General features: G+C 55.5%; 17 protein-coding genes and 1 pseudogene across 19 annotated transcripts; 7 read left to right on the forward strand and 11 right to left on the reverse strand.

The window, feature by feature from the left end:
* Positions 1 to 1,746: 1,746 nt before the first annotated feature.
* TSC22D2 (TSC22 domain family member 2) lies at positions 1,747 to 25,360 on the forward strand (the record flags this gene model as incomplete). The annotated part of the gene is made up of 4 exons (XM_084267518.1): positions 1,747 to 3,740; positions 16,343 to 16,414; positions 24,343 to 24,394; positions 25,100 to 25,360. The coding sequence occupies 4 exons, from the start codon at positions 1,747 to 1,749 to the stop codon at positions 25,358 to 25,360; spliced, it is 2,379 nt and encodes a 792-aa protein (XP_084123644.1).
* A 6,950-nt stretch (positions 25,361 to 32,310) lies between these two features.
* Positions 32,311 to 33,024, reverse strand: SERP1 (stress associated endoplasmic reticulum protein 1). The gene is made up of 3 exons (XM_084267431.1): positions 32,858 to 33,024; positions 32,699 to 32,774; positions 32,311 to 32,515 (listed from the first exon to the last, which is right to left on the reverse strand). Exons 1-3 carry the CDS (start codon positions 32,939 to 32,941, stop codon positions 32,475 to 32,477), a joined length of 201 nt encoding a protein of 66 aa, XP_084123557.1. The 5' UTR covers positions 32,942 to 33,024; the 3' UTR covers positions 32,311 to 32,474.
* Positions 33,025 to 33,242: 218 nt separating this feature from the next.
* Positions 33,243 to 44,349, forward strand: EIF2A (eukaryotic translation initiation factor 2A; the record flags this gene model as incomplete). The annotated part of the gene is made up of 14 exons (XM_084267413.1): positions 33,243 to 33,270; positions 34,275 to 34,344; positions 34,644 to 34,718; positions 35,279 to 35,397; positions 36,363 to 36,462; positions 36,835 to 36,917; positions 37,772 to 37,845; positions 37,988 to 38,132; positions 38,934 to 39,050; positions 40,525 to 41,096; positions 42,327 to 42,443; positions 43,049 to 43,177; positions 44,052 to 44,117; positions 44,201 to 44,349. The coding sequence occupies 14 exons, from the start codon at positions 33,243 to 33,245 to the stop codon at positions 44,264 to 44,266; spliced, it is 1,761 nt and encodes a 586-aa protein (XP_084123539.1). The 3' UTR covers positions 44,267 to 44,349.
* A 503-nt stretch (positions 44,350 to 44,852) lies between these two features.
* Positions 44,853 to 52,342, forward strand: SELENOT (selenoprotein T). Its single transcript, XM_084267142.1, has 6 exons — positions 44,853 to 45,026; positions 45,904 to 46,014; positions 46,978 to 47,104; positions 48,683 to 48,770; positions 49,766 to 49,917; positions 51,608 to 52,342. The coding sequence occupies exons 1-5, from the start codon at positions 44,893 to 44,895 to the stop codon at positions 49,888 to 49,890; spliced, it is 585 nt and encodes a 194-aa protein (XP_084123268.1). The 5' UTR covers positions 44,853 to 44,892; the 3' UTR covers positions 49,891 to 49,917; positions 51,608 to 52,342.
* Positions 52,343 to 55,128: 2,786 nt separating this feature from the next.
* Positions 55,129 to 56,373, forward strand: LOC311194140 (glucose-dependent insulinotropic receptor-like; annotated as a pseudogene). The gene has a single exon. The product of its transcript is annotated as a glucose-dependent insulinotropic receptor-like (transcript).
* Positions 56,374 to 56,609: 236 nt separating this feature from the next.
* ERICH6 (glutamate rich 6) lies at positions 56,610 to 62,670 on the reverse strand (the record flags this gene model as incomplete). Its single annotated transcript, XM_084267163.1, has 11 exons — positions 56,610 to 56,873; positions 57,214 to 57,445; positions 57,685 to 57,837; positions 58,580 to 58,665; positions 58,773 to 58,912; positions 59,643 to 59,707; positions 60,865 to 61,037; positions 61,112 to 61,204; positions 61,490 to 61,606; positions 61,696 to 61,742; positions 62,244 to 62,670. 11 exons carry the CDS (start codon positions 62,668 to 62,670, stop codon positions 56,610 to 56,612), a joined length of 1,797 nt encoding a protein of 598 aa, XP_084123289.1.
* A 2,149-nt stretch (positions 62,671 to 64,819) lies between these two features.
* SIAH2 (siah E3 ubiquitin protein ligase 2) lies at positions 64,820 to 73,030 on the reverse strand (the record flags this gene model as incomplete). Its single annotated transcript, XM_084267361.1, has 2 exons — positions 64,820 to 66,290; positions 72,662 to 73,030. 2 exons carry the CDS (start codon positions 73,028 to 73,030, stop codon positions 65,733 to 65,735), a joined length of 927 nt encoding a protein of 308 aa, XP_084123487.1. The 3' UTR covers positions 64,820 to 65,732.
* Positions 73,031 to 74,378: 1,348 nt separating this feature from the next.
* Positions 74,379 to 82,099, reverse strand: MINDY4B (MINDY family member 4B; the record flags this gene model as incomplete). Its single annotated transcript, XM_084267165.1, has 13 exons — positions 74,379 to 74,589; positions 74,959 to 75,068; positions 76,008 to 76,184; positions 76,289 to 76,429; positions 76,699 to 76,771; positions 77,498 to 77,568; positions 78,086 to 78,151; positions 79,093 to 79,258; positions 79,957 to 80,048; positions 80,460 to 80,579; positions 81,082 to 81,219; positions 81,769 to 81,796; positions 82,017 to 82,099. The coding sequence occupies 13 exons, from the start codon at positions 82,097 to 82,099 to the stop codon at positions 74,379 to 74,381; spliced, it is 1,476 nt and encodes a 491-aa protein (XP_084123291.1).
* Positions 82,100 to 84,590: 2,491 nt separating this feature from the next.
* Positions 84,591 to 88,367, reverse strand: CLRN1 (clarin 1; the record flags this gene model as incomplete). The annotated part of the gene is made up of 3 exons (XM_084267460.1): positions 84,591 to 84,856; positions 85,875 to 86,054; positions 88,115 to 88,367. 3 exons carry the CDS (start codon positions 88,365 to 88,367, stop codon positions 84,591 to 84,593), a joined length of 699 nt encoding a protein of 232 aa, XP_084123586.1.
* Positions 88,368 to 91,599: 3,232 nt separating this feature from the next.
* MED12L (mediator complex subunit 12L) lies at positions 91,600 to 209,932 on the forward strand (the record flags this gene model as incomplete). Its single annotated transcript, XM_084267609.1, has 44 exons — positions 91,600 to 91,698; positions 96,893 to 96,997; positions 98,761 to 98,952; positions 100,419 to 100,578; positions 103,449 to 103,618; positions 104,205 to 104,315; positions 104,791 to 105,060; positions 106,568 to 106,717; positions 107,188 to 107,287; positions 107,434 to 107,570; positions 113,229 to 113,360; positions 114,367 to 114,493; positions 116,203 to 116,417; positions 117,493 to 117,597; positions 118,568 to 118,744; positions 177,814 to 177,961; positions 178,525 to 178,643; positions 179,703 to 179,846; positions 180,391 to 180,554; positions 181,023 to 181,154; positions 183,800 to 184,027; positions 185,713 to 185,854; positions 186,667 to 186,787; positions 187,467 to 187,568; positions 189,228 to 189,341; positions 190,057 to 190,256; positions 190,784 to 190,972; positions 191,860 to 191,934; positions 192,058 to 192,248; positions 192,576 to 192,737; positions 195,197 to 195,308; positions 196,463 to 196,552; positions 197,664 to 197,773; positions 198,228 to 198,363; positions 198,831 to 198,992; positions 200,367 to 200,729; positions 201,680 to 201,833; positions 202,727 to 202,947; positions 204,738 to 204,827; positions 205,439 to 205,659; positions 206,457 to 206,613; positions 207,461 to 207,526; positions 208,651 to 208,732; positions 209,203 to 209,932. The coding sequence occupies 44 exons, from the start codon at positions 91,600 to 91,602 to the stop codon at positions 209,250 to 209,252; spliced, it is 6,495 nt and encodes a 2,164-aa protein (XP_084123735.1). The 3' UTR covers positions 209,253 to 209,932.
* Positions 120,379 to 121,344, reverse strand: GPR171 (G protein-coupled receptor 171; the record flags this gene model as incomplete). The annotated part of the gene is made up of 1 exon (XM_084267677.1): positions 120,379 to 121,344. One exon carries the CDS (start codon positions 121,342 to 121,344, stop codon positions 120,379 to 120,381), a length of 966 nt encoding a protein of 321 aa, XP_084123803.1.
* On the reverse strand, positions 129,172 to 132,345 carry P2RY14 (purinergic receptor P2Y14). The gene is made up of 2 exons (XM_084267612.1): positions 132,252 to 132,345; positions 129,172 to 130,724 (listed from the first exon to the last, which is right to left on the reverse strand). The coding sequence occupies exon 2, from the start codon at positions 130,706 to 130,708 to the stop codon at positions 129,695 to 129,697; it is 1,014 nt and encodes a 337-aa protein (XP_084123738.1). The 5' UTR covers positions 130,709 to 130,724; positions 132,252 to 132,345; the 3' UTR covers positions 129,172 to 129,694.
* On the reverse strand, positions 149,942 to 151,690 carry GPR87 (G protein-coupled receptor 87; the record flags this gene model as incomplete). Its single annotated transcript, XM_084267610.1, has 2 exons — positions 149,942 to 150,978; positions 151,654 to 151,690. 2 exons carry the CDS (start codon positions 151,688 to 151,690, stop codon positions 149,942 to 149,944), a joined length of 1,074 nt encoding a protein of 357 aa, XP_084123736.1.
* P2RY13 (purinergic receptor P2Y13) lies at positions 169,646 to 170,677 on the reverse strand (the record flags this gene model as incomplete). Its single annotated transcript, XM_084267611.1, has 1 exon — positions 169,646 to 170,677. The coding sequence occupies one exon, from the start codon at positions 170,675 to 170,677 to the stop codon at positions 169,646 to 169,648; it is 1,032 nt and encodes a 343-aa protein (XP_084123737.1).
* Positions 174,043 to 175,131, reverse strand: P2RY12 (purinergic receptor P2Y12). Its single transcript, XM_084267613.1, has one exon. The coding sequence runs from the start codon at positions 175,126 to 175,128 to the stop codon at positions 174,109 to 174,111; it is 1,020 nt and encodes a 339-aa protein (XP_084123739.1). The 5' UTR covers positions 175,129 to 175,131; the 3' UTR covers positions 174,043 to 174,108.
* Positions 209,933 to 211,859: 1,927 nt separating the features above from the next.
* IGSF10 (immunoglobulin superfamily member 10) lies at positions 211,860 to 223,627 on the reverse strand (the record flags this gene model as incomplete). Its single annotated transcript, XM_084267166.1, has 8 exons — positions 211,860 to 213,768; positions 214,685 to 215,585; positions 216,114 to 216,339; positions 216,467 to 216,602; positions 218,015 to 220,241; positions 220,934 to 221,324; positions 222,699 to 222,828; positions 223,434 to 223,627. The coding sequence occupies 8 exons, from the start codon at positions 223,625 to 223,627 to the stop codon at positions 211,860 to 211,862; spliced, it is 6,114 nt and encodes a 2,037-aa protein (XP_084123292.1).
* Positions 223,628 to 244,279: 20,652 nt separating this feature from the next.
* Positions 244,280 to 253,168, forward strand: AADAC (arylacetamide deacetylase; the record flags this gene model as incomplete). The annotated part of the gene is made up of 5 exons (XM_084267207.1): positions 244,280 to 244,417; positions 249,306 to 249,528; positions 249,765 to 249,834; positions 250,135 to 250,306; positions 251,415 to 253,168. The coding sequence occupies 5 exons, from the start codon at positions 244,280 to 244,282 to the stop codon at positions 252,021 to 252,023; spliced, it is 1,212 nt and encodes a 403-aa protein (XP_084123333.1). The 3' UTR covers positions 252,024 to 253,168.
* Positions 253,169 to 255,083: 1,915 nt separating this feature from the next.
* Positions 255,084 to 261,493, forward strand: SUCNR1 (succinate receptor 1). Of its 2 annotated transcripts, XM_084267213.1 has the most exons (3): positions 255,084 to 255,318; positions 257,480 to 257,596; positions 260,077 to 261,493. In XM_084267213.1, the coding sequence occupies exons 1-3, from the start codon at positions 255,271 to 255,273 to the stop codon at positions 261,019 to 261,021; spliced, it is 1,110 nt and encodes a 369-aa protein (XP_084123339.1). In that variant the 5' UTR covers positions 255,084 to 255,270; the 3' UTR covers positions 261,022 to 261,493. The 2 variants fall into 2 exon arrangements, with proteins under 2 accessions (XP_084123339.1, XP_084123340.1); XM_084267214.1 differs by lacking the exons at positions 255,084 to 255,318; positions 257,480 to 257,596 and adding an exon at positions 257,921 to 258,166.
* Positions 261,494 to 273,716: the final 12,223 nt, after the last annotated feature.

The following is a 273,716-nucleotide window of genomic DNA, read 5'->3' on the forward strand; positions in this document are numbered from 1 at the left end:
GGTTTAATCTCTGTTGAAGTTAGAGAACTATTTGGCATGATACCACATTGGAAGATGTTACTGGGAACAAATGCAGAAGAGGGGGATTAGCAGACAACAGTGCAGAACCGACCAGAACCCGGCCCAACTGCCGCACGCCCGGGAGCTGTGGAAGGGCCGCTGGCTGTGGGCATCTCCCCTGCTTGAGAGCTGGTCTTCGGAACACCTCCTGCCCTTACACGGGGACAGGCTAAGGGCACAGGTGTGCAAGGTGCGGCTGTCCCAGCGGGGACGGGGGTATCCTACGGGCACAGCCTCACGGCACGGGCGGCTGGGAGAGCTGACCCGAGGTGCCAGAGCGCTGGTTTAGGTGCCGCACCGGGGATCTGTGAGAGGCACCGGCGGCTCTGGAGCTTCGGGACGAGCCGCCAGCACGCTCTGCGGGAGAACACCCGCAGCTCCCGCCCGAGCCATCGGCAAGGGGCGCCCGCTGAGAAGCCCGCGCGGTGAGGCGGCACCGGCAGCGACAGCACTGCGGCTTCGCGGCCGCACAGGCTGCGCCGGCAGCGCCCGTCCCGCGGCGGCTCTGCCAGAGGCTGCGGGCGACCCGCGGCTACGGGCAGTGCCCGGGAACCGGCCGCGCTCACGGCCAGACACTGGCTGGAAGCGGCGGCGGGCGGGAAAAGGCGTTAACAGCGGCCTCGCGGCGGGACCGCCCGGCGGGAGGGGCGAGCGGCCCCAGCGGCCCCGCCGGCCCCCGCCCGCTCTCCTGAGGCGGCCGCTGCGCGCGCGGCGCGGAACGCCGGGCGCCAGGGAGGGGCGGCGCGCGCGGGACGCAGAGAGCGCGCACCCCTCGGGAGCGCGAGCCCCCACGCACGCGCCAACGGCCGCCGCGGCCGCCTCGAGCTCCACGCGCCCGGGAGGGACCAAAGCGGGCGTGGAGGCGGGGGGGGGGGGAAGAGGGGGGAGCGAGGGGCGGTGGCACATTCCAAACGGCCAGCGCACGGCTCCGCCCCTCCGCGGCGTCATTACGCCCAGCGGCAGGGGGCGGGGCGCGCGGCCTTTCCCAGGGTGCAGCGGCGAGAAGTTGAGCCCCATCTTGGGCGAGGGGAGCCGCGCTCCGAGCCCGCGCTCCGGGGGCCGGCGTAGGGCAGCGGGGCCGCCCGCGCCCGGGCCGCGTCGCCTCTTCCTCCTCCTGCTTCTCGCCGGCCCTCCGCCCCGCGGCGGGGGGAGGGGGGTCGCCCGCGGGGTTCGCCCGCGGGCTGGTTCCGAGCGGGATGCGCCTGGCGCTGGTCTCCAGGTAGAGCGCGGAGACAGGGCGGGGGGGCGGCGGCGGCGGGGGGGAGACGGGGCCGCCTGGGCCTCGCCCGGCCGCCGCGGGGCCCCTCGCGTGGGGCGGGCCGCGGGCCCGCTTCTGCGGCCGCCGCGCCCGCCCGGGGCCCGCGCCGCGCCGCGGCCGGCAGGAAACCGCGGAGCCTTCGGCCGGCCCCGCCGCGCTCGGAGCGGGGGCCGCGGCGGTGAGGAGGAGGAGGGGGAGGCCCGCGTCCCGGCCGCCGGAGGAGGGCTGCGGACGGGGAGGAAGAGGAGGAGCCCCGCCGCCCCCCGCGCGGCCCGCCAGCGGGAGCGCCGCGGCCCGCCCGCCCGCCGCAGGAAGCAGGCGGAGGATGTGCGGTAGCGCCGGGGGCCCGGCCGGCACGCCGTGACAGCCCGCCCCGGCACAGCGCTCGCCTCGCCTCGGCTGGCGGAGCCCCTCCCCGCGGAGGAAACATGTCCAAGATGCCGGCCAAGAAGAAGAGCTGCTTCCAGATCACCAGCGTGACCACGGCGCAGGTGGCCAGCAGCATCACCGAGGACACCGAGAGCCTGGACGACCCGGATGAGTCCCGCACCGAGGACGTGTCTTCTGAAATCTTTGATGTTTCCCGAGCCACTGACTATGGCCCCGAGGATGTCTGTGAGCGGAGCTCCTCCGAAGAGACTCTCAACAACGTGGGCGACGCCGAAACTCCCGGCAGCGTCTCTCCCAACCTGCTTTTGGATGGGCAGCTGGCTGCGGCTGCGGGTGGGGTGGCTGTGGCTGCGCCAGCTGTGGCCCCCAATGGGGGGGCTGTGCCCAAGAGCTCCGCTGCGCCCCTGCCAGCTGCTGCCCCTGGCACCGCCGTGGCCGGAGGTGGCAGTGCTCAGACTGCCTTGCCCTCCACGGGGCCGTCTGCGTCTGCTGCTCCTGGGATGATGTCTCAGACGGTGGCCGCTGCGTGCAGCTCACGCTTCAGGGTGATCAAGCTGGACCATGGTACAGGGGAGCCCTACAGGCGGGGACGATGGACGTGTATGGAGTATTATGACCGGGACTCAGATGGTGGAGGTGTCTTGGGCAGGACTGGAGATTGCATTCGGCACAGCAGCACCTTCGAGCAGACCGCTCAGGAGAGGGACAGCGGCCTTGGGGCCACGGGAGGTTCTGTCGTGGTCTCGGCTGTGCCAGCGTCGGCCCATGGCCCCGATTCTATAGCTGACAGTTCCCTGACTGCTGTGTCACAGCTGCTTCAGACAGAGAAAATGAGCCAGTCCTCTCTACAGCAACCTAATTTTGTCATTGGGCAACAACAGCAGCCGCAACAACCCATAGGTGGGGCCGTGCCTCAAAGTACTGCTCAACCCATGTTTTCTGGGGCTTCGGTAGCAAATCAGCAGATGATGGTGCCACAGCAATCGCAGCCACAGGTAAATACACAGGGTGTTGCGCAGGCTGGACCCAACGGGAAAGGCATGGCACCTCCAAATGTGACAGCAGCGCAGCCAGGCATTCCTGTGGCCCAACAGCAGGTGCAGCAGGCAAGCATACCAGTGACTCAGCCTCAACAATTTGCTTATTCTCAGTCCCAGATTCCACCGGTGCATCTACTGCCGACGCAACCTTCTGGGCAGACCGAATACATGCAGCACATGACAATTATGCAGTCTCAAGGAGCTCTTCAACAGGCTACTGCAGGCGCTGCTCCAAGTACTGTGGCTTCCAGCCTTCCAGTAGGGCAGGTGACTGGCCAAAACCCCTCGCCTGTGGGAGCGCCGGTGATGGGGGTCTCGGCACAGCCCGGCGAAGCGGTCGGACAGGGGCCGGGATTGATGCAGGGTGGCCAGGCACAGGCCGGTCAGGCTGCCGTTCCGCAACCCGGAGGTGTGGTGCAGCAAGGCATCGGGCACACAGGGGTTGTGCAACAGAAATCTGTGACTCAGCATCAAATGGGTGGAAGCAGCCAAGTGTCCGGAATGCCTGGTGCTCCCCACGCTGTGGTCTCTGGAGTTCAGAACGTGCCTGCGGTTGTGCCCGGTGCGAGTGTGCCTGGTGTGTCCACCACCACTTCTGTTACTATGCCAAATGTCCCTGTTACGCTGGTCCAGTCGCAGCTGAGTAGCCACACTTCTGTCAGCAGAAGTACCGGCGTGGTGCAGCCGCAGCACGTCGGGCACTCGTTAATGCAAGGCACGCCCAGCGCACCTGCAAGTCTGCCACAGTCAAGCCTCGGACAGTTTCAGACTCAAGCTCAATCCTTAGTAGGCCAGATTGACGATACTAGAAGAAAATCGGAACCCCTACCTCAGCCACCACTTTCTCTAATAGCTGAAAATAAACCTCTTGTGAAGCCTCCCATTCCAGACACTCTAGCAAATCCTCTTCAGTTACCTGCAAGTACTCCTATGAACAGTCTTGCCAGCTCTGTGTTTGGCATATCTATTCCTGTTGATGGTGATGAAGACAGGTATGAATTCTTTTATAACACCATAAAAATAGCTCTTCTTAAGGGGGGCAAAAAACCCTGCAACTTCCAAGTTACTGTCAAGTGGGTTTTGCAAGCTCATGTTTTCAGGAAGGTGTCCTGAAATTTACCTGGGCTGCTTGCTTATTTATTTATTTATTTAGGAGTACAAAACAGCATTTAGGCAAGTAGTGAACTGTACTTCTTGGGCTGTGAGCGTGATTGCTTTTATCTCAAAGCAGGGCAGAAAGTAGTGTGAAAGCTGTTTGATGCACAAATAACATGACCTCTTCCTGGTCAAAGACTGGAAGCTGTCCTAATGGCTGGGTATATGAGGAAGTGTTCTCTCTTCCCCTGAATGCATCTTAAAGCACGGGAGTGATGGCCAGGTTGCCTTGTGTTTATCAGCACTGCTACATCGCAGCATTGTTGAACACAGAGTGTAGTGCTGTCTTAGGGCCATGGGGTGAGAGATCTGGGGAGACTTAAAAACTTACAACACAGGTTCTTGGTTTTCATCCTGCTGTTGAATTTGCACTTTACAGTACCAGTAAGGAAAGCACTTGCATCTGGGTATGATTTTGTGTGTGTGAACACAGAGAAAGCTCTGCAGATAATGGTCTTTTGTTTTGAATCAAAAGGACGCCACTTACTTAAGCAAAGGTGTAGGCACGGTTCAAAGTACAACCTTACAGTAAGTTTTCTTTACTGGAAGGTAACTTGGAACTACTAGTTGTACCAAAGGTGTGTAGTAGGAGCAGACTCATCAAAGGACCCGAGAGAGGCAGAATGATGTGACTTATTCCCTTAGACTTCTCTAACTACTCTGGAGGGTAACATGGTAGTTAAACTGCTCTTCATGGAGTTCTTTGAGAGCCAGCTTCCAGGGAAAGCAGGCTTTGAGCACTGGGTTAGTGTCACTAACCTTTATGGAGGGCGTTACTGCAGTTTGGAGGAATAAAGTGCAGGCGGGTTCTGTGCATTTGTGTGTTTATAAAAAGCCAGGAGTGCCAGCACTGTGGGAAGGTCTGATGTGCTGTGTTACCCCGGAGCCTTCCCTTGCTGGGGAGACTGGGAGGTGTCCCAGCCAGCCTGGTATGGGGTCCCTTCAGGGAAGGTGTATGGGCTTAGGGTGCTGTGGGTGGCAAAGGCACCTCAGGGGCACGTTGGTGTTTGGCGCGTTACATCTGCGGTGACACAGACCTTGTGCTGGCTGGAGCTGCGAGTAACACTGCGCCGGGGCAGGAACTCTGCTGATGCCTTTATGCAAGCCAAAGCCGTGTCCTGGGGAGTTGGGCTAGCTCTGATTAGAGCAGTGAAGGGCTTAAAGGAAAAGTTAAACAGTTAGAACTTCCCAGCAGTTGTGCCTACCTTAAGAGGACTGCTGACCCAGCTGGCAAACTCTTCTTTGTGCAAATAAGGTTAGATTTCAGGCTGGCAGGGGTTTTTTCATAGCTCAGTGTATTATCAGAAGATGATTTGTCTTGTGTTTAATCGTTCTTATGATTAAGGGCTTGGAAAGGAATGTATTTTGCATTCGTTTTGCATAGCTTCTAATACTTTATATTTATATAAATCATAATAAGACGTGATTATCTGTGACAAATGGATCGCTTGATACACTGATAAGGAAAAAACTTGTCCTACTTACACCAACATGTAGGCTGCTAACTTTGCACTGCCCACTAGTGAGACAGCTCTGGGTGCTGTTGCCCTGAACAGTGATCCTTTGCAGTTATTTCCGTGCCTTTGTCTTTGAACTGGAGCCACTGTGCAGCCTTGCTTCCTGCACTGTTCGTTTCCAGAGAAACTCCTTCAGAAACTTGGCTGGGAGAACTGAGTAAGGAACAGGAACGGGCTCTACATGCTGAGTGCTCCTCTTTACCTGCCGCATCGGGATGGTCAGGAGAGAAACCAGCTTGTGGTTATCTGCAGAGAAATGTGTGCTTCTCAGCTGTCTGCTGCTGCTCCGGGTGATAAAGCCCTGCCACTGAGCAGTGTGCCAGAGTCTCTGCTGGCTCTGAACAGTTTGCTTTAGTCCTGAGGCTGACAGGCAAGAAAAGCTTACCTTAGGCAGGCCTAGGCTTCCTACGAGGGGGGGATACAGAGCTAGTAAATCTGAGTTTATTCTTTGCTCACCTCAGTGTTCTGACTTCCACTGACTTCAGGCAAAGGAGAAAATAAAAGCCTGGAGCTTGTAACAGCTGTTCTTATTTGCTTTGCTCACTGAGAAGGCTTTACTAGAGAACTGTTTGCTGTTCTGTCTTGCCTCTCCTTTTTCCCCTCTTCCAGCTGCTGAAATTGCACCACTGCTCCTTGGACTTATGCTCAGCTGCTGTATCTGCTGCAATCCGTGGTGAAAGAGTTAATGAAGACCTTCAAGCGTCATTAACAGGCTGAGGGTTGACACTGATAAAGCTAATAGGGCCAAAGGGAGTTCACACATCATGAGTCACCTTTTCAGGCTGCCTGCAGGTTCAGGAAGTTGGTTTGTGCAGAGAGGTTACTGTGTGATCATAAGCCCTTGAAATTGGTGGAAACCATTTTCTCTTAGTGTTAACGTAACATGCCCAGGGAGGTGGGGGTCAGCATGCTGGGCAGGTATCTGTGTTTCTCCTGACACCTTCAGTTATATTTAAATACTTGTATGTGCCTGGAACTTGTGGAGATGGTTCTCTTGTAGTCACCTTCTAAAACCCTGATTCATCAGGGAGTCCTGTATAGCTCTGACTATCTAGGGTTGCTCTACTAAGTCATTCACCATTCTGAATGCTGTTGGGAAGGTACAGTAGTGCAGCATGGGAGTACTTGGAAAGCCACATGTGAGAAGGGCAGCAGGTAGGAGGCAGGAGCCTGATAGGAGAAGCTGCTCAGTTCCCATCTTGCTGAAAAAAGCTCTTTGCATTATTCTCATCTTATAGTTTGCTATGGAAAATCAAATTGTGTCTGAGCTAAAGATGGAGGTGTGAGGTTCTGTAGCCTGGTATACAGATAGGTAATACAGAACAATGTATCTATAGATTTATGACAGAGTTCTAGGCAACATGCTGCTTGAAGACCTTGGGCTTGCTGTGCTGATAACCCAGGGTCTGGGCAGAGCTGTGGCTGCTTGTATTGACCTGATGCACAATGACTAATCAGTGTAGAAGTCTTCCTGGGCAGGGAGAGGGTGCAGTGTAGGTGGTCCAAAAGAATTGACACAGCCCCCCCTCCCAAGCAAACAACCCCCCAAGAGGGAGAAGGGCCTTTGGCATGTCAGGACCTTCCTTTAGAAAGCGGATGCTGGTTTTTTCTTCAGTTGATGTGTCTTAAATTGCTAAGCTCTGAAAAAAAGAAGTATGCTTTGTGGAAGTTACAAAGATTACAAGATAACAGTTTTATTTTCCTTTCCTCTCTGAGTGTGGCTGCAAGTAGAGTGAACTGCAACAGCCCTGAGGGGCTGAGGCAGCCGAATTCTCACTGTCTGCCTGGAATTGGGTCTGGCATGTGCGATTACAAGCAGGAGTAGAGCTGGGTTTTGGGACGGCCCTGATTCTTCCATAGCTGGGGTCAACTCCTCCACTCACCTTTATGCCTGTGCATACACAGATTGGCAGCTGACAGCATAATATTCCAGCTGGCTTAACTTTATTTTGGCTTTTGAGGGAAAAGAAATGTCGCCTCTGTTAAAGAATGCGGCTGAGAAAGCTTGTCCAAACCTCCTACATCCTTGGCAGGCTTCTGGGGCAAAATATTCCTGGGCATGCTGGAAGAGGAACGGCGTGTAGATCGCTTTCCAGAGATAGCTGACCAGCTTGAGCTGTGCAGGCTGTATTCCAGAGCCCTCATGAATGGCTGCAATTGTGGACTGTCAACTTCAGCAGCTAAACTGTTGAAAACCTGATTGTGGAGATCTCTTCACAGCATGTATCTCTGCTCAGCTAAATCGTGTGCTTGCGTAGTGTGCTGTTGATAGAACTGAGCTCTCGAGACTGCGGCCGCAGGGTAAGCTGGGCATGGGGTTAATGTAACTGGGGTAAGGCTTTCCTTATGGATTGCCCATGGTGCATAGCTCATTGTGGTGCTAAAGGAAACAGAGCATCCTGCAGGTATGTACCTGTAAGTGATACTTGAATTGTGCTTTGTGGATCCTGTCCCTTCTCTTGGCTCTTGCACTTGTAGATCCGGGCTGGGCCTTCGCCCTGGCTGGTCTCAGCTCCCCCCCCAAGGATCCTGGTGCCCAGTGTTGGTGTGAGCGGGTGGGGATGACAGGACAGGCGTGCTGTGGTCACCAGTGCTGGCAGTTCAGCAGCCAGATCTGCACAGGAAAACAGTTGAGAGGAGACTTCGAGGTGAACATTCCAGCTGGTGGTATCAAGTGATGGTTGATGCAAACAGAACTCTGGTTAGTTGTGTTCAGGTTTTGCTGTGCTTTGTCTAGCAAAAACCACATGAGGTAACTCTGCACCAGCTCCTGGGCTGGGAGAGCCCATCCTGCCTGCACTGAGTCACCCTGCTGTTCCCCAGCTTTGGGAGGAAAAGGAGTACTTGAGGGGGATTCACAAGGTGAAGCTGTTCTCTTTGTTTGAAGGACTTTAGTTCCCAGCCCTGACTGAACCTCTGTGCCTCTGGCTCAGGGGCTCAGCTGTTGTGGGGAGCCTTCCTGCTCCCCTGCAGAAGAGAGACGCTGTCCACAGGCAGTTTATGAAACCAAAGCTGTCTTGGGCAGTAGAAATGGCACGTGTTTCATGGAAACCTTTTTAAAAGTCTTGTTAGAAGCTGAGAATGCAAGTGTTGAGGGTTTTTGAACAGGCAGGACTCCCAAACTGCTGTCAATCTATCAGAGGGCTGAAGCCTCTCTTGGGCTCTGCACTGCTACAGGCAGTGCTGATAATCTTTTATGACTTCAGGTGGTAGTACAATAAAAGGAGTTGTTCCCTCTTACCATGCTGGATATTTCAATATCAGCCTGTTGCACGTTGAAGCTATATATTAATCTTTCAGTTTTAAAGCTGGTGATTAGCAGCTTCTGTGGCTCATGGAAAATACAAATCTTTTTCCTTTCTGTTGGCAAAGGTTCCATAAGACATTTCTGACAGGAGACTCCTGCTGAAGTACAACTGCTTTAGTTCTGGTAGATAAATCTGGATTGTCAGCCACAGGTGTCTGCTTTTATTCCTGTTTTTGACAGCATAAAGATGGAAGTATTTATAGTAACTGCCAAAGCCACATCTTCTGGAAAGGTTCTCCAGACATAGAAGGTCACTTGAAGTGCAGCACAAGGGCCTATCTTCATTCCTAGTCTTTAAAATTCCTCTACCTTAAACTTCATGCTTTATAAATATAAGTGTTTATTGAGTGCTAATGAATTGTGTTAGGGGATAATCTATTCATGCAGGGCAGGTGAGCTGGCTGCATGAAGGATGTGGCTGGATGCTTGTCTCTCTTTGTTGTTGTTCAGTGTAAGTTTATGTCAAGAGATGTTTTAAATTGTGTCTGTTCTCCCTTTGAAGCTAGGAGTAATGCATGTGTATCAGCACAGCTTTCTTGAACGCTTTTAGCAGTGCAGAGTAGGTAGAAACACCAGTACCCCAGAGACCTCCTGTCTGTCCCTCTGTGCCCCCGGCCTCTGGTCCTGTCCCTGGGCACCCCTGGCAGGTCAGTATGTGCACTGAGGAGATGGCCCTGAGCCTTCTCATCTGCAGGCTGAGCGGTCCCGGCTCTCTCAGCCTTCCTCACAGAAGAGATGCTTTCTTGTCCCTTCACCATCCTCGTGGCCCTTTGCCAGGCTCTCTCCAGCGCCCCAGTGCCTCCCTGGTACCGAGGAGCCCAGCAGCCGGCACAGTCCCTCAGGTGTGGCCGTGCCAGTGCTGAGCAGACAGAAGGGTCTCTGTGCACTGCCTCCTGCAGCCCAGGATACCCTGAGCAGCAAGGTGCAGTGCTGACTCATTCTGCAAGGGGATGAGTGTGGTAGGTACCTGAGGTGGCAGTGGAGAAGTGTGGCACAAGTAAGAAAAGAGATGCTGGCTTCAGTGAAGGGTCTGAAGGATTTTCATTTGTCTAGAGCAAGTTTAGCTGATGTATGAGAGGATGGGGTGATCAAACATGAGGGCTAAAATAAAACAGCCCTGCTTGCTTCTCTGGCAAGCTATTTCAGCTGTTCCTGTATGGGTGTAGATGACAACTCCTGGGAATGTCTCCTATGTAGAACACTGCCCGGTGGGTGTGAGGACCATAAATACCTTGACCAACCCTCCAAATGCCTTTATAAAAATACTGTTTCTTGCAGCCAGGCCGCCAGCCCTCGTGCTGACAGTGCTGCAGCTAGAGCTGCAGCAGAGTGCGGGCTGGTGTGGAGCCTGAGGAGTTGTAAAGACCTTGTAAGCGGTGGGGAATGGCAGACAAGTGCATATCTAATACTCTGTGCAATAACCATACGTGGTGTAGGTTCTAATAGCTCTTTTAAAAGCTAAATACTTACTTTAAAATGCTGCTAATATGTGACACTGCTCAAGAGAGCACCTAGGTAAGGACAGGTGGGATTTGGCAGACGCTGCTTGAATCTGTTTTTTCCACTTGTTTTTTCCCCACAAACATTAAATTTTTTGTTGTCAGAACACCAGGAGCCACTTGTATTCACAGATAACTGAAATACCTGAAACTGCTGTAGGGGAGGGGCAAAGAAGAGTCTCATTTTTTGGCTGTTACCTTTGAAGCTGAATACTCAAGCCAGCTGTTGCACTGTGCAAGGCCACTCTCACCAGTCATCACGAGCAGTTTCCCTTTCATCAGTAGGTTTGAGGAAGTCTAGCTTAGTGGGCAGAGCAGGCAGTAGGAGCCTAATCCTCTACAATAACGTGTTCATACATATTAATTAATGTCTTTACCAGCCAAGTTGTGTGAAAGTCAATATTTTTAGGAGTTTTGACATCTTTCCCAGATTTTTGTATAATGTATAATGCAGTCCTAGCAAATGTGGATCTGTGTAGTTTGGAAATACAGGGTTTGTTTTTTACTACCTCCTTTCATCCCAGCATGTTAGGGTCTGCTTTTTACATGCCTTGCAAGCTTGCTCTCAGATGGGTTCATATGCCAGAGAATAATATGGCAGAGTGATGTGAACTGGGGAATTGCAGTAGATGCTGAGGGTCTCCATCCCTTGTGGGCATGTTCCAGATGTTTGCTGAGATCACGTGAGTTACTTCCATAATCTCTTGTTTTCCTTCAAGCTTGTCTCAGTTCATCCAGACATGAATTCTGTTGATGGGCCTTTCTGCAGCTGGTTTTACCTCTTCTCTCTCACAGTGGCTAGTTCACTTCTGCACTGTGCAGAGTGACATCCTGGCAGCCCATCTTTGATAAACGTGGCTGAAGATCAGGGGTGTTTCACGGGCATGTTGCCAGGCTCCTGTGTCCTCCTGTGCAAAGGATGGGGAGGGAGAAGTGTGCCCTTGAATTCCCAGCCCTATAGATGCATCACTGCATGATCAGACCAGGAACACAGGAAGGATGGGTGATTGACAGATACTTCTGAATCCTAAACTCGGTGCTTCAGCATGAGCTTTGTCTGCAGCTAAGAAGGATTTTGTTTTACAATGGTATTTTCTCACTTTTCACCAAAACAGACATGAACTTTACAGCTGAAGGGAAAGGCAATTTGACTTCAAAGCATAAACGTGCTCTTTCTTTGCTATGAAACAGAAAGGAAAGAGAGAAACTCAGTGCCTGTGGGAGTTGATCCTGTTCACAGGCAGAGCCCCTGCCTTGCAGCTCTTGCTAGCAATGCCCTGCCTTCCCAAAGAAGCGTGGAAGCTGGGCCTGTGGGCTGTCAGGGCCTGAAATCATTGGAGCTCTAAGGGCTGGGTCTGTTCTAGGCTGATGGGTGTGGGAATCCCACTGCCTCTGCAGGAAGTCTTTTCTACTCCGTGCTGTTTGTGCAGAAGACAATTCTGATGCATGAACTCTCTTGGTGCACTTAAACCCTGTCGTGTTTGTGCCCGGATGAGAATCCTTTGCAGAGACTTGAAACTAGAAGAAAACATGTGCAGTCTGTAGCTGTCTCTTTCATCAGTGCTTAGTTTTCCTACTTAGTGATTCTGACTATAGGGAAGAAACTGGAGTATGACATGTCTTTTGGTGGTTTTATCTGGACTTTAGTAGGGTTATATCCTTCTAGAGTGTTGGTATGCAAAACTGGCCGTAAAATGGAAGTTGAGGGCTCAGAAGGACTGACTAGAACAAGATTTCAGTTAATATGTGCATGTCCTGTGTGAGAGGAGCGTTGCCAGCTTGACCCCTCTGCAAGGTTTTTACTTCTTAACGTCTGTGTAGGTTCTCTCTGTGGAATTGCAGTCAGCTCCTCATTCTGTGCTCTGTACTTGGCAGCTGGTTATCGCCACCGGAGCATAAACCTGCGTGCTTATCCTTACTGAACTGCATCCTTTTTATTTCAGACCACTGCTCCGACTGGGCAGGATCTTCCTGAACTCTGTTCCTGCTGTCCAGAGTGCTTGCAGATCATCTGCAGGTATAAAGATAGTCTGTAGTCTGCTGCCCCAGCCGTGGATTAAAGTTTCCCCTCACACAGGTGGAGGAGACCCCGGAGAGCTCTGTCTGGTGCTCCCTGGAGAGCCGCCGGCGCAGCGCAGTCACCAGTGGGGGACCCGCTTTGTACAAGCCCTGTCCTCACCATCAGGAGTCTCATGCAGGATGGCATGAAAAGCTCTACTGAGTTCACAACGCCATCACATCCTCTGTGCTCTTGCTCTGTGTGAGGCCTGTAAATTCTTTGGAGAAGGTGGTGGGTTTGTTCCTGACATGAGCTTTCGCAGGGGCTGTCTGTGTTGGGTCACCACAGTCTAACTAATAGTACAGAGTGGGTCTGCTTGGGTTTCCCTCTGAGTACAGAGCACAGGCAGTCTGATGTGATGCTTCTGTGTGTTTCAAAGGCAGGTGCTTAGGCCCTTGTGGTGCTCTGGATCATTCCTGCTCTCCAGCTCATGACAGTAACGCCCAGTGGTGTTGGGAGAGGAATGTCTGAGCTGGTCTAGCGTGAACTTTCTATTTTGCCACCTTGGGACGAAAACACAAGCGTGGCTTTCTTCACATGTTCCTCCTCTCCTTGCCCTTAATTGTTGATGTTGGGCAGTAGTTTGGAGAGAAACAACATAGCTTCAGCTTTCTCATGAAGAGCGGTGTTGTTATTCCTCCTTCAAAGGTAGTGGCTGGAAAGAAGACATCTGTTCAGCAGCCTCTGTGTGCCAGGCTGATACCCGGCACTTCCAAAGCCGGTATCATTATTTACACTAAGAGGCATTTATCTGTATACTTGAGAGCTTGCCAGCTTGCTTGGGCATGGTTTCTAGCGAAGTGGAGCTCTCTAGAATAAAGTTTGTCTTTGGCATGTGCTTGTCCTGGTCACTGGCAGTGCAGGGGTATGCTTTCCAGTGTGAGGTGAGACCTTGGAGGTGGCTTAGACTTACCTTTTAAAGGGACAACTTGAAGTTTCAAGTATTCAGAGAAATGAACAGATTTGTGTCCTTTTAATCTTAGATCAAATTCCTGTTGCATGAAAACTGTTGCTGAAAACCTTACCACCAGAGTGTGTGGTGGATATTGATGTTTGTGAGCTTGTAAGGGAAATAAATATGGTCTGTGGTGTCAGACCTCTTCATGGAGACAGGGAGGTGGTTTTTACCAGTTGAGATATAGTTGGACCATTGGAAGGTGCTGGGCTAGTTGTCTGTCAGAGTCCCTGGGGCTGGCGTGGAGCCTCTCTGTCCCTGGGCATGCCTGCTCTCCTTCCCCAGGGACGGTGGCAGTGGTGCCTGCTGTACTTCTGGCAGCAGAGGAGGTGGGTGCTCACTGGCTCGGTGTCAGGGGCATCCCCTTTCTGGGCTTTGGCTCCGCTGTGACATCTGCCAACAACGGGGATTACTCTTGACCTCTTGGACCTGGCCTCTGCCAGGAGAGGACTTGAGGAATCCTCTTCCCTGGTGTGGGCAGCAGCAGCAGGACTTGTGGTGTTTGGGCTGTGATGCAGCAGCAGCAGGTGAAGTTACACTATGCCATTTTCTCACTCACTTTTAGTAATTCTCTAACTCTTACTGTTTTCCTCAACAGGTGTTGTAGTTCAGAGCTGCACATTGGCTGTCACTGGCATTCCCTCTGTGGATGTGCTTTCCCTGTTCAGGTAGCACACCCACACCCCCTCCAGTTAACCACTGGCTAAAATGTACCTATGGAGTGGAAAAATGTTCTAGGAATTGTCTGGAATGGTGCAAAAGCGACTTCAGCAGCAGGGAGTGTAAATGAGTATTTAAGGAGGAAAACTTTCATACCCCTCAGACACTGCTTCAGAACTGGTATGAAAATAGACCATATGAGGCATGTGCCGTGTGGTTATAAACCACAGCCTTTAGACCTAACAATAGCAACAGGCTGTGCTGCAAGTAAACTTAGCATGGAAGTTAAATGACTTTCTATTTACAGTCACTTTCTGAAGAAAGGCTTTTTACATACTCAGGACAGCTGGACTGGGCAGAAGAGCTTGGGCCTCTCCTTCCCTGCAGCAAAGGATCGCTCTCTTACCTGCAGGTGTCAGTTGCTTTCCAGGTGCTGAGGCCCAGTGTCACTCACATTTCCTCTAGCTGGTGTGTTACTCTTCCTATAATTACTTCTGTTTACTTGTTGCTCAAATGTGCAGTTCTGGTGCCAGCAGCAGGGCTGCTCATCAGCTTGGTCAAGAGACTTCTGCATCGGGTTTTAAGGTACATTCTGTGGTGGTGAAGGTGGGAGGAGTGATAAACACATCAAACAAGCGATTCCTGATCTTTGGTTGTACCATTCCCCTTGGAGGCTTTTGGTGTACACCTGCCACAGGAATCAAACTGCCTCAGACAGATAGCATTTCGTTATGGTGCTGCTGCTGGGATTTTTTGTTTGTGATCTCAACTGTACAGTAATTGTACTTAAACTGAAATAATTAATTAACCTGACAGTAGTTGTTTTAAGATGTATTTCTGCCATGAACTTGGCAAAGGGGTAGTCCCATGGCTTCTAATGTTGGTATAAACTTCCAGTTTTAAAATGGGCTTTGAAATTCCTCTTAACTAATGCTAGTGTTTCTGAAGGTTTTTCAGCTAGGCTGTTGCATTCTTCTCTAGGGCTGGTGTAGCTACGCTGAGGTAAGGGTAAGCCACAGTATTGTAAGAGGAGTTCCCAGGCTGCAGTGTGATGTCTGCACAGCCACTACCAGCAGGGAGTTCTGACTCTGTGCTTCATCCCCTCCCCTGTAAACGGTGAATGTTTGGATGAGACGTGGAGAATTAAGGTCTTCAAATTACACTCATGGTGTAGTTGATGTCTATGCGGCCAACGTGGGCCATGGGCAGGGACACCCCCCCTGCCCAGGGTGCCCCCAGCCCCATCCAACCCACCCCTGAACCCTGCCAGGGATCCCAGGGCAGCCCCAGCTTCTCTGGGCACCCTGTGCCAGGGTCTCCCCCCTCCCAGGAAGGATTTCTGCCTTCTGGCCCCTCTCCATCCCCCTCCTGCAGCTGGAGGCCGTTCCCCTGGGCCTGGCCCTCCCTGCCCTGGGCACCAGCCCCTCTCCAGCTCTCCTGGAGCCCCTCGAGGGAAGGGAAGGTGCTGGGAGCTCTCCCCAGCAGCAGCCTTCTCTTCTCCGGGCTGAGCCAGCCCAGCTCTGCCAGCCTGGCTCGGGAGCAGAGGGACTCCAGCCCTGGGATCATCTCTGTGGCCTTCTTGGGACTCACTCCGACAGCTCCTTCCATGTCCCCCTTGTCATGGGGACCACCAAGCTGCAGGGAGGTCTCCCCAGATTTCCCCTTGCTGTCATGCTGCTGGGTACTCGTGGATTGCTTTCTGGGCTGCCAGTGCATGTTGCTGGCTTGTGTTGAGCTTCTTGTCCCCCAACCTCCCTCCCCAAGTCGTCCTCCTCAGGGCAGCTCTCCATCTGCTCCCCACCCAGCCGGTTATTGTGCTGGGATTGCCCTGACCCATGGGCAGGCCCTTGGCCTTGTTGACCTTCACAGCAGCACACTTCTCCAAGCCTGTCAGGGTCCCTCTGGATGGCAGCACAAGGGTGACTGACGACCAGTTACAAACTGGGTGTTACTTTACACTGCACTTTGGGGTTTTAACTCGCCCTGGTTCTCAGCTATACCAGTCTGCAGCAGTTTGAGTGCAGCATGTTTAGCTCTGACTTTAGGCCCTCTTGGAGAGCTCGCGTGTCCGGAGCCTGAGGAAGGGAGCTCAGCCGAACAGGGACACTGGGCACTGTTTGCAGAGACACTTGGAAATATGAAAATTTCAAGGTAACTGTGAATCTAGGTGTATAGCATCAGAGAGGTGTACAGCTTACCTGTGCGAGGTTGTCTGCATGACATGAAATGTTTCCTTCTGAACCAGCGTGTCCTTACCAGAGCCCCATGGAAGCAGCAAGGCCGTCCAGTCAATAACCCAGCCTTCAGGCGTCCTGTGAACTTGAGGATATACATTTAACCTGTCTAGACAGCTAATCTAGCTTTGTAATGCAGGTTGCATGAGAGAGTGTGTTTATTACGTACCCACGTTCAATGTGTCTGTCTGATTCTTGGATCTCATAGGAATCCGTCAGCTGCATTCTACCAAGCGTTCCATTTCAACAAGTTACGCGAGTCAAAGACCTTCTGGGATAGGTATGGATGCTAAGTATGGAATGCATACGTGCTGAGGTATGCATGAACGGCTTCGCTCTCTGCAAGTTTCTCCTCACTTTTGTTTGCTCACAACTGCCGCTTATGTCTAGAACCTGATATTGTACCTCTGCAGCCTGAAGGGCTGAAAGCAGTCATGGGAGTGGAGCGTTGAAAACCAAGTCTGAAATACTCCATGGCATTTTTTTTTTCTTCCTCCTTCCATTATGCATGTGTCATACACGATGTGTGAGCTCAAAGAGTTTAATGCTAGTCAGCTCCTAGCTGGCCTTCCCCAAAACACCTACAGCTTCCTTTTCCAAAAGAAGGAAATGTTTTGGTATTGTGGCTGTTGAGCCCTGTGTCAGAAAACAAGCTGTGAAAATGTTAAACACAGCTTTGGCCAAGGTAAAATCTTTCAGTCTCCAGGAAAGGAAGCTTTCTGGCTTGCTTTCCCTCTGCTTACGTTAAGCTAGATGGGGATCAAACATGAACTGCACTGAGGTGCGAGGGTGAAGTGAACCTCAGTTAGCATTGAACTCACGGCGAGAAACTGCAACGGGGTGCAACAAAGTCCTATCTGTGATGGATAGGGCTTGTCAGAGATGCATTACTAATCATCAGGAGCTGCAAGCTGTGTCTTTCCTGCACTTTAATGGTTTTTGAAGGAGGTGGTTTGTTTTGTCAGCATTAAGATGAAGTCACAGTGATTGTGTGACTTCATGGCTGGTGATGCTCTGGCTTGTCACAATACTTCTGCTTAGCAAGCCCTGTGAAGCTCTTGAAGTATTGGTCACTTTCATCATTGCACTGGCTGTATTTGACTTGAGAGGCTTTTCAACTTGCAGAGCTTAACCCAACCTTTTAAAGTTTGCTTGGCAATGATTTGTGTGCTGCACAAGACTGAGGGCTCGAAGTAATGGGAGCACATCCTGCACTGGTTCTGTGCTGACGTGCTGCTCTCAGGGTAAGCCTCAGAAGCACCTCTTCCTTTTGGGGCAGAAACGTGTATGAATTTGCATTTTGTGCTTTAAGCTCTAGATGATGCCACTTTGCTGTATTGATGGGGCAGAATTGGTATTTAGGTTCCAAGGACGTTGTTATTTAACTGGAATAGGGCCTTGAATAGCAGATTTGGTAGTTAGGCCAAAGGCTTGCTTTAAGGCCTAGCCACCTTCTGTTCCTCTGGTTTCTTGTCTCTTATCTTGAAATGATTCTGAAGATGAGGAAGTTGATTGCCAAAACCCTGAAGATCAATTAATGATTAAGATTGAGGCCTCCCAGGTCTGAGGTTTCTGTACAGTGTCTGAGGCATGGGATATGGAAACATGTTGGGGTCAGGCAGAAGCATGTAAAGGGCTTCCTCTAAAAGCAGCCCTGCATCTTTGCTTTGTGGTAAGAAAGGTACTGGTAGAAACATACCAGGAAATTCATCAGGACTGACACAAGTTGTAAACTTCTGATCTGTCCGAATTCCAAAGTCCTTGTCAGGGTTAGCAGGGTTTGCATCCATAAACCAGGTTTGGGGTTTTCTTAAGGTCACTTCATGTAGTTTTGTGTTACTGGATGGCTGAAGCTGAAAAGCTTTCAACAGTGAGCTTGCCAGGAGCACCTAAGGGAGGTGGTGCCGAAGGCAAAGGCTGTGTGGGGAGGTGTGGGGACCTCATCCCAGCCCTGTGCGTCCCAGCAGCGGCGGGACGGGGCTGAGGGTGCCCTGGTAGCTCCACTCTGCAGGCAGGATGGGCCCCGGTGTGGGAGGACATGGTCTGATCACCAGTGCAGTGGTTTGGGGCTTTTTGTGATCTCTGCTTTGGCAAAGAGAGATTTCTTCTGTGAAAGCAATAAGCTCCTCTAATTTCCTCAGAACCTGCTGTGGGGCTAACACACCACAAAACACCAGGCCCTGAAGCAGTTGACTCTGATTACGTTTTGCAGCTCCTTCATAGGTACTTTGGGAACCTTGGGGGCCTGAGGTCCGAGGCTTCAGTGTCAGCATGAGAGGAGATTTGTCTGTGTAACTTGAGTATTTTCCCTGAACAAATGCAGATTATTCTCCTCTGAGCAGCCATCTCTTGGGACCATTAGAAGCCAGCAGAGTAACCTCGTGCTATTGCAACAGGCAGTAGAATGTTGCTAAATTGCTCCAGTAAAAGAAGAGACTTGTTTATTCTTCACTGACACACCGTGGCAGGGAGAGTGCTGGCAGGGCTCAGCGCATGAGGAACGGGTGCAATGCTGGTTGTTGCTGGCACGGGGCAGGGCGCCTGGGGATGTCTGTCCTGTGCAGGAACCTGGGGATGTCCTGCGTGGTGTTCACTTGGGTTGCTGTGGGCACGGGTCTCAGGAGCTTTCTTTTCAGCCAGCATGGTTACTGAGAGCATTTAGGAGGGGAATAGCAGTTTCTTGGCATGTTTGCTGGAGGCTGGGTGCTCTCCTGTGCTGGACTGCCTCTGGCCGTGGTGCCGCAGGAGCTGCAGGGGGTTTGCCTGAAACACCCTCACTGTATAAAGGTGTGGGGGTTGTTTCCAGTGAGGTTTTGTGCAAAGCATTAAACCTTCACATGTAAATTGTAAAATGTGGATTTTCTCCTCAGTTAGGCACCCAGACAGATGTACTCTTAAGTGTTGCTGGTAAACATCTATCCCCTTATCTTGAGGTAAATGCAGTGCAGTGGGTTTTGCCAAACTTCCACTTTCTCTTAAATGAGATGCTCCTCCTGGAGACAAGAGAAAGTCAAGAGCTGCACATCTCCCACTTTCTGACCATAGCCTTCCCTGGAGGTTCCTCTAGGGATGAACCCTGGTTTGAAATGAAGTCTCTGTGAAGATAAGCTCCCTGTGAAGGGAGTTTGAGGAGTCTTGGGGAGAGGCTGACCATGCCTGTAGCACAGTGATCCAGCCAGCATTGTGGGGAACGTGTTTCCTCATGCCACTTCCCATGGAGGTGGTGTGCAGTGGCCCTGTCTTTGGGCATAGGGGGGAAGAGTGTTTGGTTCCTTAGTATAACTGAAAAACTTACTGAGACTAACAAGGACCCATGATTTTCTTTAATATCGTAGAAACAAACCAGCCCCCAAAACCCACCCCACACCCAGACACCAACACCCAACAAACCCAAACTCATCAGTGCCTTGCTTTTCCCCAGCAGTATTCTGGGGAGCCCATACGTTGCTTCTGAGATCAGTTATGATGTGAGAAGGTCAGTCATGCAAGAGCTTCATGTGAAAGTGAAGGAAATGTCACTGTCCTGTGGAAGCCAGTCTGTCTGTCTGTCCTGGAGTGGGGCTGTGGGCACAGCCAGGCGCTGGCTGGTAAACCTGAGGCTGGGAATCCCCCACCTCAAACCTTCACACTCTCATGCAGCTTTGATAAAGGATGAAAATCTGAAAGTTACATAGATGCTGGGTAATTGATGATATTGGGAAGCTGTGGTTATAGAATCATAGGATGGTCAGGGTTGGAAGGGACCTTAAAGATCAATCCCAACCCCCTGCCATCATCAGGGCTGCCTCTCACTAGACCAGGCTGCTCAAGGCCCCATCCAGTCTGGCCTTGAACACTTCCAGGGAGAAATGCCCAAATTGGATGGAAGCTAATTAAACATGCCATAAGTGCTACAAGGACAGGCAGGGTTTCTCTAGACATGAAGGGTGGCTGTTGAAGTGGCACAGTAGCTCATCCATGAGTAAACCCCCGCAGGGAAGGACAGATTAACACCCTGCTTAGTGTGTAGCTCTCTGGTGAGCAGAGCGGCTGTGGGAATGCTTCAGGTACCTTACGTTCCTTCAGAAGAGGTGCTGGAGAGGTTGATTTAAAGCAGTAACAACCAGAGCTGGGGCAGACCGGTGGGTTGGGGATGTCTGCCTGAGACTGGTGTGTTGGTCCTTCCCACCTCAGTGTAGGGCCCAGCAGACTGTTAACAGCAGAGCTGTGGGATGAGCTTCCCTGTGCCCCTCTGTAGCCTGTTCCACAGGCAGTCCTTCCCCTCCCGCACGGTGAGTGGTGTTGAGTGGTTGGCTTTATGTGTCTAAAAGCATGAGGTAAATTGGAGAGTCACTCTTGGTGCCAACACTTAAATGGCAAGAGGAGGGAAAAGCAAGAAAGTTCAGGCATATCCTGTCAGTGTTGCTGCCAAGAAATTCCTTTGGGAGGCAGCGTGCAGGTGATCAGTAACACAGTCCAACCCACAGGAAGTGTTTGGGTACTTCAGAACCAGGGCACGTCACCCATCACTAGGATGTGCAGTCTCATGTGAGATGCTGTTACCTCGTCTAGAGCTCAGCAGGGCTCCCTGGCCCTGAGGCATCTGGTGCTGGTGTGAAACACAGCCCTTGCTGGGGACCAGGCTGCAGATGAACCACCGTGGGGTTCTCCAGCATACAGAGTGAGTTGGGCTGCAAGTGCCTGTGTTTGGAATGGGTTCCTACAGTTGCTGCCTAGGTTTGAAGTGAATGTTGAACATGTCTCTGAGGAGTGATAGTTGTACCTAAGGTCATTAATGGTGAGAACACCCACCTGAGCACAGCAGTGCTTGTTGAATTGACTGTGGGAGGAGCAAAAAGGCCTTGGTGCCTGCAAAGGTGAGCTGATGCTGGAGGCTGAATTTAGCTCCAGCCCTTAACTCAGGAAGACATTCACCTTTTGTGCTGTCTTCTGATCCACTCAGCCCCAGTTTCACCATTAGTTGTGTATTCTATTTGCTTTCCCCATTCTGTGAACAGTGATGTTGAAGTTTGGGAACAGCCTGAGCTTCCTTGTTCTGTGAAACTGCAAGGAGCACTTCCTTGGTGGTTACCCACACCCTGCACGTCCAGCGCAGGGGCACACCGGGACCTCCTGTGCTGACAGGGATGCCTTCTGCTTAAACAATGCTGTAGCTTGTTGATCACACTGAAACATCTTTCCAATAGGAGCTTTGCTGTACTCCTGGGAAACTTTTCCAGCACTGAGGTGGGAATTGTGCCCAGGCTTTTAATGGAGAAGGTGGTTGCTGTGCATTGTGTAACAGGCGTCAGGGACCAGGCTCACAGGGAGACCCACCAGCTCTCTCCCCATTTCCCAATCTGTGTGTACAGGAGTGTCCAAGACACGTCTCGCTCTGTTTGCAGGGTGTTTGGAACAGAATCATTACAGTGCTATTCTTGAGCTGTTGGCAGAGAGGAGAGATGTCCCTGGAATACACCGGGGAGAGCTGAGGTGCAGGCTGGATTGGAGACACATTGTTCCCAGCGCTGCGTCCCTGGCTGGGAGCTGCAGCCAGCCAGTGGTTCTAGCAGTCAGGATCTGATTTTCCCCTTGGTCTTCTAAAATAAAATGCAAAAAAACCCCTGACATTACAGCTAGTAGGAATCCATTTAAACAATCGAACTGAAGGGAGTGTATAAACAGGAGGGGATTCAACTTTTAAAAAGGGTAGACACTGTCAGGACAAGGGGATGGATTAAAACTAAAGGAAGGAAGGTTTAGATTAGATATTAGGGGGAAGTTCTTTGCAGAGAGAGTGGTGAGGGGCTGGAAGGGGCTGCCCAGAGAGGGGGTGGGTGCCCCATCCCTGGGGGTGTTCAAGGCCAGGTTGGCTGGGGCCCTGGGCAACCTTGTGTAGCTCCAGGCCTGGAGGTTGGTGTCCCTGCCTGTGGCAGGGGGTTGGAGCTCTGTGACCCTTGGGGTCCCTCCCAACCCAGACCAGTCTGGGGTTCTGTGATTTCTCAGGCTAAATCCCATTTAGCCTGTCTGGTGTGTAAGGTCAAACAACGCTGGGCTTACCAGCCCTCTCTGCAACTGGCAGACTCTGCCTGCAGTCCTCTGCTGGCTTTGCTGAGGGTAAATCTTGCCGTGTACCTGATGGGCTTCAGAGTGACCCTGGTACAGCAGCATCACCTCTTTGGTCAGAACCTCCACCCGTGTAACCGTGGCACGGAGCTCTGGGCCAGGCCAGGCTGCTCTCTCGGGAGGTGCTGTGTGGGCACGGTAGGGAGGTGGCTGCAGAGGCTCAGGCTCAGGGCCGGGAGGCTGCAGCCACAGAGGGAAGGCAGATGTGCCCAGCACATCCTTTTCCCTGCCCTGTGCTGCGCTGTGGGGATTTCTGTTTGTCTAGAACAGCTTTGGTGGCAGCTGTTGGACTTCTGTAGGTCCTGGAGCAATCAGCTTTGTCGAAAAGCGTGGCACAGTAATTGGTCTTTTCTTTATAAGAGTGAAGTAGTGCCTTTCCATTTCTAACTCGAGACGTCGCTGGTTGAGACACTGGCTGTGCAGTGGATGGCTCACCCACAGAACCTATTTCCAGTGATGACATCCAAAAAGACTTATTTAACACTGATGTTTTTTCTCTGGCCTTTTCATATGTGCTGGTTTGTAGCTATAAACTTTGTCCTGCAGCCATGGGATACGGCATCCTGTCCAAAGTGGGATTTGATTCCAACCGCTCACAGTTTGAGGGAAACAGAGAACCGTGGGGTTTGTGCTTGGGCTGTACCCTGAGAGCAGCTGGCACTGGGGTGTCCTGCTTCCTGCAGGCCCCGGCTGTCTGCGGTGGGGACCCTGTGACATGGAGCAAGGGGGGAACCGGGCGGGAATGGTGCTAGCATGAAAACTGCTGCTCGCCTGCCTTGGGGAGTGAAATGGGAGAGCCATCGGGGTGAGCCAGCATGAGGCTTCTCCGGGGGGGAGGCGGTGGGCTGCGGTTGGTGATGAGCAGGGTGTTTGTTCCCTGGGACTGGAGCAGGGAGCAGGGCAGGAATCCCGACCTGGTACTTCCACGCTAGTGCAAGCTGCTGCGGGGAGAAGGGCATGGGAGTAGCCTATAAACTGTAGGGCTCTCAGCACTGTGGGCTGGTGTTGTTTTTGGTGTGAAATGGGCTGGGAGCCTGGTTCTGTTGAGAGAGGCCTTGTGTTACCCGGTACTGGGTGTTAGCAATTCCTGAGAGACTTGTTAAAAGGGGTTTCTCTGAATAGTGTCATATTCCTTTGCTAGCTGAGCTCTGTTCCCTGTATGCAGCTACTGCCGCTGAGCAGATTGCCAGCGCTCCCTTTGAAACGCTGCCTGTAGCTTCTCCCGAGGCCCGGTGGGTGTTTCCAGGGAGGCAGGTTTCCCAGCAGGCTGCAGACTGCCCTTTCCCCGTACCGTAACTCCTGGCCGTAGCTGCAGGCTGCTGATAGCAGCTGCCGTCGCTGGGGAGCGTTATCAGCGGCTCTCACCGGCAGCCCTTGGTAAATAGCCCAGGAACCGCCGGCACGCAGCCCGAGGGGCAGACACGGAGCATGGGACCATCGGCGTGCGGGCTCCTCCGCAGGGAGATCAGGGACACCCCGACCCGAAACCCTGACTCCGCAGAGTTGAGAGTCAGTGACTGGTTTGTGTTCACGTGTTGTGACTTGAAAACGGACCCAGAGCCTGGGGTTAAGGCTGCAGCTCCCGTCCCGTTCCCGGCAGTACGTGTGCCTTCTGGCAGCCATCGCCGGGGTGTTGGGGTGTTGGGGCTGTTCCTCACCAGAGAGCCCTTGGATGGGACTGACTGAGGAGCAGCCCCGTGCTCCTCCGCTGCTCGGTGTGCTGCGGTGAGAGTTCGCTGGCACCCAGTGGGAGCGCTCAGGGCTCTGGCAGGGCTGCCGCTCCCTGGGGAGCTGTCGGTGTGGTGCTGGTGCAGGAACCCCTTAACCAGAAAGAGTCTGGAGTGACGGGGCAGGCGATGGGGGCAGTGAACTCAGTTCATTCTGAAGCATGTCTCTGGCTGTGGGTGTGGTAAGCATAACCTGAGGATGGGACCTGAAGGAGCCTCGCAGGAGCTGTGACCGTGCTGGGTGATGCAGTGCAGGATCCTGGGGTGCCTACACAACTCTTTAACACCTGAAACTTCAGCCACTCAGCCCTGTGGGTACCAGTGGGTGTGTCGTTTAAACTGTGATGCTCACCGAGTTTTCTCCTTGTGTTTACAGTGCATCTGGTACAAGTGTTGTTGCCATCGACAACAAAATAGAACAGGCAATGGTAAGTAACAACCGCCTTGTTATTTCTGGTAGGGTTAGTGCTTGTTGCTGAGCTTGTGTCTCCAGCTGGACTGTGTCTCCGAGCCTGGAGCATCCCTTCAGCCAGGTCAGGCCAGAGCACCCTTTGGAAAAATGAGGATTTTCTGTACTGACTCCAGGATGACCATGAGCCAGGGTGACCTGTGCTGCTGGCCAGGGTTGTTCTTACGTGAATTTTGCCACAAATACCTGTGAACAAGCTGACTGAACTTAAAGGGGTGCTGACAGTAAAAAGCACATTTAGGTCTTAGTTCAGTGAAGTTCATTACTAGTTTTTCTTAATTGTCATGCTGTGCCATCCTTGACATGTTGTTCAGCTTCGGTTACAGCTGTTTGAGCTTTGCCCCTGATGATTTAGAGGCTTCTTACTTCTTGGTTCTGGTACACTCTGGTGCCTGGGGCCGTGCCAGGCAGACTCCTGCCTCCAGGCCAGACGTAGTGGTGAATGCTGGAAACGGAGCTGCTGGTGAAAGGGCTGCTGGGCCGTGAATTTCAGGGCTGGGTTATTTGCTCTCAAAGGCGAATTTACTTGTATATTTTTAGGGATGAGAGCTTCAGTTCTCCAGGCTTACCGCTTGCTTCAGTGGAAGCTGTGAAGCAGTAAATTCTGGGGGGTGGGGTGGAACTGTTCTTCAGTCTGGTGTAACTGTGAGCTTGTTCTTCGCAGGATCTGGTGAAAAGCCATTTGATGTATGCAGTAAGAGAAGAAGTGGAAGTCCTGAAGGAACAAATAAAAGAATTAGTTGAAAGAAACTCTTTACTTGAACGGGAAAACGCACTGTTAAAATCTCTTTCCAACAACGATCAGTTATCCCAACTCTCAACCCAACAGGCCAACCCCAGTAGCACTTCACAGGCGCAAGCAGTGGTAGCACAGCCTGCGCAGCCGGCGCAGCCTCCGCAGCAGCCGAATGTCTCCTCAGCCTGAAGCTTCCTGCCGCCTCCCAAAGCAGCGCCCCAGCGCAGTCTGTCCCCGTGTGCCACCGCTGTCCTTCCCACTTCACCTGAAAGCGAGTAGCCATGCTTCTCTTGTGTGTTTGGCCTTTTCAGTATTAGACAATCGTTCTCCCAGAGCTGTCCCTCGCCCGCGCCGGGGAGGTGCCGCGGAGCTGTCGGTGCGCGGCGCCGGAGCGAGGGCTCCCAGAGCTGCGGCGGCTCCCGCTGCTGGGGGCTGCTCTGAGCCTTGCTGTCTGGTAAGAAGAGCCACTGTTCTCTCAGTACAAGTAACGTTTGCCTACGTTAGTTTCCTTGTTTGTTTATTTATTACAGGGCTGCTATTTTCATAATGTACATGAACAGTGTCACACAACTTTTTTAAGTTTCTTTTTTTTAAATAAATGTACGTATCAGTAACATGATAGGTGGGATTGCGTTTGATAGGCAAGATGTTAGGCAATAATTTGAACAAAAGAATCCTGGCATATTTCTAACACTAATGGCAATTTACCTTTGGTATTTATTTACGGTAGTAAAGATCCAGCTTGAATGTAAATTTTGTATAGAGTGTAAGTATGAAGACCATAGTGCATCTGTACAGGTAGTCACCAGTTCTTGTGATATAATAAATAATTGATGGGCTATTTTGATGAAGAAAACTTTGCTCATTTCTGTTTCTACTTTCTAATAGAGAGAAATTGCCATGATTCCTCTGCTTTTGGACATTTCCTATAATTTTTTTCTTTTTTCTTTTTTTTTTTTTTGGGTGGGAATAAAAAGCTGTGAAATTGTTCAACCTACTTTGTAACCAAAGAAGCAAAGCTGTGTAATTGAGGTGTTTTTTTTTTTATTTTATAATGCACATTCTTTATGTATTTTTATTTAGTGTTTTCTCATTCACACCTTTCTTTGCTGTCTAGCATGATCTGCATGACCTATAATCTTTGAACCACTTTCGTACCTCATGTTTTTATCCAGCACTCTTATTGTAATATGTAATAGTCTGTGAACAATGTCAAATAAAAGAGAAAGAACAGCTGGTGTTGGTGGAGCTGAGCTAGTGTGCTATGCACTAGTGGTTTAAAACATAAATGAAGTGAGCCATCTTTTGTTCATTTAAAATGGTGTTTTGAATTTCGTATGCAGAAAACGTTTTGTTACATTGCAGATTTTAATGTATTTAATAAATGCAACATGCAGATTAAGTGCAGTGTATACTGAGTATTTAAATTAAAAATGTACATTTCATAAATTCAGTTTCAAGAGAGACCATCATTTGTGTAAACCAGCGCAGCGGGGCAGGTCGATGTATAGAGAGATATATATTTTAACACACTTTCTGAAATTAAACTGCAGTTTTGTTCAATGTGTTCTGCTGTAGAAGTTGTTGCAGTGTAACTAAACTCAGTAGCACTTTTTTCCTCAGGGAGCCAGTGTGAGGCCAGAGCCATAACTGCTGCTTCTGCACCGTCATCCTGAGGCCATCAGTGACCCTCTGGGTTTTTGTTTTGCACTGAGGCATAGATTACCCTTGGGTGGTGTGCTGGTGGTGTTCAGACAGCTCGGTGTGTGTGAAACCCAGGAACCTCCTGAGAAACACCCGCTCGAGCAGGCGGCACAGGAGGAGCCTTTCCAGGCAGGTGCTGTGGGCACAGCCCCGAGCACCCATCCCTGTGTGCTGCAGCACAGTCCTCCTGCCCGAGCCCCTGTCCTCAGGTGTTTGGTGCCTTCTCCCTGTGCCTGTCTGGCTCTGGCCAGGTTTGTGCTAGGTAAAATGAAACAGAAGCAGCAGCATTGGAAGCCACAAGTTCTGGTGTCTTCGGATCCTGAGGGAGCATCCTCGCCCCGTGTTCCGGAACCGATGCTCCAGCATCACAGCCTCCAGGTGAGGACAGGTCACAGCGCGGTTCGAAAAAAGCTGTGTCCATCTCTTTTATATATATATGTGTGTGTATTACACTAACATGATCTTGATTTGTAGGTTGGTGCTCTTGGCCTGCTGCTGTGACTCCTGTGGTGAAACCAGAGCTCTGCAGGCAAATTCAAAGGTATTTCAGCAGCTCTGTGTCTCTCTGCTCCAGCGTGACCCATAGCTCCCTCCAGCTATACAGCAGGGATGCAGCTGGTAAGGGAAGTCAGATGCTGGGGGACTTGGGGGTACAGAATCCTTCAGCTGATTAATGGGTTAAAACTTCCTGGGGGGAAGGCTGTAGCTGTCAGTTCGTTCCTACAGCGTGAAATGGGAAGGAGAGGTTTGAAAGGCAGCTGTGGTGTTTGTGTCCTGCTGAGGGTGGAAGCAGAGCAGCCAGCCAGCCAGGGGCTGGTCCCGAGCGCATCCGTGTCTCAGGAGCTGGTGTCTGAGCATCTCCCGCTCCTGCAGCACTCGTGTCTAGAGTCGCCTTGGTGTGAACTCCGCCCCGCAGCGCCAGCCCCGTCCCCTGGTGTGGGGCTGTTCTGGGGACGTGTCGAGCGCTCAGACAGCGCGCTGAGAATCAGGGGCGGAACAAAGAGTAACTGCTGCTGTGAGAAATCCTTTGTTTGGCTCGGCTCCTGCTGGGTTCGGGTTTGGGGGTTAGTTTTCTGCTGGGGCAGGTGCCCTGCAGCTCAGCGCGCTGTGCGGAACCCGGAGCTGGCAGCAGCGGCTCTGTGAGCTGCCGTTGCTGCCCGAGGCTGCTCGGGCAGGGAAGGGGGTGGCTGCTGCTCAAGGCAGAACAGCACCTCAGCGGTACTGGAGGTTTGATTTTGGGGAGGGGGACAAAGGCGCGCTGAGAACTGCTGTGTTACTGCCGGGCTGGGTGGCTGCTGCGCCGCTTTGTGTGCGCGCTCAGTCAGCTCCCGCTGCCCTCAGCCGCCTTTGTGCGACAGCAACACCGGCACCAGGCGGCTGCCTGTTGGCGTTTGCAGTGCGCGGCTGGGAGATGGAGCTGGGGGTGTGTGTGTGTGTGTGTGAGAGAGGCCGGGCGCTGGAGCTGTGTGCTCCGGCTCTGGTGCTGCTCTGGGTCTGGCGCAGCCGTGCCGGGTGCTCCATGTCGGCTCGCCGCCTGGGCGTGCTCCCCGGGGACTGCGGCAGGGTGCTGGGGAGAGCGAGGGAGGCCGCAGCCGTGGTGCCTGCGGCACGCCGGCCCCGCAGCGGTGACAGCGGGCGTGAGGCGGCTCTGGGTCAGTGCCGGAGGATGCCGGGAAGGGATACAAACAATGGGGGATGCAGGGGAAATGCCTAATGCGGAGAGCCCGCAATGCCGGCCTGAGGGGAGAAGGCGGGTTCTGCACAGCACCGGGGCCGCTTTAACCTGTCTCGGTGGAGGGCCCGGCCGGGGAGCCCCGGTCCCGGTGCCCGCTGGCCTCGGCCCGGCGAGGGCTGGACCAGGGAGGAGCGGGGAGCGAAGGGCAGCGAGCCCCGAGGCAGAAGCTCCGTCGGGCCCCTGGGCTGGGCAGCCGGGGCCGGGACGGCTGCTGCCCGGGAAGGGTCGAGGCTCCCGGCGCCGCTGCCCGCTCGGGCGCTGCGGCGGGGCTGGGCCGGGCCCCGGCGCCCGCAGGCGCTGAGCTGCCCGGCAGTGGCGGCCGCCGGCCACAGGGCGGCGCAGCGCAGCGGGCGGGGCGCGGCCTGTGCCCGGGCGAGGCGAGCGGGAGCCCGGGACGCCGCCCTGGGGGCTTCGCGCCGCAGCTCCCGGTGCTGCAGCCGGTGCCGCTGCCCGCCCGGCCCGGCCGCTGCCGGCGGGGTCCCCGCCCCGCGCTCTCGGCCGCCCCTTCGCTGCGGGGCCGGGACGTGGCCTCACGGCCGGCCCGGGGGAGGCTCCCGGAGGACAAAGCCGGGGCTGCGCGAGGAGCGGCAGCTCCTCCCCGGACGCGGGTTGGGCTCTGCCGGCGCTCCGGGCCCGTCCCGCGGCGCAGCGCCGGCTGCGGCTGCCGGGGAACGAGGAGCTGCAGCCCCACGGGAAGGGAACCAACCCGGGGCCGGCTGCCCCCGCGGGAGCCGCCCCGGCCCGGCCCCCCCCGCCTGCCCCGGCCCCGCTGCCGCTCGCCCGGGGGCTCTCGCCGAGGACGGAGACTCGGCCGTGTCCCTCGGGCCGCTCCTCAGGGTCTGATCACCCGCACAGGTTAAAATAACGGGGGCTCCCTGTGGTTACACGCAGTTTCTCATGTTTCAGTGGGTGCTGCCCGGGCTCCGTCCTGTTCGTGAGGTCCCCAGAGCCTCCTGTGCCCCGGCTGGGCAGCCCCTGCCCGTCACACTGACTGCAGCCCTGGGCTGGGCTCTGGCCCATTCCCAGCCGTGTTGTGCTGGGACCTCACCCCCCTGGCAATGCTCTTTCCAAGCCTGGCCTCTGCTGGGACAGCCCCATGGGCCTGGTGGGTCAGTGGGGCTCAGTTTCCCCCCCCATCCCCTTGCCCAGCCCCGACTTCACCAGCTGCCCTGTGAGGCCACAATGTGAGGGCCCAAGTTGAGATAAGCTGCTGTCCCCTCCTCCAGCGTGTTTCAGTGCTCCCTACCCTGAGCCTCTTGCACCGGCAGCTCATTGGCCTCCCTGTGCAGCCCCAGAAGGGCACCCGCTACCCGCAGAGCCCAGAAACAGGGCTCAGAAACTGGGCTCTTCCCTTTTCAACCTGCACAGCTGCACCTTCCTAAGCACAGGGAGTCTACTCTAGGGAGCCAAAGGAAGTTTCTAGACCTTTCATGTGCTGAAATCAAGTTCTTTCCCTGTGCAACGCAAAGGTTCTGTCAAATAAAGGCACGTTGCCAGGAAGGAACAAGCTAGGGCACCGGCGTCCCCTGGGCTGTCACCTTGGAGCCAGCCCCAGATGGTGCAGGTTCTGGAGATAACGTGCACGTGCCTCGGGCCTCAGCGAGGTCACCGACCGCTGTGTCCTCTCCCTGCCCCAAAATGCCAAAGGTGCCTCTGCTGCCTGGCCAGTCCCGTGCTGTGGGACTGCGGGGACACAGCAGAAGCAGGGAGACGGGTGCTTGGGCTGCTGGGCACAGAGAGCACAGAGGCCCCTCGGTGCGCAGCTCCGGCAGCGTATCCCTTTGCCGTATCCCTCCTGCAGCTGCTTCCCTGGCGTTCGGTGCCACCTCACCCACGGAACCACCTCGCTCCTGTTGCGCCAGCTCCCCAGGCAGCTGTGAGCCACGGCTCCTTCTGCCTTGTGCAACCGCCTGCTCTTGGCTGCAGCTGCTGTCACCACCCCCGGAACGTTCTGGTTCCGAGCCAGCGGCGCTTTGCAGGTGGCACCAAACGGCGTGAGAGAGGCCAGCGCTGAGCCCGCTGCCGGCCGGGGAGCGCTGCTGGTGCTGCACCAGCACCACGAGCAGCCGCTGTGCGCCCCGTCCCTCGCACGGGGTGCCCCTGCTCTGTTCCTGACCCAGGAGTGCTGGTGGCGCAGGGACTGTGCCAAGCTGATGCGCAGGCAAAGCGCCACGGCCACCCATGCGCCTTCTGCCAAAGCAAATCCCGGCTCTGTCCCCAGACCGGGGCTACAGCCTGCTGGAGGATCGGGCCCTGCAGCCCCCGCAAAGCTGCGCCGGCAGCACTGACCCTGCTCTGTGTCCCCAGGACCGCAGTGTGGAGGCACAGGGAGCAGCACTGGGGAGCCCCCCCCCCAGCCCACGGCTCAGCAGCACCATGGCAGGGGCCCGGTCTGGCCCCCTGAACAAGGGCTCCTGTGGCAAAGGGCTCTACTCAGGGGGACGAAGCCGATTAAGCACGAGGGGAGCGGGCTCGTTTTGGCACCCAGTAAGGCACCGTTTGGCCAAGCTCGAACCAGACAGGACTCACGTTTGAAAAGAACTTTATTTAAAGCCAGAGGCGATACATAACCCCCACCCCCCACCCCCCCACCCCACTTACAACACACGAGCGCCCCAGGACCGCGCGCTGCCTGGCGCGGCTGGGGCCGGGGCGCGCTCTCGGCCGCGCCGGCTCACACCAGCCCCGCAGACTTCAAAGGGAAACGTGACAATTCATACCAAGGGGCTGCTCCTTCCCAGCGAACAGGCATCTAGCTCGGCCCTACACAGACACTGTTCCTGCTGCTTCTAGTGGAACCAGGCTGTAATTTGTCTTAGAAACAGACCTTCCCTTAGCAAGTGCGCACGACAGCGGGTGGACGTCGGGCTGCCTTGGTCACCACGACAGAGAGCACGAGGCCCGCAGCGCAACACCCAGGGAGCGACAAGCCCTCGGCAGCAGCGTTCCCCTCCGTGGCCTCAAGTTACAGCCGTCTAGGGACGTTAAGGAGGGGTTTTCCTCTGCCTTTTCCTTTTCTTCCGCGTCGCTAAGAAGGAACAGCCATCGCCCGTAGGGAAGCAGCTCAGCACTGCACCCACCGTCGGAGGAAACAAGATTGGAAGCGGGATTTACCTTGAACAGGATTAAACAGACATTGCGAGACACAGCACGCGGCCGAGGCCGCCCCGGGAAGCAGAGCTGCGGGCGGGAGGGGCAGGGCCCCGGTACCTGCGCCGGACACTCCCGTACAGCACGCAACGAGCTAGGACTGTCCGCGGGAGGGTGTCCAGGGAGCGTCGGCCGCGCAGCCGCGGCCCCGGCGAGCCAGCGGCGCCGGCCCCAGCCGCTCCTGAGGCTGCAGCGTCGCGGTGCGTCGGGAAGAGCCGCCGCTGGGTCTCGCTGGCTCCGGGCAGGCGGCGCCGCTACCGCTACACAAACAAGCACTCCGGGGTCGTTAGGGCGGGAGGCGCAGGGGGTCGGGCGCGGGGAGCGCTAACGCACTGCCACATGCTGCAGCGACACTACTCCAGGCGTGCGGGGGGGGGGACGAGCCGCGGGGCCGGGGCCCGGGCATGCTGCGGCGCGGCGGGGGCGCGGGGGGCTCCGTGCGTGTCCCCGCCCCGGGCTCGGCCGCTGCCGGCTCGGCGGGCGCCGGGAGCAGGTGAACGTACCTAGGGAGGCGCGGCCGGGGCTTCGCCGAATAAGCGGGTCCACGAGCGGAGATCAACAGTGTAAGTTTATTGCTTTATACATGTGGTGCTGGTCAAGGCACTGCGGCACGGGCTAGGGAGCTCGGAATGACTCGTGCGGGGCCCCGCGGCGCGGCGCGGCCGCGGCCGGCGCCGGGAGGCCCGGACAGTCCATGGCGGCGCGGCCGGCGCCTCACATGCCCATCCGGATGCTCTGGATGATCTGGAAGATGGCTGCAAGAGAGCGCAGGGGGCGAGGGCGGCGCTCGCCGGGCGGCCCGGGGAGCGGGAGGGGAGGGGAACGGAAGGGGAAAGGGGAGGGGAGGGGAGGGGAAGGGCTCCCCGCCGGGCCCGGGGCGCGCGGGGGCTCCCGGCGGGGCCCTCCCGCCCGCCCTCCCGCCCGCCCGCGCCGCTTACCTGACCCGCAGACCACGAAGATGAAGAGCGCCAGCAGCCAGGGCCCGACCGACGCCTTCTCCTCCGGGGCCGTCCTCTGCGGGCACAGCAGCGCCGTCACGCCGGCCCGCCCGCCCGCCGCCCGCCCGGCCCCCGCCGCGCCGCCCGCGCCCCCCGCACCGAGGTCTTGGCGACGTTCCCGCGCTGCGTGATGTTCTTGCTGTGCTTCTCGTTGGCCATGCGGATGCGCTGCTTGGCCACCATGGCGCGGCCGCTGCCGATCGGCTGCTCGGCCCCGCGCGCCGCCTGCCAGCGTCAGCACCGCGCGGCGCCGCCCGCCGGAAGCGCGCGCCGGACCCCCCCCCGCCCCGGCCCCGCCCCCGGCCCCGCCCCCGGCCCCGCCGCCGCCGCCAACCCGCGCGCGCGCGGCCCCCCGCGCTTCCGGGGCAGCGGGCGCCGCGTCACGTGCCGGCGGCCCCGCCCCCGGCCCTGCTCGACGTGGACGTCCCTGGGCCGCCGCTGCCGCCGCTCACCCGGAAGCGGAAGTGGGACTCGCCGCGCTGTCATGGCGCCCCCCGCGCCGCTGCTGGCAGGTGCGTGGGGCTGGGGCCGAGCGGCCGCCGCGGCGGGGCTGGGGCGGGGGCCGGGGCCGGGCGGTGGGGCCGGGGCTGGGGCTGCGCCGGGCGGCCCGGGGCGGATTCTTGCCCGGCCCGCGCTCCGCGGGGCGCGGCGGAGCCCGGCGCCCTCCGCTCCTCCCGCCGGGCCCGGGCCCTGCTGCGCTCCCGGGGCCGGGCAGGGCCGCGCTCGGCCCGCGGCCGGGCCCTGCTCCAGCGGGCACCGCTCCCCGCCCCGTCCCTTCCCCGCCCGAGCGGCCGGCGGGCCCCGCGGGAGGGGGCGCGGGCTGGGGCCGGGCCGGGCGGCCCCCGGCGCTCCCAGGGCGCGGGGACCGTCCCGGCGCGGCCGCCGATCATCTCGCAGCGGGGCTCGCAGCCCGCCTCGGCGGCGCTCCGTGCGGCCCCTGGCGGAGCCCCCCCGCGCGGTCCCGGGCGCGGTGGGTGCGCGGGTGCCGCTGCCCAGCGCGGGGGGGCTGCGCTCCGCGCCGTGACCTGCCCGAGCCTGGGCCCGGTTCCTGCGGGGCTCGGGAGCACCAGCCCTTCGGGGCGAGGGGCCCTCCCGCCCCCTTCCTTGCACGGTGCTCCAGGCCGTCCTGCAAGGCCCAGCCAGGCTCCTGACTTGCGGTACCCAGTGCAGGGGGGCAGGCAGGGGGCTCAAACTGCAACCCAGGAGAAGCTTTTACTGCAGAACTGGACATGGGGACAGGCTGCCCAGAGAGGCCGAGGGTCTCTGTCCTCAGCAGCCTGTGCCTCGTTGGAGCTGCTGGGCTGATAGGTCAGGGCAGCTCTGCCCCTTCGCTGCCCCTGCCCTGCGCTCCAGTCCCGCTGCTGCCGTGGCTGAAGCCGGGTGTCCTGCACAGGTTCCCTTCCAAATTCCTGTCACAGCCCTCTCACCTCTACCCTGAAGCCTGGGGGTGTGGAGTGTGTGCAGGGGGTTTGAGCGGCTGCGGGAGCCTGAGGCGGGTGTCTGTTTGTCCCTGCAGTGCGAGGCAGCGAAGGGCTGTACATGGTGAACGGGCCCCCGGCCTTCACAGAGAGCTCGGCGTTCCAGAGGTACTGTCACTGCCACGGGCTCCCATCCCTGGTGCAGCAGTTTGCTGCCCTCCAGAAGTGAAAAACGCGTCCAGAGAAGTGAACTTTGTCTTGCTGTCAGTAGCTCAGACACCTGGTGGGTTTGAGGGCGTTGCTCTTGCCCGGGTGACCATGGCTGGCCAAGGGCAGAGGGGTGGCTCCGTTACAAGGTGCTGCTCTGGAGCAGGGCAGGAAAACCCTGTGCTGCTTTTTGGGTTTGTGAGAAGTGCCTCACTGTGTGCAGGTGTTTGAACACTGACCTGCTTTTCTTCTTTCCTTAGGGACTCTGGGAAAAACTGCAAAGCTGTTGCCTTCAGCAAGGACGGTTCCCTCTTTGCCTGGTGCAACGGAGAAAAGTTGGTGCATTTTATTCACTAAATCACTGAGTTTATGGTACAGACACTGGAGCAGTTCTGCCCTTGTCTCTGTGCAGGCTGCTGCTTTTAATGCAAGCATCTGCACGTGGCTTGGTTTTGCACTGTTTGCAGCAGTGGCTTTGTTCCCTGACTGTACCATGAGATACTTGCTGTCTCTCTCATACTTTTAATGCACCCATTAATCTGGATATGCCTCACTGGGGGGGTTTGCTGGCTGTTGCACAGCTCTAGCACTGTGGAAGCGTGGGTGGGTTCTGTCTCACCTGCAGTCCAGAGGTCAGATGTCACAGGTACAACGTGTGATGTGCTCTGACTGGTGCTGTCGCTGGGTTTCCATCACACTCGGGTCTGGTGGCTCTGGCCTGACCAGAATCTGGACAGGGTGAAAACGTGCTCTGGAAAAGGCTCCCTAAATCAGGAGAGAACGAAGCTGTCCTGATTGCAGTACATTGGCCAGACTTGGAACAGGTCTGGAAGAGTCTCACAGTGACAAGCCACCGTGGCTGCTAATTAACCGTTCTGGTGTCTTTTGGTTCCAGGGTGAACGTTGTCAATGTCACCAGTGCCAAGTGGCTGCGCTCCTTTGACCTTCCCAAGGTGGTTTGCCTTGGATTCTCTCCACAGAATACCATCCTGGCAACGTGGGAGGCCTACACCAGTGAGTACTGCAGGGGTGGCTGTGTGTGCTGACCTGGCTCACAGCTGTCTGATTCCTGGTCACTGCAGCTGCTTAGTGCCCAGGGGAGCAGCGTGGCTGCTGTGCAGAGAGTTAAGGGGGTAACCAAGCCTGTAGAGGGGCAGGGAGGGTGCCTCCTCCTGGAAGCAGCTGGTGTCAGCCACTCCTGCAGACACTCAATCAGAGTGTGAGCACTAATTGCCCAGTGAAGGCAGCCACGTGTTTGTAACGCTGCTGTGAGGAGCCTGGTCAGTGAGCCCTGTGTGCTGCTGAGTGGGCAGGAGGCTGTGTGCTGCCCCGAGCAGCCCCGGCCCCACGCAGGGCTGGGCTGGGCTGGCTGGGGCGTTCTCCAGTGCCCGGGGGGCTTTATTCTCCCCTCTGCCCCCCTGGGGTTTGGACAGCCCCAGGCTCATCCAGGGCATGAAACGTGCATTCCTTGGATGGAAAGAGCTGGCTATACGCTGAGTGTGTCAGGTTGCAGGGTAAGTCCAGGCAGCACACCTGACAGAACCGATGCCAGCTGTGGACTGGGAGCGCTGGTAGGGGGGTCTGGTTTGAACTGGGGATGGAAACAGGTGGGCTGCAGTGTCCAGAGCGAGTCAAAGGGTGCAGGGGGTTTAAAACTGGTACAGCTGCAGCGTGGTGGACAAAACCATCACGTTCCTGAGAGAGCAAAAGGCAGGAGAGGTGAGTGTCCCCTGCTGCCTGCCAGGGACGGCGTTTGGTTTCCGTGGGTGTGGGAAGCCTGTCCTAGTGCTGGTGGCCCTTGGAGTGGGAGCAGAACCCTGTCCTTCCAAATGCCAGCTCTTTCTGTAGATTGAAAGGCTTAGGTTAATAGCTAAAGCAATTAGCAACCCAGGGTGTAGTCCCTCTGGGGTGGGATGCTTCTTGTGGGGGGTGAGGCAGACCTGTCCCAGAGACCCCGCTGTAATCCCTCTCTCTTGCAGCTGCTAAGGATGGCTCGGCGGGGGTGCCCAACCTGCAGCTGCATGATCTGAAAACTGGAAAATGTTTAAAATCTTTCATCCAGAAAAAGACACAGAACTGGTAAATGGCTTTTCCAGGTGCTAATTGCTTGCAAAGAAATGTTTCCAAAGTCTGATCCAGGTCAGTAGAGCTGCTGGTGTGGCGCTGGCTCTCAAAATGCTGCCTGCCGCTCGCTGGAAGCAAGATTCTGTGCCCTTGGGTGTCTGTACCTGTGATCACCCTGTTCTTAGTGTACATTCACTGCCACTGTGTGCCACGGGGGAGGCTGGGGAGACAGCAGCTAAGTGCTGTGTGTCTTTTACTGCACAGATGTCATTTGGAAACATGAATCGCGCTTGACCTTGCTTGGCTTTTTTAAAGCCCAAGGAGGCAACGTCCCAGACTGGTGGAGATGAGCAGCGTCCAGTGGTTCTGACTCTTCTTTTCATGTAGGTGTCCGTGCTGGGCAGATGATGAGAGTGTTTGTGCCAGGAATGTGAACAATGAGGTGCACTTCTTCGAGAACAACAACTTCAGTACGCAAGTATTTCTGTATGACTCTTGCAGTGCAGTCTGTGTAGTGGCACCTTTTTGGGTGGGCTCTCTTTTGCTTTCAGGTTTTTTCCCTGATTTTGTGTGTGTTTGTTTTTGCTTCCTTTTAATTTGAAATATTTGAATTTGGAATCCAGAGTCACTCTGTTTTAATGAAGCACGTTTTCATTTTCCTGTTTGTCTTTTCAATGAGTTATCTAATATAAAACACATCTAATTTTCAGTTAGAGGCCCGATTCCTTATTGTTTCTCATGTATTGACATCCAGAAAATTATCAATAGACAACGTGATCAGTGATTACTTCTTTGGGTTGTTTGTATTCGGTCAGTGAAGTATTAAAAAATGACTCGTTAAAACCCGACATTGGTGGCAAAAGTGAAGCTTGAAGCTCATTTGGGTTTACTTCCCATCAAGGGAATTCACTATTAGTGGTAGGATATTTGGGGTGGTTTGTGTGCTGTTCAGCACAGACCAGGCTGGCACGGGGAGGGCTGCCCAGCGAGGGTTGTGTTGTCTGTGCCTCCCCAGTCAGCACAGGTCAGGTGAGGAGCGCTGTGCCTCGCTCGTAGCACGTGCTGCACCCCCATCGGGTCAGACACCCCGTGCCCCAGGGTTTCAGAGCCCGGCTCAGCTGGGTGCTGGTGCAAGTCAGAGTGGGTGGTGAAGTGGGGAGGTCGTGGCTGCCTACGAGGAGCCGTCCTTCACCGCTGCGCACGCTCGTGTCCGGTGCCCGTGGCACAGAGCTGTAGAAACACACAGTTCAGCAGCCTGGGCTGAGGTGGCTTGTCAGGGACCTCATCACTTGTGTGACAGGTGGCTTTTGTTTTGTTTTTGCAGATACTATTGCAAATAAACTGCACTTGCAAAAGGTTAATGATTTTGTGTTATCTCCAGGAGCACAGCCAACCAAGGTACTTCTGATGTTGTTTGCAGGGCTTTTTTCTTGGCTTTCTTCAAAGATCACTGTAAATTTTAGTACAGAGTGCTAATTTTCGATAGTGTGGGGTCTGTTCACTGCATCACCAGCAGTAAAATCTGATGGCTTGGTTTCAGGTGGCTGTGTATGTTCCAGGCAGTAAAGGAGCACCGTCCTTCGTCAGGCTCTACCAGTACCCCAACTTCGGTGGCCCTCAGTCTGCACTGGCCAATAAGAGTTTCTTCAAGGCTGACAAGGTGACAATGCTGTGGAACAAAAAAGGTATTGCAGCTGCAGGGTTAAACTCTTCTCTTCCCCCCCACTGGGGTTTAATGACTGTGTTTACCCTGGGGGTCTTACCCTGGCTGCTGCTCTCGTTCCTCGAGGTGCTGGTAACTTGCCTCTCTTGGCTCCCCTGGTTCTGTACATTGTGCTGGGAAATTTTGCAGTTGAATAGCAAACTCAAAGTGAATTTTGCATTCTGTGATGATCCTGTATTTAGACTGAGTGTAAGATTACACAAGGCTAGAAGCTGTTCTTAACCTGCTCAGTCCCGTGTGCGCAGGCGTGTAGCGGTTGGGATGGGTTGCACAGTCTGCTCTGGACTTTGCTCGTTCCCAACGAGCTGTTTCAGAACAACGTTGTGAGGCCCATCTCACCTCAGCCCACGTGGCTGGGGATACAGGAGGGCATCACGTGTGTGTGGAGACCACAGGTGGGCTCGCAGCCTGGGACAACACGGGCACACGTGCAAAAGCGGCTGATCAGGACGCTCAGCTCCTGCCGTAGCCAGGGGAACCTCTCTTCTGTGGCTGCAGAAGTGTGTTCTTCTCTCCATCCAAGGGTGAATGAATAGCCTTGGCTTACCCTTTCCATCTGAGGAAGGAAGATACTCATTCAGTTTGGGGTAATGTTGAGGGAAAATGGAGTTCAGAAGAGAATGCCACCAGCACCGTTGTGCAGGCAGCTAAGGGGAGTTCATAATCCAACGACTTTCTGTTTGTTCCTGCTAGTTTGAAGTAGTTTATACAATTTGCAGTAACTGTACTGAAATAACTGTGTGTCTGTCTGTCTGTCTGTTAGCCACTGCAGTGCTGGTAATAGCGAGCACAGAGGTTGATAAAACAGGAGCTTCCTACTATGGAGAGCAAACCCTGCACTACATTGCGACCAACGGGGAGAGTGTCGTCGTGCAGCTGCGTAAGTGGCTCCGAGGCTCTCACCAGCCTTTGTTTAATGCAGGGGGGGGTTGTCAGCATGATGAAGGAATCTTAAAAAAAGTGAAGTACTTGTAACAAAATCCTTTACCAGAACTTCTCCCTTTTTTAAAAAAACAGTCTGGAGTGAGGTGGGTTGTGGGTGGGTTTTTGTTGTTGTCTTTGGTATGCTGGTCACCTTAGTGCCCGTGGCAGAGTGTACATGTTTTCAGTTAGAATATGCAAATAGTGTGCTTGGGAGGGTGTCTGTGTCTGCAGGAGGGGACCTGTGTGTGGTTACTGAGGAAGCACCTGGACAACAGGGCCAGCTTAATGCCTGAGACACTAAAACAGGCAGGAGAGTCCGTTACCCAACAGAATAATCCTGTGTGTGCTTTTAAATGTGCAGTTGGTGCCATGACCCCAGCATGGGCACAGGGAGAGGGTGGATTTTTGAAGAATACTGGAAAATGGAGCCTGTATTTTGTATGGCAAAGCAGACAGAGCTCCAAGGCATGCAGACAAGCTGCCAGGGAGCAGCAAGTTGTTGCTCTTTTCAGCGTCTCCTTTGCACTGGAAGTCCCTTCATTCATTTCCCCTGTGGTGGTATCACAGGATCCTTTCACTCCTGAGTATCTTTTCACTCCTGAGTAGTTGCTGTTTGCTAGATGCCTGTCCCTCCTGGGGTTGAGGAGAGGCCAGTTGCATTTCACACTGGGGTGATGCAGGCTGGCTGTACGTGTCTCTCAGCTGTAGTGCTCAGTGAGGCAGTGCCTGCAGTTTGCTGCCCTCGCAGACCCCGAGGGAGTGAGTACTGTGCCCCCTTCCCTGGGGAAAACTAATCAGGGTCACAACTCGGTGTCTGGGACCCCTCTGGGAGTGCTTTCCTGGGCTGACAGCAGTGGCTGTTTACGACATCCTTATCAAACCTTCTTTGCCCTTTGAAATGCATCTTCGGTGCATAGGCAGCTCATCGTTCATGTTCATTTAATGTAGCTACTCCAGGAAAAAGCACACACTGGTATCTGTCTTTAAAACCACTTTCCCAACATCTCCCATGAGTAAGTGGTGCCTCAGTGGCAGGACATGCAATACTGCTTAGATTAAAAAAAGAGGAACCAGTATCCAGCTGGTATAAAGCTCCTGTTGCAGGCTTCCAGTGGGACAGTTTGGGAAGGTCCTGAGAGCTCACACTTCAGTCACCGGGGGGGACAAAGAAGGGCATTTTTTTCCATGAAAAACTTGTGCTTACTGTTAAGTGCTGATCAGACCCCGCAGGGGTGACTTGGGATGGCTGCAGTTCCTCTGCCCAACCTGGACTAAAATTGCCAGAAGACAAGGATGTTCTTCCTACCCCCATTGTTGGCAGGCTTAGTTAGTTAGATCACGGCACGAAGCCCAGAGCTGCTGTTGGTTTGATGCTTGCTCGCCCTGCAGAGCTGCAGTGTAACAGCAGCCGTGTGCTCTCCTCTCCCCAGCGAAGAACGGGCCTATCTATGATGTTGTGTGGAGCCCCAGCTCGGTGGAGTTCTGTGTGGTGTATGGCTTCATGCCTGCCAAAGCAACCGTCTTCAACCTCAGGTGCGACCCCGTGTTCGACTTCGGGACCGGCCCTCGCAACGCCGCCTACTACAGCCCCCAGGGACACATCCTGGTGCTGGCGGGCTTCGGCAACCTGCGGGGACAGATGGAGGTGTGGGACGTTAAGAACTACAGGCTCATCTCCAGGCCAGTGGCCTCGGACTCCACGTCCTTCGCCTGGTGTCCTGACGGGGAGCATATCGCCACGGCCACCTGCGCGCCCAGGCTGCGCGTCAGCAACGGCTACAAGATCTGGCACTACACCGGCTCCCTGCTGCACAGCTACGAGGTCCCGCCCAACGAGGAGATGTGGCAGGTCTTCTGGCAGCCCTGCTTGGACGGCGTGTTCCCCCCCAAAGCAGTGAAGTACCAGGCTGTTCCCAGTGAGCTGCCCGGTGCTGAGCCGAAGCCAGCGCCAGCCTACAGGCCCCCAGCCCTGCGGAACAAGCCTGTCACGAGTTCCAAGCTCGTAAGTGGAGTCTCGTGTAGGAACTGGAGGGTCTGGCCTCGGTGCTGTGCTGCTCTTTGCAGCTTGGCCTCAGATATGTGTGTATTTTTAGCAAGGGACCTGGAAGAGTGATCAGACTGGGAGTATGGTGGGATTTCTGGAGGGGTTTTCTTGGTCATCCTCTTTGCTCGCTGTGTGCATGAGTGTGTGCTGTGAAGGGAATTTCTGTGGCCCAAAGGCCACAGAGTCATTTGCAAACTCTGAAAACACTCCCTATGGCATGCACTGGGATGATGAATGGTTTGGTTGATGGTGAAACTGGGTGCTGAGGTTAAGATAGAAGCCTCTTTGCTGCGTGACCAATTTCCCACTCTGAGCCCAGCCAGGCTGGTGACTGACTCCTCCCAGCAGCTTTTCTTTTTTTGGTAAGTTTTCTTGCTGGAAAGAGGTTTAATTGTTAGCAAGTCACCTGCAGCCTAAACAGGATTCAGTGCAGTGACTGGATTACCAGTTTCTCTTCTGCAAGTTCTCAGAATAGGCAAATTCAACGATTGCACCCTTGGTGGTTTAAGTTTGAGCCTCGTGCTTTTGGGGGAAAGACTGCTGCTCAGCTAGTGGGGAACTGGGGGGTTGGACTCGATCTCTTGAGGCCCCTTCCAGCCCCCACAGCTCATGTTAGATTTCCCAAGCGATCAATAAGCAGAGGCTGTTAAGAAAACATGTTAAATAAAATAGTTCTGTTTACTCATATGGACAAGAAATTCTGTCATCTGCCTGGAAGCATACCAGCTCCTCAGTTAAGAGTTATCTCAAAAACCCCAACAGCCCCTGCTCCTCTTCACCTCCCACCCCATCTCCCCTCCAGTGACCTGTTTCCTTCCTTGTCCTGAGGAGCTCGAGTTAATAAGTTCCCAACAAAAGCAACAGGCCAAGCTGCAGTTGTTCTGTGCTGGTTTATCCCCTGAAATAGAAAGCATGGTGACTTTGTTATTTTACCAGATATCCATGAAATCTTAAGGACGTGCAGGATAATCCCACCCCAGCTTGAGAGTGGATGAGCCTGAAACCCATGTCACACTGTCTTTTGCTCCTCGAGAGATAAAGGGCTCATACGTCTGTGTGTGTGTGTCTGGTTTTCCTTCCTTTATGGTTCATCTTCATGTGTGGTGGGGCTTTGGGGCTTCACTGCTGGGTTTTCTGTGCCAACCAGGAGCACAGGTTTTGTGACTGTGAACTCTGTGTGTCCTGCAGCACGAGGACGAGCCGCCTCAGAACATGAAGCCGCAGTCGGGGAGCGGCGAGAGGCCACTCTCTAAAACAGCTCTCAAGAATCAGAGGAAGCACGAAGCCAAGAAAGCTGCTAAGCAGGTACTGAGTCCACATGGCCCTTCCCAGGGTTAGGGGAGAGGTGGGAACGGACTGGCAGCAGCTCAGGACTGCGAGGTAGATAGGAACTGGCTTTTGGCATCAGCCTTCCAATTCCTACAAACGTCTGAAGCCATAGCTCCTTTAAAGCAGTTTTTGGGGGGTTGTTTGGGGGCAGGGGGGAAGGGTTTTGGTTTGTTCGGGGGTTTTTTAGTTTCTAACACTGGTTTTGAGCCCTTTCTTTAACTTCAGAGACCATGAGCCAACAGGCTAATTGATAAAACACTTGGGTGTGTGTTTGTCCTGTCATCCTCACTGATGTTTCCCTGTGCTGTGTATGCTTGGGGTCCTGAAGTAGGAACTAAACAAGGGTGAGCTTGTGGCTTGTTACATAGAACCCTGTTCTCATGGGAAGTGCATATCTATGTATATACACACACACATGTATGGGGAGTGCAGAACATCGAGTCAGAGGCTGTGAGCCACACCAGCAGGCTGGTGAATGAAGAAATATTAAATGGGTCTCTTAAAATAATTAAAGATTTGGCTGCTTTTTCATTCCTTGCAGTCAAAGGTACGTTCCAGGTAACGTGCTCTTTTGTCTGCAGGAGGCCAGAGCTGATGCACAGCAGGACTCTGCACAGGCCCCAGCACCACAGAACACACCCCGGAGCGCCGCCCCTGCCGTCACCTCAGGAGATCCTGAAGTTGACAAGAAGATAAAGAATCTGAAAAAGGTGAGGGGGAGTCTTTGCTACCAAGCAGCTGGCTTCCCTCGGGCTGGGCTGCCGGACCCTCCCTCACGGCTGGGTGAGTGGAGCTCAGCAGGGTGCTGAGTACCCAGCCGGTGACTCCCTGAGTTTGTCAGCCAACTTCCTCTGCTTTTCTGCCTTTAAAACACTTGAGGTCGCCACTTGCCCAGGCTCCCAGAGATCTGCCCCGGGGTAGCAGTGGGTGTGCAGGGCAGGGGCACAGCTTGGGGCTGCTCACCATGAGAAGGCAGCTGTGTTGGCAGCTGCTTGGTGGGATCTGGGATCTGAGCAGGGACCCGTGCTGTGTGGCTCCAGTCTCCTCCCTGAGCCCTGAATGGTATGGATGTGCAGTCTGCTGCCAGCCTTGGAAATTCCTGGATTAAATGATGCCAGAAGGGAAGTTGGCAGGTTCAGGCTAGAGAATCTTTCCTGTTTCTGGGAGTCCATCAGGGCTTTTCTTGTCTTGGCTGCCTCCTGCTTTTCACAGTCTGTTTTGGGTTAATATTCCAGGCTTGCTGAGGAAAATGTGTGGTCAGGAGGGACTGGGGGGGGAGTAATTGTTTAATTTGGATGCAGCTGACCAGTGGGATAATGCATGGTGGTTGTTTCAGAGTGAGAAATGCTTCTCTAGGCTTTGTTCATGAAATAAATGTCTTTTATTGGTGGGAAATTCTGGATTGAGTGTCTGGAGATGCTTAAATGCAATGTGCCTGCCTTGGTGAGACCAGCTCCTGGCAGAGCAGGTGGGCCCAAGGGCAGGAACTTGTAAGGCTGTTTTCTGTGGTTTTGGCTCACCAAGATTTTCATGTTGGTCCTGGGGTTTTGTTTATTTGCTGATTTTTCTTTTTTTTTTTCCTAGAAACTAAAGGCAATTGAACAGCTGAAAGAGCAAGCAGCTGCTGGGAAGCAGCTGGAGAAGAATCAGGTACTGTCATGGTGTGTGCTGTTTGTTCCTGTTTCCTGGTGTAGGGAGCTGCACCCGTGACTCCTCCTCCTTTTCTGTTCTAGCTGGAGAAGATTCAGAAGGAAACTGCTCTCCTGCAGGAGCTGGAAGACCTAGAACTGGGTCTTTAGAGTGCGTGGAAATCCGGTGTGCTGTGACCACAGGTTTCCTGAAGAACAGTTTGTATTGGCTGGGCAACAATAAAAGGCTTTGGCAAAGGCCTGTGGCTGCCGAGCTCTGCAGCTGCCCTGGGCGGCCTTCCCCGGCTTCGTGGGGTGAGCCGGGGCCAGCGGCCTGCGCAGGGGGCAGGGGGAGCGGAGCGCAGGGGGGGCCCGTCTGTGGCCCCGTGTGTTGAAGGGGACGGGGGCTGCAAGGCACGGCAGGGGCCTGGAGCGGGGTGCAGAGCGGGGGCCCTGCGCCGGGGCAGCGGGGCGGGGCCGGGCCGGGCCTGGCGCCCTGCGCCGAGAGGGGCCGCGCGGGGCCTCGGCTCCGCTCCCGGCCCCGGCCCCCGAGGCGGAGGGTGTGCGGGGGGCGCGGCGGGGGCGCGGCCTCCCGTCCCGCCCCGCCCCGTCCCGCCGCAGCCCCCGAGCGCCGGGCGCCCGTTCCCGGGCCGCGGGCCGCAGCCGCTGCGGGGCCCGAGCCCGGCCCCGCCCCTCCCCGGCCGGGGGCGCGGGGGGCGGGGCCTGGCGGCGTCACGTGGCGGCGGCGGCGCCTGCGCGGGGCGGCGCTCGCCTGACCTTGGTGCGGCGGCGGCGACATGCGGGCGGCGGTGGTGCTGCTGCTGGCGCTGGCGGCGGCGCCGGGCGGCGGCGCGGCCGAGCAGGGCGCCCTGCCGGCCAAGAGGCTGCGCATGGCCTACGCCACCGGGCCGCTGCTCAAGTTCCAGATCTGGTGAGGGCGCCCGGCAAGATGGCGGCGCCGGGCGGGCCTGCCCCGGGCCTACCTCGGGCCTGTCCCGGCCCCGCCCGCGGCGCTGCGGCCCCGGCTCTGGCCGCTCCGCGCCGCTGGAGACGCGCGGCCGGGCCCTGTGCCGGCGGGGAGGGGCCGGGGGCTCGGTGCCGCCGCCGAGGCGAGCGGCCTCCCCCGGCGGGGCCGGCGCGGCGGGAAGGGGAAGGGGAAGGGGCGGGGGGAGGCAGCGGGAGCGGCGCGGCCATGGCGGCCCGGCCCGGCGCCGCTCTCCCCGCCCGGGCGCAGGCGCTGGGCGCTCCTGCCCCTCCTGCCAGCGGCCGGCGCGTCCCCGCCAGCGTTGCCGGCGGCCCGGGGCAGAGCGCGGCGGGGGGACCCGGGGGGGCACTCGGCGCAGAGCCGCAGCCCCGGCCCGGCGGGGGCGGCCGCGGCCGGCGGGCCCGGGCGGTGCTGGGCCCGGCGCGCTGCGGCCCTGGGGCGTTTCGCTGCTCTGCGGCTGGGCCGGGCGCGCTGCCGCGGGTGGCCGGGAGCGATGTGCCCCGTGCCTGGGCAGCCCGGGGGGCCGCGTGTGACTAGCGAGGGGCTAAAGCCGCCTTGCGCGAGGCTGGGTTTCTGTCGGGACGTGGGGTGAGGTGATGCTCGGGCTGGCGCGGAGGGCTCTGCCGGGGCCCGTGTCTGTGCCGGTGCGGGCTGTCCGGCCGTGTAAAGCCAAGTGCCAGCCGGCGCTCGGCGCTCTCAGCCTGTAACTCGCACCCTGCTCCTTGGCACAAGGGGTGCAGTTCTGTTGTACGCTGGCGTTGCTTGTTCAGTGGTGATGTGCTGTAGTGCTGCGGCTCTGGTGACAATCCCTGTCTGTGTGCAGTGTCTCCTGAGGCTACAGGCGGGTGTTTGAGGAGTACATGCGGGTTATTAGCCAGCGGTACCCAGACATCCGAATCGAAGGGGAGAACTACCTTCCTCAACCTATATATAGGTAAGTAAATGCCTTAGCAGTCCTGATTGCCTCTTTTCCAGTGCGTGGGCTCAGCAGGGCAAGGGGGGGCTGGGTGCAGTTACTCTTAAAAAACGCTGGAAGTGGAGACTGAAGGGTTTTCTCCATGGTGGTTACGTACAAGCTTGGTGTCTTCTGTGCAGTGTGACTGCCTCTGTGTGGTGAAGCCTGTCCTGTTCCAGTCCAAAGTCTGTCGTGCTCCAATCCAAAGCAGGACATACAACTCACCTGTGTTTTCCCCAGGCAATTTTAACAGCTTGCTTTGTGGTGTGTCTGGGCATAAGCTCATGTTTGCTGGTCAGGCTTGTGCACTTCTTGACGAAGTCCCGTGGTGGTTAAAGGTTGCAGGGGAGGGAGGGTGTAGATCAGGGGGGGCTAACTGTGTGAGGGATGCCAGCATGTCCGTAACTACGCTTTGGAGGGGATGCCTGAAGAAATTTGGAAAAAGCCAAAGGGAAAATAGTGTTATTCCTATTTTTAAACCGTTGTGTAGATGCTAGAGAGTGGTGCCATAGTGACTGTGGTGGCTTCTGAACCACTTCTTGACCTAATTACTACTGTAATTACAAGGGTAGGAGAGCTGCAGGACAGAACAAGCTCAGTGTAAATTTGGTCCCTGGCTGTAGGCTTCATTCTGACAAAAACCTGCAGCGTTTCCCACAGCAGCTGGGGAAGAGCTTCAGAAGGACATAACACCTGTCTGTAACGTGGAACCGGGGTGTGGTACCCAGCTCAGGGGCCACGCCTGGGTGTGCAGGGTAGGCTGTTCGTGTGGGCTGCCTTGGGGTGGTTTTTTACAGAAAATCTTGCTTGAAAAGCTTTTTTCCCCTCTGAAGCAGTTGATGGGGCACTTTCAGAATCCCTGGGGTGAGGGAATTGCAGCTACAGACCGTTGAGTGTTCACTGTCAGCCTGCTAAGTCACTGTTCTCTGTTGTCTTTTACAGGCACATAGCATCCTTCCTGTCTGTCTTCAAACTAGTATTAATAGGCTTAATTATCGTTGGCAAGGACCCATTTGCTTTCTTTGGCATGCAAGCTCCAAGCATCTGGCAGTGGGGCCAAGAAAATAAGGTAAAGAACATACTTCCTTCTTTTATTTTGAAACAGCTATTTCAAAATGACTGCATGGGTGCTGTGGGAGTGCTTCACAGTTGTTACTGATGTGAGTTGTGTGCGGTGCAGCCTGAGCAGAGCCCTGAGGGCTCTGTAGCTAAGTGCCTGAGGAGTGTAGAGGAGGGTGATGGTTTGCAGTAGTGCTTCGTGGGGTTGGCAGACCAGGTTTGATTTCTCAGAAGCTCTCTTTCCAAGCTGACGATGCTGCAGAGGGACAGCTGAGGTTAATGTCCCTAATGAAGGCAATTAAAGGTTTTTTAATGCATTGGGACTTGAGTTGTGAGCTGGTGTTGCTGGTGTTGAAATGGCAGCTTCCATTTCCTACTGTCTGTCGCTTTGATCAGGCCTCCTGTGGGTCGGGCAGCGGTTAGACAGACTGTGGTTAGAGCTGAAGTGCTGTGGGTGTTTCAGGAGAACAGCCTGCAGCCTGGCAGCCTGCCTCAGGGGCTGAGCACCCCTCTGGGTTGCTACTGGTGATGTGAACAGATAAATGCTGTTCTCTGCGTTACAGTAACCTTACTGCAGGCTTCCTGTACCAAGCAGGAGCTGTGCACAGGTCTGTTACCTCTGTGTGTTTTACTGGGGCACAGATCTCAGAGTGAGCTGTGCAGCTCGGCAGGTCTCTGTCACCTGGCAGTTTGGGTGTCACCTGTGTGGCACAAAATGGCACAGAGCTGCACCAGGGCAGGGTCAGATCAGGTGTCAGGAAAGAATCTTTTACTGAAAGAGTTGTGGGGCTGTGGCACAGGCTGCCCAGGGAGGGGGCTGAGTCCCTGCCCCTGGGTGTGTTTAACAGAGGGGAGATGAGGTGCTCAGGGATGTGGTTTGGCACAGGACAGGGATGGTTGGACTTGATGATCTTAAAGGGCTTTTCCAACCTTGTGATGCTGTGAAATCCAGTACTGAGGCAGGCTGGCTGCACTGTGCTGCTGGTGACAGACAGCTGTCCCTCTCCCAGGCTCAGTGCTCTGGTGATGCAGCAACCCCTGTGAACGTGCCCGGGTGTGTGAAGAGGGAGATGCAGAGGTGCTGGAGCGGGATGCTGTGTTGCTGGAAGTTGCATCATTCCATCCTGGGCCACCAGCACTCAACATTGCAGATGATGAGTGTGGAGAGATGCTGGAGGGGTGATGGTTCTCCTGAGCAGGGGCAGTTGGAGGTGCTGTGCTGGGTGTGCCTCAGCCCGAGGCGTTACTCTGCGGGCGGCAGGCAGTGTGGTGTGGGGAGAGCTGTCCCTTGTCACCCTGCCAGTGCCACTGCAGCTGTGCAGTCCTGCGGGCTGGATTTGTGCAGGGAAGGAGCTGGACAGGCAGGACTGTGAGCTGAGTGGTGCCAGAACTGTCTTGGTGCCTGTCTTGGGAAGGCAGCGTGTGCAGTTGTGTTGGAAAGAGGATGGAAGGAAGATGTCTGTGTGACTGGAGGGTTACTCACTGAGTACTCAGACACCTGTAAACTTCCAGTGCCTGTTAACAGTGAATAAAATAAGTTGTGGCTCAGACTGCTCCAGTGCTGAGGATTCTCTCTGTTCTCTCCTAGGTTTATGCTTGTATGATGGTCTTCTTCCTGAGCAACATGATTGAGAACCAGTGTATGTCCACGGGTGCATTTGAAATCACGCTGAACGGTGAGCAGCGAGCTCCCCGTGTACGCACGGGGTTGGCAGGGCTGGTGTGTTGGGACAGTGAGGGGTATTGCTGTGACATGGTAACTGCTGTCTGTTTTGAAGCTGCAGCTGTCACCCAGCACAGTGTAAATGATGACATTCCAGGGGGGCTCGTAGGGCAGTTTGTACAGAGCGCAGTCTCAGCTGATGGCTGCGCAGGACACGTCTCAGTACAGTGCCTAGTGCAGTCATACTCTGCAGGGCCTTTGGAAGACTGACTGCATTGCATCAGAGTCGTTGAACTGGATGCCCTTCCAGTCCCCAATCCTAGATGAGAGTTGGCAGCAGAGCCTTCCTAGGGACAAACAGCCACGCCTGGGTGTCTCTGAGCTGCTGGTTCAGGTCTTGGGGCAGTGATGTTCCAGCCTGGCTTGTGTTGCATGGAGCAGTTGTGTCTGTCAGCGTGGGCCTGTGAAGTGCTACAGCAGTGAGGGGTGTGTGAGGGAGCAAGGTTTGCACATCATCAGGAACAAATGCTGTGTTTACCCCAAGGTATTTATCACTCTGTTGCCTTTTATGATGCCAGAGGAAGGAAAAGCATAGTGGGTGCAGCTGCTTTGAGTGGAACCTTCCCAGCACAGGTTCCCAGGGTCAGCCTTGGATGTCAGGCAGAAGTGAGATGAGGACTAGCAGGACCCACGAGTCTAGCGATGGTCTGAAAACCAGGTATCCTCTTCTGGTTTGAGAGAGCCTGTCAGAGGATGCTCTGAACCTCTAAATCCATGTGATGTGCTTTGAAAGGAAGCATTAGACCCTTTGTTCTCCTGGTTGGACTGGGTTTTAGTACAGCCAGCAGGTTGGAGCACTGCTGAGGCAGGTATTTCTCTGCATATAAACCAGACTCAGCTTGCAAAGCTGCTTAGACCTTTCAAGTTTTACATTTCACCCAGCCCTGAGTATTTCCTGGCTCTGTCAGTGTAACGGTGCTTTCCTCCCCTCCCTGTGTTCTGCGGTAGATGTCCCGGTGTGGTCCAAGCTGGAGTCTGGCCACCTTCCTTCCATGCAGCAGCTGGTACAAATTCTGGATAACGAAATGAAGCTCAACGTGCACATGGAGTCAATGCCTCATCATCGATCATAGCCCCATCTATCAGCACTGAAACTTCTTGTAAGTCACTTTCCAGTCACCGGTGCTCTGCTGGCTGGGGTGGGCAGGGCTGAGTGTTACAGGTGGAACGCTGTGATCGTGTGGTTGTTCATTTACAAGTGTGTTACTGGAGAACCAGCTCTGGTGACTTCCAGTACATTGATTTGTGTGTGATTTTACAGATGCTGCTCTGGGGGGAGGTTTTCTTTTGGGGTTCCTTCTGCCTGGTCGATAACTGGCAGCTGGCATTCCTTTGGGCAGAAAGGAGCCTGTTCCTGGTTGCAGAAGGCCTTAAGCTAGTGAAGTGTGTTAGCAGAGATGGGGGAGCACTGCATTGTGTGCCTTAAATAGTCTGTGTGCAGAGGGTCTGTCTGTAGCTCGTCACCTCACTGAACTGCATGAGATGTGAACGTTTTCTGGCTCCATCTGTTGCTGTTCTGCCTCAGCCTCTCCAGACACTGCTTGGCTGCCAGGAGCAGGGGGTTTGCACCCCTGTGTTCTGTGGCAAGCTGTGTTCTGTGCTGCTTGTGGCTTTCAAAGCACTGAGCTTATGATTCTTTATGGGATCACTGGTGGAGGAGCTGGTGCTGAGGAGAGCACTGAGGTGCAGTCTTGATGGCTGCAGCGTGGCTGTTGGTGCAGGAATGTTCTGGTTGGAGACTCTGAGGCATTGTCTGGCCAGCACACACCGCTCAGGTGACAGACCCTGCGCAGCCCCGTTGCCACCCAGCTGCAGCAGTTCCTGACCCAGCAGGCAAACTGCAGCACAGGTTTCCCTCAGAGCTCTGTTTAATATGATTGGTGTTTCCACAAGCAGGAGTGCAGCGTGTAGGTGTCTGTCTGGAGAGACCCAGGGTCTGTGGGAGCGCTGCTTGTAGGGAGCCACGCTCTGTAGCCAGGGCTCTGCTGTTGGATGCTGCTTCAGAGCTCAGGCTGTAAATCCTGTTTTTTCCCCCATTGACCTCTGCATCCACTAAGACTCCTGCAGTTCTGGGAGGTGGGGAGGGTGGTTCAGAGAGACAGCTCCCTTGGGATCATCGTGCAGGGAACATGAGAAGCAGTTGACTTGATTCCTGCAGACATGTCCTGTTTGTTCAGTTAAGTCTGCTTTGTCCTAGTCATTTCGCAAAGGTCATCCCAGTCATGAAATGAGTTGACTTGTACAGTAAAATGTTACTCAGTGTTAAACCCTTTGGTGTCTGGAAGCCCAGCATCCTGTGTGTGTGGATCTGGAGGGTCTTGGGCAGTGTTCTGCGTGGCAAAGTAGGTGGATGTCTCTTTGCAGCTCACACAGCATGCCAAGAGTGTCCTCAAGTAGAATTGTGTTTAAGGGGTTTTGAATTTAGAAAAACAGCAACAAAAATCCCCCATTGAGTTGTGTTTCCATCCCTGTGGGAAGCATCGCTGGTGAGACTGACTGGCTGCTGGTGAGACTGACTGTTGTGTGGTAGTCTCTGGGTGTAGCTCTGCGCTGTGCAGTGTCACTGCTGGAGCCCTGTAGGCAGTGGCTCTGCATGAAATGATGGTGAAATACTCTTGCCACGAGGTGCAGCCTCTGGAGGGACAGTGCCTGTAACCCAGGCCCTTACCAGAAGCGTACAGAGCCCGCAGCTCCCCTGGGCTCACAGGGGAGGCCTCGGCTGCCTGTTCTGACCCTGCTGGGCCTGACTTCTCCTGCTGCCGACTGTAACACTCGTGTCTCCGTTTCCAGGCATTAAGTGGTGATTTCCAAAGGCACCGTGGCTCAGACCCATGAAGGCCTGTACTGAAGACAGCGTGCTGTTAGTACAGACTGGATGCTTCTCCTGCAGCCACGCTGTGCCTCCTGAAAAAACCGTGATGAAAGAGCTCCCTCAGTGCTGGCCTGTGTCCAGATACTGCACATTCATGGAGTGCAATAATACTGTATAGTTTTTTTAAGATTCCATTCGACCAGTTCACAGCTCCACAATGCAGGCATTACTAATTGTAACTTATTTTCTAGTCATGCTCCACACCATGGCAGGTTGAGTTCATACCTAATTTTTCCTTGGGGGGAAAGAAAAAAAAAAAAAAAAGAGGTTTGTTTAATCTGTTGTATTTTATATGAATTTATGTTCGTTTTGTAGTTCAAAATGGAGTTGTAGGAGTGTCTGATATTGTCCTCAACTGTTCAGTGATTGACGGCTGTCTGTCAAATCCCTCTGATGTGGTTAAAGCAGGTTTGTATATTTTTCAAAGTCTATGCCAGAGTTGAACAGTGCATTATATACTAAATTATATAAACAAACTTATAAGCAGAGTAGTTAGATTATTTGGTGACTTCAGCAAAAATTAATATCGACTGCATTCTAAATTGTGTCAGGCAGCTGAGGAGCCTTTTCCTTGGCTGCTCTGAAGGGTGAGGAGTGTCCCCTGTCCCACACAGACACCGAGGCAGCAAGTTAAATAAAGAGTTCTCATTTACTGTGTGAAGTACCTTGTTTGAGCCACTGGTGGATACTCTCAGAACTGCAACTGAAGAAACGCATAAAAAGCCTCCTTTCCAAAGTCACTGATGTGGTGTGTGTCTTGTCTGAGCCCCGAAGGACCCGCGTGTTCTGGAAGGGACGCCAGAGCTTCGTGTCTCCCCGCTGCTCCTGCTGAGAGTTGGGGTGCTGCTGCAGGGGAACCCAGCTGGGGTGAAGCCAGGTCCCAGGTGTGGTTTGCCAGTGGGGCTGGGAGCTGTCCTGAGTTGGGTCCCTGAGCTGCGAGCGCTGCGGTGCCAGTCGCTGAGCTCACTGTGCTCCAGGCTGTGTGGCCAGGCAGCCCCGTGCTGGCACAGGGAGGCTGGCTCCTGGCAGCCCCTGCCTCCTGCTCTGGTTTTGTCCCTGCTCTGAGCTGCAGGGCTCTGCACCCTGGTGAACCACTGGCTGTTCTTTTGCATCCTCGTCAGGCGTCTCCAGGCAGGAAGGGAGATGTTCCCTGTTGGGGTAGTAAATCATGGAGGAAGGGGACCTGCAGCTGCCGTGGCTGGCAGGAGTCGCTTGGCTCGGAGCCCCCCAAGGCTTTAGGGCTGACCTGAGACACGTTTCAGGTAACCAAGGCTTTGTCCAGCCAGTGGAGGGACAGGCCCATGCTGGTTGTTACAGAGGTGTCTGGCTAAATCATCTCTAGGTAACTCGTGCTGTCTCTTCTGAAACCAATTAACCCACATTTTCCATTGTGGACAGAGTTTTAATTTCCCATTAATTACACCCTTTGGACAAATTGGACCGAAAACAAACACATGCACAGGTGTGTTGCCAGGCTGGGATTTCCATGAGCCGCTTGCGCTGCCGCCCTGGTGATGTTTGCCCAGGGTCAGAGGAGTGGGTGTTTGTGGAGCTCCAGCCTGGCACCGATGTGTCCCGAGGTCCAGCTTGAATTTGGAGCTGGGCACAGCAGGAAGCCTGGTTACCTGTGTGTCAGCCCAGAGCTGGAGTGGCAGCTTTTCGCTCCCTCCTGCTCAGTGGTACTGTGGAATTTAAATCAAAGGTGTGAAGACCCGTTATCTGAAAAAGCCCTACTGGGGCACTTGGCTGCTTCCACCCAGATAGAACTTGGGCATTGAATAATAATCTGAGGGGTAAGTTCAGGTGGTTGATCCTGGTGTGATAAGCACAAGGGTAGATGATGTGGTGGGGTTGCTGTGAACGGGATGCAGAGTAGGGAAGGGCCAAAACATGGGGCTCACTCAGTGTCCGAAGAACGGGCCGATAGCACAAGCTGAGACCTGTCTGCAGGTCTCACCTCAGGCTAGTGTAAATCAGATGTAACCCTGTAAAAACTGGAGCTATGCTGGCACAAAAGTCAAAATCCCTGTCCTGGGTGTGATGTTCTGCTCTGTGCAGCAGATGTGGGGTGTAGAAGGGTTTGAATCAAGCTGAAGGTTACCCCAAGCCCCTGCACCAACACCCCCTGTCAGGACCTGCACGGGTGAGCGAGCGGGCACTCCTTGGGATGGGGTGGGCTGGTAGGTGCTGCACAGCTGCCTGGTGACCATGGCACGAGCCCCTCCCAAATGGTGTTTGTGCTGCAATTAACAAGCCATTGCGCTGCTCGTTAACGAGAGCTTGCAAGTGATACCTGTCTTGGACTGGCAGAGTTAAATTCCAGGTCTGTGGTAAATGTGCACTTAATGAATACAGTGTGTTTATTCAGAGCCTAACTGGACTTAAATTTGATTTGTTCTGGATTTGGTTACTGTGCAACCTGTATTGGTGCTGCAGGTACACCTGCAGTTAGGGCTCCTCTCATCGCTGACCCACAGCCGTGGGGACCAGGCAAAGGTGGGATGGTGAGGAGCCCTCACAGCATCGCCTGGCTCCAGCGAGCCCGTGGCCTGAGCAGACTGACCTTCAAGGTGTTCTGCACCAGCCAGTGTAGTGCTGCACGGACAGGCTGCCCAGCTGTATGGACAGACTGCCAGTCCGTGCCTGGCTGTATGGACGGGCTGTCCAGCTGTGCCTCAGCTGCTCTGGTCCCCAGGAGATGCTTCCTTCGGCGTCCCCCTTCCCCATATCCCCCCATGTGTGAGCAGGCTGTGGGGGCTGGGAGGTGTCCCTGTGCTGGGTGCCGTACACAGCAGCCCGGCTGTCGGCCCCGCAGCACCCAGTGCAGTGTCCTGGCAGAGCCAGTATTCCCATGGCCCCATGGCCCTGCTGTGGTGCTCCGAGGAAGCTGGTGCCTTGCCTGCTCAGCTGTGGGTGCTCCTGGGTGAGAAGGGTGCTGGCTCTCTGGGAGGAGTGCAGACACCCCGCCCTTCCAGCCCCCTGACTGCCCATCTGGGCTTTGTTTGGTGAAGCTGCTCCTTATCACTCTGCGTCACAGGCACCCTCGGGAGCCACTGACCCAGCCAGCGCCTGGGCAGGGAGCTCCTGCCCTGGGTGTGTTCACTCTGCTGTGGCTCCTGCTGAGCACAGGAGAGGACTCTGGCTCTTCTGTGCCTCGGAGCATCCCAGTGGGCACAGAGTAAAATCAGATGGGTAGGAGGGAGGCCAGAAATCCTAGGAAAAACTCTGGCAACGTGCAGCAGCTGGGGAAGTCCCAGAGGACTCCTGTGAGGGACAGAGTGCCCCTTAAGGACTGATTTAGGTGCTCCTGGCCTCAGTCTGCAGCTGGAGGGTCTGAGGCACTGCTGTCCTGACTCCAGCTCAGCTCCTCACGCTGGGTTTTTCTGCGCTGGGGCCAAGATTTCCTGGGTCTCTCCTGCAACAGTCCCTGCCTGGGACGATGGTGAGCCTGCTGTGTGCAGTGCTGCACTCCCTCCTGAGCTGCCTCATCCCCCCGGCCAACCTGCTGGTGATGGTGGCAGTCTACCAGCTGATGAGGAAGCAGCCGGGCACCAGCTACATCTACATCCTCAACCTGGCCGCCGCCGACCTGCTGGTGGGTGTGATGTGCGTCGCTGAGGCGCTGGATGACGTCCTCGACGGGGATTTTGACCGCAGCCAGTCCTTCTGCCTCCTGCGCATCGCCATGAGCATGACGCCTTGCATCGGCTCCATCCTCACCCTGCTCCTCATCTCCCTGGACAGGTACCTGGCGGTGACGCTGCCGCTCTCCTACCCCACCCTCCTGAAGAAAACACCCGTGGTCCTCTCCCTTGTTGTCCTCTGGATGCTCGCCTTCCTTTTCGGGCACCTGCCTCTGATCTTGCCGTCCCTCCAGCGAGGCAACTACACGGGTTACTGCGGGCTCCCGTACGTGGCCAAGAGCGAGTACCTCTATGCCATCTGCTTCGGCATCTTCGCCCCGTCGCTGCTGGTGCTGGTGTGCCTGCACGTCTCGGTGGGCAGCGTCGCCTACGTGCAGCACGCGCGGCTCCGGCACGCCTGCGCCCAGCCCAGGCCCCTCCGCACCCGCCTGCGCCACTTCAAGGCGCTGCGGACCGTGCTCATCGTCCTCGTCAGCTTCAGCCTCTCCTGGGGCCCCTACCTGGTGGGAAGCACCGTGCAAGCCGCCTGCAGCTCCTGCAACCTGGCCGGCCCGCTCAAGGACACCTTATTCCTGCTGGGTGAGACCAACTCCCTCATCAACCCCCTCATCTACGCCCTGTACAGCAGAGACATCCGGAGCCACCTCGCCAAGCTGCTGAGGCGCAGGGTGCAGGGCCCCGTGAGCCCCCCGGCCTCCAACGTCCGAACCATTGGGAGCTGAGCCAGGGACTAGACTGAGGCACCCAGTTCCTGAGGGGTCTGTGCCCCACCAACCCCACCTGTGCTGCTCCTGTGGCCACCGGGCCCACGGCAGGAGGGAAACTCAGGGCACTGGGTGCAGCAGAGCCTTTCCACACATCAGCCAATGACAGGCTGCTGCCAGCCATGCTCTGAGGTCCCTGTTAACAGTCTGCTGTCCCCAGCACCCTCAAACGTGGCCAAGACAGTGACCTCTGACTGCTGCAGACAAAACCTGGGCTTTTGTCGCTCCCTGTGCATGGGGACCTGCTGTATCTCCTTCCTCAGCAGGCTGGGCTGACCCATCAGCCTGGGCTGGGTTCTGCTGGGAGGCAGAAGGCAGGTGGCTCTGGAGCGGTGTGCTGCACTGAGTTTACTCTGCGCCGGGGAAAGCCAAGATGTACCTCAGTGAGCTGGCTGTGCCCCAGGCTGCCCCTTGCCCCCCACCACGGCAAAGCCTTCCCGAGCGAGCATGGGCGCTGCAGCATCAGGGAGCCACTCGTGCAACTTGTTTTGCCATCACACCATGTGTGCTGGTCAGATGTGAGCATTTACTATCGCCCTGACCGAGCTGCGCAGCTCCTCGCTGATGTCCGAAGCTGTGCAGAGCTGCAGGATCTTCCAGGTCTGTGTGAGAAGGTGTGCTGGAGGCTGGATTCTGTCCCGTTGCTCACTACAAGGGAAAGCTAAGCACCTGCGCAGCCTGTCGAAGAGCAGCAGGATCCTCACCCTGAAGGCCAGCAGCAGCAGCTCGGCTTCGCCCAGCCGGGCAGGGCGAGGCAGCCGCCCCACGTCACTGGCCTGGGGAGGGAGATGAAGTGTCAGCGCAGGTTGGGGCTGGGGGCTTCGGGCTCCCCCCAGCAGACAAACCTGCCTCTGTGGTAGTGGAGCCTGTGGGTGAAGGGAGCTGCCTCACACCCTGCCCACATGGACCACGGCTCTGCTCTCCATGGCAGAGCCAAGGGGACCTGCCTGGCAGTGCTTCCCACGCTCGGCAGCCCCTTGCAGACAGACAGGGCTGCAGGGGCTGGCGAAACCCGCAGCTGTGAGGGGACTGAGCATGGGTACACCTCCACTGTGTACCCCACTGCTGCTGTGGGGAGCAGCTGTGTGTAGAGCTGCCGCTGTGCTTGAGAAATACCTCCACCCTGGTTCCCACGTTGAACTTCGCTTGTTGCCCCATGGCAAGGAAGGAAACGGTGATCTTGTCCTGGCCCAGGATCCTGACCCCCACGTGCCGGTTCAGGGAGATGAAGATGGGGCTCAGCGGGACGCGTGGTCCTGGTGATGTGCTGCTGTTTGCCCACGTCCACCTTCTCACCCGGCTGCCTGCTCGGTCCAGGTACTGCCCTCCCAGAATCGTCATGTTTATCCTAAGAGAAGACCAAAGCTCCGCACCCTGCGGCCAGTGCCCCTTGTTCCCCAGTGGGATGGACTGAGGCACGGCTAGTTTGGGGTCTGATCTGCTCAAGGCAGACCTGGGGCAGCCTTGCTCTGCCCCGAAGCAGAGCTGTGCTCAGCTGGTGATGTCTGAATGCTGTTAGACACCCCTCGTGACACCTGACAGGGAAAATGCACAGAGGAGAGAGAACCTCCGAGCGAGCAGACGCACCAGACGGCTCCGCTGGGGTAGTAGCAGGTGCTTCTGCCGTTGGACTTGAAGACGGCCCGGATCGCGGCGCTACGCGGCTCGTCCTCCTGCACCACGCAGACCAGCTGCTGCTCCTCTCGCGCCACCAGCACTGCCAGGTTTCCCGAGGGATAGCTGCTGCCAGGTAAGGTGTCCGGAGCCCCGCTCTGGCACACTGAGTGTTTCCGAGCGCGGCACCGGAGGGTGAGGATGGATGGGGGCTGTGTGAGGGGGGAACAGCCGTGTGCTGCTGGGGACACAGTCTGTGTGTGCCGGCTAACCAGCCGTTCCAGGCACAGGACACGTTTTTGTTGTGCTGTAACCAATAACCCGCCAGATTTACACTAAGGCACCTTCTGGGACAGGGCCTAGGGCTGTAGGAGCCTGGCACAGGGGACCGATCAGATTACCCGACTGGGATGGGTGACAGCAGGGAGAGCAGGCAGGGATTCTCCCAGAGGAAACGCCCAGCCAGCACCCCAAGCCTGACTCCTCTCGGAACAGTGGGTACTCAGTGCCTCGCCGGGGTTTCCCTCCAGCCAGACTTGCTGCTGTGAGCACGGGCCTTACAGCACAGAGCTTGGGCGTTAGGTTATGGCACAGAGCTGGCACAGAGCTCGGCTGTGGCTGTGAGTGCCGGGCCAGCGCGGTGCCTAACCTGGCTGTTGATGGGACACGTGCCCATCCTTCATCCAAGCTGCCGGCTGATCCAAAAAGCCTCAGAGCAGGAGCTCTGTGGGTGGTTTCACTACGGTTTCTGTCAGTCTGACAGTGAGTGTGAGCAGCAGACCAGCTCATTTGGTGGCAGATCAGACAAGGGGACGTTTCAGTTAACAGCCCCAGAGCTCCACAGCAAGAGGAGCCCCGCAAAGGATACAATATCTGCGCTGCTCCGTCGGGAAGCACAGTAAGGAACTTCCCTCCGTGTCTGTAGTACTTCTCCAGCAGCTCCTTCTTCCCCACCTGAGATTGGAAAGAAGCAGTAGCGTGGGTGAGAGCGGAGCTGCAGAGCTGCCCCGCAGAGCTGCAGAGCGTGGGCACGGCCCGTCGCGCCCGGCAGCGGTACTGGCCTTCCCTGCCGCAGGGCTGAACGGGCCGCAGGGCTCCGGCTCCGGCTGCGCTGCGCCCACGCCAGGCACCAGCGTCCGGCCCTCGGGCGACGGGGGCTCCCGGGACAGCAGGTAGGAAATGGTGCCAGCTGAGTGCGACCCTGGGGAGCAAAGGGAGGGTCTGTGTGTGGGGCGGAGGGCTGGCAGCGCCGGGGCTTCCCCGGGAGGCTTCTGGCTGGAGCCTGTCTCAGGGCACCTCCTGACAAGGGCAGTGCGAACTGCCCAGCTCCTTCGGACAGGACTGGGAGACAGGATGCAGCCTGTCTGATGGGTAAAGCCTGGCTTTCTGGGACAGCGGGCATGGCCTCGTGCGCTGCAGGGCTGAGGACCTGACCCCGTGGTGCCACACAAGCCTCGGTGCTCAGCTCTCCCCAGTGGAAACACGCCCATGTCGTAAAGCCCACTCGTCTGTTCATGGCCAGAATGCCTCTGAGTTTACAGCCACATGCATGGGGCTGCTCAGAGGTGCTGGAGCGTCCCCTGTCACCCTGCTCCAGGCAGCTCCTGCTGCCAAGGGCTTGGCTCTGCCCGCTGACTGTTCTCTAAGGGGAAGCCCTGTGCATCCCAGCTGAAACACCCAGCCAGAAACACTGCAGGTCACAGCAAGGAGATCCCCTCTGTGCAGAGGGAGTGCACCTGCCTTTGTTTCTTCAGGTGAGGGCTCGCTGAATACAGCTGTATCTAATTCAGTGGGATTGAACTCAACAGTGGACTAATCTGTCACTGTATAAATCCTCCTCTTCCATTAGACAGCGTTAGAGACGAGTAATTCCATTGAGTTCATTGTTGCAATAAACAGACGAGTAAATACAGAAGGAAATGCCAACTCACGTTCAGCCGTGCTCTGCTCCGCTGCCAGGAGGGCCAGCTGCCTGGCCACGTCCCTCTCCTGCTGCCTGGGAAAGGAAAGTGTTCCTCACACACCCCAGAGGTCCTGCTTCGGAAGCCAGCAGCACCGGCTGTCCTTGCAGTGGGAGCACAGGTTTCTGATCCTGGTTTTCTCTCCACTGGCATCACTGCAAACAGCAGCTGGGGGCGACGGGACGTCACCAAAATAATCATATCCCAGCAAACAGGACGTGGTCCCTCATGGAGATTTCCATGAGCAGGCTCTGTGCTTGCAAGGGCACCAGCTCAGCGGGGAGCAGAGCCCAGAGGGCTGTATCGGTACGTACAGAGGAGGAGAGCTGCCCCCAAGGCCAAGAAATCATCTCATCTCCAAGGATACTTTCACTGCCCTTACAAGAGCTTCCTGCAGATCTGACTGGCTTTGGCTGGTGCTCTGTACGTAATGCAGGGTGCTCGCACCACAGACCACAAGGATCTCCCAGGAAATGAGCAGTTCACTCCCAGGAATGCTGATTGAGTGTTCCTTACCCTGTGCCGTGGGCTCAGACACGGGTACAAGCTGGGGGCTCCCAGCAGCAGTCAGACTCACAGCATCCCTGGGACTCGTGGCAGTGTGTGCCACAGCTGATGCACCCTCAAGCTCTGCTTGAATGGGTATCAATATCTGAAGGGTGGGACACAGGGGGACATGGGCAGCCTCTGCTCAGTGGGGACAGGACAAGGGGCGATGGGCTCAAGTTGGAGCACAGGGAGTTCCCCACCAATCTGGGGAAGAACTTCTTCCCAGTGAGGGTGAGGGAGCCCTGGGACAGGCTGCCCAGGGGGTGTGGAGTCTCCTTCTCTGGAGAGATTCCAGCCCCATCTGGACACCGACCTGTGCCCCCTGTCCTAGGGACCCTGCTTGGGCAGGGGGTTGGACCCCATGGGCTCTGGGGGTCCCTTCCAACCCCTACAGCTCTGCGAGTCTGTGATTCAGCACCTGAGGTCTAAGCACCCGGCAGTACCCATGCCGTGGCTTCCTGAGGCACTACGCCTGCTAGCAGCACACTGGGACATACAAGCCAAGCACAGCCAGCCCCAACATCACCCTGTCTTGCCTAAAGCAAGTTGGCTTTGTCTTTCGTTCCCTCGTGCTGCAGTTCATTCCTTAACACTGCTTTTCCCCCCGGAGCTGCTTACAGACCTGACCCCGTGCTCCCCGTACCTCTGGTACGCCCTCTCCTTTGCCAGCAGCAGTTTGGCTTCGGTGCCAGGGGGCTCACGGGGGCCGGCGGCAGCGGGAACGCTCCGGGCACCCTCGAGCTTCTTCCTCTCGTGCTTCTTCCTCTCGCTGAGGATGAACTCGTAGAGGTCTCTGTTCCGCTCACAGCAGAATTCCTGGAAGGCAGGAGCGGTGCAGGAGCACGGGCCTCCCCATGGCACACCCCTGCCAATCCTTCCCACCAGCTTACGGACTCTGAGGCCGGGCAGGCGTCTTCGAAGGGAGGGAACGGCCTCAGCAGGCTGCCACAGTACTCGCACCTCGGAGTGGAGTCCTCCTCTGCCTGCAGTGCAGGTGGGAGAGGGAGCAGGGGAGGATGCCCATCTACCTGGTATTTATAAAGATATTCTATCTCTGCTTTAACCAAAGGGCAAAGTCTGCTAGGAAGGTCTGAGCACAGGGCACATGGTGGGGAGAGGGGCCGAGCACCACAGCCTCACAGAGCCAGCCTGCTCCCAAGGAACTCCTGCTCTGGCTTGGCACAGGGCATTGCTTTTATTCCCCTACGTGGGACCTGCAGGAATCCAACCAACCCAGGCACACAGCAGGGAAGAGCCCAGCGACTCACCGCGGCCTGCGCGCTCTCCCGCGAGGGCTGGGGTCTGTAGGCCAGCAGGGTGGGCAGCCCCACGGAGGGCAGCGTGCGCAGCACGGCCTCGAACAGCCTCACGAAACCCTCTTTGAACTCGGAGTGGGAAAAGGGAAGAGCACTGTGGAATCCTGTATCCAGAGGGAAAGCCACGCAGCGCCAAAGCAGCCGGTGCCAGCCCTCACCTCCGTGTCACACAGAACGTCCATGCGGCCGGGCTCCTCTGCTGGGGCTGTAAGAGACACCGTGAGTTACCGGGGAGCAGAGCTGTGGGCTGGAGTTACCCCCTGGGCAGGCTCAGCCTGCCAGCCCCTGCCACCAGCCACACCGCCCTGCCGGACCTGGCCCTGCACCCTGGGGCTGCACGGAGCCCTGCCCAGCCACCCCAGGGTCTGGAGCGGCACCCACGCTGCACAGGGGCCTCACAACCCCCCCCCAGGGCGCGGGGATGGCCTGTTGCTTAGCGAGGCACTGCCCTCGTGTTGCACTGTCCTCTGCAGCATCTCCAGCCTCTTACCCTAAGAAGAAAGAGCTGCAGGGACATCTGAGGGGGTTTTATTCTCATTTCCACGTGCAGCCCGTGCAAGGAAGGGGGTTTTTGGCCTTTGGGGCGATAGGAAACGTCTCTGATGACTGGGTGTCTATCCCTCTCCGCAGCAGCCTGAGCTAGGGAAGCTTGTGCTGCTTCCCAGAAAGCACCCAGCGAGCGCTGGCGAGCGGCGCGGGGTCCTACCCGGCTGTCCCTGGGCGTGCTGGTGCTGCCGGCGAGCTCCTGCCTGCGCCGCTGTGGGAATCCCGGGGCCCCTCTGCGCGGCCATGGGCCCCGCGCTGCCCGGCGCTCCCCGCTGCCTTGGTTTAGACACAAGCCCGCTGTCAGCCAGCGCGGTGTCTCGGAGCCGGTGCCCACGGCGGCCCGGCTGAGGACCGAGCTGCTCCCGCGACTGGCCGGAGGGCCGGGGCGGGACGGAGCCGAGGGCCGAGGCGAGCTGCGGGGTCCCGCTCCGGCACCACCGACCGTGCCGGGCTCTGCCGAGAGCCGCGGGGCGGGGGAGGACCCGCGCTGTCCCGTCCGGTCCCGCCCGGCGCCTCTCGCCCCGCGCCCGGCCCGCCCCGTCCACGTCCCGCTGCCGTGCGGCGGCGCTGCCAGCCGCCGTCTCCATGGCGACGCGGCGGGCGCGGGGGCTGCCGGGAGCTGGCGGGGAGGGGCGCCCCAGGCCCGCGAGGCGGCGCGAGCCGCGGCCCCGCCTCAGGTAACGGCGCCGGCAAAGGGCCCCCGGGGGCTGTGCCGGCTGATCCCAAGGGGCCTCGGCCGCCCCCCGCCTCAGGGCGCCGCCCGCCGGGAGCTGGGGACCCGCCCGGGCGCGGGGCTCGGGGCGTCAGCCGGGCCCGGTGCTGCAGCCCGAGCTCGGGCCCCGCGGGCGGGACCGGCCGCCGTGTCAGCCCGGGCGAAGGCTGTCGCGGGGAGACACGGGCCCCACGCCAGGCCTCGGGCTGCGCAGGGCCAGGGCCGGTAACGGGCGGCCACGGGCCGAGGCCTGTGATCGGCTCGGCTGGGCTGGGGCGGCAGGTTACTGACTGGGGGCTGGAAGAGAGTGTGGGAGGGAGACGGGCTGGCGAGGCCAAACTCCCCCTCCCTGAGGCAGCAGGTGGAGGCTCCGGGGCAGCAGGTCCCTTCCTGGCCTCCCTCACCTTCCCAGGTACCCTTGTGCACCAGGATGGGGCCAGGCAGATGGGGATGGAGACAGAGCCCATCTGGGGAGTCTCTGGTCACCCCCACGACTTCAGATCAGTTGAAAAAGAGGAGAGTAGCAGTGGTAGGTGGTTCCCTCTGAGCTCCTGGCAGCTGGTGTGTTTCACCCACTGCTGGTTTCGAAGCCCAGCTGATTGGTTGGTGGTCAGGAGTGCTGTTAGGAAGCCAGGCTGGCCTCAGGGGTTTTTCCCCTGCATGTTCTGAGGAGCTCTCACACTGCTGTGCTGTCACTTCCCTTGCAAGGTGCCCTGTAAGCCTCTCCTGCCTCTGGCCCTCGGATGTCGCCCTCCAGGCATCGTACCAGCTGTGCTGGAAGGAAACCTGCAACACCAAGGGACTGTGTGTCGCCTATTCGCTCTCTGGCTTGAGGAGGAAACACGTCAAGTTCTTGGCAGTACCAGCTGAGGTATTACCCCTTATCATAAATCCAGTTTCAGTCAGAAGAGATGCTGGGGAAGGGGAGTGTGTGTGTGTGTGAATTTTTGCTGTAAGATAGAACAAAAGTTTGCTCTTCCTTCAGAACTGGATGCTGTGGAAAACCCTAATCAAGTGATGTGTGTTAAATTATCCAGTGTGGTTCCTAGGCAACATTGGAGTAATTAATTTCACTAATCAAGGACGCGCTGCTGAGTTCTGTTTTACTGAAAATAAAATTCCTATGTCCCAACTCGCAGTAAGAAACATTATCTTCCACTGTAAATGTTGCTGAAATATGAGAAAATGAAGCAAATCCTTAGGAATTGTTGCTTAGCAAGTTCTGCTGGGAGCTCAGGTGTTACTGCCTGTCAAAGCCAGCGCTTGACTTTGATCCTGCTTAAGCAGGAGTGAATTAGTTCACTGGGCTGGAGCTGCTGGAGTGCTGCCAGCACAGTGTAAATGAGATCAAATGTAGGATCTTTATAGGAGCTGGATACAAGAGGATGAGAGGAATTCCTTGGGAGGGTTGAGATTTGTTTTTCCCCATGGTTACTTCTGAATTCTCAGACTTCCCTCACTGATGTGGCCCTCCTCTTCTCTCTGTGCTTCTCTGGGGGCTGCTGCCAGGCGTTGGGTGACCCTGTCCTAACCCCGAGGGGGGCTGCAGCTAGGACTGTCTTCCCTCCCTGCTTCATCTGTCACTTCAGGTGGAGCAGTAGAGGTCCCTGTCCCGAGGCTTCCTACTGCAGAGTAACTCAGTGGGCTGTACCCCTCGCGACTCGCTGCCCCTTCCAAACGGTGAACGTCCTAATCCTGAGCAGAGGCACCTGTGGAGCCAGCGCTGCTCTCTGGGGCTTGGGGCAGGAGGCCTCTGGTAGCAGAGGGGGGCTGTGGGCAGATTCAGCTTTAGCACCAGGCTGTGGTTGTGGTTGGCACGAATCAGGCTGTCACTGTCACCCTGGGACTCCAATCCCTCTTGGCTCTGCAGAGCGTCCCTCTCCGGCAGCGGGCTGGGCAGGGGGTGGGTGTGAGACCCGCAGGTGTCCTGCCACATGCCTGGCTGAGCTGGCTATGCTCAGTAATGGGGAGCAGCAGCCACTGCCACACACCCAGGAAGCACAGCAAGCCATGCAGGGTAGTTTTTGCAAAATATTTATTACAAAATTAAAGTAAATATGGCAACAAAACTTAAATAGCAAATGACATGACACTGGCCATAAAGCTCTTGCTATATTATTATTCTTTTACAATAATCAATAGTCAAGTATATCTCTGAGGGCAGCTGCGTGGGGACAGCTTGGATACATCTCTCTGTTACTGGCTCTGGGTGTTGGGGATGTGCTAGATGTGTGCCTCCTGCTCCACAGCACCCGCTGTGCATGGCCGTGCCCTGTGCTGGGCCCATTCACCCCAAAACACACAGGAGCTGGTAACTCCAGCACCCTGTGAATCCTGCTGGGCTTTACCCCAGCCCCTCCTCCCCTCTCTCCTCCTAAAACCACAGCAAAGGATCCGATGCCCATCCCTTTTTAGTAAGGTAGCAGGAAATGGATTAGTGACACCAAAGTACCTCTTGTTCCCCGCTGAGCCAGAACGCCTCTTGTGAGAGGCCCCTTGAACTTCGTTCCTTTCCTCTCCCACCCTCTGCTATTGAAGCTCACTGGTGAGAGCCAGTCTGAGGTCCTGCTGAGAGGGCTGTCAGGTGCGCCCCAGGCAGGAATGCAGTCCTTCGAGTCCCTCAAGCCACATGTCTAATGGAAGCACTCTTTAAATAAAATATAATTAAATTAAAAACAGGTGACTGTGTGGGGAATCTTCCTAAGGCACCCAAGAATTTTAAAAAAACCTTTTTCCCACTCATATTTCTTACAGGACAGGATGCTCTTGTTCCTCTTCTCTCCGGAGTTAGAAACGTTGGCTAGTTAGGAACTTTAGCATACAGGATGATGTAGTTTGAGTATCGCTGAAAAAGAAAAAGAGAGCAAAAAGAAGACCCTTGGTGAAGGTAAAGCACTGTGTCCAGACAGCCTGGGCCTCGCTAGCTACGCAGACACATCAGGGGCAGCAGGTGGAGATAGTCACGTTGATGCCGAGGTTGCCGTTGTCAGCGAAGAGGTGGGCGATGGCTGTGTCGAAGACCAGGCAGTCGCTGTTGAGGATGGCCGCCGACACGCCGTCGTGGATGGAGCGCGGCGTCGCCTCCCAGGTCAGCCGGCGGCGGTTCCCGTTCAGCTCCAGTCTGTAGGCAAAGTTCTCTGCCTGCTTGCGGGTGCCGATGAGCAGCACGATGGCAAAGAACTGCTGGTGACCTTCGTACTTCTCCTGCTTCTCCAGCACCAGCATGAAGTGGTGGCCGAAGCACGACTGCATCATCACCCAGTCAACCGCCCCTGGAAGGTTAATGTCCGTGGCAAGGAAAACGATGTCTTCTCCCTGCAGGGTGGTGATGCTCTTGTGGGCGTGCATGAGGTGGGACATCACGGCTTCCAGGGATCCCTGCCACTTACAGGAGGCTCCGGGGCATGGGCAGGAGTAGGGGCGATACTCACAGATGTCTTCGTGTTCTGGCTTTTCTGTGTGGTGGAGTGTCAGCGAGCAGCCGGTCGTGGCGTACTGGAAGGAGACAAAGACAAGCCGTCAGGAAACACACCACCAGTACTGCTCCCTGCTCCCAACTGGGAGCACTGGTGACCAACCAGAACTCGTTCTCGCTGCACGCTTTACGTTAGATGCTCCTGTTCAGCCCTGGATTCGGAGCTGAGCTCTGTACTTACTGCTGTTCCCACTTAAAGATGGATTCTTCTTGTCTTTTGTGGCCGTTTTCTAACACAGGCACTCAGATACAATCTGATTGATCTAATCTGGTCAGCTGAGCTGTAGTTAGATCTGCTGCTGCAGTTAGACCTGATCAGCCCAGATCAGGTCCTGGTTTAGATTTTTCTTGTCTTTAAAAAGAACAAAGGAGTCTAGTTTCAGCAAACAGCTACTAGGGTGAAGTGCTTTTAATAGATGCACCTCGTTCCCACCACTGAGCAGAAGCCCTTGATTAGATTCAAATGCAGATTGCCCACAGCTTTTTTTAACTTTCTGTAAGGCTGGAAGAGTTCCAGCACTGCAGTTGTGAGAGGTGGGAAGAGAGGAGACAGCGTTTCACTGAGCACAAAGCCAGCCCAGGAGTGAGTACCATCTACCTGCTTTTACTGTCACCGGGCAACTTAGAGGGGCAGTTTGCTTTAAAGAACTGGGGGTGCTTTCCTTCTTCTCCAGCCAGTTCAGTTGCCCACACCGACCATATTTCATATGTTTCCTCTGTAAAGAAAACAAGTCTCTCCTCAAGAGCACAGCTCACCCAGTCTGTGGGTACCTGTCGTGATACTGACACCATGTCAATGCTATCGTGAGGGTTACAACACGTGTGCACAGCTGCTTACAGATGCCAAGACACTTCCCTGAGGACAGGTACAACCAAGGTATAAATTATCTCTGGGCTAATATGTCCAGCAAGGAGCCTCAGCCCAGAGGGTTAAATGCTCAGGATGCCAGTCAGCCACCCTCTGAACAGTGCACAGCAGAAACTCGGCCCTGTGCTGCTGGAGGAGCTTGTTTCATAAGCTACAAAGAGTTAATGTGAGCCCTGCCTGTCCCTGCTGCTTAATCCTCTGCTAACAGCTTCACTAAAGGGCTCTGCAGAGGAACAAGGCCAAAGGCAGAAGCCCCATCACAGTACCCCAGAGGCTGGCTGTGCCTGCTGCAGTGGTCCAGGTACGTGTTGGTGTCCCAGCCAGGCAGCTGGTGCTTCCCTCGCTCCTACCCAGGTAACACTCCATCACAGCATGGTGATGAGCAGCGCTGAGCCTGACCCCCTTAACAAGAACAGGGAGAATATACAAGCTGCTGCTGGTTGGGCAGAACCAGATGTGTGTGCAAACACGTGGTGGCGATTGTGAGAGGGAGAGAATAACAGCCAGAGGAGCAGAGTGGTGGCTCTGCCCCTCTCTGCAAGAGGCAGCTGCTGCTGCGTGCTCCCCAGCCCATCACCAGGGGTTCCCTTTGGTCAAAAGCTGGACCAAGGATAGGAGACAGCAAACAGCAGGAGACTTGCTGTCTTCATGCTGCTGGGCAAGTGTCATGGGTCTGCAGCACACCCCTCAAACCCGAGGTTACATGACACCTTCTGGCTGCTTGGCCTCTGCACTCGGTCCACTGCCCTGAGACGGTGAGCCAGGGCTGCAGGGTGCCAGCAGAGCAGGGGTGACACCAACGCCTGGGGGGCCAGCACCTCTGCTTTCTGCTTTCCCACTGCCCTCCTCATGGTGCCTGTGTTCCCTGTGGGACAGCATGGTGTGCTTGCTTCCACAGTCCTCTGTGTAGCACTGCATTCACCTTCCCAGGAGGAAACGTGCAGCTCAGAGCCTGTGACCACGTACCAGCCTCAGCAGCCCAGGTTTTAGGGGCGTATGTCACGCTGCAGGGGCTGCTCTGGAGTGTCCTGAGGCACTCAGAAAACATTGTTTAAGCTTGGATGTGCTCAGCAGAGGCAGGCCAGTGTTACCAGGCTTGTAAACAAAGGCAGGGACACAGGATTAAAGTAACTTGTCTGAAGCCACCTGGGAAATCAGTGGCAGAGCTGGGAATAGACTGCCAAGTCCAAATCCCTCCTGCTCTAGCCGGCCACTCTCCCTCTAGTACAGCAGTAGCTCAAGATACAAACAAGGCTTGTGGGGAGAAGCAGCCTGCCTGCTCCTGTGTGTCTGTCAGCAGCGTTCAGGGACCTGAGGACCGAAAGCCTCTCGTGCTTCTCCCTCCTCCAGTGCTTTGTAACACACCTGCCCTGCCACTTGAGATGCCTCCAGCCTTCCGAAGCGTGCACTGAGCGTGGGTTCAGAGGCTCAGCCCAGCCCAGCACGGTCCTAGGGAGCTCTCCTGGTGACGCACAGCGAGGTCCAGCCCAGCACACAGCAAGCCTCTGCTTTCCAGAGCCTCACACCAGCACGGAAACCAGCTGCACGCAGGGTGTGCAGTGACCTCTGCCCTGCTGGCAGTGCCAGGGCTGCTGTCACGGTGCTCTGGGAAAGGACCAGTGAACTTTGTGCCATACATGTGTGCAGGCCCTGCGCCCTGGGACTCAGAAACACATTATTTACCTGCTGTATATTTGCTTAAACTTTTTTAAATGACTTTTTTAAATTTTGAAATCAAAGCAAAGCTCAGGGGAGGCTGTAGAGGCAGCATCAGCCCACACACAGGACTGAGTCTGTGAACAGTAACAACATGAATGTGCAATTTCTGTTTGCAAGTTGTCTGCTTACGTGGGAAACCTGCCACACCTTCCCCACACGCATGGGGGAGCAGCAGAGGGCTAAGTTCAGCCTACAGTTACTCTGCTGCTATTTAAGGCCAGTTACTTTAGCTACAGCCTCACTGTGCCTTCCACTGCTCAAACGCAGAGTGTGGTGGTGAGGTGCAGACAGACTCCTCTGCAGTGTCAGAGCACAGCACATCGTATTGACCGGATTCACTTTCCTTCAAGACCAGAACCATCTGGAGAGCCAGAACCACAGCCGTGGCTGCAGTAAGAGGTGGCTGTGGTAGAGGGTCTGGGAGGTCTCCCTTCCTGTGAGCTACCTGTCCCAGCTTCCAAGCCAGAGCATCACTGCTCCCAGGAAAGCTGCTAACAGGGTTTCAATCCCCTGGAAAAAGAAAAGTCAGGCCACATAGACTTACATTTTTCTCTTAATGCTTGTAATAACTGGAGAAGTCATTTCCCTTTTTATAAGTAAAGCTTGTTGTTAGTTGAGTTAACCACAAGCATGGGGTAGCCACTGGTGTACCTGTGCAGGAGGAGGGTTTTCTGGTCAGGTTTTGGTCTCGTTTTCCCTGTCACATGTTGCTAGATGCCACCCCTGCAGCTGCCCCACCGGGCTGCTGTCGTGTACACACACACAGAAGCCACTGCTGGAGATTCCTTCCTTACCATGAGCTAAAACTAGCCAGCTCTCTGCTGGAGGCACGTTCTGCTGTGAGCTGCAGCACAAGCAGGAGCTGCCAGCGGTTCTGCACAGGGCAGATGAGGAGCTGGTCCCACGTCACTTCCACAGGCACCACGATCACTCAAGCATGAGCATCTTTGTCAAGTCCGGCTGCAGAAGGCCGGCAGGACACGCAGGGTGCAGATCTCAGCTCGCACTGGCAGTTACCTGGGGACAGCAGTGCTGATGACAGCACAGAACACCCACAACTCCACGGGCCGTCCCACCAAGGGCAGGAGAAGGGCTCAGCAGACAGGCACCTCTCCCACCCTGCCTCGCTCAGCTCCACAGCCGCTGCTCAGGGCGTCCCTCTCGCGCTGCTCTGAGGATGGGCTCTGGTGTCCCTTCATAAAGCTGCTCAGTGGTAGGGGTTATGTTAGAGCTGGTATTGGACAAACCCCACAAAGGTACAGAGAGTCAGCTTCCTGGCTTAGAGGGCGCCTTTGCATTGCTTTCCACTTGCACTGGTGTGAAAGATAAAAGAAAACAACTAATTCCTCCTGGCATTCATTAATTAGGAGTCTGAGTGTGTTTATGACATGCTGATTGCTTAGAGCACTAAAAGGCATTTTATATTTTCAGTAACTTCACTGTGACTTTAGATGATTTGAGTCTTAATTCTTTTTCCAGCAGGCATGTAAAGCCCAGAGATGCAATAGCTGTAATTATGTCATGAAGCATGTTACGAAGAACAACCCTGAAGGCAGCTACAGCAACACCAAACCCCTGGTTTGTGTTGGCTGGGCCCTGGCTCAGCCCCGCTTTGGGTACCGCTCGCAGCTGCCCGGAAGCACCAGCACCTCCTCCAGACAGACCAGCTTCTCTATTTATTCTCTCACCTTCTCTGGAGCTCCGACCTTCCCCTCCCCTCGTCTCTCTCCCAAGGCTGACGTTGGGTTCCCTCAGCATGGTGAAAGCCACATGTGAGTCAGCATGGGACCAGCCCAGCGCCGGTGCGGGGCAGCTCCTGCCGAAAGCCACGGTGCTGCTGCACCGCCAAGGGACACGCTGGGTCACCACCCCCATGGCTGCCCGTGACCCAGCTGAGCTGCAGCCACGAGGACACGGTGCTGTTGCTGGGCCCAAGAGTCAAGAGTGGAAAGCATTAAGGTGTGCTGATTTCACCCTGCAGCCTCGGGGAGCAGTGAAAGCAGCAGAGCAGGAATTGCTCAGGGCAGAAGAAATCCACATAAAAAGGAGGGTGTGTGAGGAAGAGGAGCAGAGCCTCACTGACACCTCTGCCCCGAGCTCCTGGGTGCCTGACAGCCGGGGGCAGGGGGTTCATGAGCAGACCCTGGTGTGCAGGAAGGACTCACACTCCTGCGTGGGTCCTGCCGTGGGAGGGTCTGCGAAACAGGGCTCCACCGGGGCTGTGTTTTTGGGGCTGCAAGTCCCAAGGTGTGACCATGGCAGTGTGGTGGTGCAGGGGAACTCGGCCAGACGCACCCGTTGTGTTTAGGACAAGCAGGGGATACCCACTGCCTCAGCCCAGCTGCTGCCACTGACTGGATTCTGTGAGCAGAGGCGGCGGGTGCCTGCTCACCGCACGCTGCCGGAGCACCCGCTCCAGCCCCATCAGCCTCATGCCAGCCTGACCACAGCTCTCCACCTCGGACAGCACCCTCTCTTGGAACTTTGTCCTCACGTTCCACATCAGCCACAGCTCCAGCAGGTCCAGTATCTGTCCCGCTGCCACTGAGGCCTGTGGCTCCAAAGTGCTTTGGATATTGCAGAGGTAGGAGCATCGAGAGGCTCCAGGGAGGCACAGAAGGGACCCTCTCAGCACCACCTGCGCGTACACATCTGCCATTCCGGTGAGCTCTTAGGAAGGACGTGCACTTTAGAGCCCTTCACCTCGTTCTTTTAAAGAGAAAATGTGCTTTAAGAGAACAAGACTTAAATGTTTCACCTGAATATTTCAGACAGTGCTGAGACAGACCCGAAGAGCAGAGCAGTTCAGATCTAAGCACTGCCCTGAGAGCTCACCAGCGCTGCAGAGACCTCGTGAGACACCAGCACGATTCCTGCTACCGCCACGAGACAGAGTTTTAAGACCGAGCACAGGTTGAAATAACCAGGGGGTGGGAAAGCGGCCCAGCCTTTGTACCTACTGATTACACCAGGTCCTGGGACAGCACTGGAGCGGGATCTGCAGCGAGTTAGAAGCACTGCAAGGTTGGCAGCGAGAGGCTGGTGGCACTCCCACCATCCCACTCAACCTGAGAAGCTCGCCAGCCCACGGCAGGCGAGCGGAGGCAGCCGGTGCCTCTGCTGTGCTCATCAGGCCCCGGGGAAGAAGAGGCCAGGGCCCAGCACGAGGCCTTTGCAGAGCCACCGCTCGGCTGCAGCCGAGCCCCACGTGCTGCTCGGGGGATCCTCAGCGTGGCAGCTGCTGTAAGCGCCAGGAAACCATCCCCTTCTCCAGCCGCCCAGCGAACCTGCTGCTCATGCCGGATGAGCTGTAGAAAGCTCCTTGAAGTCTTGCTGCGAGCTGCAGTGTTTCTGCATCAAACCAGCAAGGAAGGCGAGGCACAAACCCGCCAGGAAGCCGTGTGACAGGCTGCTCTCCCCTCCTCAGCGAGCAAACCCGGGGCAGCACAGAGGCAGCCGACCTGTGCCTCCCCCAGCCCGGCCCTGGGGCTTTGGAAGTGATGGATTGTTTTGGTTTTCAGCCTTTAAACACCCTCCCTTGCTGCTTAAAAGAAAACACACACCCCCCCCCCCCCCCCAGCACGCTTGGAGGGGGTGTTTACACTGACACGGAGCGGCAGGCTGCTGGCGGAGGGGATGTGCCACAGCAGCGAGCGGCCAACACCCAAACTTTTCCACCCCGGAGAGAAAGTTTGCTGCCCTTGGCCGTCACATCACGCCGCCCGCCCTCCTTCCCGGCCTGGGGGACGGGTGAAGATGGGGAGCAGGGGCACGGGGACGGCCCTGGCAGCCCGCACGCCTTACCTTGCAGGGGAAGAGCACGGCCGAGGCCACCTTCTCCATGGCCAGGTTCCTGATGCTGGGGCTGAGGGAGCCCCGGCAGGTGGGGCAGAGGCTCAGCTTCTGCCGGCATTGGTTACAGACCAGGTGCCCGGCCTGGCACTGCAGGATGGGCGGCAGCACATAGTCGAAGCACACGGGGCACTCGAAGAGCGAGGTCAGTTCGTGGTGCTGCTGCTGCTGCTGCTGGGGCGGCGGCGGCGGCGGGGGCGGCGGCGGGGACGCCCCGCCGGGGCCCGGGAGGACGGCGGCGGGCAGGGCTGGGGACGGGGCGTGCTGCTGCTTGCCGCACGGCTTGTTAGCGCCGGGGCCGGCGGAGGACGGGCGGCTCATCGCGCCGCGCCGCCGCCGCCACCATCGGGCCGCCGGAGGGGGGGGCCGGGGGGGGAGGAGGCAGCGCTGACGCAAGCGGCGGCGGCGGTGACGTGAGCGGCGGCTGCGCGCGGCCTCCGCCCCGCTCCCGACATGCCCCGGGTGGGCGGTGCGAGCGCGGGGCCCGGCGGCGGCACCCGGAGCGTCCCGGGCGGGCTCGGCCCGGAGGAGGGAAGGCTGCTGCGGGGAGAGCGCCCAGCCCCGTCCCGTCCCGTCCCGTCCCTTCCCTTCCCTTGAGGGGCTCCAGGAGAGCTGGAGAGGGGCTGGTGCCCGGGGCAGGGGCACGGAGAGGGGTGTCTCAGTTCCTGGGGCAGCCCCTCGCCGCCGTGTTCCGGGCCCCGGCAGCACCCTGGGTGTCTGTGGGGTGAGTGTGGGGCTTGCTCAGGCTGGTTTGCGTTCTGCAGAGGCTTCAGAGAGGCGGCAGCAGCCGCTGCTCGCCCCGTGCGGGGCAGAGCTCCGCAGACACCGGTCCCTGGCCGGGGCTGCACACGCGGCTCTCTCCGAGAGCAGGAGGTGTCACGGCGGCCGCCGCCTCCTAAAGCCCCTGCGAGCGAGGTGTCCCCTGGCAGGAGGCAGGGGCCGAGTTCCCGCCGAGGGAGGGGGGTGGTTCAGTTTACCCCGGCGCCGGAGGCGGCTTCGGGAGGAGCGGAGGGGCGGGAGCCCGGGGCCGGCGGCGGGGCCGTGCGCCCCTGCCCTGCGCTGCGGCTGCTCTCGCTTCCCCTTCTGCCGGAGCGCTGGGCCGGGCCTTGGCTGCACCCGGGGCGGGAGCAGCGGGCAGGGGGTGAGCGGGGGTGGGAGATGGGGGTCTGGGGCGATGCTACAGCCAAAGGGACCCTTCTACTGACCATTGTGCAGCCTCCAGAGCCCCGCAACGCGCTGCCGTGTGCTGGGTGTCTGGGCTTCGTTAGCACTTGCCACGGTTTCGTTCATTCATTATTAGCTTGTTATTTGCATAAGTCTTTGCTGGTATTCCCCAGCCAACGTGAGCCCTGTCCTGCCCTGGCTGGGCTCTCTGCACCCCCTTTCCGGGGCAGACCCGTGCCAGCCGGTGGGCTCCTCGCCCCGCTGCACCCCGTCCCCAGCTGGCTCTCACCTCTTCTTTTTGCAGAATTCAGACGATTAAACCAATCGTGCGTCGCTTGCAGGACGGTTTATTGCTCTGGGTGCCGTTGTCAGTAGCAACACGTGTTGTGGTATGACTAACAGGGCTTTCCTGGGTGAAACAGGCAGGGCAAGGTGGTGGACACGAGCGAGGGGCCGTGTGCCCTGTCCGTCCCACCTGGCTGCTGGGGCTCGGCCGTGCCCCTGGTCAGTGCAGCCGCAGCGAGGAGCGTCCCGTGAGACTGGCTTTTGTGCTGCTGTGTGGGGCACGGGGCAGCTCCCTGCGCCAGCCCGGCTGAGGTCTGTGCTCAAGCTGTGGCTGAAGCAGGAGAGGGGCCTGGTAGCAGATACCACCCTGGCAGAGGAAACCGGACTCGTTGGGAACAGCTAGATTGGCTGGACACACTGGGTTAAATAAACTGGGTGCACACGGTGTTGTCAGTGCTCAGTACACATTTCATTCCTGCTACAATTCCTGAACACCTCTGCCTGGCACGGGGGGAAGGCAACCTGGCACCCTCTGTGCTTTCTGTGCCAGCTGCCGTGGGAGGCAGAGCAACCCCCGTCCCATCACCGGGACAACGTGTGCAGCGAGGCAGCGACTGTTCCTGCCCAGCACGGGCGGGTGTGAAGCCTCGCTGAGCAGGGCGTCCTCTGGGGGGGCAGAAGGCCGTTTGCTTGTTGGATGGAAACATTTTGTCACCCCCAGGCTGCAGCGTTTGGTGCGTGGGCGGCGAGGGGGCAATGCAGGCGCCTCACAGGAAGGGCTCTGTCCCGTTCCAGCTGACGGTTGCGCCCTCCCACTTGGTCCTGATGACCATCTCCAGGGACGGGCGCCTGTTCCCCGGGCTGCTCGGGTCCTCACGTGGGGCCTCTTCCCAGTGATGCGAATGAGTGTCTGAAACCAGTGAAAAAAACGGCTGAACCACCCCACCCCCCAACAAAAGGCTGTTTAAGGAGAGGCTGAAGGCAGACCGGGCGGGATGGCTGCAGGTGTGCTGCCTGCCCGGCCCAGGAGGGGGTCAGGGCAGCAACGGCTCGGCCTCCCCCGGCCCCCGCCTTGGGGAATTTCAGGTGCTATAAATGCAGCTGCTGGCCCCTCGTGGGGTATGTTTGCATATCGGTTTTCTGAACAGATGTGCACGTCCTTCTCTGCGGCCACGGTGTGTATCGAGACCGGGAGTCTCGAGTCACCCTCTCCTGCAAACTCAGCCTGCAATGTGGGTGCTCCAGTGAGTGCTGCAGTGATGGGAGAGGGAGGAAAAGGGGCTGGGTGGCCAGAGAGCAGCAGTTAGCTGTGCACACTGGCACTGAGGGGACCAAGGAACTCGCTCCAAAGCACACAGCCTGCTTCACACCCCGCCTGACGCCGCAGGGAGCAGTGTGTTCCCCTGCTGTGGGTGTAGAGCTCGAGGGGGGGCACAAGGGCCATGGTGGCACTGGCTGCTGGGCAGGAAGGTACCAGCTCAGGTCTAAGTCAGGTGCTGGCTGTCCTGCTGGCACTGGTGCCTGCTCAGCCCGTGGCATGGAGAGTGGAACGGCCCAGCCTTGCCTGGTGCTGAGCCCAGGGACTGGCTCGGGCTTGAGGGGGCAGCCAGTGGGCCGGAGTTCATGTGGGGATCCAGGAGTCGCTGCTGCTCCTGTGGCTCCTCCTGGCAGTGGGCCTGAAAGGGTCTGGGCCTCTGGGAGCCGTGTGCTCCTTCCCATTGTGTTTCACCCTGTTGTTGGGAGCAGACCCCTCTCGTTGTGCAAAGGCCAAGACCACACGCAGCAGGGGTGCCTGTCACGTCCCCGGCTGTACCTGGTGTCCTGCCCTGGCAGCTGGCTGCGTACCTACAGTCAGGCGGGCTGTGCGTCCCTGGTCCCGCTGCCCGCTGTACAGGTACAGGTGGAAGACTCTCTCCCTCCTCCAGTGGGAGAGCAGCAGGCGGTCGGTGCTGAAGAGGACGCTGTGCCTGCCGCAGGCGCTGCACAGCCAGACAGGCACCTGGGGTGTCCGCAGCCCGCGGCACACCTGGGAGAGGGTGACGCTGCCTCAGGCACAGTCCGTGTCCGCAGTGCCGGTGGTGTGCAGGGTGGTACAGCCGCCATGCCGGCCGCGGCCCTGCCAGCTCTCACCTGCTGCTCCGCCTGCGCCCGGCCCCAGCACAGGTAGCCCACCGGGCCCCGCCACGCCTGGCCACGGCCGGGCCCCGGGGCCTGCCCGCCGGTGAGCTGGCTGGGGCTCGCTCGGCCTGTCAGGAGGAGGCTGAGCACGGCCTGCGGGGAGAGGGCCCATGGCCACGCTGCGGCGCGGAGCTGCTGGCGCCCTGCTCGGCCGTGCCCCTGGCTCCTCGTTAGCAGGGGTGTATTCACTGCACAGTCACATCAGCTTTACAGTTGTTACCCACGTTTTAAATGCATTGTGGTGACTGCCAAACGTTCTGCCGTGGCCTCACACGTTTTTCCCCCTGGGACTGAGGGGTTTTCCCGCAGTCAAATGCAGGAATAGCCCAGGTAGGGAGCCCGAGCAGTGAGGCTGATCTCACCTGTGTGCAGGTGGCGTGTCCCAGCCCACACGTCAACAGAGGAGCTGCCGGGCAGCCTAAATCTTCTCGGACCCTGTAGAGGGATCGCAGGGGGTTGTGAGGGGCTCGGTGAGGGCCTGAGGGCTCTGGGGCTGAGGGAAGGGGGCAGTGCTGTCCTGACACAGCCCTTCTGTGCTGGCTGGAGCTCTTACGCTGCAGACCTGTTCCTATTCAGATTCAGGGTGAGGGTCCAGCCCCCGAGACTGCTGGCAGTGCGGGTGCTGCCGAAAGGCCTCCCTGTGCCAGGCATAGCCTGGGTGCAGCTGGTGGAGGCAGCTCAGAGTAAATCAGGTTCTTGCTCAGTAGCTGTGGCGGTGTCACCATAGTGTGAATCACGGTTGGTGCTGGTGTGAACACACCCATGTACCTTCTGACAGCATCCCTGCCCAAAGCAGACTGCGCCGGGACGGGCAGAGCCTGTGGCTACAGTCCTGCCACAGTCTGCCTGTGTTCAGCTGAACTTCTAGAGACCCTCCTGTTCAGTGACTGCTGCAGTCTGTGGGGAACCCCTGGGTTTACGGGGGTCTTGGGGTTCGCTGTGTGTGCAGAGGCTTCTCTGCCGCCCCTCCTGCCTCCTGCTGGGCGTGCAGGGTGTGTGGTACTTGGGTGCAACACCCGTGTCCGTCAGACACAGCCGGTGGGTCTGCGGCCGCCCTGGGCAGCTGCTTCTCTGCATTCAACTAACGAGGGGCTTTTCCCAAGGGAAACAAGGGAGGGACCACTTCAGAACATGCAGCTGAACTGAGGGAACACAGCATACCTTTCCAGTGTCCTGGAGAAGAGCAAACTGTATAAGAAGAGGATGACTCCGTGGCTGCCTTCGGCCCTGAACTGGAGAAGGAAATAATCAGAGAGAAGGAATTCTGCCAGGCATGGGATGTGTAATCGAAACAGTTCCTCTGCCTAAATGCAACCTTGGGGGTGTGTTGAGCCAGGTGCTGTTACTGGAAGATTTCCTAACCAGTTTTGTGGTGTAGGATCCAGTAAAAGCAAAAGGGAAGGAGAAACTTCCAGTTACTGACTGAACTGGGTCTGTGCACTCTCTCCCCTTTAGCTTTGCTGAAGTTGCAAGGAATGGTGTGTTGCACTGGAGTCAGGAGCGAAGGGCTGCCCCTGCTCACACAGCGCTCGTGGCACGGCTGGGGAAGTGCTGGGATGTCAGTGGGAGCGGGACAGTTTCCCATGGGACAGGTGAGAACTGGTCTGTGAGTCACCCTTGAGCCATCAGAGCACCCTGCTGAGGGTGATGCTGCTGCCCCCTGCACAGCAGCTTCTGATGGGGAGAGCAGGGGTGAGCAAGCAGCAGAGTGACTCAGAACAGAGCAAATACCCAAATACCCCCACTTACACGGTGAATGTGGGCAGAGAGGAACTCCTGAGCTGCTGCTTTCTCACCGAACTCAAACAGCTGGACCTGTTGGGCACGAGCACAGGGGAAGGTGTGAAGGAGACATTAATTATATTGAAAAGCCGAGCTCTTTAATCCAGGCAGCTGAAAGAACCATGCACGAGTCTGTTCTGCCCCTTCCCAAAACAGGGAAGAGATAGAGGAAGCACTGACTGGTTTCTGCTTTTGTGGGTGAAGAAAGTGGAGCCCTGGTGACAGGATGGCAGCAATGGGGCTCTCAGCAGTGCCTGGCAGGCTGTGCTGGCACCTCCCCACCCCCAGAGCACCAATGGTTCATGAGATTTTACACTTAATAATCTCAGTCGTGCCTCTATAGGGACCAGGTGTGTGGAGGGGGCTCTGTATTCACTCTTTGAGCCTCTATAGGGACCAGGTGTGTAGAGGGGGCTCTGTATTCACTCTTTGAGCCTCTATAGGGACCAGGTGTGTGGAGGGGGCTCTGTATTCACTCTTTGAGCCTCTATAGGGACCAGGTGTGTGGAGGGGGCTCTGTACCCACTCTTTGAGCCTCTATAGGGACCAGGTGTGTGGAGGGGGCTCTGTATTCACTCTTTGAGCCTCTATAGGGACCAGGTGTGTGGAGGGGGCTCTGTACCCACTCTTTGAGCCTCTATAGGGACCAGGTGTGTGGAGGGGGCTCTGTATTCACTCTTTGAGCCTCTATAGGGACCAGGTGTGTGGAGGGGGCTCTGTACCCACTTTTTGAGCCTCTGTAGGGACCAGGTGTGTAGAGGGGGCTCTGTATTCACTCTTTGTGCCTCTATAGGGACCAGGTGTGTGGAGGGGGCTCTGTACTCACTCTTTGAGCCTCTATAGGGACCAGGTGTGTGGAGGGGGCTCTGTACTCACTCTTTGAGCCTCTGTAGGGACCAGGTGTGTGGAGGGGGCTCTGTGCCCACTCTTTGTGCCTTTACAGGACCCGGTGTATGGAGGGTCTCTGTACTCACTCTCTCTGTGAAGCTGTCGGCTCTGTAGTCTCCACTTGGCACGATGTGGATGGCTGTGCCGATGAGGCAGACGATGGCCCTGCCACCTCCTCCCGCTGCCCACAGGGTCTCTGCCAGCGCCGCGGCCAGCGCCTCGCCTTGCTCCCGACGGCTTATCCTGCACAGCCTGTGATGTGGGGGACAGGGCTGTGGGACGGGCATGCTGGGGGGGGCCGTGTCTGGGGGCCATCCTCAGCGTGCTGAGAGTCCCCCACCCTCAGGCTGAGTCCCACAGTGAGAGGGTCCCTTCCCGTGCCGAGCTGTGCCCGTTGTCCTTGAAATTCCCACTTTGCCCCTGGCACTGTCGCTGCTGTGGACGCGCCGTGTGCCGGGAGCGCCGTGTGCCGCCGGGATCTCACCCTGCTGGGGCTGCCACGTGGGTGTCCCCAGCACCAGGCACTGAGCCCTGCCTCCCCCTTCCCAGTCCCCTGTGGCTGGTGAGCAGCTGGCAGTGCCGGTGTTGCCAAGCACTGCCATGGGCTGTGACTGTGGCACCAGGGAGTGGGATGGGGAAGAAGTGCCACCGTTACAGGAACAAGTGGCTTTGGTTTGGCTTGGTTTGATTTGGTTTGATTTGGTCTGGTTTGGCTTGGCTTCGCTTGGTTTGGTTTGTGGGGATAAAGCTTTGCCAGGACGTCAGTCAAGGCTCTTCCCCAGGGGAAAATCCCCACCTGTGTATGCAAACCTGGATGGGGTCTAGTTTGGTTATGCCTTTGGCTCTAGTTCTGTTCTACCTTTGGCTCTAGTTTGGCTCTCCCTAGAGGCTGGTGCGGGTCTAAGCAATGCCAGGCAGTAGTTGTGTGTGCCCTGTGCTCAGCTCCTTACCTTTCCAGGTGAGTGTGTTCCGTGCCTCTTAGGAAGAGCAGGTATCTGATGATGTGTGCCTGTACAGCCATCAGAACGGCTCTTGTGCCCCCCTGGAAACAGAAAGACAGCACTGCCCAGCACTGCCCAGCACTGCCCAGCACTGCCCAGCGCTGCGGAGCCTGAGAAGGGCTCCCAGCTGAGGTGCTGGGTGTGCCTAGAAGGGCTGTGGGTTAGTTTTTCACCCGTGAGGTGCTGCTGCCGTGGGGGCAGGCTTGCAGAACATGGGGTGCAGGTGTGGGGTGCAGGCGTGCAGAGCAGGGGGCACTGCTGTGGGGTGCAGGCATTGCAGAGCAGGGGGCACTGCTGTGGGGTGCAGGCATTGCAGAGCAGGGGGCACTGCTGTGGGGTGCAGGCGTGCAGAGCCGGCGTGGCAGCCGTGTGCACCCAGCGCTGGCTCCAGCCCCCAGGGGTGGCTGAGGCACCGGGGGGCCGGGGCCCGTCGCTGTGGCAGAGGCATTTACCTTCCCTGCCTCCAGTGCGTAGGCCAGGTCAGCGTACGGCTCGCGGAACCTGAAGTGGGCCTGGGTCCAGTGGCAGCCGAAGCGGTGGAACACGCTGCCGAAGAGCAGCTCCCGCAGCCCCTGAGCAGGAGGACGGGCTGGGCTGGGCTGGGCTGGGCTGGGCTGGGCTGCCTTCCCCCCAGCGCTTCCACCTCATCAGGTGTGTGGCCATCCCCAACCCTACCTTGAGCAACATTGCACAAGGTGCTGTGCCTGGGGGCTGCCCGGGGCCACAGCCCCTCTGCCCCCCTGCCTCCCCTGCGCTGGGTGCTGCCGGGGACCAGCCTGGGGCTGAGCCTGCCCCTGGGCTCGCCCTGCACCACCCCGGGTCCCATGGAGCTCCTGCCCTGAGGCTCCTCACTAGGAAGCGCTGAGGAGCAGGGCAGCATTGTGCCTTGGCATTTGAGTGATCACCTAATGAGAGCCCAGCCCAGCGGGCTGCAGCCACGTCCTGTGAAGGTCTCATAAATAACCCATGGTGGGTAAAGCCTCCCAGCCTCCCGAAGCGCCGGGTCGGGTTCCCCAGTCTCTTTCTCATGACAAGATCCACTTACAGCCCCGCAGAGCTCAGCAGCCTGCTCACCATGGCCATTTCCAGGGAGATGGGCCGGCCGCCCGCGTCTGCGGGGACGGCAGAGGGGGGGTGAGGCAGCCGCAGCCCCCCGGCCTCTCCAGCTTCCTCAGCTCCAGCTCGTCCATCTCCAGCGCTGCCCTGGCCCCGCTGGACAGAGAGCAGCAGTCAGTGCATCATCCCCCAGCTGCCAGCTCGCCTGTGCCGAAATTACAACCACCCCTCCACACCAGTATTCCCAGTGGGGTGGGCACAGTGAACTGGTGATGGGCTGGTAGAGGGGCCAGGGGCTTCCAGCTTTTCCAGCCGTTACAAACACCTCCTCAGAGCTGAGCATTGGAGTATAAAGTGATGTCTGGGCTACAGGAAGGAAGGAGGGCACGGTGGGTCTCCTGAATGATCTCCAGATCTCCACTTGCTCTCCTTTCCCCTTGCTCTAAATCTGACCACAGCACACGTCCCTTTTAGAGGGAGAGGTTATGTCAGGCTGCTCTGCCACTGTGGCTTAGATCACTTTGTTGTGATCTATTTATTTTAAAGGAATTTATTCCTTTAAAGTGTCTGAAGGGAAGGGTTGTTTCTAAAGGAGGAGCGTGTGGCCCCTGAGGTGCCTGCGGTGCTCCCCAGCCTGTGAGCCCGGCGGGACAGTCTCAAAACCCCCGGGGCAGACACGGTGTTACCCCTTGGAGGAGCAGTTACCTGAGGACTTGTACTGCCCGTTTCCAAACTGAAATGGAAAAATAAGGCACAAATTAAAACCAAAAGAGGGGTGATGCTAACACACAGAAACAGGAGATGAGCCAGAGGAGAGCTTCGGAAGAGAGGAGCCTGAGCTGTGGTACTGGCATTACACAGACCTTGTCCCGTGGCCACACCATACTGTAGTGAGACACAACACAAAACCCGCCTGCAATTAAGATGATAATGAAGCCAAACAAAAGCCTTACCCACGGAAGCTGAAGATTTCCCTCCATTTGTTCAGATCTGCAATTTGGCTGTTGATCTCCTCCAGCTCTGCCCCTGGCTCCATGTGTGCAGCCTCCTTGTCTCCCATCTGCAGCTGCCCGTGCTGGGGGACGCTGGGGCGATGCTGGGGGACGCTGGGGGACGCTGGGGGCTGCTGGGGGACGCAGGCACTGGGGCTGCTCGGGAGCGGCTCCCCCAGCCCCCCGCCCCTGCGAGGCACCGCGCCCCTCTGCCTGCAGCCCGGCTGGCCGCCAGCTGCCGCCGGCACTGCGCGGTTAAACCCGCACCTGAGCCGGACTCAGCCGTGTCTCTGTGCCGTGCTGTGGGCAGTGTGAATGTTTAATGCCCGGCTCAGCGCTCCGTGATGGTGACGCAGCCCCGGCTGCTCCGCGGGGCTGGCTCCAGGCTGGGTGCAGGGGTGGGGTGCAGCCCCACCGACTTCTCCCCAGCTCTGCAGTAACGGTCACGGCAGCGCAGCGCTGCTCGGGCACAGAGAGCTGTCCTCAGGACCTGCTGTGTTTGCCTTGGGAAATGGGAATGGGGATGGGATGGGATGGGGATGGTGGTGGGGAGGGGATGGGGAGGGGATGGGTTGGGAACAGGGATGGGATGGGGGCAGGAATGGGATGTGGGGGAGCTGGGCTCTTTGTGATATCCCCATGTAAACACCTGGAGCCTGGGTCAGAGGCTGCTCTCTCCTGCAGAGCCGAAGGGATGGGACTGGGTTTATCTGCCCTGTGACAGCTCTGTGCATCTCTGTTCTTCACAGGTTCGGGCCAGCTCCTTCCCAGGAGTGACAAAGGATCATGCCAGGACAGACACACACGTGAGTGGTCCGTATGTCCATCCCTGTACGCAGCTGACTGCCTGAGCTGCTGCAGAGCTCCCAGTGTCATCAAACACCAGGGACAAGAAGGACCAAACTTTACTTCTCATTATGTATGTCACAGTAAACAACAGCAGGGGTTTAGTACAAACCACGTGTTAAGGGGATATGTTAACATTGAGAGGAATGTGCATATTAACTAAGAATTAAGTGATGAAACCCTGGGGCTGTGCAGCTCGGAGCAGCAGAAGTATAAAAACCGGTGCAGGCAGCAGGAGGCTCCCTGTGGGCTGCTGGAGCTCCAAGCAGGGAGCTGTCAGAGGCGGGTCCTTCCCGAGCCTGAGTTTCACCAGGTGAGGGTGGGTGCTGGGTGGGTTTGCTCCTCACCTGCAGCTGGGTGAGGAGGCTGCAGCCCTGCACATCCCCTCTTGCCTTCGCTCTGAGCATCGCTCCTGCACCCTGCCAGGACCTTCTTGCCGCGTCCCGTGGAGGCAGCATGTGGTGGCACTGGCTCCTTTGGGCTGGGCTGTGCTGGGCTGTGCTGGGCTGGACTGTGCTGTGCTGGGCTGTGCTGGCTTCGCTGTGCAGGGGCTGAGTGGGCTGGTTGCTTTGCCTGACAGGACGAAGTGTAAGGGTGAAGGGCTGGTGTGTGTGTCTGTCTGTCCTGGCTGCCTGCGTGCCTGGAGGTGGAGAACCTCAGCCTGCTGAGCTGCAGCATGTTCCCAAGCCCGTCCGTCATGATACCCCATGTGTATCCCCTTTGCCAGAGGTTTGGGGGTTGGTTGGTTGTGCTCTTTGATGAGGGGGGGTTGCAGGGCTGTTTTCCAGGTAGGGTCCCCGTGCTGCTGACCGGGCAGGAGATGGGAGGGTGCAGCATCCCTGGTGTGCTCTGGGAAGTGCCCTGTGCTGTGGAGCACAGCTGAGGTTACACAGCAGCACCAAGCCTGGCTGCCTCTTTCAGGTGAGCGGGAGGGAGATTGGGCATCTCCTCTACCCCCCTTTGCTGTGTGTGTCCCATTAGCTGTGATCACCAAGTCCCCAGCTGCAGCGACCGCAGAGGCAGCGAGGGTCAGGGCTAGGGTCAGTGAGACCGAAAAGCACCGAGGAGACTTTTATGGACCAGAGCGATGAGCTGCCGTGCCCGTGGTGCTGCTCAGAGTGTGAGTGGCAGGTTCAGGTGTCTGGGGCTTGTCCTGCGAGCTGTAGTGTGGAGCTGCAGCATGGGGCTCCTCCTCAGCACTGTGCCTTGGGCTGGGGCCTGATGTGTGCAGCCCATGTGGTTTCACTGGGTGCTCGGGGCTTTGCTGGGCATCTGTGTTCCCAGGCATGGGGACATGGGGACACCTGCACCCACCTTTGTGCAGTGTGTGCCCCTGCTGAAACCCTTTTATTTTAATCTCCAGACACAGTTCAGTGCTGCTGATATTCCCAGTTTTCTTCACACCAGCAACTTTCCAGTGAGCTATTTGAAAAACCCCCACAAGGGTCTCTGAAAGGCCTCCCCCCAGGATGGGAAGGCACTTTGAGCTCGACTAGGAATCAGGAGGTTGGGAAAGGCCCCCTTGGGATCATCCAAACAGTCTGTCTTTTGTTTGCTGCCTGCACCTTAGTGACACCTATTTGAACCCTTCCCTTGTTTTAAACTCCTTCAGAGCTAGCTGGTTAGCATTAGTACGTTGGAGGTCGTAGTGAGGAACCTCTGTGCTTTAATGTTCTACGCTCTGTAGCTCTAATACATCAGGTCGACTGCCCCAGTGACGGTGCCTGAATCTTTTGGTTTGGAAAAGGGAAAGTCAAACCCAGCAACCCGAATCAGCAGGGCGTTCAGGAAGTGCACCAGGGAGCAAACCAGGATGGTCCAGAAGGAGCTGGCAAACCCTTCGCTGTGAGTCTTGAAGGTAAAACTTCCCTCTCTGAAATTGGCGATTTTCTCGGAGAGGTGATGGACCTTCACCTCTGAGGAGAAGAGGATCATGATGAGGCAGCCACAGGAACCTGCAGTGGAGGGAGAGATGCTCATCATCCTGGTGAGCCCCAGGGCAAGGCCACGTCATGCACGTCACAACCAGGTGCCCCATCCATGGTGTTATCGTGGCCACCGTCACTCAGCTTGACAGGGACTATTTCTAACTGAACTCAGCTTAGGACCTGTGATATTTGGCCTGGCTGCTGCAGTGCCCAGGTCCTGTGTTGTACCTGAGCTCTGAGCTGAGCATGACTGAACTGCTGCACGTCTAGAGACAGACATGGGCTTGGTCCTTTACTGAAGTGATTGTAATATTCAACCTGGTGAAAGCACGGACTGGTGTGTGGAAGGGGCCTCAGACCCCTCAGTGCCACCCCACCCCCTGCCACCGGTGCCCCAAGCCCCATCCAAAATTGAACCCTGTGGGGATGGGGTAATGGTCGATCTTGCCAGCCTGAGGCAGTGGCCTGGAGACGGGCTTTGCCCTCTCTGTGAGTGGCAGGGGGACAGGGACAGTCTGTTATCCCCATTGGCAGAACATTGAGACCACTTACCAGTGAGTCACTGCCAGTGTCTCCCTTTCTGCTTCCTGACTCCTTCCTTCCTCCAGCACATCTTGCTGGTGTACATGGTGCCCTCCCACCTCGCCCTCCCATCATTGCTGATGATGTCTTTCTTGTTCCCCCTCTGGTGTGATTCCCAGTGGTGCTGTGCCCTGGGATGTGCCCCCAGCTCAGGGTCCCAGGGGCCTGTGGGCTCCATCCCCCCTTCTGCCAGCTCACGGAGGGGGCTGGGGCACCGGGCTGCCCGCTGTGGCTTTGCCCTCCCTGGCCCAGGGCCCACCCTCACTGAGGATTTGGGCTCTTCATCTCCTAACTCCAGTGTGAACCCCCTGTATTTTGCATTACAGCACAACCAGCTGCCTTTCTCCGAGCTTCATTTGGCCCTGTGGAGCCCAGGCAGCCGCTGCCCTGGCCAGTCTCTGCGCTGATACAACATCTCTGTGAGTAGTTAACCACAGGCAAGGCTCAGGCTGGGGGTACCTACATGCGATGAAGCTCCAGAGGTACAGCCCCACGGGGCCGTGCAGGGTCTCGTATGGGCTGCCGAAAGCGTTGAACATGAAGAACCCGGCTCCCACCAGAGCAAAGACGATCAGTACTGTGCAGAAGAGAACCACACTGACGTGGATACTTGCTGGGATAACTTTGAGCAGATCTGGAAAAACTAGAGACAGAAAGCGTTACTGCACACGTCAGGAGAAGGCGGCTCAGGAGCTGGGCAGGGACTTTACATCGTGCTCTGCCAAACGCAGCCAAAGCTGAAGTTACTCACAGGTTTTCCTGGATGATTGGCAGCAAAACCCGTCTGTGACACTCAGAAGCACAGACCAGTGAGGGGAGAAAGACCAGCTCCAGGAAAGCCTCCCCTGCCCTTCCCGAGGGTATCTCCCTACACCTGGTACTCCCCCTGCCCTGGCTGCCCCCAGTGTGGGATGCGGATCAGCACCTCTGCAGTTTGATGGTTCAACTCCCTACACCTTGCCAGTGACACACGAAGTGTGCTTTGGGAATGAGACCTCACATTGAGCAGACCTTCTACCCCGTGTTTCACACACGTATGGACACAAGCAGCAGTTGTGCTGCTCCTGGGGTCCCCGGAGCAATCGTCCTGCTGCACCAGTCGAGCAGCCAACACTGGTATGAGGAGCAGCATCAGCCCCGCTGCGCTGCCCGCTCGCTCTCAGCCCTGTAAGTGGGGATGGGGTTTGGTGCCGTTTGACTGAGGGAACACGGTGCTGTGCTGCCTGGGAGCCCTGCGCTGGCTCCAGCCTCGGCAGCGGCTCACGTCCTTAGAGTTTTACATGTGACTTAGGGGACAAATGAGTCCCAGCAGCTCCACTGGCCCAGTGAGATGCGTCCCCGCGCGGCAGTGAGAGCGATGGGCGTCCGGCATGCACGCCCCTGACCTTTAGAAAGTGAGCTGCTGACCCAGAAGCTGATGGGCATCAGCCAGAGCGAGTGAAGCGGAAGGCTCTCCCCGCCGAGCCGGCTTTGCTGGCAGGGCAAAGTCATCGTACAATGAACAGCGATGCAGTGCTCAGAGGGGAGTGTTTAACGGGTGCAAAGTAGAACAAAATAATTTAGGCTATTTTCTGTGCCTTTTCTCCTCAGATGTGCTGAAGTGCCCCTGAGCACATTGGGCTTGGGATGCGTCTGTCATGCAGGGTGTCTGGCTCTCGGGGATGCTACTGGCAGCACTGACCCGGGCAGCACTGACGGGACCCTGACGTGGTGGCTTCTGCAGGGGTGGGTTTCACTAAGCTCTCAGCTGTGCTTTCTAAATACCAATCCTAGTAAAGTAAGTGTTGCATTGGCTTTTCTGTGCCCCCAAGGCAGGATCTGAGCACGGGTTGTGAGGAGCATTGCGGTGCTGTTGGCTGGTGCTGAGCAGAGCAGCCGAAGGGAAGCTCAGCTGTACCAACAGACTGGTGACAGGCTGTGCTTAGAGAAGGCGAAACTTAGTGTTACATTCAAAGAACTCGGTCTGCTACTTTGGGAGAATATTGTGAAGTAAATAATAATGGATGCCCAGCCCCGTAGCCGTACCCTGCCTTGACTGGCTGCCACAAGCCAGTTACCCTGGTAGCAGCACAGTTCTGAGCTGTTCTGTAACGTCAGGCATGCTGTGTGTACAAGGGCTGTTTGCTATCAGCTGTTTGATGCAGGTTCTATCTCAATCGTGTTATTGATCTCCTTATCCTCCAGGATGAATCGGTTATGAATATTACCTGTAAGCAAAGCCATTGCTAACAGCTCTAGTGCAAATAACAGACACCAAGGTTGGGCTGTAGATGAACCGACTGAGCACCAGAGACCATCGGCCAGCTGCTCTTCCCGGTCAGCCAGCCAGCTCTGTTTCTCAGCAGCAGCTGAGCATATGGGTGCCTCAGGTCCTTCATGAGACCTCTGCCAGGTCAGTTCCCCAGGATGTTAATGCTGATGCAGGCACACACAGAGGGGGGGGGGCGGAGACCGACTGAAACCTTAAAGTATTCTTGTTTTAAAGTACTAGCACAGTTATACCGACTGTTGACACCGTTAGGGTGGTTCCTATCAGGAAAGGTGCCGTCTGAACCTCGAGATCAGAACCCAGCATTAGCTCTGCACCATTTCACGCTTGTCAGGCTCTGTCTGTGAGCGGGGGCCGGGGGGCTCCCCCCTCTTCCCCTCTGCTCCCCGAGCCGCGCCGCGGGGTTAAGCAATTCCGAGGCCATTGTTACTCACAGGAGAAGTGGAGGGGTCTGCCCCCCAGCCCGCACTGCCGCACGCGCTCGCCGTGGAACAGCCCGTACTGGATTTCTCCGATGAACTTGTCCAGCTCCTGGCCGGTGGCGTTGACGAGCAGGGCTCCCGTCTTGCAGAGGACCGTGCCCCTGACCCACAGCTGCGTGCCCACGGCTGCCGCCGTGCCCAGCGCGCAGGCAAAGCTCAGCACCCCGGCCACGCAGAAGATGATCTTCTTCTGCTGGGCTGGCATGGTGGCACACAGAGTCCTCTAAGGAGCGGCTCTCTGCACGGCAGCGACACGCTCTGCATTGGCTCGGCAAGCGGCCCAGCTCCCCAGAGAGAGCCCCAGGCAGCCCCCCCTCCTTGCGCTCCAGCAGCCAGGCTCCGAGGATGCTGCTGCCTTGGACTCTCCTCCCTGGCCCCTGCTCCAAGGCTCTGGCTTGTAGCTGCTGGGTTTCAATAGGCTGGAAACCGGACCAGTTGGCAGAGCGTTTCCTCCTCTGACACTTGATAACGCCGGTTTAAGGTGGCAGAAGGAACCTCTTGTAATGTGATGAGCGCTCTGCCCTCCCCAGCCCATCTGACTGGGGGAACAGGGAGGGGTTCAGGGGCTGGCATGGCTGCTGCGTCCCACTATCCCCTCTCCAAAAAGGGAGTTTTCAGAGGGTTTTACTTTTCCAGGCTTTCCTCTACAGCTCGCCATGCTGCACTGCTGGGATCGGGTGTTTGGGGGGTCTGTTCCTGCTGCCTGCGCCAAAGCTGGGCAGGTAAAAACCACCTCTTTCTAAAGGCGGCTGTGAGCTCTGGAGCAGAACACACCTCCCCTTCCCTGCAGAGGGGCTGCGGGATTTTAGCTCCATTGTCACCAGCTGGGAAAGGAACAGACTGGGAGACCCCCCTGTAGCAGTGACTGTGTCGGGGAAGAACTTGCTGGCGGGGGGTTAATCACATTTATCTGTTTGGTGACTGTGGTGTTTGAGGGTCAGCTTCCCGATAGTCTTTTCACCTGGAGGAGTGCTTTATGTTCATTTTCTGAACGAGCAAAGATGTTTTGAGCCCCCTCCCCCCCACCCCCCCCAAAAAACAGGAGGTGTAGACAATGGCAGGACAAGGGGAAATGGATTAAAGAAGGTTTAGATGAGATATTAGGGGGAAGTTCTTTGCAGAGAGAGTGGTGAGGGGCTGGAAGGGGCTGCCTAGAGAGGGGGTGGGTGCCCCGTCCCTGGGGGTGTTCAAAGTCAGGTTGGCTGGGGCCCTGGGCAACCTGTGTAGCTCCAGGCCTGGAGGTTGGTGTCCCTGCCTGTGGCAGGGGGTTGGAGCTCTGTGATCCTTGGGGTCCCTTTCAAACCAGACCAGCCTGTGACTCTGTGATTCTATGACCCAGCTCCAAGGGGTTTGCTGTGGCACAGTGGTACCTGGCAGCTGGGTAGGCAGTGGCTGGTGAGGAGATGGTGGAGATGAGGTTGGGCTGGAAGTGCTGGCCAGTGAGAAATCAGAGTGAATGGCCCTTCCACATGACAGCACACACCAGAAGACCAGGGGCTATGTGTTTCAGTACATCCATGTGTGTTTGGCACAGCCTGAGGAATAAAATACGACGATGCTGTGATAAAATATGCACGACATGAACCTTCCCAGGGCAGAGCACGGGTCTAGTGTGCCTGTGGAACGTAGGAAAAGCCCTGAAGGTTTTCTATCCACTGGTGGAGTCAAGGAAAAGAGATGATAGACACTGCTGGTCCCTGGAGCACGCCCTTGGCTCAGTCTGATAGACCTGCCAAGGAAAGCATCCTGAAAGGCATCCTGAGGGGCTGACAGCTCAGACTTGTTGGTCCTTGCCTTTGGTGGACACTGCAGCTGGGGACAGGGGGAGCTGGGTACAGGATGAATTAACAGATATTAGACAGCGTGGGGCATTACTGCCCTACTTGCCACTGCTGGGTTCAGCCTCAGGCTTTACATTATCTGTGGCTTGATTAGAGGAGTGTTACAGACACAACAAACGTGGGTTGCCTGTACTGCCACTTCTCACCCCTGTGAAGTTTGAACACAAGCTCATTTGCAGAGCGTTGTTGCTAGTTTATTTAGGCTGCTTTGCAAGGGACTTGCTAACCCCAGCTAACCTTGCCTTTCCAAAGCACCTGGTGTCTGCAGGGTCCTGGGATGTAGCGCAAGGAGAGGGGCTGGCCAAGTGGTGGGTAGAAGGGGATGGGGGGAGCTCGGGGCTGGGTTGCTGTGATGCCAGCGAAGGGACGCAGCGGGTTAATAAAAAGACCTTTGTGAAACCAACTGTAGCTGGACTGTACCAAGAGCCCTGGACAAACAACACAGCCCGGATTGATGCAGTAACGAGCAAGCTGTGAACGAGGTTGGCTGGTTTAGCAGCAGAAAGGCCTTGAGGAGGAAACTTTGTAGGTGAGCAAAGCTTTGAGGGGGACACTGCAGAAGAGGGATTCTCGCTGTGGTTGAACGGCCAGGCAGAAGTTGGGCCATCCCTGACCTTTAATGAACTGAAGCGTGTCATGGGGTGAGCTGCGACCCCTGAGGAAGACCAGGAAGAGTGCCCCCAACTCCAGTTAGTTGAGGAGTGGAAACACCACAGGAGGGAGGGAGAAGGTGGGAGCCCCAGCTGTGAACGTGTGTTGGTCTCCCGGCACTGCCCCACGTGCACGCAGTGCTTGTAGATGAACGGGCTGCACCCGCGGCCCCGTGTGCCCGAGGAGCGATGCCCGCGGCGCCCGGCACGGCCCAACGCTGCGGAGCCCGCCAGCCTCCGGCCGGCAGCCGAGGGCACACGGAGCAGCGCGGAGGCCGCCGGGCGCGGCGGGAGGGCCGCAGCCCCGCTCAGGCCGCCGCGCCGCGGGAGAGGCCGGGTGGGAACGGGGCGGCTGTGCGGGGCCGCCGGTGGCAGCTGCCGCCTGCGCCCGGCACCGGCACCTGCAGCTCGGCCGGGGCAGGGGAGAGGCGGCCGCGGGGCCGCTCTGGAGCGCTGCGGGGGCGGCGCCGCCGGGTGCTGGGCGGACCCACCGCGCCCGCAGCGGCGGCCGCTTCCCCGGAGAGTGACTCACCCGCGGAGACGCGGGGGGTTAAAGGGGCCGGAGGGGACGGGCTGAGGGAGCCGCGTCCCCGCGGCGGGGAAGGAGCGGGCACCGCACCTCTCCCCGACCGGCCAGCCGCCGCCATCCCCCGCTCCCCTGAGGCAGCTGGGTCCCTTATCGCCGCGGTGCGGGGGGGAAGAGGCAGCGGCCGAGCCTGAGGCGGGGGGAGGGCCGGGGGCGGCCTCGCCGGCACCTGCCGCGGGCGGGAGCGGGGCGGGCCGGGCCGCGCCGCGCCGCCCCCGCGCCCGCCCGTCCGCCGCCGCGGCGCGCAGCCCGCCCCCGGCGCGGTGGGGGTGAGGCGGGGGGCGAGCCGCCGAGTGCTGCTCCCTGGCGCTCGGAGCCCGCTCCAGCGCCCGCCCGCCGCGCCGGCGAACATGAGCGATCATGGCCGCCTTCGGGCTCCTCAGCTATGAGCACAGACCGCTCAAGCGCCCGCGCCTGGGGCCGCCCGACGTGTACCCGCAGGACCCGCGCCAGAAGGAGGTGAGGCCGCCGGCGCCGCGCCCGCCCCCCGCCCGGCCCCTCCGCCGAAACTTTGGGGCGGCCGCGGAGCCGCCCGCTGACTTGCATTTTCCGCGGCGCGGCGGGGGCGGCGGTCCCGCAGCTCCCCCGGGCCCGCCCCGCTTCGCCGGCGGTGAGGGCGGAGGGGCGGAGGGGCCGGGCCGCCCGCCCGGGGAAGGGCGCTGCGGGAGGCGGACGCGGGGTGCGAGGGGCAGCCGGGCCCGGGAGCGGCGCTGGAGGGCGCCGGCTGCCCGGGCTGCGAGAGGAGGCGCGGGCCGGCCGAGCTGCCCAGCCGCGTCCTGGCCCGGCGGAGCGGCCGGTGGCCGGAGCAGCGACGGGGCCCGAGGGGTTCGGGGCAGGGAAACCGCCAGAGCGCGGGGCGGAGGGGAGCGGGGCCGCGGGCGGTGCTCCCGCGCCAGGCCGGGGCCGCCCAGCTCCCGGCACCGCAGCCGAGCCCCTGGCCCCGCCGCTGGGGACCGGCGAGGGCTGCTGTGCCCGGCCGAGCCGCGGGCTCGGTGGCAGCCTGGCCCGTCCCGGCGGGCCGAAGGAGCCTCGGCTCGGGTCTGGTGGCCGGGAGCTCTCCCGGTCCGCGGTTCGCCCCGCGGGCTGGGCCGTGACTCGGCCTCTCCTGCGCTGGCTCCCCGGGGGCGGCCGGGGCTGCTGTCCCCGAGCGGCCGGGGCTTGTGCGAGCTGCCGGCCTGGCGTGTCTAGAGATGACCTCGGCTTGGACCGAGCAAGTGCGGCGGGGCAGCCATGCGGCCGGCTCCGTGCGTGTCCTGTGAGCATCCGCGAGGAGAGGGATGAAGGGTGTTACCCCTGGTCTGTGCAGGGTGTGGGAACCCTCCTCAGAGGGGCTGTTGGCAGCGCTGGTGAGGGGCTTGGGCAGTGTGCTCCATGAGATGTGCATTCGAGGCCATTGCCAGTCCTTTGAGCCGTCTCAGTTTGGTTTTGACCTCTAGCATCCTCCTGTCTTTTCACCCTTGCACCGCTACCCCCTTCCTTGCAGCCTTGAGGATTGCAGTAACTAGAAACATTCCTCTCACGTGCATTTTTGACGTGTGACCCTGACCAGGCGTGCAGAACCACGTCTGCCCTCAGCTGTGCCAGCCTCTGGAGATGGATTTTTCGCCCTGGACTGCTGCGTGGTTCTGGTCGGGTGGTGGATGGGCTCTTGCAGACATGTTTACCAGTGAGCAGCCCTTCACAATTGGAAGGGCAGCAGCAAGTTCCCAGAGGGTTAATGCTTAAGAAAAGTTACAGGGGTGCACTAGTAAGTAAATAGTAACTGCAACAGGCTCGTTGTTGACCCCATTGATTGAAATGTGGCTTGGGGAAAGTCTTGTTCCCATGTGTGGTACATGGGGTGTTTGCAGGATACAGCCCTGCCTTGGGGGTGTGATGCCTGCGTTAGAGCTGAGAGCCAAACACCTGGGGTTGGACTTGGTGGTCCTTATGGGTCCCTTTCAGCTCTGTGTGTTCTGTGATTCTGTGAAATGTGGCGTTACGGGTCCTTGTAGAGGTAGGAAGGGGCTGTCTGGTGTCACTGGTGTTGCTGGCTGTTGTCCAGTTTTTCTCTGTGCTGGGAGCTGGCATCTCCAGGGGCCCTGGGCTCTGGTGCTCCGGGGTGGCTCCAGAGCCAGTTCCCCTGAGTGCCAGGTGGAAATCTGCATCGTTAGAAGGTCAGGTACCGATCCCACTGTAACCAGTACTCAGCCCCTGAGTGTGGCACCTGCCTCAGGAGGAAAATGTGTCCTGGGTGTGAAACGCTCCCTGCAGAAGGGAAGTCTCTGGGTTGCACAGCACGCAGCTTCTGCTTCAGTGCCCTAATGTGCTGGGGCCACTTTTCACCCCCTGGTACTGCTCTGGAAGAGACAGAACAGGAGGAATTAGCTTTCCTTGTCTTCTTGTAGTGTGTTTTCTTTGAAGCTGCCTTGCACATAGTTTCTCTGTATAATAGCAACACCTGTTGCTGACCGTGGGGCCAAAGGGAGGTTTGGAAATCATGTCCTGGCAGGACCACCTGAAGGAAGGTGTTAGAACTGACTTCCTAATGCTCTCCATGCCCTGGAGTGTTACCCTTTCCCTAAGGTATCAGAAACACAATCTGCACTCTGTTTTATCCAAGCCAAAGATATAAACACCGAATGTATCATGTCATTAGGGCCGGGTCCTGATGATTTTACTTGTGAATAATGATTTTAACCGTGGTTGAGTTCAGCTTCAAAACACAGAACAGCACAATCAGCTGAGAAACAGCCTTTAGACAGAAGGAACTTCATTGTCTTCTCTGCACATAGTGCGTGGGGTGTGACCTGTCCAAGGCTCGATTCCCCAGTGTCTGCCACCTCCAGTAGCCCAGGCTGCCTTCTCACTGGTGGCACAGGTGATTGAAATTTGGCTCAGCTGCTCTGGACACGGAGCGAGCTCGTTGGTAAGGACAGCCAGCTGTGCACACTGTGCTCACAGAGAGTGCTGCAGGTACATGGGTGGGTCTTGAATGTCCCACATAAGACAGAATCCCTCCTGAAACAACGCTGTTTGGGCCTGGTGGTGCCTCTGGCTGTTTAAGTCAGCAGGAGGGTGTTGAGCCCTGGTTGGACTCGGATGGGGCCCTGCTTGGTGAGGGAGGTTGGTGTGATCCAGCGTGCTGCGACGCAGAGCGGGTTGTGTCGTGACCGCGGTGTGCTGTGCTGCTGTGCCTGTGAAGGGTGCCTGACCCGGGGTGCTTGGTGTTGGGTGTCGGTGCTGGGGTTGCTGCCTGTATCCAGGGACCTTCCTTCTGCCAGGGTGCAGCTGTGCTCTCCGAAAACGACCCCGAGCTGTCACTGGAGCTGGTGTAAGTGGGCTGTAATGAGAGCCCCTGTGAAAGACCCTGTCTTTGTTTAATTGGGAAGGTGTCTGGGTGCTCGCAGGTGATGTCTCTTCATTTCTAGCTGGTGTTGGGTTATGCAACTGTGCTGTGTTCCTGTTTGAAATCTCTGAGCCGCTGCTGAAGCCGGGCAGGACCCTGTGCTGATAATCCCAGACAGAACCAGAACGCGGGGTGTTTGGGGTGTGCTTGTGCTGTCACCCTCCACAGCTCGTGCCTGCAGCCGTGGGGGTGCAGCAGGGCAGCCTTTGGTGCTCGTGCCCTCATGTCTGGGCAGCTTTTGTCAAAGGTAGGTTTAAGATAACGGGGCCGGGGCCGTCCGTGGAAAGGCACGGAGAGCAACCTGTGTCTCCGTGTGCCGTTCACCTTCTGTTGGCTTCCCTGTAGCCCCGTTGGTCACCTTCATCTCTGCCTCTCCCCGTGTTCTCAGGGCTGTCTCGTACGGTGTGGGTGTGCCAGCGCTCCTGCTTGATTTCATTTAAAATTCAGATGAGGCTTGCTAACTTCATAAGCCCTGGGGAGCCTGGGTTTCTCCTGGAGACGCTGCTGTCTTCTGTGTTACTCCCAAGCTCTGTGAAAATACGCAGAGCAAAATGAGCTGCAAAGCTTAAGAGAATAAACTGAATGGGAGTTCTGGGTCTCTCTCTTTGGGCAGCAATGCCCAGATCTAGTAGCAAAACCTTCCAGTCAAAGGATTGCACCCTTGGCTTTGTTTTCCCCTGGTTTATTTGCTTGGTTGCACAGCAGTTGCCCTTTGTTTCCAGAGGTTATCTTGGGGATTGCTCAGTACCTCACCTGCTACCTGTGGGCCATTTGAGCTAGTGCAGAGTGCCTGTGGTGGCAAGAGATGGGTTCACTGGGGAGATCTGTGCCCTCTCTTCAGAGGGAGACGAAGAAAAGCAAACGAGCCAAGTTCCCATTTGGCTGGTGTGGGTAAACTCAGCCTGATGGGCACGAGGTGCTGCACGGGTGGGTCAACTGCACGGCCTCTGTGGGAGGACATTGGCTTGGGGGAGGGTGGGGAAGGATGGGGACAAGGTGGGACTCTGGGTGTGTGTCTGCACTCAGTGCTGCTGTGCCTGCTTGTCTGTCCCAGGCTCTGCTGGAGATGCTGGTGCTGCCGGCAGGCAGCTGGACACCAGTAACACCTCTGTCACAAAAGCTACTCCAGAAGTGGGTTTAGTTGGAGCAGGCACAGACTCACAGAATTGTAGGGGTTGGAAGGGTCCAACCCCCTGCCAAAGCAGCTCCCTAGGACAGGGGGCACAGGTCGGTGTCCAGATGGGGCTGGAATCTCTCCAGAGAAGGAGACTCCACACCCCCTGGGCAGCCTGTCCCAGGGCTCCCTCACCCTCACTGGGAAGAAGTTCTTCCCCAGATTGGGGGGGAACTCCCTGAGCTCCAACTTGAGCCCATCGCCCCTTGTCCTGTCCCCACAGACACTGAGCAGAGGCTGCCCATGGCCCCCTGTGTCCCACCCTTCAGCTATTGATCCCCATTGATCAGATCCCCTCTCAGGCTCCTTCTCTCCAGGCTGAACAGCCCCAGCTCACTCAGCCTTTCCTCGGAGGGGAGATGCTCCAGGCCCTTCAGCATCTCTGTAGCCCTTTGCTTGACTCTCTCCAGGAGATCCCTGGCTTTTCTATACTGGGGAGCTCAGAACTGGACGCAACACTCCAGTTGACTTGAAGTGGCTCCTGCTGGAAGCAGACTGTTCCTTGTTTCAGCAGACACTGTCAAATAGTGGTTGTGGGGCTGTGAACTGAAGTCATCACAAAATAACCCATTGTGTGCTGGGGGAAGGGCTGTGTGAGGTCTGGGGGTTACGAGGGGTGTGCAGCAGTGCTCTGTTGTGGAGTGATGCAGGTGGCTCCAGCATCTTGAGGAGAGGAGCAGAGGAGGATGTGCTGCTCTTCTGCTGCTGGCTGGGGCTGCTGCTGGCTGGCACTGCTTTCATGAGGAGATCTGGGTGCTGGGGACACCCCATGTTTTACAAAGGCTGCCTGGGCCTCGTGCCCTGCTAACCCTTCTCTGGGCAGCAACCTTCTTCCAGCAGAACTCGTGGCACCCTTCCCAAGTTACAGCTTTAGAGCCTGCAGCAAGGCAGAGGCTTCGTGGGGATGGAGAGTTGAGGGGCACAGTGTTTGTAAACCCTGGGAGTGGGCAGAGCACTCTGAGGGCTGCTGGGCCGAGCGTGGGGTGTGACACACCAGGGACCCGCGGGTGTGCTGGGGAAGACTCCCTTCTCCGAGTGATGTGACTTCTTAGACGGTCATTTCCTCTTTCTCCTCTAAACCCCCTTTGCAGGACGAGCTCACTGCGGTGAACGTGAAGCAAGGCTTCAGCAACCAGCCTGCCTTCTCTGGAGACGAGCATGGCTCTGCCAGGAACCTGGTCATTAACGCCTCGAAGGTAAGGCAGAGCCTTTCAGCCCGACTGTGTGCTGCAGTGGGCACTGAGCTGGCAGCGGTTGTGCTGGCTTCTGGGCTGCTCTGCTTTCTGCTCAGGAGTCGTCTTATTAATTACAGAACTAATTTGAGAAGCTGTGTTTCTGTTACCTTATGTTACCAGCCTTCAGAGGACAGTGTGGATGCCAAGAGCAACCAGAACTAGCACACTTCATTGCAGGAAAGGCATTAATTTTTGCTCCTGTGCTTTCATTTGCTTCACTTGCAAAGGCAGTGGTGACTCCTGCCCTGGAAGCCCCTCCAGCTTACACATCTCTAGCTTGCTTTGGTCTGGTTGCATCAGGCTGTTTTCTGCCAGGAGAAGCTGGTCACTGCGCTCCAGGTCTCCTGGAAGCATATTCCTGGATTGCTTTGACTTGAGCTTGGCTCTCCTATGTGTGTGTGGTTTGGGGTGTTTTGAGAGTCAGAGAAGTGTGGGGTACAGAAGAACTGACCGTCACTAACACGCTGATTACTGTTGTCCAGATTGAAAATAATAACTGCTCAGAAAAAATCCACCCCTTGTTTCTTCAAGGGAAGTGTCCAGGTTCCTGGGCTCTCCTTTTTTCATCCTTCCTGTTGGGAAGGCAGGAAGAGACAATTTTGAGGGAGAACGTTATTAAGGAGCTTGTAAACATGTTTTCTGGCAAAGTAAGTTTCTGCTGTTTGACTTTTAAAACACAGAACTTTTTGCAGCCTGTTGGACAGTGTGACTTTAGGCAGTGATGCTCCCTTAGTGGAAGGAGAGGTGTAAGTGACAGGGTTGTTATGGTTGAAGTGTTGAAGGTTTCCCTGCTACACCCATCTGTTTTGCCTCCTACAGTTGCCACCTGCAAGCACTGTCTGTCTTGTGCTTTGGTTGTTGGTGTTGTGACTGTTTGACATAACTGTTTGGAAGGTAAACCAGCAAGGCAGGAGGAAGTGCTTATAGTGATTTGGGAGATTTCAGAGTACAATTACCACAGTAAGCTCAGTGTCTCCTAAAAGCTTTTAACGGATTGTAGAATTACCCAACTATGGATATATTGACTAGAAAAGCAAACACTTTAATCTCACTGACAGGCCAAAACGAGCTCCCAGCATAACTCTGGAAAGCAAATAGGCTGCATGGGAAGCAAAGCCTTTATGGGGCTTTCTGTCTGCTGTTTTGGGCTGGAAAGTGCTGGGGAAGCCAGTCTTGCCAAGCTCTTCACTCTGGAGGTACCAGTGGTAGCAGAGGCGTTTTGGGGAGAAGTCAGAACACTCTGGTTTACCAAATCTGTAGGTCTTGCCTGCTGTGACTGCTGATGGAAGGACAATGGACGTGGTTCTTGTGGTAGGGTAGTTTGCTCTGAATAGAAGTGAAAAGTGTGTGTTTACACTCATGGTAATGTATAGAAGGGGAGGAATGTTCTGAGATGCTCCCAGGATACTCAGAATCAGGGCCTCTGTCTGGGGTGCTGGCTCTGGGGTTCAGTGACCCATCGTGGCAGCAACCGTGTCCCCAGGGCCTGGCCCCCTTCCACTTGGTTTCACTGACCTGCAGCTTCTGCAGTGGTGACACACAAGGTTGCACAAGTGATTAATGTCCTGAGGCCCTGAGCTGCCAGGAGCTGCAGTGTGACCTCATTAGATTGATAGTCTGGGCTGGAGTGGTGACTGCATCTCTTCAGGTGGAAATGCTTTGTGTGCTCATGTACCTGGTACGTGCTGGGTTGTCACACATGTTCTGACCTCTCTCCCCACCAGATTGGTGCTTACTTCAGCAGCATCCTAGCAGAAAAGCTAAAACTGAACACTTTCCAGGACACAGGAAAGAAGAAACCACAAGTAAATGCCAAAGACAACTACTGGCTGGTGACTGCTCGGTCTCAGAGCGCAATTCACAACTGGTTCACAGACCTGGCAGGAAGCAAACCCCTGACTCTCTTAGCAAAAAAGGTATCAAAGCTCTGCTGTGTGCTGGCTGTGGGGTCGTGGTTCTGAACGTGCTGCGTGTGGAGTGGTGCTGGAGGCAGCTGCTGCTGGGCAGTGAGCTCCCTCTCCGCAAGGAGGGTGCCTGGGCCAAGGGGAGCCCTGCACCTAGCTGGTAGAGTGCCTTGAAGGACTGTGGTGCTGCTCAGGAGTGCTTGTCTCCCTGACAGCCAGAGTCTTTGCCTGGACGCTTCCCTTCAAGGTCTCTTTCTCAAGCAAAGGGACAGGAGTTCTTGTGCCTGACAAGGAGATAGATGGTGAGGAGGCTGATGCGTTCTCAACCTGCTGGCTAACTCCAAGCCCTTGGCACGCTCTTTGTGTTTGAATTTGTATTTATATTAACAAGCTTTGATAAGCAAGGATGCAACTAGTAAGACTCTTTATGCTTCCAATGAAGGAGAAGCATTCCTGCTGCTGGAAAAGGCAGTTCTGAGCTATCTTCTTGGATGCTGCCTGCTGCTAAGAACAGCAGCACAAGGTGAATTGGAAGTGGCCATTAAAACCTGTCCATGGTGGCAGGCAGAAGACAGTAACCAAGGTGCTGTTACTGACGCCTCCTCCCTGGAGCTCTGCGTGCCAGCAGCAGATCTTAGAGTGTCAGGGAGCTCTTCTGAGATTGAGTTAAACTGAAAAAGTGAGCTCTTGTTTCACGACTGTTGAGCATGAATGGGTCAGAGTGAGGGAAGGTGAGGGCTTCCCCAGCTTTGGGCCTGTTGCTTTGCTGCTGGTGAGGAACGTGTGCTGCCATGGGGTAAACAGGAGCCTTGCTGTGCTCTGCCATGCCTCCACCTTCAGTTCCCCCCACTCTCTGAGAGGCTGACTGCGGCTGGAAGGGCTGGAGAGGTTTCTGTCGTTAGTTCAGGTATGAAATGTCTTGTTCTCCTATGTGCTGCCTCACAAATGCATTCTGAAGTCACGCTGCCATGGAAGGTGTAAGCATTGCTGTACAGAGCAGAGTGACTTTCTCCTGGAGGTCTCGTGGGAGCAGCCCGTGGTGCGTGGCAGTGTGAGCTGGGCTGTGCTGCCCTGCTGGGCTGTGCTGCCCTGCTGCTCTGTTAGGCGCTGCCCTGAACCAGGCATGTCTGTGTAACTGGACCCTTACCCAAACCCTTGAGCTGTCTGTGTTTTCCAGGGGTTCTGAGGACCAACATCCTGTGCTTTGGGTGCCTTTGGCTGTGCAGAGGTCTGCTCTCTGCAGGCATCTCTGGGTGAAGGAAGGGTGGTCCTGGTGGGGCCTGGGTGAGGCGTGGGGCAGTGTCTCTTCTGTCAGGTCTCTGTGTGTCCAGACAGTGGAGCTGTTAGCGTGGGGGCTCCTGGGTTGGTGCTCTGCTGCTCCCCAGGTAGCGTGGGGCTGGCTGGAGGCGCTGGCTGGCCCGCAGGTGCCAGCTGCTCTGTGGACATGGTGCTATAACCTTCTTCCCCTTTCGTTTCAGGTTCCTATTCTCAGTAAAAAAGAGGATGTTTTTGCTTACTTAGCCAAGTACTCTGTGCCACTGCTGCGAGCGGCATGGCTGGTCAAGATGACGTGTGCCTACTACGCTGCTGTTTCTGAAGCTAAAATCAAGAAACGCCAGGCCCCCGACCCAAACATGGGTAACCAAACCTCTCTGGGTGTGAATGCACGATGGCAGCTGAGGGGACCCGCTCTGCTGCTTCTCAGCTTCGGTGTTACTGGGTGTCCAGAGAGCAGCCTTTGTAGTGGGGAGGGGAGTAAGATGCCTTTTAAGTTAGTTTTGCTTAGAAATGTGTGTCGAAGAGCACAGAAAGCGATGCAGCATAGCTGCTGCCCTGCCCCTGGCTGCTCCTCCCAGCTGATCCCTCCCTACATCTCCAGGCACAGTGTCTGAGGGGGTGAGCGTGCTGCGTCCTTGCCGCCAGCACCGCGCCCGGTGGGGCTGTAGGGTGGTGGAGGCTGTGTGAGGAGAACTGTTACTGGGCAATGAACAGAACTGCTGATTCTGGAATGAATGGTGGATTTCAGAGCTGATTGATTGGATGTAGGTGGTAATGTGTTTATTTTAAGTACTAACCTTAAATGACCCTGTCTCACACCAGGCAGTGAACACCTTTAAGGTGCCATAGAATCATGGAATGGCATGGGTTGGAAGGGACCCCAAGGATCACAGAGCCCCAACCCCCTGCCACAGGCAGGGACACCAACCTCCAGGCCTGGAGCTACACAAGGTTGCCCAGGGCCCCATCCAACCTGGCCTTGAACACCCCCAGGGATGGGGCACCCACCCCCTCTCTGGGGAGCCCCTTCCAGCCCCTCACCACTCTCTCTGCAAAGAACTTCCCCCTAATATCTAATCTAAACCTTCCTTCCTTTAGCTTTAATCCACCCCCTTTGTCCAGCCAGTCTCTGCCCTTTAACAAGCTGATTCCCCTCCTGTTCCTCTGCTCCCTTCAGGGATGGGAAGGCTGCAATGAGGTCCCCCCACAGCCTTCCTTCTCTTCTCCAGGCTGAACAAGCCCAGCTCCAAGGGTATTTCACAGAATCACAGAATCTTAGGGGTTGGAAGGGACCTCAAGAGATCATCGGGTCCAACCCCCCTGCCAAAGCAGGCTCCCTATCTCATATTACACAGATAGGCATCCAGACGAGACTTGAATATCTCCAGAGAAGGAGACTCAACCACCTCCCTGGGCAGCCTATTCCACTGCTCCGTCACCCTCACTGTGAAAAAGTTCTTCCGCATGTTGGTGCGGAACTTCCTATGCTCCAGCTATAACCACAGTTGTAGTTCTGCTCTCTCAGTTTACACACACTGCCTGTTTGCTGTGTGTTGGGGAGCAGCCTTTGGCAGTTCCCTGGTGTTTTGTGCCTGTGCCTCTGGTGCAGTTGCATCGTTTCTAACTCAGTGGCACAGAGATACTGGCAATTGCTCTGGCAGAATGACTCTTTCGTGCTGTCACGTGAAGTAAGTTTGAAGTAGTGGCTTTGGAATTGTTTTTCCAGAAGTGAGTGGTGTTTGCAGTCAGTGTGGTTAACCTGCTCTGTGGAGACACCACAGCCTGCCAGTGTCACACAAACTCCAGTGGGTTTGGGTAGGTGAGCTGCCAGCGTGCAGGCTGTGCACACTGGCAGAGCTGCCAGTTCCAGGTGCTGAGGGAAGGGTGCTCGAGCTGTGCTCTGCAGGGGGTAGGGGAGGCAACGGGGTGTGTGTGTGGTGGTTCCTCCAGCCCTGACAGTAATCAGGTGTAGGTTGTCAAAGCAACTGAGCAACTGCATCGTGTGCTCAGAAGAGTGTGCTCTTGGAAAACATGCTGTGTGCAGGCTGAGGACAGCTGCCACATGCTTGTCTCTGAGACAGTAACTAATACGTGGGGTTGTTCCCATTACGGCGAAGGATCCCAGAATCCCTAGGCTGGAAAAGCCCTTTAAGATCATCAAGTCCAACTGTCCCAGATCCCTGAGCACCTCATCTCCCCTCTGTTAAACACACCCAAGGGTGGGTCCCTTGTCCCATCTCCTGTCCCCTGGGCGAAGAGACCATCGCCCACCTCTCTGCACCCTCCTGGCAGGGCAGGGGAGGTGGGGAGAAGGTCTCCCCTCAGCCTCATCCCGTTGGGCTCAGCCTATCAATCCAGCCTGGCCAGATCCCTCTGAAGAGCCTCCCTATCATCAAACAGATCCACAAACTTACTGAGGGAACATTCAGTCCCTTCATCCAGCCCCAGGACCGAACCCTGGGGATCTCCACTCGTGACCCTGTTAAGGAGAGTACCTTCCTAAAATTCCTCTTCTCCCAAAGCTTTACGAGCGTGACCAGGGGAGTTCCTTTCCTTCACTGGTCTCTGAGGTATGACAAGTACAGAGCTGCTGCTGAAGCAGAGGAAAGCTGGTGGTTTGTGGTGGGTTTGTGTGAGTTTGTGTGGGTTTGTGACAGTGCTGTGCAGCCCTTGGTGTGGAGGAGAGGGAATGTGACCTCTGTTTGAGCTCTGTGCTGGCTGCTTGCTGGTGAGGAACCATGCTCCAGCTGCATGTGTCTCACCAGTGACAGCCCAGAGTGACTGCCTGCTCCGGGGTGGCTGCAGGACAGGCGGCTCTGTGTCCCATCATGTGTGCCAAGGGCTGTTTCAGGTGGCTGTTTCTGGGGTGGGAGGGAAGTGGAGAGCACAGGTCCCAGTGGCAGGAACACGATAGATATGCTGTATCGATGTCAGGGCTGCTCTGTTCACTGAAATCTGATGGAGCAGGTGGGCGATGCCCCAAAGCACACCTCATGCCAGTGCACCTTAGGCCATGCTGAGCCCGTGGGCCACTGTCACGCGTGGCAGCGTGTGTGCACAGAGGCACCCCGGAGCCTGGTGAGCCACGCCGGGCACTGTGCTGCCGAGCCCTGCGCTCGTGTCCTGGGGGAATGGCTCTGGGGACACAGGCAGCCAGGTTTGTTCCAGCTCTCTCTGTGAAGGGAACCTCCTGTCGCCCGAGGTGTTCTAACTGTAACCCCTCCTTGCAGAATGGACTCAGATCATCACGCGGTACCTTCGGGAGCAGCTGGCAAAGGTCGCAGAGTTCTACCATGGGACTTCCAGTCAGGGCAACAGCTCCGTGGTGATGCCTCAGGAGATGGAACAAGCGCTGAAGCAGTGGGAGTATAATGAAAAGTTGTCATTTTATATGTTTCAGGTAATACTTTTAAGCAGCATGTGGATTTTTAAGGGGGTTTTTTTGAGGCTACCATTCCTGGGGAGTTTTGGAACTTCTGGTTTGTCCCAAGACATGCATAAACTGTAAATGCTAATTCTTGGTAAGGATTTGCTTGCTGAAAGAGCTTTGGTGTGCTCAGTGTGCCTGATTGCGGTCACAGCGCTGCACTCAGTTGTTCTAGGTTATCCCATCCCTTGGGAGTGTTTTCCTGCTGGTGGGTCAGGCTGCCGTGCAGCAGCACGGGAAGCCAGGGCCCTGGGAGCGCTGGCCTGGCTGCTTGGCTCTGCACGGAGCTCCTCTCTGGTGGTTTCTGCCTCCAGATGGGGACAGAACACTGGGGGGCTGCTGGGAGGGGGTGAGTGTCGGCAGCAGCTCGGGCAGCCTGTGCATCCCGCTGCGCATCCCTTCCCTGCCTGTCGCTGCCGTGCCGGTGGCTGGTCCCTGCGTGTGCAGCGTGGGGCGCGCGGTGGCTCTGTGCTCACATGGTAACGAGAGCCAAACCAGGAAGGAACAGGACTTGTAATTACACACCTCCCCATTAACGTCTTGGTTTAAATCCTTTAAGGAAGGAATGCTTGAGAGACACGAGTATTTGACGTGGATACTGGATGTTTTGGAAAAGATCAGACCCACTGACGATGATCTGCTTAAACTCTTGTTGCCGCTGATGTTGCAGGTACACACGTGTTTTAAATAAAGCCAGTGTCAGTACCAGTGTGACTCTCATGAGTTAAATGATTGTCAGTATTTGTGGTGGAAAAATCTATATAAACACTTTTACTTGGGACGTTTTGGGACTGTATTGCCCAGTGTGTGTTTGGAAATTATAAACACCATTCAAAAGTTGAATTGGTGGAAGTAAATCTCTTACTGTAACTGGTCCTGGAGGGTGGATGAAGTTTTTAAGAGGGGGAAGTAAAGAGTTCTGTTTGAGCTGCTTTTCGTGCTTTGCTTTTCTGTTTTCTTGTTTTTCCTTTATTTTTTCTCTTTTTCTCTTTTTCTTTCCTTTCTTTCTTCTTTTTCTACTTTTGGACTCTTAATTTCAGAGGTGACCCCTTCTAGTTTCTGCATGCCCAGTGTTAGCTCGTTAGAGAATCTGCCTGTTGGAGTAGGAGGCTGTGTAGTGAACTCTGCGTTTTCTCCGATTTCAGTACTCGGAAGAGTTTGTGCAGTCAGCTTACCTCTCCCGTCGCCTTGCGTATTTCTGTGCCAGACGCCTGTCGTTCTTGCTGAGCGATGGTCCTGGCCTCGCAGCTGCTCACTCCCCTCACATGCTCATGGGGCCCGGTACCGCTCCTCTGGCAGCCCCCAGCCCCACCGCCCCCGGTCCCGTGGTGAGCCCGGTACAGCTGGCCTGCTCGGATTTCCTCGCCTGCCCCCAGCACCGTCCCCTGGTGTACGGGCTCAGCTGCATGCTGCAGGTAGGCCAGCCTTCTCTGCTCTTTGTTTTCAGGGCTGTAGCTGTTGGGTGTGTTGGAAAGCTGTGGTGGCTTTGGGTGTGACAGCCGTGCCGGTCGAGGCTGTTGTGAGGTGTTGCACAGAGATGTCCTGGTGGTGGCACCAGGAGAACACTGATGAAGGGGTGAGGTTGGCAGGGAGCTCTTCGGATGATGCTGTCCACCCTGCACTCAGGCAGGGTCAGCTAGAGCAGGTTCCTCAGGATTCTGTCCCTAACACCTCCACCACCTCTCTGGGCAGCTTCCTCCAGAGCAGGGCCGGCCCTGTGGTAAAAGAGCGTGTTCCTGGGGTGTGCAGCTCCCTCTCCGAGGGCTTGTGTTGCTCTGTGTGTGGGGAGGGCTCAGCTGGTGCCATCCAAGGAAAGAAAGTGGGAGAGTATCCGTGTCCCCCTCTCCTCAGAGGGTGTGTGAGCCAGGGAGTGCGATGCCGCCTGGCCCTCAGCACGCGGTGACCCTTCCTCATGACGGCGGATCTGTCGCTGGCACACCAGCCTCTGTCTCTGTCTGGGATGCTGGGCTGTGCCTGTGTGCTCTGGCAGCAGCCCAGCTCCCCTCTCCCAGCAGCCCAGCTCCCCTCTCCCAGCAGCCCAGCTCCCCTCTCCCAGCAGCCCAGCTCCCCTCTCCCAGCAGCCCAGCGGGATCTCTGCTCTCCGAGTGCTGCTGGGGTGTGTGGGTGCATTTGCTCTGTTCCGCTCCTTACCCTTTGGCGTGTGCTGCCGGCTGGGCCTGGGCTCAGACCGCCCTTGGGCCTGGGCTCAGACCGCCCTTGGGCCTGGGCTCAGACCGGCTCTCTGTCTTTCTGAGGAGTGTTTCTCTGGGCAACGTTTTTGCCCAGGTGCCGCTTAGTAACGCTGGGCTGGGCTGGGGGAGCTTCCCGAGCAGTAATCCAGCAGCCTCAGGAGTGATGAGTCTTTAGGTGAAGCACCTTCCATCGGTTTGGAAGGTGCTCAGGCCTGACCCCGAACCACCAACACGTTCTGCTTTTGCTCTGTCCTGCACTGGATGCTGCTGGGTGACTGAGCCTGCTGGCACCCTTGTAAAATGACTTCTGGAGCCTGTCAATGCAAGGTCTTTCTACTGAATCTTAAGTCCCTGGTGTGTTTCAGTGGCTCTTTCCCCAGCTTTCCCTTTTCCACACATAGCTCTTCCTGTGAGCCAGCTCTGAAGTGTGTTCTGTGTCCCACAGAGCATCTGACTGGAATGAACCCCAGGGATGTTCTTTGGTGGCTCTGTGACAGCAATACCAGTAAGAAGTGAACACATACATATTTAACTTTTCTAATAATGAAGGAAATGGAATTTCCCCACATGGATGTTTAAAAGCAGCTGTGTGTAGGGCTGGCTGTGTTTCTGTGGCTGTGGTAGGCAGACCCAAAGTGATTCTCGTTCCATGGACTCTCTGGCTGTCAGTATTGCCTGTCACACATGTTTATGAAATTACAGTACTTCTGTTTTGTGCTGTTGCTTGCAGACTGTAACTCTTTGTTGCCCAAGTGCCTTGGTGTGGAATTACTCCACAAATGAAAATAAGAGCGTCAATCCAGGCTCGCCTCTGGATTTACTTCACGTTGCTCCATCCAGTTTACCTATGCCAGGTGGAAACTCAGCATTTAATCAGCAGGTAAGCGTTTTTCATTGTCAGAGTATTAAGATCTGGTTTTTATCCCAAACAATGATTTGGGATTGTTGGGGCTACAGCCAGGTTTGGATGTTTCTGTAGGTCTAGTCTCAAGTTTAGTGTTTTTTTTGCTGAACCTCACCAGTCTGGGATTGTAATTACATTTTCTGCTATTAAACTGGAATTGCTTTAAGATGTAAAATGAGTAGTAGGAAGCTTGGTGCACTGTTGTGAGAAGCGAGTTTTCCATGTGGGCTGGAAGGTGACTTCTGCTGGGCTGAGTCCAAGCAAAAGGTGTTTTGTGACAGACAGAACCATTCAGACAGAATGTGCTTCAGTTTGTTGCTGCTGTATGCAGGGAGAGTTGTGGGAGGCCATAGGGTACCTTGCTCCTGCTGAGAGAGCTGCCACAGGCTTGAAATGAAAGTTGAGACTTCCCGCCACCAGCTAATTAGCAATTACCTTTGATACAGGTCCGGGCAAAGATCTACGAGGTAGAGCAGCAGATAAAGCAGAGAGGCCGAGCTGTGGAGGTGCGGTGGTCCTTCGACAAGTGCCAAGAATCCACTGCAGGTAAGAGCTGAGAGTGCAACAGCTGTTTGGAGCTTGATGTCTGCTCCTTTGCACCACGACTGATCCTGGCACGGGGTCTGACAGGTGGGCTAAGGCAGTGAGTTCCTGTGGAAACCCTTTCCTTTCCTCCTGTCTCCCATCCCCAGGGGTGACCATCAGCAGGGTGCTGCACACCTTGGAAGTGCTGGATCGGCATTGCTTCGACAGATCAGACTCCAGCAATTCCATGGAGACACTTTACCATAAGATATTCTGGGCAAATCAGAATAAAGATAACCAAGAGGTAATGGCTGTGCTCTCCTAACACTCTCCTCTCCCTCCACTGTCTGTGGACAAGAGATTTCATTTTTAATGACGAGTTGTGTATATTGGATCCCAAAGCTTTGTGCTTTCTTTGTGTTTTTTCTTTGCTTGGCATTTGGCTTATTTGGAGAAAACAGCTCTGGTGCTGTAGTTGTATCCTTCAGTTCTATGTGCTGTAAGCCTTGTTCAGGAGAAATGATGTGTCAGGGTTGTGTGGTTTGGTTTTTGGCTGCTGCCAAGTCACAGTCTGGGTTATTGTTTGATAACTTTAGCACCTCTGGCAGACAGTAGTGAATTACAGGCTGTTAAATGCTCTGTAACTACATGCTCTTATCATTTGTTAACATTCTGACCTGTGCTCCTAGAACCACTTTCAGAGATGAAAGAAATCTGTAACTCTACAATCAGTGTGAGTGCACGCGGTGCAGATGATGTCACTGGGCTGATGGGTGATGTCAGACTCCTGTGTTTGGGGGAAGAGGAAACAGCTTTAACCCTGCAGCCTGGAGCTGCTCGAGTTCATGTGTTTAACACTTCTCTGCAGAATGCCTTGTGTTTTGAACACATCTACTTCTGTTACTGACCAAACCTTCTCGGTGATTCACAGCCCTATCCCAAGACCCTCTGTGGCACAGAAACGCCACATAACCTTGTCAGTCAGCCTCTTTGTGCAGTGAACAAGCAGCACACAGTGCTGGGGCTGTACCATCTCTGGAAGCATTTCCTGGGGAGTTTACCTGTGAAGCTCGGAGCTGGTAGGTGGGACGGTTGCTTGCCAGAGCAAACCCTCCATCCTCAGCCTCGAGAGAGGCGATGGCAGTGGGAGGAGGAGCCGGCTCCTCCGGTGACTCGGAGGAGACTCGGCGTGGAGGAGCACTGCTGGCTTTATGAAATGCCACGTTATGAAGCAGACTTTTAATCAAGATAAGAATTGTGTTGCAGTTTCTCACTGACTGTCCCTGTGTAACAGCTCCATCTGAGCCCCAGGAACAGCTCCATCTGAGCCTTGGGGCTGGATTGCACCCTGGGTGCTCCTGTGTGGGGGGCACCCATCCCGGCACAGGGCTTCTGCCGGGCTCCGTGTGCACCCCCAAAGTACCACTTACCCCCTCTGTGGGATGCTTAGCTCTTGATCTGTGAGGTTCCAAATGATAATCACAGCTGTTGGATTCCCCTGGTGTGAAGGTCTGACAGCCAGCAAACAGTAATCCCAGGATTAACGTGGTGAGAACCACGCTGCCGTGTGAACGCCAGCCTGTGCACGGTGAGCGGTACACAGGACCTTTCCCTGCCAACGCTGCTTCACAGACCTGTGCAGAGTTTCTCAGCACATTCAGCTGAGTAGGAGGATTTGAGATCGAGAAATCTGTGACGTGGCATAAAGCAGTGAATTCACTTTCATTTGGGGTGCTGTTGCAGAGAAAACTGCTGCCCTTATTTATAGCTGCAGGTGTTTTCCATCTGGCACTTCCTTGACTCAAAACACCTCCCATGCACAGCTCCAGAGTGATCACTGCTGTGGGGGTATCTTTAAATAATTAAATCCAGTTTCTGTTGCTATCACACAGCTTTGAATTAGAATAAACTAGTCCTGTGCTCATCTAGCTTTAGAGAGCATTTGATTCCTCTCTGTCCTGTTAAAGATCGGTCCCTTGGAAGGCTTGTGTCCCTTTGTGCATAAGTAGAGTCGTCGAAGAGTGAGCTAGAGGATGCCCTGGTGACTCCTTCCTAATGTTTATGAAAACTCCCATTTGAGTTTCCCTGTCATCTTCTGTGGCTTAAACCCACCCAAATGTCACCAAACTGCTGGGCTACCTAATCCATGTTTCCTGATCCATCAGTACAGCTAAGGAAGGGAATTGAGGAGGGATTTTTTCCTTGTCTCCTCCTCTCAGTTTGTTTTGGTTGGAATGGCTGGTGAGACCCCAACTTGTCACCCTGCTGTGTAAAGAAACCACAGTTTTTGAGGTGTAGCTTGAAATACACCGAGGCAGTGGGAAGGGCACCTGGGAAATGAACCTTTGTGCCAGTATTCTCCAGCTAGTAAATGGATGGAGGGCTGAGTTTTAAGGACTGATGCTGCATTTCCTGAAGGCTCACCATAGAACACTGACATTTCATGGTATTTGTGCACTCAGATTGCTTGTAAAGTTTGTCTCAACTTGTATCTAGGTCTTGCTTCTTGTGTTGTCTTTGAAGTTGGGCTGAGTTCTTGTGATGCCAAGAGATGTTTTTCATTCTGGAGTGAGAGTCCTGTTTTGAAGGCAGTTCTCACGAGCCGGGCTGGTTACGAATGCAGAGAGACTGTTTGTCTCTGCTGGAGAGGGAACAAACACAGAGCCCCAGCCCCGCTGTGCCTGTGGGAAAGGAGGTCTTGGGATGCCTTTTTGGTTAGTAAGCGAGAGTGTCAGCTTGTTCCTGCGTCAGGGACCAGGGTCTGAGCGTGGGGGGATGTGTGGTGGGGCAGGGAGATGAGGTGAGCAGAGTCGAGTGGGCTGAGACACCTGCAGAGCCGGGGCTGTGGGGCACGTTCTGCGCCCTCAGAAGTGCGGGTACTGTGGTTCAGATCCTCCCCTGTCTGCTGATGTCTGTGTGGGCATCTTCACCCTCGGGTGCCTCATCCACATCCCCTTCCTGCTCCCCAAGGGGCCTGGGGGAGCTGCAGCACCGAATTTGTTCTGGGGCTTGGTAACCAGCAGGGTCCTTCAAGGACACACAGCTCTGCTTGCCTCGGCGCGGCGGCTCACGCTGGGCTGAGCGTGGCCTCAGAACTCAGAGCAGACGTGCAAACCCTGCCCCTCTTGGGCTTCTTAGAAACCACCTTGGGATTTTAATGTTAGAATGCTGATTTGATGTCACTGAGGAGTTAATTTGATGTGGTTACAAATGAATTTAGGTCTTCTGCCTTAGAAGCAGCTCAGTAGTTAAAGGATGTGCTCTTAAACGAGAGAGTCCGACAGCAGTGGAGATAAAGCTGCCTCTCTTTTGAGACTGAGCTCAGCTGGAGCAGGAAGCACTTGGGGTTTTGTTGGGTTTTGCTACTCTTCATGATTTAAGGAGAGTCTGGCTTCCTGTGATGCAGACTTGGCTTGCAGTAGGCACCTGTGTGTTTGGGGGTTGGAGCCGATGAGCTCTCGAGGTCCCTTCCGACCCCTTAGAGTCTGTGATTCTGTGGTTTGGGCCCATCAGGTGTCTGGGAGCAGTGTAGAGCACAGTGGTTTTCCTGTTCCCCGAAGCAGCCGTGGGTCTGGGTGGGCTTCCTGGGTGCTGTTTCCACCCCTCCCCAGCGCTGGTCAATGCCACAGGCAGTGTGTGAGAGGCAGCGAGTTCCTGTAAGAGCTGTGGGTGTGGGGAGGATGCTGGGCTGGGCAGCAGGTCACTGGTGTGCTGGGCAGCCCAGGGCGGTGGTGACAAACTGTGGCCATTCCCTGCGGCACCGAGTCCCACGCTCGAGGTGAGCTGAGAGGAGGTTGGGGTTTCCTTTTGCTTAGTGATTGGAGCTCACTGTGCCCTGCACCCCCTGCCTGCTGCTGCCATGAGAGGATGACTTCTGCAGCCTGTGTGAGAGCCCAGCCAGCTCCTCAGCAGCGGGTAAAAGGGAGGGCTGGTGGGGAAGGGCAGAGTTAGGGGAAGCAGGGGTCTGAGAGCACTCCTGGCTTCCCACCTCCAAACCAGAGACAATCGGTAGTGTTTAATACCTTCCTGTTAATACATTCCTGTGTCACTGACTGTGCTGTGCTTTTGATTATATAAACAAAGCAGTTGTTTTCCTATCTTCGCCAGAGAAGTTCCCCACTGGTGGAAAGAAGGCCCTTGGTTCTCTCTGGAGGGGCTGGTGAGCAGCTCTTGGATGGTGGCAGCTGTGTTGTCCTAAACAGCAGGCGTTGTGGGCTGTCTAAATCATGCTTCAAAGCTGTGTGCTACCTGGTGTGGGTACTCTGTCCCAGCTGATGTCACCACAAAGTGCTTTCCTTTCCCTGGGACTTGTGGAAAGTTTGGGAGCCTGAGAGAGACGTCCTATCCCTGGGAGGGCTTCCCCTGACATTGGGGAGCTGTGATTCCTGCCAACCCACGTCTGCTCTCTGCTCCAGCCCTGTACATTTTGTCTTCCCTACAAAACAGAGTCCTTAAGTGACCTGTGAGCTGATCTTTCTGTCTTCCTGCCTCTGGAATGTTCAGGGTACAAAGGTGACCTTAATGCCACTCTTCAGGGCAGTGGTGTGAGCCCCTCTGACGCGTGGTTGGAGCTTTCCCAGGACAGGCAGCAGGGACGAGCCCCCAGACCAGGCAAATCCAGAGCCTGGTTGCTCTGCCAGGCGTTGCCTCACTGCGCTCTGAGCGTGTCGGAGAGCACACGGTGTCAGAGGGGAGGAAACCATGAGGTAGGCTGTGGGACAGTGCTGGGAGGAAGGAAGTCCTGCAGTGTGCTGCCGTGGTGTCACTGGGACCAGAGCTCTGTCATGCCTGTTCCCCTTGTCACAGGCTGTGGCTACACCGGTGTCGAGGCGCAGCCCTGCCCATGCTCAGCAGCGCAGCCAGCTCTGGCCAGGGGAGCTCCCAGTGCTGGACCTCTCGTTCCTCTGCCATAAGCCCTGGGTGTGCTGGCATAGCTTCCTGTGCTCACTGTGGGGGCTTTGGGCCATTCTGCCCAAGGCAGAGCCTTCCTGCAGCTTTCACACGTGCTTCTTGTTCCAGCCTAAAGCAGTACCAGGTATCTGATGGTGAGAGACACGGATGCTGCCGCAGGGCCCCGTGTTCCACAGCCCAGTGGATGGGGATGGCTCTGGTGATGCCACCTCACCCAACAGAACTCTGCCTCTGAGGGTTTAAATAATCACCTGCACTCACTTCTTTTAGCTGCCACATGTGTTGGTTCCTGGGAACCAAACCTGCTGGTTTGAGGCACTTCTGTTTAGGCACCCAGGGATGGCAGCCAGCTTGGGCAGGAGCTGGGAGGTTCAGCAGCACCCAGAAAAACCGCTCCCAGAACAGGGGTGGTTGGTGGGGCAGAGTTTGGCTGACAGCTCAGGGGATGTGAGCGTTCTGTGTCCCAGAGCTGGTCTGTCAGCTGGGGCTTTCTGCACCCCCAGTGGATTCTTAGAAATGCCTGTGTTTGGCACGCCAGGGTCAGGAACACATGGAGCTTTTGGGGAGTTTTCTGACCCCAGCTGTGTGGTAGGTACCCCTTCTGAGGTTAGGGGCTTTCTGGTTTGTTTTGGGTTTTTGAATGTGTCAGTGTGATGCAGGTAATGGCCTGGAAACAGGCAGAGGAGGCTTGGCAGTGTTACTGTGAGGAGAGCGTAAATTCTGTGTGGTTAATGGGGTTGGAGGCTCTGTGTGGTGTGCTTTTCCTGTTTCTCTTGCATCCTTTCTGCTCTGTGCAGCAGCATTATGATAACAGAAATCTTTGGTTTGAGCATCAGCAGTGTGAAAACTGAGATTTCTCTCCTTTGCTCCCAGGCTGTGCTGGGTTTGAGAAGCCCACGGATACAGCAGGAGCGTGTGTCTGTCAGTACTGAGGGACAGAGCCCAGCTTTGGTTTGCAGCCCTGGAGTGGTGCTTGCTGCAAGCTGTCTGCTCAGAAATAAGGCTGCTGGCTGTGGGTGAAACACTTTGTCTCTGTTCTCACACTGAACAGGTCGCCCCGAACGACGAGGCCGTGGTGATGCTGCTTTGTGAGTGGGCTGTCAGCTGTAAGAGGTCCGGTAAGCACAGGGCCATGGCTGTAGCCAAGCTCCTGGAGAAGAGGCAAGCTGAAATTGAAGCTGAAGTAAGTCCTTTCTGCTTCTGGAGTGGCCTGAGCAGCGTGTGTAGAAAGGGATGTGTGGCTGGGGAAGCATCGTGCTGGTCTCTGCTCTTTACAGAGCAACACTGGCTGGCTGGTGGGTGGGTGTGTGGCTGGTGGGGACTCGGGGAGCGTTTGGAGGGACTCTGAGGCAAAATCCAAGTGGAATTTTCAGGCTTGCCTGCTGCCCAGCTCCTCTGCTTCCAGGGAAAGGAACACTTCACTGGAGAAGCAGGATGCAGTAGTGACATCTGTGATGTAACTGTTGTCTGTCTGTCCCAGCAAAGCATCCCTCTCCCATTTGAGGGGACGCATTTCCCTGGAGCCTGAATCCAGACTGCCCTGCAGCCCAGCCACAGCCCCTGGGCCAGCAGGCAGCTCTGCCCCTGTCCCTGCCCTGTGCCAGGCTGCCCAGGGCAGTGCTGTGCCGCCCCCGTGCTGCCCGGGCGCGGGGCTGGCGGTGCTGCCGCTCAGCAGTGTGTCTGTGCAGACAGACGGACAGACAGACAGCCTGAGGTGCAAAGCCACTTTCACTTTCTGAAGGCCCTGTGCTTTGTTAGAGGGAATTAATTCCCCCATTAATTAGGTGGAAGGGAGGTTACTGTGCCTTGCTCCCACCAAAATCCACCCAATCCTTGCCCCGGCTTTAATGACCCGCAGCATCCTTCACGCAGCTCAGCAGTTCCCTGTTCCATGCTCCTCAGCCTGGGGAGCTGTACCTTACATTTCTGCTTTTACATGAAACCATGTCGTTGCAGATGGTGATGCATGGCTCAGGCATTCCTTTTCAATAAGCAATCCAAAGGGATTAAATAAAACACTTAGAACTAACCAGACTAGGTGCTGGGAAAACCTGTCAGTCCAGAGTGAGCCTGGGTTGGTGAAGAGGTAGGAAACAATCACACGTGTAGCTGTCTCTGCTGCAGACTGTGGGAATGTTATCTGCATTTGTGTGTAGATATATGCTGTTTTTATTTATTTAACTGTGCAGAGGTGTGGTGAATCTGAAGTCCTAGATGAAAAGGAATCTCTGTCTTCAGCCTCCTTGACAGGTTCCAGTCTTCCTGTTTTTCAGAATGTCCTGCTAAGGTTTTTAGATACACAAGCTCCCTCGTTATGTGAGTATTAACTAATTTGTGCTCCAAAGTAGGCCAGAAGCAATGGGTCTGCTCTCTGGCTGCTGGAGTTGTTCTTTGCTGTGCAGATGTTTCAGTTTCCACGATTACCTGCTCTATTTTCCTACACAATTAAAAACCCCCAACAATCTCCTGCCTTGTTATGGGACCTTCCTGGGATTTTTATTTCTCTTCAAAAAAGGAAAACTGGCAGAAATGAGCTTAACCAAACAAACATCAAAGAGATGGGGGGAAAAGACTTGCAGTCTGCATGTTTAACGTCAAACCCTCTCGAGCTCTGCTCGCTGCAGGTCGCTCTGTGCACTGTCTTGGCCTGATGCAGCAGCTCCTGTTTCTGGGATCTTGAGGACATTTTTTTCCCAGTGCCCTTAAATTAAAGGGTCTTTTCAAAGGTTTGAAACACGATACTGAAAACTCTCAACATCCAAAAAAGGAGAAGCTCTTACCAATCTGCTACAGGCCCGGAGGTACTGGCAGTGCCCTGTTTCCCTGCCAGGGTGACCCTGGTTTTAACAAACATCCAAACTATTTGTGCTGTTGAGACTGGTGTTTGGGATGCGCTTGTTTCAAGCGCGGTGTCACCCTGCTTTCCCAGGGTAGTGCTGTGGGGAGGGGAGCACTAGGGAATGCTGTCCTTCCTGGGAATGCTCCTGCGTGTTTTCGAGCATCAGAGGGGTTCTGCGGGGGTGTTTTTCCAGTCCCTGATCCCCTGTGTCTCCAGGAGAGAGAGGTGTGTGTGTAGTTTGAAGGCAGCAGACAGGCTGCTCTGCAGGGGTGTGTGGTACCGTGCCAGACGGCCCCCGGCCCCCACGCCTGGCTTTGGGGAGGGCACAGCTCCGGGCGCGTGGGATCGAGCGGGGTCTGAGCCAGAGCTGCTTTGGGCTCGGGCTCCTGGGTCCTGGCTCTGACTAGAAGTACCGTTACACATCGAACTCCTGTGAGCTGGGGAGGCACAAGCTGTGTTCCAAGCAGCGGTTCGGTGCTTGGCAGCCAGAGGCTTTGCTGCCCGGTACAGTTGGCATGGTTGGAGCGGTTTCTGCTCAGGGCAGTGTTACAGAACAGCCAGAGTAAATAGAGCTGTGACAAACAAGCGCTTAATAACAGCACTTTATATATGGTGTTTCTCTGGGCTTTGCTTTGTCACTGCACAGTAACAGGCATTTGTTTAATAAACCTCTTCCTGAAGGTGCACAAGTGTGTTTATTAGATAACCCCCCCAAACCTTAATGCAGTATTGCTTGTCCATCTCGGGGGCTGGGCATGCAGACAGCAGGAGTTCCCCAAAAGTATTCCAAAGGGTTCTGGGCTAAGACTACAGAAGCAGTATGGATCAGCCAGCGTGTCCTGCAGTAAGAGGATTTGGGAGGAAAGGACAGCCGTTGGGTGCTCTGCTGTGATCCAGCCCTTGACACTTCCTGCCCCCTTGTGCATTTTAGAAGTGTTTGGAGGTTGTACTGAGCTGCGGAGCAGGTATGGGGGTGGGATGCTTGGGACCCAGGGCATGAGATCCCAGTGAAGCAGGAACAGGAGGATGTGTCAAAGTGGGAGGTCGGTGCAGGATGCCTGAGGTGCTCTGTGGGCACTTAAATGAGTTTGGGGGTTTGCAGTTTGGGTAGCTGAAAGCCAAATACTTGAACATGGAAACTGCCATCTGCCATCTGACTTTATCTATTTATCTCTCTGTTGGGCAGCTGACCCAAACAGTGACCATGAGAAGACAGAGTTTGTGAACTTGGTGCTGCTGTTCTCCGAGTTCACGCGGCACGACGTGTTCTCCCACGATGCCTACATGTGCACCTTGATCTCGCGCGGAGACCTGTCCCTCAGTGCAGCCCCCAGGCCACGCTCGCCCAGCGGGGAGGCTGGGGATGAGCGCTATGCTAAGGACCACGATGGCAAACTGGAGGTAATGCTTCCTGCTGTTTCTCCCCTCTTCTGCACCCTTTTCCTTCAGCTCTTTTAGGCTCTGCAAAGCATTAGTGTTTCAGGCATGAGATACTCAGCTCTTTAACCTGGGTCTCCTTGTCTCTTTCTCTCTGGGAAGACTGAAAATGCTTTGTTAGCTTCATTCTTGTTACCAGCTGTAAGTGTTGCTGTTTTGCTGCATGTACTCTGAACTGATGTTCTCTGGCAGTGGGGATAACTCGGGGTGAGGAAAAAGGCCCCGTGTAGAGTTCTGAGTGTAGCAGTGGAGAGGCTTATTTGGGGATGTGCTGCAGTGGTGAGCAGGGAGAGCTGTAAGCAGGAGGAGTCGGTGGAGCGAGCCCCACGTGCTCTGCGTAGCGTGGGGCGCGCTGGCGCGGCGCAAGCCCGTATCCTGCTCGCAGCACGGGAGCTTCCTGTGTGCTGCAGACCAGACCTCAGGCTCCACGTGCACGGCCCGGCTGCAGTCCTGGTCCCGTGTCAGATGAGCCCTCCATCACCCTTTCTAAAGCTGGTGCCAGAGGAAGGCAGTGTTCACCTCAAGGCTGGGGGTCATGTTTGTGCTCGTGTGACGAGCTGCAGCCTTTTGTCCTGCCACACCATCCACACGGAGCCTGTGGCCAGCTAGAGCATCCTCTTACCTTCCTCTCTCATTTCTTTTCTCTCTCACATCGATCTTATGGCTGCTTTTGCCCTGGAAGATAGAGGTTTGTATGAATTGCCTCCGGTGGTGCAGCACGGAAGGACATAAGTCCTGGGAGGGAAGGCGAGTCGCTTCCTGTTCTGTAGGTGTCCCTGGAGCAGACCTGCCCTAAGGGACGTACCGTAAAGTTGTGTTTCCTCTTTGGCTCCTGCCCTCTCCTGTGCTTTTGTGGGTTCAGGCTTGAGAAACACCCTGGTGAATGAAGGCTTTCCATAAAAAGGGGAAAGCCAGTGTCTGAAAGCTTCCTGCCCTCAGCTCTTTGCATAAGCAGAGTGCTTGGGTTCACCTGGGATCATGGAGAGGGGTTGGAATGAAATGTGACTGATGCTTGTTTTTTCTCTCTGGCCACTACTAGGACCATAGTATTATGGAACACATGGGCATTGACTCGGGAGCCACTAGTATTTTTGATGATGTAGACAAGAGTGACTTTAAGGCAGATTTTGGTTCGGAATTTCCAGTAGGTTTTACTCTTGATTTTCTGCATGCCTTTGGTGCCTGCATCTGCTGCTTGCTGTTGCCACTGAACGTCTCTCCATGTCCTTATGCTGCCTTGCTGCTTCCATCCCATCGACAGCCGATGCCCTGTGGCCTCCAGACCCTGCTGCCCTGTGTGTCGGTGCATCACCACCTTGCTCTGCATGTGCTGTATGGCAATGCTGCTTCCCTGTGCTTCCCCTTGTTCATCCGCACGCTCCTCTCTCTCCCTCCTTCCCTTCCTACCCCTTGCCTCCAGCATATGACAGTTAAGTAGGAATAAATCCTTGGATCTGCCCACTTCTGTGACATTGAGGAGCCCCACTTGATACCGTCAGCTTTTCAAGTGGTGGTTGTGTGTCTTGGCCCCATCCTCCAAACCTGCCTGTCCTCCCTCTCCCCTTACTGGTAGCCTGCTTGCTCGGGTTCCTCTGTGGTACCCTTGGACCCTCCTAGTTTCTTCCTTTGTGCTGGTCCTCGTTCTGCACCCTGCTCCTGTGCCCAGGCCTCTCAGTGCAGTTCCACTTGCAGGAGAGCAGGAGCCCACATCTGCCCAACGTCTGTCATATCAGTGGTGTCACACATATCCATGCCTGCCCACGGTGTCTTGTCACCTCCCACTGCACCCTTTGCATTGTTTTCCCTCCATCACCGGGATCCTCTTGGTTTCTGTGTCACAGCGGGGTAAGAAGCGTGGGGATCGTGCTGAATCGCAGTGCTTTCTGCTCCTGATGGAAAGCCACCAGCTTAAAGCTTGCCTGATAGCACTGGAGATGTGCTAACCTGGATTTGTACCTCAGCTCCCAGGCTGCATTATGGTTGCCCTTGCTTAGTCTGTCTTTGGAAGAGCTCAGACACTTAAAGAGTCCCTGACAGCAGGAATGAAGTCCTGTCTGACTGCCCCTGCTGCCAGAGGTTACACTTACCTTGAACCTTTGTTTTACATGACTTAGATTTTTTCTCCGATGCCTGGGGAGTCTTGTGAGACCGTGAGCTCTGCCTTGGACAGCAGGATCTCCGTTACCAGCGAGAAGTCAATCAAGAGGGAGCGACTGAGGGAGCTGATCTTCCCATCCACCTACGACCTCCTCCGGCACTTGCAGTACGCGACCCACTTCCCCATACCCCTGGTGAGTGACCTGTGCTGGGCGCGATGGTCCTGCCTGGCCTCACAGCGAGGAGGGGAAGCTGGGTGTCCAGGGGAGCAGGGCTGGGTGCCCTCAGCCCGGGGCGCTCGGGTGCTGGTGCTGCCCGTGTGCCCACGCTGTGTGTGGGAGGGGGCGTTCAGTGTGGTGTTTCCTGGGAAGGGCTCAGTGGGCAGGGAGCCTGTGAGGTCTGTGACTGCGTCACGCGGGCGCCGCAGTGAAACCACCACCTGCCAGGGGCTGGGGAGGGTTTGCTAAACAGAAAATCCCATGTCGTAGGTGGCCAGAGGGATCGGTACTAAAATATGAGTAAACAGTTGTGAAACTGAAGGGACAGCCCAGTGTCACTTCCTCCCTCCCACCCCTCACTGCTCTGGCAAGGATTTCTGGCTGCTGCTGAGGGGGTGTGTGTCTGTGGGCTCGTGGGAACTGAAGAAAGTCCATGAATAGCATTCCAGGTCCCAAACCCTCATTCAGATGGTTTCTCGTGTTCTCTGCTGTGCTGGAAAAAGGGCCTGAGTACTGAAAAACCTGCACCAGGAGTGTAGCTACTCAAGAATTACTAAGGGTTTTAAACAGCAATGGTGTCTTTTAAAAAACATGAAATCCTGACAGCAGCACAACGCTGATGTGAGGCCATGATGTGATAACCACACATTTCCTTGCTCCACAAAGTTTGGGTTCTGGTGCATGGTGAGTGAATTGTTCTGAGAACACTGAACGAGCTGTTTCTGTCCAGGAGAGTTTTGAATACTTAAAGTTTGGTTTGTGTTTCGCCCAGTTTAAGGATTGGAGAAAAGGTAACTGGGTTTGGTTTTCTCTGACATGTTTTTGATGGATAGATGCAAATAATCCAAGTAGTGGGATTTTTGCCTATGCAAATTGACTTTAAGTTTGGTTATTAATTGTTCTACGTATGGATACTTTTTGGAAGTAGTTGTAAATAAGAATTATGAACATCTTGGTTGCTGTTTTATACACTTCTCTGGGCTTTTAAATAAAGCAGACTGGGTATTTATACTTACTCTTTACCTGGATTTAAAAACACCCTCTCCTTTTCTGTAATAACACGTTGTTAGCCTCTCTCACACTCACTGGCAGCAAGGAAAGGCCATGGTACTTGGCAAGGAAACAAGTTTATTTATAAAAACTGCAGGAATGATGTAAGCAGATACAACAGTTTCTAGTGACTGCAGCTTAACATCACTTTCTGGAGTAAATAATGCCCTTTAACACGCGTTGGGGTTAATTGTACGTGGGGACTTTGCAGCTGAACTGCTATTAAATAATCTCTTCTCTTGATTGCACCAAGTCATTTAACATAGTAATTGCACAATAATTAACTTAGGGACGGTGGGTTCTGGTGTTCACCATAAATAATGATAAGGTAGGGCGTAGTCTGTGTGCATGTTGTGTCGCTCAGCGCTGCTGACCCTGGGAGGTGTGATGCTCGCTCGACCCAGGGTTCTGCTGCAGACTGACTGTGTGAATGCCTCCGTTTGATGCTGTTGTTGGGGTTCTCTTCCTTCTGCCTGGGCTTAGGGTGCAGCAGCAGCGTTGTGGCCACACAGCAGCTGTTTGTGCTGCGGCTTTGCAGGCTCCTCAGTGGTGTTTTGGAGTTAACACTCTTGCATCTCCTGTTGCGCCTCTTTGCCTGTGAGCGCCGTCGCCTCTTTGGCTGCTGTGAAAGTCTTGGTGAACGTCAGTCTGAAGGATTTAGAGAGGTGGTAATACAGAATGGGGTCAAAGCAGAGGTTTGATACTGCAAACAGCAAGGTGGACTCTTTGGCTTTGAAGAGAGCTTGTTTGAGAGAGCAGCTGGTGATGGCGTCGCTTTGGCTCAGGGTGTAGGGGATGCGGACGATGTGGTAGGGGACGAAGCACAGCAGGTAGCCGGTGGTCACCAGCAGGATGTTGATGAGGGCTTTCTTCACGCTGGCGTAGCTCTCGCTGTACTTGTTCCTGTAGAGCTGCCTGACAGCCAGGAAGTTGGAAATGAGGATCACAGCCGAGAAGTTGAGGAAGATGGCTGTGCAGATGAAGTTGGTGAACACGTGCCAGTCCCTTCCGAACTTTGTCTTGAAATCGATGCATCCCACACCGGGTCTCTCCTCAATGGTTTTGATGGGAATGGCCATGTTGGGCACTGTGATCAGGAGAACCATTGTCCACACCACTGCTGACAGCATCTTGGCAAATGCCGGCTCCTGGATGCGGTAGATCTTAGAGCTGTGCATCAGCTGAAGGCAGCGATCCATGCTTACGAACCCCAGAAATATAATGGATAGGTACATGTTCAGGTAGATGAAACAGGCTGTCACCTGGCAGTGGAATATCCTCAGTTTCCAGGACGCAATGCCCAGGTCAACGATAATCTTCACTGGCAGTGCCAAGGTCAACAAGAAGTCAGCAGTTAGGAGGTTGATTAAGTAGATGCTCATACACTTCTGCTTCTGAGCCTTCTGTGTGAATGCCCACAGAGCAAAACAGCTGCCAATAAATCCCATGAGAAAAATCAGGTAGTAGAAGTAGGTAAAAGGTTCCAGTTCTGTAATGACATGGCATTGTGAAATGTTGCTTGACATGGTGACCTTCTTGTGCCCGTTGGTTCTGCTGCTAGGAGAGACCAGGAACCTACAGAAAGAACCGAGACGACAGCAGTGACATCAGCTTTTCCCCAGCAGCAGGAGCTGCTCTGAGAAATTTGTTTGATGTAAAGGAACAACAGCAGTTGGGAGGAAATGTTTTTCTCTCTGTTGAAGAGGGCTTGGTCCTGGGTCAGGAGAATTTGGAAGTGTGTCAGGGTTTGTCCTTGAAGGCATGTGGGCTTCTGAGCAACTCTTCCACTAGATCAGACCTTCTGAGTGAGTGTTGGGTTCAAATCCTGCTCCCTGGACAGCCAAACACCAGGGAGAGGTTTGAGTCCAAGACAAGCATCTGCTTAACACTGGCCATGCTACAACTTCCCACCTTCTCCCAGCTGGAGCTCTGCCTAACAAAGGGCAATGTTTGTAGTGCTCTGGTGCTAGAGAAGTGTGCTGGGAGCTTTGAGTTGATGTGCTGCCAAACCAGTGCCTGGGTACATCAGAAGATGAGCAAACATGATCAGTCCCAGGTTTTGCCAACTGCTCTGTTCCTGGCTGAGCAGAGGATGAGTTAATGGCACACTTTGATCCAGGCTTGAGAAAAAGCAGGTTTTGAAAGCAGCAGCTATGAAAGTCTTACTCTCTGTTCAGGCTTCACTACAAATTTTAGGGATGAAAACAAGAAAATTTCAGACTTATTTTAACTAAATATTGATAAAAATGACTTTAACTGCTGCATGAGCGGGGTGGGTGGTTTGCTGCCCTGTCAGACTGCTGTGTAGAACATAAAACACCTTTATGTCCTGCACAGCATCAGACTGCTGACTCTCCTGATCTGTGATCATGCTCCTGGTTCTGATGGACAGGGCAGGAGCACCGTGCTGTTCTCTGCAGCTACTCCAGTCATTTGAAACAGGGGGAACAGCAGCTTGTTTCTGCAGGTGGTCGCTGTCACCCTGAAACCGTGTACCAGGGCTGAATTAGACTGGGGTAGGTGCTGTGTGGGTGAGGAGGATGTGTGCTGAGGCTGGCTGCCCAGGCAGCAGGAGCCTGGGGCCGGGAGGCAGCCGGTGAACCGAGCCCTGCCGCAGCCGGAGCCTGCGAGGGTACACCGTGACGGCAGGGTGCAGGCAAAGGAAAGGCTGCTTGCTGGGCACCTGAGTCCAGCTTTCTGCACCTTTGGCAGGGCTGATGTTTAGGGCTGGATATTTACATAGGTCTGGGTAGGCTGGAACAAAGGCTGGGAGCACCTACCTGTGTGAGTGGCCTCTGAGGTCTTCTGAGCATTGGCCTGCGCAGGTCGGGTGTCTGGGCTCCTGCTCTGGCAGCACAGCAGCGTGTTAATCTTTTCCTCTGGCTGCATCTGCTGGGCTCTTGAAACGTGTCTGTGGTTTTTAAATGTGCTGATTGACGCAGTCAAAGCCAGTATTCAAATGACTAAACCACAGGGAAGTTACGTACAAGAGAGGTGGCAGAAAAACATAAGTGGAACAGCCCAGAGCCCCCTCTTCCTTCTCTGCCCTCTCTTTGCCCTCTCTTCTCCACAGCAGCTCCTCCACCATGCCCCTCTGCCCACTCTGTCCCACTCCTCACCCTGGGGCAGGCAAAGTGGGGAGAAAAGAGCTGCTGGAGCGCTGGGTGAGTCGTGTGATGTGGTTGGTAATGTGGGTTATCACAGCTGCTGCACCTCAGGATGTGTTTGTGTGGAGGGGAGATGGGCAGAGTCACTTTGGAATGACAACGTGCTGCAAGGAGCCAGTTCCCAGTGACCTGAAGGCAAAGTGACTTTAACTTGTTGAATGTTAAACACTAACAGTGTGATTACATTTGTGAGGTGAGGAGACACGTCTGGTTTGGTCAGCCCAGCACGTGGGCTCTTTCCTGTAGTTCTTAAAGGTTCCTCAGGTCTGTCCCAGGTTCTGGGACTGTAGATGTGGGATGCCAGTGGCTGCTGCTTTGCTTTTACTCTTAAAGACTTGAAACTCCCTCCCTGCCTCACGTTCCCCTGTCCTTTCATGTCTTACATGTAGTATCTGCCTGGAATCAGGGGTTGCAATGCAGCTGGGCCTCTTCCACCACGAAATTCCTGCATGAAATTCCAGCTTGTCCCGGAGGTGCAGCCTTCTGTGCAGCGTGAAAGGCTTGGGGGGCTCTGCTGCCAGCTGTTCCCTTCCCTGCCCTTGGATCTTGGCCAAGCACAGTTAAAAATAAACCCCACACGTGAGGGATATAGGGGAAATGGTTATGATTTAGCTTTTTCTAAACAACCAACCAGAAGAGCCCAGGGGACAGTGTCTGGGCAGCCTGGGGCTGCGGAGCTGCCTGACGCTGAGCTCTAGCATCACCGTGCTCTGTCGCTGCTGGGAGCCCACAGGGATTCACAGCGTGGGGACCAGGGCTTGGGGAGAGACCAGGGAAGAGCGTCTGGTTTGAAGTTTAGTCATGAGCCTGAAGTTCAGACCTTATTTGCCAGAACACTGCAGAGCTTCCCAGCCTGTGCTGGGCACTGAGCAGACGGGGAGGGTTTGTCTGTGTGGGATCTGTCTGTGCTGCTGGCTGTGAGACCAGACACGCAGGGTTCTTGTTGGGGTGGGAGGCTGTGTGTCTCCCCTCTTCTGCAGGGTCGGTTTGCAGATGAGAAACCTTTTCCAGGTCTGAAAAGGCAGGGGGAAGGTTGGGTAGACCTTTACTGGAAACAGGTCTACGCTGCCTCCAGTGTTTTGGGAGGATGAGGGACATGAGATGTGAGTCTGCTGAGCCGTGATTCTGTCCTAGGGCGGGTACAGACCTTCCCTGTCCGGCCTGGTGTCAAAGGCTGGGTTAGTTCATGCACTGCAGCTGTGGTGGGTGGATTCTGTGGTGAAGTTACTGAGCACTTCTCCTCACAAACCCTGCTTTCGGTGGTTTGAACTGCTGTGCTTTTGACTCATGAGTTGAAGCTCTCTGTGATGCATGCCTGCCCAGGCTGGCTCCAGGGTTCAGGGTGCAGGGAGGAGGAGGAGCGGTGCTGGTGTGGGGGAATTCAGCCAAAATGATTAAATCTTGTCTGAGAACAGGGCTGGGAAGAAGAACATCTAGACCTTGAACAAACGCCCTGAATCAGATGACCTTTAAGACAGCATGGGGAGCCGACTCTGAAGTGGGACATACGGAAGTTTAGGTGGGTGGTCCTTGTGCCAGGTTCACTGCTGACACTCCCCACCTCACGTGTGTGTCTGGAGAAAGGTTTGACATCCAGAAAGTTTCCAGAGGCTCCAGGAGTGCTGCTGGTAGTAAGCTTTAACCTTTTCTAGGTTTTAATTTCCTTTTGTTCTCTTTCCCCTCCTGAGCAGCCTCCAGTGCTGGTGCAGTCCAGCTGAGCATCCACTGCCAGCTCGGAGCAGCCCCCTGGGATGGGGGAGCCCTGGGCTTGGGCATTGCAGAAGAGAGGGGGCTGGACTGGCTCTGGAGGGCTGCGGGCTCAGCTGCCGCGGGGCACAGGGCAGCTGGGAGGGACATGGGAGAGTCCCAGCTGTGGCTGGGGAGCGGGTTGGGTGCACCTGGGTGTCCGTGGGGGTGCACCTGGGTGTCCGTGGGGGTGCACCTGGGTGTCCGTGGGTTTGTTTCATCCCCGTGTCGCACGTGGGGAGCAGGGGGCTGTGGGGGTGGCACTGCTGGGGCATGGGAGGGATGGTGTCTGCCAGGCACAGCTCTGCTCCTTGGAGACGTGTAACATGCAGTGATGGTGTGGCACCCCTGGCAGGCTCTGGGGCTGTGCCAGCACCTGGCCAGGCTGACTGCCTCTGGATTGTGCCACCTTCTGTTTCCCCATGAGTCCCCCAGGCTGTGCCACCACCTTCTGTTCTCCATGCCACCTATTTTTGCCTCCCCCTTTGCAGGTCACCTCAGGGGTTACTTGCTTCAGGCTCTTCGGATAGTGAGGGTCTGCTGGGACCTACCTGGAGTTAAGGTTGGGGGTGTCTGGAAGGGGTGGAACTGCTGCCTGTAACTTTGCACTGGAGGAGCACAGGCAGGGCTGCCTGTGAGTGTGTCTGCGGCGTGTTTGTCCTTCCTGTGGCTGCCAGGTGGGTGCAGCCTGGGTGAGGGGGATGTCTCCTAGCCCCTGGCTTTTGTTGTGTGCTCCTTGTCCTGTAGAACATTAAACACTAACAAGCCAGAGCTGTGGGAGGCTCTGTGCAGTCTCTTCTTTGGAGTGAGGACAGCGTGTGACACCATGCTAATCCATCTGTCAGGAGGGAGTGTTCAAGTCAGTGTCCTGGAGGGGCAGGAGACCTTCCCTTTCCCAGGAGAAGCATCCCTGCCACCACGTCCTTCCTCTGTGGCTTGCACAACACATCCCAAGAGTGGGAGCAGGAGCTTGAGCCCCACAGCTCCTGGCTGGAGTGGCACAGGCAGGGCCCTGACCTGCTCCTCCTCCTGGCCGGGCTGTGATGCTGTCAGCCATGGGCACGTCTCTGGAGGGTGCTCAGTCCTGGGAGAGTGTTTTGGGTGGGTTACTGGCAGGAGTGATGTGCCTCTCCCAAGCGTCGCTGGGGATGAATGTGCTGTTAAAGGAACTGAAAGTTTGAGATTTAACTTTGAGCTTTGATTTGTTCAAGGCTGTTGATGTGTCTGTACAAGCCAGGCAAGGGCAGGGGTGGAAGTTCTGCAGCGGGTGTGTGACAGAGCTGATGGGAAGCCCTGGTTTTATCGTGATGGTAGACAGGAAAAAACAAAAAACCCCACCTTGGCTTGTTTTCGTTGAGTTTCTCTTCAGCTGTGGGAGCAGCACTTGCATCAGCACCAGGGGCACAGGCATGAGCAGATGGCACAAATTAGTCCCACTGGAGTTTCCCTCTCTGCACAGGGCTGTCAGTCCCTGACTCGTACCGACGTCTGTCTCTGAGTGGGCTCTTGGCCATCCTGTCGTCACGTAGCCAAGCAGCTTTTTTCCATGTACAAAGGGAGTGTGGTATTTTCTCTTGCTGTGTTCCTGGCTTTCACTGGCAGGTTACAATTTGTTATCCTGTTGTAATGATCACATTGTAAACAGACAGTGGGAGTGACCTTGGCACTGGGAACTCATGACAAAGGAAACCCAATTCCTATGCTTATTTCAGAGCAGGAGGAGGTAAGATGAGTTCTGTGGCCCAGCACTGCTGGGTGTGCAGGGCCCAGTGAGCTCCAGATGCTGTGGTGGGTGACCACGTCCTGCCCCGTCGCCGCTCGAGCAGTGGGCTGCAGCCGTGTGGTGATTCCTGGCTGTGCCTGTGAAGGTGCTCACAGAAAAACAATGCCAGGTTTATTTTTGGAGTGAGATGGGAGAGTGTGTGTGAGGGTGTTGGCAGGGGTAATCTGGCCCTTCCCTCCCATCCCATCTGCGTTAATGTAAGCGAGGATAAGGGGTGCTCCCTCATGTCGTCTGCTCATTGGGACTGTGTGGCCCTGTCAGGCAGATGGAAGTGGCATCCACTCCCTCTTGCTGAGCTGGTTTTGTTGTGGGTTTGGTGGTGTTGGTTCTGTACAGTGGAGAGAATTTTTTGAGGTGCTATCCTGCAAAATTGAACTCTGTGAGAGGCCCCTGCTGATCTCTGCCCAACCAGAGTGGCCTTTCCGTCCTGAAACAGTGCTTGGCCAGAGGATCTCCCTTTCCTAGGCTCAGCTCTTTGCCTGAAGAATCGCTGTGCCCCATGAGGGGCAGGGCACACGGTCTGTTTAGAGGCCTCACACCACACAGCGTTGCCATGTCCCCGGTGTAACCTTGGCTGGGTGGATCCCTGTAGCCTGGGGTGGGTTTATGAGGGGGCATAGGATCAAACGCGGGATGTCTGTGGGGTTTTGGAGCAGGTTTGTGCTACTCTACTGGGGTGCTGAGTCCCTGTACAAAGGGGTGACTGGGAACTCCACCAGCCTGGGGAGCATGGCAACCTCTCCACACGTGTGTGCCTGTCTGTGTGTGTGTGTGCCTGTCTGTGTCTGTGTGTGCCTGTCTGTGTGCCTGGTGTCTTGGCTGCCCACTGCACACTCGCCCTTCCCAGGGCACTGAGCTGTGGTGAGAGGTTCCAGGTCGGGCTGAGTAACTTTGCTCCCCAAAGCCTCTTGTTCTGGCAGCACAAAGGAGGATGTCATGAGTAAGTCGGGAGGATGAGCTGCCCCTGGGGACCGGGTTACAGCCAAACAGGAGCCCTGTGCAGCTCTGGGTATGTGTAGGGAAATTCCTCCTGAGGCAGGAGCTGGAGGTTCAGTGTGGCTGCAGACCTCAGGGTGTCTGAGGAGCTGGCTTGGTCTGTGTGAGGCACAACGTGCTGGGGAAGATGTGGAAGAATTAACTGACCCAGGGGAGAAAAAGCACGGGCCCTGGACCTTTCCTCCCCAGCCCAAAGCATCCCAACAGCCAGAAGCTCAGCAGCCCTGTCTCCAGGTATGGGGTGTGTTGGGCAGCAGGCTTTCCCTGGGCGCCTTGTGTAGGTTGGTGTTGTGATATCTGTGATCCAGTGGGGTGGGGAAGCAATTTCACGACATAAACTAACGTTTTCAAAGATTTCAAAGTAACTGAAGTGTTACACAAATATGCACTCTGGAAATGTTTTCACCTCTGTGTGCCACTGGACTTTCCCAGCCACAGTGACTGAGATTTGTGTAGGCAAATACCAAGCCATGTCATGTGAGGAGCTAAATGTTTTTGCCATAAATGACAAAAAGTTCCCCACAAAACAACGATTCCCTTCCCCTGCTCTTTCCCTTGCCTGGGGGGAAGAGCCTGCGATGCCTCAGCTTGCCAGGAGTCAGGGATCTCCCAAAGATCTATCTCAATCATCTTTTACTTGTTTTCTTTCAAACCCACTTCCAAAACGCAGCTTCCCTGCTGCAGTCCCTGCGGGCTGGTTCAGGCTGAGGTACCCCCACAATGTCCCAGCCCCAGGCTGCCCTGGGTGGGTGAGACTGCTCTGGGGCCCTGGCAGTAAGCAGGTGAGGATGCTCCACAATGCTGTGCTTACACTTGTCCAGCTGTCCAGCCCTTCTGCTGAAGTGCTGCCCTGTGGGGCGGGAGGATGCTGTTACTGCAGGTCTGTGGTCTCGGGCTGAGAGAAGCTGCCCACACTCTGGAGAGGGTTTGAAACCTGTCCCCTGAGAATTTATCTGTTGGACTGAAGTGAGACATGGCAGCAGAACAGTGGAGCACGGGTTATTTCTGCTCTGTATCCTCTTTGCTAAGTCCAGTGAAGGCATTCAGCTTCCAGAGCCCTTGCCTGGGAGCTGGTGTGGGTACATCATGCAAGGGTGTGTTTTCCCTGTACAGTGACAAAATCTATCAGGGAAATAAAGAAAAAGACTGCACTGGAAAATGCAGTTAGAGAGGAGATTGTATTTATATACAGAATGTTGGTGGCTTCCAGCTGTTATCTTTGTACAGAGGGAAGTTCTGTATCATTCCAAAAGCATAGGCAAACCAGCACATTGTTCTTTCTGGATTTAAACATCTCTCAGCAGCTGCCCAGGTGTGTTTGCAGGAGCTCCCTGCATGCTCTTACCTCCTCCTGCAGCTATGGAAAGGGAGTTACTAGACCCTCAGGCTGCTCTGAAGGTCTCTGTGTGCACTGTGCTACTTCAGAAGAGCCCGGAGGGGCACAGTACAGAGTAACTGTGATGCTCGGTTTATAGAGCATCCCCTCAAACACTCCTTCAGTTCAGCATCGTGTTCTGTAGAAGTACTCTGACACTGGGTGTCTGAGGGTGACAAATAATCGTGTTTAATTCTTAATTTTACAGCATGTTTCCCTTAAGAAATCACATAAATGTGTGTGTATATATATGAATATAAAAATCATAGAATTACTGAGGGTTTTTCAGGTCCTGTGCAGATCTTTGAGGGTTTGTTTTGTGTTGAAATTCCGCCCCTTCCCCAGTTGTTGGCGGAGAGCCCTTGAGCTGTGTGTTCCTTCAGCACTTGGCTCTGGGAGCTGGTCCGGCCCGGGAGCGCTTCCCGTGGGTCCGTGTCCTCTTCACAGGCTGATCTTGGTGTTCTGCTTCCGAGGCTCTGCCCTGGCCAAGGCCCTTCCGCAGCAGGGGCTGTGCCTGGCTTGGTGAGCAGCAGCACATCACTTTGGCTGTGCCTGTGCTGGCTGATCCTTTGGGAGCTCCGTGGCCTGCAGCTCTGGAGCGTGTGGCCCAGGGAGTCCCTGCTCTCCTGAGGTCCAGCCAGGCCGTGCCGCAGCCGCGCAGGAATGTCTCTGCACACAACCAGCTCGTTACCTGACGCAGAACCCTTGGCCTGTTGTACTGCTGGCTCCCAGCTGTTGGGTTTCCTGGAGACTTGTGTTTTATCAGCATTCTGAACTGTTCACTGCACGCCCTGTACAGCACCCTGTGCCTACACCACGTTCGTACTTTCCCGGACTGTATTTGATCTTTTGGATTTAGAAGTTTCAACCTCGCTGGAAGCCTCCAGCTTGAGGTGCAGCTTTTGGTAGAGCTTTTCCTTAAAGGGCAGGCAGAGGAAAAAATAAATAAAGGGGTCGAGGCAGACGTTGGCAGCAGAGAGCACCAGGGTGAACTCCTTCGCGTAGAAGAGCCTCTGCTCTGCCGGGCAGTTGAAGAGGGTGCTGTTCTGGCTGAGGTTGTAGGGCACTCTGCAGAGGTGGTAGGGCACGAAGCAGATGACAAACACGAGCATGATGCTGAAGATGTTACGGCTGGCTTTTTTCTTGGTCACCTCGGAGTTCCCTTTGAACTTTCTGTAAGAGCTGTATATTTTTTTTGATATAGAAGTGTAAAAAACAATCAGCAGAAGAAAAACAACCCAGAAAATCCCTGTGCTGATGTAACTTGAGGCATCGTGCCACTGCCTGCCAAGCTCGCTTTTCAGACCTATGCACTTCCTGGAGTAATTTTCTGTGGTGGTTTCGTTGGTTAAGATCATATTTGGAACTGACAACAGCGTTATCAAGAGCCATATGATCACAGAGACCACCTTACTGTAGTTAACAGTGTGAACGAAGGAGGGGACTAAGGGCTTCACGATCTTGTAGTATCGGTCAAAGCCGATGAGGCCGAAGAAGGTGATCCCGATGTACATGTTGGTGTAGAAAACCACGGCGGAGTATCTGCACACGAAGGCGTTGAGCTGCGGTGGGGCCAATTCGGAATCCGCCAGGATCTTGAAAGGGAAGGTCAGGCTCATCAGGAGGTCTGCGATGACGATGTTTTTGAGATAGACGATGAAGCTCTTGGTGCTGGGGACGTGCAGGAAGATCCATGCTGCCATGCTGTTCAGCGAGAACCCCGCCATGAAGATGAAGCAGTAGAGCACGGGAATGACCGTGGTGGTGATGACGGTGCTGTGGCTGCAGTTGCTTCTCTCGGGGTCTGCGCTGGAGTTGGGCATCGTACCCTCTTTGTTCCTGGAAGCAGAGAAAGATGATCTTGGTAAGATGAAGCAGTGCTGTGCTTTCCATTAATTAGGATAGGATCTCTGCTCCAAGACCAGCTTGGCATACTGCTAGGCAGTCACAGAATCACAGAATTGTAGGGGTTGGAATGGACCCCCCAGGGTCCCACCCCCTGCCAAAGCAGGGTCCCTAGACAGGTCACACAGGTTGGTGTCCAGATGGGGCTGGAATCTCTCCAGAGAAGGAGACTCCACACCCCCTGGGCAGCCTGTTCCACCCCAGTGTCGTTCCCAGCAGGGAGGTGCCATAAGTGCTGCCCGACTGCTGCCATCGTACTTTCTGATGACATTTGGGGACATGCTGCAGCTCGTGGCCTTTCCTTCTCCGTCTGACCTCTATCCATTGCCACCCAGCCCTGCGCTGCCCCTTCCCTGCGGGCACAAGTCTGCAAGCTGCAAACGAGGTGGGGCCTGAGGCACAGGCGCTGGTGGCTCCACATGCTCCCATTAACCCCAGAGGACCAGTGTGTGTGTTGGGAAGCACGTGAGGCTGTGAGTGCTCCTTGGGCAGGCACTGTGCTCTGTGTGGGAGCAGAGCAGATGCTCAGCTGTTACACGGGGAAGCACCGAGTCCCTGTGAATGTTTTCTAATGCTCACTTGAAAGCAAGCCTCATGTGCAGCTACACAGCGTGCTTTGGACTTGCAGTAGCACGACAGAGAGGAGTGTGTCTGCCTGCTAGCACAGTGTAGAAGCTTGAGCTGTCCTCTCAAGTCCTTCAGATGGAAATTTTAGAGGATCCCCAAGAAGGAATCGTATCTGCTGCCTGCTTTTCTCTGACAGAGCATTCACGGGGGTGGATCATCCTCCGTGGGCAGGGCAGAACAGATATAGATGCAGCGCTGCCCTATTTGGCAGATGAAAACCTAGCAACTGGAGACCACGTGTCATGGGGCTGGGAAAAAACCACCCTGTCTTTCAGAAAACAAGTTCCTTATTGCCACGAGTCAGGGCTGGTGGCTGATACTTCTGTGTAGCAAACCGAACCTGAACACAAACTTGCAGTAACTACAACTGGAAGTTTTCTTTTCAATAGGTAAAACTGTTTCCTTTGGTATATTCTTGTCTGTCCCTGGCAGGTGCTGTAAGGGCTGGGCAGCTTTGGTGCAGCTCCGGAGCAGGCAGGGGTAAGTGGAGCAGTGGGGGGGTGCTGCCCATGCCCAAAGCCTGCAGCTAAAGCCCTTCCTGGGAGTTCTCCTCAAGAGAACTGAAATCCTGACTTCGTGTTTAGTCATCACAGTGGCTTTGATTTTGTTTGGTTGGGTTTTAAAGGAAAAGGATGGTGTGGGGAGAGGATGTTACAACTCCCGCGGGTGTAGGTGTGTTAGGGTGAGGGGGCGATAGTGCATGAGGTTTGGGGTGACACTGCTCAAACTAGGAGGATCCCTGCTTTCCCTCTGTATCCTTCAGCCATCTGCTTGGATACCTGGGAAGCACCAGTGATAACTGGCAGTTCTACTGAAGGTTCTGACATGGTGTACCTGGGATCTGTGCTCTTCCCGCTGCCGGAGCCCAGGCTGGACCCTGCAGACGTTCTGGGGGCAGAGGCTTCGCCTTTACCTATCTGGCTTTGGCTGCTCAGTGGTTCTTTTTAATGGTCAAGAGCACCTTCCATCCTCAGGCACAGGGCCTCTTCTCTGGCTGGGCGGCCTGTGAGAGACAGGAAGGTACAGTCGTTAGTTGTGTCCTGCAACACAGGGCGGTGCTGAGGGGATCCCGCAGCACAGTCCTGCTCAGACTGTCAGTACTGCAGACAAGCCTTGGGGTCTCTCTGCAGGATGGCAGGGTGGGTTAGGGACAGGGTCCTGCAGCAGTGGTGTTCACGCTGGAGCCCATCACTCGTGGGTGAGGCTGGAGTCTTTTGTGTCACGTCCCTTCTGTTCATGGTCAGTTTTGCCTGCTCTCTTTGCAGTGGCACACCCAGCCCTTTCCAAAAGGCCTTGTCCCCACTGCTCTAATTCAGCTTTGGGAGCCACTGCTGTCCCCTGGGCGGGGGGGGTCCCTCCAGCTGTTGGGGGATCCCAGTGTGGACCCTCTTTGGGTGATGTGGTGCATCCAGGTCTAACTCCTGTGCGTGGCTGAACAGTAAGTCAGGCAGGGCGGCCTTTGTGCTGCTGCGGGGTGCTGCCGGATGCTCATGGGCCCAGCAGCGCTCCCCTGCCACCCAGGGGCTGCAGGGCCGGGGTCCGGTGGTGGCCGTGGTTTGCTGCCGCCTGTCCACGCTTGTGCTGGTTGTGTTCTTGCTCAGCCCGAGGCCTTGGTAAGGGGACATCCTTCTCCTCTCCTGAGAGCGTGCAGTGGCTCCACCAAGTGATACAGGCGTGCAATGAGCACAGATGCTCACCTCCCCTTCGTGTCGGGGCTGGCCCTCAGGTGGGGTTAATCCATGGGTCAGTTCAGGGCCTTTTGGACCAACTACTACCTGAGGTGATGATGGAGCTTAAGGATCCTTTTCGGTTTGGTTTTGTTTTCCCTCAGTTTGTAAAACCTGGCTGCTTGCTTTGCTGCTGCACCAGCTGCTGGGGGCTCGGAGGTGAGAGGAGCTTCTCACGTGAGCAGCACCTGATCTCACGGGCTTGGTCCACATGAAGTATCGTGTCCAGCCTGGGCTGTCTCGTCCTTCTTGTCCCTTGAAAGAAGGGAGCAGGTGACTTGTTGGCTTGGAGGGAATTTGCTAATGCCAAAACAAAACTTGAACAAACCCGTGGAGTACAGTGTGCCATCCCTGTGCCATCCCTGTGCCACCCCTTCGCTGGGGCTACGTTTGTGCTGGCTGCCTGTGCTCTTCTGGTTGGCTGTGTAATTCCTGGGGCAGGAGGTGAAGATTTGGACTTGTCGGTGTAACTCAGCCAGTATTCATTGATCCATATAAATTGATGGTTATATCTCCATTTCTCATTCCTTGTATCTGCAGTAACAGTTGCCCAGCCTGTAAGTTCAGTGTGCTGTGAACATTTCCTGCTGGCAGTATCGCAGGACCAAGTCCCAGCTTGCCACAGCTGTGAATCACTTGAATCACTTCTCGTTTCCAGCTGGATCTAAGCATCTGTTTCTAAACCTGACAGGGATCTGAGCGGCCGTTCCCCCTGCTCCCTCTGTCCTCTCACCCCCATCTGCTCACCCCTTAAAGAAGCCGCCAGGCTGAGATGCACACCCAGCACGGAGCAGCACGGCTGTGCTGCCCGGGGCAGCGCGGGGCCCGGTGCTGCCTGGCAGGACAGGCTGCAGGGCTCGGGTGGGTGGTGGACAAGTGCCTGGGGCTGGGCAGGGCCTCTGCTGCCCTGCGGGGTCCGGCCACGCTCAGTGTGTCACCATCCCGTGCAGAACTTAAGGGAGAGACTTACTGCTGTGGGTCCAGGCAGGGTGTGCCGTGGGGGGCTCCCGATGCCACGGAGCGCGTTTGGCGCCGACAGTGGCTCCTGAGGTTTGCCTGCCCAGGGTCTGATCAGCGGTCCGGTCAAACGTGGCAGTTTCTTGGCGTGTGTGATGCTTCCGTGTTCCCAAGGGCAGCGAGCAGAGAGGCAGCAGGATGCAGAGCTGCTGCTGGTCAGACCCTGTGTCCCTCGGAGGGCGGTGTGAGCTCACTGCTGCTGTGCCAGGGCACCTTGGGGGCAGACCTCTGCTGCTGCCTTGAAAACCCACAGGAATCGTTTCGTTTCTTCTTCTTGACCCTGGGCTACTTCTGAAACCTGAAACCTAACAGCTGTGTTTTCCTGGTAAGTTAAACTTTTCATTCTGTTCCTATTTCTGATGTTTAGACCAAGATCTAAGCTGCTCTAAGCCCTTTCAGCATTGAAGGACTAGAGCCTGTGAGCGTCTGCACAAACCCTGGTACGGGCGCTGAGGCCAGGCAGTGCTTGAAGCTGTTTACATGTAGCATCACTTTCAGATCTACCCCAAATACTCTGTTTTTTAGTTAAGCCTCAAAAAACCCCCACTGAGATCCTTCCTGTCTCCCGTCAGCAACAGTCTCTGAAGTAGGGAGCACTGGATGTAAGAGGAAGAGTCAGGTCTGGGGTGTTGGGAGTGGTTTATGGTTTGGATTAAGCCTCCTGGCTCTCAGAATGCGACTGTCCTGTCAGGCTTGGCAGGGCTCTGCTAGGAGTATGTGAGTAAAACACGTTCATGCATAGATACTTTACTGTCCTAAAACTGGATATTTAAAAGAAAATGTGGCTCAAATTAAAAAAAATGTTTCCTATCACTTTCTATTTTAATAGTCTTATCTTCTAAATATCTGATCTTTCATCCTGTGTTCTGCTGCTTTAAACTGTGAGGTCTGCATTAAACATGTTCGGTCATGAATCAAATCAGAAGTGGGTGCTTCTGAAGAATCTCTCTTGCCAGGCAGAGCGCAGGGTGCAGCTCACCCGGGGCTGCGCCGACTTCCGCGGTGCGGCTGGGGCTGTCGGGGGTTGCCTGCCGGGGCGGCCTCTGTCTGCTTACAGCTACAACTGCTCGCTCTACCGATCTTGTCTGCGGCTGGCGTATCGCCTGGGTGATCTCCCGCTCGCCCTGATCCTCACTGAGCACCCCACGAGCTACAGTGGTGGTTGTAGGAAAGAATGCAAAGCGATGGTCGGCGAGCGCTGGTGCGGCACAGAAGCTGTGATGAGCAGGCAGAGCCTTTTGCCTGGACAAAGCAGAGAGCTGGCTGTGTGTCCCCTTGAGCTGTCAGGGGTGCAGAATGAGCCCCTCGCAGCTCCCAGCCCCGCAAACCCTTGGAAAGTCCGTGTGAGCTGGTACTTACAGTCTGCTCCGCTTCACCCATCGGCGCCCAGGTGTCGGGTGTGTGAGCCAGCGCTCCGCAGTGGCATCCGCATGGGCTGCTTCCCTGGGACAGGGGTCAGAGCGGGCTGCACCCCCGGGACCCGACAGCCAGGCCGAGAGCCAACAGCCGGCCCTGCGCCTGTCCAGCGCCCGGCAGGTCCTCACCGGCAGCCAGGGCTGTTTCCCTGTGTGTACGCAAAACACTGTGCGGGTGGCAGAGCAGGACGCGATCTCTGCTTAACTGTTCCCAGGCCTGGCTGCTCGGGCAGGCGTGCTGCTCTGGGAGCTGCCCCGGGGGCTGCTCGGGCAGGCGTGCAGCTCCCTGGCTGCTCGGGCAGGCGTGCTGCTCTGGGAGCTGCTCCAGGGGCTGCTCGGGCAGCTGTGCAGCTCCCTGGCTGCTCGGGCAGGCGTGCAGCTCCCCGGCTGCTCGGGCAGGCGTGCCGCTCTGGGAGCGGCTCCTTTGCCAGTGGAGAGTCCCGGGCTGGAGCGAGGGGTCACGTTGTGCTTGCTCAGGGCGTGCTCAAAGGCTGCGCGATGTGCTCTTGGGAGAAGCGATGGCTTTGGGTCTACAGCTCCTTTTTTTTCCCCTCTCTTCTATTTTTTTTTCCTCTCTTCTTTTTTCTCTCCTCTCCCCACTTTCTCTCTTTCTCTCTTTTTCCATCACCTGTCTGTCCTCCTCCTTCCCTGTTCTCGCCATATATTTACTAGGAGGCTTTGAAATCAAGCACAGAATTAGTGGAAAAGTGATGGAAAAGCTAATAGCTTTGCTATGCACGTGGGGAAGGAGGACATTCTGAGAGAGGTCTGAGGCTTGGGGAGAGATAGTGAAGTAAGTTTGTTTGCTCTCAAGAAAGTGAAATATGCAAGTTGTGTAAGTAGGTGTTAGTAAACATTTAGTAGCTGCCTTGAGCTCTGCTTTAGGGTGTATTAAACACACCGTTTCCTCACTGACTCCCCTCTGTGAGTGGTTATCACCTTACAAGCAGGAGCCCCGGGGCTGGGACAGCGACCGTGCCTTCTGCTCGTGCATTGCTGCCCTGTGCGTGTCCCTGACTCGTGCCAGCGAGTGCTAACCTGTACTCATAGTCCCTTCCTTCCCCCCCCAGATTTCCCCCAGCCTCTCAGTGACATGAGGGGGTATCTTCAAAGCAGACCTGCCTTGGTGGCACTGTGTGTACTCTCTTCTGAGACTCCCAGACCAAAGCCATAATGACTGACTGCTGGCTGCGTTCGGCTGATGAGTTTGGGGGGGTCCTTTCAGTTTTACCCTCGTACGTGGTTCCTGTGGCCCCATGAGCCTTCAGCCCTTCTTTGAGTCTGCATCAGAGCCCGCTGGGTTGGGGCCCCTCGCTGCCAGGCTCGGGGCTCCTTCCTCTTCAGGCAGCCGTGAGCTGCAGCAGCTGCTGTGCCCGTCCTGCAGGCAGCAGCTCTGTTGCGGCACCGCTGCGGTGGGGCCGCAGCCGGGGGATCGTGTCCCGTGCTCGTTGCGTGTCGCACCTCATACCCTCAGGCTGCGGTTTTGCCGAGCGGCTGCCGGCAGGACACGCTCCTTGCTGAGGCTCTGTGCCTTGGAGGGGGTTTCAGGTGGGCCAGGGCCCAGAGAAGCCTGTTCCCTCACGGGGTGTGTGAGGGAGGAGTGGGGATTCTGTTTCCATCCTGTGTGGACATCGGCTGGGGAGGAATCACGCCTGGGGCTGGGCACCCAGCTTCACACCGAGACGCGAGGCGGTGGCAGCACAAGCGATTTCAGCCTCACAGCTGCCATTGCGGTCCCGTGGCAGCAGACCCAGGCTCTGTGCTGGCTCGGAGGTGACCCAGGCCATCGCCCATGTGTTGGGACAGCAGCTTGGCTGGGGGGAGCGCTGCCAGCCCCAACCTGCACACTGATGGGTGTCGTGCTCTGGTCCTGGGGGGCACAAGGTGCCACTGGCTGCTCAAGGCCGTGCTGCTGGTGCCAGGGGCTGCCCATGACAGCCTCCCCAGCTGCCCCAAGTCACGGAGGCTGTTCCTGAGGGCCATGCCATGGGGCGAGCAGGCCAGGCGAAGGGCAGGCCTGCCCCGCTTGCCTCCTGCCCTGCCTTGCTGCTGCGGCCAGAGGCTGGCCAGGCAGGGTGATGCACGGGGCTTTGCTGCTGCTCCCCAGACAGCACTCACTCAGACAACCCTTCACCTCTTTCCATCTGCCCCGTTGTGGTTTTTCAGAGCAAGGATGTGAGAGGAGTGGGTCAGATAAGGCTCTGCTGATCACAAGTGCTTAAAAAGCCTCTGGCCCTCTGAGACATAGTTGGTAATTCATTCTATAAACCCCTCTCTTTTTACTTGTTTTGCTTTGTTTTTCCTCTCCCAGAAGCAGCAGCAGCAGCCTCAGTATCCCCTTTGGGATGGAGGTCAACGTTCAGAGTGTGACCCGCAACAAACTTTTTCCAGTCCCTTCCTTATCTAAGCCTAAAATTAAATCAGCCATATTCCATTTATGTCCAGATGAAATCCCTGAGAAGAGGAAGAAAAGTACAGGCTGCCAAGGCAAGAGGGTTTGAGAGAGAAGCATAAAACAAACGGTAAGAGGAACATCTTGGCAAGGCAAAGCAGTGCACCAACCTCAGTGACACCGCTCCCTCCTGGGGTAGCTCTCACTTCATGCGCAGACCCTGGACACTCTGGAGAAGGAGGACATGGTTCTCAGACTTGGCAAAAGGAAAATGTGAGCACTAAGAAAATAGTTTAAGTGTTCATGAGTTACCCCATCATTTCAAGCGACTGAGTGTTTATCAAAGAGCTGAGTAACCTTTTTTTCTTTGTTGCTTTGTCAGAGAATCGGGACTTGAGCCTGCTGCCAACAGCTGGGACAGACCACCAACCTCTGTGGGACAGAAATCGCCCTTCCTCAGGGCCAAAGTCACCGAAGGACTGGGCTCTGGTAAAGTGCCACACAGCGGAACTCAGATTCGCCTTGGAAGTCCGAGTCCCTCCAAGCAATCCAGCAGTGAAGTCAGGGCACAGCCCAGACTGGCAGCCAGCTGCTCTGGTTCCCTTCAGGTTTAATGGCCGACACAGAATAGGAGGCTTGTTCCTACTTCCTTCTCCACACTTTCCCTGGCTGTTTCCAGAGGCACCAGCACGCCGGCTGCTTGACCCTCCACACACCCTCCGCTACGGAGCGGATCTGAGAAGACCCCAGGATCTCCGAGGGAGACTGTGAGTGTTACACAGCAAAGCTGTCACAGAGGGGCTGGGGGCACTACACTGCCACAGTCCTTTCTGTGGGGAGGAAGCACTCTTCTGTAGGAGGTGATTTCTACCCTGAAAGGTCTTTATTATCTGGTTTCTCTGAAGTGGCCCCAAGCCATCTCCGTGCTTTCCATCGGCAGCGTGTCAGCCCTGGAGGTTGTCGTGGGGTGTGGAAGTGGGATTCCTGCCAGGAGAACTGCTTGGTTTTCCAGAGAAGCAGGGCTTCCAAGGGCTTGCTCATGATACCTGTGTGTGTGTGGGGGGGAACCGGTGGCTCTTCTGACACATCTGTGATGCCTGTGTCGGTGTCTTGGGCTCGCTGCTGGTGCGCTTGGGCTGTGCCAGGACATGCAGATAGGCAGAGCCATGCCCTGCCCTAGTACAGAAAGCTGGATGGTGGATTTACAGCCCAGTCCAGGGCCTCCATCCCTGACTTGCCCCAGCACTGCTGTTTTCAGGTCTGTGGCACAGACCCCTCGTAGCCAGTGAAGGTGGGTGTGAGCCCAGGGGGTGACCTGGAGTGCTGAACTCCAGGCAGGGCCCAGTCCTGACCGTCCCATCTGTCCTGCAGCAGGTGAGCTCTGGGAGTGGGAACTGCCTGTTTCCCCTGCTCAGTCTCGCTGCTCTGGATAGAGGGAGAAACACCTCGTGCTTGCCTCTTCATCCGAGTGTGCGGGAGAGAAGAGCTCAGTTCTCTCTGGGATGCCATCGGTGAACCAGCGCTGTTCATGGTGACAGCCAGGGGACCATTAGGAACAGACACGTTTGGGTTCTGCACACAGTTGTCTATTGTCTCTCCTTTCTGATGGAAACTGCTGTGGAAACTCTCAGTCATGGGATTCTGTTGTCCTGTTGTTATAAATAAAGCAGTAAACTTCCTCCCTGCTTTGCCTGCTGGTTTCCTTTTTTAGAGTGGCAGAGACAGGCTGTGGTGTCTTGATTGCAGAGCCCAGGAGGTCTGCTGGGCTCAGCTGCGGTGTGCTACACGTCTGGTGCCATCGGGGGATTCGCTCTGTGCTTCAGGTTCCTTTGCTAACCAGAGGGTTCTGGGAAGTGTCGCATCTGGTGCCCATCTCAGCAGCGCCGCACCATCCTCCCACCATCTGCCCTCAGCTGATCCTGTAACCCTGGGCTGGTGCTGTGGGGCTGTGTCTGGCTCCTCTGGGAAGGGTGCTGCTTCCTGGAGAGACCTGCTGGGTTCGGTGTGTGGCTGTCTCAGTGTCTGGTTTGCAGCAGGCAGGGTGCAGACACGCGGGGAGTCCCTGCGTCGTGTCACCACCGGGCCCTGGGACCCTGAGGCTGCAGATGGGAACTGCTCAAAGTTTTGCCAATCCTGGAGCCTTCAGCGGTAAGTCACACACAGTTGCCATCTCCAGTTCTGGGTTTTGTCATCAGTCATGAGCTGCTCATCTGTCCGGGGGGCAGAACTTCTCTTTTAGGTACTGTCAGCTCTTGGAGCTCGTGGGCAGAGTGTGACCGTGGCACACACCGCTGCTGCGGGGCCGGAGAGCTCAGGCAGGGCTGGAGCTGGTCTCTGATGGGAGGCAAGTTGGGTTTGATGGCATGCATGTTGCGTGTTTGGGTTTTGATTGTCTCTTCTATTTCCTATTTGAAAGGCTCAATTTGAATGGAGAGTTTGACTTGAAATGTTCCTGCTTGCTGAGCAGGGCTCTGTGGTGACACTCGGTGCTTTTCCCCAGGTCTTGTGCCACATCACGAGCTGCCCTCGAGCAGCCTTGCAGTAGGCCTTTGGACATTGTAAGGCAGCTGTATTACCTAGCTTGGAGTGCAGATGTTTGGATAGATACCCTTTCCCATCCAGCCCCCTCCCCAGAAAAGCCAGGGAAGGCTTTGAAACAGAAGGTGAGGTGTCTTGTTCGTGTCAGCCCTGGTGACGTTAAAGGAGAGCTGTCGTGTGTGGCTGGGTATGGCAGGGCTGAGAGAACATCACACACCATGTGTGTTGGGGAGGACTGCTGCCTGTCTGCCCCTGTTCTTCAGCCCTGCCTGGGAGTGAGCACAATGCTGGAGGGGGGAATGGTTAACCAGCCCTGGTTTCGGACTGACTGTTCTCTGAAGGAGACAATACTAGCACCCTGCACGTGGCTCCTGGAGAGTATTAGTAAATCATTTACACTCAGGAGCTGACACACAGAGTGATGCTGTGTTAATGCTCCAGGTTTGCTCTGGGTGGGCTGCTGGGCTTTGTGGTTGAGGGTCCCAGAAGCATTGCGTGCCAGTGCTCTGCATGGCCAGGTTCCTGTTAGTCTCTGGTTGCTGTCTCCAATCCCATGGCTTTTCAGAGCAATACCTGCTGAAACGCAGGGACATGCTTACAGAATGGTTTCTCTTGGCTCTACGTATGCAGTGGGATCGCATCCCCAGGATGGGAGCATGGAGAGGTTCCTGAGTGCAGCCTGCACCATGATTCGTGGGGTCTTGAGTTCATTCTGCCTGGAGGGGAGAGTTCTCTGGGTTGAAGCCCATTTAGTTCTTGCAAAGCCATGGGCTGGTTTCTGTGCTTTGTGGGATACTTCTGAATGAATCCAGAGTGTTTTAGGATGAGTGGGCTCGTGGGGTGGGCGGTGTGACCCTGTTCACAGGCTTGCAGCTTCCTGCTGGGACTCGCTGGCTTTGCTTCCCAGAAGGAAGTCAAGGTAACCAACCCTGCTGGCCTTCGCCGGTGGGTGAGCAGCACAAGGTGTGTCTGATGTTCTGAGGTAGAGGGGGGGAAGCTTAAACCACCCCTTGAATTGTGCCTTTTCATGTGAAACCTTCAAAGCTTTAAAGAGCCACCCTGTGTCCAGCCTGGCCAGCGACATCTCCTCCTCCTCCTCCTGCTGCTCGCTTCCCCTTTATCTGCTGTGCTGCTTTCTGCCCTGTTTGTTGTCCGGGGCCTCTGATGGCTATCGCTGCGCTCGGGCACGGTGACACGGAAGGACGGGCTGTGTGTGCTGGGGGGTTGGACAGAGGAGCCTGGGGCACCGCCCGGTGCCAAAAGCTCTGGGCGAGCTCGGCCACGTACGTGCAGCTACCGGTAAGCCCAACACATGCCTTGGGTACACTCACACACTCCCTTTGTCCAAAATTGGGTCCCTTGAGCACTTAAAACTCGATTGCATTCTGATAGAAACAGAAAATGGCTGAACTAACTCAAACCAGTACGTAATTAATCCAGGAATGATGTTTTTGGGGGGTGAGGAGGGATTGCTCAGGAACAGAGGAGAGAAGGACGCAGGGAGGTGCGGGGTGGAGCTCTTGCTGAAAAGCCCTCACTGCTTTGCAGACATACAGGGCTCTGGGCTGTTACTGCCCCCAGATATCCAGGGTTGTCTTCATGAGCATCATTTTGCAAAGCTTGTTACCCGTCTGACAGGAAAGGGGAAACCCACAAGGAAACACACCAGTCCCTGGGAGCAGCCAGGGCTGATGCACACGCTGTGAATATGGCTTATCACAGGACTAGTAACCAGCTGCAGCTGGGGGGAGAAATTTAAATTAAAGCAATGCACGATGCAGATGCAGCACCCCACACTGGTTTGGGTGGGTTAGGGAGCCCCCCCAGTGTCCCCCTGCCATGCATAGGGACCCCCCCACCAGCCCAGGCTGCCCAAAGCCCCATCCAACCGGTCCTTGAGCACCTCCAGGGATAAGCCCTGGTTAGAGGATGGGCTTTACTGTGTAGCTGACCCTCAGGAAGGACGTACCTGGTGCACTCAGAGCAGCTCCCTCTCTCCTGTGGGTCACTCTGGAGGGCTGTGCCTGCAGTGGTCCTCGGCTGCTCCCGTCCAGAGAACTGTGGTGAGCTTCAGCCACCACGGAAGTTTTGAGCAATAAAAGCAGAACACCTCTCACCAGTGGACCAGAAGCGAAGTGTTACTGCTCTTCCTGTGTGAAGGTCACAAGTAGCCAGTGTGTAGTGAAAAGGAAATCAAATTCTAAGTGGGCAGAGTCATCTTGAACACCAGCTGAGGTGCTGGAAGGTGCGGATGCTGTGTGGCTTCTCTGGGAAGAGCAGCGCAGGGATGCAGCGGGCAGGTCCAGCTGCACAGCCCCTGGTATGGAGTTAGGCTGGACGTGGTGCTGCTGGTGGATGACTTCTCATACTTTATATTTTGAAGTGATGCCACTGCAGGGTTGCCTGATGGCATAGCTGTACTTCCCAGTTCGAGGCATCGTTGTTGGCTAAAGCTTGTTCAGACTGTAAGACTAGAGCTGCGTCCGTCTGTCCGTCCGTCCCAGCGCTCCCTCCAGTGAGGGAATGACGTGTGCGGCACTCCCTGAGCGTGTGAAGGCCCAACAGGAGGGGAAATGCAGTGTTCCAGCTGCGAGCTGCCTTCTGTGGTAGATCAAATGTTGCAGCACAGATAATTTTTTGCATGCTTCAGAGAGTGGTTGTCCCGGGCGGAGGATTAAGGGCTTACAGGGTGGGCAGGACGGCTCAGCTCCACACAGGGGTTCTCCTGCTGGAATGCCTCTGGGCAGCAGGGAAGCTGAAGGGTGGCTGGCTCCTGCAAACAGGGCTATTTTCCCAAATGCCACCCAAACTTGGCCCTGAGGGATCTATTGCTGTTGAAGGCTGCTGTTTCCAAAGGGCTCAGCAGCATGTGCCAGAGGCCCCTGCTGTGTATTGTATGCGTGTGGTGGCTGAAGAACAAACTGGTGATGTATTTGTATTACTGTCTGGTTGGACTTGATGATCTCAAAGGTCTCTCCCAACTGAGTGATTCTGTGAAACTTTAGTTTATCTTTAGCCCTAAGAGTCTTTTTCTTCACCCCCCCCCCCTCAATCCTCTTCTGCTAGTCCAGCTGTTGCTTAATTAAGAAAATAACTTAAACTCTTGCCTGAGCTCAGTGTCTGTGGGGAGGGAACCTTTCCATGGTCCTGCTGAGGGACTTGTGTACCAGAACTGGGGGGTGCAGGTGCATAGAGACAGGTGAAAGCTGATGGCTGGGGAGGGCTGCTGGGGTGGGTGCTGGGAGCTGCGTGTTGGCAGCTCCCAAGCCTCTGTGGACAGGAATGGGGCTGGCGGGTTCAGGCTTGCCAAACCATTGCTCCGTGTAGGCAATGCCTGGCTGCTGATCTTGTAGGTCTGCGCCCCCTTCCCCAAACCTTTGCATGGAAGTCGGTGCCTCCAGCCTGCTGACCGAGAGCACATCTGTGGCTGGGCTCTGTCACTGGGTAAAAGCAGGAGAAACATGAGACGTGGTTTTTGTGGAGCAGTCCCACTGGAAGACACGCTCCTTACAGCGGCGTTGCAGGACTTTGGGGTTTTGCTTTCTGCCTGTGTTTACCTGCAAACCCGTTCTGCCCAGCGGTGCTTTGCTGACAGGGCAGCGTGTCTCATCGTTAAACAGCCGTCAGGGCCTGCCAGGGTCCCCTGGAACCCGGCCACGGGACTTGGGTGCCTTCGGCCGCTGCCGGCCCTGCGGATGGTTTCTGTACCGGGCCACAGAGCGTCGGGTGGGAGAGAGGGGCCGGGGCACGGTGTGAGTAAGCTCCACCGTGGCTGTGCCGGTTACACAACCCCAGTTGCTTAATTCCTGAGATTCTGGTGTGCGTCAGTGCAGGGACACGTTTTTAGAACTCTTGGGTTTTTAAAAGTTTCTTTTTTTAGGATGCCTGGGAAGCTGTGCTGGTGGAACGCTGGAGTCACAGTTACTGAGGGAAACCTCGAAAGCAGAGGGCACAGTGAAGTGTAGGTAGGGACAAAAGCCTTGCACATGTGGTGGTTGGAGCTGTCCCTGTGTCTGTCTTCAAACAACAGCTCTTCTACGGTCACCCTGTGGCCTCAGAGGCCTGTAGCTGCAGGTATGGTGCAGTGCAAAGCTGCCTTAAATGAAAAACCTCAGAAACACTCACAAACCATATGGTCCTTGTGCTCTTGGGGCTGGTTTGCTGCCCTCTCCCCACTGGGAAACTGATTTTCCCACATAGCCCTGTGAAAATGGGAGTCTGGGCCTGCAGAGCCAGCCCGTAGGTACGTTCCGAAATGAGGGCGGTGGGGCAGGCCCCGAGACTCGGCCTGTGACCTGACTTCTGCCTCTCTCTTTCAAGAAGAACTTCTAAGGAGCAAAACTCCCTGTCAAATCCAGACAGATGAAATATATTTGCCTGGCATTTGGGGACCGGGGTATTGTCACATAATGTATGTGTAGTCCTGGGAAAGTATTTCATCAGCCTCTTCAGAGAGCTGCTGTACATGGAAGTTGTGTAGAAACCAGCGAGAGAGATTATCTCAGGCACATCCTGTCGAGATAAACTCGTTTGAGGGTGGTTTTGCAGTGAAGTGGTGTGTGTGCCCCAGCCAGCAGCTCTGGAGCAGGGACTCGTCCTGGCTGGGGGTGCATGGTGGTGGCCTCCCTCCCGGCATGGGATTTCATATGGATGCTTTGGGACCCTCTCCAGAGACCCTGGCTGCTTTGTCTCAGTGGTCTCTTGCAGGGGACCTTTGGCTGCCCTTCGCTGGGCATCACCCGGGGTAACTGCTTTGGGTAATAGATTTTTCTGGTGTGAGGTTCATACAAGGAAGCAGCGCTGCTGTTTCTCCCAGGAGGAAGTCCTGCCTGTAGTTGAAAATTCAGTGGGGAGTGAGCAAGGGCAGTATGTGTGCATGGGCACCCTGCAAGGAGGGCGGGCAGCATGCTGGGGGAGATGGCGGCGGCCATTTGATGTGCAGGCCCCGCTGTTGGCAAGAGGAGAACCCTGACTGCTGTGCCCCCAGTCTGTGGTCTCCTCACTGTCCTTCATGTCCCTGGTTGGGACAAAGGGGGATGTGTCTGCTGAAGTAGCACTCTGCCCTTTTCTGGCCAGGGGTAGGGGCTACGGCATCTACCGAGCAGAGGTCTGTGGCTCTGCTGGGCCAGGCCGCACGCACGGCGGGTGCAGCGGAGGTGGTTTGTGACGGTGGTGGGCAGCAAAGGTGGGAAGACCCGTCTTCATCCGTGGACACTGGTTCTGCAAAGAGCTGGCCTGATGGCAGGGGCCTTGCTGGCAGCTCTGTCTGGTGAGGGGTGTAGTTGTTGGCAGGGTGGCTGCAGAGCGCAGCATCTCTCCAGGCAGATACAAGACCTCTCGTAGGGGGCTGTGAGCCTCCTGGCCAGACACAAGTCGGGTTTGGGTGAAGCAAGATGGGTGTTGCAGTATGCAGGGACAGTCACCTCGAAAGGTTAGTGCTGGAGAAGGCTCTAGGAAGGTAAGGTGTTGATCCCCACCTATCCTGCATGCTGCACCCACAGAGCACATCAGGGAGCGTGCAGTAGCTCGAGCCACCTGCCTTAGCCTTGAGCATGACAGGAGGACACGGGCTGGCTGGGAAGAAGAGAACTAACTGATCCTGTCCCTGGAAGACTCTGCAGCAGTCTCTGTAACAGAGGAGACGGGCTGTGTGTACTTGCTTGTTCCTGTGCCTCTAGCAGAGGGGCCAGAAGGGGCAGAGCTGCAAAGTGGAGCCTGAGGTGGTGGGGTGTGTGTGAATCTAAGCCAGGAGTTCCGTGACGTGACACAACACACCATAAACCCTTCTGTGATTTACTGCTGCTGAGTCCTGAGAGGGAGACCAGGAACACTATCTTGCCTTCTGACCATGTAAGACCTAACAAGGGTTAAGACCTAGTTTGGTTATTAATGTCTGTGTGTACACAGCTGATCTCCCAGTCCTAAATACCACCATGTCACAGACCAAGCCAGAGAGCTGTTCCATTCAATTCTGTGCTTACAGGAATTCAAACTATGCACCCCATCCCCCAAACGGTCCTTTCATCTGGTTCTGGATGGGTACAGACCCCTGGGAGCACAGAATGGCACATTTGATCCCAGAACGAGTCCTTGAGGTTGCGTGTGAACTTGGTTTTCTACAAGTTGAACAGAAAATGGTTTATTTTGTGGCGTTTTAGCCAGTAAAATACTTTTATTTAAACTAGGATAAATACCCCAAATATCCCATCTTCCTTTCCAGAAATGATCTCCTCTGAACAAGGTAAGCAGTCTTGTAACACTTGCATTAATTCAAATACATCATCCAAGTATTACAGTGCTTCAACTTTTCTGTGATGCATAAACCAGAATGTGAAACTGAACTAACAGCATTTGAAAGGAAAAAGGCCAAGCAGCCCATGTTTCGGTAGGAAACCTTATCGAAGGTGGGCTCCTGCAGTATTTTAACCTTTTATTCCAGTGCTGCCTTTCCAGATCATCTTCTCAAACCATTCTTTCTATGTTAAAGTCCTTGCATGAATCAGGTACGTGGTGATGGGCTGTTGCCACCTTCTGTTTGTTCCCTCACACTGCATTGCATAAGCTGTGTATAAAAATCAGTTCAATGACCCGTCAGCTCCTTGGGTTTGACACCCTGCACTTGGCTGTTGAGGTTGTTTCACAAGCAGCTTTCACTCTGAACAAACCCCATCAGTCCCCAGGGGAGCGCAGCACAAGGTGATTCACAGGAGTGGTGTTCAACGCGTCCTCAGAGCCACGAGTGGCCACGGCCCTGCTCCTGGTGCATCCCTGCAGCCACGCTGAGGGTACTCGGGGAGGCTGGGGCATGAGGAGAGGAGATGTTGGGGCTGGGAGGTGCTGTGTGCGGCCCTGCATGGTGTTGGGGCTGGGAGGTGCTGTGTGCGGCCCTGCATGGTGTTGGGGCTGGGAGGTGCTGTGTGCGGCCCTGCATGGTGTTGGGGCTGGGAGGTGCTGTGTGCGGCCCTGCATGGTGTTGGGGCTGTGCAGTGCCGTGTGTGGGCTGTGTGGTGCCGTGTCGGGGCTGCACGGTGCCGTGGGCAGCCTGTGCGTGGTGTTGGGGCTGTGTGGTGCCGTGGGCAGCCTGTGCGTGGTGTCGGGGCTGTGTGGTGCCGTGGGCAGCCTGTGCGTGGTGTCGGGGCTGTGTGGTGCTGTGGGCAGCCTGTGCTTGGTGTTGGGGCTGTGTGGTGCCGTGGGCAGCCTGTGCTTGGTGCCGGGGCTCTGCGGTGCCGTGTCGGGGCTGCTCAGTGCCACGTGTGGCCCTGTGTGGTGCCGGGGCTCTGCGGTGCCGTGTCGGGGCTGCTCAGTGCCACGTGTGGCCCTGTGTGGTGCCGGGGCTCTGCGGTGCCGTGTCGGGGCTGCTCAGTGCCACGTGTGGCCCTGTGTGGTGCCGGGGCTCTGCGGTGCCGTGTCGGGGCTGTGTGTGGTGTCAGGGCTGTGTGGTGCCGTGTCGGGGCTGTGTGGTGCCGTGTCGGGGCTGTGTGGTGCCGTGTCGGGGCTGTGTGGTGCCGTGTCGGGGCTGTGTGGTGCCGTGTCGGGGCTGTGTGGTGCCGTGTCGGGGCTGTGTGGTGCCGTGTCGGGGCTGTGTGGTGCCGTGTCGGGGCTGTGTGTGGTGTCGGGGCTGTGTGGTGCCGTGGGCAGGCTGTGTGTGGTGTTGGGGCTGTGTGGTGCCGTGTCGGGGCTGTGTGGTGCCGTGTCGGGGCTGCTCAGTGCCACGTGTGGCCCTGTGTGGTGTCGGGGCTGTGTGGTGAAGGGCTGAGCTGCCTGCCCAGCTGGTTTTGAAGCACTGGGAGTTCAGGGCGCTCGCCACTGGCTAAAGTCAGCTGAACTCATGCTCCTGTGGGACGGCTCCCTGCCCTCTGCAAATCTCGCTCCTGGCCCTTGGGAGCCCGTCCCTGGGCATCCCACCCTCACCCTGTCCCTGCCTTCTCGCCTGGGTGCCTGGCCAAGCTGCTCAGAGCTGCTGGGGGACACGGGAGGTACCTGGGGCAGGTGGGTGAGAGACAGCCCCCTTCCCAGGGTGCAGCCATCACTTGTCCTTCTGCCTCTGCCTTACCCAGGGACGTTCCCACGCCCCATCCTGGGGTGGAGGAGCTGCAGGAGCAGCCTTGGACCCTGTCACAGCTCCCACTGCCATGTTGGTGTGGGTGCCCAGGCCAGCTCAGCCATCTGCCCCGCACTGCCAGGATGTGAATCCAGCTTCCACCTGTATCCCAGGCAGGTGTGAGAAGTGGCTTTGGTTTTCTGACCCCAGTACAAGCACATCTGGAGTGCTGTCACTGCTGGAGTGGGCAGAGCCTGCCAGAAGCTCATCAAAATGACTTCTGGGGTGTCCCACTTGATGTGAGCTCGGGTGGGTGCTCTGCGGGACTCGGTCTCTTCAATATCCTGGCTGTCAGTGAACGCTTTCTCATGCAGCAGCTTCAGTGTTGGTCTTCTGTTACTCCTTTCTCCTTGTCCTTTCACGTTCCCTCTGCTCTCCCTGCATGTGCCACTGTGGAAACCCCACCTCAAAGGTGTTGCTGGGAGTGCTCTCCAGAGGTGATGGTCACTTATCACACACGGTCACTGTCTCCAAGATTTGAAAGCAGCCAGAGTTATAAATAATCTTGAACACAAATTCCCTGCTGCCTGAAGTTGAATTCCTTTTGCTTTAAGCAGGTGTGGAGAGTGGATGGAGCTGGGAAAGGGAATTTTCAGCTTGGTGTTGACTGCTCAGTCTTTGCACGTGTGAGCCTGTCAAGGGACATCTTCTGTGTGTCCTCACTTAGACTGAGGCTGCTGGGAATGAAAAGCCTTTTACAGTGTTTTCGTGGGGTTTGGTTTGGTTTTGAGAAGGGACTCAAACTGGGGTTGTGTTGGAAGGTTCTGTTTGATGTTTTGAGGGGGGGGAAGTGCTTCGGTAGGTCAGCTCTGGGGATGTGGGTGCTGCCAGCACCACAGAGCCCCACGAAGAAAAGCCAAGACACCATCAGCAAAACCATTTCCGCAGCGTGAGGCCTGCAGCTGCCCTGCCCGTGGGCACACCGCGGGGTCTCCACAGCAGCGTGTGCCTCACCCCCTCTCCTTCCCCTGCCGCAGCCCTTCAGTGCCGCCGCCGGGATGTGGGCTCGTCTCGTTGGATCCCGCTCCAAGGCCAGAGCTTGTCCATCTCGGCTGGAGTCTCCTGCAGCTCCAGGCTGCTTTCTGAGCTGTTGGCCTTTAAAAAAACCCACCCACCCAACCACAAGAGCTGCCAGGACCCCTGGGAAGTGCACCTGAGCTCTGGGTTTCAGCTTCTGCATCTTGAGCCAGGTGTTAGGAAGCTGAAAGGGCAAAGCTGTGCATGTCTGCACGCTCCTTAACGAACCCCCGTGGTCGGATACTCAACGACAGGCTTTATTTACACCATGTACAAACATTCTCACACGTCAGGACACGTCCCTGAGCAGGGGGACTTCAGACATCGGTGTACTCATGGTATATGCGCACTTCAGACCTCCGGACGCTCTGCAGGGACCTGATGCTCTCGCTCCTGGTTCTCATGTTGGATTTTCTGAAGAGCCTTCGTGAGAACGACCTGCACATGAAAAAGTAAATGATGGGGTCCAGGCAGACGTTGCACGCTGACAGGAACAGTGTCATTTCCTTACAGTAATACAGGATCTTATGTGCAGAGTCATCTAAAATTCTATCTAGATGGCTGAAGATGAAGGGAATCCTGCACAGGTGGTAGGGCAGAAAGCAGGTGAAGAACACCGCCACCACCACCCGGATGCTTTGGTTGTGCTTCCGCTTTCTGCTCGAGGAGCTGATGAATTGTTTGCTGGATTTATAGATGTACCTGGATATTGCAATATAACACCCTATCAGGACGATCAGCACCACCACGAACGTGCCGGTGTTGATGTAAACAACAGCCGTGTGCCACTGGACACCCAGGGGTGACTTGAGCTTGGTGCAGTCGTCCACGTTTCTCTTGGTGGGGTAGCCGTTGGTGAGGATCAGGTTTGGCAGAGCCAGGAAAGCCATTACCACCCAAACGCAGGCCGACAGGATCTTGGTGAAGGTGATGCTGTACATCCTGGAGTCCCCGAAAGGCTTCACCACTTTCAAGTAGCGGTCGATGCTGATGAGCCCCAGGAACACGATGGTGGTGTACATGTTGGCGTAGAACAGCACCGTGGTGTATCGGCACAGGAAGGAGTTGAAGTGCCACGGCCCCAGCTGCGAGTCCTGGATTATCTTGAAGGGGAACGTCAGTGTCATGAGGAGGTCTGCAACCACAATGTTCTTGAGGTAAAATATGAAGCTCGTTTTGTTTCTGATATGGAAAAAAATCCACACTGCGAGGCCATTGAGCAGGATGCTCGCCAGGAAGATGATGAGGTAAAGCACGGGCAAGACGATGGTGGTGAACTCGTTGTGCGTGAGGTTCCCCAGCGAGCCTGCCGTGGCGTTGGGTGAGGTGCTGTTGTCTTGGCTCAGGCGATCATCTGTGGGGTGAGGGAGAGCGACAGGGTCAGATGCTTCTGTGCCCTAAGAGGGGCTGTGCTAGAGCCATCCTCTGGAAACATCCCAGCTCTGGGCAGTGCCGGGGCTGCTCTGGGTAACCCGGGTTTCAAGTGGTGCTGCTGTGTGTGGTGTGTTTCAGAGTAGAGCAGCCTGTGGCTCGCCAGCCTCAGCACCAGGTCTGTGCTCCTGCTGAGATACAGAGGTGCTTTGGCAGAAAAACCCATATGGGGGTGAGAGTGTGTGTGTTCCCAAGGTTCCCTGAGCCTCTGGAGCTCCCTGCTGCTGTGCTGTCACCCCAGGGGAGGCCTGGGCTGGGTGTCACGGTACCCTCTCTGGTGGGGGAGACCGAGCTCTGGGCAGACTCCTTGGGCCTGTTAAAATGCTGATTTAGAACTTAGCCTACTTAAGCGCATTTAAAAATCACACTCTCTGGGGATTTTAAGCTTTCATGCATAAATGTTTGTGCAAAAACCTCCCATAAAGCTGTATCTGGTTTTCTTTCATGCTGTTCCCCCTGGGAGCTTGTGGTGTGGTAACGCAGGGTTGCCAGCGCTCAGCCAGCCCTTCCGCGGGCACGGAGTCCTGCAAAGCATGGCCAGAAGGGGCAGCAGTGTGGTAACCACTTCCCAGTCACTTGGGGTTCAGCATCACTTTACCTGGCAGCTTTCCATCGGACAGATTGTACCCCATCATGCGCGCTGCTGGGGCTGTCAGCTGGAGTGCTTCTCAGGAGTCCTGCTGGCAGCCGAAGATGCAGCATGTGGCATGGGCTGTGCCAGCATGACCTGGGGAAGAGAAAGGGGGTTAAAACCAAAGCGAACGGGAAGAGCCCACCGTGCTCACCCCGCAGTGGAGGGGAGCTCTGGAGAGGAGCATCCCTGGGATTGGCAGCAGAAGGGCTGATGGCTGGTCTCTGGTGCTGTGGCGATGCCGGCTGTCCTGCCACGCTGGTTTTCCTACCCTCTCATTTCACCTGGGTGCCTTTTCCCCCCTCACTCCCAAAGCCGTGCTGGAGCTGTTTCTGTAACGTTTAGCAATGTGATTCTAATTCCCAGCTGTTATTATCTGTAGCCACTCTCTGCCTCGTTTATTCTCCTACCGGTGCCATTCATTTGCAGAACCTGTCTCCACATCTGATCCTTTGCCCTCTGCAGATACTCCTTACCCTGCTGAGACCTCCCTTACTGCGATGAAGCAAGTGCAAAACCTTCCCCTCTCTCTGCAAGACTCGAAGGTACCAGCCCTCCCTGTGTCTGCTCCCTTGGATCCCACTGACCAGCACTGGTGCTGTTTTAGCAGTGAGGTCTAAGCAGGTGGTGGGGTGCCACTGAAACACCTCACCCCTCCTTCTCTGGGACCACCCTCGTTCAGTGCCTGCCTGCGCTGGGCAGGTGGCTCAGGGCTGTGTGGGAGCAGCTCTGACACCCCGTGGTTCCCTCGCAGCCTCACAGGGAGGGGTGCCAGCCTGCAGTGGGTCTTTGTGTCCCTCAGTGGGGGTTTTGTCCCACAAAACTTCCTCTGAGTCTGTTGATGTCTGTGAAACTGTGCTGGATGCCAGCTTTTTAACACTTGTCTGATGCTGATTTTGTTCAGGATGTTTCCCAAACCTTTGCAGAGCCCTGGCTGGGACTGGGGAGCCTCCAGCAGCCTGGCCAAGGGCGATGTTCTCCCAGATGGGTGCTGTGTCCGTAGCAGGAGTGCTGTGGGTAGTGCTGCACCACCCTCTCACGTGAGTGTGCCAGTAACTGCAAACACTGATCCTGGTGTTGGTTGGCTCCTGAGGGCTGGAACGTGCTGGGTTAGTGGCGTCAGGCCTCGGCAGTCTCTGCCACTGCAGCTGGCTCTGTCCTCCTTGGGCAGGTCCTGCACCTTGCTCCCAGCACCTCTTGCTTGGACATCCTCTCTCTCCAGTTTCGGCCGTGGATGCTTTGGTGACGGGTCCCTGAGAGGGACTTGGTGTTGGGTTTCTTTGAGCTTGTCACCTCTCACTTCCCGACGTAAGAAGGTTCTGTGTGTGCACGATAAGCACGTACAGCTCTTCATGTACCCAGCAAGCTGGGGTGGAGGCTGTGAGGTGCGGTTCCTTTCCCATGGTTCTGCAGGAAGCGCTTCAGAGGCTGGAGGCAGGGAGCAGGGATTGCTGCTGAACCGGGAACTCCCCTGTGCCACAATGGCACGGGCACGGTTTGGTGTGATGATACCGGGGTGTGAGGCTGAGCTGTGGGTGAGCTCTTTGCAGTGTGTGAACATGTTCCTTTTCCCAAGCTGTGCTTCCTGTCTATGAGTTTCAATAGGAAAACTAGACAAAGGGTTCGGATCTCAGGAGCTGGAGCATCGCTGAAGCCCCTTTGCCTCCGCCGGCGTGACTGTCACTGTGGGTTGTCACCAGATGGCAGCAGGACAAGCTGTGGCGCCCTAAAGGGTCAGTGTGCGTTTTCATTCTGTATTTGAAGCTTTCTGCCGGTCTGGCATTGTCTGGCACTGTTTTGCTGTGACAGTCACTGGGTATTGTTGGGGTGTTTTAGATATGTCCTCGTCTCTTGGTCTGAGAGGCTGCAGCCCATCGCTGTGTGGCTCCTGGTTAGAATCTGCAGCTATCCTTCTTAGCCCAGAAGGCACTGAGATCAAAAGAACATGGGATTTTATGAAAAGATCCGTATCTATCTTCTTAGGCAAATGAGGTACTTATTTTCCTGCTTGTCAGAGTTCCTTTTAAGTCTGTGTGCCTCCCGCCCCAGTCCGGGCAGGCTCTGTGCTCCCAGGCTCTGTGCTTCCACCTCTGCAGTCTGGAGCAGCTCCCACAGCACCCCTTGTGTTCCCTGTGATTCCAGGCAGTGTGACTCCGGATCCCATGTGCCCATGGCCCCGGGGAGTGCCATGGGGTGGGATGGAGCTGGGAGCAGGCCTGTGCTGGTGGACTTCGGTGTGCTGCCAGCTCCTCCGGGTCCTGAGGGGATTTGCCACAAGCCCTGACAGAAGGCGGCTCCTGCCTTTTTCCACCTCCACATCCATCCGGTTAGGTGGATGTTGGTAACCTCCCCAGCTAGGGCAAAACCTGTGCCAGCTGAAGCAGCCTGGGTGCTTGGTCCTTGGGTGCTGTTGTCCCTCCAGGTGTGACAGGGAAGGTGCTGCAGGGGTGATGGGAGCAGCAACGTCCCGTCTCTCAGGCTTTTCAGGTCAGTGCTGTTTGCTTTTGGTGAATCCCTCCTGGGTGGGCTGGTTCCTGTGTGGAGTGCTGCCCCTGGGGTCCCTGCCACACGTGGCTTCCTGGCCAGCAAAGATGTGGCCAGATGCTTATTGCCCAGGGGAATCCAGGCCACAGGGGAGCTGCACCCAGAGCTTGCTCCTGGCTCCTGCAGACCAGTTGGGATCAAACCTCTGAGCGGCTGTCAGTGTCATCTTGTTCCCAATGGGTTTAATGTCGGAACACGTTCCAAAAGTACCACAACAAAGTATGGAAGAAGAAAGCAGCAAACTCTTCCTGTGGCAGCCAAGCCCTATGCTGCTCTCTGCGTGCTGCCTTGCTGGTGTGGGCTCAGCAGAGCCTGTGGTAGAGGCTGTGGTGGTGCCCGGGGTGGAGGAGAGACACCACCTACCAGCTGCCCTAATTACACCCAAGACTTTCTCCCTGCCGCTGTCCTTTGAAGCCTGTAACAAACAGGTTTGTGCAGAGCAGCCGGGATCACGGGCAGGATGGTCCTGGCTGCGCAGAGCTGGTCAGGTGACACAAGGTTGGGGTACCTGAGGTGATCCTGCTTAGGCTCCCTGGTCCAAAGGTGCTGTGGTGTGCTGCCCAAGCCTGTCAGGCTGAGGGGTGCTGTGTGAGCCACGTGGCTCTGTTATCAGCACACAAGGGTCGGTGAGTGAGCTCACTTCATGGATTCACAGAACTGTAGGGGTTGAAAAGGACCTCCAGAGATCACTGAGTCACCAGTCACTGGTGTCCCCTGTGCTCCAGAAGCTTCGTGTTTTCTTATAAAGGGTCAAGTGAGGACTCTGGGAGTAAGAAGAAAGTTACTGTGTATGGATGATTCACCCTTTTCCAGGTCTTTGGGAATGGGAGGTGAAGGCTGCCTTGCCTTTAAAGAGTTTGTAGAGACTTTATAAATCCCGGCTGGAATTCCTGCGCACTCTGATCAGCACGGTTTCACTCATTTGGAAACAGTTTGGTTGGTTTTCTGCTCCTCTGCTGGGTCTCTGGACGCTTTTCCCCTGGCCAGAGTTCCCTGTGCCAGCTCTCTGGTTCCTCCCTGCAGATGTGTGCTGCTGGGGTGGCTCTGGACACGCGCTGGAAGCGGCTCCTTCCCTCGAGCAGCCTTTTACACCAGAGCACGTGTTTGTCCCGTGGGCTGTGTGCTGGGGGGCTGCTGGGTTTGGCTGCACAGATGAGGTAACCGCTCACAGTGGTGCTGAGAGACGGGTTTGTGTGTGTGGCTGGCGCAACCGCCGATGCGAAGTGAAATCCCAGGCTGCATGGCAGACTGGAGTGTCCCGTGGGCAGGGAATGACTCACTGTCTGCAGGAATCCTGTATCCCCAAATCTGTTGGCTCTGTTTTCCATCTTATTTACAGCTTGAAACAATGGCACAGCTCTCTTCCTGAGCTGGACTGGATACTGCAGGTCACGGTGCCGCAGGCCGGAGCGCGGGGTGTTTGTCTGCACAGGTCTCCAGTTGGTGTGTGGCTTCTTGCCTGTCGGTCGCTGCAGCCCTCACGTGGAGTCTGGTGAAGGGCAGAGTTCCTGTCAGCCGCAGAAACGTGAGGCAGAGGATAGTGTTTGCTACAACTGGCTGCAATTAGGGTCTTTTCTGCTGCCCACCTGAACAAAATCTCTGAGTTCACCATAGGGACTTAAGGGAAAGAAGCTTCAGTGCAGGCTGGGGGTGAGCGTGTGTGCATGGTGCTGCTGCAGGCCAGCGAGCGCAGCCTGCATCTCCGCTCTTGTGTTGCATCACCTGAGCAACCCTTACCGGCCTCACTTCACATCTGCATCTACTTATCTCCTCAGTGGTCTTCCTTGCGCAGTGAAAGGGATCCCCATAACTAGGGCAGTGCTGCCTTTTCCTTTCTCAGAGGCTCCTCTTGGAACCCGTCCCTCTCCCTGCTGATAGGAGTGTATGTCAGCGTGCTGCTAACGTGTGGCAGGACAGCAGGGCCTTCCTGGTGCTGCCATAGGGCACCACACACCTCACACTCTCCTGTGCTGTGCTCGCTGTCTTACTTGTCACGTTTTTCTAGCTGTCCATCCCTGCCCTTGGAGCTGCACTGGCTGTGCCATGGGGTGCCACGCTGCCGGCAGCAGCACCCACAGCAACGAGAACTCGTGTGGCAGCCAGAGACTGCGGGGCTCTGCCCGGGGTGGGGAGCTCCTGGGGTGCCCCTGCCTCAGCCACGCTCTGCTTCAGCCGCCTCGAGGGCCCCTGCTCCAGCTCAGTAGGTGCCCCCACCCTGTGCCTCTTGGCCAGCTGGCACCTGCTGCCTGCTTGGGGCTGGAACTGTTTTGGCGTGGGGTGGTGGGAGGTCACCTCCGTGGGCAGTGTGCCCCTGGCTCCCCGGCCATGCCTTCCCAGTGCAGCGTGTGCCAGTTCCCCGCAGCGCCATAACGCTGCCACGCTTCACGATGGAAAATAAGAACTGGGTATAACTGTCCTGTCTGTGGCTTACGGTGGTGCCGGTCTGCTTAGTCATAGCCAGAAACGGGAACCTCTGTCCCTGCTCAGAAAGCTTCTCCTCTGCTTCACTATCTAGTACAAAACCCCCCTGGGGGTTTTCAGGTTCCTCCTTGAACTTCCCCCTCGATTCCAGCCAATCTATTTTCCATCCATCTCTGGAAGCACAGCGTGCGGCTGCGGTGCAGCCTGCTTCCATCTGCCTGCAGCTGGAGGAGCTGCCCCACCTTCTCTGCCCATCCCCGGCGGAGACGCGTGATGCCTGCGGTCAGGGAGCGCACCCCCCAGAAGCCTCTGCCGAGCCCCGAGCTGCCTGTCCCTGGCCTGTGGGAGCAGGAGTCCCTCCACATCCGCATTGAGACACGCTGCTCACAGGGACTTCCTTCCCCACCGACGTTTGGCCCAAGAGCTGTCTCCAGGCACACTGCCCTGCATGCCGTTCCCATCGCCCGGAGTGCCCTCGCTGACACAGGGGGTCTGTCTGGTGGTCTGTCTGTCTTGCTGTGTGCAGTAAGTGTTAAATAACACTGTTTGATATGCACAGTTCTTAATTGCTGGAGAGTACATCCTTAGGATAATGGGATTGCCCCACTTAAAATAATTAACTGGGCATATCTAATTGTCTCCAAGTCCCGTTTGGAATATTTTGTCCAAATATAGCCATTTTCATCTTGTTTCAAGAGGCTGCTTAGGAACTGTTGTTTTCCCCTGTGCAACACTCTGCCATGAGACCTTTTCAGGATGCTGCCTGAGCCATCAAATTCTTCCCCCGCCCCCATCTTCTGAACTGATCCTCGTTAGAAGCTCATGGATTAATATTCCTTACTCTGGATGGGATATTCTGTGCCAAGGTTACAAAATCCAGTCACTGTTAATCCTTCTGCCGGGCTTTTTGTAACTGATTTGCAGAACCTAAAGATGCAGAATTCCCTTTCCTGGTGTACAGGCATCCTGGCTCCCCAGGGATGTTGAAGTGCTGTCGGCTCCCTCGCTGTGTTGGGGATGTGCATTTTTGGGGACGGAGGAAGCAGCAGCTTGTGGGGCAGTTTTGGCGGGGGGGGTGCAGTGTGTGTCTGTCTGCAGCAGCGCTGGCCAGCCCCTGCCTCCAGCATGGTGTGGTACGAGCACAGCACTGATGTGTCTGCTGTGGGCTGCAGCTCCCTCACAGGTAGGGGTAGGAGAGAGGTGCTGGGAAGGGGTGTCCTGCTAGGCAGCAGGTCAGTGGCTGAGCTGGGCCAGGGGAGCTTGCCTTATGGATGCTTTTTCTTGGTGGTTTTAGTTTTAAAAACAACCACCACCAAAGCCAAGAGAAGAGAGCACAGTGCAGTGCTTGGCGGAGTTGGGTAATTAATGTTTTGTCAGAATGGCAGCCTCTAATTAGAGGGGAGGAAAGGAATAACTCTGGAATGTTTCCTTTGCCTCTCTCCAGAAGATGGTTTGTTCTGGTTGCGTGGAGCCTGCTGACGTGGGCAGCCGGGCTGTAACCCCACAGAGCTGCTTTCCTTGACCCCCTGATGAACATGCCCTGCGAGGTGACACCTTGCGCTCTCAGCAAGGCTGGGTGTAGGTGGCAGCCCCCATGTTCTGGGCAGTATCTCAGTGCTACCCAGTGAGCCTTTGCCTGGCATCTCCTCCTCCTCCTCCTGGACTCTGTTGCTCATCGGCTCCAGCCCCCTGCTCAGAGCAGCACCCACTGTGAGTGGCGGGCTGGCCAGGCCTTGTCCAGTCAGACAGTGAGCATCCTTGAGGATGCAGACTCCCCAGCCTTGCTGGGAAGCCTTGCACCAGCACTTGGCCACCCTCATGGTGATTAAAAACCCCCAACAACCAGACCAAACGAAAGCAGCACCACCACAAAACCCCCGTGCTCAGCAGATGGATTTTTCTGGAGCGCTCCATCCTGCACAGTCTGTCTGTGCCTGCTGCCCCCTGTGCTGTCCTGGGGTGCTGTTGGCAGAGGCTTTGTCCCCTGTGCCCCCTCCCTGCAGCTGGCTCCACACATTGGCACCATCCTCTGAGCTGCCTCTTCTCTGGGCCTGTTTCTCCAGCCTGCCCAGGTCTCTCTGGACGGCAGCAGGACTCTGGGGTGTCACCTGCTGCTCCCAGCACATCATTCGCACGCTCTGTCCCCAGTCCATCCCCCTGGACTACGGTTCCCATGCTGCTTATGAGATGCAGTTTTAGCCAGGTCGCTTTTCTACTGTTCCCTTCCTAGGGGGTGGCCAGAAGCAGGTCTGTATCTACATCTATTTCTCCAGAATAACTTCAGCTTCTCTCTCCCGTAATCCCTTCCCAAGCTTCTCTCCCAGCCTGGCCATCCCTGTGCTCCTTGTGTTTCCATGGTCTCTGTTTAGCAAAAACTGATTCTTAAAGTCTCTGCACTGGGTGCTTGGGTGGTCTTGAGCTGCTTCCAGAGGAGCTTGGCTGCCTTCCATACTGGTGAGCAGGCAGCTGGCTGCTCCGCTCGTGCTGCTGCAGAGCCGGAGCCCAGCAGCAGCCCCCGGGGACACTCTGCGGCACCGAGACCCGAGAGGGCTCCGCTCCCAGCACACCTGCTGTCCCGAGGCTCCTGGGGGTCAGGAGAGATGTGTTGGAGCTTTTTGCTGAAAATACTGGCCTTTAGGTTTGATTGTTGGCATTATCCAATGAAAAACACTGCGATGAGAAGCTCCCAATGAAACTTTAAAGCAGCCAAGGTGCCTGGGTCACAAAGAAAAAGAAAAGGAGGTTTGTGGCTGCTGGCCCCATACCTTCATCTGTTTTAGCTCTGGCTGTGGTGCCTCTGTCACGGGGGATACTGTGTGCAAATACCTCATGGGGAAGCAATTATTATCGGTACATGCATGTAGACAGAGCCATTTAATGTTTGAAGTAATTCCAGTCTCGCTTCTGGGTGTTTTCCTTGGCATTGAAACAATTCCTATTGATTTTGGGGATGTGTTTCTGGTTCACATCTCAAAGGGAAAATCCTCAGCTGCTGCCAGAAGCTGGGTTCTTTGTGCTTCAGTGTATGTGGCTGTGACACGCGTCACCGCGACTGTAAAGAGGAAGGAGAAGGCTGTGGGGATTTTGGGGTATGACTGGGAGAAGCTCAGCCCTGTGCAACCCCCATTTTCCATGAGCAGCCTAGAGAGTCCCCCCTGCAGTCGGTCTGTCTGTCTGCAAGCCCTGTGCCGTGCTGCACGGGGCTGCCGCTGCTCCGGCCCTCATGCAGCTGCAGGGAAGGTGATAGAAGCCCAGGTCATACTGCTCCTCATCAATTGTCAGTTTGATGTGTGGCTGACGGTTTCCCAAGGAGAAACAAGAAGTGGTGGTTACTGTGAGGTTATGATGTGAGGTTGAGCATTGGTTCAGATGTGGAAACCTGCTTTCTGTAATTGAGGGCGTGAGGCTTTTGGGTTTCTTCTGAGAAGGCAGCCTAAGTTTTTGTGTTGGGAAGGGTTGTGACAGCTGAAGTGCAGGAATGGGCATTGCTGGCTTCCTCCAGTGCTTTCCTGGCCACACTGGGGTTGGTATCTCTTGCAGCCAGGTTTCCTATGGGGCAGTGATGCTGACAGCAGCATGGGGTGGCTGTAGCTCTTGGTTTACGCCGTGGACATTTTCACATCGTTCCCAATGGTTAATAACCCTTGCACGCCTCAGTCTCACTGCAGGGCTCTTGGCTGCTTTTCCTCATGCTCACTTGTGCAAAGAGGAGGCCTTGTGCTGAACTTCGCTGTGCAGAGGCGAGCCAGTGACTTGTCCTGACAGGAGCAGAGGGAACTTCCCCCTTGGGTGGTTCCTGGATCTTCAGTGATGTGGAGTAGACTTCCCAGCTGAGAAGGAGCACCCAGCCTCCGAAGGGCAGCTTCGGCGTCCGACCGACTCCGCTCTCCGACTTGCTGCTTCCCTCCCGGTGCCGTTCCCCATCCGGCCGCCCTTCCCGGCTCAGCCGTGCTCCGGGCTCTGCACAGCGGGGTGGGTCCCAGCAGCCAGGGAGCTCTGGTGCTCCGGCGCGGGTGCGTGCCAGCGCACGACGGCTGTGGGGTGCGGGCGCTGGGCGAGCTGGTCTCCCCGCTCCCGCCCTGCCCCGGGGGGGCCCCGGCAGCTAGGGAGGGGAGCGGAGGGTGAGACAGCAGGGCCGGGCTGGGGCAGGCAGCCTTCTGCACCAGGGAGGAGGAGGAACCGGCGGCTGATGCTGCTGAGAATGTGCTGGTTTCTCTCACACACCCCTACTCCAAACAGATCGGTCTGTTTGGGGGACCCCACTCGCCCTTCGGCCTCCCTCCTCTCCCCCTGCACTCTGGGGGCTGTCCTGGCACTGCCAGCCCCCCTACCTGCACAGTAGGCCCAGGCAGTGGGTCAGGCCAGGGATGCTGGCTGCCTGCCCACAGTGGGTGCCCACCAGAGCGGGCTGGGGGCCGGGGAGATGCTGGTGGCCCTGCGTGCTCCAGGGCCTCTGTTCTGGGCGGGAAGCAGCGGTACGGGCTGAGCGCTCAACTGAGTTTCCAGGTTCCCCTTTTAAAAGGAAGAGTACAGAGTCATCTTTAAAGAGATGGAAGAATGGTGTGAGACGCTACCGGCTTTGCAGGCCGAGCATGGTGGGGAGCAGGCAGGTGCTGCAGTCCCCACAGCACACAAATGGCTGCTCCTGAGGGGTGAGGCCGTGACTCGCCCTGCTGCTTCCAGGTCTGGGTAGCTGGGACTAACACGTCCCATCTGAACACTCCGTAACGCCAGAGGTCTCTGAAAGAGCCCCACGTATTTCCCAGAGTTTGAGACTACTGGGACGCAGGGTTTGTAAGCTGCTTGTTCAGAGCTATGTGGTTTTTCCAGTGAGCCTGACAAGTTCTAACACGACCTGACTGAAGTATGGAGGAAGAGAACCTTTCTGCTGTAGGATCTAATGAGGAGAGTTCGGGTTTGCTTTCCCTTGCTGAAAGAGGCGACAAGGGGTACGGGTACTGACCTTTTACACCAGATTCGGGTGCTAGGAGTTCCTGAATCTTACTTGATGGAAGCTAAGCTCTGTCTGGAAGCCGGTTACTGAAACTGTTGAGCCCCCCTCCGCTTCGCGTCAGGTCTCAGAAGGAATGATTACTACAAAGCCAGTATTTTCCCCATCGGAAAAGAGAAACCGAGTAATGTTTAATGTTGAGTGAAGAAAAGGTTAGAGAAATCACACTCTTTTGAGAACTTCTCATGCTTTTAACCATTCTCGCATTGGATTTACCCTTCCAAGCCTGGTTTTCGGCAACTGTATCTTAATTCCTGTTTTCTTTTCAAGCTTGAGGGTGACTAAGAGCGAGAAGATTCTCAGAACAGCTTATCAAACGCTTTTCGGACACCGAGAGATCACTTACCTGTCACCACTGTCGCCTTCCACTTGTCTCTGAGCTGCATCTCGCAGGCGCCTTAGACTCCCCCAGAGCGCATCTCGACACTACAGTAGGCGTGCAGGTGCTTCTTGCGGCCAGGCAGTTAAACAAACCATCTCTGGAAGGAAGGCTGTTTGCTTCCGATGGCCTTTTGCGCGATACCCGATCGGAGTGTCCAAATTCCCCTGGCCAGGAGCAACTGGAGCAACTGGCTTTCTCATTCCTGGGAATGACTCACATGCCAGGGTAGGTGAGCTGCGCGCTCCCGCTCACTTCCTGGCTCCGGAGCAGCGCCCGGGACGCAGACAGTGATTCACCTGGGAGGTGGGTTGGTGCCTGCTCAAGGCAGCGGCTTCGCGCAGGGAGATGTTGCAAACAGGCTGAAGCTGTGTTCTCAGCAGCCTGTGCAGCCCTGCCCGTGGTGTTGGGGTGATGCAGTTTTTTGTCTGCAGGGTGAATGCGAATTGAATGTGATACTGAGAAATCTTGGGCTGGATAGATGCAAATACCTGCTAATCGGGGTTATCATGTCATTATTCCTTTGGCTGTGTTTAGACATCTTTAATGTTGTGCTTTGAACAGATCCTCTCTTCTGAGCAGCATGCAGGATGAAAGCGAACTGTTAGGCGTGTGAGTGTGTGTGTGTGAGCTGCAGTGCTCGGCTGTCTCTGCACAGGGCTTGTGCTCGTGGGGTCCTTGTGGCACTGAGTGTGCTCTGCCGGCTGCTGCAGCTCAGGGGGCTGCTGGGCTGGCGTGGGGACAGGGCCCATCGAGTGCCGGAAGAGCATTGAGGTAATCCTGCAGCACTTGTGTCAGGACAAGGGTTTGCTTCGTGTCAGTAGAGGATGATGTGAATTTCCCATTTCTGCCACCTTCTAGAAAGTGAATACCTGCCTCCCTCATGAAACCTTCAGAGGAAAAGGAAAATTAATGCTGTGAGAGCCAGGGCTGCCTGGTCCCTTTCCTGACTGCTCTGTCCTGCCTGGGCTTCTCCAAACATGTTGTTTTTCTCTTTTCCTGGAGATCTGAGGGTCTGAATCCTCAGCCCCCCAGTTCTGGGACTGCACAGCCACCTGCATCAGGGCCCTTGAGAACTGCGTGGGGCCCTCTGAGGAGCTGGAGCCACCGGCTGCCCCCACCATGGTGACCAGCGTCCTCTGGCCGTGCGGGTGGCCGTGGCTCCTTTCCCCCTGGCTGCTCCGGGGCAGGCTGGGAAGCTCCCATTTGCCTCAGGACCTCGGATGGGGTGCGGCCCCTGGTCGTAGGAGACTTGTGGCACAGCTCCCCTTTGAAGTCCAGCTTTTGCAAGGCAAACCAGATCAGGCAAATGAAGGCAGCAGGAACACGGGTTACCCTTCTGTCCGTGTGTTCAGCTGGATCGCTGCGACCTGCCGGGCTGAGCCAGGAGCTGGAGGTTCTGTCATTAGGTGATGGTTCCGTTGCCTGCACATGCTGGAGCACACACATGGAGAGGATGGAGAAGGCTTCACCATGGGCTGGGGGAGGAGACCCAGTGAAGCGTCTGCCCCTCTCAGACCTTGGCTGTGTAGGTCAGTGTGTGCCAGCCCTTTCTCCTGCAGCTTTGCAGTAGCTGGGAGGCTCCCGAGCTGTGAAGATATCAGTCTGCCTTTGTGCATCGGGCTCTGGATGGGCTCCTCACTTCAAGGTCTCCAGCTGACTTCCAGCATGGTCTGGTTTACCTGGGGACAGGGCATGGTGCCAGTCCTGTGTGGATTTGGGGGTTGGTCTCACCTCCTCCCTTTGGAGAACGTGAGGGGTTTCATTTAAATCTCTGTGCTGCTTTGCCCTGTTGGGGATTCCCCAGGTCTCTTTCCCGGGACCAGATGTTTGATGCTGGAGTCAGACTGGTTCACACGCAGCTCTGTGCCTTAGCACTGCTTCTTCACCACTGTGCTCTGCTCTCCAGGTGTCCTGGTGACCACACTGCTCTATGAAGGCTCTTCTCTTTGGCTTTGCTGCCACTCAGACCTGCCAGTACTCATGCCAAGCTCTGTGAGTTTAAGCTGTGAGGGTGACGACTCCTTGGCCTTCTCCTGTGGGCATTACCAGTGGTCATTTTCAGTCTGTATCTTGAGGGGCCTGACTGTGCACAGGACCCCTGTCCGAGGGGTAGCTGTCACAGTCTGTGGCTGCTGTTGTGTGCAGGTTATCTTTACCACACCAGCTGTCTCAGGCCATTTCCAATTTGATGCCGTTCGGTTCTCTGGGTACCCAGCCCCCAAAGCTGGAGGACAGGCGTGGGGAGCAGAGTGAAGCCCCATAATCCAAGGGGAAATGACCAGCGACCCGCCAGCACGGGAGCATTGCAGAAGTTGCAGGAGAGATCAGCCTCTCCCTTCCATCATGATGTCTCATAATAGATGGTCCTTCTCAGTGATGTTTGGGCAGCCCAAAATTCCAGCCTCAGAGCTCCGTAGAGGAGCAGAAACGTTGCAGCTTGGGTGCAGGGCAGAGCATTCACACTGTGCTGGTCTCGCTGCCCGTGTCCCTGTGCACAGTCTGCCTGTCCTCATCCCTCAGCCGGGGTGACAGGCGCTGTGTCTGTCTGAGGACCAGCAGCTGGGGCACCCGGGGCTCTGAGAGCTGGGCAGAGGGCTGGCAGCAGATCTGCAGAGAGATCTAGCCAGCAGTTTTAACCCTACATCGGGAAGGTGTGTGCCAGCCTGTGTGCTCCCACCCTGGGTGCTGTGCTACGCCCCGGGCACGGGGCACAGTTCTGACCTGGGGTGGTGCTGGCAGCAGTGCCCTCTCCTCTGGGCATCGTCCTGTGTTGTGACAGTGTGTGGTGGCCTGATTTGCACTCCTGACACTGGTGCTGCCTGAGGCTGGCCTCTGAGAAGGAGCTGCAGGACGTGGCCTGGGGAGGAAGAGAGAAGTTAGAAGTGAAAACAAACATGTTGAAAAGCTGTGATTTGGTGTCTCAGAGACCCGAGCACAGGGCAGTTGGCACTCTGAGTGGAGCACAAACACCACAGGCTGAGTGTTACCAGGGATAACAGGTAGTTCAGTGAGACTTACATGAGAACGTGGGGTTCTCTTTGGTGCAGTGACACATTCCCTTCCCTTTGAAACCCCTGCATTTTGGTGTGTTGGTGTGACTCTATGGGTTAGAAACCCCTGTGACAGCATTCCCTACAGGTGTTTAGCTCAGACCTGTTGTTGGGCTGTTCTCAGCCCGGAGCAAGTCAGGACTAGCCAGCTCCTGGGAAGGAGATGCTATGGAGCTGGTCATGGAAACAGGCAGGAGGAACGCCAGGCTCTGATGAAAAGCTGCAAGCTAACCTGTAACTTTACCATTGTTCACTTTATTTAAAGGTTGGATGTCCCTTTTTGTGTTCTGGTGATTAGAGAGTAATCCTCAGATTTCATAAGAGCTGAACAACGTTATTACAACAATTACTGTGTTGCTTCAGTCTAGAACTGCTTTACTATTGGGTTTAGCAATAGGAGCTGCAGGGTTACTTTTACAGCAGATTAGCCTCCTGGAGAAGGTCTGAGATCGGCTTTTTCTTCTTTTTAAGCATAGAAAAGTGGTAGCAGGATCAGAGCTGGCAACCCTGGGAGGGTTCCTCTGGTGTCACGCCTTCAGACGCGCGGGACGGAGCTGCTTTTGTCTGTGGAAGCGTCTTGGAAGAGCCTGGTGTGTCCTTTTCTTGAGGAGGTTTAGTCCAGCTGCTCTGTGGCTGTGGGAGGGAAGGAGGGGGAAAGGAACTGATGGAGAGCTGGCTTTCTGAAGGGCTTGTTTCTCTTTCTCCTCTGGGCTGCGTTCCTCCCATCGTGCCAGGGGTACGGTGAAGGTTGGCACCTCGGCTGGCTGGGCCCCCGCAGCCCCCGGTGCTCGCCCGCAGCCAGCTGGCGCTGCGGCACCGTGCCCTTGCACCCGGGATGCCTTGGCTGCAGCCTGGCTCCCCAGCTTGTGGTCACGATGCAGATTGGTGATTTGCATTTCTAATTAAGTCCTGCTGTATGTCATGAGTTTGTTCAGTGCTCAGAATCATAGGAGCCCTGATGCAGAGATGTGTGTCACTGTGCCAGGGTCGGGATGCTGTGTGGTGTGGAACTGGTCTTCAGGTGCTCAGGAATTAGCTTGCTGTGCCCCTGAGGGCTGGTGGGCCAGGTGACAGCGTGGAAGGCTGGATGGTGTGTGCAGCAGGCAGGGGCACGTTGTGTTTCCTTTTTCTGAAACACAAGTGAAATAAATGCAGAGATACACATAAGGCTCTGCATACCCAGAGAGGATTGATTTCCTCGGGAACTGGAGTGCCAGTGCCCAGTAGCTCCCCTTTGGGGAACGCAGTCCCTCTAAAACGTGTAGCAGGAGAGTCGTCAGGTTTTGTGTGGCTGCTGGGCCCTGGAGCCTGGGTCAAGGCTCATGGTCTGAACAGGTTTAAGGCCCGGTACCAGCTTCCCTGTTTCTGGGTAGTTTGGAGCATGGACATGCCAAGCAGATGGCTGCTACCTCGCTGGGGTGAGGGGCTGGAGCATGTGCACAGGAGGCAGGAATACTGGCTGCGTTCACTCTGAGCTGGGAGAGCTGGGGAAGGAAGAGTGTCTCCGGACCTCCGAGTGTCCGTGCCAGCCTTCCCAAGGGACGGTGGGAGGAACATCAGGATGGGGAACACGGTGACTCTGGCATCGTGTGTGTGGGGCCGCTTTGCGAAATTGCCCCGATTCCTTGACTGCAGCAAGGAGGAAGAGCAGCTTTCTGTGCGTGCTGCGGGTACTCTGCCTGTTCTCCAAACTGGGATCCGCTTTGGTTGAGTGTGAAATAGAAAATACCACTTTGGTTGGGGGCTTTTTGAGCCTTAAAAAGCAGAGACCTAAACTCAGAGGCAGTTCCAGTGCTGTGATTCTCCTGTCCAGAGGCAGGGATCTGAAAGCCTGCAGAGAGAAATGCAGATCCCAGACGTTAGGGTTCAGGGGGCTTTCCTCCTGTAAGGGGATCGAGTGGGTGTGCTGTCCTTGCAGTCACCTCGAGCGGCGGTTGGTGACTCGGGCTCCCTTTTACCCACCAGAGAAGCAGCAGCAGAAAAACAGATGAGTAAGACTCCTCCAACACCTGGGCACACCCCATATTTAAGGAGCACCTCAGCTGCTTCGTGTTCACCCCTGCTGCCACGGGCAGGCCCTTGGTACGTACCCGTGGGTGGTGCCAGGATGTGTTTGTGCACGGCCTTAAAGGAGCCTGGTGTTACAAGCCCTAGAAATGGGATAATTAAAAGAACTTCTCTGGTGGAGTAAGTGTTCCTCAGCATCGTCATGGTTGGTTGCTGTTGTGTTGCTCACTGGATGGTACCGTCTGTCTCTAATAACCACAGAAAGGGGTCAGAATCCCATCCCTGGGTGTAAGCCTGTGCTGAGGGATGGGAATCTCTGTGTGGGCTATGCTGGGCTGCTTTGTTCAGGCGAGGGAGTCGAGCTGCACAGCCCTGAGCCGAGTGCTGCCTGGGCATCCCACAGGTCAGGGTCAGGGATTTCCATGGGCAGGCTCACAGCCCATGATGAAGCACCATCTCCTGTTGTTTCACTCTGGTCAGGATGTTTGTTGCTGCTGGCCACAGCTCAGGGGGACATCCCCACACTCCACGTGCGTCTCTTGGAGCCGTCGCTGAAGTGGTGGCTGGTTTAGCAGCTGAGAATTCCATATATCCACTGTTACTGAAGCCCCTTGGTGAATCCTGTCAAATGCTGCCTGAGTGTGGGGAGAGAGGAGTGAACTCCTGAGCAGCACAGGGTCTGTTTGAGCGGGGAGGAGGGCACCCTTCGAGGCAGCACTGCTCTGTGGAGGGGTTCGGAGGTGGCTGGATGCTGGTGGGGCCTGAGGTCTGGTGCAGGTTGGGGGGTAAGGCTGTTACAGGGAGAGGTGCCTGGTGAAGCTGAGCCAAGGGGAGGTTGTTCGTGAAGCCACACGTCTGTCTACCTGTGTGGCAGAGGCTGGGGAATCCCAACCACAGCTGTAATTACTGCACAGTAACCTCGAAGGAGCTCTGAGACAATCAGGCTGTGTGCAGCGCCCGGCGTGACTCTGCAGGGCTGCTGCCCATACGTAATGCCTATAAATAGCAGCTGAGCGGTGATCGAAGCGCTTTGGCACCTGTGGGAAGGGAACAGGGAGAGCTTGAGGAGGGAGAAGTTTAGCAGGGCTGGGTGCTGAGGACCCTCGGGCTGCAGCATCGCAGAGTGGCTGGAGAGGAGCTCCAGCCTGTCCGAGCACGGGGCAGGTGGCTGTGGCTGAGCAAGCTGGGGTGCTTTCCCCACAGAGTGTCTGTGACAGCTCATCACTGGAGGCAGGGCAGTCCTGGGGCTGGGGACATGTCGGGGGGGCAGGCGGTAGGAGCAGGTGGTTTGAGACGCGAGGGAGCCCTGCTGAGGGCCTGGGTAATGCTAAACAGGGTTTCTAAGGGACCTGGCAGAGTGTGAGTCAGTAAATGGTTGGTGTCTCTTTCACGTTGTAAGCCAGTGAAATAAGTGCTGGGATTTGGGGCTGGGAAGTGGTTCCTCCATGGGCACAGCTCACCAGGTGGGATAGCTGGAGGAGAGCTCTGCCCGCGGGCTGGCTGGATGGGGAGTCTCTGGATGCCGAGCCTCAGGCAGCATCGCTTGCTGGGGGGACAGGGGAAGGTGCCACCCACTGGGATATCCCTTGGTGCTGCCCTGGGGTGAGCGGCAGGCATGGGGTGACCGCTGTGCAGCTCTGGGGTGCCCTGTGCAGGTCCTGGGTTTCCTGCCAGCCCAGAGACAGCTGTGCTCGTGGGGCACGGCATGTTGCTGACCCCACCTACATCCCTGCCGGGAACAGAGAGGAAGGATGGTGAAACCGTGTAGGCAGCAGGAAGGTCCTTTGTGTGTGCTGGAGGGGGCAGGGGGGCCCTGCTCTCCTTCCCTCTGCCACACACCGTGCCTCTGTTCCCTGCCTTGGATGTGCCGGCCAAGCTGACACCACTGATGCCCAGAGGCAGCGGCTCTGAGTTCTCATCCCCAGTAAAGCTAAACCGCCCTTAGAAGCAGCCACTGTCAGTAAGCTGCCAGGGCATCACCAAGCACATTATTTTTGTTGAAAGCAGAATTATTCTGCAGATTAAGTGACATGGGGGCATTTTAATTAATCAGCCATGGTTTGTGTGTATGCTGTGAGGTGGGTGTGAAACGCTCCCCTGCTCTGCTCCCCTTGGCTCTGCAGAGCCAGCACAGCAGAGGGGGCTCTGGCTGGTCCTTGCTGGGTTCGTGTCACCGCTGGCACCTTCTGTTGGGAGCTGGGGGGGCCGTGGCTGTGCGAGTGACTCCGGGGCGGCACAGGCTCCCGTGTGAGCGCAGCAGCTCTGCGGCCAGGCAGGCACAGCCAGGGCACGGCTGGGCTGCCACAGCCTCCGGTAGCACCGGCCGTGCCGGTGAGAGAGCGCGGCTTGGGGGGAAGAGCCGTGGCAGACGGGGCTGGCACGCTGAGCAGCAGCTCTCTCCCTGGCAAGGCCAGTGAGCTAAACAGGGCGATCTGCTTTGCTGGTTTTATTAAGTATTAATGCTGCAGTACAGACACCCTCTTGCTCCCTACAGCAGAAGTAAAACAAACACTCCCTGAACTTCCCCATTCAGAGGCTGCAGAGTCAGGAGTCGGTCGCAGACACCCGCGTGTCTAGTTCGGTTCTGGGGCTGGTGTGAACCGTTTGCCGGAACGACTTCACTCTCCGGCACAGCACCTTCTCCACAAAGGGCTTGCAGAGGAACAGGTATATCAGGGGGTCCATGCAGACGTTGGTGGCAGCCAGCCACAGCGTGCTTTCTTTGGCCACGAAGAGCTGGTTCTGCAGCCGGCAGTCCATTCGGGAGGTGGTTTGGCTCAGAGTGTAGGGCACCCTGCTGAAATGAAAGGGGGCAAAGCATAAGAAAAACACGGTGAAGATGATGAACACTTTCCCCTTGATCCTCCGTTCGCTTCTGTTGTCTTTCTTCTGTGTTTTCATGTAAGACTCGTATACCTTTCTGGCAATAATTATGTAAAACAGAAACATGAGGATGAGGACAGTCCAGAAGATGAACTGACAGATATAATTGACAGCTTCGTGCCACTTGAGCCCAAAGCGGCTCTTCAGCGAGGCACACTTCTTCACAGACTGGGGCGTTGCTTGCTTGTTCGATAAGATCACGTTGGGCAGCGAGAGGGTGAAGAAGAAGAGCCAGAGCAGAGCCGCCAGGATCTTTGCTGAGGTCGGTTTTTGCACCCAGAACTTCCCAAAAGGTCTGACAATCTTCAGAAATCTGTCAAAAGCAATGAGTCCCAGCAGCACGATGCTGATATACATGGTGTCGTAGAACACCACGGCCGAGAAGCGACAGACAAAGGCTTTGAGTTGCCACGGTCCCAGCCCAGAGTCCGTCAGGATTTTCAGGGGGAGCATCAAGGTCATTATAAAATCCGAAACTAGGATATTTTTCAGGTAGACAATGAAAGTCGATGTGCTTGGGATGTGGAAGAACGCCCAGCAAGCCAGGCTGTTCAGTACAAGGCCCAGCAGGAAGATGAGTGTATACAGCACCGGGAAGACCAGGTGGGTGACCGTGGTGTCTCGGTGGCACGGTGCGGAGGAGGACGCTCCGCTGGAGTTACTGACAGTGCTCTCGTTCGTGAAGTCTCCCATCGTGTGAAACAGCCTTGGGTGAAAAGGAGAGAGAAAACATAAACCACCACATCCTGCATGTCCCACGACTCACAGTGACTCGGGGTTTGTGCCAATAAGCTCAAAACCTGAACCTGTAGAAGGGACCAACCAATTTCTCTCCTGGTTCACAGAACAATGTTATTCTCTGCCTAAGATTGAGTTGTTTACAGGAAAATGTCTAATGAAAAGTTAAGATGGGAAATGTTGGTAAGGGCTGCCCAAGGTAAACAGCACATTGCTTAGAGCACTCTGTGTCTCCCCATGGAAACGCCCCAGAGCAAGGTGCTCCCGCGAAGCCACTCGTGCGGTTTCCTACCGCGCATGCACCCTCTGTCCTGCTCAGCGCAGACCTGACTCACGTTTTCAAGGTAAGGAGCACGCTGCTGGTTATCAGCCTCTTGCATCTGAGAGCCAGATGGAGTCCCCGTCGCACCACGTGAGTGCCCTGATCATGCAGGTACCTGAGCAAAGTGGGCAGCAGGAGTCTCCGAGAGGGTCTCTGGCCGTCTCCAGTTCATCCGCTGCTCCGCTGCTGGCAGAAGCCTTGAGCAAAGTATTGAGAATGGGGAAATGTGTGGGAAGATGAGAGTTTTGCTGTTGGTGTGTTGTTTGCTTCCTCATTTTCGGGAGTCGCCTGAGTTTTAGATAATCGTGCTGGCTGTTGCTTTTCTCTCTTCCTGCTCTCTGTCAGCAAGCACACAGAAACCCTTCTCCTGCACTAATAAAGACAGGAAAGTGACTGTATCCATCAAGACAGGCACGGGTTTTGTTTGCCTGGGGCAGATCCGATGGCACCAACACCGTGCCATTATGACTTGGCTCCTTTAGGGATGTGGGATGTGGAAATGCAGAATGTTTCCCGACGGTTTTCCAGGATAATCCTCAGCTGTCACTCCGAGTTCTGGTCTGTGTGTGAATTGCCCAGTTCTGGCAGCACTGGTCACCATCGGACGCAGGACCAGAAAGCCTGCTCAGAGCCAGCCTCCCCAGGCTTACTCAGCTAGGGAATTACCTGCACCGACACATTCAGGAGCTTCATGCTCCCTCTGTAGCCAGATCGTGGTGATACGTGAGCCTGAGCTTGATTCTCAGTCTCCAGGCTGCCATTTCTGACTTGTTTTGATGGGAGTGCAGCGGTGGTACAGCAGTTACAGCCCCTTTTGGTTCTGGCAGCAGCTGCCACATGCTGTGCTTGGTGTTAATTACGTGCTCATCATGTGTAACATTGGCATCTAGTTCCCTGTAACCAGAACTCTGTGTGTAAGTTTAACTGAGGGGTGGTTTTGCCGTGTCTCCTGTAGGCGGGTGGGACCTGGGACTCCAGCCCCCCCACTGCAACTGGTGGGAAGGCCCCTGAGGGGTGATGTGGGTTGCTTGCCAGGTTCTGGGCCTGCAGCTGTATTGACAGGAAGGTTGTGCACAGCCATCTATGTGTTGGTTAATGTAGGTGTGTGTGCTGATGGGGGTGTTAAGAGGCCGGCAGAGCGCCTTGAGGGTGACTGGTATGAAGGTCACCCTCACCATCGTCAGCAGTGTGCCTCGCTGCCTGACCTGATCAGTGTGTGTGTTCATCAAGGACTGTGTGAAGCTGAGGTGATCTGTTACCATACCCCAGGACTGATGTCCAAGGCAGCGTCTTCCACATGTTCTTCTGAACTGGCCCCTTGACGCCCCTTCCTGCTGTAGGAGGGGGCAGGTACTCCATGGACCCTCCCCGTGGGAGCCCTGTGGGACACAGAGCTGTAGTGTCTTGTCTGAACAGCTTGTCTGGTCACACACACCCCTACTGTGTGTGGGTGTGGAAAATGTGGGGAAGGAGCGTCTAGGCAATGGTCTCTTCAGCCAGGGGACAGGAGATGGGACAAGGGGCAATGGGCTCAAGCTGCCCCAGGGCAGGGTCAGCTCAGCTGGGAGGGCAAAGTTCTTCCCTGGCAGAGTTGTGGGGCTGTGGCACAGGCTGCCCAGGGAGGGGCTGAGTCACCCCCTGGGGGTGTTTAACAGAGGGGAGATGAGGTGCTCAGGGAGCTGGACAGGGGTGGTTGGACTCGATGAGCTTAAAGGGCTTTTCCAACCTGGTGATTCTGTGGAAGTGGGGCCCCTCACGTGTCCCTTCCAGGCACCAGCTCTAGTGGGCCCCAGGGCTGGTTGTGGAGCTGCTCCGCAGTGCCCGGCTGGCTCCGGGAAATAACGGCCCCGGTTCCTGTGGTGTCACCACTTACCGATTGCAGTCGGTGTGTGTGCCAGCAGAAGCAGCACATGCAACCCTTTGTAAAATACTTACTTCATGCAGAGGATGTGGGGACTCCGGGCTGGGTGCTAAAGGGAGTGAACTGCCCTTTTGGGAAGCTGTCTGTGGGTGGGATGAGCGCCGGCTGCCCTGGCAGGCCCAGATAAGAGGAGCAGCCCCGCCATGGCTGCGGGTAGCACTCAGCTCCTGCACCGTGTTCCTGGCCTGCAGCTGTTCTGCAGTGAGGATAAATGCACCATCATTTGTTATCACAGCCCAGGACCGATTGTGTGTCTGGTTGTCACGGTACCTGAAAGCGTTGTGTCCCTGAGAGCGCTTCTTCCCTCCCCCTTTCTTTTTTCTTTTCATTTTTCAGCTTTTCCAGATGAAAAAGGGAAGTGGTTAGTGTTTGGTGTAGTGCAAAGGAGCTGCTCTAAATCGTTTTACCAGGAGCCTCTCTCTCCCTGGGATGGAAGCATTCTGTAAATGAAATACACTGGTCCATGGCAGTGTCCATTTCTGTTTATTCATACAGCAAGTGAAGTGTTTGAAGATTTAACTCACATCAAAATAAGCCTGAGTATGAAATAATCTTGGACATGAGCTATTGATTATTAGTCACTGGATTAAGAATTGCAGGCAGATAATGAGATAAGCAAAATGTTACGCTGTTACCAAAAACATACCCAGGTAAGTAGCTTATCCATGTGTGTCCTGTATTTCTGTCTGTCTGCCAGTTACGTACAGGGTGACAACTCCTGGTATTTAACAGTCCTGTTTACTGTGGATGCTGTTTGCATCTTCCAGACCTTGGGTTGTTGTGGACTTTATCTGACCCCAGTTACACTGTTTCTGTAAGATCTTTGCACTTCACAGTCACATCTGTGGCATTTCATGGCTGTGTTTTAACCCCTTCCTCACAGCTCCTGCTGTAAGTTCAGGCTTCTTCCCAGCCTGGCAGTTCTGACAAGTGTGGAGGTCGTGATGGGGTGGTGTTCTTGTGTTAGTCAAGCTTTGCTGTTTGTGCAGCTGGTGATGTTGGCTCCAGGGTGCTCGTGCTTCATCTGTAGGACAGTTTCCACTGAAGACAGTGAAATTCTAGATACTTTCCCACAGGATTTGTGCTGCTTCCACCTGCTGATAACCGTCCGTGGCCAGGGAGGGTTGTGGGCAGGTCTTGGCTCTAGAGTGGTGTCTCGTCTGTGTCGTCTCTTTCATTCTGCTCCTTTACTGGTGCTCTGAGGTCCAGTGATCCTCTGTGCTTGCACAGCATGTCTAGCAAGGACTTCCGAAAGGATTTGCAGAGGAAGAAGTATATGAATGGATCCAGGCAAGCGTTCAGCGACGTCAGCCACAGCGTGCTCTCTTTCAGGTAGAACAGGGTGGCCTTGGCAGAGCATTCGAACACGTCCCTGGTCTGGCTCAGCGTGTAGGGGATTCTGGTGAAGTGGAAGGGCACAAAACAGATGAAGAACACTGCGATAATGATGAAAACCTTCAGGTTTACAGTCTTTTTGGATGCCTTTCCTGTCCCTCTTGTCCTTTTGTAAGATTTGTACAGCTCTTTGCTTATCAGCATGTAGCATACCACTATGATGGCTAAATTAACCCAGAAGATAAGTTGACAAATGTAGTTTACGATTTCATGCCAGACCAGGCCGAACTCGGACTTCAGGAGAGCACACTTCTGTACGTTCTTGGGCGTCTTCTTCCTGCTCGTTAGGATCATGTTTGGTAATGAAAGAGCAAACATTGATAACCAGATAGCTGTGGACAGGATCTTGGCACCTAAGAGGCTCCTGGGTGTTGATGTTCTGAACGGCGAAGCGGCTTTCTGGTAGCGATCGATGGTTATCAGACCAAGAAACAAAATGCTGATGTACATGGTGAAGTAAAACACAACCTGGGTGACCTGGCACACGAATCCTCTCAGCACCCATGAGACCAGCTTTGCATCGCTAAAGATTTTGAAGGGGAAAGTCAAGATCATGAAGAAGTCAGAAATGACAGTGTTCTTGAGGAAGATGATGAAGTTGGATTTGCTGGGTACTTTGAAAAAGACCCACATTGCCAGGCTGTTCATGGTGATACCCACCAGGAACAGGATGGTGTAAAGCAAAGGAAAAATGACTTGACTGATTTTGGTATCGTTGGTGCAGGTGCTGTTGCTTCTGGAGTAGCTGAAGTTGGCTGTGGCTTTCATTGGCACTTCCTCTTCCCCCCTCCCTGTAAGGACAAAAAAGGAAAGGAAAAGAAATTGAGAGTGACACCTGCCATCAGACATCAGCCTTTTTATTCTTCCTTTAACTTCTGCATTGGGAGCATTTATCTGGGGATGTTGTTGCACGCTGCTTTACCCAGGGTGTCTGGTTCCTGTGGGAGAGCACCAGGGGTAGCTGTGTTTGTAAGGGGCCTGTTCGGGCCTCCCTGATGGAAGAGCCGAGGTGACTTTCCATCCTGGGTTTCCTGCACGGCTTCCCTGAGACCCTGTGGGGCTGGGCAAGGGGCTGCCATGGTGGTGGGCAAGGGGGCAGCATGGGCAGCGAGGGGCTGCCTGTTCCTGGCGTGGGTGCATTGGTGATGGTGTGGCTATAGCCGGGGCTGGTGCAGGGCTGGGGCCTGGCGTGGGTCTCCCAGCCTGCGGCCTTGTCACTGGCGGTGCAGCCGGTGAGGCCCAAGCTGTGCCGTGCCACGCCGGCCTGGTGGCAGAGAGGAGCTGGTGAGGGCCACAGCACATGGGTCTGTGTGGGCATGGTGACTCGCTGTGCCAGCAGCATGTGCCCACAGCTGCACGTGGGACAGCCGTGCTGTCATCTCCTCTGCTGTGCCAGCCCAACCCTGTCCTGGGGAAGGGGGTGGCATCTGTCGGTCTGTCTGCAGGCCTAGCGGTGCCGGGCTGAAGGAAGCGGAGTGGAGAGCTGCTTTTTGTTGCACTTCTGCTTGGCAGTCTGTCTGTCTCGCCGTTATTTCAGCCTTGCTCTGGCTGTCCCTGACGCTGGTCCCTGCCCTCCCTCCCTGCCCCAGCTCAGGCGCTGGCAATGGCCACTCCCCGGCTGCCGCCTTCCCACGCCGGTGGCACCCCACAAGCCGCTGCTGTTCAGAGCCCCCACACAGTGAGCAGGGCTGGCACCGCAGCGGTCAGGCATTTCCCAGCCAGTCCCAACTACTTGTAACTTGCTCTGTGTAGGTATTTGTTTGTGTGTACTCTTACCTCTAGTTTGACAGCTTACTCTCTAGTTTTCCTAAGTGGATTGCTTTACTCAGTGCTGTACTAAACCTAACCTAAACCTAACCTAAACCTCCCTGACCCAAGCCAACACTCAGGAGCTATGTGAAGCCGCTGCTGAGAGCTCTGTGCTGTGCTGTGCCACAGAGCCCAGAGTGCATCGGCCAGCCAGGCAACCTCGGACACTGAGGGCTGATGCTGGCCTCGCAGGTAGCAGCGCCGGCCTGCAAGCTGTGGCTCTGAGCCTGAGCACCTCGATCAGAGCAGGTCTGATCTGAACTGGCTGCCTGGGAAGGCCATGCAGGGATGTTGGGTCAGTCGGTGTTGCCCTTCAGAGGGAGCAGCTCTCAGGTGTAAGGTGTGGCTGTAAGAATGTCTGTCTGTGTGTCCGTGTGGTCTCTGCACTGTCACACAAGGCACTCACGGTGCCGGGGTTTGTCCGCCAGTGCCCACACATCCCTGGCAGAGGTGCTAAGCTCTGTTCCTGCCTGTACGATGAGTTAGCTCAGGCTTTGAAGCACAGAACAGGTTTAGGTGCCGAGTCTAATCCCGATGGACTAAGCCTGCCCTGAGCATGCCCCCCAGCCCCCTCTCCCCCCGAAACTGGAGAGCGGATTACCGTGGCGCAGGGCTGGGAGCGCGGAGCAGCCCGGTGTTTGCTGTGCTGGGAAGCTGGCCTTGCTGCGGCGGCACGGCGCTGCTCCTCTAGCCGCTCAGTGTGCGGGCGGGCAGGAGCGCTGGGGTGAGCATCCCAGGGGCGAGGAGAGGCCGGAGGGGCAGCTCTGCATCCCGCCTGCGGATGGATGCCTTCCTCGAGCGTTGGGCTGGCGTCTCAGCCAGAGCTGCTGCAGATTCCAGGTGACAGCTCGGTGCTTCTGCTTTTCTTTCCTCTAGACGAGGGAGAGAAACAGAATGTTTTAAAATAATGAGACATTTACTTCCTGCTTTTGCCCTCCTCGCAGTCACTGCTCTGGACAGGGACCGAGAGTTTTGCAAGCGCAGCTCCGCTGAGCTCAGAGTCACGCTCCCATCTGCTGCCTTGGGACTCTTTAGTGTTACTTGGTACCCAGCCTCCTTTCTTAGAGACTTGTAAAGTAGTCTTATGTTGGGAGAAGTAGTGATGGGTCAGTCTGGGGAAGGTAAGTGTATTCCTGAGCAGGGTACTGACTTGCAGAGCAGTCCTGCAAGGTTTTAAGCTATATTCAGTGCATCAGTGTGACCCAATACTTTTATAACTAAATATAACCAGTTACAATATACATAGCTGTACATATTTCAGATCCTTTTGGATGTGCAGACTAGAATTTTAGGAGCTGGGCTGCATCTTCTTTCAATGAACTTTCACATAGTGAGAGAAATGGCACGTGGTTTTCAGACATCAGTCTTCTCTCTACTGGTCTGCTGCTGAGTGTCAGTCCTGGGGACGGTTAGAGGGGTCATCCATATGCATCCTCGGGCTCTCTATGTAGATACCTACAGAATTCATAACTGGCCCTGTCATGATTTCCTTGGCACTGTTTCCTCCACACTGGTAGCTGCAGGAGAGGCTTTTCATGCCAAAGAGTTACTGACTCTTCGTTGCAGTCTGGCTGCTCAGGTTGGGTGTCTGCACGTGAGGACAGACAGAAGGAAAGGGGCTTCACTCCTCTCTGATCTTTTCAGGATGAATCATCGAGTCATGAGTGTAACCAGCGCATGATCCTCCTCTATGGGGTTGGCAAGGAGCGAGATGAAGCCAGGCATCAGCTGAAGAAGATAACCAAAGACATCCTAAAGATCCTGAATAAGAAGAGCACTACGGAGATGGGCGGTAAATGCTTTACTGTGCTGTAACCTGTAGTGAGGATCACGGAGCTGTGAGGGGCTCAGCTAATTGTCTGCAGCCCTGTGTGGTACCACATAAGGTGGCTGCCATCCCCTTCAGTCACTGGGTGAAATATGGACTGGAGCCCTGGCACACAAAGCACGATCTGCTGGCCTGCCTGACAGCTGCCCAAGGGCCCTGGGGTTAGGAACCCCCCTTCCCATCACACCACCTTGGCTGTGATACTTGTGTGAGGCTAAAGCCTGGAACAGGAGGTACTGGCTGGTGAGGGCTGCGTGTCCCTTACCTTCCTGGGGATGTGCCACTGCTTTTCAGCTCTTCTTGGGGCCACCCTTTGTGTTGGGATAGCCTTAAAGTCACTTTGATGTCGCTACGTGCCATGGTGTGTGCTTGCCCCAAGTATCCTGGAAAGCTGAGGCAAGTAGGGGTTTGTGTAGCCATGAGGAAAGCTTATTCAGGGTTCTACTGTCTTTTAAATCAGTAATAATGCAAAACTGCTATGGCTCTGTTAAACATGCAATGACCAAAGTAACTTCCTGTTTGTTCAGTTGGGGATGAAGGGCAGAAGGCCAGGAAGACCAAGCAAGAAGCATTTCCAACCCTAGAGACCGTGTTCACAAAACTGCAGCAACTCTCCTACTTTGATCAGCATCAGGTGACATCCCAGGTACTGCCCTTGTGTAACATCCCAGCTCTCACCTTCTGCTGCAGAGGCAGCAAAAGGGAAGGCAGTGTGGGCTTTTCAGAGTCCTCTGTGTGTGCCAGGAACTGTTAGTGCTGCTGGAAAGGCAAGAGAAGACCCTGGAGTCCCTGCTCCCTGGATCCCGGGGCGCCGGGTGGTCCATGGGCTCTCCTCTGCTTGTCTTGCACGAACCTCTCAGGATTATTACTGATGGATGCAAAAACTGGAGTAGATGTTGCAGAAATCCCCACTGCCAGCATAGTTCAGGGCCCGTTGGTGAACCCAGTAACTGGGCTCTTGGCATGGCCTGGGTGTGTTACCCTGTGGTGGTGAACACTCCTGTGCAGCCCCAGCAGGGGTCTCTGAGAAGCTGGTGGCTGAAACAGTTTGTTCTTTGAATTAGAACCGTAGCAGCCTTTACCCATAAAAAGCTGGGCCAGTGACTGGCTGGAGAACAGGAATAACTTACCTGCAGTGACAAACCTGGTTTCCCTGGTTGTTATTAGGACTTGCCAGTGTGTAAATGTATCGGCGTAGGATTTCATCGCTGTGTCTGGTGTTGGTTTTAACAGTTGTCAATACTGTTTTTAAAGTATATTTTAATAACCAGAGGCTAACACAAGCAAAAGAGGTACTCACTGACCTGGGCCATCTTTGGATCTGGCCCAGGATAACGTGTTACTGAATATCTGAAACCAATTGTTACAAAAAGCACAATGCAGTAAGGTGAAAAGAGATATTATTTTGTCTCTTCTTTAAGGCAAAACACCCCCAGAGTAACAGCCACTGTTGTAGGCACTAGGAGCAGCTTGACCCTCAGCTGCAAAGCGGCAGCAGAGCATTTTCTGTGCGGTGGGTTTTGGAAGGAAAGTGGTGTTAGACCGACTGGCAGCAGGAGGAAGAGACAGATTAATGTGGGGTGGATTCCTTAGGGCTTTTATCTGCAGAATCCTGCTGCTTGCTGCTAGCACTGGCAAAGCAGGGTCTGTGGAGCACCGGTGTGTCTGCAAAGCCCTCAGTCACTATAAGCCTTTCTTCCTGCAGATCTCCAGTAATGTTCTGGAACAGATAACCAGCTTTGCCTCAGGAACATCCTATCACCTTCCCCTGGCTCACCACATACAGCTCATCTTTGACCTCATGGAGCCAGCGCTGAATATCAATGGACTGATAGACTTTGCAATACAGGTGAACAGGGATCAGTTTTGGGGGTGATGTCAGGATAAAGCTGTGACATGTTTTCTGTGAAACCAGAGAAGCCCCAAGGGCTGGCCTCAGATTCCCCTGATTTGCTGCCATGAGCTTTTATCTGGCTGGGTTTCCTGGCCTCTGAGACACTGCCACACACTTCCCCTTCTCTCTCACATGGGCGGTTAGGGAGAATCAGAGATGTATAATAATATTTAATCTTTCAAAATGAATAGAAGTCCCAATTGTCCTAGCACAGAGTATTCCAGGTTGGACTCTTTCAGACTGAGCCATCAGAAGGCCCAGTACAGCATCTGGGTGCCAGGAGTGCCATGTGTTTCTGATGAGCTGTCTGGAGGGACAGGGGTTTTCCTACTCCAGCAGTTTATTCTGCTCCCTCTTCCCCTTGCTCTCTAGGGAGTGAGGGATTTCATTTTTGTTTCCCAGCTAGTTTATACTTTTCCTTTTTAAATTTTAAACCTATTTCACATGTTCAATTTGGAAGTTGCTTTAAGTTTGTTGTTTTTTGGGCACGTGTTTTCAGCTGCTGAATGAGCTGAGCGTTGTGGAGGCCGAGCTGCTGCTGAAGTCGTCCAGCCTGGCAGGGAGCTACACGACGGGGCTGTGTGTGTGCATCGTGGCCGTGCTGCGGCGCTACCACGCCTGCCTCATCCTCAACTCGGAGCAAACTGCACAAGTCTTCGAAGGGTTTGTGGCACCTACAACTCTCCAAAAAGGGTTTTGGGTGTTCTCTCTGAAGCAAAACGTGTGTTGGGGTGAGGCAGTGAGACAGCATCACCCTGCTGTGGGAGGGCTGCGGGAGGAGAGCTCAGGTGAGCAGAGCAGATGCTCGCCTTGCCCGCTGCTGGGGCTGGGGGCACCCGCACGCTTGGTAAGCGAGGGGAGGGGGGGAGCTGTGTATCTGCACTCCCTACCCCTTTGCCCAGTGCTGCCTGGGCTCCCTGAGTGCCTCCATGTCCTGTCCTGCCCTCCCTGGGACCAGGCAAGCGTGTGGGTGACCCCAGGCTTCCCGTGAGCCCTGTCAGCACGTGGACACAAGGTCTGTCGTTAGGTTGCTGAGCTCAGGGTGGGGTTCACGCGACACGTAACACGATGAGATGTGTTCCTAGGGCACGCTGGGACTAGCTCAGAGTGGGTTTGTGTTTGTTTTTGCAGGCTGTGTGGGGTGGTGAAGCACGTTGTCAACCCCTCGGAGTGCTCCTCCCCAGAGCGCTGCATTTTAGCATACCTCTACGATCTGTACGTGTCCTGCAGTCACCTGAGAAGCAAGTTTGGAGACCTCTTCAGGTGGGTGGCAGGGTGTATCTCACCGCTGCCCAGCCCTAGACTGCTGCAGGCTGTGGTGGTTTCAGCTCAGGTCGCTTCCCATGGAAAATACCCCGCTGCCTTTCCTGCTTTTCCTGCAGTAGTGTGGGCCTCCAGCCCCTGCCCTGTGTGGAGCCTCAGAGCTGAGCCCCCCATGCAGCACTGAGCCCCCCATGCAGCACTGAGCCCCCCATGCAGCACTGAGCCCCCCATGCAGCACTGAGCCCCCCATGCAGCACTGTGCTCCCAGCGTGGGGCTGTGCATCAGCATGATCCTCCCAGGCGTGGAGCGAGTGACACGGGGGCCGCGGGTGTCAGGTCAGCCACACAGCCGGCCCCCTCCCGCACACCTCTGCGGCACAGGGGTGAGGGGACCGCTGGGTCCCGTGGGCAGCCTGGCTCTCAGGCACAGGGGGGAGGGACCGCAGCGAGCCCTGAGCTGGTGCAGTGGTAACACTGTGTTAAGTGTTTCCTCTGATGTGGGAAGAGATGCACGCACGTTGGGGTTGGTGAAGCTTCCTGCTCAAATGTTCAGTTCCTTGAGTTTCAAATTCAAAAAACCAAAAGACAAAGGCACCCCTCCGCTGTGTTTCTGGCTGTTACTTCCTAAAGGGGGAGTGGAGCCCCTTTGTGTGCAAATACACCTCTGGTGAGGCTTCCAACCCACTCCAGCGGCTGCTTCCCCCCTAGTTCATACACCTGGGTTTGGTTTGTGCCTGTCAGATTTGTGGTTTCCATCTCATGGGCTGAAGGAAAAGCGTTCACATGATAGCCTGAACCTCTGGAGAGGTTTATACAAACACATGGGAGCTGCAGCACGTGATATGGCAAGCACTGGGAAAAAGGACTGCACAATCTAAAGAAGCATTTCCTGCCTAAAACCTAAAGTTCAGTGACACAGCAGAAATAACATTTCTAATAACAATAGCCTGTCAAAACATCACCAAGTAATGCAGCAACACTTAAGATGTTAAAGCACATATTAACTATGTGATGTACAGCACTTGATTTGAAGCCCCTTCCCCAGACAAGTTAGAAGCTCTAGAGCTTCTAACACGGTTTTTGAAGAGCTGAAATAGTCCCACACTCGGTTTCTTCTTGGCTTCCGTGCTACGGCTGACACAACCCCCAAAGCTGGGTGTCTGTGCAACTCCCTACGCTCCCCTGTGGTGCTGCTGGCCCAGCTGCTCCCTGAGTCAGCCCCAAGGCACAGTGCAGTACAGCTGTAAATGCCCAAACGCAGAGACTCACCTTCAGAAAGGGCCTGTGGTGCTTCTGCAGCGTCTCCCGTGGCCAGCCTTCACCAAGTGAGCTGCATGCTGGGGCTCGGTGTGCTTGGTGTGTTTACTTGCAGTGCCCAGCTTCCTTTTTTAAATCATTCCTTCACTTTTTTTTTTACTCTTATCTTGTGACCCCTCCCCCAGCGTTACTTCCTGCGCGAGGACGGCTTTGGAGGCGGCTTGGAGCTGTCTGTCTGTCTGTCTGACCCGCGGGGTGAGCGCAGGGAGATGCTGGGACAGATGTGTGTCTGGGATGCCGTTCAAGCAGTGCCTGATGTGTGAGGTGTGGGGCATTTGTTTTCCCTGGTTGGTTTTCTTTCCTTGCTGGCACACTGGCTGTTAGAGCCAACGTCAGGCACTGCCCTTCTAGTAGATTAATTATCCTGCAAGTGACCTCTCCCCCTGCCCAGGGCATCCAGGAGAAGCAGCAGCCCTGTGCAGGGCTGGCAGTGACAGGGTGTCCCCAGGGTGTCCCAGGACTGCCCTCCAAGCCCCATGTCCATGTGCTGCTGCCCAGACCCTTCCTCAGGTCACAGATGCCTCCCAGGTGGCCCAGTGCTCCTGTGTCTCTTCATCCTGGGGCCACTGGAGTTCTTAAACATTCCACAGGTTTCATGTCTTTTAAGGTAATGTCAGTTAACAGGTTGGTCGCTCAGTAATGGGGAAGTCTGGCTGTGAAGGGCAGTTTGTCTGTGGGGATGTTGTTTCCAGCTGTGGTGTGAACCCACCGCTTGAGAGGAGGGCTCCTTAGAGCAGTGTGTGTGGAACGTGCAGTGTCCTGCCCCAGGAAAGGCAGTTAGTGTACTGGTGTTCCCAGCCTGGGACAGTTTTGGGCATTTTTGTTAATGACCAAATATGACCTTTAAGTATTTTTTCTCTGTTTCCTGCTTCCATCTTTCACAAAGTTGCCTGTGGTGTCACACTATTACCCAATTTAGAGAGTTTTAATTTAGACCAGTCTTGTCATTTTCCCATAATTAGTTCTTCTTACAGCTGCCTGTGCTGCAGCACCTGGACAAGGGGAGCAGGGCAGAGAGGCACGTGGTGCTCCCGGGGTGGCTGGCAGTGAGGGATGGAGCTGTGCTCCTGAGCCAGCAGCTCACAGCTCTGCTTGTAGAAGTGTCACAGGAGCAGTTTGAAAACTGGAGACTTTACTTGCAGGGAAACCTGAATGACAGTGATGTATCAGCTGTATTTTCTGGTGGGTGCTCCAAACCGATGGGTTTGAGGATGTGTACGGGGTGGTAACCACAGGAGGGTTATCTCATCCCGTGCGGTGCCTTCGGCAGCCCTGCTGCTGCTGCAATCGTCCGTGTTTTGGCAGCTCTCTCTTTTTCTGGTCCTCAGTAGTGCCTGTTCTAAGGTGAAGCAGACGATATACAGCAACGTTCAGCCTTCCAATTCCAACTTGCTGTGGGACCCGGAGTTCATGCTAGATTTTATCGAGAATCCTTCTGCTCACAGCATCAATTACTCGATGCTGGGCAAGATCCTGAGCGACAACGCAGCCAACCGCTACAGCTTTGTCTGCAACGCGCTGATGAACGTGTGCATGGGGCACCAGGACGCAGGGAGGTGAGGCAAAGCGTGCTGGAGTCGGGGTGGGGTGCTTTTCACATGGGGGAGGAGGTTTCCTTTCACCTCTTTGTGGTGTGTCATCTTTGCAATTGCTTTCGGTCACTTTCTGGTTGCTGAAAGGTATCGAGTAAGGTTCCTCTGAGTTCTTTCATTAAATCAGGCTGCAGAATTTCAAGTGGGAAGTCCTCACTGTGAGACATTCAGCTGCTGGGCCCTTCCAGCCAGAGCAGCTCCACACAAGCCTGGCTCCTGAGAAACCTGTACATGAGAGAAGGTTCTGCATTAGGTCATTTCCTTCTTCTGATGCAATCGGGGGTTAATTTATTAAATGTGTAATTCATTCATGATGAAATTCATCCTCGTAGGTGCTGTGTAGGGGTTCACAAAGTAGTTTTTTAAAGAGTTTTATCAGGTGGAAGCTTCTGGAGCTGTAAGAGCTGTCAGCTGTTTCAAGAGTAGCTCGAACCCCAAGCTGATGTCGCGTGATCAGAGTGTAGGATGAGGTCTGCACCTCAGCAGGTTGTCCAGCACAGTGTCACCCAGGTTGTCCCCTGGCCCCCTACCACAACCAGGTGGAGCCAGGCTGGCAGAGCTGGGCTGACTCAGCCTGGAGAAGTGAAGGCTGCTGCTGGGTGTAGCTCTGATCCCCTTCCCTTCCCTTGAGGGGCTCCAGGAGAGCTGGAGAGGGGCTGGTGCCCAGGGCAGGGAGGGCCAGGCCCAGGGGAACGGCCTCCAGCTGCAGGAGGGGGATGGAGAGGGGCTGGGAGGCAGAAATTCTTCCCAGGGAGGGGGGAGACCCTGGCACAGGGTTCCCAGAGAAGCTGGGGCTGCCCTGGGATCTCTGGCAGGGTTCAAGGCCGGGTTGGATGGGGCTGGGGGCACCCTGGGCTGGGGGGCTCTGGGGAAGCTGGGGGCCCTTCCACACACCAGCCCGTGGCTCCAAGCAGTGTGGGCACCCTCGCAGAGCCGCGCGGCTGAGAGGAAGCAGTTTTGTAAGAGCCACAAAGAGGAAGAGCTAAATGTGGCCAAACGAGTTTCACTGTGGAACAGAGAAAAAATAACTTGCACTGGGATGAGTCACTGGGGCTGCTTTTCACGAGTGTTACATAACCTGCATCACCCCCGAGTCACGCGTGGCGCGGCCTGCGCAGCGAAGGAACGCTCATTAATGCCTCTTGGTTATGTGCCCAGCAGTGCTGGCAGGCACAGGGAGGGCTCCTAGCGTGGGGTGTCATGGGGACACCTGTGCCACCTTCCCCTGCCTTGTGTGGGAGAGAGGAGGGAGCCCTCAGCCAGCCCTGAGGGGAGGCCGGAGCGCAGTCCCGGGAGAGGCTGGGCCGGAGGCCGCAGGGGTTTGGGGCTCCATCCCTCTCCTGGGCACCTCCACACGGCTTGGGAAGCTGGTGGGGACACAGGGTGTGCAGAGGAGGGATTGCACACCATAAGGGCCTGCTGCTGCCCTGGGTTGGATGGGTGTGAGTTGCAGGGTACAGGTCACACTCTGGTTTTATCTGAGGTGTCCACGACTGAGTAGCACTGGGGTACACGTACAGTAATGGTGCGGTACGCCGCCCACAGCGAGGAAGCACTGTTCCTCTGCAGAGCCCTGGCTTGCTTTGGCCTAAACATTTCTCATTTACAAATTGTCTTGCCTCTGTGTTAGTTCTTCTCTTCTTCCCTAGGATTAATGACATCGCCAACCTCTGCGCCGAGCTGACGGCGTGCTGCACGGTGCTCAGCTCAGAGTGGCTGGGGGTGGTGAAAGCTCTTTGCTGCTCTTCAAATCACGTCTGGGGTTTCAATGATCTGCTCTGTAGTGTGGATGTAAGTTCCCTCTCTGCTCAAGTACCTGTTAAACCTCTTTACCCGGGGTTTGCTTAAAGGTGTAGTGAGGTTTCCATTCAATATTAATTCAGTCCTGTATCCATTTGAGTTTTCAAGGCTTTTAATGAGATTCCTGAATGATTTTTGTTCTTTCCTACATCTTCTGGGCTAATGTAGAATTTAGGCAGTGCTTAGAGATTTCCTTTATAATTTCTTTTCTGTATTCCAGAATGATACAGACATCAGAGACGTTCCTTGAAAGGAGCAGCCGTGTCTGTATGCTTTTTCTAACATGCTGATGGGTGTGCAAATATCCCTCTCTATTTTAAAGACCCTGTTTTGGCACTGCCTCTCAGATGGTAGAAGGGGTGGTAACGCTTTCCCGTTCCTTACTCACCTGGTGTCGGTTACGTAGCCCTGTTGAAGTCAGAGGGGTTATGGTGACTGATGTTACCCATAACCAATTCAATCCATTTATCTCTAGCTTTTACATATGCCTTTAGGAAGAGATTGAAGCTTTGGGGCCATCTGCTTGTCCTGGAGCTGAGCAATTGCTGTTCCTGGGTTTATAGAATGACAACATTTCTGTGAGGTTTTATAAGACTAATGGTTTTTATTTCAGCATTTGTGGTATTAGCAATAGGTGTGTGTTAAAGCGAGGGGCTGTGAGCATTTGCCACGCAGTGTTTGGGAAATGCATTAAAGTGCAGAGAGAAAGGCTTAAGAACGAAGTGTGACGTGTTGACACACACTGCACACCCGTGGCCTGGTGTGCGCAGCCTGTGTGAAGCCCTGTGGTGTTTCCCCTCCAGGTGAGCGACCTGTCGTTCCACGATTCCCTGGCCACCTTCATCGCCGTGCTCATCGCCCGGCAGTGCTTTTCTCTGGAAGATGTGGTCCAGCATGTTGCTCTGCCTTCCCTTCTTGCAGCTGGTGAGAAAAAACCAGGAGAAAATCTTTACAGCTTAGGACTGCTGGGGTGGGGGTGGGCTCTGAAGTGCCTTCTGGCACGGGGTGCCAGCTGCTGCGCTGCACCCCGAGTCCCTGCAGCTCCCAAAGGAGTGATGCACCTTAGATCAGGGAACCCACAGAGACAGGCAGTAGCAGCGGTGCTGGCAGCATGCTGTCCCCTCCTGTTACCCAACCTGACCCCCTGCTCACAGCTCCTTTCTGCCCTGTGCTGTACACTCAGTGCCTGCCAGGTCGCTGCCGGTTGTGTGTTCCCTCTGGCATTGGTCTGCCAGATGCTGGCAGTTTCTTTCTGAGCTCGCTGGCTTTGCCCCCAGCCCTGGAGCTCTGGTCCCCTTTGTTGGCCACTTCACACATCTCTTTTCACTTCCTGCTTGGATTTGTGTTGCTTATTTCTGCTTTGCCTGTCAGAAGCCATTTTAGCCATGTGTTCTTTTCTCATTGATTCTGTCACTTGCTTACTGAAAACCACACTCTCCTTCCCTGTTCTCAGTGACTTAATGCCATTAATGCTGACTCCTGTGGATGAAATCATTGTATTCCCATTTGAAACAGGGCTGTGAGGTAGAACATCTCCAGGCCTGCCTTTGAGACTTGTGAGGTCCTGGGCAGATGCTTTATGTCTATTTCCCACCTTCCGTAGCCTGTGGAGATCCGGATGCTGAGCCTGGGGCGAGGATGACGTGTCGGCTACTCCTGCACCTCTTCAGGACGCCCCAGGTCTGCCTCTTTCCCCAGGGAGCAGGTAAGCTGCCTGCTGTGTGTTCCTTTCATGTCAGGAAGTGAAGCCAGGTGGGTTCATGGCCTCACGCTTCATGGGGGGGGAATACCCATATGCAGGTAGAAAGGAGAGCCTGTTTTAAACTACAGATGTTTCGCTCCTGAGGGGTTGATACATACTGTCCTTACCTGTGTAGGAACTGCTGTATATGCACATAAAGCTGCAGAGGTTTGCCAACATGTGTTCCCTCTCAGTGCTTGCCCACCCAGCTGGGGCATCGTGTTGCCGTAGGACTCAGCCATGTCGATATTACATCTTGAAAAAGAGAAGCTGTCTCTTAGCAGAGCATCTGTGTGCAGTGCAGCGAGGAGGAATACCTGTAGAAGAGCTGTTCTGCCCATAGTTCTCCTTTTGGTTTTGAATTTTGTTGAAACAGTCGTGTGAGCCTGGGACTGACTAACTTGGGTCTGTGCCGGTGCTGCTGGCAGGGGAGGCACGTGCCAGAGCCCCCTCCTTCCCACCAAGGTCTGTTGGGGCAGCGGCAGCTCCGGTAGTGCCCTTGGCAGCGATGGGTTTAAGACCTGATGATCTTAAAGGCCTTTTCCAACTGAATCAATTCTGTGGTTCACTGGCATGGATGCACATCCTGCAGTTTGCTAGCCCTGTTTGTAAATTGGTTTGAAATAGGTTCTAGTAAAGCATCTAATCCAACAGGAGGAACGCAGGGAAACACTTCTCAGGCCGTGTTAGAGGAGCTCTCCTCCTTTCGGTGTGAATGCTCTGTGGTCAGACCTGTGTGTTTGCCACAGACCCGAAGAGGAAGGAAAAGGGCACAGAACAAGCACCTAATGAGCAAAAGGAAACAAGCCTGGAAACAACCTGAGTTTTCACTTCGTATTTCAGCAGATTTGATGATGAATCTTCCTGTGGGAAAATGAAAGTGAAAGGAAAATCCTGGCTCTAAGTGGTGTCAGATTCTTCCATCTAAAAGTACTAGTCATTTCCTTTTGACCAGAAATGGATCAACTTTTATTGTGTGTCTGAGCAAAACAAGTAAGAGAGCCCTGAAGAAACCAAAATATGTCACAGAAATATGTTACATGGCCCCAGGCTTCCCTAGAAATAGAAGTGGATTTGGATGGCCAGGAAAACCCATGGGTGAAATCCACAAATCAAATGACATGCGTCCACACGGCAGTCTCTGTCTCAGCAAGGTGGTGATTCGTCCTCCCTCCCTCCCTCTCTTGCCTTTCCATCTCTTCATCTCCTCAGCGTTACAAAAAGCACTCCCTGACTTCTCCAGGCATCTGCAGAGCTGCACATTTGGGCTTCACTGTGCAACGGGCATTGACATTAATTGATTTTGCCTCGTTTGTTATGAAGACAAGGGGAGGGGAAGTAATTTCCCGAGTCTGGGAAGTCAAAACCAAAATATTCTTCAGTGTCTCAGGGTGGTCCAATTCACTGTTCACATGGGCACTGTGACTCACAGCTTCTTTTGGGATTTATACATCGTAACCACGTGTCCCAACTGCTTTTAATGACAGACCTGTTGCAGTTTCCAGTTCTCATTTCAGTCACTGTGCTGCTGTAGCTGTTCTAGAGGAGAGGGAGTTTGCACGAAGGAAAGTTTGGTGGGGAAGTGACACCCCCTTTCTGCAAGGGTTGCTCTTCTCTCCGCAGGGAAGTTATTTCCTGGAATTCGCTCTTCTTGCGACCGTCACCTCTTGGCTGCTGCTCACAACAGCATCGAAGTGGGAGCTGTGTTTGCAGTGCTCAAAGCCATTCTGATGCTCGGTAAGAGGACGCCGGTCCCGGCTGGTGTTTGGTTCTGTTGGTCAGGTAGCAACCAGACGGTGCTAGTTCACCTCCCAGGGGATGCTCCTGGGAAAGGAAAACCCCAGTGACAGGAGAGAAATGTGGGTGCTGTCTGTACTTCTGCGAGTGGGATTTCCCCACACAGGGCAGGAGACAGAGTTTCTCTCTGGTGAGTCAGGCCCACTGGAGTGTTTTCCCAACTTGACCCCTGTCCTTGCTGCTGAGTCGCAGTATGTGTCAAACTCTGGCAAGTCCCTCTCGGATGCAGAGAGGAAATGTGGCCTCAGATCCTTTTTCCCACCTTTCTCAGTGTTTTACCATAAATCATGGGTGTCTGTCGCTGTGGAAGGTGCAGAAGAGTCACTGCCACCTCAGAGGAGTGAGAAACCCAACTCCCCCTTATCTGCCAAGGCCACTCCTTCACTCACAGAGCTTTTCCTGGCCAGCTTGTTTGTGCTGGATTTGTATAAACCTTTTCCTGCTTCCCAAATGCCCCCACAAAAGCTGCTGTACAAAGTGAAGCGAGTGGAGGACTCTTTGAATGTGGTGATGGAGAATCAGTGCAGCCCTTTCCATGTGACTGCCGTGCCCTGCAGTGCTCCTCAGCTGGACCCTGCCTCCAAAGACATCCCTCAGTGGTACCTGGGCTGGGGGCTGGGCGCTCACCCTGAGCTTCTCTGCTTCTGCTCTACAGGCGATGCCGAAATCGGCAGCAGCACCGTCAGCTCCTTGAAGGGTGAAGACTTCCCCATGAGAGGCTTGCTGGATGAGCTCAACGAGGAGGACATCTGGGGTCCCTCTCCCACTCTGAAAGCTCGTGGAAAAGCCGTGTCCATGGAGACCGCTAGTTTAAGCGAGTATGCACGATACGTGCTGAGAACAATCTGCCAGCAGGTGAGCTGTAGAACCCCCCTTCCCTCTGGGTTTGGGGGAACAGTGGTGTTGTGAGTGAGAAGTGTAACGTGCTGGGGCAGCATGAGCCCAAAGTCAGCTCAGTATCTGAGTCTCACGGCTTGGACAGCGCCTGCACGGAGCAGTGTGTTATTGCTGGGGGCAGGAGGTGCTGTAGTCAGTTATCAGCATCTCCTGTCAGGATTGGGGCTGTTTCACTGCCTGAAACTCGGGCACTTTGAGGAGACAGTGGGACCACTCGTCAGCGGTCTGCTCAAAGTGCTTTTGCAGTAGCATTTGCTTTATTGCCAAGATGCTTTCAGAGTATGAAAGAAATGGATTCTGGCTGACCTGGAAGTGGCTTTACCCTTCCAGGTGGTACTGACTGACAGAGGACATTGCTGGTCTCATGTGTTGTGTGAACCATAGCTCACTTCAGGCTTTGCATATGGAAAAATCACTTTTCAGCTTACTGCAAGGTAATACTGCCTGGAGACTACCTCGTGAATCTGTGGTCTGGTTACTTGCAGGAATGGGTGGGAGAGCACTGTTTAAAAGAACCCGAGAGGCTGTGCACAGACAAGGATCTTATTCTGGATCCCGTCCTGTCAAACAAACAAGCACAGAAACTCCTTCAGCTTATCTGCTATCCTCATGGCATTAAGGAATGCACAGAGGGTGACAACCCTCAGAGGCAGCACATCAAGCGCATCCTGCAGGTGAGGCAGTGGGGAGGCGGTGGGCAGACAGACAGACGCCTGCGGAGCCTGGGGTGCAGCAGCCCCCCGAGTGACAGGCACACAGCTCTGGTGCAGTCAGGCTTCGATTCCCCTTTAAAGACTCTTTGGGCTCAGGATGCCCAGGCTTGGTGGCAGATGTCTTCCGGTGGGACCTGTGGTGTCTCCCTGCTTCAGAGTCCCCGGTTATGGGGAGCAGGTGTGCAGCATCACTGTTCCCCATTGCCAGTCACCAGGCAGCCACTGAAAAGGGTGCTGTGGCGGTGGAGAGCAGGGCTCTGGGGCAGTGCTGTGTGTGGGCCACTCCTGCTCCAGGGACAAGGCTCAGACACCTCCACTGACACCCCAGTTCTGTGCACTCGGCTGCATCAGGGACATGTTGTTTCTTGAGCTGGGCTGTCTTTGAGTGGACCTTTGAAGGGTCCAGCTGGCAGTGTCTGGGCCAGCATGGATTGGGATCGCTGTCCTGGTTACAGTCCCTTAGCTGCCGTGGCCGAGTGCTAAGCACCGGCACGTCCACTCGGTGGCAGTGCCACAATTAACATAATTACTAAACGAAGGAGTGACTCACGTTCGCCACATCTGTATTTAGTTAAAACCCAGATTTCACAGAGTGAGATTCTTGTTCAGCAGAGTCTCACAGGTAAAGTACTGAGCAGCAGAATTAGCTGTGAGGATGGGGAAGTTACTGGGCATGCTTTAATAGGTCTGGTAATTTGGGACGGCTTTCAATGACTGAGAAGAGCAGTGGCTCTGCTGAGCCACTTAACAAGGCTTTTGCATGCAGCGTGTTGAGTTATGAGACTTGGTGGTTTCCTCAGCCCTGTAAAGCCTTGACCCTTGTGTCTGTGATGTTCCTTCTTGCCTAGAACTTGGATCAGTGGACTCTGCGGCAGTCTTGGCTGGAGCTGCAGCTCATGATCAAACAGTGCATGAAGGAGCCTGTGAGTATTTGTTTTCCACCTTCCTTACCTAAGTATTTAATGCAAAAAAAGTATGTTAAATTTTAACCTAGTCCGTGAGCAAACATACCATGAATGTGCTAGTTTACTTATGTTTTACTGTAGGGTTCTGGGTCTGTGGCTGAAATGAACAGCTTGTTGGATAATATTGCAAAGGCGACAATAGAGGTGTTTCAGCAATCCGCTGATCTAAACAATAACTCTTCTAACTCTGGTATAGGCCTCTTCAATCCAAACTCTGTTGGAAATGCTGATACAAGTAATACAAGACAGAATGGTAAAAAGACATTCCTAAGGTATTTTTTGTAGCACCTTTCTAATTATTCTAGCCAACGCGATGCTTTGTTACGTGTAGATTGCCTAGAGTTCTCTGCACTCAGAACAGGGCTGTGCAGACACGAGTTACCTGAAGGCTGCTTCTGTTTGCTTTTGTTTAACAGTAAATGTAGCTGCTATTCTTGAATTGTCTGGAAACCAGAAATTGTGACTTCCCAGTCCACAGTAGTTACTCCAGATGCGTTGTGACAACTACTTTATTAGAGCAGTTTGCTCTTACAACAGCTGATAGGTGGTTGCAAAACTGCATGGGCATTTGGGCTGAAATAAGTTTGTTGTACTTCTAGTTCCTCTGAGCGGCGAGGAGTGTGGCTGGTGGCTCCCTTGATTGCAAAACTGCCTACCTCCGTTCAAGGTAGGGTCTTGAAAGCTGCGGGAGAGGAGCTGGAGAAGGGTCAGCATTTGGGGTCGTCTTCTAAGAAGGAGAGAGATAGACAGAAACAAAAAAGGTATGACCTTGGGAGCCCCTGTGCGCAGAGCTGAAAGGTTTTGACGGAGGAGCATGCTGAGGAATGGATCTTGCCTCCACAAAACCTCCTTGGTTTGCTTTTGTGAAGGAAAAAACTGTCAACCCCAAACAGGTTTCATTTGGTTTGGAGAAATACCCTTGGTTTCAGAGGAGGAAACATGAAGGCTTCTAATACATCTTCCAGTGTCCCATCGGCAGCTCAGTGATGGGAAACATTAGAGATTTAACAGAATAGTTAGAGCACCTGTTGTCTCTTCCCTTCCATGGCACTAGGCCACTTTTCTTCCCATTAAGATCCCATAATTGTCTGAAGATGTCACTTAATTCCTGTTGGGAATTGAGCTTGAGCTCACCTCTACCTTGGCAAGTGCACAAGAACTGTCATGCCTTGCTGGTGATTGATTTTCCTTCAGTAAAAAGGTCTTCCACAGTGCCCATAATTGTTGTGTTGTGATAGAGGGTACATTAAATGCTCTGCACACCGAGGTCTTCAAATACTGAGCTCCTTTTGTGGAGCTCTTCCAAAGGACAGTTCAGCAAAGCAAATCGCTTCTTCAAGGTCTGTGGTACCTGGTGGTTGTGTATGGTCCCACCATGGGCAGCTTGTTCGTACGTGTCACTGGAGTGCCTTGCCTTTGGCCACCTCTCCCTGCACGAGGCACCCATACTTGGGCTTCTCCACTTTGGAGTGTTCTGGTAAGCCTGTGCTGCCTGTATTGATTTGGACTTGGGGTTGTTATTAAATCCTGTGGAGCCTTTTAAACCTGCTGCTCTCTTCCACCTAGCTTACTTTGCCTATAAGAAGATGTCTTTTTTCCCTTCCACTGGGATTGCAGTGTCCCTGCTGCCCCCTGTGCTGCCTCTCAGATGAGCTGCTGTGGGATGTGTTGACCTGCAGAAGCTCCGTTTGCCAGCACAGCTTTTGAGTTGGGTGTGCTGTGTGTTGGCTTTATGAAGCCACCTCTTCTTGTCCTTCTGATTAATTGGCAGCTCCTGCTCGCCCTGCTGTTAGATAAAAAGGCCTCTTGCTTTCTGGAGCTCTGAGAGGTTTCTGGCACCTTTCCCTGACACACTGGCGCTCTCGTAACCTCCATCGATGGGTAGGAGGGATTATGGCACATGTCTGGCTCCTCTCTGCTCCCAAGGGCAGAGCTCTAGTGTAGAAAACCCACCCCAGGCCTCTTTCAAAGCCCAGACACAAACACCTGCAGACAGCATCAAGCCTTTCCTCCACAGGGCTTTCCAGGCACAAAAGTAAGAGCATTTACAGAGTTGTTGTAGTTGTAACACACAATTACTCCTTGTGTGCTTCTTGAAGCCTTTCAATCTCTTCTTGATTGGAAACAAACCTTCCTGTGAGCAGCAAACCCCAGGCTGCTCCAGGAAAGTGTGAAATCTCCCCTGACACATTGTATCTAGTAAGATCTGTTCTTTTCCAAACTCTGCTCTGTGGGGCAGGGACAGCAGTCACAGGAATGTGTTGAAAAACCTGTGGAAAATGAGAAAAAGAGGATGTGTTCCTACCACACTGCTCCTAAAATCTGGATATAACTCCTGTTTAGCATGACTTCTGAAAAGGCAGACTTTCTGCTTTCCTCCTTTTAGGGGATCTTGGGGTTTTGCTGTTCCTTTATACTAATGGTCACCTAAATCAGTGAAGTCAAATTAAATGCCAGATTAAAAACCCTCTTTAAATGAATATTTGTAATAAACACACGTGTGGGTAGTGTCTATGGATGCCAAGTTTCCAGGAGCTTGTATAGCTAAAACTGCACAAATCACTGCATGAGCTGTTACTCCAATCCTTTGCTGGCACTTTTAACTCCTACTAGTGCTGTACTTCCAAACTCATCTTTGTGTATTTGTTTCGGTTTGTCTTTATGTTTATAATGGAAACACATAAATCTAAACAGCAAAATAAGTATTACAACTCAAAATAAAAGGTGGGAGCCCTGAGCTTGCGTGGCAGGTCTCCCCCAGCCCGCTGCCTCTCAGCTTGCACGGTAAGGCAGCTGCATTCCCATCCCTGCTCCGACGGGAAGGCCCCTGGGGATTCACTTCAGGCCACTACCATGACTTTCAAAGCTTTAGCTGCCTCTGATGTCCACCAGAATTACACCCCTGGTTAATCAGAGCAGTTGTAAAATGACATGCTGTGTCTGAGTCAGGCTCTTCAGTGTCCGTGCAAAACCTCAGCCATTCAGTGCCCCGAGCTCGGGGGTCCTCAGAAGTGACACATGTGGCACGTGTGTTGCCCTGGCTGGTGCTCTGCCTCCTTGTCTGCATGCCCTTTTAATTCACCTGGCAAGGCTGTACTAGGAACACACAGAGGCAGGCAGTGCCCCTTTCAGGAGAAAAACCAGACAAACAAGGGAGGGAGCCAGGATGGGAAGTATCAAAGGAACTTTACTAATTGGCTTCTGTTTGCCTCTCTTAAAGCATGTCTCTCTTGAGTCAGCAACCTTTCCTTTCATTGGTACTGACTTGCCTTAAGGGGCAGGATGAGCAGCGGGAAGGGCTTCTAACATCCCTGCAGAATCAAGTCAATCAGGTAAAACAAGTGCCGAACCATGAGCATGTCCCGTGTGTCACCCGTTCTGTGTGTGCCTGCAGAATGACCCTGCAGTGTGTGCAGAGAGGAACAGTCTGAGGAGGGCAGGGCAGGGCAGGGAGGGAGGTGGTTGTTCCTTTGGGAGAGCGAGTACCTCTCGCTGCTAACACTGGTACAGAGCAATGGGACGAACCTGATTCCAGTTCTTTCCAGGAAGACCAGTGAAATAAGCTTGGCCTGATGAGAGGAGCAGTCTTCTCAGGCTCTAGATTGATCATAAACCAGTTTTTGTACGTTTAGACTTTCCCTCTCTAGACACACTCCATCTTCCCCAGCTGGGACAGAGGAGGAGCTTTTTATATTTAAACCAGTATCACCAGTCCCAAACTGGCCTGTAGCCCACAGCTCTTCCTGGGGATCGCTGGTGCTTACTCACATCTGCTGGCCCTGCTCTAGACAGACTTCCTGCTGCCGTGGGGTTTGTGCTCCACCCTGGGATAGCTCCTTAAGGCTGTCTGACACCAGCACGTCCAGTGCCTGGGCACAGGGTTCCCTTTTCTGTCTTCAGTTTCTGTGACAGTGAGAACTGATACCTGCTGAGCCATTATCTCCTCTCATTGCCCTCAGCTCTGGTCCAGGCTGTCGTAGGTCCACATCCTAGCTCAGTTCGTCCCTTTCATGGGGTTTTCTTGGGTGTTACTGCCACTTGGGCTTCCCTCTGGCAGTATGGGTTCTCCCCTGAAGTGCAGTTGGTCCAGGCCCCCTCAGGCTCTGGGCCTTTCTCATCCCTAGATCCCATTGGATCCTGTTAGGAAGCTGCAGGCTGTGCAAGAGATCCGTTTCCTTGCCTGTGGTGAGCAGATAATTAGGGTGTTTGAAGCAATATTTTCAATAAATGCATAAGGAAGCAGCGTATTTACTTACTTTCCACAGCAGGAAGATGTAGCCACACAATTGATAGCCATTATCAGCTATTTTTTCCCCTAATAGTTTGCTTAATCTGCTCTAAGACTTAACCAGAGATGAGGTTAAAAGGTTAATTGTCGTTTGTGGTTTGTAGAGATAAGAGTCAAAAATACTTACACTTGAAAGGGAGAAGGGTCACTTTCCCTTACAGGAAGAAAAAACATCCTCAATCAAATGCTTGTTCTTAGATCCTGAGTAACTGGAGGGAAGAGCGGTACCAGGACGATGTCAAAGCCAGGCAACTGATGCACGAGGCCCTGCAACTCCGTCTTAACTTGGTAAGAAAAACTGCTGTGGTTATCCTGGTGTTACAGAAGGTGTAGCAGCTACACAGTAGGCAGTGAGGAGCAAGCAGCAGTGTGTCAGCACAGCATGGGGGCCAGGGCTCCCTGAGAGCAGGCAGCTGAGGGGGTCCCTCAGTCCCCAGCCCCGGGCATCTGGAACCTCTGCAGGGTTAGGGACAGGCTGAGGCCAGGCCAAGACATCAGCCTGCAGTGGGGGGCTCAGGACCGGCCTGGCGAGGGGAGCCAGGGCCAGGCAGTGCCATGGGAAGAGGCTGAGGCTGCTGACTTGGGGCGCTGGGGCCAGGGGTGACCCCAGGTGGGGCTGGCTGGGGACAGACGGGACTGTTAGTGTGCCCTCTCCCCTGACACGGGGGGCTCTGCTGCACTGGTGTCATCTCGGCTCTTCCCATCTCTCTTCTTTGAGCTGATGGCTCCTGGCCAGAACATGTAGACACCGTGCATAGTGAATGGCTAGGCAGAACAGCCTGTATCTAACCAGTGCCTTGGTTTTGTGCCACTTTCTTCCACTCCGTTCCCTGGAACCTCAGAAATGTATCATCTTGGTGTGGACATTCAAAGCCTCTGCACGACACAACCCTGAAACAAGCTTTAGCCCAGGGAAGAATTGGGTGGAGTGAAACAGCTCCCCAAACGTTTATTGCACCAGACTGGTGGAAACACTGAGAAGCTGTTGGTAGGGTGAAGCACACTGTTCAGCACCTCTTGCTTTCTGTTGCTGCTGTGCTGTTCTCCAGGAGTTTTCTCTTTGCACTGTACATTCCTGTCTGGTTTCTGGGAGGAGGGTGGCAGCCATCAAGTTTTAACTCAACACCTTTTCAGTGCTGAAAATTTTATCACCCATTTCAGTTTGCTGCCTCAGCCATGACAGCAAAGATCTGTGACTGAAGGAGTGGTGAAATTGTGTGTTGCTTTCCTGTAGCCCCTTCTTGGGAGAAGCTTTGTGCCAGGAGCACGGGGTGGGGAGGAGAAGGTTCTTCCAAGTCAGCACTTGGAGGTGGCACTCAGCACATGGGGGGGCCTGGGCAGCAGATGGGCTCTCAGGGGAGGTGTGTGCAGGGCCTGGCTACCTGCTGTTTGCTTGCAGGTGGGGGGCATGTTTGACACGGTGCAGCGGAGCACGCAGTGGACCACGGACTGGGCCCTTCTGCTCCTGCAGATCATCACGTCGGGCACTGTTGACATGCAGACCAACAAGTAGGCCTGCGCTGCTCACACGGCGGGTCCTGTCCGTAGTGCTGTTGGTTTCAGTTGCATGAACACTCTGTGCCGTTCTCACTGCTGTCCTGGGGCTGTGAGAGTGCAGCCTGCACACGGGGCTGGGCTGGGCAGCACCTCTGCTTCGGAAGGCGCTGCAGCCGCTCTTGGCTCTTGGCCTTAATAAGCACGGACCTGAGTGCCTTCCTAAGGATACTCTTCCATAGCTCCTGGGGATAGTTTGTGCTGGGGGTTGTAGTAACTTGTGTGTACAGCCTGACAGCCCACCTGCATGTATGTGCTGGGGTCATGTGTGCAAGCCAGGATGCATGTGCGTGCACAAGGCCTGGAGAACCCCGGCTTCTCTAAAGAGCTGCATCCATGGCCTTGCCCGAGCATCTGTCCCTGCACCTCTTGGCAGTTCCTCAGGGTAATACTCATCTTTTACTCACAGTGAGTTGTTTACAACCGTGCTGGATATGCTGGGCGTCCTCATCAATGGGACACTTGCCTCGGACTTGTCAAATGCCTCCCAAGGAGGTCCTGAGGAGAACAAGAGGGCTTACATGAATCTGGTGAAAAAATTAAAAGTAAGTAAGTGTTGTGTCGCTTCCCACATGGCTTTGGAGCCACACTCTGTGCTTATTGAGCTCTCATCCTCATTCTGGGAATGCTGCTTGGAAAGGGGAGACTGAAACAGCACTGCTGGTAGTGAGGAGGGGAATAAGAACTGAGGGCTGGGGGTGGGAGACAGACTTGTGGTATTTTCTTCCCACTGAATCACCCTTGGCTTTACTCATGTTTGAGACACTCACTTTGTGTGTAATTTGTGTTACTGTTTTCTGGGTCCTGCTCAAAGGAGACCTGAAACAATAACTTAGGTAGTTAAAAAAAGCAAAAGTGACAAAGCCCCTTGTGAGGCCACTTGTTTAAATTTGGTGAAAGCCCAAGGAAATGATTCACCCCGAAACTGGACACGTTCTAATCGTGAAAGCGGGGGGATGTTTCTCTTCCCTCTCTCCCCGGCGTGTGACTCACTGGAGTGTTTGTTCTTCAGAAGGAGCTGGGGGACAAGCGGTCTGAAAGCATCGACAGGGTGCGCCAGCTGCTCCCGCTGCCCAAGCAGACGTGTGACATTATCACCTGTGAGCCCATGGGATCCCTGATCGACACCAAGGGGAACAAAATTGCGGGATTTGACTCCATTGACAAGAAACAGGCAAGAGCACAGGCTCGCTCGCACCCTGGCGTTGTGCTTCGTGAGGCGAGCAGGCCGTACAGGCCGGGTGGTAATGGCGTCGCGCTGCCGCACGGCTTCTGAGGCACACGGAGTGGTACTGACACCCCAGGCACAGCACTGTGCTCTCCTGGGGACACATCAGCTTTCCATGAGCCTTGACACCACGTCAGCTTTCCATGAGCCATGGCACCAGCCAGGGCGAGACCCAGGCTTGTGGAGTGCGGCCTGCAGAGAGCTGCAAACACAGGCCTCGCTCGGCAGCAAACGCTTCTCTGTTCCAAATACACAGGTTTATGTGTGTGATCCGTGTGCAAAGCGTCAGGCAGCGTGTGAAACCAGCGTGTGAAACACGGAGGGGTTCAGAGGGCATGGGGGGGGGTTGGCACAGCCCAGCCAAACGGGATCCAGCAGCCTGGTGCAACTGGGACTGTGCCCCAGCATAGCAGCCCTGCTGCAGCCCGGCCGAGCCGGCCTCCTCTCCCGATGGGTCGCTGACCCTGGCACGTGGTCTCAGAGCTTTAGACACGCTTGTGGCTTGCACGGGAGCGGTTTCATGCCACTCAGACAAATTTGAGTGTTCGGGGAACCTTTTGCTTCCTGATCCATGTGAAATTCAGTCGTTGTGTTTGCTGTGTTCCTGGGGAAGACAGAGTGCTCGGGCAGTGCTGCGTGGGGAGCGCTGGCCCCAGCTCGCTCGGCTTTGCCTTGTCGGGTCCTGACTGGTACCAGCCAACTCCCCAGAAACCGCCCAGAAGGGAAATCAAGTTTGGCTTGGACTTGAAGGGCAGAAGCTCTTACATTTGCTTTGCAGGCAGAACCCTGCACCTGAGAGCTCCTCTGACCTGGACCCTCTTGGGCAGTTACTTGCTGTGAGGGAGATGAGGGCCATGATCCTGCTTACAGAAGGACAAAGGGAGGGGGAAGTCTGTCAGTGGGTTGGCATTTCTTGGGGATACAAAGGGTTGCATGTTTTTTAAAGACAGAGCTGAGGACAGGGATGCTGATTCCGCGGGCTGGGCAGGCACCTTGTGGTGAGGCAGCACTCAGGCTCCCCCCTTAGCAAGCGTAGTGCAGGGCAGCAGCCTTTGGTAGGTATTTGACTTCTCCAGACATCAGGCATCGAAGTTGAGAACTTTAGCATAGCTGTAAGCAAACATTGCTATGTTTGTAAATATAGTCACTTTATCTCATGGCAGCTTTAGACAGGGGTTAAAATCTCACATTTGGTACCTTTGTGGGCAGGAAGGATTCCTTACTGGATTTTTCTGGCCCAGATAATGGTGTACAAAGCAAGTCCTCTGGTCTCATGTTCAGCTTTCTTAAAACACTAACTTCATTTTTATTCTGAAACAGGGTCTTCAGGTTTCAACCAAACAGAAGGTGTCTCCTTGGGATTTATTTGAAGGCCACAAAAATCCTGCTCCTCTCTCCTGGGCCTGGTTTGGTACCGTCCGTGTCGACAGGAAAGTGATAAAGTACGAGGAGCAGCAGCATCTCCTCCTGTACCACACGCACACCAAGCCCAAGCCACGGAGCTACTACCTCGAGCCCTTGCCCCTTCCTCCAGAGGAGGAGGAGGAAGAGCCCACCACACCTGTCTCTCAGGAACCAGAAAGAAAGTCAGGAGAGCTCTCGGATCAGGGAAAACTTGCCACGGATGATGATAAGAAGACAAAGGGCAGGAAGCGAAAGTCAAAGTCGAGCTCAAGGGCTGATGTAAGTCATTGGTGCTCCCTACGAAGCTTGAAGTACCTTGCTGAAGCATCTGGTGCGGCGTGGTGCTGCCTTCAGAAGCTGCCCCGCAGCTGGAGGAGCAGGTCCTAGCACAGGGCGTGAATGGAGAGGGGCTGGAGGGGGGTTCTGCCCCACAGAGTCCAGAGGAGCATCCTGGCTGACAGAATAGGCCCGAGGGGGTCTTGGTAGGTCGTCTTTGAGTTGCACACATGCTTTCCCTGGCTGGGTGTAAGGTCCAGCTGTTACTGTTCTGATCCATCCCTGCAGTTCCTCCTGGTCCAGTTGGAGAGCAGGCGTGTTGGTTTGAACCCCAGGCCCGTGCCAGTGGAAACCAGTTTGCAAGGTGCCCGTTCATGCAGATAAACTGTTCTCCTGTGCAGTTGGTTCTGATGTCTGAGACACTTTCCCTTTTGGTTTTGAAGCTTTTTCAAGGGGAGGGTTCCTAAGCTGAAGCATCACACACATCAGGGAGTGAGAACACAGCTGGCACCACTCAAACAGTGATGCACATTTCCAGTAGCAGCATCCAGTGCGATGGCATCCCCTGCATGCTGCTGCTGGCGTGGTTGTGGGTGTTGTATGCATGGTGTGCCAGCGTCTGGCTGTTGTCTGCGTGTGCATTAAGTGGCTGTAACTTCACAGTCATTTTCTGGCCTTTGTGCTGCCTCAGTTCCCTCCTCCAGCACTGTGTACGCTGACACTGTCCTTGTGCTCATCACAGTTACAGGTAGAGACAGACAGTGTGTCCGAGGGGTGGTTAGTGTTAATTAATTACCTGTGGGCAGCCTGAGACTTCACCTGGTTTTTACATCATTGGGAGCGACAATGGGAACTGTCTCTGCCCTTCAATAATTCAGTAGGAAAACGGGCATTATTTATGAGTTAGCAAGGAATGGATGTCAGCAACATGCCCTTGTGCTGTGTGTTTGAAGGAGTATCCTCAGAGCAGCGTGTACCGAGTGCCTCCCCCCTACTCGCCGCTCTCCTCTCCGATGATGCAGCACCCGCAGCCCGGGCTGTGGGGTTACAGCGTGGTGGGGCAGCCACAGCCCAGCTTCTTTGTGCAGAACCAGCCCCTGGCTCCAGGTACGTGCAAGCTTCTGCTCTGGCACGGGCTGTAGCCCAGGCACACGGGGAGCGGCCCTCCTGTGACCACGCTTCGCTTCCAGCTCCCTCGGAAGCCCGTGGCGTGCCGGTGTTTGTTCTTGAGTTGAGCAGGTGTTTTGAAGGGCTGTATGCTGCCATTGGGATGTCTGTTAAGCTCACAAACATCTGTGGTGACAGCATAACAAAGCCGGTAGGAGCTCAGTGAGGAGGGAAATAAGAGAAGGATGATGGTTCAAAGGACCAAATGGCCTTTGGGTTATTTCTTCTTTGATTCATGCCAAGAAGGGTGGTGGCTAATTTAACATCCACTAGGTGGGATAAAGAAATCCATGAGTTCACTTCCCCACCCCAGGATTTGTGATACACACTTAATTCTCTGTAGACAGAAATAGCAGACAGTGGCTACAAAGTTAAGAAAATGCCGATTTAAGAAAAAAACTAAAGTAAGATTACATTTATAAGTCTAAACATACAGATAGGTACGTGATTTTTATCAAATGGCAGAGTGTGCATTAATTACTGCTATCTTGTGGTAAAACTGTCTTGACACCACAAGCCGTCCATGTCATGCTTCTGATCTGACATGCAACTTTGTTTTTCCAGTAGTAGTCAAAGGTTTCGTGTGATGTAGCACGTACAGCAGCCTGGAGCCTTTTGACTCCTGGTTCTCCTTCACCAGTGACATCTTCCAAAGTTCTGGTGCCCATTTAGTTTTTCAGGCCGGTACTCTGGCTTAATCCAGCTCACTGCCCTTTCCGGAGGTAAATTTATCGTCGAGCTAATGAAGTAGGAGCTGATGGGTAGGCAGTGATCTGTACCAACAGCTTTCTTACAGCAGGCAGCGGCTGTATTTGTGTTTTGGGTGTTTTTAGGTGGCCCCAGGGTGGACCCCACAGGCTCCTTCGTTCCAGCGAACACGAAGCAAGCCCTGTCGAACATGCTGCAGCGGCGCTCCGGCTCCGTGATGCAGCCCCCCTCGCTCCACACGGTCGCACCTCAGCAGCAGCTGCTCCAGATGAAGCTCCTGCAGCAAGAGCAGCAGCAGCAGCAGCGGCTCCTCCGGCAGCAGGCACAGTCCCGGGCTCTCCAGCAGGTTTGTCCCAGGAGCAGCGTGGTGGTTTTGCCTTGCTTTGGGCTGTGTGCCCTGCGTAGGCTCCCCGAGTGCAGAGCCCATGCTCAGAGCTGCATGAGTCCCCCAGGACTGCTGAGCCAGGGCCATCTGCTGTTAAACTGTGTCTGTCCTTTGGCCCCTTCTGGTTTCCTTGTGCTGCATGTTGCTCTCCTTGTTCCCCACTGTGTCACAGAGGCTTTCCTACATGGAATAGCACAGTGCTCTGTGCCACCGAGCTACAAGCACACAGCAGAGGCACAGTGATGCTCTGGGAGCCCGATGGGAGCTGTTCCATACCCGTGTGCACCAGGGAGGTTCAGGCTGGGTGTCAGGAAGAGGTTCTGTGCTGAGACGGGGTCGGGCGCCTGGCACAGGCTCCCCAGGGAAGGACTTACAGCCCTGAGCTGGGCTGAGGGCAAGAAGCATCTGGATGATGCCCTCAGTAGCAGCTCTGACTGGGCTGGGCTGTGTGGAGCTGGGAGCTGGACTGATGGTCATTGTGGGTGGGTCCCTGCCAGCCCAGGAGATGCCATGACTTTCTGATTCTGTGATTCTCTGATGTGTGGCTCTCCCATGACTGGCACCTTCAGAAGCAGTTTGCTCACAGAAATTGCTGATCTTTTTGTTGTTCTTTTGCCTGTGTTGTACCTCAGATTTTCCTCAGTTAGTTGGGTACCTTCCTCTGTGCATGATGACGTCTGTTTTCTGTGCATCCTGTCTGCAAGTCGTGTGTTCTGTTCAGTGTTTCCGTTCCTCTCTGTCCGGGTGGTTGTTCTGAGAGGTCCCCGTCTGATTGTGCAGATATTTTTCCAGATAACTTTTAATTTAAACTGCAGGACTGATAGATAGTACTCAGTTCACACCTCCACTAGTCCCTAATTTGTGTTTCAGATTTTTCTATGAGATATTGGCTTGTTTTTAAACCAAATCCTTAGCACAGCAGCTTCTGCCACCTTGGTGTAGCTTATCTTCTCAGGGCTCCCCACTGCCTTCCTTAGCCACTTTTTCAGCCATGGTCCCAGGGGCTGGCATGGAATGGAGCCGGGTCAGCCAGTGTTTGGTTTGTCCCTGAAGGCAGGGATGGTGTGGAGGCTGTGACAGCCCCTGGTTTTGCATCTTGACCTGGACCTCGCCTGCCTGTTTTGCAATCTTGGTCCTAAAATTGTTGAACATTTTGGTTTATCCCTCTTTTGTGGTGCTCCAAAACATACTAGTGCTGTTCTAGTTGAAATCTTGAAATGATTTGCCATTAATTGGGTACAAATATTGCAGCAATTTGGGATGAACAAGCCAGGCTGCCTGCTGACCATGGATAGAGACTGCATGTCCAGGCTGCACTGCTTGGGAGCTGGAGGTGTCAGCACCACCCATGTATCATACTGGTATTTCGTGTGGCATCATCGACCTGCTAATCAGGGCTTTGCCTGCTTCATGTGGGGGAGCTATGAAGAGGGGGCCTGAGAAGGATTTACTGTACTGTCCCCAAGGCAGCCACAGAGCCCTGCTCTGATCCTTCACAGAGCCCTGCTGTCAGGGTGTCTGCGAGGCCTCTGGCCACGGGCTCCAGCACTAGCATCAGAAGTCAAAGGGCAGGCAGTTCTCCCAGCCCCTGTGAGGAGATGCGGTGCAGCGGGCTGGCGCTGGGCAGCGGGGCTCTGGCGAAGGAGCCGGGTGGGTCTGTGACTCCCAGGACACAGCTGGGCGGGGTTGTGTCTGGAACGGGGCTTGCCTGGGGTGTGGAGGCCGTACCTGATGAGTGGTGTGTCTTTCAGGGTCAGCCACTGGACCAAGCTGCTCTCTTCGCCCCCCAAGTCCGACCTCCGTCTCAGCTTCCGCAGTACACAGGGCTGCAGCAGGCACAGGTACAGTGCTGCTCCCGCTGTGCCCACTGCTCTGGCCAGAGCTCCTCCTCAGGCCTGCCTGCTTCAAGAACCTGAGATCCGCCTCATGTGTGGGGCCTGGGACCCGCCTTGTGTGTGGGGTCTGGGGTCGTGGTGGGGCCTCTTGTGAGGGTGCTTGTGCTCTCCGCATGCTGGAGCTCACAAACGCTTCTAACGGGGTCATTGCCCAGTTTGTCTGCAAGCTCCTGCTGGGTAAGGCAGCCTGTTTCTGCTGAAATTTGTCCAGGTTTTGGTGGGTGATACCAGTAATTCTGGTATACCATGCTGGTACTGGGTTTCAGGAGAGGAGACAGGAGGAGCTGTGGAGCAGAGCCCTGCTCCAGCTCGGTGCCACTTAGGGTGGGGGGCAGCATGGTGTGGGTCCCATCCTGCTGCCTGCCACCACGCTGCAGCTGCCTGTGCCCACAAGCACAGCGGGGCTGGGACACTGGCAGGGGCGTGTGGGCTCAGCACCGCATCTCACTGACCTGCCTCTGGCTGTCCAGGCTTTGGCTCTCCAGTGAAGACGCCCCCCTTTCCTGTGCACCCCATGAACACAGGCATAGCGACTCTCCTGTCCCTCTTCCCTGCAGAGCGTGCCCCACGGATACACGATGTACAGCACGCCGATGCCATTGCAGCAGCAGCAGCCTGGTGCCGTGGTGCTGTCCCCCAGCTACAACCCCCGCGCCTACGCAGCGGCTCGCTCCAGCCCCACGCTGATGGAGAGGCTGCGGCAGATGCAGCAGCCGCCCGGCGGGTACCTCCAGCAGCAGGCAGCTGCCTACCTCCAGCCTCTGGCCAGCACTCAGCGGTGAGCCTCTGCGCCTCTCGGGGCCGGTGAGGTGCAGGAGCTTAATGGCAGCTTCCACTTCGAGGGTTAAAGTTATATTGAAAGCAAAGTGCATTAACCCAAACAGTGAGTGTTCCTCTGTGTTCTGCAGTAACCCCCGGGGCCTTAGCTGCTTCTGAGCTCTTGCAAGCCTGGGTGTCTCGAGAGTGTGCTCAGTTTGGGGGTGTGGGAACCTCTGCAGAAAGTTTGGCCTTGACTTGCCTGACAGCTGTGTCTGAGAACCCCAAGGTGCTAGGAGTAGGGATGCTGGTCCGTGCTCCACTGTAATCAGCCAGGCACGATTGCGAGCAGCTTGCTGGTGTTCTCCCCATGTACATCTTGCTGCTTCATCCATGTGAGTTATTCCCCTCGCAGCCCAAGGAGTAGCTCTTGCTCACTGTGTTTCTCCAGTGTTCTGTAAAGAAGTCTTTGTACTCTGGTGTAAATTGATGGTGATGTAGCTCGGAGATGTTTTGGTCTGGAGAATGTTTTAGTGCCTCTGTGGAATTCCTGCTCGTCACTTTTCCTAGTACAGCAGGAGTGGAATGCTTGGGTCTGGCTGTGTTTAGAGGAACAAGTTACTACCTACATGGGTTACTTGGCAACAGTATGGTGTGGCTGCTCTTGCAGGGTGGGTTTCAGAGCATCTGTATTCAGAAATACATTCTTCCTGGAAGAGGTCTTACAAATCTGTGGAGACCTAAGGTGTGAGCTCTCCTAAACTAACTCCTGCTCTGTCTGTAAAAGAAGGGTAATCCATTGCTTTCCTCCCCAATCAGATTGAGCCATCAGTCTTTGCAGCCGAACTCACTGGTTGGAGGTGGGCTGGACAGTGCATCGACCGCGGGTGCACATCCGACCCTCAGCTCGGTGCAGCTGCCTCCGGAGCCGGTCAGGCAGAGGCAGCAGCAGATGCGACAGCAGAGACTCTTCCAGGTGAGGGGCTTGGCTGCACTGGAGGCTGGGGGGGTCACTGCAGGAAGGGGTGTAAAATCACCACATCAGGTGATGGCCATACGGCATCAAGTGTGTCCACGAGCCCAGAGCAGCAGAGCCTGGTGCTGCAGACCCAGCCTGCTCTTCCTCAGGGACAGTCATTCCTGGCTTACCTGTGGGATCCCAAAACAGCTCTGGACATACATGCAAAATGCAGTATGTTGGTTTTTCAAGACTGCAGAATGCCCCTGGAGAAGGTAAATTTGAGACCAGCCTGGCTGGGTGTGCTGAGACCACAGCTGTGGTTGTGCTCTGCCCTGTCTGCCCTTACATCGCGTACTGGAATTAAACCCAAGGGCTTGCTCCCTGCCCGGCCTGCTGCCCGTGTTCTGATTTGATCATGGATCTTTAATGTGGGGGTAGGTATCAGTTTATCAGCTAAATATACAGGACTGAGCCCAGGAGAGGTAAACGGCCTGAAGAGTCCTTCCCGTGGCCCTGTGATGGTTGGAATTATGTCTGTGGTTTTGTTCTTGTTCAGCAGCTGTGCCAGTTCAAGTCAACTGCTCACGTCTGTTATCTGATAGCTTGGTATTGTACTCAACCAGATGTACCACTTTTGGGAACCCACTGTCTATTATCAGCACTCCCTGTCAGCCTTGGCGTGGCTGGCGGTGAAAGCAGAGCGCTGTGTGGCTGATCCCCCTCAGGGCCTGTGCCCCACGCTGTAGCAGCCCACATCCCACGCCGGACATGGGCCGTGCCGAGCCGAGCTGCTTGGCTGGTGGCCGTTCCCTGTGGCAGTGTGTGCTGTGCCGCTGCTGCCTCAGCACCCCTCTTCTTTCAGGTGCAGCAGCAGCCGGGGCCGCAGCCGGCACTTGGTCTCCAGCCCGTGCAGCCGCAGCAGCCTTTGGTAAGCAGAGGCCACTGCCAGGTGTTTTGGGGAGGTTGAGGGTAGTGACAGGGTGGGTTTTGTCACTGACAGTGGGTACTGGTGTGTTTCTAGTTCTGTACCCCTCTCTTCCATTGCTGGTGCCATCAGACTGCCCAGGCTGCCCATGAATTCATGGGGGTGGGAAATGAGCTGCTTTCAGGTCATCCTCAGCCCTACTCCTCGTACAGCAGAATCCCCTTTGAGACAGTCTTTCCTGCTGAACTGGAGCCCTTCATGGCTGGGAATGGTTTTACCAAATCCCTCCCACTGAATCCCAGTGTCACTATGTTTGTGTCTTGTGTTTGGGAAGCTTTTCCAGACATGCTTAAGAGTGAGGGTAACCAGGTGAGGGTAACCAGGTGAGGGTAACTAGAGAAAGTCGGCTATAGGAAAACAGAAGCTGCTGAACTTAGGAGTTGAACAGCCTTAATCAATGTCATCTGACAGAGAAAGTCAGAGGCGGTGTGTGAGTGAAGAGAAGGATGTTTGAAGATGTTTATCTGGTAGCTGCTGGAGATCAGTTTCAGCCACTTTGAGCTTTTCTTCCTCACATTTCTGTGCAGAACTCACAGACACCTACCTGCCTGGCCAGCTCCTTGTCCTGCGTAGTGCAGCCCAAAGCTTCCCCTCTCCTGGTTTGTGTCCCCCAGGACACCCCGGTGTGGGTAATGCCTTGGGCTGACCTCAGCAGTCACTGCACACTGCTAGCCAGGAGATTGCACAAGGTGTTTGAAGTCAGGGATTTGGTTTCCAAAAGGGAAAAGGTGCTGAAGTCTTGTAAAAGGCTGAAACTTCCTTCAGTAAGCAAAAAGCATCACTGAAGGGAACCATGGGCAGCACACATGATGCCATTAGAGCTTTGAGTAGCTCCACGTCATTCAGCACATCAGGTGTTCAGACTGGTCAGGTGTATTGTGTGTCCTGTGCAGAAGCACAGAAAGCACTTAGTTAGAGGCAGAGCATTTCCAAGGAGAACTCCAGGGCGCAGGAGCTGCTGCCCCTCTGCTCCCCTCTGCCTGCCCAGGGCAGCAGGAGCTGCGCTTCGGCAGCACCACCCCGGCACTCGGGCCAGTCCTTGCATCTTCCTCCTCCTCCTCCTGCAGTTCTCCAGGCAAGGCCTACAGCAGACACAGCAGCAGCAGCAGACGGCGGCGCTGGTCCGGCAGCTCCAGAAGCAGCTCTCCAGTGAGTGTGCGGTGGACTCATGGACGTGGGTGCACAGATTTGAACAGGGAGTGACCCCAGTGCTGCCCTTGACTGCTGCCCCGGGTGTTCACCTACAGCCAGCTGGGATGCCCACCTTGTGGTGATGCTCACCTACGGATGCCCACCCCGTAGCAATGGAACGCCAACGTTCTGGTGCATCCCACAGGTTCCCACTGGTCTCCAGAGCTGCCCAAGTGCCTCAGGGCTGGTGCACCATTTGCTGCCCGTTCTCTCCCCTCACTTCCATAGTCCTGTGGCAGGCACAGTCCTGAGCAAGCGAGCGCCTGCGTGAGGTCGTGTGTGAGGGGATGTGGGCTCCTGCCCAGAACCGGGGGGATCCCCAAGTTTGTCATCCTGGGCACAAACACCCCCCTTTGCTTTACTCCCCTTTGCTTCACTCCCCTTGGCTTTACTCCCCTTTGCTTCACTCCCCTTTGCTTTACCCCCAGGTAACCAGCCGCAGGGAGTGAACCAGTACGGGCACCCTCCACACTTCTGAGCTGGAGCCGGAGGGGAGTTGGCGGGTGACGTTTGCACTGAAGAACAGAGCACTCCAGACTCAATGCACTAGTCCTTGCTAGCGAGCAGAGATCACTTCTTCTTCTTTCCAGACTTCTTTTTTGTGCTGCAGTCGATGTGAGTACGTGACAAGGTGGGTTTGGGGCTGGGGACATCACTTTGCGTTTGGCTCGGGTCAATGTTCGCTCTCGTGGGCCTCTGAAGAATGTTGTTGCAGAGTTTATGAATCTGGTGCTTTTTAGGTCCTGCTACTTGTAAAGAGGACAAAGAATGCTGGATTTATTTATTTGTGGGAAACACTTTTTTTGGGTTTTGGGGTGTTGGGTTTAGGTTTTGGGGTTTATTTTGTTTGGGGATTTTTTGTTTTTCTTTTTTTTTTTCTTCTTTTTTTTTTTTTTAAGAAGAACTGCACTGGACCAAACTCCTGAACTGAAAGGCACTTCCCATTTTGGCATTGAGGTTAATTTGTTCATTGAAATGTTCACCTCTTCCTTTGTGGGTAGAACAGGCATCAGTTTAACTTGTGTTCATTTGACTGTAATTTTCATAAGCACTTTATAAAGTTCTTTGTTTTAAAGTACCGATTTTCTCTTGCTCTTATTGTGGTAAGAAGGTGCTGAAGTGGGTTTATTGCTTGTATTAGAACTTCTTAAAGTTTATATTAAAAGCCACAATGTAACGTTAATAAACCTACTAGAAGTAGCAGTGTTTGATACTGGTGTTCTTGATACAAAGCCCGGGGTGAGCCCTCTGCACCGGGTGTGACAGGCACAGGGGTTGGAGAGTCAGCGTGGGCTCTGCCCACTTGTGTGGGGAAAGCTCCAGGTCTCAGCAGAGCCTCCTGGGGTTTGAATCGCTGTGGCCCACTTGATGCCTCCAGTAGCGACTCTTGAACCACTTCCAGAGCGAGGTGGGAAGTGCCCTGCACCCCAAGGGGAACAAGCCCGGGCACCAGGACAGCGCGGGGGGAGCAGCACTGTGCAGGAGGAGCTGCAGCCCTGGTGACACCGAGCGCTCCGTGCCCGGCAGCGTGTCCTCGGGGACAAGGGGCCGATGGGGCCTGGGGGCTTTGAGCAGAGTGTGGCCAGGGGGTCCAGGGAGGGTCTGTTCCCCTCCCCTCTGCTGAGCAACAGCTGGGGCTGGGTGTGCAGTGCTGGGCTCCCAGTGCAGGCCAGACTGGGAGCTGCTGGGGAGAGTCCAGGGAGGGTATGAGGATGATGAGGGGCTGGAGCATCTCTGCTGTGAGGGGGGCTGAGGGAGCTGGGACTGTTCAGGAGACAGCGAGGGGATCCCATCGACACCCACCCGTATCTCAAGGGGGTGTCAGGGGAGGGGTCAGACTCTTCCCAGTGGTGCCCAGTGACAGGACAAGGGGCAGGGGGCACAAATCAGAGCACGGGAAGGTCCCTCCCAACGGGAGGAAAAACTTCCTCACTGTGTGGGTGCCCGAGCCCTGGGACAGGCTGCCTGGAGCTGTTGGGGAGTCTCTTTCCTGGGGAGATCCCAGCCCTGGGGTCCTGTGTGACCTGCTCTGGCTTCAGCAGGGGGTCGGGCTGGGAGATCTCCAGCCGTCCCTCCAACCCCCCAACCCAGGACCCTGTGAAAGCCACCAAAGCCCCTTCTGCGGTTTCAGCGCTGCCGGAGCTCACAGCTCTTCATACTGAAGAGGCCCCACACGAGTTGTGTCAGCTCCACGGAGTACGGTGAGTGTTTCCAGTCCAGGTTTGAGTCTCGAGTGAGGGCTGGGTGTTTTGGTGGTGTGATGCACAGTGTGGTACCAGCTGAGTGCAGAAACACAAGTAAGTTATAAATTACAGTTACTACAGTTACATCATTATGTGAAAACCTGTCCAAATATTTCTGCTCATATCAGAATTTTAAAAAACAGAAAGATTTTATTACTGGTTTTGTACTTTAGGAGTTAAGTCTATATGATTATTTTTTTAAGATGCATTCATTTTGAATGTGGGGGGGGTTGGACCCAATGATCTCCTGAGGTTCCTTCCAACCCCTACGATTCTGTAATTCTTTGTACGAACCAGCCCCCAGGTCTGCAAAAAGGACTCTGTGAAGCAGAGCTGTGCTGGTAGAAATGCTTCCTGACTTCTTTCACCACTGAATATTTATTAAAACCCCCATACTAAATATTCAGACATACGGAGAAGGTAATGGCATCCCGATACAACCTGCTCTTTGGTGCTGCTTTAGGTGAGCTGTGCCGACAGCCACACAAGGTGGGTAACCCTAAACTCCTGACAATGCCTGTCCCGTCCCGAATGCCTCTCGGTGTGCTTCCAGAATGTCATTACTGCATTTGGCAGCCAGTGTTTGGTGGCAAAGTGCCTGAACGTTGTTTCTATGTAAGTCTGTTCAGTGCTGTATGGACAAGTGGTAGGTAAGAGCACTGGATCTCCCTGGCCCGAGCCCTGCTCCTCTCTCTCTGTTACACAGTCAGTGCAGGCTTGGTGCTGTGAATGGATTTAGGCACTTACACGCCTGGGGCTGCCTTTGATTACAGTTACTCCGTGAATTAACCCAGTCCAGCTGCAGATTTTATTAACAATGACGTGGGTCGTTCTCTCTTACGTCACATGACGTGAACGTATGTCACTGTGAAGTCACTGCCGAGAGGGTTCTTCGCTGTGCATCTGTATGTGCCGGAATCGGAGGGTCGGGGGTTCCTGATGAGCAGCGTCCCCGGGGGCTGGAGCAGTTTGCTCCCAGATGCCAGCCCGTGGCGAGCCACAGCCAGCACGGAGCGGTCGGGCAGCTCCCAGGAGATTTCTGGGGTGGGCACCCCCAGCGCTGCGCAGCGGAGCTGAACCGCGGCGCCGGGCAGCGTGTGTACGGTCAGGGGTGGTCTGCTCGTAATCCTTGGGGCAAAGGCCACAACGTCAACGGGGACACTTAGAGAGGCGTCCCCGGCGTCGTTGTGCACCTTACACACGTAGTGCCCTCGGTCGTGGATAGTGGCCTCCCGTATGACCAGGGTACCGTTCTCCAGCAGCATGTACCTGCTGCTGATGTGCGGCCGGTCCAGCACGCGGCCGCCTGGCAGAGTCCAAGCTGTGCTCGGTCTGGGGCTCCCCTCGGACAGGCAGTGAAGCGAGAGCGACTCCCCACTGACGCCCTTCACCAGCCCCGGTGGGTGTGTGAGAATGGTGGGTTTCCGTCCCACTTCCAGGAGGATCATCCTCTCAATGTAGCCCACGGGATTCCTGGCAGCGCAGCGGTACTTCCCGGCCTTGTCTCTGTCGGGGCTGTAGATGGTAAGGGTCCCATCGCTCCTCGTGACAAACTGGGGGCTCCTGATGCCGCTGGCAAACCACGTGCCATTGGGCAGCATCCAGCTGACGTCAGGCAGGGGGTTTCCATCCACGGAACAGTTCAGTGTCATGCTCTTCCCGGGTCTCAGTATCACCTTTTCATTGAAGGGGTTTTTAAACGTCGGTCGCCGCAGCATCTCCAGCACCTCCAGCTGCACCACCAACACGCTCTCCCCGCCGTCGTTCCGGGCCACGCAGATAAACTCTCCCATGTCCGAGGGCCGTATGTTCCGAATCTCCAGCGTCCCGTTTCTGTGCACCACAACCCTGCTCCCGTAGTAGGGAGCTGTCAGGAAGATGTTATCGGGCATGATCCACATCACCTGCGGCGGGGGCGTCCCCGCTGCCTGGCAGTCGATCAGTTTCTTTGAGTGCCGCACTGCCGCCACTCTCCTCACTGTTCTGTTCCCCTGTAAACCGTTTATGACAGGTGGGTTGGCGACCACATCCAGCCTGTACAGCTTCGTGGCTTCCCCCCCGGGGCTGCGAGCCACACACGTGTACTCCCCGGCATCCAGCAGTTTGACCTGGCGGACGGACAGCGAGCCGTTGGCGTGCAGGAGGTGCCTGTCTGTGGACGAGGAGATGACATCACTGGAAGGCAGCAGCCAGAATATCCTGGGCTTGGGGTCGCCAGCAGCTTCACAGCCCAGCAGCGCCGTATCTCCAGCGTGCGCTGAAAGGCGTGTCTTGTAGCTGTGCTTTATCTGGGGGGCTGCCACGACGACCGTGACACGTACCTTCATTTCGTCCCTTCCCAGGGTGTTCTGAGCGTAGCAGGTGTAATCCCCGCCCTCCCCTACCCCGGCTGTGTTGAGGTACAGAGTCCCGTTGTCAAAGAGGACGTATCTGCGAGCCCTGCGGCCGCTGTCGTCTGCCAGCATCGCGTTGTTGACCAGGGTGCCATCTGGCAAGCTCCAGGATATTTCCGGGGCGGGGGACCCTGAGGCCTTGCAGTCCACCTGGAAACCCTTCCCGTACGGCACCAGCCTCTTGAAATACTGTTTCTGGTGGATCTTGGCGGGCGCCATGGCGATGCTGACCTTCATCCACATCAGATCGTCTCCGAGTCTGTTTCTTGCCACACACAAATAGTCGCCTGCGTCCTTCTCCGTCACGGCCTCAATACCCAAGGAGCCGTTGGGGTACACGTGGATCCGACTCCCCATCCTGTTGCGGGGGGAAAGAGGAAAAGGATCATGGAACAAAGGCTGGTGGTGAACGCTGAGCACTCAAAGTGCCTGATGGTACCAGCCCAGCACGACACGGCAGCTCCTTCCAAACACACCGTGACCACAGCGCCTGTGGACCCAGCAAGTTACAACTTGACATACCTGCTGTGTCTGCTGTCACATGGAAGTGCCTGTCCCTGCTGTCCCTGTGCAAAGCTGCACGATGCTGCTCTGCCTTGCTGAGAACTGCTGAACCTCGTGTCCCTCATCCTACCAGCCCCTGCTCCTCTTCCTCATGCTTCTCTTTGCAGGGAGCCTGTGGCACTTGGCCCGGGGCAGCTGGCAGCACTGCTGCCTGTTATCCATAGGGACACTTGGCACGAGTTTACTCACTGGCTGGGGACGCAGACCTGGACCCCCTCCTCAGCCCAGCTGCACATTCTCATGAGCCTCTGGGACCATCTGGAGCTGGGGCTGTCCCTCTCCAAGCGAGTTTGGGGCGTTACAGTGGGGGGAGACCTCAGAGGGAGACCTGGCAGAGGCTACAGAAGCCTCTTCCTCCTGAGCCCTGCTTCACAAAACCCTCTAAAGAAAGTTTCCTCCTATGAAATGACAAACTTCAGCCACTCCAGGACTAGCGTCGGTTTCTTTAACAGGAGTAGGACTTGTACTCGTTGTGGTAAGCCCTCACCCACGCCTGGCACCTGATGGGGTCTGTTATTAGGTCTGCAACAACCAGGCACCATCTCAGATGCTGCACACTGAATCTCGTGCATTTAGTATGTTTCACAGTGAACCCACAATGTCAGCGTACGAGGTACCGTGTCTGTGACAGGCTCTTGCAGAGAAGCACCAGAGAAGACAGTGTTTGAAGTATGAAAGAGGTGTGTGGAGTGGGGGAATAAGACTCCTACCTGTGCCACTGGTCAACCACTGCCTTGGAAGGTAACCTCCAGATGATCCTGGGCTCTGGCTGCCCCGTCCCAGTGCAGTTCAGGAGCAACTTATCCCCAAACTTCAACTGAGTCACCTCAGGAGAGGATGAGGCTATTTTTGGCAGCGTGTCCCTGTGCTCCACGCTGAGGCTCACCACCCTCCTCTCCGAGCCCGTCGAGCTTGTGGCTATGCACTCGTAGTTCCCGCTGTCGGAAGGGGCGACGTTCCTGAGGTGCAGGGTGCCGTTGGGGAACAGGAACAGCTTCGTGTTCACAGTCTGCAGGGGCTTCACCACTGTGCCATCGAAGAGGACCCAGTGGACGCTGGGCTGAGGGTTCCCCTCCACGGTGCAAGGCAGCTCCAGGTGGTCCCCCGTGGTTCCCTCAACGCGCTGTCTCTTCTCTTCCCGGATGGCGGGCGGCGCGGCGATGACCTGCAGCCTGACCGCCAGCGTAGCGCTGCCCGCAGGGTTTTTAGCCACGCACGTGTAGAGGCCCCTGTCGTAGACCGTGACGTCCCTGATAACTAAAGTGCCGTCCGGCTCCACCTGAACCTTGCTGTTTCTGGCGGTGGGGTGGGAGACGTGCGTCTTGTTGGCGAGCACCCAGGAGATGGCGGGGGGCGGCCGGCCCTCGGCCCTGCACCCCAGCGCCACCGGCGTCCCCGAGTGAGCGGTGAGGAGCTGCCACCTGCTGCCGGCGATGCGGGGCGGGTAGGCCACGACCGACAGGGTGACCAGGAGCCGCGCGGCGCCGTGCGGGTTGGCCGCGGTGCACAGGTACTGCCCGCGGTCCCCCAGGCCCGCGCGGGTGATGGAGAGCGTGCCGTTGGCGAACACCGTCCACCTGCCGTCCCCTCGGCCTGCCGGGGCATCGGTGCCTAGGGAAGCAAGGGGACAACACTGCAGCAGGTCAGCCTCTCTCTTCTGAAGCTTCTTTTTTACTCAGTTCCCCCCCCCCCCCCCCCCCCAAAACAGGGACTGAGTCTGCACTGAGCAGATGGGACACTGCACCCCCAAACATCCTTGGCATAGCCTTGCCCATGCTTTGTGCACTCCTGAGTGTCCTGACCCAGCTTTAGCCAGACCCCACGGCTTGCTGCCACAGATTGGTCCTCTCCCTTCTCTCACTGCTCTGAGCCAGCAGCTAATGTGCAACAATAAACACAGAATTAGGAGTTAAATATAGATTAGGTATCTTGTTCTTTTTACTCCCCTAAAGAACTGTTTCATAGCGAGTAGTAAGATGCTTCAGCAAGTGTGCTGGGATCTTTCCTTTTCGCTGTCCCTGAGCTCATCTTTTCATGGCACTCTGCAATGGGGAAATACCTGAGTTTGGCACACAAGATGCCTGACAAATGCCAAGGCTACAATGGGAGGTTAATTCTGGAGAGCTTTATCAAGCTTACCTGATGATATCTTGGTCCACTGTATAGTTGGTCGGGGGTGACCGGTCGCTTCACAAGGAATAAAAGCATCCGAATTAGCCAGCACGGTGAAAGCAGCTAGTGTTCCTCCAGCTATCCTGGGCTTTGCAAAGCGACTGCTGCTTAGGGAGTCCAGGGCTGCAGGACTGGCTGTGGTATGTTCCTGCTCTTGACTCTTCGACCAGCCTCGGACAGGAGTGTCCTGGTCCTGCCAAGGAGCACGGGGAGTCGTGATCCGTGCCGGCCCCGGGATGGGCGGGGTACGGAGAGCTGCCTCCTGGCCTCTCCCTGTGACTTCAGCAGAGGGTTTCGGGCAGGATTTGCTTGTTCCCCACGGTGATGAGCTGGTTCTGGCAGCACTTGCAGGCAGCACAGTGGGCGATGGGGCTGGCGGTGAGTGGGGATGCGGTGTGCGGCGGGGAGCCACGTCTGTGGACGCAGCAGCAGCACTGGTACTTGACTGGGTCGCTGCTGGGAACGTGGGCCGTGCTGTGTGGGGCTCCTGGAGAGCCCCCGCTTCCACCGTGGGGTGCCATCTGCCACCTGCCACGGTGGTGGCCTTGATCTGCTGAGCAGGTTCTGACCTGGGCACTGCAGGGGCTGCGGCAGGTCCTGCGCTCGCGGCTGTGACGGGCTGGGAAGGCCACAGCAGGGCTTGGGGTGGCATGGAGGGGCTCTGAGCAGTGCCAGGGCCGGCTGCTGCCGCGGCTGGCGGGGAGCTCCTCTGCCAGCTGAGGGCTGTGGGTGTCTGTGTGGCTGCTGCAGGCTCGTGCTGAGGCGCTGCGGGGCTGTGAAGCGGCACTTCAGTCGCTGAGACGGCGCTTGCAGGCTCAGGGAGAGGTTCTGTGGGTGCAGGTGATGGTTGGGCTGTGGTCAGGCCGGGCACAGCCGTGTTCTCCCCTGGCATCGCTGTGGCGCTGCGGCCGGTGGGCCCGCTTTGCAACGCGGGCGTTCCAGGGGGCCGCCGCCGCCTCGGGCCCCTCTTTCTGCCCACCCTGAGCCCTTTCCTTCTGGTGACTGTGGGGCTGGTTTGAGGAGTGATAATGGGTGTCACTGTTGGCTTCAGACTTGTTGCAGCCGTTCCCTGGGCTGTTGCAAGACTGGAGTAGGAGCGCAGATCTGCAGTGGGAAGATGCTCTTCAGAGCTGCCGTTGCCATAGTGAACGGGTTTGGTTACAGAGAAGAAGCTACTGCTGTGATTCCCACCAGCTGAAAGAGGTGTGAGGAGCAAAGGAGACGTTCTGGACATGGACAGTGCTGCTGGAGTTTTAGGAAGCGTGGTCGATACCTCAATTGAAGGAGACACATCCGTCCGTGGGTCTGGTACCAGCTTCAGAACCTCTTTTTGTGCACCATTTCCAAAGAGATGTTCCCAAGTAGTTTTTCCTCCTTGGGAACTCCTTGGTGAGGTCCTAGGGTTAATGCTGGGTGTGACTGATTCCAGGGTAGAAGACACCTCTGTGCTTATGGCAATTTCTGTCGCCACGTGAGCTGTGTGACTTGCTGCCGGGCTGATGCTGACAGGTTGGACTCTATCAGTATTGGTCTGAAAGGCAGCACTGCGCTCCTGCTCCCATCGAGGAGCATCTCGTGTGCCTGTTGCAATGAGAGTCAGGGCTGTCAGAGCAGCTGTTTGCCTTGCACCAGCTTCGTTGTGCTCTTCCCTGAGGAACGCTGTGTTCTGATGGGTACCCACACCTGGGTGCTCCAAGGGAACGGTTGTGTCAGGGAGGGGGGACAGGGGTGCTTCTGGGCTGAATGGGTTGATGGAGTGGCTCACATTGTGTAGGGCTGGTGAATGTGACACAGATCTTGTACTCAGTGGAACATCTGGAGCCACAGCTGTGCCTCCTCTGGCCGATCCTGGCCTCCCAAAGCTGTACCTGTGCTCCTTCATACTTGGGATGCGCCCTGGCCTAACAATCCGTCTCCTGCTGGAAATCTTCCTTCTCCTTCCCTGCTGCTGCTGGGCCTGGGGTGTGCGAGCTGTAGCAGCCTGGATAATCTGAACGGGCTGATCAGTGATGGTGGTTGAGGCCAGTGCTGGCGTAGGAGTCACCTGCTCCTGAGTACTGTGAAAATAACCCTGACCAAGCCCAGGGCTCAGCTCACTGACCGTCACCACAGGTATCAGGTGACCTGATTGCATCACACCGCTTGCTGATGTCTGACTTACCCCCTCCTGGGAAAGACCTGGTGCAGTGGTAGGTTCTGGGTATGTCTGCAGCCACCTGCTGTCCGATGACAAGGACTGGGAGAAAGGAGAGGGCAGGGGAGTTACTGCCTGCACAACCCAGGGAGGGGTCTTCTGAGCAAGAGTGCTGCTCATGGTCCCCACAGTGATCGCAGTCCCCAGGGTAGATACAGCAGCTGTCTCTGTCACTGGCATCATGAATTCATCTTCTGGAGATATGAGATCACCAGAGGTCTCCTCCTCATCCTCAGCTACTTGTGAGACTTGAGCAGGTGGCTTTGCTGCAACTTCTCCTTGCTTCTCTGTCAGCGTCATGTTCCTCTTTGTCTTCTCCAGAAGGGCTGCCCAGCGCTGCGGGTCGACTCTCCTGGCTGAGGAGACAAACTGTCTTCTGTGCCCCCTGAACCGCCTGCCTGTCTTGTGCCGGTGGTGCCGGTAACTCATCTTCCCAGAGCCGGACCTTTCGCGGGCGCCCTGTGGGACCCAGCGCCTGGAGGAGGCGGCAGCTGGGTCCAGATCAGCCGTCAGGGCAGCCAGAGCAGCGAGCGGCTGCTCCTGTGCCGCAGCAGAGGCCAGCGCGGCGTGGCCAGAGCCATCGCCCTCCTCCCATTCTCCCACAGGTTCTTTCTCCAGGGTGCTCCTGTCCTGTCTGACCAGCACTTGGAAAACCAACAGATCGACGCCGTAGCGGTTGGCAGCAACACACCTGAAGTAGCCGTGGTCTCGCCCCGTCACCCCCTGTATTCTCAAGGTGCCGTTGTCAAAAACGTGCCTGTTTCTCAGGGAACGGTGAAGAATCGTGTGCTCGGGCAGCACCCAGCTGACGGCAGCATCTGGGACGGCCGCGGCTGTGCAGGGCAGGTAGAGCGTGCTGCCAGCCAGCGCGGAAAGCTGGGCTCCATTCACAGCCGCCTGCCCCACGTGCGGATCCACCACGGTCACCCTGAACGTGAGGGTGTCAGCGTCGCCCTGATTCGTGCCTACGCAGTGGTAAAGCCCAGTGTCAAAGGTGTCGGCTGTCCGCAGCGTCAGCGTCCCGGTCTCGACCACGACGATCCTCCCGTCCTCACTGATGTGAGGGGCTGGCACTCTGCTCCCATCAGCCAGGATCCACTCCACCGCAGGAGCCGGCTCCCCGGCCGCTCGGCACTCCAGCACTACGGTGCCCCCGACTAAAGCGGTGTGCTCCGTCTGTGTCCCGTTGTCCCTGGGGATGATGGTCCAGTGGTTTCGCACCTGGATCCTGTCGGCACTGGGCAAAATCATCTGAGCATCAGTGAAGTACTGGATGTGCAGCGCGCTAAGCGTGGTTGCTGTCCTGTCCAGCCGCAAGGCCACGCGGCTCTGCATTAACCACGCCGGGTCGGCCCTCAGCTCAGCCTCTATATTGGTAAAAAGTTCATCTTTTTCTGAGATTTGTTTGTATGTGTAACCCCTGGAAGGCACGTTAGCTGCTTGGACCTTTTGTTCCAGTTTTAAGGGGGAGTTACTGTACAGTGCCAGGATGCTCCAGAGCTGCTGAATGCGGTCATACTCGATGCCACACACAAGAAGTGCTGAGATCGATGCTCTGAGTACTGTGCTGTTGCCTTCTCTGCCCAGTGAGATGGGAGACATTCCTTTAGGCTTCTGGATGTTGCAAACCAAGTCACCTCTGTTCCCTGCTTGGTCTGTCATGTTCAAAACCATGGAGCCTATCGGGGCGATGAAGTCCTCGGCGGACACGGAACCGAAATCCCCGTCCCCAGGCACTGTGAGGTTTCTAGATTTCAGGGCATCATGTATGGCTGGCTTGGTGCAGGTTAAAGATGCAGAAGGAATATCTGCTAAGCTTCTCCCTGTGCGACTGCTGGGGCTGGCACAGCCCGGGCACTGCTGAGCACCAGAACTCCTGTCTCTCTTGCACTTCATGACCCCTGAAGGGAAGAAGAGTGCTGTAAGCTGTGGCCATACAATCATTAGTGTTAAAAACCACACACAGCTACCAGCGAGTTTTCTCTCGAATCCAACACCAACAAAGTTAATCTCGAAGTAACCTACAAAGCCTGGAGCAGCCCGAGCCCACCCGTGTGTGTTCCCCACGAACCCGCCCACGGAGCGGTGGTCTTACAGCTCCGTGTGACGTGCTGCCGGCCCGGAGGCTCCGCAGCAGCACGAAGGGCTCTGCCACACTCTGCAGCCACAGCTTGTCCTGAGATGGGCTCCTGCAGCCCAGGGGAGGGCTCTGCCATCACCTGCGACCCCTGCTCAGGGCAGCAGCCAAGGAAGCCCTCAGGCCAGCTCCTTTCTTCTTTCCCAAAGGATCGAGTACCCTGCGGCCTCAACTCTTGCCCCTTACATAGGAATGAGCTCCCTCACTCCCTGGTGCCAGAAGCTTTGCAGGGGCCAAGGCAAACCCTGCATCGGGGGCTGCTGCACCAGGGACCACTCTGGATTCATTTCACATGGGAAACGAAGCGGTGTGAATCTGCTTATGCTGGTTACAGGCTCTACAGAAATCCCCCCTGCCCACCTTTCCCGGGAGAGCAATTAAAGCAGAGCCACCCTCCTCAGGACGGGGAAGACGCTGTGCTGCGATTCGGAGGCATGAACAAAGCCCCCCACTCACCTGGTCTCTGCATCGCCCACTCAGCCAAGCCCCGCAGACCGCAGTCACAGGACCAGGGGTTTCCATGGAGGTAAATGCTCTCCAGCTCAGGCAAGGAGGAAAACATTTCTTGTGGGAGGGAAGTCAGCACATTGTCAGACAAATATATGTGCTTCACGAAGGATATTTTAAAGACCTGGCTGTAGCACAAGGTGACAAACGTATCTGGATGAAGCTGCTGCAGTAGGTTTCCTTCCAGGTGGACCAGCCTCAGCGCTGTGAGTCCCTGGAAAACGTTGGGATTTACGAATTCGATTCTGTTGTGGTCCATGTGCAACCGCACCAGACTCTTCAGGCCGTGAAAAGCATCCCTCTGCAGCGCTCTGACCTTGTTGTAACTCATTTTTAAGACCTGTGGATGAAAAATAACACGTGTGTAATATTCCCTGTCCAGTGTTACATCAGGTAAAGCCCCTAACAAGTGTGACGGGAACGTACATCAGCAGACAGAGGTGTGAGTGACAGCCTGAGGAGGAGGAATGCTGGCTGCAGGACTACGGGGCGGCACTTCTGCAGCCACGTTTATGAAATGCAGAGATTTAAAAAGTAAAGCAACGCTGGTCTGTCATTCAGAAAAATCCCAATGAACCCACAGGGGGGAAGGAGGGGGGGCAGAATTTGGCCGTGAGCTGTGGCAGTGGTTTCTGGTGCTGCTGGTGAGAGCAGGCGTCAGGCTGTTGTGCTTGGTGCTGTGCCAGCAGAGCCCAGGCACGTTCCCAGCCTCGGGACCTGTGCCATGCCAAACCTCAGCTCTCGGGTGGCATTCTGCTGCTGGGAGGGCAGGAGTGACATTCCTAACCATGAGATGAACCAAACTGGTGACCTGCTGCAGATTAACCACCGTACCCAAGGCACTTCTCTGTCAGACTTACACTGTCCTGGCCACCTGGTCTGGATGTGGTAACTCAGTGAGGGGAAAAAAGGGACAAAATCACAGTAACGTGCAAGCTTATTGTTTTTGCCAAAGATGATTCCGTTATAACCACCTCTGACTGTGTCACCATCTCGTTTGTGATCAGGGAGGACAGTTTCTAGGACTCTGTGAAGCTTCTTTCATTAAGCCAGCTGCAGTGAGTTGAGAGGCCAGCCTTTGGGCACAGAGCTGCTGACAAGCCCAGAGATCTGCTTCCCTGCTTCATCCCTTCCCTCCCTTTCCCTCCACACCACCACCACCAGGCTTGCTGCCTGACTGGTCTGGGTCTCTCATACTCTTAGTTCATGGCAGCTCCAACATTACTACTTCCCTGCAGTGGTTAGTAATAGCTCTAGGTGGAAATTTAACTGGGGAGAAAGGGTTTCCTGCACATCAGAGGAGTCAGGAATGGTTGTTCCCACGTCACTGTGTAAGTGCTGCTTTGTACGTGATACCTACACAGCCCAGTGAGATGCATCCCAGCATCCCTGTGGGACTCCATACACCAAGTTTTACACCATAGGTAAGTACAGATCATACATGGGAGTGTTTCAGTCAAGGAACAGAACAGGTGTCAAATGCTGCATTTCAAATAGAGGTCCAGAGCCCAGGGAGCTGGGCTGTAAAGCCCCCTTCCAGGTTTGCATGCAGTATGTTCCATTTCTGTTCAGCAGGAACCTTTTTAAGGAAGGACAGACAGGGACAGGACTCTGCGGTGCTGGAGGCTGCCAGTCTGCTCCCCTGATCAGCATGACTGCAGGTTGTTTAAGAGTCGTAAGGAAAAGCAAGATTAGGTCACCTTTTAGCTCTTACCTGTAACGAACATAAATCACTGAACACCTTGTCAGGGATTGTGCTTATCTCGTTGCTGTGCAGCATCAGTAACTCCAGCTTCTCCAGGCCAGAAAAGTCTGTTCCCGTCAGCTGAAGCAAGCTGTTGTACCTGCAAGGGACAGGCCAGGCCAGGCCTGGGGTTAGTGATGGTCTCATCACTGGACTGTATGACAGAGTACTTGCTGGCAGCTGTGTTCAGGGGCCAGCCAAGCCCGGGTACAAACTGTCCTCTGTCCCTTTTCACTGCTCACAGGACAGAACTGTCTGGGAGGCTGAAGCATTCAGCTGAGCACTATTTAACTCGACAGGTATGAGTGCAGGTAACAGCACCGTGTGACCTCCTGAAGCCACAACAAAGTCCCCAAAGATTTTAACACACGCACTGATTTCCCAGCCCACTGCCTGAGCTCTGAATTCCTTTTCTGAGAATGAATTCTGTTTCAGGCTCCTCCTGAGCTCCACTTTACCCATGCAAAACGTTGGGGTAACATAATTCATTTCAGTTCAAGACTTTCTGAAGTCCTCACGCCCTGTGATCCATCCCCAAAACTTCCCCCAGGGCTGGAGGTCTAAGGCTTTGCCAGCTGGGACCGCAGCCACTCCTGAACACCAAGCTCTTCAGATCTATTTATCGCTTGGTTCCAGTTTCAGCCTGGGAACCCTTCTTAGCAGAGGTGCCTGCTCAGGACAGCTAAAACCCGTGGTTAGACGTACCCCAGGTTGATGCGCTCCACGTCGGGCGGGATGCGCGGCGGGACGGCCGTGAAGTACCGGAACGTGCAGTGCACCTCGGTGGGGACGTAGCAGGCGCAGAGCCGCGGACAGGCGGTGCTGCCGGGCAGCGCGGCCAGGCAGGCGGCGAGGAATGCGCCCAGCCAGCCGGGCCCGGCTCCGCACCCTGCCCTCATCCTGCGGGGACGCCGGGCCGATGCTCGGGGAGTTCTGGGACCTGGAAGAAAACCCAGTCCCGGAGCTCTCGGGTTGCCTCGGCGGCAGCTCGGGGTACCGACCCCCGGGGCCGCCCGCTTTAAAGAGACAGGCTCGCGTGTCCTGCCCGCAGGGACCGCTCCGCTCCCGAGGGACGGCGGCGGGGGGAGCGCCGCGGTTGGCTCCGCCGGGACCGATGCCGGGCCGGCACACGTCAGCTCCCGCCCCGCCAGCGGCCGCTCCGAGCAGACCGAGCCCGTTTCCGCGCCCGGCGGCAGACCCGCCCCCCCCACCCCCGGCCCCGCAGCCCCCGCACTGCCCCGCGGCCCCACCTGCGCCCGGGAGCGGGGCCGCGCCGGCACCTGGCCGAGGCGGCGGAGCGCCGGGACCGCCCGGCCCTGCCTGCGCTGCGGCTCCCGCCGGGCCGGGCTGGCGGCCGCAGTCCCCGGCGGGGCCGCTACCTCGGGGCAGAGCCGCGGAGAGTCCCGCCGGCGGCGGCTCCTCCTCCCGGGGGGCTGGGTGGGGAAGGGGGCCCCCCGAGGAGCCGCGGGCCGGCCCGAGCCCCCCCTCCGCAGCCGCCGCGCCCCGGGGCGGGCAGGGCGGGTCGGGGAGAGCTCCCCCCCCCGCCCCGGGCGCCGCCGCCGGGCTGGCCGGGGCCGCCGCGGGGTCCGTCCCGGCCCCAGCCCCGGCCCCCGGGGCAGCGCACGTTGCCCACGGGGCGGGGGCCGTGCGCGGGGCCGCGGCAGCGCTGGCTGCCGGCCCGTCGGGGCGGCGGCTGGGCTGGCTCGGGAAAGCCGCCTCCCGCCGCCGTCCGGCGCGGCCGCCAGCGCTGCAGCTCCGCGTGCGCGGGGATGGAGCCGGGGCCGGGGCGCAGCCCGACCCACGGCTCGGTTCTGCCGACGCCCGGGTCAGACAGGGCAGTGGGACCGCAGCTCACTGCTACCCGCTCGCACACTGCTGAACCCCGCGGCGCGAACTGTAGAGCTTTAATTCATGATGCGGTCAGGAGTTAAACACGAGCCCTCTAAGCCACAGGACATCTCTAGTACTCACTGCTTGCCCAAAGTTAAACCAACCCCCTGCCCAAGCAGGGTCCCTAGGACAGGGCACACAGGTCAGTGTGACAGGACAGAGCTGGAATCTCTCCAGAGAAGGAGACTCCACACCCCCTGGGCAGCCTGTCCCAGGGCTCCCTCACCCTCACTGGGTACAAGTTCTTCCCCAGATTGGGGGGAACTCCCTGTGCTCCAACTTGAGCCCATCGCCCCTTGTCCTGTCGCCAATCCAGCAAAGTTGCATCTCAAAGGAAATTGTGGACAAACCCTTTATTTATGGGAATCAAAAGAACCTGCACGAAGAGGCAGGACAATTTTGAACACCACCATTCCCGTGTGTTTTATGTGCCAATGCCCTCAAAATACTTCTCTTTTGTTTTGGTGCAATTCTGATCTGATGTCCCTGTTCTTCCTTGGCTGATGTTTGGCTTCTAGCTTGCTCTTCAGGGTCCCTCCCACTCACCCAGGCTCCCGGTGAGATCTGGCTCCTTGGCAGAGCAGTACTCCAGGTCCTCCCCATGCTGTCCCTTCTCTCCATATCATGCCAGTTCTCCTTAAAGGCCCCTTGCAGGATGTTTTCACGTTGTTCTTTTTCATCCCAGCTTCTTGCTGGCCAAAAGCTTTTATTGTCCTTGGTGCCAGCTCACAGTGTGGTACCGGATCGTGTGTCCGATTCTCTCAGGACCAGATTGTCTGTTTTCCTCAGCCAGGAAGTAATAACAAACAAAGGAAAGCACTAAAAATTGTGATAAAGCAGCATGTCGGCGTCTCTTATCAATGTAGGAATATGTTATTTTAAATTCCTGTTGGAAACAGGAAGCTAGCTGTCTTGTCGCGCCTTGTGAGAGGCTGTCACCTCTTCACCTGGGTGGTTGTTGGGGTGCAGCATGGAGGGGCACCCTCCATCACTTGAGTTCAGAGGAACAGCTTGAGTAAAACCCCTTGTCCCCAGGGAGAATCTGCTATCCTCATCACTGGGGTGTGTCCTCAGAGACGGGGATGCTGCCTTTGATCTCCAATGACACACAGAGCCCATCGTTCCATCTTTAACCCCCTTGCAGACCTGCAGCTCCACAGGAGCCGGGGCTGAGCTGGCCCCTGGCACTGCTGCCCAAGCAGAACTGCAGGTGTTGGCTGGAGGGGCTCAGGGCTCACCTCAAACATTGGCTTGGGGGGGTTTGGGTGGTTTCAATTTCAAAAGCAGCACTGAAGTCAGATTTGCAGGTCTCTGCTGCGTCCCATGGGTGTGTGTGAGGATGTGGGGCTGGCATGTAACTGTGCCTTGGCAGCCACTGCACTTATGAATTACAGGCACGGGAGAAGGCAGCAAGGCTTCTGGTTATTGGTGTTATTAAAGGCACAAGGGTGATCAAGGTCGTTTCATTTAATTTAGATGTGAAGAAGCAGCTGTAGTGTCTTGTTTGCTGCTCTGGAAAGGCATATTTCAGCACAGTGTACAGCACAGACAAGCTACCAGGATGCCAGATGAGTTCTAGCATGATATCTATTATTCTTCACTGAATCGCTGGTGGCATCTGTAACCACTTGACAACTGCCAACTGCAACCAGCCAGCACCTTGGGTAAAAATCAGTGAGTCCAACAGGCAGCACGTTGCTCCTTACAGATCTGTACACCCCATAACCCTCAGGGATGGAGCAGTGGCCAAGGAGGGTGTCCCAGCAGGTCACTAACGGGCATCCTACAGCCCACCCCTTGTAAAGGAACACAAAGCTGGGGTGTGCCCTGGGTAAGTTTTGCTTGTGATGAAATCAGAGTTTGTCACCTCAAAGAGAGCCCTGCACATGGGGCTTTAATCCATCTCTAGAGCTGGAGAAACAGCCTCAGCCTCCCCCAGAGAAGCAAACAGGCACAGCTGGGTAAAGGGAACAGGGCACAGCTGTGCCTGTCCCTGAGCTGCCTCACGCCCCAGCTCCCAGTTAAAGTTCTGCAAGGGGAAAGCTCTAAAGCCCTGTATGCTCCCTTGTTTCATCTGCAGCCCTTCTTCAGCACAGCTCTGTGCTCAATTTGTTAACATCTTCAATTAGCCAGAGAACTTAATTGCTTTCAGAGGGTGGAAGGGTGATTCACAGGGTGTTTCCTGCTTCCCACACCACCCTCCAGGCACTATTTAAAGGTAAGCATGGGCTCAGGCCTGCTGTTTGGAGGGGGTCTGCTCTGTTAAAGATGGTGGGTGATGGAAGCCCAGCAGGAGCAGGATGTATCTCCTACAAGTGTCAGCGTTCTTCTATAGGCATGTCTGGGCCAGGGTCAGTGCTGGAAAGGTGGCGTGTCTCTCAGCTGATACTGGAAGGAAGGAAGGAAGAGCTGGTGCCTGTCCTTACAGGTAAGAAAGCCTGAGCACCCTGCTGGAATGTGCCTGTTGCTGGGGTACAAGTAAGACTGTTTTTAGGCTTTCTGCTTTTGCTCTTACTTATTGCTGAGCTTGCTGGGGTTGGTTGCATAAAGTCAAGGGCACACGTCCCTGTGTGAGCTTAGCGTGTGTTAGAGGCTCTTCTGCTGCAGCTCTGTGAGCAAGTGGTACTTGTGTGGGCTCTGGGACCAGTGTGTGAGCCGGAGTAACGCTGGTGGTGGGGTTGTGGAGAACTTCCATGGATAACCTGGTTGTGGGGGTGCTGGCTGGGTGTGATGTTTTAACACCTGCTTTGAGTAATGGCTTTGAGTGGTTGAGTAACTCCTGTCCTGATTAGCACCTGAAAAGTCAGCGGGGAGGAGAACACCGTAGGGCAGTGTGCTGTGGGTTAGAAAAGGGGGGAGTTTAAGCTTTCCACTCTCCTTTTTCCCTGCCTGTGTGTTCAGCAGAGTGCATCCCAACCCCTTCCAATGCAGAATTCCCAGCTAAAAACACTGCAGAGAAATGTCATTGTCAGGAGGTGGTCCTGAGGTTATAGCTGGATAATGATCTCCAGGAGTCTCCTCTGCTACATCTGTCTTAATAATCTTGTTCTGTAGCTTCCTGACCAGCCTGTAGCAATGGTGGTGCAGCAGTTCTTCCCCAGGTTCTTGCAATGGCCACGTTAAATGGGAGCTCAGTGCCCTGCTTTGAACTCTTTGAACATCTTGTGGTTCCTTGTTTAAATGATGCTAAAGCTGTGTTGTTGTTTATTGGATTTAGTGTGTTTATTTTGTGTTCTGGTTAAAAGGGATCACCACAGGGAAAATCAATGGCTCTCCCAAATGTGACTGCAGGCATCTTGGGATGAGGTATCTGGAGGCTTTTTGGCTGTTCTAACACTGGGTAATACTGCTCAGCTTCTTTTTCTGTCTCCTACAAAATGGTTGTGCAGCTCATGTTTAGCCTGGTACAGCAAGCATGCAAGCTGTTAGCAAGCTGCAGAGCTCTGTGATAAACAGCGTGGGTCACTTGGGCTTTACCTGTAACAGCAGCAGTATCTGGAGTCTGATGAAGTGTATAAACAAATTCAGCATGATATTGGGCCACAAATCAGACCTCTGATGCCTCAAGGAGAGGGCACCTGGATGGTATGTGAGGTGGGATGTACAGGACCACACACTACTGAACTTGTGTTAATGCTGATGGGGTCATCTGTGTAACTCCCAGTGAGCTCCATGGAGGTGCTGGTTAAAAGCCTGTGGTGCTGGTATCCTGGTCCTGACCTCCTGCTTAAAAGGAAACTGGGAGTTCTGCATTAATTACATGACTAAAGACACTTTGAGAACACTTGGATCTGGTTCGGTGGGTGGCTCTGGGCTGTGGGTGTGCTGGTCTAGGTTCCTTGGGCTCCAAAGTCCTTACGAGCTTCTTGTTGTCAGTGAATTTCAGCCCAGTGCTGTGGATCCAGCATCAAATCTGAGCTGCCCAGAGAAGCGTTTGCAGCAGCAGCTCTTTGCCTGGGGAGCACTTCTTGGTGGCTGCTGTTCCTTTCTCCAAACCAGGCGTGAAGCAGGGGTTTGCCCTGTGGGCTGTGAGCTTCTTGAGAGCGCTGGCTCCATCAGCACCGACTTCCCAAGGCCTTCCCAGGGTGGGGGGTAGGAAGAGGCAGTGGCATCGTGACACCAGCTCAGTGCACGAGGTGGGCACCCTCCGCAGCGCGGGGTGGGACCGGCCGCTTGTGTGCGGGTGTACGTGGGCTGTGGGGACGGAGCGTGTCTCACCGGCTCCCCAAGGGGTGGCTCTTTGTTCCCTTGGGTTTGGGAGCAGGCTGTGTATCTCAGACTAACTGTGCCTTTCTCTCGGTCTGCCTTGGGACCCTGTGGCAGGTCAAGTGACCTTTCCCATTATGGAATGTAGTCTGCTCTCCAAGGATGAAGGTTGCAAACTCTTCCAAAACAGTTTTCCCCCATAAAACCTGAAGAAGAAGGAAGACTGCTGTGCAGTCAAAAGTCTGACACTTTCATTCCCATCCAAACACCCCAAACCCATTTACCATCCCCCGTGCTCCTGTCAGCATAACCCTTAATGCAATTTCCCATCCTGGGGGGCTGTGGGGCGGGTGGGGGCTCTTGGGCTGGGACAGGAGGTGCCACAGGGTCCGTTGGGACGCCTGGGGAGGCAGGGATCCTCTGGTGAGTGCTCAGGCTCTGGGCTTGGGGATCCCTTGTATTCAGCCCAGCATAATCTGGTTTTATTTATTAGTTTTCTGCTGGGGATGTGGGATAGTAAGAGCGTTTGGAAGCAGCTCAACAGCCGCTGTAATAAATGTTCTTTTCTGTTTATTCCTTGGCTTGTGGTCAGAAATTAAATGGTGATGCATTAAGAACCTAAAACCTAGTGAGACAAAGTCTTGAATTGAATGCTGTTCAAGAACAAAAGCCTGGCTTCCTCTTTCTCTTGCTCTAGGAAAAAGTGACTAGATTTTATGCTGTGTATGAATCAGAACAGCCTAGTGTGTGATTTTCTTTTTTACTAAAGAAGATGCCTGTTGTTCAGTCAGTAGCTAAATCACACTTACCAGCCTGACAGGCAAACAGATGATGGATGTGCCTCGTTAAGGGCATGTCTCTGTTTCATTGCCACCTCCAAGCCCTGAGCTTGCTGGGCACAAACACCTCATTTCTCTTGCTTGCCTGGCACAGGCACAAGTGAGCTTACACCCAAATGAGGAGTGCTTGGTGTTGCTGGGTCCTTTTCCCCCTCCCCAGAGAACCTTTCCTTAAAGGCAAACAGTTCGTATCCTGGGATTCTCTGTGTTCAGCATTCCATGGCCAAAGCCTTCCTCTGAAAGGGGAAGAAGGGGATTAGATGCTGAAGGCTGTGAGGTACTTAATTGAGATGGAGTCTGGATTGTGCATGGCTTTGACAGTCTCCTCTGGATGCCCTTTGTGGCACGGGGCATCTCTGCACAGGACTGAGGTGTGGTCAGGTACCTGGTGTGGGTGCTGGGGCATGGCCGGTCCTCGTGCGTGGGTGCAGGGGGTCATGGCCCACACTGGTGTGTGTCTGTTGCTTCCCAAGCAGAGGTGTTGGAAGTGGCTGTGCTGTCCGGCCTGGAGGAGGCATCTGTAGGCACAGGGTGTTGCTGTTGTGCCTGTAGCTTCTTCCTTGGGTCAGGACCTCTGGCTTTGAACCACCGACGAGTAACTGTGACTAGTTAGACCGATATGGGTTTAATGCCTGTCTTGGATGGAGCTACAGCCCGTTGTGAGCACTGGCTGGAAGCCTGCAATTAAAAGATAGCAACTCTCTATTAAAAGCTGGTAAATATGTTCTCTTCCCACAGCAGTAAGCTTAACGCTGTAATTCTTGTATGAAGCAAACTGTTGAATCAAGCTGAAAGGAATGTGCCCTTAATTCTTTCAGCAGCTCCTAAGCCACAGGCTCAGCAGTTCAGAAACCTGAGCAATGTTTTTCTTAGTCCTGCAACAACATTCACCTCCCGTTTTCATGCTTTCCAGCTTTTTTTCCTTGGTATGAGGAGAACATGCCTTTTTTCTCAATGCTGTTTTAGGGCTGCTGGTTCCTGGATGATATATGTGAACAGATTATTTCCACAGCAAGCTTTGCTCTGGGTAAGGTGATACAGCATGAGCTTGAGCTGTGGCTGGGAGCTGGAAACCTGTTGCTGTAAACTGGCCTTCATCAAGGGGCCCAGATGATGCTCTGTTGCCACGCTGAGCTGTTCCTCTGTCAGCCCGAAGCCGGCATTCGCTCCTGAAAGGAACCAGTCGTCCCTGGCTGCAGATGAAACACTTCCCAGTATGTTTATGGAGTCATGTATATGTTCAAAGCACTTAAAAAAAATAGGCAACCACAAAACCCAACCCATCTGTAAATACCAGATTTACTCCAAGTACGTTTGGTCACAGAGGATTCTCAGCTTAATCCGCAGCCGTTGTGCACGGTTTGCCTTCGCTTCAGCTCAGGATGAAGGCACTGGTTTCACCCTGGAAACAGCATGCCTGTGAAGCAGCTGCTTTAAAAGGAGAGCTTCTCCTGCCTGTGTTTGGCTTGCACCCGGGGTGGGTACAGCGATGTACTTGCAGCTCAGACCTTTCTCCTTCCTTCTCCCAGGAAGGTCAGGTCCCTGCTCGGGGCTGGAAGCAGAGGATGGCTGGAACAAGCCAGGGCTGTGCCTGGCCAGAAACATTGTTTTACAGCATCTGAACTAAAACAGCTTTTCCTTTTCTTGCAAAGGCTTTGAGTTCTTCTTTCACTGAGGGAAAAGGATGATGAAGGCGACAGCCTGGCTCTTTCTTTAAAAGACTGTTTGGTCCTTCCAGAAACCAAACCCTGTCCTGGAGAGCATGTTCTGAGACGAGCCAGGAGCAGAGCGTCAGCGTCTGGAAGTACTTCACATGCCCTCTGCTTCTAGCTGCTTTTATCTACCGTGCCCTTAGCAGGAAACCTGTAGCTTTGTTCTGGTGTTGCTGACAATGGGAAGCCCTGAGTGACTCCAGGAGCAGGGACTGAATCGTGAGAGTGAAATCGTGTGTGTTGGGCAGTGCTGGAGGTGTCTGTGCCCTGCTCAGAGTGCACTGGTGTTCAGTGTAACTGAGAACAATGTTTTCGTGTGCCAGTCCCTGGACTGTGTCAAGCATCTCTGTGTGTTTCTTTCCCCAGGGGCTGTGGGTGCTGGGGGTGGGAAGGTCCAAGCCCGGAGGGGCAGCAGCAGTTTTAGGTTCAGATGAGAACTGATGTGAACGTTGAGAGAGGCTCCTGTGTTTGGAGATGTCAGGAGAGGAGGTGGAAGGGCTGTGTGGTGGGAAGGGAGAGTGTGCAGTCTCCACAGCAGCGTGTCTACGCCCATAAATGCTTTCTGGCTCCCACAGCCCTTGAGCTCTGCTGGCTTTGTCTTGAGGCTCCCAAGACCCCCTGGGATGGATGGGTCTGCTTCTTCCGTGCCTGCCCTTTGGTAACACCTCGCATGTAGGCAGGGCTTTGTGACAGGGAAGGCTCTGCCCTGGCTTCTGGCAGGACTGTGATGCTGATGCTTCAGCACCACACAGCTTTGTATCAGAACTTTCCTTTTGTGGATTTTATGGCAGAAATGGTTCTCAAATCCATGTAATCATCTCATCACTCCACTGAAAGGTGGTTAAAAATGAGCTTGTTCTGAACCAAAGCACTTGGAGTTGAATGCAATGCTTGCTCAACCCACACCACCACTTGGTTTTGCTCTTGCTTATTGAAAGCTGGAGGAAGGCAGCAGTGTGGGACCTGACTGCAGCTGTGCCAGCCCTGTGCTGCTCAGGTCGGCTCCAGGGGACGCTGGGGGATGCAGCCTCCAGCACAGGCTGCTCTGACCCAGCTGGGAGATGCATGCTACTTGTTCTGACCCATCTCTGCAGAGGCCAAGCAGATCCAACCTTTGAAGTGTGGATGCTTTGGAAAGTCGTGTAAGAAGGATATGGAGCTTACACTCCCCGAGACACCCTGTGCCTTCCCCTGCGCTCTGCCGCGGCAGACTGTTGATGGACGGCCTTTTGGCACTTCCCTCTCCCCTTGTAACTGCTTCAAGTCTTCTAAGCCAAAAATAAGTGTGTCATGCTGCTTCCTCTGCTCTTCCTGGAGGCTCTTCCCTTGGGAGCATGTACAGAGAATACCTGGCTGGGTCTCTCTGAGCTGGATTTAATTTCTAGGTCATAGTAACTAAGGATGAGGGACCAAATTCTGATCCAGTGATGACATAGGTAAACTCCCACTGGTTTCCAAGGATCCAGAACTGGCTGTAGAGGCTCTAACTTTGCAAACCCAAGTGCCTCTGACACACACATTTGACTCACTTTCTGCCAGCACTCTGTTTTTTTCCAGTTCAGATGTGTGTGTGTGTGCTCTGTGTCCTGGGACACTGAACGTGTCTCGTTATTTCACATGGATAATCAAGGCTTTTGATGCAGGAGCAGTACTCTGCATGTGCTGCTAATGTTGTGGGCAGTGTAAAAACCATTTGGATCCAGCCCTGAGGCTGTTTCAGTACAAGCACTGAATGAGGGTCACTTGTTCATCCTGATATTGAGATAAACAGAAAGTGTGTGCCAAAGATCTGAGCAGTTTTATTTCCTATATTGAAAGGACAGTCTGACATCTCCTCATGGTTCAGAGAGGAACGGGAATCTGAGGAAAACCAGCTTTCAGCAGCTGGAATAGAGCGGTGTGGGGGGACAAACACACATGTCTATAAGGTGTTTTGGGGGATGAGGTGTGGAGGTGCCTGTTGTGTTTGATTCCAGGGAAATACTGTGCCTTGGTGCTGTCACTTGCCATGTTAGATACAAGCTTTGTGCTTGCAGAACCACAGCACTGATTTGTCCAGGGTGCATCACAAGACTGGTACTGATTTAGTGGTGCTAGAAATCAAAGGAAGGGAAGTGTGAGGGAGACAGTGACCCCTCAAGTGTCTCTGCTGCAGGAACTTCGGACTAATCAAGAGAGATGAAGTCCTTTATAAAGCAGCTCTGCTGTTTTTCTAATCAACCCCTGTGGGCAGGAGACAGCCCTGCAATGGGGGGCTGCGCTGCTGTGATTTATTGGCCCAGCTAAACAAGTACACATGGGCCCTGGGTCTGAGGCTGGGAACTTCAAAGCCAGCTGTGTGCAGGGCAGGCGAGGTTCCCTGGATCCCGCTGCTGAGTGAGGAACGTGGCTGTAAATCAGAGCCCATCGTGTGAGCCTGACGGGGACACTCTGCGAGTGGGACTTTTATTGCCCAGAAATGGGATCTTTAAACAGCCTCTGGGATCGCTGGTATTTAAAATCCCATCAGTGTTATTGCTAATAAAGTTGTAAAAGGCTGAAATAAGTTTTAATAGAGTGTTGAAATTTAGGGTTTGAAAAGGATCTGGCTTCAAGTGAGGCTTGAGCTCCCTGAGAAGGGCACTTGTTCCTCTGCTGAAGTCCCCTCTGCTGGCTGCATGCTCCTGTGCTGAGCTGAGGCACAAGCTGATGCAGAAGCAGCAGTCAGTAGTGCTGAACAGGACAGACTTTTCCACTCACAAAGCCATTTATTTATTATTTCCTGCTTTTACCTGTGTTCCCCTGCTGAGGTGAGGTGTGAGTGTGGTGGGGTACAGCTGCCTTCCCTGGCTGTGCTCTCACAAGGCTGCATCCTGTCACTCAGCTGATGCTTTGGGTGCTTCACAGCCCGTCTGCTGCTGCTCAGACTCCTGTTCCTTTGTTTAAGGACACCTGCCGGTTCTGAAGCAATGGCCCTGAAGGATTTTAAGGGACTAACAGTGAAGATGGTGAGAAACCTGAGCTTTCCTGGGGATTGTATCCTGCTGAACTGGAGTTGAAAGTTCCTGATGCTTTGGCTCAGTTTTATCAGGTTGGGCTTCATGGTGGTGAAGCAGTGTCCCCTCTTGAAGGGTGTAGGTGTGAGGCTGGGTGCTGCAGCACGGGCTGGTGGCCTGGGCTCTTTCTCTCCCTTCTCTGTACTTCTGCTTGCTTCAGTGTGCTTTGGTTGGATAACTCTTATCAGGAAGTGTAGAAGACATCACTTTAAAGTCACAAGCATCGTGGAGCTCCATCAGATGTTTCAAGATGTTAGCGTGCAGCACGGTTTATGTAGTATCTGTCTGTCCTCCTGCTCTTCAGCACTGTTTGCTTTTTCCTGCATCAGCCCTTGAGACGTGGAGCAGAGCAGTACCAGGAGTGTTTGCTTTGGCTCAGAGCGTGGCTGGCGCTTTCCCTTCAAGTTAATAATCAAGGGGAGGAAAAAAGCACTGAAGCTTTGCCAGGTCTTGGGGGAACTGCAAAGAAAGGACAAAGTTTAAGGGCTACAGAGCAAGACCAGGCATCTGCAGGAACTGCTGTCCTCAAAGGGGACAGCCCTGGGAGAGCAGCTCCAGCTGCCAGCCAAAGGCAGCTGGGGCAGAGGAGCTGCAGGTCCTGGAGCTTCTAGAGGGAGGGATCTACCAGAAATCACTCTGCCTGAACTTCAGAGGCCAGAAACAAGGGCGACAGCAATTAGATCACAGTAATGAGAATTGCAACAAACATTTGAAGTCATTGGCAGATAAGCAACTTCACGTGAAATGCAAACAGAAGAAGTGTCAATGGTCCTTTAGTAAACAGCAGCTTCCCAATAGCTAAAATAGGGATGAAACCTTGGGAAATCACTTCCTTCTAGCAGCACGGTATTAAGATCTTTCTGGTTTGGTTTAAGCCCTTAAATACAAACTCAGATAAGTGTGACAGTGTTTTGTGTTGTAGCTGTGTGTTGGTGGGCTTTTCTGTCACTGCTGGTAGCCTGGCACAGCCGTTGCTTTGTGTCAGGAGTAAGGGGTTTCTGTCAGAAACCATGTGGGCCCTAGATCTTCATGGAAGGGGAGGAGTTCTGGGGGTGTTTTGACAGACAGCAGCTCCTGCATGTCTTTCTCTGATAGCTTGTTTGTGGTGTGTGTAACAGGAAGGGCATCTCTACACGCTTACTCTGGGAACAACTGTCACTGATGCCACCAAATGCCAAGGCCCCGCTGCTAAAGAGGAGGGTGGGAAAGGCAAAGGGGGCAGGAAACCCTTTTCCATTTCCTTAATCTAAAGCTGTGGTGGTGGAAGGGGTACCCGAGCATGTGGGTGCAGAGCTGGGACAGCCCTGAGCTCCTTGCTGCCTGGCTCCCTGGGTCGGAGCGCTCGGTGCAGCGGACAAGGCCTGGGAAGGCCTCTCTGTTTATGGCACCTTCTGAAGTGGCTTCTCGGTGTTTGGGTGATCGGGAGTGAGAGGTGCAGTGTGGAGGTGAGATGTGCTGTCGCTGGGACGAGACCTTGTTGCCTCCTGAATCCTCCTCATGACTCCCTGGCCTCAAGCGGTGCCAGAGAGGATTCAGTCTGTGGAAAACCACGAGTTTCTGGTTGTAGCGGGATCACAGCAGGGCCGACGGCGCACGTTCCCGCTCGTGGCAGCGTTACAGAAGGGATGAAGTTTCCTGCAAACTCAGAGTTTCCATTCAAATACACACTGTGATATTTGCCTCTCTGTGGGCTGAAGTAAGGCTCCCCCATAACCTGATTTTTCTGGTTTGCTTTGTAGAAACTGAACCTTCTGTAATGCATTTTACAATTTAAAGTCTAATTTTCCTCGTAAAATCACATTTTATTTAGAGCTAACAAAGCTGCAGGCAAAGATACTCTTATTCCAAAACTAGGTGCATAGCCTGTGTCGCTCAGATTTACTCTCTGTTTAGATGAAGTCCCACTAGACCTAAAACCTGGCAGCTTGTACTGCTCACGGGGGCCAAAGCCCCTCGTGCTGTGTGGGAGCTGTGGGTCACCCTGGGGACACTTTCCATCAGCTCCTGTGGAGCTGGACAGAGCCCCAAGCTAACATACTGAGCACAGGCTTCCAAGAAACCCTTTTTCCCAGGATCTGGCAGCCACCCTGTTGCCGTGCTGCCTGTGGCCTCCCCAGCAGCCTCTGACAGGCACACAGCTCCCATCCCCGAGAGCCTGAGGGGTGCAGGGCTGGGTGACACCCCACTTGTCCCTGAAGGACACTGGCCTGTGGTGAGGTGAACAGCTGGCAGGTACCTGCTGGGCTTATTTCCAAGGCAAGGTCACAGCTCCTCCATGGGGAACCAGTCCCGCTCTCAGAGCCTTTCTGTGACGCTTCTGGGCAATGCTTTTTGAGGATCCTTGCTGCATCTTCAGTCCGTTAATGTTCAGAGTAGCTTCCTTGGCCGTGTTTGTTGGCGGTGGCTGTGAATTCTCCCATGGCTTGTTTGGTGGCTTTGCACAGGAGAAAACTCTGGGGTTTCCAAAATGCTTTTGTTGGCTCATAGTGGTCTGAGCTGTGTATGAAAGGGGCCTGTCAGGCACAGGCACAGGGTGAGGGTTGTCCTCATGGCTGGGTCTGCACAGAGGCAAGCTGCTTCACGTTCCTGCCTTTGTCTTCCCTTGGGTGAGCTGCAGTCCTGGAGCCTGTTTCCCATCCAGGAAAGTGGTCAGAGAGCTATTTGCTGAGCTCGCACTATTATTACTAGAGTCAGGCGTGATTTTTGAAGGCTTTAGTGAGCTGTAGACGTAGACAGTTTTCATTTCAAAACATCCAAGGAGAAGTGTGTGGCCTGGCCATGCTGTGAGGAGAACCCTGAGCTGCAGAGCTGGTGAGGCTCCTGGGTGGGTTTTGCTGCAGCTTCAGCTTGAGAACCCTGAGTCTTGCTGGAGATGGAGCAGGGACTCAGCAGCAGCACTGGAGGCATTGTTTTGAAACATAAGTGTCTGTCATGAGCCTTCAGTTAGTAAACACTAACAACTGGCTGTTGTACATCTGTGTCCTTAATGCTTATTAAAATTATTTGATATTGTGTAATTTCTCAGAATTACTCTGAGGCTCAACCCCTCATGTGTTCCTTACAGAGAACCAATAACATATTTCCCTCTGAAAATAGCTGTGTTACTCCAGCCCTTTTTCTGGTGAGCAGATTGACTGTGAGAGTGCTGCAAGGAGATAATCTGGGTTATCCCTTGGAAAGAGCAGGGTGGCTACAAAAGGGGCATCAGTGACTCTCTTCAAACTCCTTATGTTGTCAGCAAGCAAAGAGGAATAAAGACAAAGTGAGAAGAGAATTCCTATTTATAAGGGTTTACAGAAGGAATAGCTAAAGGTTTCTTTAGTTTTTCAGACTTTCAAGATTTAATATTCCTAAATATATTGTTTCATAGTGAGAATTCTTGTCTCCATGCTCAGCTTTGATATTTGCAGCTCTGAAAGCAACAAAGTGTAAAGGAAGTGCTATACAAAAGCCTCAGGTTTATTCTGTGGGGAGTTATTGTAGGTCAGAAGTTGCCATTAAAAGAACAGTGACAAAATGATGACTGCATGAAAACTCGCAGTTCTCCTGCCCCAAAAAGCAGCTCTGGAATTGCCCAGGCTCTAAAAGCCCTCCTGGCTGCTGTTAGCAGGACACCAGAGGCTGGGAATCGCTGTGCTGCTGCCTTCCCTGGGTGTTTCTCCATGCAATGGGCTGGTCTTGGGCTGGATTTGAGAGATGAAGTAGAACAGATCCCATTGCAGCGCAGCCCATTCCATTTCAGGTCCTGTACCCAGCTTGGATGCTAAATGGGTGTTGAGGCACGTAGGCAGGGCTTGCTGTGAGATTACAACTTGGGGACAGCTGGCTCAGGCTTGTAAGAAATGGCTCTTTTCAAGAAGTGGAAGTGCATTGCAGGACTGGAAAATCCTTCTGTTCCCTTTTTTCTGTAAAGGAACGAGAAGGGGGATTTGGGGTTCTTGTACTTCAACCCCATCTGGTTTAAAAACCACTTAACTTTTTAAAAAACCCCAAACAACCAAAACTCCTGGGTGCAGGACCTGCCTAAGGAGGGCAGAGGAATTATTGCTGGCTCTGCATGGAGATCCTCTGTGTCTGGGACAAATGTGGGCTCCCAAAGAGCCTCTGGTGTGACCTGTGTTATTCATCCAGGCTCAGCCAGCTATGTGAGCACCCTGGGGACATCCCCAGGGACTGTGTGGGCACGGTGCTTCCAGGGATGCAGAGACCAAGGGATGAAGCTGGAGGGAGCGTGAGGAAGAGACTGACTGAGGGTGGGTGGGAGATCTCCAAAATATCAAACTAGAAATCTAAGGTGTTAAAAACACCTTTTCTTTCTCTTTAATTTTTATTCTTCACAGTTACTTACATTTCTTCCTTGGGTCCAAGTTAGCACAGGATAAAAACAAAGCAATAAGGTAATGTCAGTAGCATATTGCCATGGTCATGCTTGCACAAAAGGCTTTTCCCCAGTAGTGTGTTTGAGGTGGTGTTTCATGGCTTGACTCCTGAGAGCAACCACACACTTTCTGCCCTAGGATTCTCTCCAAGTGTTCACACCACCAAGGTGGCCTGAAAGGTGGAGTTGCTGTAACAGCCCCTGATTGAGTCTTCACTCTTCTGGGCTTGAGCAGTGAGCGTGTTCCAGGAGGGATTTCCCTCAGCTCAGCCCTGAACAGTCAGACATCACCCATCATCCCAGACACTTTGGAGGGCATAATTGGGGAAAATATGCAGCTGGTGTCCAGCACAGCTCTCAGCACTCAGTGCTGCTGTTTGAAAGGGTGGGGGGAAGCTAGAAGGTTCTGATCATGCTGGCATTCACTGGTGGCATCAGTGGGCTTGTTCTGAGAAGTCGGCGATGCTTTGTGATGATTTCAGTTTGTTCAAGCCTCTGTGGCCTGGCCTTCCCTGCGATTTCCAGTGCTCCTCAGCTCCAGCCTGGCCGCAGAGGCTGGGGAACATTGGTTCAGTATGTCTGGGGCTGGCTGAGAGCAGGCATGGAAAAACAGGGGGAGGGGGAGAAGAAAGCATCTACCCAAACGAGTGGGTTGGACTCCAGGTTTAAATGAGCTTTGTTTTGTGTTAGAATGAATGGTTCTGCTTGCATGAGTTGAGAGAACTGAATGAAGGATGTTAGTGAGGCTGGCTTTAAAACCAGGCTGCTTGGGGAAACAGCCTTTCCACTGGTGATTGTTGTGAAACATGGAGATGGAATATTGGTTTGTCCCTTCTGTACGTGTGGCATCTGCAGGACATGCAGCTGCTGCCCCATTGCTCCTAACTCCAACGCAGCAGCCTGCAGCCCGGTCTCTGTGAGGAGGCAGCCGCCTGCAGCCCGGTCTCTGCGAGGAGGCAGCCGCCTGCAGCCCGGTCTCTGCGAGGAGGCAGCCGCCTGCAGCCCGGTCTCTGCGAGGAGGCAGCCGCCTGCAGCCCGGTCTCTGCGAGGAGGCAGCCGCCTGCAGCCCGGTCTCTGCGAGGAGGCAGCAGCAGCCGCCTGCAGCCCGGTCTCTGCGAGGAGGCAGCAGCAGCCGCCTGCAGCCCGGTCTCTGCGAGGAGGCAGCAGCAGCCGCCTGCAGCCCGGTCTCTGTGAGGAGGCGGCACTAAACCCAGAGCCCCTGCAGCAGGGAGAGCACCCAGGCTCTCCAGAGCCCTTCCACTGCTCCATCACTGGAATGCTGGTCTCAAACACCCGGATGGCCCTTCTGTTGGCACAGACTGCATGTGACCCACCTTTCTTTAGATCATTATGATGTCCTGCAGATCAACCAGATGACTTCACGACCTCTGAGCCTTGTTGCTGTGGTTGAGGTCGATAGTTCCCTATGTACTTGCCTGTGTTTTCCCACTGGGCACAGAAGGTGCTCGGGTGTGCACCTGCACAGGCAATGCAGGCATGGCTTCAGGTGATGAATAGTTGGTAGCCCAACATTTTTAGCTTCCTTTAACCTTTCCTTTGCAAATATAAATGCCAAGTACTTGTGGCACTTTGCCTAAGCCTTCTCTTGCATAATGCAATGTCTCTGGAGCAGTTTGCTTTAGTGTTTTCAGCAGCTGTTGGGAATTACTCCGGGTTGTTTTCCTTCCCCTCTCCTCCTCACAAGAGGAGCAAACTAGGAAAGTCAAGATTTGCTGCTTCAACAGTGAAAGAGCTTTGCAAAACCCACCAAAAAGCAGCTCTTGGTTACAGGAGGGGGTCACACTTTTTGGGGATCCCCACTGGAAAGTGTGCATGTGGCTGCTCTCTGGTGGGTGCTGCGAGGGTGTCTTTGGGGGGGAAACCCCATGAAAGACCCTGTACAGTGAGGGGCAAACTGCCTGCAATCCTATTGCTCAGACAGCAATCCTGTTTCTCCCAGCTGGGAGCTGCAGCACAGGCTCTTTCCTGCTTTGTGCATGGATGATAAAGCAGTGCTGCTGCTGTGACCCCGTGTTCAGCTGCTCCAAACACTGTAAGAAGGCAGTGAGAGGGTGGTTGTGCTGATCCTGGGGATGTACTGGAACATCTGAGGCGATCAGGGAAAGCATTTGCAGCCTTCAGACAGGATTCCTGTTAAGGTTTTCCCCGTGGTGAGCAGGGCTTTGGGGTGTTCTCCTCTGAGTCTGTTTTAGGGGGTATATTTTTCACAATATGCCAACTGCACTATTAAGCTGCGATGTTGGTGTTGCAGGCAGCCTCTTGTGCTGCTGCACAGAAATCCAACATATTCTGGGGGGGGGGACATGGCTTGTCAGTCAGCCCAGGTCACATCCCAGCACCAGGGAGGAAAATCCTGAGCAAATGTAAACAGTAAGCTCCTTAACCCCATGTAAACTGTGAGGGATGTCAGATACCCCAAGAGCCGACACTTCCCTGGGTGCGCTGTGCTCACTCAGCATGGGTAACGAGTTAGACAGAAATACTACCAGGTAAAGTCGTAGCTTCAAGAGGGATCTTAAAAACTGTTTCTTCACTGTTATCATTAGTTTAACAGTTTGCTTCCATACTTAACCTGAAGTAGTTGTGTGTGGTCAGGATGCCAGTCAGGTTTGTGGAAGGGCAGGAGAGGAAACTTTTCCTTCATGCTACAAGGCTGTGACTTGTCACCTCTGCCTGACAGTGCTCCTTAGCTCCAGCGATGCTTTTCCTGCTTTCCCTTGTTCCTGGAGTCCCTGAGTGACAGTTGGAGCCGGTCCTGGCCCTGCCAAGAGAGCTGGACTCAGAGCTGGTATTTCTCACCCGGCTGGGTTTGCTCTCAAATAGCTGTTTGGTGGAAGAGAAAACTCTGGCGGAGCTGGGCTGCCTCCCCCTGGCTTCCCAGCTTTTCAGAATTACTATGTTGGAATGAAGGCATCCCTCTGTACGGCATAACTAACCAGAGCAGGCGTGCTTTCCCGTTCATCCCAGCGCCATGGCTGCGGCTGGGAGCACCAACAGCATCTGGCAGAGGTGCCTGGGACACCTGGCCTCCCCTGGCTGACCCTGGGGATGGGTTTTTGCCCTGCCCACACTCCCACCTGGACCTGTAGCTACCTTTGCCCACCCCCCATCAACACCCGTGTCTCCATCCTTTACTGTGCCTGGGTGCATCAGGCATGGGCTGTCCCCAGCCCAAGGTGTCTGTTCCCAGTGGGGGTGTGCCCTGACCCCTGGCCACCCAGGTGTGTAACTGGGGTGCACAAACCTGCCTGGGCATGGGGCCTGTGTGCCTCTTCCAGCCCCAGCTGCTATTTGGGGAAGCTGTTGCTCTGTACCCTGGGGAAGGTGTCACCCTTCTCAGTGTCAGTGTATAAAGACACTGTGGTCATCGCAGGATTGAATTAGTGTCTCAGAGTGGGGACACCCTGGCAGCTTGGGGATGGGGGGCCCTGTCACTGCCAGGAGCACCCAGCCAGCACCACAGCAGTGAGGTGCCCAGTACCGTGAAGGATGCCCAGGCACTGGCTGTGTGTCAGTGGGGCCGGTGGTGGGGTGAGGGGGGTTGATAGAGAGGTGAGGAGGCATTGCTGTGATGAGCAGATTTAAGTTATAAGCTCACATGTTTCTTCCTTCTGAGCCACAGCTTGAAAATGCAACCTGCTGTTGCAACACTTATTTTTATCAGGGCTGATTTATTGAGGTAGAAAGTCAGCGTCCAGGCCTGATCGTGCCAGCCCCTTGGCTGGGTGATGTGCAGGGACCAGGCATCCCGCCCCGTGCTGGCTGTGCCATGCACAGGGAGGAGCAGGGCGATGGCTCTGGGCAGGACTCTGCTCTGATGGCTGCTCTTTCCATTGCAGTGTGAACCCTGGCTTTGCCCACTGAACTTTGGTAATGTTTTTCTTTCCCTGTTTTCCAAAACCCCAGTAGGTTGGAGTGTAGGAAGAGGGGGGCACTCTGGGGGGCTGTATGCAGGAAGGGCAGTGAGGTGAGGTTGGTTTGAAAGCAGAGAGGAGCGGGGGACTGAGATGCAGCAGCAGACCAGCAGCTGTGGGCGCTGGTCCAGGGCTCAAACACCACAGTGGCAGTGTGGAGGCTGCCTGTTGAGTGCAGCACGAAGGGCAGTTGCTGTGTGGAGCCAATTTCAGTGCCATGTGTTTCACTTGGCACCCATCCCCCTGCCCGAGAGGGGTCTTGTGGTCCCTTCAGCTGAAAGGGCTCTAAAAACTGGCACAGTACAGGCACTTGTGTCAAAGCTGATGCTTTAGGGGTGCTTTGGGTAGATGGTGAATTCCATTTGCCATTGTCTTTTCCCAGTATTGCTGTGAACTAGGGCAGGCTGCTGTGATGGGTCACAGTGGGCTGGCTCTGCAGGAGCCCCGGAGATGTTGGTGTCCCAGGGTGAAGCTCACACAGGGATGGTGTGTGGTGTGTGCTGATGATGTGTGGACAGTGCAGAGCCCGTGCTGTGACTGCTCAGCTGGAGGCTGGTGTGGGAGGTGCTGAAACGGTTCTCAAATGTGACAAAGTGAAAGGCTATTTCTGTGGTGGCTGTGGGGCTGGCTGTGTCTTGCTCCGTGCCGTGCCGGTGGCCAGGCAGAGTGAGCTGTCCTGGGAGCTCGTGTCACTCCTTTGGAACACAGGCTCCTTTGTGAGCAGTGATGCTCTGCACGTGGTGAAACTTGAGGAAAAGAAACAGCTCGAACTTTAATCGAGGTTTTTGCCATCCCCATTTATCTCTGAAGCCAGGCTCTCCGTGCTGCACCTGATCCTTTGGCCACTTTTCCCACGTGAGCCCACCCCATGCAGAAGCACTTGCTTCTGGGACACTCATAGAAATCTCTTAACCCTCTGAGGATGGTGGCAATTAAATCTCATCTCTGAAATATTAACCAGGACCCACGTAAAAGATCGTTTTCTGCTGCCAAATCAATTATTGCACAACGTGTCCAGTACGTGGGCACAGGACACACTTGGCCAGGGTGGGAGGTGTTTGCTGCTGCACGAGGCAGGGCCATGGGCTCCGTGCTGTAGCCAGCCCTGTTGGTACCTCTGAAAGCTGGGCTCCCTGGATGGCTGCGTCACCAGCAGCAGCGCTCGGCTTCAGGATGTTCGGGCATCTCTTCACGTCCCCTCGCTACAGCCTGAGTCCTTCAGCTGCCTCCCCCTGCCGAGCCTGCTTGCTGGCTGCCATTGCCTAATGTGGGGAAGGGGGTGACAGGGGCGTAGGAGCCTCGAGGTTTAATCTGGGGTTGAAGAGCCGGCTTGGTTGGCTCCGAGTGGCTGAGCCATTGCTGAAGAAACATGTTTTCTCTGGAGCCATGCGGCAGAGTAACCTCTGCCCTGGGTGATCTGATGAGAAATCACCTCCTGGCCGGGACCCAAACCAAGCAGAGGATTAACTTTGCCCTGTGCATGTGCTGGCTTGTGGCTGTTAAGAGTCTGCGAGAGCACTTTCCCCAGCAGTCGGGGAGGAGGTGTGCCTGCAGACATGGGAGCCAAGCTGCTCTGCTTCTTGCTCACCTCTGCCCTCCTTGCTTACTACATCTACACCCCCCTCCCCGAGGACTTCGATGAGCCCTGGAAGGTGATGCTCATCTCAGCCAGCTTCAGGACCCTGGGGCATGTGGTGAGTGTGGCGCTGGGCTGGGTGCAGGGCTGGCAGGAGGCAGCGGTGGCTGTGGAGCTGGGGCTGCTGCCGGTGCCGCTGTGGCTAGCGGATGGGAAACGTGTGTGTCGTGCAGCAGACCGTCATATTTCATGGATATACCACATGAAGTCACTATCTGAAATTAAGGATTAAATTTGCTGTGACTATAAATAAACTTGGAAAAGATTTTGTTGGGCAATCCAGAAAAAGGAGATTGAGTAACTAGAAATGTGATATATAACGTGATAAGTGCAGCCCTGTTTGCTTTACGTTCTGCTGCTGAAGGACTGGCCCTTGAATTTGCCCCCTTTCCCAGAACCTGTGTATCAGACTTCCTCAGGAGCCTTGTGCTGGGTGTCAGAGACAGGGGATACCAGAGCACGTCCCAAAACCTATTGATTTCTGTGCCTTCATAGGAATCTGCTGACAGAATGAGCCTGGAAACTGCACAAAGCTAATTATAGGGGTGATAATGCTAGAATATGTGGAAACTTATATTTTTTTCATATATATATATATGTATATAACCCCTTTTAATACTGTGATCCTGCCTATCAAAAGCAAAGGGTACCTATCCAGGGAGTGCAGACCCATGTGGCAGTGGGGAGGGCAGTGGTATTGCACCCTGCCTGCAGCCACCCAGCAATATTCCCTGGCTGTGTCCTCGTGCCTTCCTGTGCTATTTCTGTACAGGGCACATCCCAGCTTCTGCCTCCTCTCAGCCGTGTTACTCGGCCGTTGCACGCACACGTAGCTCACCGTGAGGCCGCACACCGTGTGTAGATAAGGGTGCTGCGCTCCCAGCTCCTCAGTACATAGAACTGGGAGTGGGGTTGTGTCCTTGGTACACACACCGGCTGCAGCAGCAGGACCAGAATCTGAACAAGGTGAAAGAGGAAGGTTTGGGGGGAGGAGGGGGTGCAGAGCTGCAGACATCTCTCCTGACCTCCTTTGAGATGGCTTTCCGTTCCCTCGGAAAGCAGGTGGGCAGCAGGGTCCGAGGGGCCGGGCTGAAGGGCTCTAGTTGTGCTCCAGGGATGCTGCTGAAGGGTTTGTCTGTGGCAGGGGCAGAGCCCAGGCTGCATGCCCCAATGGGTGTGACTTTGGGACTGCCACAGCGAGGTGGGAACAGGGTGTATCTGATTTCTGAAAGCCCAGGGGAGCCACCTTTCTCTGGCTTTCCTGGTGGAGGAAGGATGCGTGTTTTCTTGGGATGTCTCTGGAGCATCACGCTTCTGGCAGTGCATCTGAGGCTCTGTCCATCTCCTGAGCCCCTTGCCAGCCTTTGTTTGGGCTGCAGAACTCCTGTTGGGTCTGCAGAGCCAGTGGGAAGGGGGGGTGTGATTGTGTGTTTGCTCATGGACTCTGCTGCTCCCTGGCTTGTTTGATCTTGTACCTTGCTTTCTAGTATTAAATTGTCTGCTGACTTCTGCTCCCCTCCCTGCTCAGGATTGTTCTTGCTCATTAGCAAGTCTCAAAGCATTTATAAAGCCTGTATTGAGGAGTAAGAACCTTAAGCCAAAGCCAGGGAAGGCTTTCCCCTGTGCAAAGGCAGTAGATGGAGGGACTGCTGGAGCTTGGAAAGCAGTGGTGAGTTTCCACTGTGCCTGGCATCTGCCCATGGTCGGAGGGATGGAGGGTGAGAAGCGGTGAGAGCCTGTGGATGTTCTGCTGAAGGGGTTGTCAGGCAGTTGGAATCCTGCTGGGAGGTAAACAGGCACCACAACCCTCTTTCCCCAAGGAAGGAAGCTCTGCCAACTCCATCCTTCGAAGCCACAGGTTCCAGGGCAAGGCCAGGCTGCCCTGCCGCAGTCTGGTTATGTGGGGAGCTGCCAGTGATGGGTAGGAGCTGGTGCAGCCCCTGTGTGTGCTCATGGCTGTATTCAAGCATCCCCTCTGCCAGCTTTCAGGGGCTGCCTTCTCCTCCTCCCTCAAACCTCCTTCTGTATCAGCCTGCAAGGCGGGTGGGTGTTCAGACAGCCCCCTCCCCTGGTGCCTTGCACCCACAGCCTCCCGTGCTGCCACGGCTTCTCCCCGGGACAGGACTGTGAGCTTTCAGTGTAACGCTGAGTCGGTGCCTTCTGTGGCTCTTGTGTTGGCTGCTGAGCTGAAACCCAGCAGTGGCAGTGTTAGAGTGGGGCAGGTGTGTTCTGTAGCTGTGCCCCAGCCTCCTGTGGAGCCATAACCCTCAGGGCTTGGCTGAAGACATCCTGGAGCTCTGCTGGTGAAATGAGATTTGAGATGGTTCCTGAGTGCCCTGGATGCCTGCAGAGCAGCCATCTGATTATGGGGCAATGATTCCTCATCTCTTCACAGTAGGTCTAAATTTGCAGAGAGGTCTTGTTTTAGTCTTCCCGACTCCCTGATGCTGGGGTGAAGCAGGGGAAGCAGTACTGCCTTCCTTAAACACTCCTGGTCAGGGGGTTCTTCCCTTCAGGCACCCAAAGCCAGCCGTGGATGGGCAAACCTGGGTCCTCCATCAATGTCTTCACTTTGGGTCCTGGGGAGCTCTCTGGCCTCTGAGCCAAACTGAGTGAGGCTTCCTCTGGTGCTTTGGGGCTGCCTGTGTGAGTAAGATGAGCTTTGGGGTGTCTGTCCTCACCCCCACCCTCCCCTCACAGCAGTTAAAGTGAAAGCTGAAAATGCTTTCCAAAGCTCCAGGAGTGTGACCGGGAGTGGTTGGCTTCCCTCCCGCCCCGTAACACGCAGTAATCTCAGACCCAGGACCAGGAGGCTTTTCAGGTGAGGGTATGATTGATTCCCTTTGTGTTCATCCGATGATGCCCTTGAAACCACAGGCGGTTCACCAGCAGCTTTCCCCAAGGTGAAGCATCCAGCTCTGGAGCGTGGAGCAGCCTCAGCCCTGCAGCTGAGGGAATTCCTCCAACGCAGGGAGGGGTTTGCAGGCCCAGGGGAGTCACAGCAGCACTGGCTCTGTAGATTTATCTTCTGTAGATGTATTTTCCCTGGGGATTAGCATCTTGAGAAAATACAGCAGCTGAGCAAGGTTTATGTAAACTGACATGGCTGTGGGTGAGAAGAATGCTGCTCTGGCACGTGTGTGTGTGTCTGCAGCGAGTCTGTGTGAGGGACTGGCCATTGCTGCTGCTTCATCTCTGCTCTACCCTGCAGAGCTCCCAGCACCGCGTGGGCCAAGCCAGCGGAGGGTCCCTCCAGCCCCCTGCGATCACCGTCACGTACCGACCCACCGCATCCCTGTTCCCATCCAAGTCCCATCAGAGAGCGATGACAGGGCTGGTCCTGCCTGTAAAGTGGTTTTATTGTCAGTTCTTTACTTCGAGGTGGTTTAACCAGCCTGACCCAAGAGTGGTGCACACTGAACTGAGAAGTGATAATTGGTTTGAAGTTTCTTCTAAGCGTGCTCGAGGTGGCCTGGAAACCCCAGCTCTGGGCTCCCCTCCAGCTGGTCTGTCAAGAGAATCTGCAGCTGCATCCTTCACACCTTTGTCACCTAGAAAATAAACCAAATCCCCCCCACACTGTTCCTCAAGGTATGGTTGGGAGTTGGGTAACCCAGCACTCCCTCAGCCCACACAGCCCACGCTGCTCCTGCTTGGTGGCTGTGCCTTCCTCCTACCACAGTGTTTCAGCTGGCTGAGGCCAACCTTCAGTAGGGATGGGGTTTTGTTTCAATGGGTATTTACACTGTCTTTTGCAGCATAGAGAACAGCAGCTTTATTTCCAGTCATGGTGATGTTAATCTTCTAAGTCCTCTTGTGCACTGCAAACTTCCAGTGTGTCTCCAGAACTTGTCTCTAAGATCTTAAGAGACAAGAGAAGTAAGTTTCTTTAAAAGCAATGTGATCGGGGAGAGTGGGGCAGAAAAGTGGTGTGGCAAACAGCTGCTGAGACTCGGTATGAGCAATCCTGGGTCCTGTCCTACCTGTCATGATTCCCCCTGGCAGTGGTGAGGAAAGGTGACGGCTGCTCTGGCTCTGGGGATGTGCTGGCTTGGGGAGGAGTGCTGGGGATTGGCTTTAGAAATGGTTTCACCTGGGTTCACTCTTGTCCACCAAAGACTGGCTGTAACAAAAGCTAGTGCAACTCAGTAACAGAGCTTCTGTTCAAGGGTTAAAGCAGCCTGTGAGTGAAAGGGATCGGAGATGCTCTGAGATGCATGGATTGTCACATGGTGGGGAGCAAAAGCTGACAAGTATTGATCTTTCGAGTGTGTGTTTCACCTGCACCTTTACTGGCCAGGCTCTGGCTTTCTTTGCCTTAATGTTGTTTAGCATCTTAGCATAGCTTTAATTGGCTTCACGAGCATAGCATTCCTGACTAAAGTCTGGGAGTGTGAATTGCAAAGGAAGCTGCTTCAAGAGTCTGAAAAGCTGGGATGCCTCAGCTCCCTGAACCCCTTTTGTGTGGTGAGAGATTTCTGGAGTTAGTTTGGAATGCTTTCCCTGCCCTCCCTCTCCCTGCCAAGGGCTCTGGTGGTGCCTGGGGGTGTTGTGGTGACTGTCTGGGAAGTTGAGGTCTGGCTCAAGGAGGAGCCCCGCACGCTGCGTATCAGGAGGGTTCAGTGGGTTCCTTCTTCCACAACCTCTTTGTGTCCTCCTTACCTTCTGTGCCTCTGTTCCCAGCTGTTCTCAAAGCTCTGGGGAGTGGTGGTGTCCCCCGGACTGTCTTCCAGCCACTGAGCTCCATGCCAAGTGGTGAGGGATAAAGGACTCTGGCTGGACAGATGGACAGGGCGAGACAGTGACACCTCCAAGTCAGCAGCCTTTGGCTAGCAACTCCTACAGCAGCTGTACGGCCTTGTGCAGAGTACCAGATGGCTCTAAGGGAAGCTCTTGTCTGGGAGGAACTGAGGCTGAGTTCAGAGGATGCTTTGCTTTGTCTTCAGGCGGAGGTTATGAATCAGCTGGGGCTGAAGCCCTACATGGAAACAATGATGGTGATCACATCGGTTGAGTACGTCCCACCCATGTCTGACGAGAACGTCACCGTGACCGAGACAGAGTTCAGCGGCGTCTCCGTCCGCCTGTACCTGCCCAGGAAGGCAGCTGCTGGGCTGAGAAGGGCGGTGATCTACTTCCATGGTGGAGGATGGTGCGTAGGACACGCAGGTGAGCTCTTCTCCTCACACCAAGGCTCTGCACAGAAGGTCTCCTGAGCTAAGCACTGCCTTCTGTTCTATGGGAGGTGTCGTGGGGAGGGTTGGGGAACTGGTGTCTCACCAGTTAAACCCAGGCAGAGGTTTTGGGGAGCCACCTGCAGCCTCTGTGAAGAGGAGCATGTGGTTGGGTGTCTGTCCCTTCCCAGATGTGCTGCAGTGAACCCTGAGCTGCTCCTTTCCTTTCAGGCATGAAGGCCTATGATCACCTGACAAGGACGACATCGCACCGGTTAAACGCTGTCGTGGTGTCAGTCAAGTAAGAGAGGTTCTCCTGGGTGGGACAAGGGTTTGGGAGAAACCTGTTTCAATTAACTGAGCTTTGCAGGGGCTGGGCGTCCTGATCGGGTGTTCTCCTGCGAGGTCTAAGCACTGCTTGGTGGTTGTTTGGGATATTGCTTTACGAAATTAGCTGGGTAATGAATTATCCTCCAGGAGAGACAGACAGTTCCCAGTCCTCTGGGCACAGGAGATGATAATGTTCACCTGCTTGGGCAGTTGTTGGCAAGCTCTTCTCTCCTGACAGCAGGAAGTAACACGCTTTCCTTGCCCCAAACAGCTACAGGCTTGCCCCTGAATACCACTTCCCTGTTCAGTTTGAAGATGTGTATTCGGTGACGAAGTTCTTCCTCCAGAGCAGCGTCCTGTCCCAGTACGGGGTGGACCCCGACCGGGTCTGCGTGGCAGGAGACAGTGCAGGTGGCAACCTGGCAGCAGCGGTGGTGCAGCAGGTATGAGGACCAAAGAAGCTGTTTTGCCAGCTCAAAACGACTCCTTTTCTTGTGCTGGTGTTTCACCAACACTTCCAAGAGACTAACAGAGCTCCAGGCACAGGCACAATCCCAGGTGTGTGTCATGGTCTGTGTGTGTAGCCGTCCCACAGCACGGTCACCAGGGGCTCTGGGTTCCCCACAGCCCAATTCCCTGGGCACATTTTGTGACATCAAGGGAGCTCTGATGCCATTGTGTCCTCCAAACCATTGCACCCTGCAATAAGGTTTGGTGTCCTGAGGGCAGTATCGCTGTTCTTAAGCACACTTTGACAGGGTTTTAGGTATGTTGCTCGAACGGGGAGTTTTAAACAATCAGACTTGTGTAGATGTGACTGAGACGGCCAGTAAATGTTGCAGTGCCTTTTGCTGCTGCACAGCATAGTGCCCTTTGCACGTTGCACTTGAGTTTGTTAAACAGAGTTGTTAAGCAACGTTTGTTGCTCTCTTGAGAAGTTACCAGGGTTGTAATTAATCCCCATTGGAAAGGCTGTGAACCTGCTGCGGCCACTGAGGGCAGAAGATGAGGGGGAAAGGAGGAAATGTATTGGTGGAGAGGGAACACAGTGCCATGAATGTCAGCATTCAGCTTCACTTTTCATTTGTCTAAGATGGGCAGGACATAAGGCTTGAGCTCTAGTGCCTTTGGGTTGTGCAGCCTGGTGGTGGATGAGCTCTTGGTTGTGTGTGAAACCATTGAAGGAGCTGTGGAAACTGGCAGGGTTTAAGCTCTGGGAAGAGAAATCTTCTGCTGTTAGAGAAAAAGCACTTGCTGCTGCTTAAGAAACCATCAAAGCCTCAGTGCTTTGTAAAGACTGTTTTGCAAATATTGCTGCCCTTCAACACAACAAATCACCATCAAATGCATTTTGAGAACTTTGAATACAGCATGCTGGCTTGGGTGGCTTGCCTATGAGCTGCTGTTAATTAACCTGCCCTGGTTTTATTGATAATCTTACTTTGCCTATGTCGTAACACAGGCTTGTTCATTCCTGACTTGCCAGGTCTTTGGTGTGAAAGAGCTGACACTTCACAACTGGCTTTTTGTGATTATTTTTTTTTTCTACAGCTCTTAGAGGATGCTGAAGTCAAAACTAAAGTCAAAGTCCAGGCTTTGATTTACCCTGCCCTTCAAGCCCTTGACCTGAATCTGCCAGCTTACCGAGACAATGAGAACAAGCCCATCTTACCCAGGTCGCTGATGGTGAAGTTCTGGAGTGAGTATTTCACTTCTGACCCGTCTCTCACAGAAGCCATGGATGCCAACAGGCACGTCCCACCAGAGTCCAGCCACTTATTCCAGTTTGTGAACTGGAGCAGCCTGCTGCCTGACGAGCTGAAGAAGGGTCATGTCTATACTGCTCCCACCTACGGAAGCCCCGAGCTGGCACAGAAGTACCCAGGCTTTCTGGATCCGAGGGCGGCCCCGCTGCTGGCCAGCGCCGCCCAGCTCCGCAGGCTGCCCCTCACCTATGTCCTGACCTGTGAGCACGACGTCTTGCGGGACGATGGCGTCATGTATGCCCGGCGCCTGCGGGACGTGGGTGTCCCTGTCGTACACCACCACATCAAGGATGCCTTTCACGGGGTGATGATGTTTGTCCTGAGCCCGACTGAGCTGGTCGTGGGGCACCGGGTGTTCAACAGATACATGGAGTGGCTGGATGAGAACCTGTGAGTGGGGAGCGCTGCCCTGCTGTGCCCGGCTCGCCTCCGCCGGCTGCGACGGAGGGGTGTGGGAGAGCAGGAGCTGTGTGAGTGTCTGGTGTGATTGCTGTCTTTGCTGTGCTGCCCTGCAGTGTCTGGACTGGGATGTTTCTCATCCTCTCTGGCAAGAAACCCGCTCTGATCCCACCCCCAGTGTTTTCAGTGCTGCTGTCTGAGCTCAGACCCCCAGGCGCTGCGGGGCTCACCCACGGCCTGGCTGGCACCACGTGTGGGACTTGATGGCTTCTCTGGGCTGCTGCTTGTTCCCTCCTACTGCAGTGTGTCTGTAGCACGTGTGTGCACGTGGGCAAGGCCATGGCTTGTGCCTGCTCAGTGCTGATGGCTGCTTGCTCCTTGTCCCCCTGCTGTGCTCCCTTGTCCCACAGGATGTGCCGGGGGGCCCCGCTGTTGCTGCTGCCATGTGATGGGTGAGTGGAGGCGAAGGGACCCGACTGCCTGGGGGTGTGGTGGGGTGTGAGACCCTGCCTCTTGTATGCCGCTGCTGGGCCTGAGCTCCGGCACAGCGGAGTGTGATGGCAGTGACGGCACGAATGACCACGATTTAGGGGGTTGTTTAGTTTTTTAACAGCTGGGGAATCCTTTTCTTTAGTCTCTGTACCAGAAGGAAATAGTGTAACGAGCCAGCACTGATACTCCATCAGACGAAGGCTGTGAAGGCCCTAGCCCTACAATAGCACTGCTGTTTTACACTCAAATATGTTATGTATTATGTGATCTAATTACCCTTAAAATTCTTTAGCAGCTTTTACATCTGAATCCTTAAAAATAGCTTTGTAGTGTTATAGGCTTGAAGAGGAAACACAGTTCAGCTGCCAGTCTTGGACAAATCTGCTCTTCCCCATACATTTTGTGCATTGACTAGAAGCCCTGGGGATCCTGAGTGGCTGTGGGCTTGGTGCTGATGGCAGCACGCCGCAAACAGGCACTGCTAGCATCCCGCTCTGCTCTCCTGTTACACACACTGTGCTTCCCAGAAGGCTGGTTTTCCCGAGGGCGTGTGCAGCCTGATGAGGTGGAATGTGTACTGAATGGTTGCTGTGTCTGTCTTTGTCTTTGTCACATTGAGTGTTACAATTAAACTTGTCTTTGATTCCAGTGCAACGTCCTGTTTGTCACTCGAGCACCCGAGTTATGGGGAAGGAATAAGTTGCATCAGTGCTCGCAGGAGCTGTTGCAAAGAGCCAGGACCGAACTCCAGGAGGGGTCAGCGTGCTGCTGCTGTCCCCCTCAGTGTGACTATTTAGCAATGCTTGGTGGTGGCAGCCGGGGAGAGGAACAGAAGGGTCAGCAGGTGTCTCTTGTCCATAAGAGGATGCTGAAGTGACTGTGATAGTGACAGGGGAGCTGAGCCCTGGGGCACTGGGTTGCACAGCCAGACTCGGCCAGCAGCAGGAGCGTTCCCTTTCTCTGCTGCTGGACCCATGCCTGGAAAGGTGAGTGCCCTGCTGTCAGTGTACTGAGGTAAAATGTCCTGTGGGGTTACAGTCCTTCCTGTGTAACCCATGGGCACAGCAGTGCCATGTGTTGGCACGTCTGCACGATCCTCAGGATGTGAGTGTGCTGGTGCGAGCTCCCAGCGTGCAGGGAAGGTGTTTCCCATGGAGCTCCTGGCTCTACCCATGGGGCTGGGCTCCCATCTGCTGGCAGCTCTCATCTCACCAGCACTCTGCTCCTATTTCTCCCTTCTTTGGAACTAACTGCAGCTGAACCGAGGGAGAGGGTGTTTGGGGTTCTGCTGCCTTTGCTCTGACTCTGTGCAGTGTCAGGGCTGCTGCCACAGGAGTGTTCCCCAGGCAGGGCTGCATGGCTGGCAGTGCTGGGGATGAACTGTGTGGGCTCTCAGTCACTCTGATCCTTTCCGAGTCTTGCAGGCTGTTTCACTCTTTCTTCTGTACAAAGGGCAGAAAAAGGCTTGCTCAAGTGACCCTTTGGAGAGGACATTTGTCTTGTGCTTGGGAGACAGGCACAAAGCTGGCATAGAAAAACTGGTGGGTACCACTGTCACTGATACTGGCTCAGATTGTTTTCCTTCCCTGGGGATGCTGCTGACAAAGGGGTGTTAGTCTGAGGTGCTGGGGAAGGCTCACCTGTTGTGCTGGTGGCAATGAGGGTGAGGACAGTCAGGAGGGGGGTCACTGTCCTTGCAGGCTTACATCAGTGAGGGTCTGATGGAGCTGGAGGAAAAGCAGGAGCATTGAGGAGATGGCTCAAGGGCTCCCTGTGAAGGTCACCCCACAGACCTGCTGCAGGTCCTTCTGGTTTTTTGAGCTCACGTTCGGTGGGAGCCGAATGCTTCCCGCAGAGGATGGCACATCTCAAACCTGTGTCACTGGCAGGAGCTGCCATCACACCAGGCACGCCGTGCAGGACACCCGACTGCGCAGGCAACAGCAGGACTGGCTGTGCAGAGACCCTCCACCTCAGGTACTTCCTGCCCATAAGCCCCTGGAAGTGCGGTGCCAGCTCACGGGGCTGAGAGCTTTGCCAAGTCTCAGGTAAGCCTGGTGCTGCGGGGCCACTACAAACCACCCACGGGGAGCCAGGGCAAGCAGTGGCTTCTGCCCCTTGGCTGTGCCAGGCCCAGGCTGTCAGCCTGCAGCTGTACAGGCAGGCAGACTGCCCAGCGCTGTCCGGGCTGTGATGGGGACAGCATCCACGCTGCACTTGTCATCACGAGCTGCTGTTCCACGGGCTCATGGTGGCCAGGGTGAGCTATTGCCCCTGGTAATAATTTAATTCACTAGTTGCCCCTTGTAATGCTTATATAGGTGTAATTCATAACCTAACCCAGTGTTCCCATGTTCCTTGCAGGGGTGAATCCCAAGTGGGGATATGAACATCCCGGGTTTAAAGGGCTCTGCTGGAAAGGCTCTGCATGTCCCTCAAGCTCAGCCTTAAGGACTCGTTCCAATCAGTCCAATGCAGATACATCATAAACTGTTAAATATACATGACATTTAATAGGTCTGAATCCAATATAAATTGACTAGTGGGTATTTAATGACACCAAACGTGCCAATCGCATTTCTTGTTTACAGGCTGCAGGATGCTGAAGTGACTTCAACCCCTCGGCTACAGCCCCAGCCTGCCCTTGTCCCAGCTTCTGCGAATTCCTTCAGATCCCCTGGGAGCTGCAGGACCAAACCCAGGTGGCCCTGGCTCTGCAGTCTTCCTGAGAGCCCTGCAGGCCCCAGTCCATGCTGTCGCCGCTGGGCGGGTGGATTTTCATGCTGGCATCAGGAAAGGTTCGTACTGAGGACAGGCTGGAACTGAGCGCAATCAAAAGCGTTATTGGGGTGCTGGAGGAAGCAGGAATGCCAGTTTGGGGCATAAATTGAAGAACTGTGACTGTTCTTTGGGTCTGTTTGCTAAGGTTGCAATTTCCAGGGGGAATTGGGATTTGGGATGAGCAGTGCGGCTGTCCCTAAGCCCCACACACCGCGGCACAGTGTGTCCGCCTGTCCCAGCCGCTGCATGGTCTGCAGTGCCACAGCACACGCAGCCACAGCAACGCCAGCGGTACCTTCACTTCCCTTCTGCAGCCAGTGGTGGTTAGAAGCTTGTGCCAGATGTTGTTCATATATAAAACCTCCCCCTGGTTTTTCCCAGCTGGGAGCACAGGAGCCATCCTGCCCCGGGGCACTGCCCCAGCCCTGGCTGGGGGCCTGGGCACTGTCCTGGTCTGCCTGGGCCCTTGCAAGCTGCCACGTTCTCACTGCTCCTGTATTGCAAAATTGAGAATGTGATGGGGAAGTGACAGGTTGTGTGGCTAAGCCCAACACCCACGGTTAAAAACGGGTGCGCAGCCCATCTCTGCCCTGGCTGCCGTTGCTGTGCTGTAAGGAGCCAGGCAGGTGCTGGCCTGTGGCTCCAGCTATGGAGTGCTGGTGGGTCTGAGCCTGTAGCCACATCAGCACATCACCTGCAGGTGCCCAGTGATGCTCCTGCCGAGGTGGCAGCCAGACCCCTGTGTGCTGCAGGGACTCCTGGTGGTGCTGGGCAGGACTGGGATGGGTGGGACAGGCACCCACCCCCAGCTCCAAACCTGCCCAGCTGCTCTTGAATTGTTTTTTTCCATCTTTAATCTCTGAGCAGAAATTCACAGACCTTTTCCAAAGCTCCATCTTTCACTGGCACTCCTCTTCCTCCTCGTGCTGTCTTAAAGCATGCTTTTGGCTGGAGCATTGGGCCTCTCTCTTGTGGGTGCTCCCTCATCGAGTACGTGAGCTCCTGCAGCGCTCCTGGGCACCCGGGGAGGAGAAAAGTGACCCTTATCTTCTTGGCTCTCTGTGTTTCCTGCTGAAAAGGAAGGAAGACACTTTCAAAAGCAGCTTTAGTTAGCTGCGTGGCCACTGTGTTTGCAGACACCCTTAGAGCTGGGCTCTGAGCTGTGGCAGTGAGCCCCAGGGAAGACTGGACCACAGGTGGGTCAGGACGAGACCAGGTGCTGTTCCCTACGCAGCCAGGCAAGACCACAACCCCAAGAGCAAGAGGTCCAGTGATAGCTGGGGGTGCCCACACCAGCAGTGCTCTGCCTGCACCCCAAATGTCCCTTCTCCTGGGCACAACCTCCGCTGCCCTCCCTGGAGAAGGGACTGTCCCAGCCCCAGAGCGGTGCTGCGGTCATCACCCACTGTCACCCCGGGTTCTGCTGCCACCCCAGGGCTCCTCTCAAGCACATGGCCCCATGAAGGGCTGAGTCAGCTGTTTTAGATACACCTGACTCATTGGGATGTAGCTCCAGCTCGCTGGTCCCAGCGAGGGATGGAGCAGCGGCTCAGGGTGCTGGGAGCCGCTCACCCAGCTCTCAGCATGTGGGCACTGCCCAGGCTTTCCAGATGCTGTGTGTGATCTAAATACAGCTGGAATGGCCTGGCCTCCTGGATAGAGCAGCCGGCTGTCAGGGTCTGTGTGTTGCAGAGGCAGGGCAGTCAGCCCGGCTGCAGCAGTAGCTGGCTCGGTGTCTGGCAGTGATTCCGAGTGAGCCCTTGTTAACAGGGGGATAACGTGGGTTTGCCTTGTTTGCTGACAGGGCAGTCAGAGTCCTGCAAAGGCTGGGTTTCACTCTTCCTGCCAAGCAGCCCTGGGGACCCTAAATGCAGCCCCACAGCATGGGATGCTTTTCCTGCTGGGAGAGGAGGGCTGACCCCTTGGTGTTTGGCCGTTAGTCTATTGACAGGTCAGGCAGTGGCAGCTCTTTGGCTGGAGACCTCACCTAGAGCTGATGCCAGCAGTAAAGGTTAAATGGAAGTATAGGAAAGCTCAGTGCAGGATGTGCAACCCCCCGATCCAAGCCAGCCCTATAGCAGTGGAAGTCCTGAATGGGGAGCATCCTGTGCATCAGCCCCTGACCACCTTCAACCCAAAGCATGGCTGAGTTTGCTCTCCTGCTTGTTTTTGTGCCAGGAAACTGCATCCCCCACATCCCCATCCCACCATCGGCTTTCAGCCAGGCGTGCCAGCCCACCGCAAGGAGCCAAGACCTCTCTCAGAGACCCTGGGGCGTCTGGACAGCGGCAGATGGTATGTAAAGAACCCCCTGTATTGTGTGGAACCAGGAAACGGGTTTTGTGCTGAGGCAGTGTGGTTTGGGTGTGTTAGCTGTGGCGGAGCAGGGTCCTTCTGCATGAGTGGCACTTGTTCTCAGTTATAAACGTGGGAGTGCTGCACAGCACGTTGGAAAAGCTTTGAGGTGTGAAGGGGCATTGTGGGATGAAGGCTAAGCACTCCCCTCTAACACTGCTTCAGAGCAATTAGTGTGTGCTGTTTAACTGGTCTGCCTGCTCCAGCAGGTCACCCAGCCGTGGGTTCTGCTGCGCGGTGTGTGGAGCCACAGCCTGTCCTCCCTGGGCAGCTTCCAAACAGGTCCCTGCGAAGGGGAAGTGTGGTGTTTGCAGGCTGTGCAGCACCTTCCTCCCACCGCAGCTGCCCCCGAGCCCCGCTCAGCCAAACAAATCGCTCCTTCGCCTTGACTCATTAATGATTGAATCATATGCAAACTAGGCTGGAGGGGGATGTGCTGCGTCCAGGGATCCCGAAGCACTTGCCGGGGGCAGGAGGGCTGACGGAGAGGCAGCACCCAGCCTGGGCATGGTAAGGTGTCCCTGTGCCATGGGAGCTGGCTGTGGCTCTGCTGCTGCTCCGTTTCGGAACAAACCCTCGCCTTGCTTGACCCGGGCTGCTTGCTTTAACCCTCATTAATCGGCCTTTTTCTAACTGCCACCTAAATCAGCCTCTCGGTCAACATGGGGACTTTAAAATTACTGCTGGTGGTTGGGCTGCTGATGTTGGTGGGGGTTGTCTGGGATGCCAGTACAGTGTCTGTCCCCAGGAGCTGAGCAGGCAGGGTAGGGCTGGGTGCCATGCATGGGCTCGCTCCTGCCCAGGGAATGCTTTCCCCGCGGCGCACAGGGTCACTGGGTGCTCGCTGGAGGTGACTTTGTGAAGGGGTGTATATGCTGTGCTTTATTCTGCTTCTCGATTGTCCTTGAAAGGCTGAGAGGTGTGTCTCTGAGAGCAGAGACCTGCAGACAGACTCGAGGCACCAGAATGCCTAGACTGTGGCAGCTGCATCGCTGCTCCTGAAGCTGCTCCTAAGCCCAGGCTCAGCTCCATGTCAGTTTGGATCCCTATCCTGTTCCTCTAGCACTTTGCTTTCCCCTGCTCTCTAATTGCTTCACGAGCGTTTTAACCATGGGCTCTCCAAAAGCTTCCTTCCCTCTGAGCTCCCTGGCTTGTGGGTACAGGAGGAGGGGAAGGAGGGAGGACCTGAGAGCCTGCTCTGTTTCTCTCCCTGGAGCTCAAAAGCACCTTTTTAGCTGACTTTTAGGGAAGAAAGTGAGGTTTGTCCTCAGGCAAACTCCCACTCGCTGGAGTGTTTGGGAAAGCTCTGCTCCTGAAGGATACCCATCCTTCCACTGACTTCCAAGGGGAAGGAGAAGCTCTTTGGAGCAAAGACTGACTGTGCTAGCAGCACGGGAGGGCTGGCATGGTGCTGGCAGCCCTGCCTGGAGTGCTCCTGACTGCAAACAGCTGTGTGTTTGCCGACTCAGTACGCAGCATGGGAAGAGCTGCTTCTCCTCTAGCTGCTCTGTGGGGCTGGGCTGGGGCACCCTGCTCCATGCAGGGGGCTGGCAGACCTGAGCTGTGTTTGGATCACTTGTGTGCAGAGGTCTGGCTTCACGGGAAGCCAACAGAAGGCGTGTAGAGCCTGTGAATTTGGCTTGGAGGGTGTTCTATCCTGGCCCTGGCAGGGCTGTCCCCTTGACCACAGCTGCTTTTGCATCCCCCAGGTCTCACTTGTAACTGAACCCTCCCCTCCTGAAAGGGCTTTCCTGGGGAGTGGAAGAGCCGTGCGGGTCCCTGTGTGCTGTGTGTCTGTAGGGATGGCTGGGCAGTGCTGTGGCACACCCGCCGTGATGCGCAGCACCCGCTGAGCCCGCCGTGGCAGCGCTGCTGGGTACCAGCTCAGCAGCAGCGCCATGGGAAGGCTCCATCCCCCACTTCCCAATGAGCTCCCAGCGGTGCCGTCAGAGCGCGGCCGTGCTGCTGCAAACAAGCTGGCTCTTCTCAACCCACAGCAGACTTCTGGCTCAGAGATGAGCGAGGACACCACGGGACAGGGGTTGGGTAACAGGAGGCAGATGACTTCCAGCAAGGGCTGTGACAAAGAGGTGACAGCCCCGGCTTGCTTTCCCAGCCTCTGGTGCTGCTGTGGGCCTGGCAGCGGGCATGTGAGGGTGGGTGCCTCGGGGGATGCTCTGCACACCCCTCGCTCACCTTTCTGCTCACACAAGTTTTCACCTTGCTCAGTAACTCTGGCCAAGAGCTGAAAGCAGGAACCTACTGTAAGGGGTATGCTGTGAGTCCAAGTCCCTACTTAGCCTGTAAGCTGTGAGGAAGACATGCTATCTTCACCTGCTACAAATGTACAAACAGCCCCACGATTGTCTCGTACTAATTCTTGGTGTTTGTGTGTTGTTGGTTTTCTCTGGACGTTCCAGGATGCAAACGCCACAGATGCCTGCCTGCTGACAAACAGAGCACTGGAGAAGTATTACCTGTCCATCATGTACAGCCTTGAGTTCATCCTGGGCTTCACTGGAAACACCATTGTTGTGTTGGGCTACATCTTCTGCCTGAAGAACTGGAAGAGTGGCAACATCTACCTGTTCAACCTGTCGCTATCAGATTTACTGTTTCTCTGTACTCTCCCAATACTCGTTAACAACTACTCCAGGGATCAGTGGGCAAAGGAGAGCATCTTGTGCCACAGCAACCGGTTCCTGTTGCACGCTAACCTGTACAGCAGCATCCTTTTCCTCACCGTTATCAGCATCGACCGGTACATGCTCATTAAATACCCCTTCAGGGAGCACTTCCTGCAGAAGAGGAGAACGGCCCTTATCGTGTCTGTTGCCATATGGATTTGGGTGATCCTGGAGCTGCTGCCATTGATGTACTTCCTGGAGCCCGTGACGCCTGACAACAAGTGTCCGGACTACGCAAGCTCAGGGGACCCTGCGAAAAGCCTCATCTACAGCATGTTCCTGACGGTCTTCGGGTTCCTCATCCCTCTCCTGACCATGTGCTGCTTCTACGTGAAGATGGTTCTTTTCCTTAAAGCCAGGAGCGAGCAGCTCAGCTCTCCCCTGATGCTGGAGAAGCCCCTTACTCTGGTTGTCCTCACAGTGGCGATCTTCTCCTTGCTCTTCACCCCCTACCACATCATGCGCAACGTCCGCCTGGCGTCCCGCATCCCGGCCTTGAGGGTGCCCCTGTGCACCCAGGACGTCATCAACAGCGTTTACATCATCACCAGACCCATTGCCTTTTTCAACAGCGCCATCAACCCCGTGTTTTATTTCCTGATGGGCGACCACTTCAGGGAGATGCTGATGGCAAAAGCAAGGCAGGTCCTGGGCAGGCTGATGACCACCCAGAAATGAGCTGCTGAGGAGACCTCTCGTACAGGGAGATGGGGAAGGGGGGGGATTATCTTAGGGAGGGTGTTCACCAAGGTACAGCACTGTTTCTCCTCAATAACTTTGTGCCACAGGATGTGTGTGGGCTGACTGTGTCCCTCCTGATGCACTGACTGCAGAGACCACCTCCTCTGGCCATTCCAGCAGCCCAGAAGTGATGCTCTCTGAGCAGCGCAGCAGGAAGCCCTGCTCTCGCGGCAGGATATGCTGTGGCCTATTCCTAGTGTAAATAAACGAATAGAGGGGCAGCGTGCTCCCCCCAGTGTCTCTGTGAGCTGTGACTCGGTGCTGGGCTGCACCCCGCTGTGGATAAGATGTGCCAGCAGCATGGGTGGGCAACGCGGTCAGGGACTGAGGCTGAGCCTTGTCTGCAGCCTGTCTGCAAACTCTGCATCCCAGGGGAGGTTTCCCTCTCGGAGGAGAGCTGGGCTGATTTCCGTCCCCAGCTGACTTGGGCTGGTGCCTCGGATGTGGGTATGCAAAGGGCGGGTGGAGCCGGCGGGAGGGAGGCGGTGCCTCGGCTGCGCTGTGGGTTTGGGATACCGTTGGGCTGCCAGTCTTAGGAGAGTTTGTGGGAAACAGCAGAGGGGGTGTGGGCAGGTTCTCCCACACGCTGGTACTGAAGCTAGGCTCAGCTTGCAGAAGCAAACCCAAGATAATCCAAGGCTTTGGTTCTTAGCTGAGCTTTGCGCTGGGACAGCTCACACTGGTGGTTTGGCATCCATGCCTCAAGGTACAGGTGTTAACTTCATGTCTGTGTCTGTAAGAGTGGGCAGGATGTGCAGCTTGAAGCAGAATCTGGATCTCACCATTAACACTTCATTACCAGTTCCAGTAACGAGGTAGGAGGCAATGAGGAGCCAGTTCTCTGCCCGAGATCCCCGCAGCATCGTTACAGCAGCAGAACTTACTCTGAGTGACTGACCTGACTCCAAATGCAAAGGGCAAAGCGCCCCATGGATTAATGAGCTTGTTATTACAGGGGCTGGGGAAGGACCTGCCGAGAGCAGAGTGAGCTGGGAGGAGTGTGGGCAGCATGGGCAGGGGGCAGGCAGCCCCCTCCTCTGCCTGTGTTTACCCAGCCTTGGAGGAGCCCCAGTGAAGCACAAGCTGAGCGCTGCCAGGGGCTCACTGGCCCCTAGCCCAGGGAAGGGACCACTGCTCACATCTCAGCAGGGACACTGTACTTCTGCTTTCTGATGCAACAGTCATTGGCAGAACACTGAAATGCTTCCCTGGTACCTGCCTGGTAATAAACCCTGCATCCCGTGACACAAAGAAGCCTCCTCTATGCTCTCAGGGTTTACATGCTGTTCTAACGGCCACAGAGCTGCTCCACCTGCCTCCTGAAAGCTCTGTAGGCAAAAGTGCTTGTTTGGGTTAATTTGAGGGATAAAGGAGCTGCTGACCATGGGAGCATCCACCTGTGCCAGCATCCCTCAGGGTGGCTGTGGCACACACTGGGTGCTGCACCCTCGAAGAGCCCTGAGCTCAGGCTGATCTGAGCTGCTCCTGGTGATGCTGTGGGAGGGATCGTGCTGTCCCCTTGCACAAGCATCTCTGGTGCCACTCCCAGAGAAGTTTGCCATGAAGAGCTGGTCCTTACCCCTGGCAATGCTGTGGGATAAGCCACCGCACTCTGGCAGCAGGTCTGCTGCTGGAGCAGTACAGCTCTGGGGGTGGAAACGGCTGGTGGGGACGAGGTGTCTGGTGTGCTAACCCAAGCATTGATGGGAGACAAATGTGCCTATATCCTTGTTTTCTCCTCTCTGCTTGTTCTGTAGCAAACCTTTAGGCATACACCAGTAAATCAGCCTGTCAGTGGTGGAAAAAAGATCCATCATGTGTGTGGTGGCAGCATGGCTGGAGCAGATAAGGCTGGCTGTGCCTTTTGGTTACAAACACCTCCTGGGCTGTGGGGACCAGCACCAAGGCCACTGTTCTGCGGGCTGTGACACTGCATCAGCCTGACACAGAGCTGGCTGCAGCAGAACAGTGCTGGGCCCAGTGCTCCCTTTCTAAAGTTGGTGTCTGGGCTTCAAAGAGAATTTCCATCCTGGGATGGTGCCACGTGGTGACGTGTGCTAGGCTGGGACACCCTGCTCAGCTCCCCTCCGGCTGGCAGCAGGACTCCCAAGGCAGGGCTGTTTCTTAGAACTGTAGCAGTCTGGGGCTTTCCTGTGCTGGTGGCTTCTCTTTCCTGTGAACGGGCTCCTGGGGGCAAAGCAGAGTTGATGAATCTGTATTGCATCTTGTAACAGAGGTGGGAATGCCATGGATGCTCTGCCTGGACATGCTGCTTGTGTTGCATTTCTCTCCTGCAGTAGAGATTTGTGGCTGTATCCCAGTCCTGTCTTTGCTTTCACTGCTGGGGCTTGAGAGGGATTTGCCACCTTTAGCTCATCCCACCTTCTGTTCACCCAAGTGCCCGTGTCTGTCTTTGGTGGGAATCTGCCCACTGAGGTGATGCTGTTGCTGCACAATGCAACTGATGGCACCTCCTGGCCTCCTGCTCCTGGGTACTGGTGAGTTTGGTGTAGTAAAGCAGTAACTGTTGCTGTCCTGGGCTGCCACGCTCGGCTCTGTTCACAACCCATGTGGTGTCCCTGGGTTTATGTAGGCGGCTCCATGGCAAGAGACTCACCGTGGTCCCGGTGCCCCTGACGCCCTGGGCAGTTTGCCCTTCCTTCGTGGCAGCAGGAGATCTCCATCACCCTCTCCAGGTATGCAAGCATCCTTCTCTGCCTTCTGATGGCCGTTCCATGATGCCAGCCACCCTCTCCGGCCCCACGTGCCGGGTGGTGGGATGGCAGCAACCCCGGGTTGTGCAAGTGCGGTTCCGCACCTTGGCTGTGAAGGGGGAAGGGGTGGCTGGGCCCTTTCAGCCCCGTGCCAAAGGCAGGCAGGGCAGAAAGAGGAGGAGGAAGAGGAGTAAACCTCTCCCTGCGTGGCAGTTCCCAGAAAAGGGTTGTGCAACACATAGCGCACGTAGCGCTGCCAGCTCAGCCCGTGCAGGCGGGCAGGGGAGGGCAGGCGGCTGCCCCGGAACACTCCTGCTGGTAACCAGAAAGCATCCGCTGAATTAGGGCTGGGGAGTGGGAAACCCCAGCCCCAGAGAGCAGGCGGGGTGGCGGGGCTGGCTGGGGGAGCGCGGCTGGGCCCGACCCCGACACTCGCCCCAGCTCGCGTGTGCCCAGGGGTGGGCATGGGATGCTCCAAGGCAGCTCAGGCATGGGGACATGGAGCTGTCACAGCGTGAGCAGGGTCAGGGTTCCCATTGGCACACGCCAGCAGCGGTTTGGTTACTGCTGGGGTGGCTGCTCTGGGATCCTCGAGTAAAGCAGGAGGGAACTCATGGGTTTGCTTTTGGGTCTTTTAGTGGGAAGCAGTTGTGCTAAAGCTCAGGCTGCTTTGATGTGTGGGGATCTCAGTCAGGATCACAGAATCACCAAAGCATAGGATGGTCCAGGTTGGCAGGCACCTCTGGAGATCATCCAGTCCAACCCCCCTGGAGCAGGGCCCCCTGGAGCAGGACTGCACCCAGGATCATGGGGTTTGAGTGTCTCTGGAGATGGAGACTCCCCAGTCTCTAGGCTAAAAAGTCTCAAGTCCCTCAGCCTCTTTTCATGAGAGAGATGTTCTAGTCTCTAATCATCTCTGTAGCTCTTTTTTATCCCCTCTCCAGCAGCTCCTGGTCCTTCTTGACCCGGGGAGCCCAGCACCACACACAGATGAGGGCTCACAAGGGCAGAGCAGAGGGGAAGCAGAAACCTCCCTCGACGATGTTCTCCAGGCTGGCTTTGCTGGAAGAGGCACCACCATGGCCCAACATCACCCAGGTACCGCTGCCCTGGTTCTGACAGGGTCCAGTTTTCTTGCTGGCTGCCCCTGCCCACTCCCTGACAGAGACAGGTCTGCCCAGCACATGCCTGGGTGATGGGTGGCCAGCAGGTGATTTTTCTTGGTAAGTAATATGTAGTGACAGCTCTTATGGATTAGTACCTTCAGTTATTTGCTTTGCTCTGCCCATTAGGTGAACAGGGTCATCTGCTCCTTATTAATCGCACCGAGTCGCTAAGGATACTTCCCTGTGTACACATGGTGCTGTGTACCCACAGGGCCATTCCCCAGCGGCCCCGTGCCCAGCGAGCAATCACTATCTCTAAACACAGCTCTTCCTATGAACTTGTGCTAAACAGCCACTGCAGAGAGAGGTGTGGAGCTAGACTAGTGCCTGCGTGTCTGAGCGCCCAGCGCTGCTCACCAGGACTCCCGTACAGACAGTGTGTCAGCTGGCTTTTTATACCAGCGCTGCTGCTGTCTCTCTGGCAGGTGGTCTGAGTGTGTCATGGCACACGTGGTTTGGAAGGCAGAGGTGAGCTAGTTAGAAAATTGGGTATTAATTGCATGTAGCTGCAATTTTGAAGGACTGCAGAGGCTCTGGCTTTGGCAGGGAGGGGCTGGCAACCGCTAAACCCTGTTTAGTGTCTGTGCAATTAAACTGTAGGAAGAATCTGCAAAAACCAGATCAGGGATTTCCTCATCAGGCTGCTAACGGGGGTGCAGGGTGAGCAGGGCTGCCCTGGGGTCTGCGGGCCAGGGGGTGCACAGGGCTCAGTTCCCGCTGGGCTCACAGGGCAGCTCAGGGTAGGAGGTGCTGCGGGAGGTCACCTGTCCCAACCTCCTGCTCAGCCACGGGGTCAGACAGTATAACCACAGCAACAGAGCACGGCAGGCCTGCTTTCACTGCGTGAGGAGCTGCACTGGGTGTGAAACACAGGGCTGAAATAAACCCCCAGGCTCTGGCTGCAGTTAGCTTTGAGAACCCATCTGCCCTGGCTGGAAGAAGATAAGGAACTGTGTGTGTCAAGCAGTGCAGGCTCGTTCCTTCTGGAAGGAGGATGCAGCACAGGACATCGGCACCGCGGACATCCCGGCTGTGAGAGAGCACAGGGAAGGGGCGGCACCGGCTGCGGACACGAGGCGATGCCACAGGGTATGTGCTGAAGCGACTGCAGCGTGTCCGGGCAGCCGGGAGGGCCACCTGCGCCCGGAGCGCATCGGGCACCCACGGCCAGCCGGCCCGGGGGGGGCCCCGTCCCGCTCCCACCGCGCTGGGGCGGCCTCGCTTGGTGCAGCTGTGGGCATCACGGGGCAGAAGAGACTCAAAACCATGGGGGAGTGGCCAGATGTGGGCGAGGAGGACTGTGAAGGGGCTGGAGGGGCAGTCTTGAGAGGAGAGGCTGGAGTCCCTGGGTCTGTCCAGCCTGGAGAAGAGGAGGCTGAGGACAGACCTCACGGGCTCGGTGGCTGCCAGCCGAGGGGAGCGAAGGGGCAGCGCCGATCTCCCTCCTCTCTCTGGGCACCAGCGACAGAACCCCAGGGAACAGCGTGGAGCTGCCAGGGGAGGGTCAGGCTGGGGGTCAGGAGGGGGTTCGGTGCTGAGAGGGGGTCGGGGCTGGCACAGGCTGCCCAGGGAAGGGGTCCCAGCGCCGGGCTGGGCTGGGGGCGAGAAGCGCCCGGACGGTGCCCTCAGTGCCGGCTCTGGCTGGGCTGTGTGGAGCCGGGAGTGGCACTCGGCGGTCCTCGCGGGTCCCCGCCAGCTCGGGAACTCTGACTGACTCGCACGGTCCGTTCCGAGCGGCGCCGCCCGGCCCGGGCGAGACCCCCGCGCCGGGCGCCTCGCGCCCCCTGGTGGCCGCGCCCCGCGCTGCCGCCGCGCTCAGGGGCCGGGGGCTGACCCCGGGGGGCTGCGGCCGGACACCGGCCAGCGGCGTGCGCGGGGCCCGGGAACAGCGACGGCGTCCTGGCTGGTGTCACACCCAGCGTGGGCAGCAGGGCTGGGGAGGGGATGGTGCCCCTGGGCTGGGCACTGGGGAGGCTGCACCTCGAGTGCTGGGTCCAGTTCTGGGCTCCTCACCATCAGAAGGACACTGAGGTGCTGGAGTGAGTCCAGAGAAGGGCAACCAGGCTGGGGAAGGGGCTGGAGGGCAAATCCTCTGAGGAGCAGCTGAGGGAGCTGGGGGTGTTGAGCCTGGAGAAGAGGAGGCTGAGGGGAGACCTTCTCCCCACCTCCCCTGCCCTGCCAGGAGGGTGCAGAGAGGTGGGCGATGGTCTCTGCAGCCAGGGGACAGGAGATGGGACAAGGGGCAATGGGCTCAAGCTGCCCCAGGGCAGGGTCAGCTCAGCTGGGAGGGCAAAGTTCTTCCCTGGCAGAGTTGTGGGGCTGTGGCACAGGCTGCCCAGGGAGGGGCTGAGTCACCCCCTGGGTGTGTTTAACAGAGGGGAGATGAGGTGCTCAGGGAGCTGGGGCAGCACAGGACAGGGACGGTTGGACTCAATGATCTCAAAGGTCTTTTCCGACCTGGTGATTCTGTGTAATTAAATTTAACTCTTTCAGTAACTCTGTGCAATCACCCCGGCAGCCCCGGTCTCCAGCAGACCCACCCATTTCTCCCCTCAGCCTCCAGAAAAGCCTTTTGCTGGGAGCTCCTCCATGGAGCCCAGACACTGTGAGCAGGTCTGTGATGCACTGGGCTCTGGTCCCGCTCACCTTCTGAGACAGTCCTGGTTTGGACCTTTGATTTAGTGTCCATCTCTACACTCCCCATCTACTTCAGCTTCCCCAAACTAATTAGTGAAAATCTGTTTGTTACAAATCTTACTATGGTGCTTCTGGTCTTGCAATTAGAAATAGCAAAAACCTGACAAAAAAAGGATTCCTCACAGAAATTATCTCAAAAAAAAAGAGTAAATAGTCTGTGGCAACTGGCCATGAAGTCATGGAAATTTCTTCCCAACCCACTGGTGCTTGAGAGGTCCCTTGCCTTCCCTCCTGGGTGAGCCTGCTTTGCTTCCCAGGGCAGGTCTGGGGGGGCTCTGGGTGGACCAGGCACATCTCACTGCACCAGTGAAGCACATCATGCTGCAACACCCACAGAGGGAAACGGCTGCTCCTTGGCCCTGGGCATCACGGTCTCCCAGCCCTGCCACCCATCGCAGGATTCTGTCCTTGCTTTGTGCGTCCTGAGTGACACAGGGATAGAAATCCCTCTGTCCACATTACACGTGTCCTGGATAGCACAACTACACTGGGTGATGTGCAAATTTAAATAGAAGAACCCCAAACACCTGCTTTTCTCATGGATGCATCTTAGGCTGAGCCAGGTAAGACAAGATGGGCTGGGGTGGGTAGAGGAGATGGGCTGTGGGTCCTCCCTGGGGACAGCCACCCTGCTCTGCAGTCCTGGCCCCCTCCAGCCCTGCCGGACGCAGGTGGCAGCACCAGCACGGGCTGGCAATGTCTGTGCTGGGCTTCGGGTCGGGTCTAGCTGTGGGGTTTTGATTTCATTTTGTCCTCCCTTGTTTTGGGTGGGGACAGAAAACTCGGCCTCCAGAAGAACAGGAATTCAGCTGTGAGTCAGACCGAAAACAGTCCAAGTATGTCTCAGTGACGGTAAGTGATCCCAAAATAACCGCTCCCTGTGAGGAGCAATGCCGGGTGCAGCCAGGGCTCCCACCCCATCCCAGCACCAGCACCCTCGGCTCTGCCCCGGGGCAGAGGTGCTGCGAGCCCAGCCCGCTGCTCTCCCTGGCAGATGCAGAAGCTGAGGCACCGGGCTGCTTTTAATTGCTCTTTTTAGGAGCCTGGTGTGCTGCTCTGAACGAGGGTGGGCTGATTTTCGGGATACACCCGGCTTTAGGGGAAGGAGCTGTGGGAGTGGGACCCACCCAAGGTGAATCCCACCTGGGTCCAGACCTGCCCATCAGAGCAGAGGGCTGGGAACTGTGGGAGCCAGGCCTCAGCTCCTCCGCAGCCCTGACTGTGTAAATGCCCTGCGCTGGTTTCCCTCAGGAATACCCAGGAATTCCCTCTGCACCCGCTGCCTCCTGCCCTGTCATGCCGCTCATGGGACAGGAGCCCCGCTCATCTCCCTGCTTGCTCTCTGGCACGTTCCTAATGCCAAAGCAGCTTCTGCTCGGTGTTACTTTAACAGGTCTCCATCAGAGCATCGTTCCAGCAGAGTGGGATTGCCCACAGGCTGCTGACATGGTGTGGAGGGGGTGCTGTGCCAGGCCGTGCCTGCCCGCAGAGCCCATCACAACATGACATGAGCTGCGATTTACCTGGGCTGTGTGTCTGTCTGGCTCCCATTGCTGCGTGCTGGCACCCTTCTGCGGGAGGAGCCCCCCACCAGTGCCTTCCCGAGCCCACCAGTGCCTTCCTGACAGCACAGCTGGTGCAGCTGGAGACCTTCAGCTTTTTCAGGACAGAGGTATTCGTTTCATTTTTTGCTTATTTTCGATTTGGTTCCCCCTTCCCAAGTATCTCTCGGCTACGCGATCGTCCCGAAGCCCGGGAGGGAGCTCATCCTTTGAGAGGGTCGGTGGGCAGCCCAATGCCCTCCTTTTTTGTTAAGTCTCATCACCTCAACAGCACCCCCAAGGCCCAGGGGTGCGATCTGCCCTGTGTGACGGACACACGCGTCTTCAGAGCTGTTGGAAGCAGCTTTATAGACAGGACCAGCAAGGCGAGTCTGAGCCAGAGGCACAGCACCCCGGGGACTGGCCGGTGTGGGTGACTGAGCAAGGTGGCCGAGACACACATCCCAATTCTTTTTACTTCTCCATGTTTTGACTCAGACCCACATGAGCGAAGCCAGGGGTTTAACTGCTGCTCTTGACTCATGCTGTCCGTTCCCACTCTCTTACTTCACTTCCTGGCGTGGCTGTGTAAGAATGGCAGGATGAAAGCCTCAGGAACAGCGTGCCAGGCGAAAGAATTAAGCTGTTTGATAAACAAAAGCAGTTTGGCAGTTTGGGTGCTGACTTTGAGACCCATCCTGCCATCTCGGGTACTGTAAAGCTTGGTCTTACAAGGTCTTGTTCCTCCCCAGAGACCTGCTTTGCTTTGGGGAGTGCTGTGGAGGGGCTGACAACGTGTCCCACCAGCTGTGAACCTCACTCCTTCGTTCCAATGGGATGGATGGAGCCCGTGCCCGGTGCAGCCCAGCCCAGTGGCCATGGGCTGTCGGTGCTGTCCTGCAGCCTGGCCAGGCAGGGTGCTGAGGAGGTCTGAGCCCACCTGGGCCAGGAGCTGTGGGGTCCCCAGCAGCCAGGGCACAGCGGGGGTTGTGCAGGGACCAGCTGCCCACTGGCATGAGGACCCCCAGCCCCACCGCCGCCTGGAGCTGCGGGTGGGAGTGCCCAGGGTGCCGTGCTGAGGGTGCACGGAGAAGAGCCAGCTGCAAAGGTAAGAGGGAGGTTACACTTCTCTGACACCGTGTTCCAGCAGAACACTGAGCTGCAGCAGGAAGCTTTGCTGGCAGCTCCTGTGAAAGCCTTGCTAGCTGGTGTGCCAGGGCCAGGCAGCAGCTGTGGGCATTTCGTGTGTCGCTGGGCTGCGGCAGGAGCCCCCAGATGGAAATGCCAGTTGCTCAGAGAGACGGTGACCCAGTTTGGTTTGTCTAGCAACGGAAATGTGTGTTCAGTGCTCGCCCAGCAACGGGAGGGGAACCGGTGCTTGCGAAGGCGCGCTCTGTGGCACGGGCAGGGGGGCTGTGAGACATGGCCCATGGGAGCGAAAGCGGGGTTAGCATACGGGGCCTGTGCTGTCTGGCAGATGCATGTCCCTGGCTGTGCCAAGGCTCTGCTGCCCCAGTCCTGCACACCGGCTCAGGCTGCTCCTTTGAAGGCGTCCTCTCCTCAATGCCATCCTGCGGCGAGATGGGGATGAGCGAAGGGCCATGGGTCTTCCAAGGCGGCATCAAGGCATCAGCCAGCTTTCAAGGCAACGGCCTTGCGGTGGGTGGAAAGGACTGGGTGGGCCCTGCCAGGGGTCCCAAGCCTTCCCGCAGCTGAGGGGCATCAGAGATGCTGGGCTGTCCCCCTAAGCTGGGGGATGTGGCGCTGCCACTCTCTCTGCCCTCACACACAGAACGAGCCTGGGTGCAGCGTCCCTGCCCCGTGTCGTGTGGCTGTGCAGCCTTAGCGAGCTGGCTCCTGGCGGGATGATCCCAGGCCGGGGTGGCAAGAGGAGTGATGCCGACCGAGTGCCAGTGCTCGGTTCATTGGAGCCGCAGCTCCAATGCAGTGTTTTCCATCACTGCAGCCAGAAAGGCTTTTGCTGCGCCCAAGGATGGGAAGGTGACGGTGCAGGAAGGTGTCACTGGTAGAGGCGGCTTTGCAGCCTCTCCAAACAGCTGGTTGCTGTTAAGGTCTGTGCTGGAGGAGAAATAGGCAGAGGCAAACGCTTCACCAGCAGCTGGCCAGCGGGGTTTGCTCTTGGGCTTTAACCAAAACAATGCCAGATTTCTTGTGATAAAGCAGTGGGTGAAATCCCTGAGGAGCAGCAGGGCCTGAGGGTGCTCCCAGGGGGTTAGTTATGAGGAAAAGCCCTTGGGGCTGCTGCTGCCCGTTCTCCCTCCACGGTTACCGTACTGCCCAGCAGCATCGCCCTTCGCTTGTCAGCGTACCCCACGTCTCCTTCGGGATCTTTTCCCATGGAGATAGATTTTATTCTTCTTTAAACAAAGAACATGAGCGTGGCACAGCACTGTGTCCAACCTACTCATGTATGATTAATAAGGACCTGCTGGGATGTCTCTGGGGGTTTCACAGGCCCCTGCGCTGCAAAGCACGTGCCTGCATTCAGGGAGCTACTGAAGGGGCTGCACAATTGTTTGGCACCAAAAAACCCCCAACACGATGGAAAATGCAGCTTTAACAACAACATTGGCATTAAACTTGGGACAAAATTGGAAATAAGAGTACTTTGGCATGGTGTATCCCCCCTCCTGCCTCCCCAGCGGCTGTCCTGGTGTGTGCTGCAGGCTCAGAGGGGGCTGGGGGGCCGTGCTGCACCCCCTGTTCCAGCTGATGGAGCGCAGGGCTCGAGGCCTGCGACTGGCTCCCACGTGCTCTGTCCAGCCTGGCGATGGGAGCTGACACAAGCTGGCTTAGCAAATCTTGGGCTTTTCCCTTTAAACCAACCCCCTACCACCCACCCCCCCACATCTCGTTTCCTGTAATCAGCTAATGGAAAGTTTCTAATTGACACTTCTTTAAATGATGAACCCGGGGCCGCTCGCTGGCACCTGATCTCTGCCTGCTGAACAGCTCAGGGCCCGTGACGAGTTTGCCGTCCTTCCAACCGCACGGAGCCATCGGATGCCGGATTGTTTTTCTCCTGGCAGGTTTACTAGAGGAAATCCTCCTTCTGAAGGAGCACAATGGCTGGAGACTTCTCCGGGGTGAGCAGCAGCCAGGAAAAACAAACATCATCCTGTTATAGTACCTTCCTACAAAGGCCTGAGTTAAGGAGCTTGTGCACGAGGCTCAATTACCATCATTTTATATCCAATAATACATTTCTGAGTGGAAAGGAAGTGCTTTATCACCCTTTTTTTTTTTCCCTTTATGGTGAGTGGAGAAACTCTGGGTTCTGTTGTGCGCTGCTGAGCCAGTCCCTTGGCAGGGGGTGATGTGGGGGGCAGCTGCCCCAGGCAGCACTGGCTTGCCTGCAGCTTGTGTGCACCATTCTGGCTCAGGGAAGCAACTTGTTCCTGACACCAGAGTGCAGTTTGTTTTCAGTGCCTGTTTGCTTTTCAGGTTGCTGTTTTCTGGTCTCCTCCTAACTGCCCTTGTGTGTTTTAGGGAGGTCACTGTGAGATGATGAGCATCCCCTCGCCTGAGGCAAGTTTCAGGACATCTGCAAGGCTGTGGGGTTGCCTTTCTCACCACACTCCTCTCCCCACAACCAACGGTGTTCCTCTGCGTGGCCACGATGCTGGGGACTGGAACTAACACCTCCCACTAAAGCTGGGTCCAGGATGGCACCGCTCGGGTTCAACTGGCAGCGCTGCAGTGGGGCCTTTCCCAGCGTCTGTGGAAACTGAGTCACAGGAGCCGCCTGTGCACTGGGGGTGGTGAAGCAGCACCCATGCCAGTGCCAGAGGCATCTGCATCCTGCAGCTCGGGCAGGTCCCAGTGTGGCTTCACCTTGGCTGTGACCCACAGGAACCTGTCAGTGGGGGCTGCAGCTCGCACGGGGCCGGGGTGCACGGAGAGCAGGGGTGTGCTGTGGGAGTGTGTGGGTGTGCTGCAGGAACCCCAGGCAGCCTTATCTGGAGCTGGTGGGTGCTCCAGCAGTGAGGAGTTAGGCTGCAAGGTCGAAATAGGGGTCTGAAGTACAGTTAGTACAGCAGCCACGCTGATGGCTGGGTCAGACTTGCATGTCCTGCCAGTCACACGTTGGGGTGACTGAGATTTGCATGCAGGAGGCTCGACCCTGCCCCCAGTTCCCCAGGGTTTTGGGACATGAATATAAAGGGAGCAGAAAATAATTCCCTGGGAAAACAGAGCCAAATGGCATGCAAACACGAACACTGGGTCTTCTTGTGGCCGTAGCACCAGCTTAGCATCACTCTGAGTAATAACACCCGTGGTTTTGACAGTCCCTTTTTTTAAGGTCTCATTTAACGGCTGCGCAGACAGCGGGGAGAGTGGGCAGCACCCCCAGGGATGGGTCCTCCAGCAGCTCCAGGCCATCCAGGGACCCACGGGCTGGAGCCTCCCTGCAGAGGAATTTCATCCTTGGCACAAGCTCCTGGCCCAGCTCCACTGAGTTCTCCTGGAAGATTTTAGCATCTCCATGCTGG

Source organism: Gallinula chloropus (assembly GCF_964237585.1).
Source record: "Gallinula chloropus genome assembly, chromosome: 8".
Taxonomy (NCBI): domain Eukaryota; kingdom Metazoa; phylum Chordata; class Aves; order Gruiformes; family Rallidae; genus Gallinula; species Gallinula chloropus.

Coding starts and splice junctions, on each gene's coding strand:
- SUCNR1 (XM_084267213.1), top strand. CDS start 255,271: ATGCTGTCGCCGCTGGGCGGGTGGATTTTCATGCTGGCATCAGGAAAG. Junction 255,319..257,479: donor TCATGCTGGCATCAGGAAAG/GTTCGTACTGAG, acceptor TTTTTGTGCCAG/GAAACTGCATCCCCCACATC. Junction 257,597..260,076: donor CGTCTGGACAGCGGCAGATG/GTATGTAAAGAA, acceptor TGGACGTTCCAG/GATGCAAACGCCACAGATGC.
- P2RY12 (XM_084267613.1), bottom strand. CDS start 175,128: ATGAAAGCCACAGCCAACTTCAGCTACTCCAGAAGCAACAGCACCTGC.
- SERP1 (XM_084267431.1), bottom strand. CDS start 32,941: ATGGTGGCCAAGCAGCGCATCCGCATGGCCAACGAGAAGCACAGCAAG. Junction 32,775..32,857: donor GGAACGTCGCCAAGACCTCG/GTGCGGGGGGCG, acceptor CTGTGCCCGCAG/AGGACGGCCCCGGAGGAGAA. Junction 32,516..32,698: donor CTTCGTGGTCTGCGGGTCAG/GTAAGCGGCGCG, acceptor GCTCTCTTGCAG/CCATCTTCCAGATCATCCAG.
- P2RY14 (XM_084267612.1), bottom strand. CDS start 130,708: ATGCCCAACTCCAGCGCAGACCCCGAGAGAAGCAACTGCAGCCACAGC.